A 233,378-nucleotide genomic window follows, 5' to 3' on the forward strand; every position below is an offset into this window, starting at 1 on the left:
TAGTTTTTAAGGTTTGATATTTTTTATTTTGGAATCTGATACAGCTATTTTCAATTAAAATCAGGGCTTTCACAGAGACACAAATCCATGAGAGAGGCTGAATATTTACAAAAACAGAGAGCGTGCGCATTATGTTTACTGATTTTGTTACAAATAAATAAAGCAGTAATTGAAGATGGTTTTACAGGTACTTCCAACTAAACATTTTGTGATGAGAAAATTAAGTCGTGATGATCAATCAGTTTTGCACCGGGCGAGTAAAGTCACAGATACACAGCATGAAGGGTGACATCATGATAACAAGTGATAACTAAAATCATTAACATAATTAAGATGTTGTCTGGGCGGCCTTTTGTTGTTACAGTACATCAAAATGAGATAATTAAATCTTACACAAAAGAATAATGTTTGATATATAAAGAAAGAATATCATGAATTTGTAATTCATGATCTTTGTGATTTGTGATCTTGTTTCATGAGGGGTTCTGCCTTGAAAACAACTTAACAACAGCTCAGATACAATAAATGTATTAATAATTTGCTGGCATGGGTCCCTCTCCAGCTCTGAAATCCAGGGTCCACATATCACTGTTTCTGTTTTTATGTAAAAAGGTATGCAGGTATGCAGACATACAGTAATATTCCTCTCTTAATGAATACAAAAGATATACTGTAAAGAGGAGAAAGATCCCATATTGAATGGGTCTGATACAGTTCCTTTTGCAGTTCAACATACACATTGTATACGCCTTACAGACTCTCTGAATGTTTTCTTCCTCAAATATACTCAAATGTTGCATATTGAGTATTAGACAATAATATTTGAAATTGAGTTGGTTAGAGAAACCACGCTCACTGAATATAATCTCTTATCCGGGATTGTGAAATTATTCAGTGAAAAGGGATTATGAAATTTAATCTTAACGGAGGTTTTCGTTGTGGAATAAATTATTTTTCCTACCTTATTTCATCAATAAAAAATTATTTGAGTGAGGATTTTGCCACCTCTGAATGAGAAGGGTATGAATGTAAATCTTCATGCATTAAAAAACACAACAGAGGGGAATCGCTTCCATTTCTCAGTAATTATTTCCTGTTTCCTTTCATCAGCTGTGTGCTAAACTTAATCAATCGAAGTGAAGATAAATCCATTTCTGGGAAAGACACACGCAACCATTCATTTGGTTTATTTAAGATTCGTATTCAACATATTCATAATACAACTTCTAATATGTTGCTTAATATCTAATAGCAGAAATTATAAGGATTTTAACTAGGAATTAAATGATGTGCTCATGAACTTCATGTGAAAGTGTTATGGAGTTAAATAGTTAAAAGACAAAGCAAAAGCCTTTCTATAACAAATATGCAAAGTTATGTTCCCGAGGATGATTTATGTGTTTTTAATCCTTTAACAGCACATATAACAACTTAATTTTTTTTTAAGATAAGAGTTGACTTTTACCTTTATAAAGCCTATACATCATATAATACTAATGATACACTGGACCAGAAAAAGGATTGGCTTGTCGACTCAAGCAAAAGTATTTGATTTAATGTTTTAGCCATTAGATTAAGTTGCTTTATGCAATGAATTTACAAAGCAGAATCATTAACAAGACTTTATTACGGTTTTTGTATCAAACTAATTATTTGTACTTTGGAACATGTCGTTAGACCGCAATTCCAGAGGTCAAAAACAATGTCGTCCTTAATTATTTCATCACTGTTATCATATTTTTCAGTAGAGAGAAACAATCCATTAAACAATCAATCCACCATCCCAGCGTATCATAAATCATGTATGTATCATGAGTTGTTGATGCTGAATGTTAAAATCATGTTGGTCAAAGACTCATCAGAGCTGCCTGGCTGGCTATCCATATCTACAGCGGACACCCACAGGTTTGGTTCCACCTCCCTTGGGGAACAGTGAGATTTTTCCACAACTGTGTACACCATCCCCCCTGAGGAGCAACGCAGTGGCTCTTTACGATGTTATAAGATAACCTTCGTGTATCTGAGTAGTACGCGAGAGGACTACACTTCAGACTGTCCGTGGTTGTATCTCCCAATCATAGCTTCCGGTATCAGATAAATAGGCTGCTTAAACTCCCAGCAGAGACAGATTTTTTTTTGCTAAAGTCACCTATATGGTCTGGACTTATCTCAGCTGGACCTGAAAATTTCTGGCCTTAATCTAAAACAAAATCAGCACGGCCACATAATATCGCAGAATCTGAGGAAATTCCGCAGGTGAAAATCCAGCTCCTGAGAGGAGGGTGATGAATATGATTCAGCAGCATAAGACTGTAGCATACGCATATTGAAGTGTTCCAAGAATGATAGATGTTGACAGAAGGAAGATAGAAGAGGTTTAATTTCACTGAGATGAGAAAGAGGCTAGGTTTGTTGACCAAGCTCCTTTTGAAGTATAGACATCCTCCGATCTCTATCCAGGATTTTCTCTATAATCCTGTCTTTCAATTTAGTGCCTCAATCCCGTGTTCGCCGAGGTAAACAACCTGGCCAGCCACAATTTCCTCTCTGAAGCTTGTTACACCCACCTCTGTCATGTTCTCACACAGATGGATGCATGACTAACTGAATAAGGTCTGCATAGAAATGTCCTCTTAGTCAAAAACTTAGTCAAAGCTGGAAACATTCCGAAAGAAAATATCCAATTTACAGCCTTGTTTTGAAATATTAATCACACGTATAAAATGCCCCATACCAACATAATATGCTAAAACCTTTTACAAGGCAGACATTTTGACTTTTCATAAGAACAGGTGTAACTAGATTTAATTAAGACTCGATTCCATTTAGATGTGCCAGTGAGCCAGGATGCACAATCAGGGCAGCACAAAAATATATATTGGTCAGTTGTTTAATGTGCAATAGCAAAATGAACATATAGATCATATCTTGTTCTAATTCCAACGATTAAAATACAACTTCCTCTCATACAGTGGCAACTAAAGCATGATTCAAATTTTTTCTTGGTTATGTGTTGACATCTCCACAATCATGGTCTTTGTTTTAAGAAATAGTTCAACATTTTGAGAAACATGCTGATTCGCTTTTTTTGTTGTTGAGAAGATTGATACTACTCTAATGATTATACTGTAAATATAAAGCTACCTCCAGCAGCTGGTTAGCTTAGCTCAAAGACTGAAAACAAGAGGAAACCAACCAGGTGTCACTCGCATCTTGTCAAATACCAACAGTTCAGGTCAGTGCCCCATGGTGTCTGATACCAATTCACCAGGCTTTCAGCTAACTCCAATGTAAACCCACCCACGTCAGTGTTAGATGGTCAGAGCAACTGCATAATATAAAGAACGGGTGGAGAGGTGGATGGGTCAAACAAACACAGGACTTACAGACAGCTGTTCATGTCCCCTGTGAAACATTTTGTTGCATTATAGTAGTGCTGGGCAACTTAACGCGTTATTATCGCGTTAACGCATTCATTCATTAACGCCGACAATTATTTTATCACGCATTAACGCATTTTTTTTTAATGCAATACACACCGTTGATGCCAGCAAATCATCCACCCAAACAAACAGTGGAGGGAGGCTTCAGTAGACTACGTTGGATGCAGCGTGTGGGAGAAGTATAGATAAACAAAAGCAAGACAAGCTAACAAATGCAGCAGCGACGTGGATAGCTACAAACTGCCGGCCGAGTAGTATTGTGGAAGATGTCAGTCTGAGGAGCGTTCTCAAGGTGCGTTCGCGTCGCGTTTGGTGATTAATCGCAGAAAATAATGTGATTAATCGCGATTCAAAATTGTAATCGTTGCCCAGCACTAGTAGTTAGTTATGTTAGGTGTATTGATAGTAATGTTAGTCATGTGAGTTGCTAGTATCATGACTTGTTTGTCACTCACTACTAGTAACGTGTGTCGTTAGTCAATCAAGTAGACTTCAAACCTAACAAAGTGGCATCGTTGCCTGGACCTAACTTCCTGGCAAGACAGAAGTTTATTTTGAAAGAGACTATCCATGTAACGAGTGGAAACTGACACGGCGTCCTTGCCTAGAGGGGTACCTAGAGCACCATAGTTTGAAGTTTGGGCCACTGACCAAGCCTCGGTATTTGACAAGTTGGGAGTGAGAATGTGTTTGGGAAACACTGGCTGTGTCCAGAGATTGCAAAATCTGCAAACCAGCACCTCTCAAGCTCACTGGTTAACATTTTGTCTTGTTTGTTTCATCTGCACATGTGGGTTTAAGTGTTGAAATGAGCATTGTGGTTTTATGTTTTATTGTGGTGCAGTACATGGAGTAATTTTTTACACTTCAATTTTTGTACGGTTTTAAGAGTCAAGATATAACGTGTTGACTATTACCAATTGGGAATTTTAGAAGAAATAAGAAGTAAGTTATACTGTAAGTACACTGGGTACATGGAAAGGAGAAAGACTTATACTATAAGTATGTTCTAGGTAATTAATCAATTATACGTGTTACTGAAAGTCATTTCTCCTTTCCTCTAAATTACCCCGTAGGTACCCATTGCTAAATTAGTTAGATAGGTATTTATATTTACTGATTCTTACAATTATTTTACACTGTAAGGAGGACTTACATGGTAAATGTTGGGTAAAACACTATAAGTCGCTGGCTGTATTATAAAGTGTTACCCAGTTTAATTTGTAAACTGTGTGGGCTGATGAACACCGTAATTTCTGTCAGTAGGAGAAGAATCTGAGGACGGCAGTATCAAAGTACTATGGCTTGTCAAATACATCGATTTTCACAGTTTGCTTTCAGATAGGGTGAATCAGAAGTGTTGTGAAGTTCCGTTGGATTTCAGTAATCACCCCATCGACTGCAGGTTGTTTTCTGAATAGACCTCGGATGTACATGCTGGAGCTCACTAGTGGGGCTGGACTTAAAGGGTGGAAGCGCATGGTGGGAGACAGACTGCTTCTGTGACACCTTTGTAATGGAAAATAATAAAGGATTTAAATTACTCACATAGATGCAGCTTGTACAACAATCATCTTGCATTTAGATTATTTTTTTTCTCTCTTCATGCCATTTCCAATGGAGCAAATGAAAGCGTTGCTCGTTTTAGCCTGGCATTCAGTCGAAAGTAAATTGCAGGTAATGGTGGTTTTCAGCTGAATGCGGTGAGCCGTCTACAATAGAAAATTGTATTAAATGCATCAGGATATAGCACTTACATATACCATTCCATCTTTAGATTTTTCTGTTCTCTCGCTGTCAGGTTTTTCCGGAGTTATTTTAGCAAAGTTTGCATAGTGCATGTGTTGCTATATTATTTTCTACATTGAATATAAGCCCACAGTCCAAGTAAGTAACCATTATTAAAACACTTACTGTTGAAAATAATGGCAAAGTTAACATTTTCTAACCCTTTGTACTGTATTGGTAAGTGTCACCCTGTTTCCTAATGCTGACCAGAGAGACACAGAGACAGTTTCATTGACTAGTTTATTGCGTGTTCAAACTGATAATGATGACTTTGTCTTCAGTTCAGATATTTATATTTTTGGAGTTTGTTATGCCACCGCAAAACCAATAAAAGTAAGCCGCAGAAACTACAAAGCAAGAGAAACAGGAATGAGTTTTGGTCTAGTCAATGATTAACAGTGGATGAAAAAAAGAAAATTGATGATAGTCCGTAGACAGATTGCTGAAATAGGCAGGAACATATTAAGACAAAGGGGAAGCTACAAGAAATGAGACAGCTTTTATTAAATTAATTTGGACAGGAATAGTGTGCGGAGGTTTCTGCGACAGTTGATGAGCCTGCTGCTATAGATAGCTGCTTTGGTCGGGAACTGGTCTGCAGTGAAACAGCAGTCCTCTCTCTCTCTCTCTCTTTCTCCTCCATAGACAGGCCTTAAAACTGGCATCAAACTGCTGTCAGCTCACTCTCACACATCAGAAGAACATTCTCAGAGGTCAGGCTGCATCACCTGTCAGACATCAACAGGGACCACCACCATGACAGAAAGGGTGAGAAGAGAAGGTAAGCTGCTGAGGAATTTAGAAAACTAAATACCATATGACATAGTCTACAGCAATCAGTCCATGTTTGAGCACAGATTTGTTTAGTTTTTGTCATTATCTGTGGATGTTTGAAGAAAAATGGAAGAATGATGTGAATTGAAGAAAATAAGTATGTCTGTAGATGTGTGACAATAATAACATTATGCACATTGCAAGATATTTAAATGATCCAATGACCTGCCACCTGTATGCATTTAGTCGTCAGAAAAACACCCACCATAATTAACGTGTCAGTCAAATTGTGATGGTTTTTTTTTTATCCCTATATGTGCTGTTATTGGATAAAGGGCATCAAGCCAACATGTATGATGTGTTGTTGTTGTTGTTGTTTTATTTGGATCTAATCTTACAGTAGGACTCAATCATGCTCCATATGCTGAAAATATCACCGCAAAAAAGGGAACAGCCACCTACCACTGTGACAAAAGAAGGTATAGGTTAAAGTGTTATCCATCCATCCAGTGTGCCAGTATGTTAGAGTATCTTGTTTATTCCCCGCTGGTATTCACAGACAATTCAAAGCCTCTGGTATATCAGATAATTTGCCCTTTTTTCTTCTCCTGCCATTTGGCCCCATCATTCTTGGCTGTCTTATCTCTGACGGGAAGGACCAGCGTCCTCTCTCTCCATCTTACACCTTCCATCTTCCAGCTTTGACCTCGAGGCAGATCTGCCATCTCCTCAAAGGCATAACGTGTGTGCATAATTTCATAGTTTTCTCAACAGAAAATAGGACAAGATGGTGTTACTTATATCGACTTGTGAAATAGATGGTTGACTTTAAATTATTGTCTAGAGTTTGATCAAGTTTATGGAAATAAGTGTATCAAGCAATAAAGTCTCATTGTGGAAATTTGATGGTGGCATAGGTTGATGGACAAACAATGGCTACATTTGCAGTGGTATTACAAAATAACAACACAACATATTATTTATAAAAAAAGAAGCGCTATCTTTTGATTGCTGAAAAAAGTGTTAACTGTCATTCATTTTAGACTGAGTAAGAAGCAGCACTTTACTAAGAGTTTTCTAAATAAGAACCAACAGAACTCCAAAATGTCAAATGAATACAGAAACTTACCAAAAGTGAAACATTGAAGTAGAGCTTAACCTTCAGGGTTGAAAAGCTTAAATGAATCACTGTATGTTGTGATACCGTGCAACAATGATATCAACTTTGCATGTCTAGTAAAAAAGTGAAAGAATTCCCTCTTTTCAACAGCATTCTTTTGTCTGTGTGACAAAGATATTTTTCACACAAAAAGAGAGCAGATTATTCAGTGTTGCATATACAGCAACAGGCAGCAAATACAATGGTGAACGGAATTTGGGTATTTTCTGATTCCTAGCACAGGAATGGCCAGGATCTCTGTTTAATCACACTTTCCCTTGACCGCCTTCTGCATAAAACAGTAGTTCTTGTCATTAAAAAATACTCTTGGGCTAATGAAAGCACTTTGCCAATTTCATAGTTAACATTTTTGGAAACAGCTGCTCATGTACTGTTGTGTTTCCTGCTGCTTTTGTATGTATCTTGATTCGTCCCCTACAAATATTTAACTCTCCAGTAATTGCAAATACTTAAGTGTGCACCTTTACATTATCTTGCCATTAGGCAATCATGCAAAGCCTTGAACAAATAAATCACTGTTGTTTGCTAATGAATGCATTAGAATGCTGCATTTAAGCCAGAAACACCCTGGGCCTTGTTTGAATTAGAAAGGATGATTAGTACCTCGTCTGATTTTCTACTGTACTAGAGAGGGAGCCGCACCGGCAGTGCTCTGCTTTCAATATAATTAAGGAATAATGGTACAAACAGTAATGTCTTACAAGCCAATAATGGAGGCCTTCAGTCAATAAGAATTGATCTAGGAGTCACCTCATTAATGACTGAAGCTAAACCTTATGGTGATTTTGTCTTAGAGAGCCAAAAGCAGCAGGTTGTTGAAAACCATGTTAATATACTGTAATGTCTGAGTATCTAACTTGAACAGTAAATCTACACCAGATTGTAGTTGTTTACTTAGTGCTAAAGAGTCAGTTCACCCATTTACACACATACAAATGTGATATGTCTTTGATTTCTTCCACCACCTCAAACAACTTCGGCAAATTAAATTATATTGTGGTGCTCAAGTCAATAAAAATCATAACTGGAGTGAAACTAAAATTAATACTGTAAAATTTTAGGAAACGTGCTCTCGTAGCGAGAGTTACATGCGAAGATTGGTACCACTTTCATGTTTGTACGGTAAATAGGAAGCTAGTTAGCTTAGCTCAGTTTAGCTTAAAGTTTGAAAGCTAGCCCAGCTCGGTCCAACTGTTAAACAATTGATTTACCATCACCTCTAAAGCTCACTTATTAACATGTTAAATATTGTTTGTTAGCCAAAAATTGTCTAGCAAAGGAGCTATAAAACAGCAAGAATTGAAAAAAACATATAACGTAGTTACTGAGTTTTAAAGGTGTTGGCTAGCTGTTTCCCTCTGTTTCCAGTCTATGTGCTAAGCTAAGCTAATCAGCACTTTGTGGTAGCTTAATATTTAGTGTGCACACGAGAGTAGTATTGACAGTCTTCTCATCTAACTGTTAATTAATATTATTATTTCCTAAAACATAACATTTTTCCTGTTTACATTGCAGTATAGAAGCATATTTTACAGAAAAGAACACGCTAAGCAGAACTATTCATATACGTCTCCAAGCAGTAAAAAAAAAAAAAAGGAAAAATATTATTCACACAAAAGTTAGCTTTGTTTTGGCAGGTACAAGTCAGTTGCTTAAGACAGAGTTATACTGTTTCATTAACTTTTCAGATAATGCTTATGTATTAGTAGACATGTTTTCTATGTGCATTACATGCACAATTTTAAGGGCTATCAATGTGTTTGTACACAGTAATACCGTCTCCCACTGAAAACAAATGCTGTAAATTCCTGCAACATGATATGAAAAAGATGCAGCCACAGATGACAACTATACCAGTAGCAGGACTGCTAACCTGCATTTGCATACAAACGCACCATGTTGGTTTTGTTAGAGGCAACCAAAAGGAACGATCATTTAATGATTGCAGTTTGACATATTGTGTGTTTCTGTGCACACAGGGTTGTCAGAGCATGGAAATACCCTGATTAGCTCTCACGTTACACCAGTCAACTCTGTTCGCAGGCATTTCACAGAGCCTTAAGGATTGCCTTCTCATTAGTTACACAGGAGACCCAAGGTGTTATCCTTCCATTTAAGCTGGTTATTTAACTCAAGGGACGGGCCGCTGCTCCTTCAATGTTACGCCGCAGTTGCTTTCAAATAGAAACTAAGAACTTGTGAATGTAACGTAATGAACAGATTGAATACTAAATCAAGTAAACACAAAACATTACATTTAAATTAAATTGTTATAAGGTTAAAGTCACTCAATGACATATCACTGATATTAAACCTTTAGTTCAATCTTATTGACTATGAGTCACAAAATTACCAGCAGTGGTAGGAAAAATGTGTGAGACTTGCCCCATTCTTCAGCTTTTCACAATGCACAACTTATTTTCCCTGTGGATAGATACAAATATAAGTTTATGGAAAAGAAAGGATCATAATGAATAGTTATTTCTGCATGTTAGAAAGAAAGTAATGAGATCAAATATAAAAAATAAGTTTATTAAGTTGTTATACTAGTGTAGATGTTCAAATATATATAAAAACATCTAAACACTTTATGGATTTCTCACCCATTTTACACAAGCAATTGTCAGAATTCCTAGTTTAACTTGCTGTAAAATACAATAAATAAAAAATGCTACTGATGGCCTTTCTAACTTGGGGGAACTACTGCAAAGGTCTTTTATGACTCCTCAAGACCATCTGTACTGTGAGCTTCTGCTCCTGATTCTCTAAAAGTACCACTGCTTGTCAGACTAAACGGTCAGGAAATATATGGCTGCTGATAAGAGGCTTGACAACGTTTCCTCACATTAACGCAGTGAACCCACAGATGAATATTAGAGCAGGCAGTGGCACTGCATTACATCCTTTGTAGTTGTTGGTGAAAGGGCAGCCATCTCTGTCGTCTCAATGTCTTTATCCACATGAAATAATAATGTCACTATTGCAGCGAACAGAATAGAAATATCCAGAGGGTGCAGACTGAGTTGTCACAAGGCTAAGCAACTCTAACTATGCTACTCACAACACAGAACAACAATGGGAAGAGATTAATTGAGACTACTGACTGCTTTTGGTGCATAGATTAACAAGATGTAAATTTCATGAAAATAATTGTGCTTAGGGGTTTATGTGTGTGTGTGTGTGTGTGTGTGTGTGTGTGTGTGTGTGTGTGTGTGTGTGTGTGTGTGTGTGTGTTTGTGTTATTTTCCTTCAAAGCAGGGATAGATTGTAAATCATACGACTATGAAAGAATATTGGTGTCAGCAATTTCCAGCCATTAGAAGGCCTTCAACTCTTCAATAATAGATAAGGCCTAATGGCTTCTTTGCTGCCGCTTCAGGCTGTGTTTGACATGTAGTGAGATAATCAATGTAAAAGATTGCTGAAGACATGGGTCACATGGTTAACATCCTATTTTGCTGCTGAAAATTCCACCTTGTTTCCTGGTATCCTTTGGGTGGTACCTATCTGTTTGTTTTCAACATGTGTCAACCATTTCTAAAGAGCTCAATGAAATATTCATTGTGCAAACAATCAATCCTATAACATCTAAAGCCCTAGTGGACCACTGGTATATCATATCTACTAACATTCACAAATGAGTAGGGTGAGCGCTCATACATTTTCTTCATGCATGGAGAGCAACAGCTTGTGTTCCTTTATTTTTTTTTATCTAGCAAAGGCATTAGATGTCATATGATATGCTTCTGAGCACCAGTCAGTGTGTCTGTACTCTTTAGATTACAACTAGTAATAACAGGTAAGTCCCCTTTCAGCTTAAAGCTCATTTAGTCTTCCAGATAAAATAGTAAGACTTTGATAAATCTGTTCTGAAAGCAGGAAAAGTGTGCGTTTTATCACTACAACCTGGTCCATTACTGTCAGCGGCATGTTTGGGCCATTTTGAAAGGAGTGACCATTGGGCACAGACTAAATTAAGACTTGCACTGAGCATAACATTTCAAGAGCCTCCTATATTTGCTCCATTTGCAGAAAAGCAACACATGCTCTGATTTACTGTAAATAGCTCGCTCATGCATAGCCAACCATAATTGGTGACAGCTTAGACGTTGAAATGACAGCTGATTCCTGTTGCACTGCCCTTTTAATGAGATCCAGGTGGATGGACAGTTTTTGCGCGCAGTCAGTATCTGACATATGCATATAAAAATCACCTTATGGTGTTGGCATCAGGTTACCTTCATGTAAGTGCATAGTTTGCACAGCAGACATTTTGACATTTGCACAGGTGTTACTAATGTGAACATCATTCTATTCCAGTGTCCCAGTAAGCCAAAACAGCGTGATAGTGAACCAGCATGCACTATACCAGGACTCTGACACTTATACAGCTAAAGAGTATGCAGCCATTCTCAATTTTACTTTCACCTGTGCTTTTCCTAATGTGACATGTCAAAATGTTTTCTGTGAAAACGATCTATAGCCCAGTTAATTTAGATTCCTGGTGTGATTATCCTTTTACCCCACACAACGTCTTGAAATTATTGAATTGACTGGCTTGATTGTCCCTCTATCAACTCCATCTTCTAGAAATTACATTTGATTTAAATAATGCTAATTCGTTTTCCTGATTATGTTGTGATCAGAAAAGTAATTCCTGTCTGAATTGTGTTGGCCTGGAATGCTTTTACGAGCATAGGAAGTGCTTTATGGAGTGAACAAAATGCATGGGTTGTAGGATGGTGGTTGGGGTAGAGGGATGGAGGAAGTGCAACCCTTGGTCCCCCCTTATGTCTAAGATGCTGCCTAGCTATACTTGGTCATGCATGCCTCAAAGATCATCGATCAACTTGGTCCCACTGTGTCAAAAATGCTGAAATGTTGTGAGGGAGAAAATAGCCAATTGGTTGAGTGACCCTTCTCCCAACAAATAAAAAATCAGTCCGAGACTTGGTGGTACTGGTACTCTGTGCATAAACGTGGTGGTCCTGGACCAGCCTCCAGCAAGCCGCCAAGATCCGGCCCACTACCCCAAACTCTCCAGCCCTGGACCAGCCTCCAGCATGCTCCACAGGCCAAGAGCCAGCCCTGGGGCTTAATAAGGTGCTGTGACTGCCGAAACACAACCATAAAAAGTTGATGTTTTTTTTGTTGCTATGAGTGGATATTGTGGTAGAGACCAAATGTAATACTTTGTCAGTCAACATTTTACTGATGGTAACAACATTATGCTACTGGCAAGATATGTTAATTAACAACATATTGTATACAGTAAGTAATACATAGTGTTATATGAGTAGTATGTATTAGTAGTATATAAATGTAATTTCTAGGAGACAGGGTTGCCCTCATGACTGCATGAACACATGTAGAATTTGTGTGGATAATTGTAGCCTGCCTACATAACGTAGAGTATAGACAACATTGAGATAATTCTGTTTTGGTTCTGTAGAGAGAACAGATGAAATATTGTCCCATTCTGAAACAACCCAAACCTTAAAGATGTACTTGATGTATCACATTTCAGCCTACAGTGTTTTATAAATTCAATTTTTTTTCCAATTTTCTGCCGCAATTGACCCAAGTTCTGTGCTCGAATGATTTCGCTGCTTGGGCCTTCTGTCTGTGTGTACATTCGATAAGGCAGGTGGTTGTTAAACATGGCTGACATTAGTCAGGAGGTATGCACTGAGATTGAGGTGAGGCAGTATAAACAGATCCCGTTAATGGGTCCCTCCCTCTGGGTCCGCTGTGCACTGAGGCAGAGAGATAGCCACAGACCCTCCCATCCTCCTGAAACACTGCTCCAAGAAAATAAGAAGAAGCTTATTGATGAGCAGCTTTCCTGGTAACGCCGTACAATGCAGTACACACAAATGAGAGTAGTTATGGAGGGACAAGTGAGGAAGAAATCAGCACCCGATGATAAATAAAACGATAATGAGTAGGTCCTGAATAACTGAATTGAGGACTACATAGTAGATAATGATGAGAACGGACTGGGAGTCACGATATTAATCAGGTAACGATTAGTTCATATATATTTGTGAATGGGAATAACACCCCTAGTATCATACTGAGTAGTAACTAAACAGTTCCTCATTAATTCACGATTATAGGACCAATACTTACCCAATTTATTCATGAAGTTTGTACTGCTCAGCTGCTGGTGCATTAATATAGAATCTCCCAGTTCTCTAGTAACTCATCATTATAAAGTCCTCAATTCAGAGTTATACAGGAACTACTTATTAGCAATTCACAAATTATTGTTTTGTGTTGAATGTAATGTTTTGTTTTTTATTCGTTCGTTTTTTTAACCACTCCCATTTTTGTGTAATATATTGTAAATTGTTTCATCTTTCCTGGCTATCGGCTTATACGGTGCACCTATGAGTGCATTCTTAATTTCTTCACATGGATCATTTCAAATTGCTTTAGTTTTTCAGGGGCTTTTGATGATCATAGATTGGAAAGTATATTTGGGAACAGTGAGGGGCAGAAACACAAGAGCACTTCATAACTAAATCATGTTTGCTAAAAAAGTAGATTAAGCTGTTTTCACTAAACCTTTGCAATCACATTATTGTATCAGACAAAATGTATTAGATGGTATTGACAATGTTCAGAAGCGTCAGAAACCTAATTTCTTTGGCACTGGCTAGAAAAAAAAGTGGAAACTCAAGCTATATGTTAAATAAGTCAAGCAATTTTGAACCACAACCATTTTATCCAAGTTCTCTTTCCATTGTGACAATCTATTGGGTTCAAAACTTGTTCGGATTACTGCTCTCCAGCACACACTAAAGGAATAAAGAAAATCAAATAGCTGCACCCACAACATTGGAAAAAACAAGCCTTTTACACAACATACTGTATAACACACATGCATTTACACACCATTAAATAGCTTTGATCAAACAATTACCATGGCATTTCACTTACAGCTGTCTGCCACCTCATTGTGCCCACATATTTAATTGTGTATTGGCTGTTTATACATCCGTAACGATTAGAAGGTGTGAAATGAAAGTATTAATTTCTACGGCTCTTGTATGTTAGTGCAAATGTAAACATTAATGTTGACTGCTGTCAGTGGTGTTTGAAATGTGTTGTGACAACATTCCACAATTTGTGATGGTTTTCTGAGACATCAGAGCCAGCAGAATATCTCTCAATGCTACTTGTAATTATCTAGGAAGTTGATGTGAAATGTCTTTCCCAGTTGGAAGCTTGTGTGCGAACATCTGATGAGACATAAACATGACATTGGAGTTCTGTCCCAATTAAAATATCCATTACATCCTCAGTTTATTATGTACTAGACAGTATATACTGTCACTACAAATGTTTTAAGTAATTATCAAAAACAGGATGAGGTCAGGATACTTTGCAAAGTGTGTTTAACTGCAATGTGCTTTGTGTTAGCGTATGCTAATACTATTACTGCATGCTAAGATGGTAAACACGCCAAACATGATACCTGCTAAACATCATGGTTTCGAGCATGTTAGCATGCTGACTATAGCATTTAGCTCAAAGCACCACTGTGCCCAAGTAGCCTCACAGAGCTACTTGTATGGCTGTATCCTTTTTCTTTTTGTTATGCTGACGTTTTCTTGACAAATAGTTTACTATAGAAACTTTCTCAAAATAATCCATGTAATAATTACTGATGAAAACATATTATTACAATCCACTTAATACCATGTTTGTTGGTGTCTGTCATGACAGACCAGTAATTACTGGCTGCTTAGATACCAGAAAGGCATTCAACCCTCTTCACCCAAACTTTAATCCAATCCCAATGTAGAAAGAATGCAGTGAGAATCCATAGATCTGAATATACTGATTATTTTAGTCATGGGTCATCTGTGCAAAGATGGGAGGTAATGAAGAGGAGAAATTACTGGAGTAGAAAGATATTTAAAATATTGGAAAGGAGGGAAAATTAAAAGCTTCGACCATGCATTGCCAAGTAGCCCGGTACACTCTCTCCAGTCTCTGTGGACGCTCCACCAACAGCTGAATGCGTCTGATAAGAAGTGAGCCAAGACACAGCAGCAGAAAGAGAGGTACGAAGACTTACATTAAGAGGGATGACAGAGAACGAGGGAGGGACAGTTCTATGGAGAACTTTGACTATCACGCAATATTGTTATTTTTAATGCCAAGAGAAAACATCTACTTTAAAAATGGGACAAATTAGTTTGAGATCTCTTCTGAGTTTAATTAACTTAATTAAGAGGAAAATGTGTTTTCTGGCCGCACACTAGAGAGGAATTGCTTTTAAATACATCAAAATAAAACGTGCTTCATGTCGCAATAAAAGGTGGAAGAAGACGCAGAGAGGGTGTGTGTACTGTATAATATATCCATAACAACAAGGTCTAAAATCATATTTGCCAATTGCAATTTTTAGCATGTAGTGCCTTGTGGGGCAATGGCCATGCCCAGTTTTAGTATATATGGCTCAAATCAGAATCAGAATCAGATTTATTGGCCATGTATGGGTACGTATACAAGGAATTTGACTCCAGTTTTCACGCCACTCTCAACGTACATACATAGAATATATAAATAATCAAGAAAAATATAAGAAATAAAAACAAAGACATTAAAGACAACAGAATAGAACAGAGGTAAGCTTAAACATTTAAACATTTAACTACTATGTAGAATATAAATATATATCCAAAAGCGTATATATATGAACATAAAGAATAATAACAATAACAATGGATTTGAGATATTAGTGCAGAATGGTGGTAATAGTGCAAATGGAGGTGCAGTATGTCTGATTAATTGTTCATCAGAGTGACGGCCAGTGGAAAGAAGTCAATGGAAGTCAAATTGCTGTTGTTGTCAGTTAGTTCCTTTGCTCATTAAAGCATACAGTCCCTGTACTTGTACTCATCTCGAATTTCAGCCATCAGGGCTTCAACAGAGATCACATTCATCCACTCCTGGCTTCCCTGGTGACCTGTTAGCTACATCATTCATTCAAAGATTTTAAAATGTATACATATCTGGTGACCAGCGTAACATATATATATTTTTTTATCCCATATGACAAAGAGTGCAGCATAATAGTATACCTCTATATTTTAATATTAATAATCACATGTATTATCATCATGGTGTTGTAGTTGTTATGAAAAATGTTATTAATATTATAATTTCATTTCTGTACTTCAGAGGATAACACAACTGTTTAAGGATTTTGTGGTTAACAAAATGAAATGTTGTTTTATCCTGCTAGGTCTATCTGAAGTTAGGAAATAAACAACATCCACAAAGTCCACCCACAGGCCTTCAATATGACTGTGGAGATTAGAATGCAAATTAATTAGAAAGGTGTTTTTTGTTCACTCCCAATCTTCACCTAAAAAACTCAGGTTTGTAGAGGTCTGCTTTATTTTTCTCCCAATGTCTCCATGGGTGAACAAACGGAAGCAGTTTTATTATAATTGACTAAGTGAATTGTTAAATTCAGCACATAAAAGAGTAAAACATTTTGGGTCAATGAATTTGAATATTTTCTTCTGGACCTCAGTGGAAATATGTGTGAGCATAGGTGGCTCACATTATCAAAATGAAAATACACCCAATACTCCTTTTGGTCTGGCACAGCACGTAGCTGCTTTAAATGAAAACTGTAGCTCTGGAACAAACAAGAGTGGAAAGAATGCATTTGGAATGAGCACTCGCACAGAGGAGATGATGTTGCCCACTAGTGTTCACATCTGACAGGGGGTGTTTTGATCCTCATTCTTCCTGAAATTCTTTTGTTTTTATTTACCATATCCCTTTGCAAGCTATTTTCACAGCTGCACAGTTTTCTTCCTGTTCCTCTGTTTTCCTGCATGGCTGGCTGCGATGGAGGAACGAGCGGTCTCAAAGAAATTACCTTGGATTGACTCCACGCAAAGTAGTTTTTGTCTCTGAGAACAAAAAGTATCGCAATTTACTTTTGCATTAGATATCGTCATCTTCACATGCTCAACAAGGGCGAAAGACTGCTGTTTTGCAACACCTTTTCTCTTTTTGAGCAGTGGGCCTGGTGAGTGTTAATGAAGGTTTAAACCTGTCTCCCACTCTCGCTACAGCGCTGGGTATCTCACAGTCTTGTTGTGTACCTGCAATATCCGGTGCCACTGTAAACTTCAAACAGTGCGCTGTATACATTCACCAATCTATGCACATCCACAATGCCCACCTTATTCCTTTGATCTAATGCTCACCCAAAAAAGTTGTTTCCCCTGACAGCAGGGTTTGTCAATAGGACTAACAGGTTGGTACCGGACTATTTCCAGCAGACTAGGTCACTCAAATGAATTGGAAGTTGGATCCATTTTTGTACCACCTAGCGCAACCAAGAGGAGAGCTTGCAAGTCAGCTATTGTACCGTTAGTTTACATTGTTTTTCCTTTTCAGGGTTATGATCTCATCACAAAGATGACAGTAGCTTTTCAAGTTGCAAAACAGTCAGAAAGAGACACACCCTTCTTCATTGTTTGCTGTATTGTTTGAGAACACAAAGCAGTGCAAAGCTTTGCATGCAGCAGTTTATTTCATTTAATTTAATTATTTATTTAATTCTTTAACAGATAAGTGTCCGTTCATCAACAGCGGTGATCTGAAATTTGCAATCAATCCTCCGCTTTGGCTGTGCAGTTTGTTCAGATTGAGTTCATTTTGTAATGTAATTTTTCAGATTGTTACCCTTCCCATTGGCACTTATAAGGTACTTGGACATTGATTATTTTGTTTATTTAACACTGTGATAGCTAGACTTATGGCAGAAAAGTTCAACTTCTTGTATATTTGAAATCTTAACACCTTGAATTAATAGCTTGACATTTTAGAAAAACATTTTTTGTCACTTTTTTTTTAAGAATTCCACCACTCATGATAAATAAAAAGAGCTAGCCGTTCATAACATTTTAACTGAAATGTCAAACTATTACTTTACACTAACAAATTGTACAAATTTAGCATTTAACAAATCCTAACTTGACAAGTCTTGCTACAAGGAACTTTAAATGTACTTTAAGGAATTCCATGGGGTCCCCAAAATATAAGTAGTAATTTGATTTAGAAAATTATTTCTTTTCTCCATCTATCATCGAATTTGAACATTATCATAAAGTTTTTTATATAGTTGCATTAAAAAAATATTTGATCCACAAAAATCTTGGCTGGAGTTTCATGGGATGAAATAGGAAATTAAAAGGGCCAAAGGACTAATGTGGATTTATTTTGTGTGGGACTATTCATCCTTGATTTAGTTACTTCAAGGTTCAAACCTCTTTTTTTCACTTGGTGAGACTCTTTGTTTTTCCCTCGCCCATGACATGTATTTGTCCTCCACACAATGCAATCTAGAGGGAACATTAATCAGGCGGTGTTCATGGTACATGAACATGATGTCTCAGGTGCTCGAGTATTTCAGGCCCCACAGGTCTGATTTAGATCAAATTTTGCCAGATGATGGGGCACTACTGTGGAGATTGAAATATAAACTGGCTTGATGGGGATATTAAAATGTGTAATTTTCAAAGAGTCTAGCTCTTCCACCATATTTGACATAGACTATCAATTGCTACCCATCCGATTACAAAAGATTAGCTTCAAAGTGATTGGCCTAATAAAGTTATATCTTATACAATCTTTATTATGATGATACATGGAGATATCTACAGTATAAATCAGTTTTGGCAATGTATTCCTATGTAGAGCTGGGATGTATGATGCTTTGAACAAAACCCTGCCCCTAATCTGTAATAGACACTGTCTATAATTAAAGGTAATTTTGATGGTAACCTAAAAGGTAATTTAGTAATGGTGAAACTGCAGAAAGAAGTAGATGTTTTCTGAGGTGTTTGCATGTTGAATCAACAGAGTGTCACCATATGTGACAACAAGTACAGTGTTTGCCTTTGCAACTGGCACCATATGAGGGAAAGCACTGTGAAAATGATGAATTTTTACAAGGATTAATTATCTCTCACCCATTCCACCAAGGGAGAATCCCCATATGGAGTTTTCAGTGAATGAATTAAACTCACAGATGTTTCAGCATCTGGTTGATCCTTTTGGCATTTGCCAAGGCAGAATACATCACCAAGGGGGGGACTGTACATGATCTTTCCCCCTGTTTTTGTTTGCACAATTAGGCACTTCAAAGGTCTATTGCTTAGACTAGGCATAAGCAAAATAAGTGCCTGACGGGCCCTGCCTTCAGCTTGCTGTTGGTCTAAATTCATACTGTAGTTTACCAATTGGTTGCCAGGCATGTCACGCAAACAGTAGGATATCAAGGAAGCTGGTTTACCATCTGGATTAATTTTCTTTCACTTCTCTTTGTCTTCACTCGATTCAAAACTGACTAAGAAATCCAAGTCCTTTTTTTCAGATTGCCCTGAGACACACCATTGGTGCTGCTGCTGCCAGCCCTTTCATTCTACATAGAATTTGCCTTTCATAATGGCCATTTAATTTCATTATAAATGTCATTTATATCTATTTTAGACGGAAAAAGGTTAAGAAGCTTGTGGTCATTTGTAATAATAATAATAATTATAACACTATCCTGCAAATATATTAGAATAAAAGCCTTGTGTTAACCGATGAAAGGATTTTCTTCACAGACGAAACCTAGAGGGCTTTAATTTTTAAATGGAAAGTGTTGAGTTAAATTATTAAATCTCTATTGCAAAGCAGCAATAGAGATTATTTCAGCACAGAAGTATGAACTGTTGTTGGTATCATGGAGGTAATGGAGGGTTTTTTCCGCCAAGAAGCCTTGGTGTTTCCAAACAGCTTGGTCTTCATTCAAGTTAATTGGCAAATGAAAAAAAAGAAATAATGTGCACTTGGAGTAAAATATTAGAACATTTTTCTCTTAATTCTAGACAGCAGTGCCAGCACGCAATACCAAATTCCAATTTTTTTTCACAGGTGATTCATATACTTTCTTTAGGTGAGGAGTCGTATGGAGACCTTCATCACCATGAAGGTCCCTGCTTAGCAATTCCTCCTGTGTATCAGAGAAAAAAACAACTTCCATACATAATTCCAGACCATCATCTGGCCTTGATGTTGGCAGTGTGAAGGGGAGTCCTAAGGTCAAGGCAATCAAATTCTTCCCGGTGTAGTTTGAAGTGGAATACATGTTTGACTGAAAAAATATTCCAGATTACATTGACAACCACACAAGTTGTTCAATGTTATTTAGACTTTTGAAGTTTCAGTATCGTTTGGCGGGTCTACTAGAGTTGTAAACAATGTTGATATTTGGAAACATTCAGCAGATACACTGCAGCATCGGGTTGCTTTTAAAATTCGACATCCATCAGCCATCAATAACTGGGAGGACGACATATGAAAATGGTCTGAAATCATTTTAAATTATTTTATTTTTAATTACTTTGTAGTGTCTTTTAGTGTAATTGGCTCCGCTATAAAGAACTCCAAAAAGATAGGATGTTTGCAGTATTTTTGCAATTTCTATCGCTGCCAGAAGGGTAGAAAAGGTCTCAAAATGTATGAAAATGAGTTCATCTAGAGAGCAAATTTAGCCAACCTGTCTATCTTTCTGCTAGGTGGCTAGCTATCTTGCTGATGCCAAATTGGTGGTTCCTGGTTTAATTCATTATTTTGTTTATTAGTAGTATTTAATACCCCATGGTTAAGCATGCAATGCGAAACTGTTTCTAACCCTTCTGGCAGTGAGAGTAATTACGAAAACATTGTTGATGGGCTGTTTGTCATCGACCGGACGGGGTCAAACAACCAGCAGCTGTTTGTACAGTTTTATCCTTGATTTTAACTCTTGAAGTCCCTAAGTGACACATACTGAACATCCTGGTGAGGTCATGTGACAGTGAGTTAATTTGTGTACCAATGAAATCACTTCCAAAATTGCTGCCTGGTTGGTCAGCACATTTGGCAAAACTAGCTAATTTCAAAAGGTTTAGGTTCTTATGGGTTTTTAAACGGCCCGTGGGAAGAATTAACATTTAACTCTGTCCATAGGCTCTGGTCTCGCTGACCACTTTTCTCTTTTTGGAGAACGCCATGTGAAATAACTTCTCTGACTCACGTATTATTCTCCGACTACTCGGTTTGTCGCCAGTCTCTCCTGTGTGTGGAACTCTCACTCAAGTCGGGAAGTTTGTCAGAATACACATATTTGATTGGCTGAGTAGTATCACGTGATGTGACTTACAATGCATGTAATTGGTTGGTGTGCTTCCTGGACCGCTGAACAAGTGCCATAAAGGCTAGAAATGCTGCGCGGGTTAATATAGAAGTGCTCCGTCGAAATTATATAATTGTCAATTATCTATCGGTTGTAGGTCCAGGGTCCAGAAACAACGGCCTCTGGGTTCGGACCCAGGTCCGCCTGGTGAGGTCATGTGACAGTGAGATAATTTGTGTACCAATGAAATCACTTCCAAAATAACTGCCTGGCTGGTTAGCACATTTGGCAGAGCTAGCTAATTTCAAAAAGCTTGTTTTTGTCGCTAAAGGTAAGTTTTAACACATACGTATAACATTTCTAATGTTTTGATTACATGTCATTACATCTAAACTGTTCTAACCATATTTCACAAACAAATTTATATCTAAAAAGTTATGAAAATATTGTTGTGACAGATATATCACATCAGGCTATACTGTGACTTTTTTCAACATACTATACTATGACTTTTCATTACTTGACTATAACTTTATATAACTTTTTTGACATTAAAGTCTTTGTGTAGTGATTTATCCCAGCAGGTAGCAACTGTTCCACTGATTTAGGTGTACTTTTTCAATTTTTTATGCGTACTTTATTTTAAGTTTTTATCACTTTTTTTGACACTCTATGCTACGACTTTTTAAAAACGTTTTTCTAAATACTTTAATCAAACTCTTTATGACTTTTTTCAACATACTATACTATGACCTTTTCTCGACATACTACACATTTTGTTCTTCAACATGCTTTGACTTTTAATGACTTTGTTTGGCATAATATTCTATGACTTTTATGTTTTTAATAGACTTTTTATGACTTTTTTCACACTACACTATGACTTTAAAAAAAATACTAAACTGTGACTTTTTTTCGACATGTTATACTATGTTGTTTTCATCATTCTACACTAAGACATTTTTTGACTTTTTTGACCTATGACTTTTAAAATTTGAATAGCTATAGCGAATGGAATCGAAGATCACGTCCGTTTATAGAGCAGCAGCTCCAGAGATGATCTCAATGAGCTCATACTATACTATCACTTTTGATGCTGAAACGCCACGTGGACGGAGTTCGTTTTTGTTTGTTACTTTTTTTTTTTTTATTAGTGTGGATTTAGACTCAGGGAGCCGCAACAGAGGGGCCGAAGAGCCACATGCGGCTCCGGAGCCGCGGGTTGCCGACCCCTGTACTATACTATTACTTTTTTTGACATACTATGACTTTTTTATATTTTTTTTACATACTTTATTTTTACTTTTTAGGACTTTTTTGAACATACCATAATATGGCTTGTTTTGGACATACTATACTATGACTTTTTACTTAGTTTTTTTGACACTTTATATTTATATTTTTCAACACATTTTTCAACACACTATGACTTCTTTCATATGACATACTATACTATGAATTTTTAGGACTTTTTTGGACATACTATATTTTTACTTTTCATTACTTTTTTCGAGACACTATAACATTACTTTTTAGTTTGACTTTCAATGCCAGTCTTTGTTAACATGCTGTACTGTAATTATATATAACTATTTTTGACAGTATGACCTTTCTTTACTGATTTAGCTCGGCAGGTAGTGACTGTTCCACTGAATTAGGTGTAATTTAAAGGGTTCAAAACCAGCTTAGAACCCCTTCCGACATTGATGAGTTTTTTTGACTTCCTAGACTATGACTTTTTTTTTTCAACATGTTAAATGCTGACGTTTTATGCCATTCTGTACCATGACATTTTATGAATTTTTTCAACATTCTATATTTTGACCTTCTATGACTTTTTTCAAAAATACTTTTTTCGTAATACTTTCGTGTACACTTAAGTGTATCATGAGATGATTTTAATCAGTCAATATTGCACTAAAATTACTGAGGGAAAAGCTAAATGTTTCATGTCCCACACAGGGAAAAAGTCAGCATCCTTACCAGTTGGTGATCCATGTAAATGAAGAGGCAACATTGTACTTGTGTTGTGTTTGTGAAGTGTCAACTTCCCCCAAATGAAAAAAACAGCAGAACAGAGCACCCACTATGTTAGCCTAAACTCGAGTAGTGTCCAGGATTGGGAACAGGAAGCTATTCTATTTTGTATGTAACCTAACAAACTAATGTAATTAGTTAGTTCATTGTTGACATATCACTCCGTTAGAAATGTAGTTAACAGGGCATGCTTTTACAACCCCATGAACACAGCATTGGCATGTTGAAATCCAAAGATTGACGTGCCACCAAACAAAGTTAAGGTGGTTTAACTATGATTGGATAATCCCTATCTGTGGGATGGGTCAATCTGTCAATTAACCCCAAGAACAACAAAATTACATCATTATTATTCCGGAATACCAGTTCCACTTGTTTTCCCGGTATTATATTGCTCTTACCAGCTTGATAAATAGAAATAACATCCCTTAATATTGTTCATACAATACTAATGATGTAGCACTCATTGTGTAGCGGGTAACTATTCAGTCAGAGCCAGAACTGAGACATTTCCCATTTGGTTAACAACATGTGTATCACTTATTATCTTTTGTTACTGTGTAATTAAACTGAAGCTAAATTAATTGAGAGTGTTGTAATTATTTTAAGTGGCTCCTCTTTTGTTTGAAAAAGGTTTTATATTTTATTACAGCACAAACAAACAAACACATAAAATAAGTCTGAGTAGACAAATTACATGGTTTTCATCAGAACTGCTTTCCCTCAGGCATCAGTAAAATCTGTGAGGAAAACCTGGAGTTATGCAGTGTAATGTAATGGCCGTAATTACATTTTGTTCCATTGTGTTTTTTGGTCTGTTCAGCGAAATTGCTTCACCCAGCAATCTGTTTGCTCTTTGTCTGTCTTTCTCTCTTTCCAACTCTGTGTCATCAAGAGTGGCTAATCACAAAGCTAAAATGTGGACTGGCAAAAATACAACATACAATTTAATAAAATAAAATAATTTATTTAATATTTCTAAAAAGAGAAGGCGGATTATGTCTGTGACTGGGAAATGCTAGGAGAGATCCCTTTTTAATGTCTTAATGAACTCTCCATCTTTAGAATTAACTGAGTAGAAGGTTGTGGCCAGCAAGAGGCAGGTAAAGGTGAGTATATGTTTTTCTCAAAGGCTTACCTGAAACAACCACAAATTACAATATCTGTTGAATCTGATTAGAAAACTCAGTCCTCCTAACACAACAACACATGCACTCACACACACAGACTTTTTTTGTCACTTGGGAAGACTGAATTGATTAAGGATGTGTTTTGGCGATAACGAAGTTAACTTTTCTTTTCTAAAAGGATAATTGTGTTATTTTTTCTTTCAAAATGAACAGAGTCACGCTTTTAACGATGCTAATAAACAAGAGTTTAACGAGAAGCTACTGTGAGGCAGACTCTCTAAGATGAGTCATCCTCTCTGCCTTCCTCAAGTATCCATAGTTTGGGTATTCTGCAATTTCTTTTTTTATTTTTCATTATTAATACAGTCCAATAGCTGAATTTAAATTTTAAAAGCCACCACAGGAATCACTTCATCAAAGAATATTCCCTCTTTTAAAGAACCCCTATACACAGAGAGTAGAGAGAGATATTTTCAGTAACTTAACCTTTGTTGCTACATGGAAGGTAGTAAATTAATCAGCCTCAGATCACAACCTATTATAACCCAGTGGAAAACGGCTCCTATTTCTCTGTCAGTTGTTCTTTATTCTCACACATAAATATGTTGTGTACTCTGTACTATTCAATTACTGAACTTGTGCAGGTCTGCACATTCATGAATCCTGCCTGAAAATGTTGTTTGTGTGTGTGTGTGTGTGTGTGTGTGTGTGTGTGTGTGTGTGTGTGTGTGTGTGTGTGTGTGTGTGTGTGTATTTACTGATCATTCACAGTGGGTGTTGGAGAAATATAATGATTGCATGTGCAAGCAAGGCAATATTATCTAGAATGTCCAAAAGCCCAGGCAATGTCACTTGGTGGGATAAGTGTGAGCCAGCAATTGAATAGAGGTCCATTATTGCCAGCAGAGGATTTCTGATGATGTTTGTGAAAGCTATTATAACGCAGAAATTGAAAGAGCTGAGGGCTCAATACAGAGCGCTCTCTACCAGCTCCGGTTGTTTATGTAAAACACTCCAACAAGGATAGAAAGTCATCCAATGGGGTCTCACTTTGGAGAGGGGGGGGGGGGAGAGAAAGAGACATGTGCTTCAGTTTGCAATATATGATTTCAATAAAAGAAACATCCTCCAGCCTGGCTTCCAACTATTGTACTAAAACACTCCTAATCAAAGTGAGACCTGTTACAAGCCGCTGACAGCAGCTCCGTCACCTTTTTCTTCTTAAGTGAAGTGGATCCTCCATCATGGCATTCGTAAGACCATTCTACTTGTTTTTGTTCCAACCACTTCAAAAAATGACCATCAACAGCTCAGCTAAAACACTAAATATATATATAATCCTTGTTTCAGAGTAGGTCAAACATTAATTTGGCTTTAGGACAAGTAATGAGATTTATTTAAACATAATTAAATAATGGATTTCCAATGCTATTGTAAAAACAAAATCATATAAGAATGAGGAGGAAAATATGTATATGTTTTCCTCTCAAGTATGCTTGAATTAAACTGTAGTTTTCAATGTCAGCTGTAAAGAATGGGATGAGACCTTCCTCTGGGATTTCAGCAACTGCTGGGGATTTGTACGTATAGTTTATAAAAGCTACTGAGGACAATGTGGCGGTTTGGTTTCATCTCAAATCTCAGCAGATTCAATTCTCATTTGCTATTCCAACCTGCGTACAGAAACACCTGTTATCTTCCATGACAAAATCAGTATTTGTTCTTGATGTCCTGTATCCACTCTACCACGTATACAGCATATCAAATGCATATGTTTATGAAGAAGAAATCTATATTTCACTCTCAGAAAAAGGTGGCATTGCATTTTTTGGGGTACAAAAGCTCCAGGGGCTGGGGCAGTAGCTTATTTAAGTACTTTACAGCAGCAGCAGTCCAAGGACATGATCCCTCAACAGCTTCTCACCTGGGACCAAACACTGCTACTGGGCATTAAACCCAGCTCTTTGTAGTGCTTTTTCCCCTTGCACCACCCTTGGCCTTTATGGACTTTAGCAACTACATTTTTAGTTCAGGTTGAATTGGAGCACACTTCTACCTTCAACTTGGAGAAAAGACTTCATACTTTCACAGTGTATCAAAGGTAAAAAGTATTGTGAAAAGTGTTCATTCAGTATTTTGGGTTTCCTCAGTTGAAGCAAAAATCTTCTCTTCTCTTCTCTTTACGAACATGCATTACACATCAAACCTTTCAAACCCCTCAGGCATTGTGGTTATACATTACACGGATGGATGTCATGGTTTCTGTTATTCAGATTCTTCTATTTTCTTACATGGAAAATGTATGGCTGTAATTTTTCACATGACCACCGTCACATGCCAAACATACATACTGTATACTGACTGCACACACATGAGTAAAAAGAATATTAAAATACAGGAGATCTTATAGTCGTGAATATTCCCTCAACCTCTTAGAGGAAGGGTATTATTCACTGGGACACTAACAGGCATGAATAAATACGGCTATGGGTGAGTGCGTCCGAGGCCAGAGAGACTGCTAAATACAGCCGACAGCTTCACATCCCGCTCACTTTGGTCTAGGTGCTACATGGGGTCAGACGGTGTGACACATTTTGTGTGTAATTGCATTTTTGCATCTTAACCTTTGCTACTTTAAAGATTACATTTTTAAGCATCCTCATAATGCTGTTTGCAGCAATGATATGAATCTGTAAATTTAAGTTGAAAGGCAAGGGTGTGAATGAGATGGCTGACAAAGGCAACTATTTCAAAAGAGGGTATGGGTGCATTGTCACTTTTTCGGCCTGTATCTGACGATTTCTGTCTAAAAGGGTATCGTTGCACCCTGGAAACAGCTTCCCATGAAACTCAAAGTGGGAGGCACTCAAGCATGAAGGAGGTGCACATGCACAGAATACATGTGTATGTATTCTGTGCATGTGCACCTCCTTGAAACTTGAAGTAATCATGTGTGGTGATGTGTTCCTGAACACATGTGATGTGTTCCTGAACACATCACCACACATGATTACTTCAAGTTTCCTCATTTACACAGTACTTGTGTGGACGCAGAACAAAGTGCAGGTCCCTTTTTTGCTCATTGTGTAGTTTTAATGCCGTGAGCCTTTGTCTCTGGGAATGTCATTTGTCAGAACATTTTATGACCATCAACCTCATAAGCCCCAGAGACTGAGAGGAAGAACTAATCTTTGCATTAAAACTATAAATAATATAATTGGACTTGTGATATTGTTTCAGACCTCGAGGCTGCTTGCTCACCCTGTTGAAATGACGGACAATTTTCTGGTTGTGACAGGTGTTATAGGATTGCCGCGTACCCTCTAGCAGTCTAGAAGAAGCTGTCTGGACATGGAATGCAGACCAACAGGATACTGTGAGTGAGACATTGGCTCTTGATTTGTCATCTCAATCTGATAGAGCATAGAGCCACATAACACAGTGACAAAATACAGTAACTGGGCAGAGTTCCTCCTGAGCAGGCAGTTTAAGGTCAGCCACCACCGGCTTTCTAGCTTTGTAGCATAGTACAGCAACTACATTATTTAAGATTATGTGTACGCTTAAAGGAATAGTTAGACAATCCCGGTTTGGTCTCGATTTCAAGCAGGGTGACCTGAGTCCCGACAAATATCTGCATATCACTAAAATGTCCCAGTTTTCAACAATCACAACTAAATTGTCCTGGTTCTTCACCAGAGTTAAAATAATAATAACAATATCATTCTTGTTTTTAGCACTTACATAGACATTTATCATGTTCTGTCCTACTTATTATTACTTAACCCAATACAAAAACAAACAATTTACCAGCCGTCTAAATTCAGCACTGATTTGTCTGTATGTGTGTCAATTAATCAATGTGTCATTGTCAAAGCTGTTGCTATGACGCGTTAGTATAATAATGGTTGGCTGTCATGCCAAAGTGAAGTCTTTCTTTTCTAAAGAGCTTCAGGAGGCTTACTTCGTAAGGAAATGTTGCGTTCTGCACACAGTGCACGAGTACATTGTCGGTCACACATAGTAGAAATGCCGATGTAAAAGATCAAATTAAAATTAAGTTAAGCCAGTTAACAATATTATAATAACAATAATAATAATAATAAGTGCATATATTTGCAAAATATGGTCACCCTAACATATTACATTTATTCAGAGAGTAAAGCCTACACTACACGACTTTCAAAGCCATCAGACGGCTGTGCTGTTCACATTACACAACTTGCTGTCTTGGAGTCATTGACGTTTTCACACTTTATGACTGACCGGTGAGAGGTAGTCACACACTACAAGATCTTTCTCCACAGGGAATCCCTGATGAGGCTTTCAATCAAGGCTTTTCTCAGGAAAACACGAGAAGTGACACGGGCATAGTCATGCTTGTTAATGATGTCAGCAACTGTGTTTACATAACAGCCCGTTTCCATCCAGCCTTTACTATTTCCCCGATGTAGATCACTGTGATATGTGTTATGTTTATTCATGCAAATATTGGACCTGAGGTGCAACAACAACTGCAAATGCCCGAGACAGGCTAGCTAGTTTCCTGTTGTAATGCCAAGTTAAGCTAACCGGCCTCTGGCAGTAGCTTCATATTCTTTAAGGGAATAAGCTTATTTCCCAAAAGTATTTCTACAATAACCCACAATATTATATGCCCAAAATTCCAGTGTAAGACAGGCCTACTCATAATTAAGATAATGAGTGTTCAACAATTGCATTCACTTTGTATTTCTAGCTTCTGCAGCTACAACATAAAGAAACAGTTAGCTGATTATATAATAAGGTCGCTTTAAGTATTCACAACGTGAATTTCACATGGTTGCAAAGCATAAATGTCACAAAATGCTACTTTGTGATCACAGATCCATTTTTGGAGTGAGACTGATTCCGTTAGAAATCAAGGCATTGCTATTTTAAGTGCTGTATGAGTTATTCATGCAAACATGTGAAAAATTATGCAAAATGGTAACCTGTCAAAACCTCTGACCCTTGAATAGCTTTCAGCTTCTGTGACAGCTGAAAAACACCACAGTGATGTTTAACAAAGCACATTTCTCAAAAAGCTGTCTGAGCTTTTATGCTTGAAATGCAAACCTACTCAATGACAATAATCCAACACAACCATGAAGTCCATTATAGCAAAAAAAATTATTCTTAACTGCTATAGTTCAAAGAGTTAGGCAGTCAGTATCATAGCATGACACCCAACCTACCCTCTTCTCAGCAGATGGTTATGGCTATGAGGGAGTCCTGGATGGATCAGGAGTCTTTTTATGTGAAATAATTCCCCTCACACCTAGCAGAGGACCAAGCTTCGACACCATGTCTGTCTGTCTCTCACACACTTTTCCCCCCTGACCACTCTTCTATATCCATAACAGGTTTTCTCAAAAGACTGTCCTTTCGGTAAGCTGCGCTTCAGAGAACGATTTAGCCCAAATTACTGTACTTCTATTTTCTGTCAGCTCCATTGGTTGAAAAATGTGAATGTGAAAGAAGAAAAACATGTTTTTTTCAGGGGGGAGGTTTTTGTAGTCAATATATTTTTACAGCATGGTGTTAATTTTGCAACACATTAAAGAGTAGAGTGAGCATCTGCTTGAGGAAACCAGGTATTTTAAAATGTATGCAGTCCATACTTTAACAGGACTTGGAACACCTGGGTACTCAACACCAGAATAGACCAGACTGCTTGAGGATGAGAAAGCTCAGATTCAACAGATGGATAGCCTCTCTTCTCACAGCATCCAAAGCAGATGGTGCAGCAATATCGACTCAAGGACTTCAACTTCAGTTCAGGTGGAAACCAAAGGGGCTGGGTTTCATGTGATTACTTTTTTCCTGTGTCCCTGGCTATTTGTGACATAATCATGCTTTGATGTTTAGAGATTTGCTTCAGAGAGTCTCAGAATCACTTTTTTTTTAATGATGCTTTGGAAGACTAATGGCTTTAGCCTACAGGGTTTACAAGAGCAGCCAGCTGTGGGTGGTAAAACGGGAAGATCAATGGATTTTAACATTTATGCTGTTCCTGTTAATTACACCCCAATCCTGATGGAGATTTTGTTGGCACAGTCATAACGAGAGTTGTTTATGTCTTTGGTGAAGGGTCATTATACCAGCCCTAGTTGGAGATCTATCCCTTTTTAATTATCTCTCCATTTGTAAAGTCCTGGTCACAACCACTGCATCATGCTGTCAGCCACACTGTTGAACTCCAAGAGGATGGAGCAAGGTTGACTGAATTGTTATTGCAAGGTTGTAATATACTGAACTAAATCTTATGGGAAGGTAAAATAAAACAGAACACAACTCCTTAGTCATTATACATTTAAGATGAACTACAACTACCACAAAACCTACAGAGAAAATGTATAGAAAGTAAGCCTAAATAAACCTGAATACCTGCAAGATTTGTTATTATTTTATTCAAAATTATAATAGCTGGCATGTTGGATTTCACTTTACATCATACATCTTGTATTATATTGTCAATTGGGCCACTGCACATATCTAAGACACAATTTCTTAATATTGTTATTGCACAAAGGCTTTGCATGTGGTTTCAGTAGCCTGTGTGCACATACTACATTTATTAGATTTGTGGTTAGATATGCTGTTTCTGAAGCAGATCTATGTGTATTCCAAATGTCCCTGATGGATTAAATGCTGCCAGAGCTTCTTTTTTTTCTGTGCAACAATGACTGTTTCCCTCTCTTCATTCTGATCAAAAAAATGTTTTTAAATGTTCAGCAGGTTTCTTTTTTTTTTTAAAGTTGCACTTTATCGACTAATTGGAAGTGGTCATTGTGTTTTAGGAATTCTAAATGGGATTTGATTTGGAGGCCTTGTCAACATCCAAATGTGCACTAATCTTGCAAAAATAAATAAAATCTTTGTCACATTAATAGCTAATTATATCTATGTGATCAGAATAATAGATTAGCTTGGTCGTTGAGTTGAAATGAAAGCTTTAATGTTGATTTCCCTTCAGATTTCTGAAGACAACAAAAGAGCATGTTGAGAGATGACGCTTGAGTAAAGCTAAAAGCTCCCTTGTCAGTAGCATACATCGCTGTGTGGTGCCTCTGAATGAGTTCATTACAATTATTTGAGCCTTAATTATCAGACAAAAAACATCGTTTAGTTTGATCACATGATGTATGATAATCAATAATAAATAAATGTTAACTAAAACTAATTTGTCTAAATACAGGCGTTTTTTTCACAGCAGACATTATGCCATGTCAGAGCAGGAAGAGCTTTCTGGGAGACCTGAATGAAACAGAGCTATCATTAATTAACACTATTACTTACACCTGGGCTTTTCCTGTTATAAGAAGTGAAAAGGATTTGTGAATATGCTCTGGATGGATACAAGTTTATGTCTGAAGCAATTGATTGTGTTGAATTGAATGTGTGTTGGTGAAAGGTGGTTAAAGCAGAGGAAGTATTAAATGCTATTTTTGTGTATGAAGAGATAGCGAGTAAAAAGTGCTAATATTTCACCTTAAGATACAATACAAGTCAATTGTAACTACTGTGCAATATCACAAAGTGATCATACAATTTTTTAATGGAAAGCAATTTGGTAAGTTCTAAGATAACCTGCGGTACAAAATCACATTCTAGCCCAACCTCACACTTTATTTAGGTATGTTTTTGTTGTCGCTAATGCAACTAAAACCATTTCTGCATGTTGTATCATGCTATAACTTTCCTAGACGTTTCAGTTTGATCTGTGATTTCATTTGCTGACAATTACCTCCATTATCAAACTGTGACTTTATTATTTGTGGCAGTTACTGGCCATCAGCTCTTCCAGATAGCTGTGTTTGTTGCCACTGTTCCTGCAGTGATTCAATGTTTATTTAATATTTGTGTTGCAGTGGTGTTGTTGTGTCAACCCAACTAGATTAGAGTACATGTATATTTTCGGTTGCATGGCCCACATGCTTGCTTTTGCTTTGAACAGAATCCTTTTGCATTGTTGTGCGTTTGCAGCACTCTGTAAGGTTATGTACTACACTTTTCTTTTGAGGGCACAATGGTCACCATTGCTTGCCACTCTTCTGTCATGTCTTGTCTGGAATTACAAACAAGGTAGTAATAATAGCTAGAGTTTCCTGTTGTTCACCCCTCTCCCCTGGGGATAACAGTGTAACTGTGTAGCAATCTATGCCAGGACTCTATAATGTCTCTCTTTCACAGTCTGTGTGGTGGCACTGCTTTTCTGCAGCGCAGATTGAGTTCAAGCCCTCGGACTACAAGCAAAGATTCGGGCCATCTCTTCATATTTTTCTCTGAAATGAGAAGTCTGTGTGATTGACAGGGTGTTAATAGTGAATGGATCAAACCAGAGACGTCTGTCCAGAGTAAAGGAACCAGCCCCTGTATCCATATATAACCTGACAGCAAAAACACTTCAACATATGTTCATAATTCAAGCTGCTCTGGAAGCATGTCTCATCTGGTGCAGGTAAAGAGTGTCAGTGATCATGCTATAGCTATAGATAATAGTTATATGTAGTTGTGACATCACGCATAAAACATCTTCTGTATGGATTTTATCTGAATGTTTCTGGTACAACATTGACTGTCAGCAGCAATGCTCCAACGATAACAGATTTTTTAAAAGGTATTGTGAGCAAAAGCCACCCGTATACAGCAAAATCTGAACAATTATTGATTTAGATCAAGTTATTGGTTTAACCCTCCTGTTATGTTTGTTTCTTAGGTACAGCAATAATGTTCGCGGTTCAATTTGACCCGGCGCATGTTTGATCATCCAAAAGTGGTCAGAAACCAAAAAATCCTAATAAATATAGTTTGTACCTCATCACCAACTCCCTTATTAACAATTCAATCAGTATTTAGTGGAATGGAGTTATTCACCCCTCCATAGATCATAGTTCAATTAGGATAACTCACTCGTTTTCATGAAAAATACATGTTGAAACTATTTTTTAGATACTTTGGAAAAACCTAGCTATAAATTGCATTAGTCTACCATAACATGTATTTATTTCAAAACATTTTGTACATTTTGAAACTTTCTTTTTTTTATGGGGTGATGTAGATAAATAGAGATGATTTCACTCAAAATCAAGCCAAATGAATACAAAAGGATTTGTATTGAAAGTAAACTTAATTTATGTTCATTTATAGTGTTAAGAAACAGAAATTTACAAAAATGAACAAGAGATGAGCCCAATGAACGAGGTGTGTGTGTGTGTGTGTGTGTGTGTGTGTGTGTGTGTGTGTGTGTACGTTTGTCTGTGTATCTGTGTCTACACAGCACACGAGTGACATGTCGTAACGGTGTGCTTTGTTCAAATACATTTTGTCTTTATAATATTTTTGGCAGACAGTCTTGGCTGACGTGTATTGGGTGAGGATGATCACTGTATTTCACAATTTTTGACACGAATGTCTCGCTTGGAGTAACAGGTATATCAGTTTCCTCATCTGATGGTTCATAATCAGTACCATTATAATCTGAAGTGACCTCAAGATGGTCTTCATCTTCAGACACATCCTCCTCTAGTTCACTGTCGTGATCAAGGATGTGCTCCAGAGCCTCATCCTTTGTTTCTGTTGCTCATGTTGTCCTACAGTAAGCTGCTGTGTTGTATGCATCTGCAGAGTGTAATGATGGTAGGACTCCCAAGCAACCCTCCCCTGCTAAGTGTGGGCGGAGTTTTCCCGCGGGGAAAAAAAAGGTTCCCGTCAAAGTCAAAATAGTATCTGTATTTCTTGCACAGGTGGGATAGTGAGAAAGAGTGTGTGTGTGTGTGTGTGTGTGTGTGTGTGTGTGTGTGTGTGTGTGTGTGTGTGTGTGTGTGTGTGTGTGTGTGTGTGTGTGTGAGAAATGGGGTGAAACATGGTGGGAGGGAGTAAGAAATACTTTGTCTCACGTTTTCAAAGAAAGAAATGGTCTAAACTTGCCACTTCTGACCCCTTATAGCCTCCATTTTCACTGCAAATTGACCCAAACATCATCTCTCTTATATAAACCTACAGGAGGTTGTTGCAAATGCATGATTTTTTATTTTGACTAAAAAAACAACTTTTTTTTTTTTTTTAAACATTGATTACACTAATTAAAGCAAGCAGAAGAAGTTTCATACATAAAAAGTACTTTAAAATATTTTTTCTAGATTTTCAAACTTTGAAACGGGTCAATTTGACCTGCAACATAACAGGAGGGTTAAAACAATACCAGTTAAGACAGTCCTTATGTTCTGTGTACACCTCTGTGATTGACCCTTAATTCAGATGGAACCAAAAGAAATAGCTCTTCAATAGTTACCAGCCAATGCTTCACTTGTGACATAAATACACAATACAACCAGAAAGTAAAATATAAAGGGCTTGCCTTGTATTAAACCTGAATTTCAGTAGAAATCGACAATTACTGAAGCATGTGGCGGTGTGTTGATTATGACATTAAATTATTCAATACAGCATTTTTTGAAAATTATGTACGTATGCAAATTAATTGACATAGGTCTCTTGATACATTATTTGTTGGTAGTTCTTTGAATTGCAGTGATCACAATTTTGAAATGGCAAAAGTGACAGAGTGACAACGTAAATATAGTTCAATTTATAATGTCAATATGTATATTTGTAAAAGGCCAATATCAGAGAATAACTTAATTCATGCTTTTATCACAAATACAATCCAGTAGGACTTTAAAGAGACCCCTTTCAATTTGCATTTCAGCCAATAAATGCTTAATTGTAATTGTAATGTAGCAGACCTCTGCAAATTCTAACATAGGAGACCTTATGTTTGACTAGCAAAAATCACAAAGTTATCTGGATAAATGAACCTGGCAATGCTTCTGAATCCATGTGTGAAAGCAGATTAAGATTACAGTCTCAAAAAACACCATCAACATTGTGAAGTATTGTGCCCACCAGCACTTCACCCTTGGGAGACACTGGTGCTGTCACACCTCACAGCGAGATTTATCGGCAGCACTGTGAGAGGGTGTATGATTCCCTCACACCTCTCTCCTGACTCCGGGGGTCATTGACAGTGACTTATGCGAGAGGAGACAGAAGTGTCATGGGGGAAAATATGTGTGTCAGCTCACATCAGGTCTGTTCTGCTCCCATGGAACCTGATCATATTTGAAACAGTAAAAAATCCCTGACAGTGATGCTATGATACCTCCAAAACCCGCAGGACAACTTTACATATTTCTTAACCCTTGTGTTGTCTTAACTTTCTGTATACACTACTTGCCCTAAGGGTAAAAAATGACCCGCCTTCACTAAACCCCTAAAATAAAGCAGCGTGATTGCATTTTAAACCCCAAATCTATTTTGCATGAAGAAACAACCTGTCATTCATCACAAACTTTGTGAATATGTAGGTTTTTCCTCTTCACAGTGCAGAAAGACTGCGTTTAATCAGTGGAATCCACTTCTCCCAGACCTCTCTTATGGCCGCAAGTTTGTCTGTCACACGCCTTGCAGGTTTTGACTCACGATTATTATTATCGTTCTTGAGAAAGTATGAAAGACTTTCAGTGGCATTGTTGCAGGGAAAATCGCCCTTCCACTCTTTGCATCACAAATGCAGCCTTGCCTCGGGACCTATACACACCTGCTAAGATTAGCAGCCCGATGTAGGCACGCAGGTCAATCTATGGCTGGTGTGATGAACAAGCTGAGTGTTGAGACGATATCCTGGGCAACTGCATGTCTTGTGGGCCCTGGGTCCTTATGACATGTTGTGCTGCCATCCTGCCCTGGTTGTCATTTGGTGACCAGGACCGTGTTATTTTTCTTCTTCTTTGACAAAAATGTCTCTTTCAAATTGGGCGATTTCTTCTTCATCTGAAGATGATTCATCATGCTCTGGGTCATATTCTTCCTCATCTTCTTCTTCAGATACCTCTTCCTGTTCTAAATCACCGTCCTCTTGTTCCTCCTGGACATCTGAATAAATCAGATCTAGGACCTGCTGGGCAGTGAAACGTGGACTCATGGCTACAGTAAAGAGAGTAATGGGGGTACTGTCATCTGCAGCACCTTTATAGCATCTGACTGCATTCCCCATTAGTAAACAATGCATTCAAGAAATGATTATTCTCTCTGATCTTGTTTGTATTTTGTCTGCGAACTTCAGTCAGGTGTGGGGTCGTGGACGGGAGATGCTGCACATTCGCGAGAAAGTTTTTGTTTTCCCTGAGTTCCATCAGTAGCACACGTAATCTCAATTAATTGATTGTGTGTGTGTGTGTGTGTGTGTGTGTGTGTGTGTGTGTGTGTGTGTGTGTGTGTGTGTGTGTGTGTGTGGTGTGTTTTTATGGTTTCTGTAGAATGAAAATTATTTTATAACTGCCGGGTCAAAAATGACCCCTAAGACAAGATTTGTACCCTGTTGGTGTACAGCTTTTTTGGAAATATGAACAAAGGCAATGTTTAACTTTTTCTCATGTTCGGGTCATTCTAGGAAAAGTCATTGCATTTCAAGTTGAAAAAAGATCATTACGGGGGTTTCCTATGCTGTTAAACATAGTGGCGGGTCATTTTTGACCCCTAAGACAACACAAGGGTACGTAAGAAAAAAAATAGCCTGTATATTATGCACTGTTTTTACGAATTGATGTTTTTTAATTTAAAATACAGATGTGGACTATAAAACATCAAAGACCTATACAAATAGATGTCTGTTTTTACATGTCAAAGCAGTAATTGCATATAACAAAGTACTGTGTAAGTTACAAAGCTATGTCTGTGATACCTTTGAAGACTCATTATACATTTTCATATTTTTCTCAGACATTTATCAACAGTTCTGACTTTAGGAGCAGGTACAGTTTGTGTAACCGTTGAACCTGTGCTTTCCATTCTTGCCCGGCACATAGCATTACATTTTACATTACATTACAGTCATTTAGCAGACGATTTTATCCAAAGTGACTTACAATAAGTGTATTCAACACAGGTATTCAAGAGAACTACTAGTCACCAGAAGTCATAAGTGCATCTTCTTGTTTACACAAGCATCTAAGAGCATAAACCAGAGCAAAAGTGAAGTGCAGAAACAAACAAATACAATAAGTGCAACAAACTAATATGAATACAATAAGTGACAGGGTCGATCGGCCGCAGGGACCTCTGAGCGACGGGGCAACCAATCGCCCCGAGGCAGCAGAGCGAAGTGATCAGGCGGGGGTGTAGGGCTTGACCGTGGCCTGGAGATAGGAATGAGCTGTTCCTTTCTCTGCCCTGTAGGCTAGCACCAGAGTCTTAAACTGGATGCGAGCTCTTACAGGTAGCCAGTGTAGAGAACGGAGAAGGGAAGTTGTGTGCAGGAGCATGTAACCAATGCAATGTTTGCTGAGAATGACAGTTGGTCATCCAGGGTCACACCCAGGTTCCTCGCAGCCCGAGTTGGCGTCACCACGGTATCATCAATGGTGATGGACAGGTCTCGGTGCGGGCAACCCTTCCAACCTAGCAAAGTTTACAACTCCTTGATTTCAGACAGTTAACAAAGGCAGACTTCTCATTTCATCAGTTTTTCCAGCCATGTCAACTGTCACTAGTGCAGTTGATTGCCCTAACCCATGTAAAAGACACAGCTGTCACAGAAGAGACAGCTTTTTTTTTGTACTGTAAGTTTAATAACAACATGTAAGAATCATTCATTGTAGCATAACCCTGTTTGTCTGCTTTCTTTTACATACTTGGACTCTAATCTAGTTAACTCTGGCTACATTTGATTGGAACGTGAAAAAGAATTTAATTTGCTCCATGTCAGAAAACGTGACTTAATTCATTCAAGATGGCAAACAAAATGGCGGAAATAAAAACTGCAGCCTTGAGATTCCAATGTGCCTTCTATCGATCTCTAAGTATAAGGATATCCAAGTGGGCTTTATGCTGCTGTGGTTAACACCACCTGTGTGTATCAGGTCGTGACAGGGATCGTATTGCTGCATCCAGTCATATATCCAGTTTACCACAATACATGCCCATTTACACATTAGTATTGTGTTTGTGCTCACCTTGTAGCATTGACCACTGCAGTAGAGCTCTGCAGTGCATCTAACATGCCATGTCTATATATATATATATATATATATATATATATCCATGAGTATTCCATTATTTCAAAAGCTTTGTAATTGCTATTGCACAGCATGATAACTTGTTTGTGATGACAAATGAAAATGGTACGTACAATGTTCACAAAAAACATGTCTCACATCAGTTGGGGGTAAGTTAACTTAACAACTAAGGCTGATTTTGGATCAGCTTCTACTGTCCGGCATTGTTTTGGTGGAAAATGCAATGATTGCCTTTACATGAGTTTGGTCTGTTTTTACATGTTCATATTTACTTTTCATGAAGTAATCATTCAATGTCTGTATTTTTCTTAAAGCTTGTACAACATGTACTACACACAACCTTTGAAACCCATCACTGGGGTCCTCTATAAATGCATCCAGTGCAAGAGAGCTACCCAGACACTATGGGCCAGAGATAAATCCTACTCATTTCCTGTGTTGACAGTCTGAGGCTGCTTCCTTGACTTGTTAAAATTAACGGTCCAGAACGTTATTTTCCCATCCAATATGCTGCCATCAATCATTGTGTGTGCCCTCATCACTTTCAAAAATGATGTGTCCCTGTTTTTTACAAAAGCAAAGCAACCGCTTTAGTCACCAGGCAAAGGAGTGATGATGAAATGCACAAGTTTGAGGATAAAATGAGTGGGATGTAAAACTTCCAGATGACAAGTTTGAATTGCTGTCCACATAGGGATGAAGATGTACTGCAATCAGTTCTGGGTAAGATAAGGTGCTTTAATAAGAGTGTCAGGAAGTAATGCAGGATAAACGTAGCTCAAAAATATAAACTTGCAGGTCACCTCTACTTGTTTCCTGTAATCAACTCACCGACATAAGTTAAGTGCAGGATATGTGAAATGACTGCAGCTCAAAGCCTTCTGTAACTTACTAACTTACCCAGAAAGGATTACAATTTTTGCCACATAAAACTGATACTTGTACTTGTAAAGAGAGTGATATTCATGCATCATGTGTGATACAAAGTGTCAAAGTATTAATAGTCTTGAAAACAGAATCTTGGCGAAAGACTCCAAAAGCTGTTCATCTCTCAAAATACAGGCAAGAAACTCAAATGGAACTTTTTTTTGGTTTTAGGTAAACACAGCCGATATGTACATTTTACAAACTTGTTCCTACACAATGTATTTTCAATGTGATATGAAATCACAAATAAAACTAAGGAAGTCCTGAGAGGGAAGAGAGAAAAGTAATTTGGAGATCCATTTTTTTCTTCAGGTAGGAAACCTCATTTGGCAGGAGAATTGTTTTTTTTTTGTTTGTGTTGTAATACTTATTTCGGCCAAAGGAGGCTGAAATGTACCACTACCCCATGTTCTAAATAGGACTTAAAGCATTTACCTAGATAAGTGATGATTCAAATATTTTTTTGGCCAAAAGAAAGACATGTAACATTACATAACCTGCAAACAAACAATATACAATATACTTTGTGTTTAGAGTGCATGGAGAAATTAAAACTCACCTGAAAGAGAACATGAATATGTTCAGGTCTATTTAGATCATAAGGTAGCCTTCTGTGGCCAAACTGAGTATTACAACAACAAATGTAAAATAATCAATAAAAGTTTGCCTTTTTTTTAATTATTCTTAAGTCATGGACACAGATAGGAAAACAATTTAGACCAGACTTAGAAAACAGACAATCCAAAAAAAAAATCTTACTTGCTTCTCGGAGCTTCCATAGGTTATTAACCAAAATTGCAGATTTTCAGAGAACAAATCTGCATTTGAGGTGATAACAGTAGTATTTATCATAGAACAACAATAGCCTCTGGTTGATAGACAGAGAGGGGAGTAAATCATAACTGTAAGCTGTGACTACTCCTGCGTGAAGTATGGAGTCTCATTGCAGAGCGGGAAATTGCAAATACCTGGGAACAGATGTGAATGACATCAAGGAGGATAGTATGGTAAGGGAGCATGTAAAGCACATCCTCATTTCACTTCTAGGCTGATGCTCTCTCACTCCCTGATCACAGAACAGCAAGGGCTGATGGGAGAGCGGATGGGTGGGGGAATGTGATTTGAGGGCATCAAGAAGCGGAACTGACAGAGACGGATTCACTGTGGCCGAAGCATGCAATTGCTTTTCCTTTCCCCTGGAACTGAGCTGGAAGTGCCTGCGGCTGCAAACAATCTCTAAGCAGCAGCTTTCACAAAGCCCAAGAGCCAGAACCATGAAAGCTCAGCGGCAGGTGAGAAAACGCGGAACTATTTAGAACAAGAAAAAAACAGCTGGTGAGGAATAACTAAAAATGATCTCAGGTCCTCAGAAACAGACAATCTTAATTTGAACATGTTGTATGTCTTTTCTTATACAATATCAGGTGAAAAGTGAGCATGTGCGTATGCATATAAAGTATTACGCATGTGTTACTGTCTGAGTCTGTGTGCACACACATCACTGTTTGAGTGTGTGCTGTTGTGAAGTTGCACAGTTAATTACGCTGGTGTTACAGAGCTCCAAGCTGGAAACTTAAGAAGACAGAGGAGTGTTTCACTCTCTCAGTTTGACAGAAGGATTGAGGTGCACCATTCAATTTACACCCTAGCCTGAGAGAAGGTCCATGTGGATTTCTGTTGAGTTTAAATCAGACAAAAAGAAAGTAATAATTCACAGCTATTTTTAGAGCAGTACACAGTCACTGCTATCAACATAATTACAAAGATACTAAATCAAAATCCCATCAATACACTCCATGCCCCCTAATGAGTCACAAGAGTGCGATGTTACAATGCAAAACATCATTAGAACCTATGCATTAGTTGACAAATACAGATTAATCGAATTTGAATTCAATGTGGCAAACATCTTTTCTTAATGGTCCACACTATTGGAGTTAACATTTGTTCTTAAGGAGCTCAGATGAGAGCCCCTGTTGTTTCACCCCTAATGGTGCATGTCTGTGAGGCGATGAGGCATTGTCAGGCTGAGAGCCTCCTACCCCTATTCATATTCAACTTGACTTTTTCTTAAGACTCAGTCACTCCACATACGTACAATCTCTCACATACGGTCCCCAGTGTTGTCAACACCTTTGACAAGGTAAAAGCAGGTTGAGGTAACCAATCAGCATATTAAAGCCCTGGCCATTCCAAACCACTGAACATGTCAGAGACTTTCACCCTGTCAACCGACAGAAGCTGAACAGAGTTCCCCCACAGCGGGAGCTTTGGACGGGCATTCGTTTGCAAGAAAGACGAAGCGACACACAGGGAGCATTATCCTGTGTCTCTGTTGTCCTACACAACTCGATGTGTTTGTGTAGAGTGAACCACCTCATTTGTCTCGGTGCATTTAATCTGCATCTGAAGCAGCCCCATTGGTGAGGGCTATTACAGCCAGCTGACAAAAGCAGAACTGAAACTGAGACGGACTAGTAGTAAATAAATTCCCACTGACCTAAAGACACAGCATTTTCTTTATGAGTAAATGTACTGTGCTTGGCCAAGAATAGAAAAAGAACTGCCATCAGGGACTGGATATCATAAGGATCACGTAACTAGCTATTCTTCCATTCATAATGCATACATGCATTTGGACATTTCTTGTAATTACGGTTTGTCGTTGCCACTATGGAGACACATGTCAAGCTCAATACAATATGCAACACGGTTCAATGTTTTCCTATTTTTCTACTCATTCCAGCAGATTAACATCAAACACGCAGTTAGGAATGCCACAGTGCATCACCAAACTAAGTCCTTAAATAACAATGCTTAAGCATATAGTCGCAGTCCAGTTATTGTTTACACCTAGGAGAGTGTGATTTTCCTTGTCGGTTTTTGTGAGTTCACGCTGATGTTTTCCTCTCTCTATCCCTCCTCCAGCTCTCTTCAACCACTCTACGATCAAAGTTTTAAGTGAAGAAGCAGCTCTTCAAACAAAAGTGACAACACAAAACAAAGATCCATTACACTGCCAATATGACTGATTTGTGCCATATTGCATATGCTAAATTGGAGTGCTCTGCATTGCTGTTCTGCGGGTGCAGAGTAGGCTGGCTGTGACGGTATGGAGTGAGAAGGTGGCCTCCACTGAGGATGCTGTTCTCTCCACTGTGAGTGACACAACAACATCAAAAACATGTATCTGCAAGGCATGTCATGACCCCGTCACCCCGGTCACATGGCAGAGCAGACAGCTTCCACTCCAGCAGCTGTCAGAAACTCCCACCTCCACCAGTCTTCTAACCTGACGCAGAACATGTAGAATGCAGTGATAGAAAAGAAAAGGACAAGGGGGTTAAAGTGGATGCATTTTACAAGAAAAAGGGAAACGGTAACAGATGGTGGGACAAAAAGATGAGGACAGAAAGGGAAATTGCAAAAGCAGGAGTGAAATTGATAAAAGGCTTCAAAGAAGAAGAAAAAAGTAAGCAAAGCGAGACAGTCAAACGTAGGAAAAACAGGACCATGAATTATTCTGTTGTTATCCTGTCTGACAGCAGTCTCCGAAGACGCAAGGAGGTATTCTTCCGGTACAGACGACCTGTAGAATGAAATATTAAAGAGTTTATATCTGCATTTGTAGAAAAGAGATCCGAGGGCTCGGCCTACATGACAAGACAGCATAATCCACAGCGCACATAGTAAATGGAAAAGCCATGGAGAGAGATGAAGAGAAATAGTTCTAGGTAGTGAAAGACTACATGATACTGACAGTTGCTCTCTCTCTATGCAAGAGACAAGACACTTAAACCCAGAGACCAATTTACTGTCCTGTTACCTGCAGGGCGATGGGTAAATGTAACACCAGTATGTCTTGCAGGTGTAATAAGAAGTAGTGAAAGGCCAGCCCAGTTTGCCAGATTTCATTAAATGAGCAGATGAACAAAGGAAACATTGAATTAGATGTGTAGTAAATCAAAAAAAGCTCCCAGACGATGTGAAATGAAGTCATAGCAATAGTTTGACATTTTGGGAGATACGCTTATTTCTGTCAATATGAAGCTAAAGACAGCAGCCACTTAGCTTAGCAAAAAGACTTAAAAAAGACGACTTCCTGAAGACTCGTTATCACCATAAGGTATTTAGGTTGCTCTCAGGAAAGAAATAGACTCCAACATTGCAACTTATTGTTTTTCCACTTCTGTATGGATTAAACAAACCAGATATAAAGTGGTTAGGTGAATATTGTTACTTGCCTAACAGAGCCAGGCTAGTTGTTTGTGAATCACACCATATTGACTTACTCATTATCGCCTTACAAAGATGTCATGTAATCTTCTTAGCAAAACAGTCATTACTGGCCACCTGAAGTATTATATTCACTTTCCTTTTGAGCTCTGCCTGGTCTTCAGCAACTCCTGAGGGAAATATCTGGTTCTTTAGCTGCTAAATGCTCCACTTTGTTCACCAGCGAGTCTCTGACTTTGTCTGTGTGCCGTTTGGTGCTGTGTAGGTAGCAGTGTTTTTCTTCTTTTTTTTTATTACCAAGAAAAAGCTGCGTGCTGCTAGAAGCGAGGTTGATAAAAACATTGAGACTGAAAAAAACAGCACAGTTACAGGCCAGAATAACAAAGCCCGAAAGATGCTGAAACGTTCAGTAGAGCTGAAGGGAATTGCAGGAAGGGGAAAAATTCTCTGTGGTTTGTTATAACAAGCAACCCCTTTCACATACAAAATTTTAAGGGTAATCATGTAATCCAATCACAGTATAGAAGCATTAATTGTATAGTGTTTTCTTTTATGGCACAGACTGTGCACTTTATTATTTAATTATTTTAGCTGCTGGCTTTGATTGGGCTCTTTTTGAGCAATGTGTACCCCAACTTGACAAAAAAAAAGTCTTTATAGTCACATATTTTTGTTCAGTGTTTGCTTGGATTGCATCTGTTTGTCGTCTTAGAAAGGAACTGCCCTCCCTCCCCAGGTGCAATGCAAATCAAATATAGTAATGTCCTCAATACAACAAAAGAGAATGATTGCAGGCACATTAAGAGTGACTAATCTCCACAAGTTGAGGGGCTAAATGAGATGAGGACATTGTAAATTACACTGTAAGTGTGAAAGACAAAGTGTTGAGAAGGAGTAGAATTGTTTGCCAAATTTTCATTGAGGTTGCAAAGAAGTTTTCTCAACTAGCAGAAAATTACTCAGCCATGGCAGAAGAAAGATAGCTTGCAGCTACAGGGATGCGTGAACCGGAGGACACAGGGCTCCAGGGATGTCAGGGGGAGGACTGGGGTTACAGCATCCCACACTCGGGGGTGTCTGGTCTAAGAGAGAGATGAGGGAGTAGAGGATGACTGTTGTTCTCCCCGAGGTTAATGTAGTACTATCAGTTGCACAACTGTCCTCCCGTGGCTGCATCTATTTCAGCAAATGCTCGAGGAGAAAAGGGAACAGAACGAGAGAGATAAAGACGGCAGGGACGAGGGACAAGAGAGTTGGATGAAACAAAGACTTACACAGTAAAAACCTGGAAAATAAACACAGTTAGGATGGGAAGTATTCGCTTTGTTGTTTTTAAGTGCCTTGGAAGTTGATAGCAGGTTTGATTTTAACCTGAGTGCTGTTTTTGAATTAATGGTTTAAACACAAACACAACTTATGTAATCAGTTGCCACAAACACAAATCAACACTCAACAGGACATTACATTATTCACTGTCTCTGACATAAGTGCTTTCAAAAGGTCTACAATTCAGATTATTTACTATTCATTTAGCCGCTGGTAAAATACATGCAGTAGCTACCATGTGCCTAAATAATTTTGAGAACATTATTATTTTTAAAGCAATAAAGGGGAAAGATTGACTTTATTAACTAGTAGAGTATATCCCCAGTGTTTGTTCACTACTCTATAACGGAAATCAAAAAGACTTCTGTTCTCGTTGAAGTGCTGTCAATGATCACAATGAAGTATGATTGATGTTAGTCGTCGCTTGCAGCCTCATTTTTCTGCTCTAAATAAACCGAGGAATAAATCCAGTTGCTAAGCCAGTCCCTCAAAGGCCTGACCTTTTGATAAGCCCATCTTTCAAATTTATGGCAGCTTGGAGATGCTTTATTGCCACAACCCAGAAATGGTTCATGTTGACATAAGATCATTTACAAGCTTCTCCCCAGAACCCTCAAGGCTCAACATCTCTATATGTGTAGTCTACAAACAACAAGAGATTATCCTTGGGGCAAAATAACTTCAGCCTCTGCTTCACCTGAGACTGTAATGTTATCAAGATGGGGGTGGTTGAGACCAATTTTCTCTGCAAAACCTTGATATTTCATCACTATAACTTTGCAAACGTTATTCTTTGCTTTCCCCAGATTTCACAGCACCAATCTGACCTGTTTTATTTTACTGTGGCCATTTTGTTTCCACTGGCTGAATTCAGCTGTTGAATTCAAGGCCACTAAATGATACAGGTCAAAGCATCCGAAGTTAAAGGTGGCTGGTGTCTGTGGTGGAGGCAAACTACCGTAGCGTTTTGTAACAGCAAAAGGTGAGTATGATAAAGAGGAAATGGACGGTTGAGTCACTCGGGTTTCCTCTGATTCTGGTTATCTGTGTCGAGCTTCTTGTTTGCCTGAATGATCCGGGCTGGAACCATCAGGAGCACCCTTTACTCCAAACGTTCATGTGAACCATGACTTTCACTGAACTGAGAGCACACTGCTGTGATAAGGGCTCCAGTCAGACCGACTGTGGAAATGGAACCAGTGAGGAAGCATGGTGGACGGAGCCATCTGGCCAGCTCCAGTCTGTCCTCGCTCTGCTGAGCACAAAGCTGGAGCCACCTGTCTCGTCTGCTGCACTATTCAGCAGAAGTTGAGTACCACCAGGATGGTAAGACAAGCTAATGTGTGTGTATGTGTTCACATTTCACCTTGTGAATTTTATATAAAAAAAATGCACAGAATTTCTCCTCAGAGAATATCAGTCTGTTTACAAATCTGTATTGCTTCTAAGAAATCATATAATAGGCTACATTGATCCAGATTTTTCTCCCTGTTCCTAAAAGCCTCTAACACTATTTCCATGCCATGTTAAAGGATATGCTTCTCTTCTTTCTTCTTATTGACTGAGGCTTAGGCAAGGTCACCCACAAAAGCTTTTGTGACAATATTTTCCCTGAGAATATTGGGTTTTATCTGCATCTAGCATTTGACATGAAAGCAAAAAATGTTTGATATTATGATACACTGCTGTGCTTTGAAACATAACATTCGGCCAATGCTAAAACCCTCTCGGAGATTTACAGCCTGTATCATGTCTCTGTAGCTATTTGGAAACAAGTGAGCAGTTATTCCCAACCTGAGGTATTTCTATCCCAGCAGGTACTGCTTCAGTTGCTAGGGGGTAGATGCAAAGATTGTGGAGTATGATTAAAAATGCTTGCGTTTAGGGAGAAAATATGGTTGAAGTCTTAAAGTAATGAATGACTGGTTAAAATAGTTATCTAATAGTAATGGATAAATGGCCTAAATAGTCATCTTAAATAAATGGATTTCAAAAGTTGAAAAAGTTAGATGTAGTGGATAAAATGTTGAAAAATAATGGATAAACTGTTGAAATAATTAGCTAAATGTAAATGATAAATGGTTAAAAAAAAAGGCTTGAAACCACTATTTTAGTGCATGCAGCCATAGCTCGCCATCCTTTCTTACATCAGCTGAACTGTCGGCCCTCACTGTCGTTTCACAGAAACACCACATGAGAGTGTATCTAGTGCGAGACTCACCAGGGAGACTGTGAGGCTGACATCCATCAAGCCTGTCAGTAGACGGAAAGCCCAGAGAGAAAAGACAAAACCTAGTTGGATCTTGGCCCCGTGATAAGTTACCTTGCACATGTCAGTCATTACACCATCAGAATTAAATGATAAGATTGCAATTACCGATTCATTTAAACCACCGGTCACATTTGAGTAGTAAAGGATGATGGAACTTTTCTGCAGGTAAAAAAGTAAATTGAGAAAATCTCATGGATTAAAATAGGATAGTGCAAATGGCCTGCCTCCATGAAAAAGCTCCTTATCCATGTCATGTTATCAATAATGCATTTTTGCTCTTTCTCAATGCCATGACAAATGAAAAATCTCATCTAAAGAACACTTGCATTTATCAACACACTCCTTAACCACACTCAAAAGCTTGTTATCAAGGTTTATCAATTTCCAAACAATCTATTGGCGAATCCTTAGGCTATTGCCTAACCCAACAGAAGCGGGTCTTGTCCTTTAATTAATTTGACTTGTCCCTCTGCTAAACACTGGATCAGTTTGCAGGACTGCTGCATTATTCAACATAGCCGAGGGTGAGAGAGGAAGTCTGTGGTCTGGAGTCACCTTACTCTGGGCAGAGCAGCAAAGCGAGAGAGATGGAGAAGGATGAGAGGGAGAACTGAAAGTAATGAAAGAGGAGTTGAGGATGGGGGCGGTGAGAGGCTGGCGGTTGGTGAAAAGGGGAAAAGGAAATAAAAGAGGTGAGAGATAAAAAAAGAGGGGAGAGATCAAATGGTCGATCTGGTTCAAGGCGAAGGGAACTGCTAAAAGACCATATCCGCATGAGAAACCGCAGGAGGGTCAGAGGCTTGTAGAAAGGAAGTCCATGTCTAGCTTTCAGTTCTCTGCTTTTGCTGACAAACCAATTATAAAACCACACAGACTATTTTAGCTGTGTATGCTTTTTGACAGCATATCCAATGATAAGTTGACAACCACACATCTCTTTTTTCCCCTTGTTCGTTTATTGTAGATCGCTGATATTGTTCAGAACAAACCCCTCTCCCGACCTCTAAATACATCCGTCTCCTCCATCTCTTTCGTTAAATACACACCTTGTCCCCACAAATACAACGGCATGTCATGTGCTATCGGTTCATACAGAAACACACAATTGAAATTAACGGTACCCTCAGGGCAGTCGCTGCCGCTCAGCGTCATAACAAAAAGCTTTGGAATGGCAAAAGTACAATGTGTTCACACAGTCGTGGCTGCTGGAAAACACAGCGGTTGAAATAAACGAGGTGGACCGGGATATTCTGAAATTAACTGACTTAAATACAAAGCACACAATGGATTCATACATGCTTTGACAGACCTGTTTTACTCAGAGATCTGGGATGAACACTCAGGGAGACTCAGCTCATACTCGGCTGTTTAATGTCCTGGCAAAACACTCACAAAATAGTCATTTACAGCACATTCACCTTCCTGGTTATGTAGTGGTTACTTACTGTACGTCTTTACTCTCGGCAAACATATAGTATATTATTCACATAGTATTCACATAACATAATATACATCTGTATGTACACATTCCTTTCACCTGCAAGAAAAAGTGTCCAGGCACTTCCTCTAGTGGTAGGTCGGATCGCTGACTACACTACAGCTATTCTTCATCCTCATCAAAAACAAGCTGCTCTATCAGTGAACCTGTGGAAGCCTTGTGATGTTGTTGTGGATTCATCACATATTCTGGAGCTCCCACCTGAACCAGACTTTGCGCAACAAACTAGCAGCAGAGTTCGCCTATAGCTGCCATTTCTCAGTTTCTGTGGGCTTCAAGGTGTCTCTCCTTGTTTATAAGAGCAGGTCCTGGAGTGATACCTTTACCGCCCTCCTTGAAAATCTGCACTTTAAGGAGTTTCAGGAGATATGGTGGAGTGTAACATATTTTAAAGGGCAATAATTGAGCATAGAATAGATATTTTCTTGCTTCTGGAATAAAATCCCACAAAGATCTTTTTTTTTTTGTAGGACATTTTTAGAGGCCGACTAAGATCATTATGTGTATCACACATGCCAGCCTGCATGAGTTTCTTCAATTGATTCAGGCGATAACAGTTCCAGTGGTCTCCAGGCATTGGCTGGTAGGCGACGCACAGTGTATTTTCTTTGTCCATCAGGTCAGTGATAGCTAAACCGCAGGGTCAGTGGGCAACTGTATCTTACTATTCGTCCTTTTAAAAACACAATTTTTTATTTTAAGATACTAATAGCCACCATTGTGAAAACACCAATCACCAGCATTGACGCAAAATAGCATTTATCCCCCTGCACAATGTTAATGCCCCTTTTTATTTATATATATTTATTTTATTTATTTTACACCACTAGGAACAACAACTAATATTCATGTCAAAATAGTTGAATGAACACCCTACTGAAAGGGTTGTGATAAAATTCAAACTGGTTTAGCTTGCTGAGACAGTTTACAGTACAACCAAATGCCTCAGACAACAAAGGAGTAAAAGGAGTTACAGACTCAAACCTGTAACGCAGTACTGGTTGAGACACTTCACCACGGCATTAATGGAACATCATTTTTCACACCACCACTATGGCATGTCAGTACATTTTTAACAGTTTCCCTCACTTCATTTTCTTTCCTGCTGGGTATAAAATACAAACAATCACTTTGGAGCATGAACATTAGCTGATGCAGTACATACTGTATGTTTGTAGGCATATATCAAGATGATAGAGTAAAGTAAATAGAGGATTCAAGTCAGTCAATGGGATTGGCACTGTGACAGTAATGAGACAGGAATCTTCAGTGGTGGCACCAGGCCCAGTGCTGTGGTCCCTGGAAATGTCCACCTATAGCACACATGGTAATCCAGCACAAACATTATGGCAAAATACAACACATTGCACTACTGTACAGTTTCTGCATCAATACTGTTGAGGACTGGGCTGGTCTATCCTAATGCTGCAAATCTCTTGTTGCTGTTTATACACAACCTTCCTGATTTATTCAGTAATTTAAATAAATCCGATCATCATCAGAGAATAAGGCAGTTTATGGTATGGTAGAGAAATCATGCCACAACCACAGTGGACTGTTGTTGTATGTAGCTCTTGAGAGACAAGACAATGCTTCCAGGTTTAGATAATTCTGCTTTAACTCTGAATTTCATCCAGCCTCCTTGCTGTTTGAATGAAACGATGAAACACAGCAGTGGTGACCTTTCTTCAGAATAAACAGGTCCATTTTGTAGCTCCGAATATTGTTTTGCTGCTACAGAAACCCTTAGCACAAAAGAGCTTTAGTCTGGAGGCAAAGAGGACCAAGAAAAGCACAAAAAATATCAAAAGAGATAAACATCACCAACAAGGAGGAAATCACAGCTGTACATTAAAGGTTAAAAGTTAGAACCTTGACCAAGTTTTTTTTTTTCTCCTCTCCTTTCTTTCAAGTCCTTTCAATGCCAAGTCCATAGGTCCAAACATTAAAGTAGAGGGGTCACTGGGTGGCCTTAAATCTAATCTCCAGCAGATGGGATACTGCCGCTGTGGTAAACATTTGGTTGCTATCTACCTTCAAAGCAGTCCAAGTACTCCAGGACAAGGTCATAGCAGAACCGATACTGGTCCTGAGGAAAAATACAACATTCTTAAATTAAAAAATGAAAACACATGAATAATCATAGACATAATCATGCCCCTTGAAAATGCATATTTTTTTCTACGTATTTACGGACTCTCTTACCAAGGACTCAACCATGTTGGGTTTGCAGTTGCGTAGAGTTTTGACAGCATAGAAGATATCCACCATGTTCTGGTACTGGATCATCTCAAGGAGAATGTTGCAGGCACAGAGGGTCCCACTGCGACCACCACCATTACTACAGAGGGGGAGAAGTGTTTTTTTGTTAGTTTTTTTTAAAACATCTTAGATAGATGCCCTATATTTTTCATTTCATTTAAAATTAGTTTTTCATCCCTTAACGCTGTATTTTAGCCATGTTGCTCTGGGATGGCAATGTCGACTGTTCGGTCCACCACTGTGGACATTAATGTTTCCCAGATAACAAAGACTCCTGACTTTGGTGAACCCCTTGCCAATTCTGCTAGTGTGGTTGATATTGCTGTTTTTTTTTATTTATAAAATGTCTCGACTGTCAACAACTTAGAGTGAATTGTAAAGATCATCCCTGATCAGAATGTTAGCTTTGCCCTTATGAGCATGTTAGCAGGCTGATGTTAGCATTTAGCTTAAAGCACCACTTAGCCTAAAAACAGCCTCACAGAGCCGTAGAGTGCGGTGCGTGGCGCATATTTCTGTCTGAACCAGACCAGAGTCCAGAGAGAAGTAAGCAAACCCGACCCGAACAAGACAGGCATTCTCATTTTAATGTCCAACCAGAGCCAGACGCAGTTAATGTAAACTGAAGTACTGAGTTTATGTAATCCTGTCACGCAATTGTTACTACCATGGTTAGTCATTATTTATAGTGAGGTAGATAACAAACTCCGGCACTGAACAGTAAGTAGTCTATGTAAGTAGCCTTACACGGACATTTTAACACAAAAGAACTTGAAGCACCATGTCAATTAGGCTGGTTGCAACCCGAACCTGACCATCATTTGTAAATATTTGCCTGGACCCTGGTATCCACACTCTACAGAGCCGCTAGCATGGCAGTAGACTAGTCTTCTTAAATGTTTTTTAATTGTGATTTGTCTACTGTAAGTGTAGGTTTAGACTTTGACTGTCAGTAGCAATCATATTGCATGAACAGAGTATGTACTGCATATGCACAGCAAATTTCAATACAGATATATCTCAGTCTCCAGTCGCCACCTCCTCTTATGTTAAAGTGGATTCTGGAAGACAATAATGCAATACAAGCAAGGCAGAGTATGTGTAATCTGATAACCATGTTGTTTTTGGGTTCATGCTACCTCATGAAACATTTGATACAGTTCATAAAGCAAACGCACACAATAGCTTGATACAAAAATAGTGACATGAGAAAAGGTGTACAAAGGAAAAAATTGAGAAATAACAGCAGTGTGGCATTTCCTCGGAAATATTACCTTGGTCATCATAAATGAAAGGCAATCAATAAACTAGTGGAGGACAATCCACTTCCTCTCTCCAGAGACAAATCCAGAGAAGGTGGGCATGGAAACCTCCGCAGCGTACACAGGCAATATTAAGGTAATCAATCGTCGTCAGTGCTTTGGCAGTTCTGAATTTACTGTAGTGAGAACCATCGCATTCTGTATTAAGCCATAATTGATTTGATCTCCATAATCTCTTTCCTGGTTGTCGTGGGTAACACTGTGTGACAGCGCTGAGTGATGTGCTTTTGGATGGGGGCGGCGGGGATGAACGTGTGACGGGTTGGCAATGAGCTGGACGGCCCATTCATATTCATCAGTGGGTGTGCGCTCCGGGGCCTTAGGACAACAGAGGGGCACACTGCACTACACCACGGTACACTACATTACAACACAATTTGATTTTCTACATCATGAAAATACAGCCATGGAAAAATATAGCACTTCATCTCATTGCAACACACAGACCAGCAATGAGACAAGACACGAGACAGTCACTGTCTCATCAAACAGATCTGGTCATGATTTACCACGTTTTAACATTTCTGCACGTTTAAATGTCACTCTTCAACAGCAGTAATTCCATGTCTGAGACCTTTTCAGAGAGAGAGCGAACATATTTCTGTCTTGTCTCCTTTTCTCTCTTTTAATTTATAGTGCATGATGCGTGTCGCTAACAGATTACTCACAGGCAGTGGACAACAGTGCGTCCTTCTCCACACTCCCTCTGCCACTTGTGCACTTGAGCCAGCAGGTTGAGGAAAGCCTTCTTAGAGTCTGGAACATCTCGATACGCCGACCAGCGCAGGAACTGGAACTGACACACCACCAGCTGGCCCTCTTGGAGCTTGGGATGGAACAGAAAACATTAAACACATGGAATCTGAGCGTCGTCGTACTGTGTGGCTGTGCACGCATGTGCTCTCTATCTTGTTTGTGTTGTATTACATTTTCTGGTTGTTTCAGTGTTTCTCTGTGTGCCAGTTAACACCCGTGTTTGAGTTCTCCCCAGGCTGCGTGCTGGCACTCTCAGCTGTGCTCACTCAGCAGACTGACTTTGAGATATATGGGTCTGCAGGTGTAAGCGGGGCCTGCGCTGTGTTCGAGAGAGGTCCCTGTGTGTTCATAACCTTGTCCTATACAATCTCACCTAATCCTTAAGTACCAGCGGAGAACTGTAAGTCATGCAAATTGGGCTGGCAAAGACACCAATGATGCATGGAGGAATTGCCTTAGCAGATGTGGGATTTACACTATGTACTTTTTTTTTGTACTACTCTCAGACCCACACATACATATGCTTACGTTGCACTTCGGTTGACTTTTACTCCCTCCCCTTGTATATCATTGTCACACATACGAGCAATACTCACTAAAGCACTGAGAGAGGGGCAGTGAGAGGGAGAGGTGTGTGTTATTTCTGTGTGATTTGATTTCTCCCATGCTGTGTAAAGTTGCCCTCTCCTTGACAGTGTTGTGCACTGAGTAGAAGAAAGGTGCCATGGGTAGAGGGGAATGACAAGGGCAGTCGAGAGAGGAGGTGAGGACGCCAATCAAGAAAAGAAGTTCTGGGAAGGGAAAGTCGCGCTGCTTCTAATGGCAGCGAGGAAACGCCTTGCATACAGATTTCTTCAATAATTGGTTGACAGTGATCCTGAACAGTATGCATGAGCTTATGCAAATTTGCAGGCTTAAACCATACCTGCATGCATACACATATACACACACACACACACACACACACACACACACACTCAACACAGTGACATGTGAGAAGCCAAAATGACTGAATCATACATATGCACACATCTGGAGAATGAAAGTTGAGGAAAGACCACAGTGACATCCCCTGTGCTCCCTCCACCATGACAGAGCTGTCAGTGCCTTCATATAGCCTATATATAGCTAATTCTATACATGCCAGATACCTATAAAAAATGTACAACATTGTTTATGAACAAATCAAAAGAGAGTTGCAGCTTAAGAAAGAGTATCCTGCACCTGAACATAATGCATGCATTTTGATGATGAAAGTTCCCTCTTTAGTATGCCTACTTGCACCTAAGAGAGGGAAGAAGCCTATCTAGGTAATGACAAGAAGAAATTGAAAAAGGGAGAGACTGACCTTTATTGCATGCATGCTAATGGGCTTTTCTTGCATGTTTTCCATGCAAAGTTCTTATAATATGTATCACTCTTGGGAACATCTTACGGAAACACTGGTTCAATTTTCTGGACTGCTGAATATCAAAACAATGTCCCTTGTAGTATGTATAATACAGTCTATGAATACGTTTCTTTTTTTCCTGATGTGCAACTGTGCTCAGTACAAATCTCCAGGCTATATTTTAGTGTGTATTTATTTTAGAGTGTATTTATTTGACAACCTCCTCTGTCCCATGAGGCATACACTGGAGAAGTGCCGTTGTGTATATGCAAAAGATATAGACATAGCAACAGCCAGATAACGATGCACAGGCACAAACTGTAGAAATCTAGCATCAAATCTAGCCTTTAGAGTCAAATACAAATTAAAATCATCATCTGAAGGTTTCCGGTACACAGTATTTTTACAGCCGAGTCTATAGTACTTTGACTTTGAGGACTTGTGTCAGGTGGTTTTCATATGCACATTACAGCTGGCAGCTCTCAATGCTCTGTAGGTAAAATGTCACATCTGAATAACCGGTGAGGACCACAGCTAATGCATTTCTAATGAGGTTCAAGTTATCATTTTGTGAAATACCACTGAGTGGAACAACATGTCCTGTGCAGCCTTTTCAGAACTGCAATGACTCACCCTTGTGACATTCTTGACCCGAAACAGACGAGTAATGACATCCTCATCTGCTGACATGGACAGAAACTCCACTTCCATGGGCCCGTACTGCTGTAAACCAGGCTCCGGCCAGTACTGAACACAAGGCTACAGGTAGAGGGGGAGGTGAGAGAGAGAGAGAGAGGGGGGGGGGGGGGGCAGTGATTAAATCTAGCACATGCAGTACTCATGCATTCTTCAGTATTTCTGGCCCAAAATGCCTTTGCGCTCAGAACCTTGGATTATCAAAGAGAGGAGAACTTTAAGAAGAAGATGTGTGTGAACGGGTGTGTGCATCTATGCAGTGGTGTCTGCACGCATGCGCTGTACACAACAGATATAATACAGTTCTAGAGACATGCAGATATACAAGTATAATAACAGCATGGGCAAAAAGTCATGATTGTATGTTACGGTACCATACTGGCTTCAATAAGGAGAGAAGCAGCAGGGGGAGGGAGAGATGTAATGTGCTTTGAGAGATTGCAACAAGAGGGAGACAGAGTACTCCAGTGCCACAAATGAACTCTATAACAGATTATATAGCAAGATCTTGCAATGAACAACTTAAAAAGGCAATAACTCAATTTTCAGGCAAGACTCAAAAGGAACTGCATTGCACTGGAAAAAAAGAGTTGAAAAACATTTAACGGGGAGTGGATTAAAGTGGTACCTACATTTTTTATTTTTTTTAATTTTCTTGCTTTGGCCTGTGGGCGGTGCTTGGTTTTGGCTCGACTGTTTTCCAAATGACAGCCCGATAACAAACTTTCTCATTTCACAGATTATTAGTCTCATCTACTACTGCCAGGATATTGTGACAGTTTGAGCAAATATGACAACAAGTTATTTCTTATTAAACTTACCAACTGCAGCGTTAATGAGCACATCACACACAATGGTTAAACATGTAATATAACTTATTGACATTGTTCTACAGTTACAAAGCCTGTTAAAGCCTTCAAAGGTCATATTTCTCTTTGCTGATTTAGTTAATTAGGTTCAGTTATCTAAGTAATGGCCCCTTGAGAAACAGTAGTGTCACTGCTGCTATTTACACTCAAAAAATAATGACATCCTCGTCTGAGCATTATCCATGAAACACAAAAAGGGCTGCTTTTACAACAATCCAAGTTAGACCTTGGACAAAAAAAAGATTTATAATTTATAGTAAGCACCTGGCTTTCTAAGGCTTTGATACAATGTAATACATATTTCACATGATTAATGTTAAATATTTGACAATGTATGTAAATCAAGCATTTATGCATATAAACCAAAATCTAGATTCTGCCTGACCCATTTTCTTTTATGTTTTGGCTTAATTAGGTGGTTTATGTAATTCACTAGTGATTCATACACATATTAAATATACAGGTGTTAATACTGCACAAGGTAATACAACACACAAGTACTTGAAATTGTCCTTGTAAAAGTTGTTGAGAATGTATTGATGAAAGCTGCTACCTAATGCTCTGTGCTGGAATGTCTGATCTCAGTGCAGCGTTTGACATGATGGACTAAAAGATTGTTATTTAGATGTTTAAGTATCCCTAGAACTGTCCTTGATTGGTTTCATTTGTCTACTGCAATTTGCATTGTGTCTGTCAATGGTCCTCCTCACAGGCAGTGTCCCTGTGTGGTGTACCACAAGGGTCTATTTTGGGGCTAATCTTATTTTCTCCTTCCATGTTTTCCTCGGCTACATTCTTCGACAGCATGACATTTCTTATTTCTTTCCATTATTATGCCGATCATATCAAGTCATAGCTGTCCCAAGGTTGTTGAATTATTCAGCAACATTACTGTTTATCTGCCATTAAGGACTGGATGTCTGCCAATCTCCTTTAGCTTAACTCCAACAAAACGGAGATCTTAATTATTGGCTGAACACGTCCGTAGTCAAGTTGTGCCAGCTTTTGGCTCTTTAACAGAGTATGTTGTTCCTGCTGCTAAAAATGTGGGACTTACATTTTATCAGTCTGGAGTCCCATATTACTACTGTAGGTTTGTTCCCTTTCCCCCACCTGAGAAATAGCTCAATGATTAAACAATTCCTTTCTCTTAATGACACTCAGGGCTATTTTACATGCTTTCATTTTATTCACGCTTAATTAATGATCTGTTCATTTCTCTTAATCAGAAAATTATAGGCTGGCTAAATTTGCCAGACTCTTTACAAAAACATTTCCATGCTTTGTAGACTTTTAGGATCTATTGCTGACTTTGTAAGTGTTCTTCAGTTTGTCACCTTATTATCTGGTAGAGCAAAGGCTTTAACAGTCTTTAAAGTCTCCCTTTAAAAAATAATTTATGACATACTTTTAGTTACTTGTTCCTAGTGTTCCACTGAGTTTGTGTTTTGTGTTGTGTTCCTGCCTTTTTACAAGTGTTAAATAAATAACAAGGAATACTGTAACACAGAGAGAGACATGTTCATGAAAGAAAGTGGAAAGTCAAAAAATAAAGACCCTGGGATGTGGCTGAAGGGTATTGCAAGCCCATTCTTCAGAAATGTAACTTAAGGAGGGGAAGGAAAAACTGGGGTGGGAGTCATATCTAGTCATGCCTTGAGATCAATGTGGTCAGGGATCAAAGCCCAACAAAATAGCAAGAAGAGACTAATCCCAAGCACAGTAAGATACAGAAATAGTGAAGCCAGTGTATGTCAGGAAAAGTCTCAAGAAAAGTTCAGATAACCTCGAGAGTGGAAGTAAAAACTTAGCGCAAACAGCGGCTCTTGTGTGAGTGGACTCAAAAAATGTCTACGTCTCTTTTTCTTTATAGTGTCAACAAATCAATAGCAATAAAACAGTATGTAACACTTTGACCTTACCCAGGCAGAGTTTGACTGGTTGAGTTGGTTGAGCATGACCACTGCTGTGCAGCCGTAGTCAAAGACAAGCCTCCAAAAGTCAGCCGTGGTGCCCGGCAGAGGGTGAGGGGTGACAATAAAAGCAGCCTGCCGATGGAAGCTGTCAGCGAGAGCAGCGTTGATGTAATTGTTGCTCTCCCCTTCTGTCGTAACCAAGAAGGCCAGTGCGCGATCAGGCGGCAGAACATCCATGCTGCGGTTCTTCTCTCGGTTTCTGGGCAACAGAGCAATGCTGCACTCTTCCACATCCAGGTGGGGAGTCACAGAGTTGAGCGTCTGCAAATGGAAACACTGAAGAGGTGAGAATCACAAACATGGAAGGCGTGAGGAGTATTGAAACACAGCAGAGGAGTCAAAGCTGGTAGAGAGGAGGAGGAGGAGGAAGAAAAAGAAGTGAATCAGACAGGAGGGAGGGTACGCAGAGAACGCCAAGAAACCAATAATATAAATTGAAAGAATCTAATGAACATCACACTGACAAATAAATGAAAGGGAAATATTGCATACCAAATTTCTTTGATGAACTCTCTGTTCATTTAGCCGTAATTACATTAGACAACATGAAAAAATATTTTGATCATTAATACACAGCATCAATAATAGATCTGTGACTTGCCGAGCAGTACTAGCGGTTGGCTGTTTTCAGTCCGTAGAATGAGTAAAAAGGCAAACAGAGAGCTCATAGGGCGGTGGAGAGGCTTGCAAAAACAATGTCAGACGGATACCTTTACAAGATCAAAGGGAGGCATGAAACGTTTTCCTTCATGAAGAACTAACAGTTTGTGATCAGTGTTGCAGCACCTATAGCACAAATCACTAATTCTAAGCAATAAATCTATTATAATTCCTAAGTAAAGAATAATAATATAACAGTATGAAATTAATGGAGGGCACATGAGCCTTTTCCAGTATCACCTTGAAACACTAAATCTGGAATCAATGCTGCTATTATTGTTACTAAAGGAAACAGTAGCAGTAGAAGTACTAGTTCCCTTAAGGTAATTCAATAATTAAATAACAATATTTATTAAATGCATTACAAATGCAAATTACTGTGTGTTGGCTGTGTAATTGTGAATACATCTTTTGGCTGCATATTTTTCCAAAAATAAATTTGTGCTTAGAATGTTGATCAAGACCATGATGTTGCCATCCAGGTAAAGACTGACCTGAAACTCCTCCCGCAGCTGAGAGGAATTACTCTGGGAATCCACTCGCAGCATCTCTTTGTAAGTGACCGCAAACTCATTCACCAAGATGGCCGTCTCTCCGCACAGACAGGCCTCCAAAATAGCATCATGGATAAAGATATACTGCTCCTGAAAAGACAACAGGTAACATAATTCAGTGGGGGCTTGCATATGTGCATATGTACATGTTGTTGCAAACAGCTAAACAGACAAAGGAGGCAGGTTAAGACAGAAAGAGATTAACATCAAATGTAGATGTGAATAAATAATCAAACAATAAAGAAGAATGACTCATAACTTTGTTCTGAATTGAACATGTGCTATAATGTTGGTAGTGTATGTAAACTGTTGGGGAATAAATAAATATTTCTAAGTAAACAAACACATGCGTTGTGCATTTAATTAAGACACCAAATAACTACAAATGTAATAAACAGCTATGCCAATGTCGGATTTACATAATAAGGGGTAAACATGCAAATTAACTGCACATCTAAAGCACAGCACATGCCTACACAACACATTGCGAGACAATGCAATTCTTTTCTCCAAAACTATTGCAATGACCTTTACATGAGTCCCAGAGGGGCAGTATGATAATACAGCCCCCACCCCTCGCTCTTTGAATTTCCAAACAACAGGAGGGAAGCTAATAACTAAATAAATAATCTACCTCTCCAGAGGTTTTGCAGTGGAGACATATTACCATATCATGACCAGTGACGCAACCTCCTGAATATGTGCAAGACAAATTGCAGATATTTGACTTGGGTCTGAATGTGAAGTAGTTTCCTAGCTGTGCAGTTGACCTGACCTCTGTCTGGATCATGTTGATGCGTCGAGAGCAGAGGGTTTTGACACAGTTGTAGATATCCACCACGCCTTCACACTCCGCCATGTCCAACATGACATCCAGCACGATGTAGCAGCCGGTGCGGCCCGCCCCCACACTAGCACACAAAGGACAACTTTCACGAGTGACCATGCACAGTCTTAAAGCATTAAATCACCAGACTTTTGAGTTAGTAAAAATATTGTTAGGATTCAGTATGTCTCCTCAGGAGCACAAGTTGTTAGCACAGCATGATTTAAAAGAGAATGGCAAAGTATTAAAGGTCAGCTACAGGGTACAGACGCCACAAATGGAGTTTGCTAATGCAGGGTACACACTATGTGAGAATCAAGCCAATTTCTGGGCACAATTCCCCCGTTTTTAGTTCTAAAGATTATCTTGCCATATTTTCCTGTGGTGTGAGGTCTTTTAAGCGTGTTTTTTACATGTCCCATCTGCTCGGAAGTCCATCCTGCTCCACACCAATTTCAAATTGCAAATATTAAATATGCTCAATATTTTACAATCTGATATCCTGTTGTGAGGGTGGAACCTCGGGGACAGCAGAGTACACAAAATCGCAAATCCCTGCACTGCACACACTATAAGAACAAAACTGTTCAATTTATTATTAATTATATTTACGCGTGGAGTCTCTTCGATTTTCAAAATCTGTTAAAGGTCTAATAGGTCTTAAATACGCTCTTGTATACGTTCACATGCACTAAAAGCACTCACAGCGCTAAATCTATATTAATAAAGCAAGAAGAAGGTAATATTAAAACACACAGAGGAAGAGCGACTTCATTCTCTGCTCAGCTAGATATCACTCCACTATACTGTCCTTAGCAAATTGCTGCTTTATTAATGCTCTGTGTCTAATGTGCACCTGTAAGCTAGCACTAGCGAACAAAGGCTAGGCTACACTGCACTTCCTGCCTCTGTGCTAGGTATTATCATACTATTATCCAATGAGCATTGTGTTCGACTAAGGTATAATTTTGTCATGAAACATTTGAAATTCATTTTTGTTCACTTTTACTACATTATGTTTTGGCTGTACCTTCTTTAAGTTAATAGAAGCTTTGCTAGGCCTCCAACAACACAACAGTCTGTGAAAGTAAATCTGCAACACAATACAAAATCTAAATAAACCAATATATCCATGGTCACATTTCAAGTCCAGTCAATTTATTTAGCAATCGGGGTGTGTCTCTAATAGCCAACGTGTTTGCATTTTAAAATATTTAAGTCAGGATAACATTTGAATCACAGGAATAAGGTATTTGTTTGTAAAAGAGAACAGAGATGTGTGGCAGCTCGATTAAAAATGTGTTTAAATGTATTAGTAGCAGGGCTAACGAAGAGTGCCCTACCAAAGCTAACGGCTGCCTTTGTCAATCATGCGACTCTCATTCTGCACATCACAGTAGTCCTGAGCCTCCCAAAGGAGAATATGATCTATTACTAATATTGCTTGCCACACTCGGAAAAATCATATTCACTTTTCAATAAAAGTTACAAGCTACGAGTTACAGCTGCTGCTAAGCGTCGCATTACCTGCAGTGGACCACCACAGGGCCAGCGTCAGGAGGTGTAGAGGCTTTCACTCTTCGTATAAAAGCCAACAATCCAGTGGCGTGATACGGCACCCCGTGCTCAGGCCAGGATGTGAAGTGGAACTGACGCACCTCATGCTTGGTTGAGTATCCTCTCTGTAAACAAAAACGCAATACAAATTAACATTACATGTAAGACACTACATTTATATGCCATGCATCGTAACCATAGTAGCCTACAGGCTCTTATTTCATCCAAGACGGGCTCCCATCCATTAAGAGACATCCGTGATAGATGTGACAGATTTTTTGGTTCAGTGTGAGGACAACCATGACATTATTTACGTAGGGTGCTAGGTCTTCTAGGACAGTTAGGCCTCTGGGCATCACATGCTAGTAGCAGCTGCAGTGTGACAGACACGCGAAAAGGAATTACGAATTACTGAGGCTCTCTCAGCTCAGGGAGGGCTGGGAGTTTTTCTCCTCTCTACTGGGAGGCTGCTTCAGTCACACAGCAATTTCTTCCTCTGTACAGCGATGACAAAGTAAAGCGACGCAGAGCAAAGATTTGTTGAAGACAGAAATCCAAAAAAAGAAAGAAAAGGGCTATGGAAAAACAAGCTGTCACCAGCTCCCAAATTCGTGCCGATTTAAATAAGCAGCAGCATGTGCCCATGGAGAGCGAATGTGACAGTGTGATGATAATGCTGTGTTTGTGCCACTGTCACTCCAGCGTTGCTCTGAGCCCCTCCAATGCGAGATCCCCCATGAGATTGACAGGAGGAAGACCATCAGGGGCACAACACTGTTACAGCTATGTCGGAAAGACAGCAGGGGCATTCACATAGCTACTGGTGTTAATTCCTCATAATTTAACATGTAGCCCTCATACGCAGCAGCAGTAAATCCTGTCAAGTATCTAATCCCATCTATTAATGTACTACTTCTAATTCTAAGAATATCACAACAAGTGCTAATACAGGCAAAAGATGGTGATGAGACAAGGGTAGACAAATCTTAGATATACTTACTCTCTCCAAGGCGAAGGTGCGAACTGTGTATTCAGCCAGTGTCTCTGTCTTAAGCAGAGTGATTTTGATGTCACCATACATCTCGCTGTCATCAGGCCAGTATTTACAGCATTTCACCTGTTTAAAAATAGCAAAGCAATTGAAATAAACCTCCTGTTAACATTCCTGGAAAAAGCAAAACTGAAGAAGGTATAACATATCTGTTGATAGATATCCATTGTTTTTTTCAAAACACAGTACATCCCCCAATATTAAGAATAAACCTAAACTAAAACATCCATCTTTTAACACAAACTTTTCTCAACAGAATGAAAATCGTTGTTTGAGAGACAGTGTCCCCCAATTTAACCTTCTCAGACTTGAAGTGCCAAATTTTCCAAACCGTCAGTCTCTTGAGGAGTGATTTCTCTGAATCTCCCTCTCTTTTTGACAAAGATACCTTTTACATTTCTATATATCTATAGGATTATACCAGATGAATTACTTCCATGAAATGTGCTGCAAGGCCATTCTCTGCTACTGAATGATGCTGTTGGGGTGTTTTAGGTCACTGCATTCCTGCTGACAATGTCAATTTAAGTAAATAGCGTCATCATACCATCAATCCAACCACCCAACCACAAGGTTAAACTGTTGAACAAATGACACTAGATGAGTAGCGGATGCAGGTTTAAGTTAGGGTGTATTGGATGACTCTAAGTGTCACCCTTAAACCTTTACTGATGCTATTTTTTTTCCTTCACAACATATTTTAAATTGAACTATTAAATTAAGCATTAAGCATTCAATTGTAATTAAAAAAAGATTAATTTAACGGCAAAAGAGATTAAATATTACCTGTATCATTAGAATCCATAAGAAAGTGATAGTTTTAAAATATTAAGTGATTCATTTGTTGATTTAACTATAATCAATATTGGTGTAATGTTAAATAAATTCAAAACATACAGAGGTTACACTTCAAATGCTGGGGAACAGCAAAAACAATCCTCTGCAGATATTTCATCTTGGAGGGCAAAGAAAACAAAGCACAATAATCACATAATCATTGGATGCATAATCTTCTTCACAAAGACAAGGCACAAAGGACGTAATTTAGTTTTATTTAATGGAGATGATATTTGGACGCAGTCGCACGAATCCCAGAAAGTTCCCTGAGTTATTGGTATGGAGAACCAAATTGTATGTAGGGCTACTCCTCGAAAAATGGTGTAATTTTAGCCATCCACTGAATATTACATTTATCTTGCCTCGACCGAAAGGATGGGGTGCTTAGAGCAGTTTTTATATCCTACATGTATATGCCATTAATCCTGTGTAGTCATGCAGTGTATATTCAAGGACAGCAGCCCTAGATATGTGACTCAGACATTTGTATGCCTCACAAGTATACAGAACATTTTGGTGACTCCAATCATTTGAGGATGTGACGTAAATTTCTATACAACAACATCGCAACAACAACATTTCATAATGTTCTCTAAACAGACAAATAAGGGATTAGCCATGTAGCAATCCTTTACAATGTGTGTGTTTAATGTACTGTATAGTGCACAGAGACTTTGTTTAGCCTTGTTTAAAGTGTGGTTTTCAATTGCCTCCAAGAGAATATGGTACAGAAAGTTAAAGGCATTGTTTGACATTTTGGGAAATATGCTTATTCACTATGTTAGATAAGAAGATTGATTCCACTCTAACTTCTGTGTGGAAAATATGAAATTACAACCAGCAGCTGCTTAGCTTAGCTTAGCATAGAGACTTGAAACAGGGGAGACAGCTAGGCTGGCTCTGTCCAAAACTCTAAAATTAACTCATGTATCTCATTTGTTTAAACTGTCAAAAAAGGGTGCTGGTAGGTGGATTTTATGGTGTAACTGCACAGACTCCAGTGTTTATGCTGAGCTACAGCTGGCTGTAGTTTCATGGTTAGTGAACACACATGAGAATCATATTGGTCTTTTCATCTAACCTTCAGCAGAAAGAAGTGTATAAGTGCATTTCAAAATGTTGAATTACTCCTTGCACAGGCTCTCTACTGCTAGTGGTTTCACATAAATGCAGGGCATCCTAACCAAAATTAACCACTTTTAGGCTGTGGTTTGCATGTACAGCAAGCTCCTGAGAGATCTATACTCAACACACCAAAATGTTCCCTATGGTGAATGTGGGATGTTTCCGAGCACTGGGTGGGGACCGGAGTGGAAGAAGGGGGAGTGCACATCACTTACCCTGCCAACCTCCACCAGCTTAGTTATCATGACGATGCTGAAACAATTTTCTTGCCACACCATCCTCCAGAAATCATACAGAGTCTCCTGCTTGGGTCCTAGTGAAAATAGGGAAGAAATAACAGTGAAAGAGACGAAAACGGCGGCATCAAAGCATATTCTGCTCAATAAGGGAGTTCTTGCGGTTGTGACATCTCGTATTATTGTGACCTAAGTGTCCTTCCTCAGACGGCGGGGTGCTGATCTCTCAAGATTGTGCTGTCAATATAAAGTTATTGGGAATTCCAAGCAGAGAAAGGGTGATGGGTGACAAAATAAGAGCAGTAGCTGATGATGAAAGCCATCAGTGACTCGTTGCCATCAGAGGAGCAGATTTGAGCTACAACTTTAAAACAAAGATCACCTAGGAAGGAAAATGTTTCTTTCTTGCAGGTTTAATCCCGCTGTCTCTCTAACAGGGTGAAGGGGAGGTGCTAGTGCAAGATAAGCAGATGAGCAGACCTTGGGTGACTTTGTGATGGAATCTCCCTAGAAACTGACACCCCTTAGGGTTTAGAAACAGCAGAGGAACATTTTTAACAGAGTCCGACTGTTCATCAGAAACAACTTTACATTTGAGCGACAGAAGGTGAACTAAAGGTTCTCTCATCAACAATGAATGTGCCGCTCGGCCTGTCGCAGAGATTGAGAAGCTATAACTAATGTGTTTAATTATTCACCTTTTCTCATGATTAGTGACATCACTAGCACAGCCTTCACGGGTTGGTGGCCACACTATTACCTTTGGATTTGCCGTAGAGTTTTGGCAAGGGACTGTTCATGAGGAGGCTCATTGGTTAGATCATCTTCAATTTATTACATGGCGGCAAAAGGTACTTACCGAGCTGCATGCACACACACACACACTCACAAATGAACACACACACACACACACACACACACACACACACAGCCTTGCTTGGATACTCACCCTGAGTGGCGATGAAGTGGTTGGATCGATGGTAGCCCTGAAAGAGAGAAGAGGGATGACATGCTGAGTAAGCCATCTGTGCCTCAGGCACAGCTGTATGGGAGGGTGTCTGTCTGTCTCACCCTCTTCCTTGCCTTGTTCTCTGCATTTTGCTGTCCTAAGACTGACCCACTGCAACTGTTAATCGCCTTTCCTGTTTAACTGTCCAGCACTGTCTGACCAATTGCCCGCTCCACACCATGTCTTTGCTCTCATAGACTCCACAGAGAGTTTGGAGCAGTTTGACTCAACATGTGGTAAATACTGCACCTTGACAAACTGCTGAGCAATAGAAATAAAATGTGGATTCCGACGAGTCGGGTTAGCTGACTGAACAATGACTCATTCCTTGTGAAAGTTTAATAAAGATATGATAAAGAAACTAAAGGCGCACACTCTTCAATTTTAGGTGTCCGATTTATTCAACAAACTTTCTCTCAGAGCACAGTCCCATAAAAACAAATCCATTTTCATTGAAGATGCAATATGTACTACATCTGGGATGATGAATAAAACCATAACCACATTTCTTTTCCCAGCAAACTCCCCCGTTGAATTCTTCTCACGAGTCAAATGAGTGGAAGAATATCATACACAAGTTTCACATAAAGGAATGATATCATCACCAACATAATCAATTTCCAAGGCAAAATCTGATATGTACGGTGAAGTATTCTGAGATCCTTTATATCAAACAATGTGACAGCCTTTGATATATAGATGACAGACATTTTTATATGGTGAGTATGGGGTGAATATGAATGAACATTGAGATGTCACCACTACAGCCTTGAGGGGAATAAACATGGCAAAGACCACCTGAGGTACTTTCAAGCATGAACACTCTAAGGACGAGCAAACTATTCAAAGGAAGTCCTGAAAATAAGTGCTACCTCTCTAACCTTTCAAGGCGAAGGAGACACCCGTCTCCCAGACGCAACCCTATGACAACATCACCTAGAAAACCACAAGGATTTTGTGGTTCACGGTTTGTTGTCATTTTGAGCAGCTGGAAGGATAATTGATGCCCCAATTACATTACATGACTCTGTGGAATTGAGAAGGCAGGTCAGAATTAATCTGAATAAACTCCTGAGCCCACCGGCTGTCATCAAATCAGCATGATGGGGCAATCCACGTTCATAACAGTTTCCATCTTTTCGCAGAGGGCATCTTCCTAATATGTCGAGTCTGTCCACGTTGCTGACTGAATTTCATCCAGTCATGTAAACGGGGACACGTTCGAAATGGAGATGGATGACCAGTGCTGTGAGGCCTGCTATCCACAAATCCTCTGGCCCCGGCCAAACACTATCAGCAATGCTACCACTCCTCCAATAAGACCATCACCATAGCCACTAAACTTCCTGAGTCTTGGCCACTTATGAGAACCCCTTCCACTTCCACAGGCCACTTCCTCTATCCGAGAGGACACATCTCCTTGTGTTCATTTACAATAAAAGGGCTAAAGGGGCTTTATTTGAGGGGGGGGTCAAATGTGCACAAACCTGAAACACACTTTCACATCTTTGAGCATTTGTGAATAGAGGACAGTGGAAAGAGAACAGGGAAGTGGAAAGAGAAGAGGGGGAAAAGAGCGAAAATAGAGCGATGGAAGGCAGAAGAACGAGCAGTGAAGTACTTACTTCCCTGTTAATCCGAATCTACAGGGTCCAAGGTCGAGGGAGTGGGGAGGGGAGTAGAAAAAGAAGACATATAGGCTAGTTAATGAAAGAAGCTTTTGGTAAGTAGGAGTTATGGTTACAGACAGGTGGGAAGAGGTTTGTGTGTGTGTGTGTGTGTGTGTGTGTGTGTGTGTGTGTGTGTGTGTGTGTGTCTGTATGTGCGTTTGTAGGTGTGTTTCTCTAAGTACAGCAAGACTGGGCTTCATGTGTTCAAGTTCCCATTTATTGTGTGACTTTATGGCCTTGTTCATTTACTCTTAATAGATGGTTTGCTTTTTTCAAATGAAAATTACTTTTGGTTATCTTTACTGTAAGTTTTTGCAACGGATTTTAAATTAAAGAAAGTAGAAAAAATACTTTCATGTTCAAAATCAGTGGAGATCCCCTTTCTAAATATACAAACGAAGGTGAAGGTCAATTTTTTATTTATTCAAGCTTAATCAAGACTGTGATCAGATTTGATTGGAAACAGCCTGACAATGTCAACAAACAACCATCACATTTGGATTTAAAGTCTGAGTGCTGCACTGAAATATGTAACATGCCCCTTTTTCCTACTGAGCCGCACCCACTTCGAAACCAGTGAGACAAGATGAGGGGGGGGAAACAAAAGAAATCTTGGTTCTCAACAGTAAAGCTGTTCTAACTGTACCAAAAATCTATTTATGGAGCCCATCGCTTATAGTAAGAAGCTTATTGAGAAAATTGGCCTTCGAGGTGGGACAAAATAGGATGCTAGCATTATTTTTACAATAGGTACATTGAGACAACAATAGTAGTAACAGTATGTGTGTAGGTGTGTGTGTGTGTGTGTGTGTGTGTGTGTGTGTGTGTGTGGGTGTGAGAGAGAGTTTTGGATTGTGGCCATGCTACACCTGTCAGTACAACTGTGTTTCTCTTTAGAAGCAGCCAATATGTAAATCAGCAACAGCCATGACGCACCGGACTGCTCTACATTTGCGAAAGGCACAGGGAGCTTTCAAACATATGCAAAGTTCTGCTCCTCTTCAGGCAAACAAACACCACAGCCAAGTAAATACTCTGGCATTAAGTGACAGAGAAAGAGGAGACAGAGAACTTGCACTTTTTCACCTCTGTTTTGAAAGCGCAATAATAGTTCAGAGGGAGGAAAAACTTTTCCATTTAACCTCTGGTGAAATAATCACAGGTTGTCCAAAATATGCTTTGCTGTAGTTAATAGTTACCATCCAGCTTGCTGGGGCAGCCTTGTCAGGGCCTGACGGTGACACTGTAGTGGCTGCTGAGTGGTGTTTTCCCTCTATTGCCTGCACCTTTGTGCCCTAAACACTAATGGAGACCCTCACGATAACTACAATCCTAACAGCAGGCCAGGTTTTTAATGCCCTCTCATTGTAATGAACTCTCTAAAAGCATCTCACCACTGCTGTCTATACTCTACAGAGAAATAAAAGAGAGGGAAAAAGCTCTGCAGCGTCAAGCATTTTTGATGATATAAATTTGGTCTAAAGAAGGAATCCACCTCAAATCAGTCGTCAACTTATGCAGCTAGTAATTATCTCTCACTGAAATTGTTTTTAGATTCCCTATACAGACTTTCACAGAGTCATTCAAACTCTTATCAGCCTCAAACAGGACTGGGAATACATCTGCCTGCCAGAACTTCCCACCGAGTGGCTTTACAGTAGTCCCAATGAGAGGCGTGCAGAATAAATCTTGTGAGATAAAGAAATCACATCAGATTGCCAGAGTTCCTTGACTTGACATGACTCAAATGAAAAACAACATCTGAGGACCATATCAACAAAATCACAGGGGAACCAAAATACAAGTTTCTATTTACGAGGATATCTAGTAGTAAAATTGTATTTCTTTTTTCATTTTTTCAAACTCACGGTCAATTTCTTTTGTTAATAACTTCACTGTTGCCATCTAAACGTGCACTTCTGCTTTCTGAAAAAACACAGCCTCCTCTAGTTTTTATGAATGAGAACACGTATGAATGAGACCGTTTGAGACACATTAGCAACATATACTGTACATGTATTTCATATGATCAGTGAGAATGTTATTGTGGCACTGCATGTGTGGCAGACAGTTAAGGTGAACAGTGGACAGGATAAACTCCACCAAGCCAATCCAGAGATTGAATAACATCAATCATGTCTATTTAATTTAGGGGGATTTTGTGGCATTTTACAGAAAGGGTCATCTCCTCTGCAAGGCATTAAATGCATTCATTCCACTCTGTTTTAATAAAAGCAATAGCAGAGTTAGTCTGGGTCAGGGATTCGGTGCAGCGATTGACAATCATGGCAGCTGGCAAAAAAAATCACTAGGAAGGATGTTTGATTGGATGAAAGCTTCCAGGTGAAAGTGGGCCAGCAGACTGGTGAGCTTACAGGAATGAGAGAGATGGACTGTGGCTTTGCAGGGTGTGAGAGATAGAGATGCAGCAGAGGCTGACTATTTGTATCCCATGTCGAACAGAGGCAGAAAAACAGGATTAGACTTACATCAATGTAGTTGGCGTTAATGTAGTCTGAGTTGGGATCTCCCAGGAGAGGGTGGAGCTTGACTCTGTGGCGGTCATCTGAGACGGATTAGAATAAAAGAGCAAAGGACTGTTGAAATACAATGTTTACACTTCTCTTTAATTTTTGCATAGAAAATATATTGGTTCTGATGACTTACATCCCAACGTGTCATGCCTCCCTTTGGTTTTGTCCTTCTTCTTTGTGCAGTCCCAGCCATCAAAGAAGCTCTACAGAGATAAAGAGAACCTTGCAGATTTTAGGAACGGGACCTCTCTATATCAACCATTCAAAAAATATCTTAGAAAAACATTAATCAAAGCTTCAATACATGTTTTCTTTTGTTTTATGTGTGATACGGAAAATTGTGTTTCATGGCGAGCATGATAAAAGCCTATCAGCACATCAAGCATGGCGAAGGAGATCAAGAGCCATTGTATCCTAAGGAGAGGTTTAGTGGTCATGTAATTAATTAAAACAATGCAACGAACAACCCAGTAACCACATACCTTCTGGGTTCAAATTTTGTGAACACCATGAAATAGAGTATCAAGAGATACATATACGTAAATCCATCAAAATAATCCCAGAGTTGAGTTTTATCACATGAGGCTGTGCCGCAAAAATTGACCAAACAGTGATCATCGAATCATAGTTTAGCAACCATGACTAGGCACGGCAAGTCTTTGGATCTTTGGAAACAGGTTTATTGCCAAGTAGGTTTTCACATACAAGGAATTTGCAAAGCTACTTTGGTCCATAACGGTCACAATAAATACAGTAAGATAAAAGAAAGTACTGCGAAAGCCAATAATTATAAACATAGAACATAAATGTATGATACAAATGTCTAGTGTAGTGTCTTTTTGATGCAGCAATTTAAATGCATATTTAAGGCTGCTTGTACACAGTTTTCTGTTTAAAATGGAGTCAGCTGTAGACAAAGTTAGCTGGAGATGGCTCCTGGAGCTCCTCCAAGTACTGGAGCTCATGTTACCCTAACTAGCCAGCTAGCGCTAGCTGATAAAATCTGCCAACGACAGTTATTTCAGGTTGCTAGCGAGACATGAGAAGCCTGCTTTTGTCTGTCTTTTGTCTAAAATCAAGGTCACATTGTTTCAGAAATTCCAGATGTAAAACTGCTGCATTATCATTGTCAATGCCGTGTGAGAACAGAAAAATGCAAAAACAAAAAGCCAATCATAGCTTTCTCTTACATGAGAAATATATTGTTGCAAATTGAGATTAAATATTGTTGATGAATACTGCTCTGTATGGTTCTTTATACAGTGTATGAATCACTGTATGATGAGAAGACTTGTAATTAGAGTGAAGGCAGAGAAGCTGACACCCGCTTGGTGGATTGCTGTTCAGCTGTATTAAATATACAAATTATACTCAGCAACACAGCTCCTCGCTCCCTGTCCACCTGTCTGCACGGATGCACTGGTGAGCAATTACTCTCACACAATGTCATAAGGCACTTTTAAGTTATTTTAAAAATGATTTATTTATCTACGGTTTATTGGATAGGAACAAATACACTATACAAAGACAAACTAAAAACAGTATCATGGTGCTTACAGTTTGTAAAACCCAATAAGGGTTTTTTATGAAACTAAGAGATTAGAATGAGGTATGTGAAGTCTGCAAACAGCCCCTTCAGATCACACACACACACACACACACATATCCATACCAGTCTACCCCCCGTGGTTTTCAGCCACTGGGGAATTTGGTGAAACTCTGCCCAAGTATGCATGCTGAGCAGGGGATTACAACTCAGTTCTCCCCACAGAGAGCCGAGAACCAGCCAAATCCTGCCTGGGATTACACCCTCCTCCCCACTTTCTTCTTCTCTTTCCTTGCGCTCTCACTCGCAGTCCGTCTCTCTTTCCCTGAATCCCTCATTGTCTATCTATCTTCATCACTTCTCTTCCTGTTTCTCCCTCCATTCTATTTTTGACACTAGACCGCTGAGCTCTCTTTCTCTGCTACCACTCCTCTGCTCAGTCCTCCAGGGAAGAGAGAGGACCAGGGAGAGGAAAACTCAGGAAGAAAACAGTGAAAGAGTGGCAGTATATCGAAGGGAAGTGAAGAGAAACAACACAGATCCGTGGAAAGATTTATTAGAAACCCTCATCGGCAGGGATCATTGGAGTGGGTCTGTTAAGAGGTTTACATGAAATGAGGAAAATTAGATGAAATAAATAATGACACAGGGCAGTACAGCCTTGAACTATTAACATTATTACAATTTTGTATTCTAACATCTTGATGTGTTATCAACATCCCACTAGATTTCATAATGTGCATTATTTGTTTCCCCTCAATAACAAGGCAATAGACAATCTGTCCTCCACAATTTCCCTTTACGGATCACCCAATAACTGTTATGGCACCTTGTTTGACCTGTAATTATTTCACCCGCATAATTTGTGAAATGCCAGAAACAGTGATGAGATTCATAATCCCACCATATCCAGTCAAAATCCAATCAGAGATGTCTGAGATGTGATACAATTGGGACACTGAATTCAAAATAATTTAATAAATAAGCCTGAATCACACTGCCCAAAAGGTAGCATTAGGTAGCTGTTTCTTTTTTTTAAATAAGTGCAGTAATTCAGTTGACCCTGGTGCAACTAAACTTTGAATCAATGAGTCCATCATCCTTGCTAACCTCAGCCTCAGGGTGCAAAGTGGTATTATGAAAGTTTTGAGCTCTCAAGTAAAGCTCTGCTTTGTTTACTCGTAAGTTTCTGTGGTGGGAATATGACTGTAGTGACAGTAGCTGCCACACATACAAGCCCCTTTACAACTCACTGTAAATTCTTGATCAATGTTTTTACACAACATAGGTATTCTTCAGGGAAATAAAACCTATACCTGACGGGGGAGTGTAATATGATACTCCTCATCATTTTCCTTCATAATGGAGAGAGACACTCTATCAAAACACATACTCTACCAAAGAGGAAAAAAAACAAAGTAAAGAGGTGTGTATTGATTTTTTGAGTGGAGTGTGTTTTGCCCGTGAGGGACAGTTTAATGAGTCTACAAGCAGAGTTCCAGAGGGGAAAACCATGAACCAGAGACAAAAGATGTTTTCTCTCTTCATGAATGCAATGGGCTGTGGGTGACAAGGATGGACTTCTCCCCCGGGTGAGATTTCAACTCTCCGCCGCAATCGTTCCACTGGGGAGGGGTATTCAGAGATCTCAACCCTTCATTATGTGCCCAGATATAGCAGCCACTGGGCCAGCATGGGGGGGGAAGCAATGTTGTTCCAAAAAAACATGTCTGTACTCACAGGTCAGTTCAGGACTGAAACCCCGCGATGAATTGGTGCAACAAAGAAACTAACCCAGCACTGATCTGTCAAGCAAACTCAAGTGATTTACAACGAACAACAGTGCTGGTGCAAGCAGATGCTGAACCTTTTCTGTTAAGTTCCATGATAACGACTTGGTTTATTACAGTGTGTTTGAATGAATGGTAATTAGAAATGCAGAGCCACTAAGACCAATCCCCCACTAGATCATTTCATTTGGACATTACAGATAGGTTTCAAGGGACTGAACATCAGCAGGATCATTATGGAGCATCATCAGACCTCAGCTGAGTGAATTGTCCTAAGCATTAGAGTCTAATGGTTAACGTTGCAAATTATAGAGTTGCAACATATATTGCAGCAGGAGGTAAATAGCAACATTGCTACTAGGAGGAGGTTTATATGGAGGTGACAGTGCACTTTCACACGTTTCTGTACCCTTTCATCTTCTCAACCCCTCCAGTCTCCCCTTTTCCTCTCTTTGCTACCCCACAATCTGTTAGCAGTGGACAGGGGACTCACTATCTGGAGCACCACCAGAGACGATTAACCTCATCAGGCATGTCGTTATGACAGAGGTCTTCTTTTGGCCCAAATGAGGATGATTTATTCATACGCCCAGCAACGGTGTCATCCAGATGCCTTTTTAACCCCACTAATTAATTTCAGTGGGTGGTAAGGGGGGCGCATGGATGATGTCAGAGGAGGATTGATGGCCTCCAACACCGCTCTCACAGGAGTCATTCCAGCATGGACTCCTTAAGCTAGCAGTTATCCACAGCATGAAGTAATTGCGTATGATCCTTCTTACAACTGACTAACAGACAATAAAGATACTCAAACTACTCACTTTTTAAGCACTTCATCTTAATCGTATCTGGATGAGCCATTGTGGCCTTCAAAAACGGAGGCTCCAACCAATCCATTGGTTATTTCTTGACATGTGTTGAGTTATAGAAGACATACTGTATCCATGCCAGAATCCAATCCGCACCTTGAAGAAGCTCACAGCTCTGAGTTTGAATGCATAGGCTTGCAGCACTCCAGACTCTGTGGGCTATCGCAAGCATTGGGTATCTCTCACGATTGGACTAGGTTCTTTTATGTTATTTTTTTGTGCCTGCACTTTTCACAAGATATTTCACTGTGTTACAAGCTCAAACACTCCCAGAATCTTCAAGCACTTCATACAGCACAGATGGTTTGGCTATAAGGTTTAGAAGTTCCTCAAAATAGTTCATCCACCATCTAACAATGTTAAGGTCAACCATTTTTGCTGAGGAAGTCCTGGGTACTGACCCGCCGTCTTCCCTCGGGGACCAAGCAGTGTTGCAAAATAGTGATTTTCCCTAGCTCTCTCAACTCCATTGAGAACAAAGCTTTCCCTTTGAGCCTTTCTTAACTTGCCAGTTTTCTCTGCTGTGTTGGGACTGCGCAGGTTAACCAGGCATGGAAGTACATCAGTGTAGCCACTGTACCGGACCTTATGGTGAGGAGGGAGCTAACCCACAAAGCACTGCTTTGTCTTTTCTCTTTGCACAACCTCCACTATAGCAACAAGCTCTAAGCGGGAAATGAAAGAATGAGATCATGGATACAAGAGGCTAAAATAAGTTTTTCATTCCACATGGTGGCTGGTCTCTTCAGGGCAAGGAGCTCAACAAAGTTTGGGGAATTTTTGTTTGTCATGCCGCTGCTCTTTCACACTAAGAGGAAAGCTCTTGGAATCTTGTATAGAAGATCCCGGGTCACAGCTTTATAGGTATACTGGCATACAGGATTGGGAGGAGACCTCAGGATTTGAGAGATGATATCTTCCAGCTGCCATGGACGCACCTATAAAGAAGAAGACGCTTTCTGCTATGACCTTAACCTAGTTAAACTGTTATAAAACAGTTGGACTGGATGAATGGATGGATAAACTGCAGACCTTGTGCGTCTTTGAGAAAAGCAGGCAGAGCAGCTTTATGTATAAATGTCTTAGGTGCTCCACTCCTCTAAGGTGTTTCTGCCAAACAGTTTTAGTTTTATGTTAGGAATGAATGCACCAATTATACTCATGTTGTTGAAATTACAGGGTTGGTCATTTACGAATACAGACACTGGTGCACAAACAACGATTATTTGTATTGCTACTCATTTCATGTTGTCAGAGTGTAAGAGTAATAGCTGTCTATGTTGTCGTGTGCCGTGTAAGAGAGTAGCATACTGGAATTTCGCCCCCTCTCACCTCGTACTCCTGTTTAAAGCCGTAGCCCTCGGCAGTCTTCATCTGGTTGATGTGCTGGAGAAGGTCGGCCACTCGGACGGCGGGGTGGAGCTGCCCTGTGTGGTAGGGGGAGCCTTTACGTCCACACTGGTGCCTCGGAGAGCCTCCCAGCAGGCTGCTGGCCTCGTTCACTGAACTACGAGCGTCACCTGAACAAGACACAGACACATTTGCAATTTCAGCACGACTCCAGATGAAATATTTATGTACAAGACAGGTTACGATATAAAACATTCGTTTTGTAACACGTTCGGTTTGGGATGACAGACACTGGTATTACCATCACATAATGGCATTCTGCATGCTGATACTGACAAATACAGTACAGTATATGTAAGACGTGTGTCACTTTGATAAGGTTTTTAGGGCAAAGATGTCCTCATAATAGATCTTATGTAGACGTGACAGCAGCTCTGTCTAGGATGACGTGTGTAGCAGACCAAGATCTGCACCAACTTTAGAGTAAACACATCTGTCGCTCCCTCTCTGTGAGACTGAAGAGGAGATCAAGATGAAAAGTACTGACAAGCATCACAAATCATTTCTTTCGATTCAGTCAAATATGTTACTACACTTGTGCAATTCGCCATTTTTTTTTTTGCAGTCTTGTGAGATATTTTTTGTGAATCAGCTGCAGGCAGTGCAGGTTGTTACAAATAACATTTTTCACACAGGATGATAACTATCTTTCAGAATACTTCAGACATTTATGGAGTGAATGAGTGGCGGTCAACAAGATTACAAAATGAGGAATGATGTATGTCAAGTCTGAAATTGCATTCTGTTGTTGTGGCAAGCTGATAGGTTTGTGTACACTGTTCTTCACGTGTCTTTTTTCTTACTCCGTGTGCCGCAGGTGTGAGCATCCATGAAGGAAAGGGCCATTCTTTCATCTTCCTGTAGGGTGCTCTGGTCTGTGAAACTGCGCTCCATGGAGCCCATATGGCTCTTCTCCTGCCGGTAGGTAATGGGTGTCTTATTCATGTTCACTGGTTTCCTATTCATGGATAAAGAAGAAGAGGGAGGGGGGAATGCAATAAAGAAGAGATTGTAATAAACAGAGAGAGAAAGGGGAAATGTTATGTTCAGTAAGAAATAATATGGAGGTAAAGATTGTGAGAAACAAAAATAAAAAAGGTGATGAAGTGAGGAAATAGTGAGAAAAAGGACATCGACAGCCTTATTGTTTTCCCTCTACAGCTTATGATTGACAGCCAGAGCACAAGCATGATAGGATGGATCACAAAACGATGGGAGAGCAAAGAGGTGGAGTCACTTACGGATAGTAAGAGTAGTAGTCCCTTCTGGCAAGAGTGCGGGAGAAGGAAAAAAGAAATCAAAAGAAAGAAGAGATGTAAGATGAAAGCAATGTCAGCTGAGGCCAGAATGCATTGATTACAGTGAAAATGAGATCCATCTTCTCGTGAGCTAAGCTGTGTGGATGGCCATATGACACATGCAAACGTACCAAGCAGGTGCTGACAGACCAAACCACAGCGAGGTAGAGTAATGTGTATTTCCTTCTATCGAATACGTCTCAGTGCTACACTTCAAGGACTAGACCACGTGGCTTCTTGTCACAGCGGATTTAGCAATCAATTCTCTTCGAGCAAACTTCATGGTGGCTTAGCAGTGGAACCCGGACTTATGTGCGGAGTAGTGGTGACTTTCAGAAACAACATTATTCAATATTAGCCTGGACGCTGTGTCAGCCATTTAATAATGATTGCTGGAGCCCCGAGTAACTTACTATTTGGCATGGCAGGTTCTTTAGAATTAAATTTATCTCATTTTAGTAAGGTTATTTGAGACTTAAACTCGACCGGCCTGCAGCTGCTGCTACATTAAAGCAGAGCCAGAGGTGTAGATGATCTACTGTAGACCTGGGGGATCATTGGCTAATAATCTCTAAAAGCACACCTTTTCCCTCCCAATTACCATCTCATTTAAGGGTCAGGCCTCTGCTTGGTAAGCGTAATTAAGTGGCTAATTGAATTGCATCCGCCATTTAATTAGATGCTTCACACTCAGATAGGCTCTGCAGACGAGAGCTGTTTGGTCCCCTCTGTGCACCATAAGGGAATGAAAACAATGCAGCTCTGGCTGTTGGTCCAGCATCTTCCCTAAACAAGCATGACCTTTCCGAAAGTATAAAAACCGATTACTGAACTGTTCCAAAACAAAACATAAAAGGTAAAACAATGTGGGGGATGTGGTGCGATTGTGCATAAAGATGCATGTTATGCACTCAACAGTTATCAGCAGACGTTTACCCTTTCTTAATGATGATGATCACGGCACCCAGCAGAAGGATGAGGACCACCAGGCCTCCGGCACACACCCCGAGAATGAGACCCATCTCCTCGGAGTGTTGAGTAACCTCCAGAGCCTTGCGGTGGTCCTTGCAGGCCGCTAGAAGCAGAAACACAGATGCGCGTTACAAAAGGCACAATGCAAATACAGAACATGAAGGAACGAGGCAGAAGGTGCCGAAGAAATGATTCACAGGAAAGTCTGAAGCAAAGAGTGTGAAAAATGTAAATGCAGCGATGGGAAGACTGAAAATTCACAGCTTTGAAGAACTTATCATTCATGAACACAAAACTCACAAATGTAGACTTTTCACATGGCACTAAAAACGTTCACACTGCTTATCCTCACTATTGTGAAGAGATCCACTGAAGTATAATGATCTTCTTTAAGCCAAAGCTACATTTCAATAACAGTGGTATTTTCAAATAGCTGGCGAAGATGAAAGAGACACACAAATAAAGAAGCGATGCCGTGAGCAATTCAGACTGTGATTGTTCATGTTGTCCAACCCAACAAACCTGCGATCCTCAGACATACATAATGACAATTTATGCTTTGACAAGCAAAATGATTGGCCTGCAGAACAAAAGTTTGGTTGTCTGAGAGGTTTCAACCGGCTACTTAGGCTGTTCAGGATTCATACGGATGTTTACAGAAATGGAACGAAGATGGGAAAATGAAGTGATTGCTGCAAATTGGTGTAGAAGAAGAAACTATTTCCAAGAGTTGCAAACATGTCAGAGTAAGACAGGAAATTAATTTGCTAAGATCCATTAGTCAAGTACAAAAAAGGCTTGCAGCGCATTGTTCTTCAATCTCTTGTTGAGTTGCACGATCTGACACCTTGTGATATTACAATAGTGCATTTCTGTGCTATGACACATACACTAAACCTTTTGAGGTGCATTTCTATACAATACTGAATTAAACACCATTTTTCCCAGTCTAAAGTAATCCATACAGCCCTACAGTACAATCTCAAGGTGCCCCTGTGTCTGTTGGCCACTGGAAAGGTCGTTATCATAATAGCGGGTTATTAATTTCTCTAGCATAAAGCTTTGTACTTATGTAAATGGTGCTGAGCAGTGGGCCTTTCTTTGTCTTGTTCTAGGGGCTTGGTGATCTAGTATTTCTTGTGTGTCAGCCTGTCCTCAGGCCTTGACAGCCCCGAAACTAGCCCTTCTCAGTCTATTGGAAAAGCACAACCTATCTGGAGAGCGGTAGAAGTCAGAGCAGGCCTGGGGATAGAGCTCTATCTTGCAGCCTGCTGAGGAAGAATCAGATCTAGGGCAGGGAAAATGAAAACAGAGCCATGTTTTAGCCTGACTATCTGCAGCCCCCTGGCTGTTTTCATTTTCACTTTACGGGGTGCTTTAGAATCCTATACCAAAGATGAAAGTAGGAGAATATTTCATTATTTAGCGGGATTTTTTTATTCAATGATGGGTGTTTGGCATATCTGAATGGAGAAAATTAGTCATCGACTTGATATTTGAAAGGAACTGTTCCTTCTAAGACTGCTCAGGATGTGGATTTTTGAATTGCTACCTCTATGTAAGATGTTGTTCCAAAAATGTGACATTTCTCTGTGTGCTGTTCAGTGTATAGACACCACGTTTGACAGGTATATTTTACTTTGCAGTAGTGGGAGACAGTTTAGTCAGACTGAATCAAAGATGACGTTTTTGTAGTTTCTATTCACACACAGGGACACGCGATCATCCAACGATGCCTTTGTGTCTGTGAGCTACTGTACCTGAAGATAACATCGATTTCAGTCCGTCTCAAGGTGCTCCCTTCAAAAAACAGCCGCAAACTCAGCACTTGCTGTATATTTTATGCTGTGACTTCATTTAAAATTACACGTTCAAGTGAAATACAGGGGTACATTATATTGGCTAGAAATGTAGATGAGGAGGTGAAAAATCAATTTCAGTTTTCTGACATTTTGGACAGATAAGGCGGTTTTGCCACATTTAGCCTCAAAATTTCTATTAAGCCAAACACGAGCATGAAATAGATTTCCACATGAATCCATGCACCTGCCACCTGCCCGATGGTGGAAATTGGCACTTAGAGGAGAAATGGAAGTCTATTGTTGTGTTGAGCTTGCTAGAGGATCCTTAATTAAACTGTCACCTGGAAGTTGAAATGTAATCTCCAGCTTTGTTATCCAAGCCAGAATCATTGCCTCCACTTTGCTTGTGATGGGCCGCTTGATAATAACGGCTTAGGACCCGATGATGCAGAGGCTATGTTAATGGTAGAGGGATCACTGAGATCACAAACAGCAACTAAAAAAACCTCTGACCTGTCGCACCTTGAAATTGGAAATCACCCTGAGAATTTTTTTCCTGTCAATTTGCCTTTCAGGCTCTATTTTTTCAGTTACATCATCATGTATGTGGGTGATGTAATGCTGGCAATCTTTTAAATAATTTCTTTCCATTGTGCACTTTTCTTTCTCTTTTTCTCTGGTCTTTCTATTTCTATGTTATTGTTAATATCTTACCTATTTATTATTTTAACTGTTAGAGCTCCATTATGCATTTCTTTCTTCCTTCCGTTGCTTAGTGTCAAAGAAAAGAGGCAAGCACACTGAAAAGCCCATTGGTGTGAGAAAGCATAATTAATCAATGCCCAACCGGGTGTCTGTGTGGGGCAGATGGAGTGAGACGCTGAGCTGAAATGGCTGGCCTTGCCTTTTGGCTTTATGCTTGAGGAGAGCCTCATCTCTTTCATTTTTCACTCACAAAAATAGGCCTTCACCAAAAAAAGACACCCCGCCAAGACAATTTACTTGCAAGGCTCTGCTTACTGTTGCGGTGCTATGATAACTATAAATACATGACTTTTATTCACCATGATCTGACAGTGTACTACAGCAAGAAGGGCTCTCCTGCCATCAGGACTTAGAGTCAATTTCCCTGCCCTTTTCATGTCCCCTTGAATCCAAAAGCTGAGGTATAGAAGGGGGGGAGGGGGGGGCTTTCTCATACTGATAAGCCAAGGTAGCTCCATCTGGAAGTTTTGATCTGGAGGACCCTCCTGGACCTTGTTGATGTCAAAGCCCTCAGATGCAGCTGTGTAGTAGGCTGCTGATGAGAACAAAGGGACTGCCTTTGATATAGTGTGTCCCAGCGTCTGCCCCCAAACAAACAGGATGAAAGCCTGACCTTAAATCCCTCCCTGCTTGTTGCCCTTTTCTCGGAGGCACACTGGTAAACAACAGGGACCAGTCAGAGAAAATTTCTCCAGATCCCCACCTTTGTACTTGAGAGAGAGGTGAGTATTGACTGCAGTATTGACTAAACTAAACAATACTGTTAAAATCACACTCTTAATTCCTTATCTAACAACAAGGAGAGAGTAGACGACATCACAAAGCACTCAGAAATGATGCAGGAAGATGTATTCAAGGTCACAGTGTTTGTGGGAGGAGAGATATTCATGTTGAATTACCTTTGCGAGCTATGCGGATGCAGTTTATTCTGGATTCCTGAAAGAGAAAGAAAGACATCAGAGGGGAAGGTGTCGCTTCGCATTTTGCATAAAAGAGATGTGATAAAAGAAAAGAGGATGACATGAAATACTGAGCTGAGACACAGATGTATATATCACATTGAAAATATGACCACAGCCGATAAAAACACACTTTTTTGAACATTAAAGCCTGATGTTACAGAGTAAACAGGTGAGGACCACATCTGGAAGCACAGAGATGTCTCCCCTTTCTGCTGTTTCTACCCTGACTAAATATTCAAATGACTAAACATGAGTGGGTTGCACTACGCTTTTCTAAAAAAAAAAAAATAATTTACTTCTTGACAGAGACTATACAGGAAAAATATATTCAGACAAAAATGACAAAACACCTCAGAGTTAAGAGTCCTATTGATGATGAGATTACAAAGTGTTTCACATCTGAGTTGTGGTGAAATGTTTGAGAAGGAGATCAGATATTCTTGCTGAAGGAGAAAATATGAGAATTGAAAGGGAGAGAGCATAATTAAGAGGAGGGATTCAGACCAGTGCACGACTATGAAAAGGAATTAATTTTATTCAAATTTCACTGATGACATCTCAGCATTATGAAAAGGACCTTTGTCAAACAGCACTAATGAGATCCAAGACTGTAATCCAATTCCATCCTGCCACCACTTGGAGGACATGCATTATCAAATTAAGATTTACAGATGCTAATTCAGGCATTATGGGGCAATTATGCAAATTTGCACATTTGGAAATGAGCAAAGAGCACTTTCCTCAAACTCCAGTTAAATAGCTTTTTTTTCACACTGACAGACACTTAAACAAGTTCTTAACATGATGGTTTGATCTAAAAATACAGACCCAGGTAGTACACAAACATGTTGTTTGTCAGACAGACTGTCATTATATTTTCACAAACAAACGAATCATAGTATATTTTTTCCACTAATAAATCCTATTTGTTGTCTTCTTTTATTTATATGCCTGTACTGTGAGTTATCAGAAATAAACTCTATTGACAGTACAGCATGGTAAAATCCAATGTAACATTTGTCAGTACATTGCCTTTTCATTTAATAATTATCCTTATTAGATTTTTTTCAGTTCAGTGGTAGAAATTAAGAAAGTTTATCAAAAAACGATTCAAGTCAAATTTTGAATGTAAGACACATGCATACATATGTACTGTATATTCCTGATATGTTCTTTATTCAGTCCTTATTAACTCACAATTTTGTGTAACGTATAGTAACAACAGCGTGCTACCATGCTCAGTAATGCCAACAGGCCATGCAGGTATAATCTACACCATGCTGACCCTTATTCTACCACGCCAAAATATCATAGTTAGACATTTGGTCATAAGCCAAAATATTGGACAAATAAAAAATTGGACCTGATGAAGGTGCTTAGTGAAAAGTTTAGGGTTATTCTGTTATATTATGGCAAATATTTTTGTTGTGATACACTTTGAAAGCAGTACTTCAAGTCAAGAAGTAGTATTGCTACTTGCTTGACTTTATTCTGAACCTTAATACAGCAGAAAATAACTATTTGCTATGTAACAATATAGTGGTAAAATGTCTACCTGAGCAGAGAAATCGCTCTCCCTCTGTGTTTGTTGTTATCCGAGTTTCTCTGTGCTTTGCCGGCCGCACGTGCCTTATAGTGCATGTGAGCGTGCCCCACTGGCTAGTTCATGGCTGCTGCTCTGCGTTGCGCTCATACTGCGGTTACAGCTGATAAAATGCCGTCTCGACCCAATGGGTTTGTGCAAAAATGTAGAAGCCACCCTCCGGTTCCTCCACATTTATCACTGTTAGCTCTTTCAGCACGGTTGCTGTTGTTTGCATTGTTACTGCTGTTAGCACCATTAGCTGCAGGCCCGCGGCTCAGCTGTCGCCATGTTGAGAGCTGTGCAGAGGCAATAGATCAGCTCTGAATTTCGTATTGAGCCTTTAATGTATATTGGTGCTCTGCACTATAATATAATTTATCTCAGTTGCTCCTGATTACCTGATTGTTTTAATTAATAATAATTAATCACATTGCTTGATATTGTATTTTTACTGTATGTCACTATGAGCCTTTGAGGAGACTGACTCATTTATAGGAAACATTATCCATCCAAAAAAAAAGCTGATTCATCTGAACCTGCCTCTTGTATAAAGACGGCATTTGAAACCATACATTCAATCATTCCTTGCTTTGGCAAATTAAGACAAATTTGTACTTATACTTACTCTGATGATAAGAAATAGGCTGTTGTGATGGATAGACGTACATTTCTGTAGCATGCACATTTGAATCGTTGTGTGCCAGTCACGCCAGAGGCGCTGGTGGTTCCTGGCAGCTCTAAATACAAAACTCAAATACCAACATGCAACGTGGGGCTCTACGGCACACACTCAAGGTTTTCCAGTGTGTGTGCTTGTGCGTGTGAAGTTGGAAGATGTAAGTGTAAATGTTATAAATGACTATGATGTGACCTGCAAAGCTACTGTGTATCCACAGTCTTTCAAGTACCTCTTTAGATGAATCCATCAAAGCAATTAGAGAGGCTTGACAGTCACTCTCCAGATAATTACCATGGGTAAATGCCAAATATTATGGGCCCCATATACTGTTCAAACTATTCCCACTGCTGTCACAGTTGTAGCGGATTAGAGGCAATGTTACTTCACACAAACACATTTCAGAAAAACACACACACTTAAACAGACGCAGACTTTGATTTAATACGCTAAATAATTAAATAATTAAATATAGAGGCTGACCATTTATATTTTGATAAGGTGCTCAGGGTGCAACTACCTAAATGCCAAAATGCCAAATATGACAACTTTATCACCACTTCCATATGCAGGAACCATTATCTGCAATCGTTTTATCCAAGTAAATATGTGACAGCTTTTAATGCCAGCTACCCTTTCAGTTCAAGAGCAGGTAATAGTTTTTTTTTTCCTTTTTCCACAATAAGTGGGCATAAGGTAATTATGTTTCCATCTTCTAAATAAAATCCCCAAACTGCTATAAAAAGACCCCACAGTGCATAAATATGCTAAATGCATTCATGCTCCTTTCATTTAGAATGCTAAAATTCTCTTTTTTGGCCTACATTTTTGTGACAGTGAGCACAGTGTTAAAATGTAAAAGGCCTGAAATACATAATTGCACACAGAGGATAAGCAGGAGTACAAAACACAAAGGAAGACACAAAATAGCACAAAACACATTACGCAATTATAGCATTTCAGTCCATACAGGCTGCTCGAGTCAAACCTTAACATCTGCTTTTGGTTTTAATAGACTCTCTCATTAACACTTGTAAAGTAATCTGTAATGTTAAAAATATCATTAACAGGCAAGAAAAAGGCACCAGCGTCACACTGTATACTTTTTTTGGTCTGTTCGTTTATTGCTGTTATCTTTTATGTTATCTTGATTTGATGTAATTAGCCCTTTTTCATGTGTCAGTTCATGTTGTCATAGCAGTGCTGCGACATGTCCACTATGCCCTGCTGTTGATTGGTTGTATGCCTAGCAACTAGCTGCCCCTCAGCAGCGCTGAACTGATTGAATTGAGCTAAATCCCAAGCTTTTTAGATGACATCCTCAGTAAATAAAAACAAAAAAAACGTATTGTGCCTATAAAGGAGCAAACGTCACACCCACAAAAAATACTTTGCATTGACAGAGGTGTGATGTCTGAAACACTGACCCTACAATAAAGCAGCATCTAAATTTACATTTTGTAATTTTTTGACAAACATTTTGTGCAGCCATGAAAATGAAGTTCCTTCCCTCCCAGCACTATGTTGTTCCTTCAAAAGGAATGGTTTCAGTACTGTAGTACCAACACAGGACTGATGGCCAGATTTATGTGACTGTTACTGTATTTTCAGGCAAAGGCAGCAGTGTCTGAAAGAGTGGGGACAGTGTTGGCTGTGTGATTTGGCACTGTGTTTCCACTCATTGTGGGTCATGGATGCTGGCCTCCTGCCAGGCAAAACAAAACCTAATCCCATCCGCCGGTAAAGCCAGGCCTCCCCTATCTAATCCCATGCTGAGTAGCCTAGTTGTGTGAAGTGCTCACACTGCACTACCTCCGTGTGTTTCTCCACTGGGTTGGAAAAAGATCCTACTGGTGTCCATGGGACTTTAACCACCGACAGGACTCGAAAAGTCGCACAGACCAGTAATCCAGCTTGCATGTATTTATTCCCAGATGATGATCACACAAGGCTTCATTACCTACGGCAACAGCTCTCAGCTCAGTCTGTGAAGATTAAAGCAGCAGCTTTCTACCTCTGATCATCTGCACCTGTGCCCAATTATCTTTAAGTAATTGCCTCACCCAGGTAGCAGCTCTTCCTGTAATGGAATTTGGAAAGGTAATGTGGTCGTCCTCTGGGTATGACTTGAGACTGGAGGGCTTTGTGTGCACAAGAGTGTTGAATTGGAATGAAACAACAAACAGCAAAACTTTGTAAAATAACACACTGCTTCTCAACTAACAAGGTCTACCAACAGGGTTCACAAAGTTTCTGTTATTTGGACACAAACCCTGAAATGTAAAAGCTTTAAACCAGGCTTACCTCGGTCTACAAATACTGATTAGGTACATAAAGAAAGAGACGAATAGATAAGGACATTAATGAAAGGGCCATTGAACGAAGGACATGAGGCAACAACAAAAGGACAAAAAAGAAAGGAATAGGACAGAATAGGAAAAGCACAGTGAAGTGAAGTGCGTTGTTTATTCTGAGTAATTCCAGCTAATCACAGTTTTGCTAGCGGTAAGTAATTGCAAATAATTCCCTGTTACACCGCCAGCTCAATATGTTTTTTCATCCAACAACTCCCTTCTTTCAAGGGTTGTGAGCCCAGACAATGCCAACTGTCCTACAGACACAACCATAGCATTAGTAAATACAGATACTCATTAACAACACTCCTCATTATTCTGAACACTACTGTCTACATGAAGTGTTGCGTGAAGTTAACAGTCACTCACCCCTCTGAAGTTGCTCATAGCCTGGAAGTAGATAAGGTAGCTTTTGCGCGGGTCCAAAGGGCTGTTCCAGTAGCCGTTGTAAGTGTGATTGTCTCCCACAGTGAAGGGACTGGCCTCAGGGAGGCTGCTGGGTGGCAGCTCGGCTGTGTAGTAGTGTGGTGTGCCCCGGGCCTGCGCCTCACCGTGGGACATGGGCAATGGGAAACACTCCTGCAGCCCCAACTCTCTCTTTACTTTCTTCACTGTTTCCTCTTCAACCACCACCTGGTATGTACTGGACACAGAGTGGATGTGCACTGTAAATAAGCCATGTTTAGCATTTAAAAAAAAGATCTAATATATACATTTTAGATGATTTTCTCACCTGACAGGTGCCCCTCTGCCTTGGGCGGGGCGCAAGAGGACAGTAATGGTGCTCTCTGTCTCACTCAGGGGGGACGGCATGTCTCCGTAATCAAACGTCGGAGCTGAGGACACAGAGACGAACATATTGGCTTATCCAGTGTTTTGTTTAGTCTACCTTAACTATTTTTAACATACGTCTCTGCTTCCTCATAAACATGTTCAGCCCCTCAATATCTTGTGAAACTGAAAGACCTCTTAGACTCTAAGAGATCTTTCAGTTTCACAAGATAAGAGGGATAGCTCTAAGACTTAGGGCTATCCCTCTCTCAGTGCTAATATACTCAATACCCATATCCTCATATTGAGTACACCGTCTGAATTTCCCTTCTAGTTGTCTTGGATACAAGACCAATTAAGCCGTATGTGTGTGGCGCTAAATTGACCGGGTTTGTCATTTGAAAGGTTTTGGCCCAAGTCGTGTTAACATCAGAAGTCAATTAGTGAGGGGAAGGAGAGCAAACTATTCATGAGGAATCAATGATTATCTTATTAAAAATTGGTTTGCTCATACCGGAGCAGAGAAGAGCTGACATCAATTAAGGTGAGGCATTAAGGGAAACTCAATGTGCATTTGTTGACATTAAAGGTCTGTTGAGGTTTGTAAAACTAAAAGAGGGTTTGATGTCTGCTGCCAGATAATGTCGGTTTGAAGGATGGTTGTGCATCAGCCACAGTGGCGCTCACGTCTTTATGTGTATGTGCGAATGAGGAAATGTGTGTAGTTGGATACTCTGCGGTGGGTATTGCTTGAAGATGCTGACAGTAGTAGCTGTTGAAAGGTGTTCAGTGTTTGCTAGCTGTCAGTGCCGATGTGAGAGACACTCAGTGTAAGTGAATGTTCTGCACCGTGGGCCAGTGGAGGAGGTTGAGGGTGATCTGCAAAGACTTTTAGACTGTATCTGCGGTCTGGCTTTGTGCTGGCGTTCTGTCTGACATACAGCCAGTAAGCAGTGATTGTCCACCAAATCTATAATTAAACTAATCGGGCCCCGTTGTAAAGAGATGGGACAGAAGGAGTGAATAAATGTGTGAGCGAGAAAGGGTGGGAGTGGCTGTGTTGTGCGTTCCTAAGGGGTGTAATCCCATCCCTTAACAAGCACAAATGCATCATTAAGAGGAAATAGAAACACCAATGCTGGTTTTCTATCACCAGTAATAAGCTCTGAGACTCTCGGAAGTGACACTCTGGTCCCGAGAATGTACTGCATCTTTCTTTATTCATAATATACAGCAGTGTCCCCTCCGCTTCCTACGAGTTAATTTATGGCTTGAGGACTGTGAGATGACAGCGTGTCAGTAGTTTGGGGAGGCAATGGAAAATAGCTCTTACACTCTGGGAGCAGTAGTTTTGCCTCTGTGAGAGAAGAAAGATGCGTAGGTCAAAAGAGAGAAAACTTGGATCCTAATTACAGCACGCAGTGGGTGAAGTCTGGTGTTGTACCTGCAAGGTGCATCAGTGATAGGTGGTGATGGCACGGACGCTATATGGAGAGGCTGCCTTTTTCCATTTCTATTTTACAATCTTACGGCAGCTTTCACACTCCCTCGCAAGCACACATGCTTATACCTGAGATGTTAGTGGTGATTTCAGTGAGGGCGGTCTGCCCAAAGCCCTTGACTGTGCGGGCTCGAACTGAGATGAGGTAAGTTGTTCCTGGGTGGAGGTTGGAGAACATGTGGTAGGTCTCATTCTTCAACTTGGACACAGTTCTTCTCGGCCCCGGGACGTTGATGCCTGGATCAGACGACTCAATGCTCTGGTAACTTATCTGTTGAAAACAAGATGGTCTCAGGGTAACATCATAAAAACCAGAGTCACCTTAGCACTGACTTTAAGCCTCATTATACTAGCTGCTGACAAATTTCAAGTGATAGATTCATACTGATCTGCAGAGGTCATTAACTCAAACAGCTCTGTCATAAAAAGTAATTTGACTGTTTGATTGATATGATTCACTTCACTCAGAAATTAATTTGCTTCTCTAAATCAATTGCTAATTGCTCGTGTACCTTTATAGTTTTAGATGAATACTGTAGATTGGCATTGGCACTGTTAAGTCAAAGTCATACAAGCAACCTGGAGTTTTTCAAAAAGTGTTGTGAGTGGTAAATGATTGTCTGAGTAATGCATGTTAAAGGCCATGGACCGAGGACGCCACGCAATAAAAAGTGAATTCAAGTGTTTGAATCAAAAGTGCTGAGTGTTTATGAGTTTAATTAACTCTTTAATTAAAACTGAAGAATTGCTGTTCATGGGTGTCCTTTAAAAGCAAAATATTCTATAAAGTTTTTCCTCAAGAGGTGATTGGCCTTGCCTCCACAGTACTCTCATGAGAATTTCCACTTATACTCTGTGAAATAGTGGAGAGCTAAATGAGACGACCTTACTGCAATCAGGCAAGGGTGAACATATAAGGATATATAGTACATTAGGGCTGGGACAGATCCACTTTATTCAAGGAATGAACACACAGTCACTGCTCATATGCATGTAGTATACACACACACACACACACACACACACACACACACACACACACACACACACACACACACACACACACACACTGAAGATGCCACTCAAGCCAAACCAAAGGCTTTGGTGATTATCATAGAAGAGCTTAATGCCTACTCATGCCTCCTTAGTGTGGAGGTAGAATTAGGAGCCATCCAGTCACTAAACACAGACAGACCGCTGTACTTCCTCTACAAAGGCAGACATAAAAGATGCCGGAGCAGTAAGCAGGGCTTGCAGAACAGCATGGCGGCTGATGGGCTCAGGCAGAGTGGTCAATGGTTTATACTGAGAGAAATTAAGGTTTTTTTACAGCTCTGTGTATAGAGTTAGTTAGAAAGTTCAACACACTCAGAGATCCTGTGCATTCTCCACTTATATGTCAAACCACAAATCCTATGTAATAATTGATAATTGCAAGTGAGTCCAAGGAAAGAAGCCTTGAGGATAGGTAAGCAGGTCCACTGATGGCTCATCGCAGACAGAGGGTACATAGAAAATCCAAAATCATTATCTGGCTAAACATAAGGCCTGACACGGGGCTCTGTTTTAATGGCACAGGACCAGTGTTAAGTGACGGGGCTTGGCCATGTGCACAAGGTCAGGGACAGCGAATCTGAGTAACGCTGCTATTTTTTCATTTTTCCCCCGTGCACTAAATGGTTGGGTGAGGGAGAATACAATGTAGAGCAGAGTGGTTTGGTGATTAAGCATGTCTGTACTGTGCCAATTGCAGTGGCAATTGAAGAAAATGGCTCACCAAATAGAGAGGAAAGTGCTTTTGCACTGGGCACAAAAATACCAAAGGAAAAGGCACATTTCAGTTACAGGAGCATGCTAACATTTTAGAATGTTGCCTGAGATTACAAAAATGAATGTGACTGGATTTGCTGTCTATGTGCAGTTTGAGTATTAAAAGTGACATAACGACACACTGCTGAAAACCAAAAATACTCTAGTTGACCAAACATACTGACCACAATGTCAATTTAGTAGCGCTTCAGGAGCTTTCTATCATATCACGCATCTTCCTCAGCAGATGTTTGCCCAGTTGACATGGAATTGCTGATGGTCAAATTTAAAGTTTTCTGTGCACTTAATGGACTTTTCATCAATGATTTGTAATAATATAAATTTTAATTGAAAAATAGATATTTGAACTCCTAGAATTTAGGTGTTTGCCAAACCTTTCAAAAAACGCTATAGCTGTTCCAAAAGCAGAAAAAAAGAGCAAAAGTTTAAGGAATGGATTAAAAGGTGTGTTTATCTACTAACTGAAAATGCAAAGCCAGTGCTAATGCATGTCCGGCTAACTTAGATAAAGGGAGAGGGTTAGTTATTGTGTTGGGTGATGTAAATAAATACAAATCATAATAGCATTGTGAAGTATTTCCCAACTGTTAAGGACACGGTCCTGGATGCTACTAGTGCAACCTATATCAGAGTACATTAGCGGATTTGTACTGCGTGTTATTGGATTGGAGGAAACTTAACAGTCCAGTAATGCTAGCCCCAGACAAACTCCTTATCAAAGATAGCATTAGCGGTTAGTTGTCATCCTTAAGGCCTTTCCTTTAGTAATGTTAAAAGGGAAAAATACTATTAAACTAAACTAACATTTTTTTAAGCTAAACATGCTAACAATCTTTAAAGTGACAAGACAGAAAGTGTCTCTCTGAGCTCACCTCATATTGGGTAATTAGGCCATTGGGCTCGACGGGCTCCTCCCACTTCAGGAAGATCATGTCATCCAGCGGGGTAAAGGTGAGCGACTCTGGCGCTATGCCTCCGGGTACTATAAGAAATTGACAGAACAAACATTTGTCGGGGAAATTGAAGTGCTAATCCCACAGTGAGCTTCTCCTTTCAATATCACAGAAGTGAATGTCACAGTGGCTCAGAACAATGCACCACATGAGACACTCAGACGAGTGAGCAGCAGGCACAGCACATCAGATAAGGACACAGTTAATTTATGAACTGCATCAATTATGTAACCACAACGCAGACAAGAGAAATAAACTCTAAGATGGATACTATCATTTTATATCAGTCTTCAGTTGAAATATATTGATGAATATGTCAGACACTTGCTGGTACATTTATTTCTGACTGGCAGTGAGAGGATTGTCAATGCGTGAACATTCAACATTAGACTGTGTTAACAGTTTTTTGGGCCATTCAGTTGCAGCCCCAGTCCCCGTGGTCTGTGTGAGCGCTGTACAGAGAAAGACTTATGTGAGATTCAGGCCTGAGGCTAAAGCAAGATCCAAACAGCTGAGTCAACTGTTATTCTTTGAATTGAGTTAGTCTAGAGGACAGAGTTGCTTATTAAGGCTTTTGGAAGAAGCGTTCATAATTGACATGTACTGTATGTATATATATACTGTATATATATATATATATATATATATATATATATATATATATATACACACACTATATATGTGTGTGTATATATATATATATATATATATATATTTATATATACACACACTATATATATTCAATCACTTCAGGAAAAAGAAAATCTTTCTATTGCTTTTTAATTTTCTCTTGATCTTTTTCTATCTTTCCCCGTACTGTATAGATCTTTTTCTAAAAACCTTGTTTGTTTCGATTTTTTTTCACGGTAGAATTGATTTCTCCCTCAACTGCCATGCAAATGATGTGCTGCGGCACAAAGGAATAATAGGAGATAAGAAATAAGTACAAAATCCTATCTCAGGGTTGCCAGAGACTCAGACATAATGTTTTCTCTGTTCTGTTATTTTCGTCTAAAAATGAAATGGATCTTTTGTAATGCTGATTCCGCCTCAGTCAGATGGTCACACTCTCTGCATTGTGTTTAAGGAATGCATAGGAGCTGTTGTGAATGTTTTGCAATATCTAGCAAATTTATCACATATGAAACAAAACTGTTTCATATATGAATTTGTATGGTTTACCCACATACCGTGCACTTAATTCATGTTGAAAAACATCATAAAAACCTCAAAAGCAACCATCACAACATAAATGTGACAGTAAAGTTCTGGTTGTGGGCAGTCTCAGGTCAGGATAGTCTCCTGTCTGACATTTGCTATATGAATAGTTAAACAATTTGAGGGAATCTGTTATATTTTAGACATCGCACTCCAAGGCAGCTATCTAAAGTCATGTAGTAATGTCATTTTGGAGGATGCAGACTGTGGTGCTGTTGAACTGTATTGCATTATGACTGACTGTGTTTCTTTTTTATTTTGTTAACCCCAATAATATCAATGAGGAGAGGCTAAATTAGAGAAAAGAGATCTTTTTATTCTATATCTCCTAATAAAAGTAGGATTGGTTGCAATATGTTAGACTGCTGTATATTAATGTGGTAATCAATTCTCTCAAAATCTTTACCATTTTGTAATGACATTTTTCATTTTTAGTTTTCCTGGCCTCTGCTTCCATACCATCTATTCTGTAACCTCCCCAGGAGACTTACTGTCCTCCTCGGTCTGGAAGGCGACCTCTCTGCCCTCTTTCTTCCCCTCAGGGTTGGCCAGTGACAGACGGACATGGATGCCGTGGTAGGGTGGCAGATCACGCAGTGTGAAGCGTGAAGCATTGTGTTCCACTGCCATGCACTCGCGCACAGTGGTGTTGTGGCCTCCGCCGCCTCCCGCCGTGGTGTAGCGGTAGCATAGGGACACTGAGTAGGTGTGGCAGCGTGTCAGGTTGAACGCCAAATTCTCCCACTGCAGGGACAACTGCCTGGACTGGATATCTGTGGCTGCGAGGCCTCGCAATGCACGCATAGGCTCTGGAAGGGAGGAAGATTGAAAAAGAAAAAAGAAGATTGAGTAATAAAGAAAGTGGAGACAAAAACAAGCAATGAGATTAGGGAAGTCATGAAGGCACAATACTGAATTCTAGAAAATTAAACCACAGGTGACTTCATTTTATTGTTAAATATTTGATTTCCCAGCATACCCAGCATTCAACACTGTCACTGATCCCAGGACTACCCTAGCAGTCTTTCACTTGTTTCCCTCCTAGATGCGGCCATATTGTCCCGCCACAACATGGAGGTTGACAGTTTGCTGCCAGCACGACACACCCACATCCCCCATGGCAGAGTGGGAACTTGTGCCCAATTGTGCTAATTAATTGGACAGGCTGTGGGTTGCTGTCGCAGTCCCACCAGTCCCCGCCTCTGTGTCGCTGAGCAAATTGACTATCCAGTAGTTATACTTCTTTACCCTGAGGTTTAATCCACACACAAAAAAATGCCAGTGCTTTACAAGGGCACTCACTTCCGCTGGTCACTTTTACTCCTGGGTCATTGCGATGGCCAGATGTATTTTTAGAAGGCACCAAGTTAATTCTGGTCACTGCCGGGTTAACCCTGACTTTCTCTGACTAAAAGAACAACAGCTCTGTCTTTGATATCTCCCTCAAATTTAATGGCTAGCTGAAAGATAAAGAGAGCCTCTATACACAGAAGCACAGACCAGCCAGTGTTCAGGAGGATGTCCGAAAACTGAAGAGAGGCTGAGTTAAGCCAAGGACATCCTCAGTATCAATGGGGGCATTTATCAGTGGCCATTATAAACACAGTCAATTCCTTTTTGTCAAGCAATATGCTACCTAATGTATTGTATTGCTTCGTTCTTTTAATAGGGCACGTTGAGTAATGGGCCAGGGAGGCAGGGAATGACAGCAGAGATATGGGGTACAGGAAGAGATCATTGGAGTTTGAGGTTACTGGCCAAGGTCTTCATTCCCGTACTGACTCGTGCACTCAGTGGGATTCTCACTGCAGCACAGATTAGTGCAAGGAACTTAAATAAGGCAGCTAATGCATCACTTAGCAGGAGCTAATGCACTAAAACAAGAATTATCTAAGAAAATGGATTTGAAAGTAGCTGTGCAAGGACACAGATACGCATACATGTGTTGTGTTAAATAATTATTTAGTCCAGTCTCTTTATCTTTTTTTGTATCCCTTTTCATCTTCCATTTCTCTCTCTCACATCTATATTACATGTATGTTCAAACAGACAAACATTTACATGCTACTGTAACATAAGATACAACAGTCCTATGCCCAGATTCTTACGCACTTATTACTGCCTATGGTAGAGCAATTCTTTTAAAGTCAAATTTTATGACATTTCCAATCTATACTGAAGGTTTCTGCAGTCTCCAGCTTTCTCTTTTAATTTGCTGTCTGGCATCTCATACTAAACGTAAATATGACCATTGCATTGAACAGAACCACATCCAGACTAATGTGACGGCAGATAAATGGGTGGGCACAGCAATCGCAAAGTAGTACACTGTGGCCAGCAAGAAATGTTAATATTCCATTGTTCAGTGTGGCTGAGGATTGTCTTAATGGTGCAATTGATAGTCTGCACAGTCTGAGAGCTAAATAAAGAGAGGCATTTAACTGCTGAGCTGATGAAAGCGCCGCCAAAGAGGCCACACTGTGCTCATTGTGGCTTTTCTCAAAGTGGACATTTGTGCCAGCCCCTTCCCGTTGCTTCGTCCTATCTGTGTGTATGCCACGGGCACCCATTCTCTGGCACCCTGTGGCGCGAAAACTGCAGTCACCCCAACATGGCCAAAGCCCAGAGCACCATGTTGATCCTTGGAGATTGGAAGTTAGAGTAGATGTGACAGGTTCTGGTTTATTATCTCCCCTAAAAATGTGAGATGGGACAGCAGCAGGACAGAGCAGAGTTGCCTTATATTGCATGCATCGGTGGAGGGTATCTGCACTGACTGTGTCAGACGGGAAAACCCAAATTGATACAGACATGCACACCTTTACCCATGTGCGAGCAAAAACACAAGCACACATAAATCCAAGCACCCCAGATGTAAACATACAGGGAATTTTGGCTGAGAATGGAAGACATGATGGACGACATGCCAAGAAAGGCAAAGCACTTGTGTTCCTAATGTGTCTAATTTTAGTCAGGCTCCAGTGTTGGCTCCCTCTAACAGACCAAAAGCATCATGGGCAGGGGCTTTCCAGAAGGTTCAGTGACCCAGCAGCAGGTTGAAGCCCATTAACGTAGTTTGGGTACCACCTGCAGTACAAATGCCCGGCTCTCCTCTGTGATTTACTTGAGGGGCTTCAAGCTGTGCTAATGCACCGTGCTGATAATCACAGCAATGGCTCATCAAGCACACCTGGATGGCCATCAGAGCCAGGCAGAGACCATGTTCACATTCACGGTCATTAGTTTTACAGCAGCCGTACGAGGACAGTTCGACTCAGCGAGGATGTGTATGCGTACGCCGGCTAGCCAACATGTTTGGGAAGGAGGGAAGTATTCAGCATGACCATAGAAGAGTGAGATTAGTCACGGTGGCGAGACACAGCTCCTGGAGAGGAAATTCACTTCCCTCCTAAATACAAGGAAGGTTCCAAAATTCCCTTCTGTTCGCTGGATAATTACCACCTCCCTGAAATCACCGCAGCACCCCCACCATCTATTTTCTCCTCCTTAAACCTAATCAGGCCAACAGCAAGGTTGGACGATTAGGATTCAGCGGTAGTATGTGGGGTCAGTAGGGATAGCGGAGACCAGATGGTTTGGAGGTTGACCAGGGGGAGCTCTGTTGTCTCCTGCAGGGTCAAGCAGGTGAGATACACCAGGTGGAAGAGGTTTACAGGGATGCAGCTTACTGTACAGTGTATAACACATCAATACGCCCCGGTAAGAGCTGTGAACACGGAAGGAAAAACAACAAGACAGAACTATTAGCAAAATTAATTTCACCTATACTGCCTCTGTATTGAACTAGTACTGCATCTAAATGCCCTGTTTAACAGCTCAGCAAACAGCAGTATCACTTATCCCACACATGGTTGAACAAGCTAATGTCACAGTGGTTGAAATGTAAATACATCATTAAAGGTTGAGTTTAGTGACTTTCACAAACACCGATACCAGCAACTGAAAGCAATTTCCGTACGCCGTGAATCTCCTCTCGCTTCACCTCTCGCACATTCACTCTCTTCATTTTTACTGTTTCACTCTCTCCCTTTGAAAAAACACCTCTCTCCCCCACACATACTCCCACACCGCAGCCTTCCCTCCACTCTTACTACTCTTGCTATCGACTTTTTCCACTTTTTTTATTTTTTTATTGTGAATTTTCTGTGTCTCTTGGGTTGGGCGGGGTGTGCAGGGATTGGGGAGGGAGCGCTGTGAGCTCACTCATGGTGCCCTGATGAATGGGGGGTGTCTTTGGCTGTTGAGAGAGGAGAGTAGCTTTAATATGTCATTGGAGAGGGGGCCAGGGAGCCTCTACTGAAGCAGTGTAGGGAGATATGTGAGGGATGGTGTGTGGCAGGAAGAGACCGTTGGGCATAGAAAAGAGTGATGACCATGGAAGACTCAAATCCACAGACTGCCTTTGGGTAACACAAAGCTGTTCATTTTGTGTGCCTGTAAGCGTTGCGCACGCACTGCAGATGCAGGCAGCGGTAATGACTGTGCATCTGCATCAACACAGTACTCTTTGTGCTATATATGTGTACATTTTAAAGTAAGCATGGGAGTGGCTTACTGGTATCCCACTCATCTCCCTGGGTGTTCTGTGTCTGCACACTGACAGATGATAGGGGCGCACAGATGAAAGCAGGGAGTACAAAATGTTGAAAAAAAAATACCTTTATAGGAGGAAAACCTTCACCTGAGTGATAAGTGAGAATGAAAAACAAATGTATTTAAATCTGCATCTGGAATGTTGCTGTTTCTTTAGTTTAAGAGGAAGCTGGAAGCAAGATAATAGAGCTGAAACAATTTGTCTATTATATAATTAGTTTATAACAAACTACTGTATTTTTGATAATTGGTTCATTGTTTCTGTTGTTTTTCAAGCAAAACTGACAAACCAACCTGGTTCCAGGTTGTCAGATGAGAGGATGTGTTGCTTTTTCATATATGACAGTAGGCTAAATATCCTCTGATTTTGGACTGTTCGCATAAAACAAAAAATTTGAAATCACGTTGGGCTTTTGGGATTTATAATTTTCAATACTTTCTGACATTGATAGACACAATATTAATTGATTACTATAGCACATAACCTGCAAATGAATGAATATAATCCTTAGTTTAGCCCCTACAGACCTATTATGAATATGTGAAGTTGTACAGTACAATAGTATATTGGCCAAAGTCATGTGTCCTTCATTGTTTATTTTAAAACAGTTAGTATCTCCGTTTACTGTGATTGATATGTTTCCACCACCATTTATTTCTTGTCCATTTATTGTTCGTGCCCAAAATTTCAATCCTCTTCAGTAGATATCAAATAAGCCTGCTTTAGGCTAGTCACTGTAGTCAGTCAGCTGTTATCTTTTAAATAACAGTCAAACCAATATTGCAGTGCTGGCAGCAAAAAAAGTCTTCCTCTCAGTCTCCTCAGCTCCAGAGTTCAGAGAACGCCAGTGATAGCAAATGTGTCTTTTCTTAAGAGATAAGTATATGCAGCGACCGAGTCACAACTTGTCTATCAGCTCCTCTCTGATTGAATTTTAGCAGATTATCGTGACAGATACAGCCCCATAATGTAAGACTCTCTGAAGTTTCGGGGTGTTGCTGTTGGGCATTGGTACTTTGAGCTCTGGACTTTTCATGGAATGAATTAATTAAGTGCAAAGAAGACACATTTATCGGTATTTTTTAATCTAGATTAAATCTATAAGGCTGTGCAATTTAGAAAATCACAGAGTAGCATCCTGGTACAGGCTGCATTGAAGACCCTGCTGCCCCATGCTTGTAGTTTCTACCAAACAGCCAGGTGTTCAACTCACTGAATTTTTCCTTTTTCTTGTGAAATAAAATACATTCACCTCTAAAAATCCTTGAATACATGTACACCCACCATAACTGCATTAGGACGGCGACGCCCTGTCCAGTCGTACAGTGTGTTACAAGCTCACCTGCACACTTGGTCCTGCTCACGAGAGGCGGTCCAGGAGGGCCAGTTCCTCCCTCTCCGGGCCGAGTCAACAGCACACTGATGTGGTACTCCGTGTCTGGATCCAGGTGCCACAGCTTATAGGTGACCATGTTGACTCCGTGCACCTCTGACCACGGAGACTGGCTGGCGCGGTACTCAATCTCCTTCCTGATAATGGGGCCATCTCCCAGGATAGAGTTGGTGTTGAGCTGGATGATTAGGTAAGTGGAGCCGGCGCGCAGCAGCTGGGGTGGCGCAATGGGGGATGGAGGTACTGTCGGAGGAAATAAAAAGCAGTGTTTTTTGTTTTCCTGTTCAAACACAAGTTTAAATCGTTAAAAGGCATTTACTGGCGGGCCCATAACACTCTTCACATTCAAGGGAGGTAAAGTTGTGGTATTAATTTCATTAATCAGTTGTATGCAAACAGATTTCTCACTATGTTTAAAGCCTACTGAGTCTTAAATGAGTCCCCAGAGACTGCAGGATGTGAGCAGGTCAAACTGCGTCCAAATAGCCGATTAGTCATACCTATAAACAGGACATTCAGATCTGCGCATAGATTTTTAGCAAAGTAGTGAGTGAAAAAACAGCTGTGCATGCAGTGCATTGAATGTGTATGATCTTTGTAGCTGAAGGATTAAGTGGTGTACATCTTTTTCTCTGACTGAGTGTTCAGTCCTCAGAGCTGGTAACCATGATGAAAGCGGAGACTCTGCATCACTGTCGGAAAAGATTGCCAAACCAAGGATTAATTCCAGAGCCCACCGGTCAAATGTCACTTACTGGCAGATCCAAGCCACTGAACAATTACACGGGCAACAGTGTGAGGGAGGGAAGGGAATGCAAAAGAAATGAGGACAAAGCATGAGAAAAGATCAGAGTTAGATCTGTGGCTGTGACTAATCCTTCATCCGGCAGTGGCGCCTCTGTCTTTTATGGCGCTCCTCTCTGTAAGCTTTCAACATTACTAGCTCCTCACCTCTACTCCCAGCTGCTTCCCTTTGCCTTGACTTAGCCTGCAGCACCTCATCTTTAGGCTGTCAATGACTGCATCCATAATGAAAGGCCAAATTTAGGCCTAAGGCTAAGCAGCCAACAGGGCCAAATTTAAAATAACTCACTCATGTATTTTGTAAGTTCACAGCTCAGTTTTATATTTTGTTCATTTTACACTTTATTTCTTCTCAGTATATTATTAGTTTTGCTTTTCATTGTTTCCCTCTCTATACAGAGCTACAGAGTGCTGCAAGGATGAGTTTTGATGGCCAACCAAGGAGTTAGCATAGCAGTAGTTCCCTCAACAAAAAGCCAAAAGGATTCTCCATTGGATTTTGGATTATTGCAGAAAATAAGCTCTGTGGCAAACACAAGTTTATGATATTTTACAAACCCATTATAAAAAAAGCAATGACTTCCAGAGGAGAAAACTGGAAGTGCTAAAATGCTAACTCATTTCCAGGTTTTAGGACTCATTCTTTCTCAAACTAAACATTGATCTTTGGTTAAGGCTTTCTTTGCAGTGGGGACTCGAGCTTTAAGAGGGAGTAAATCCCTGCAAACACATCTTCAAATGTGCTCAGGATCAAACCTTAATATGGGGCCAAAACAAAAGCCATAGTCATACAGTACCTTAAGGAGAAAGATGAATGTTTTATTCTTTATGTGGGCACGTAGCTGTCCACTATGGGGCAATAAGAGAGCTTCATTATGATTCCTGCATTCAATCTACAAAGTTTAAATGGGTGGTTCCAACTCATTAAGGGAATGATTAGTCCCTTCTTAGCGGGGCAGTGTGTGGAAAGGGATTCATAAAAGTCTCGTTAAGGACTTGGTCTCAGCTCCTGTGAAACAGATTACAGGGTCACAGGCAGTCTACTTGAACATGACTTACAACCGGGAATCACACTCGTGGTGCAGAATGAGCTTTGTCATAAATAACATCTTTGTCCTGATTAAAAACTAGAATTACTGCCTCGCTATTGTATGCTTCCGTCAACCAGTCAAGTTGTAGTTTACATCCATGTCTTTCCAGACTCATATAATCTATGTAGTGAAAACTTTGAAGGAATTTAATAAAAAGTATTAAGTGTATTTTTTGGGTGAAATGGAAGTCCAGTGAAAAACATGCTGTCTTCACTTAGATGTTGTTTCAGAGGAGTACAAAGGACTGATGGAGAAATTCGTCACATGGTGCAACGACAGTCACCTGAAGCTCAATATCAGCAAAACCAATGGGCTTGTTGTGGACTACCAGAGGATCAGGGGCCCCCAGTCCTAGTTGTCATCCAGGGAGAGGAAGTGAAGATGGTCGACTCATACAACTACCTTGGGGTACAAATCAATAAAAAACAGGGTGCTGCAGATCTTCTATCCGTCAACAGTAGCCAGTGCTCTGTTCTTCGCAGTAGTGTGTTGGGGTGTTGGTATTAAGGCTTGGCGGTCAGGAGTCTGTTAAAGAAGGCCAGCAAGGATATCAGGTTGAAACTGGAGAGTGTGGAGGCAGTGGCGTAGAGAAGCACAAGGGCAAAAATCAAAGCCATCTTGGATAACCTTTCCCACCCTCTCTACAACAAGCTGTGGCAGATTGGCAGTTTGTTGCAAAGAGTATGATTGACAAGATCAAAGCTTGTGGGCTGTTCCTCATCCGAGTCAAGGGTCTAAGGATGGAGGATGTTGCTTGCAGTAAAGAATTTAAAGCCCCTTGAGGATTTGTGATATAGGGAAATATAAATAATATTAGTTTGACTTGATTTTGTTAAGCTTTGTTGTTCTTGCTCGGCTGTGTGTCTAAAAGTGTGAAAGTTCATTGAGAGAAACAACAGAGTCAAGGTCCTCGTACGTGTTCACATGTTTGCCCTATAAAGTTGATTCTAACAGACCACAAAGTTGTAGCCATAACAGTAGACAGTGCTTCCAATATAGATGTTGCTGCAAAGAAGCTACAAATGCTAAAACGAGGACACTTCACAAACAAATCTTCCACCCGGCAGCACAGACGATCTCCATAACCACCACAGTTTTAAGGTGGGCACCCAAGATTAGTGTCACCAATTCAGTATCTGATCATAGGTTCAATAAGGTCACAATCTTCCCTTTCGTTGCATGGAATTCTGGCCAGAAAAGTGTTTTTACTTAAACTTTTATAATCGTCATATATACAGGTACTTACATGAAATTTGACCTTTGCATTTAAGCATTAAGGAGCAGTGGGCTGCCGTGAAGCGTCCTCGGAGAAACTTTGGGTTCAGTGTCTCACTCAAGGACACTCAGACCGTAAGAGATCAAACCTCCAGCCTAGTGGTTAAAGGATGACCTGCCCACTCAGCCACAGTGTAACACAAATTAAAGATGAGGCTGCTGGGAATGTCATTAGTTTAGCAGGTATTTGGTAATGAAAAAAAGTATTGCAAAAAAGAATCCATCCAAATGCTGTTGAGACATTTCAAGAACCACAAATGTCAACCTGCTATTGTTGTTAGAGGAAAGTAAAGGGATCGTCCACTCATTCAGATACATCATCTGGGGATCATGAATGTCTGTACAAAATTTGATGGCAATCCACCAGACAGGTGTTGAGCTATTTCAGTCTAGACCAAAGTGATAAAGGGACCAACCAATTGATCAACAGACCGACAATGTAGAGACTGATATTGCCATTAATACAGCATGTTTTGCACTCTCTCTAACTCTCCTCTGCCCTTACATCAGTCATTTAAAAAATGCAATATCAGGAGGAGCATACAGTAGAGGACAAGAAGATTGGGAATCTTTCATATCCTTATTTCCCCTTCTCAACCTCCCTTTGCTGAGGGCTAGAATTTGTTATGCCATCAAACCATCCCACAGCCATGTCATTACTACGCTGTCAAAGTGGTGTCAGGCTGTGGGGTTGGAGTGAGTAATGGGAGTGAGGTCACCATCTGAGGTACGTGATATGACAGGGGCTGCAGGAGTCCAAGTCAAGTGTTCAGCTCTTTGACAGAGAGCTGAAGAGCTGAGTATGGCAGCCTATTTGACAACTCCAGCTCAAAAAACAACACATGTCGGGGAGATTGCATTTGCCATCCAAAGAGCCTTCATGTGTGTCGGGCACCGTACAATTTGTGCTTTGTGAATTTTATGGAAATCGGTTAGGTGTCTGTGATTTCACCCATTATGCACAAAAGGTATCCTATGGGTGATTTGAAATGTGTTCACACGAGTGCCTAGTGTGATCAATTTCATTTTTAATTTTCCTTTGAATCACACGCAGTAATCTACTGTGACCGAGAGAAGCAGAAAATCCTGTTATCATAAAAACAGCAGGAAAACGGATGGTTGAGATGAAAAAAGCAGAAGGGGAGAGAAAGACCAAAAAGAGAACATTAACAGACAAAAAAGGGAGTGTTTACCTTTGACAACCAGTTCAGCAAAGTTTGAGACCCCAGAGCCTCTGGGGGACTGAGTGACACAGCGGTAAAGGTCTTGATCCGTTCGCTGGACGCCGTCTAGCTGGAAGGATACCACAAAGCGCCGGTGACTCAAGTGCTTGACTGATGCCGTTGTTAAAATGTCCCCATTGTGTCTCTGAAAAGCAGGAAAGGACAGGGTCAGAGAAAACAGAACAGGTCATCATGTCCCTCTCTCTAACACACACAGGTACATGTCATTTCATACAGTGTATCGGGTACGAGAGCTACACACACACAAACACACACACACAGCTAGAAAAATAAGCAGCAGAGGCCAAGAATTCTTAGCTGTTGTCGTAGTCTCTAGTATGGGTCAAGCTCCCAAACCCTGGACACATTTTTAGACTATTCACCAGAATAATTGTGTGACTAAGTGTGTTTTATGTTCATTTAATATCTGTGTATGGGTCAATAATGTAACACAAAGTCCATATGGTTTCTTATGGCGTCTTCCTTATATTCCTGTTAAAGTTGTTTTGGGGGAGAGTTTTTCCTTTTCAGATGCGAAGGTACTGGGACAGAAGATGTTGTGTGCTATACATACATTGTAAAGAGGCACATTATTGTTATTTGTGAGTTTGGGATATACAAATACATTTAATTGAATTGAATAGTCAACTGTCAATGTGGTGTAACTGTGGTTGATTGTACCAATTAAACTTGCTTAAAACATATATATGTATATATATATATATATATATATATATATATATATATATATATATATATATATATATATATATATACACATCTATATACATACATATACATATACATATATATATATATATACACATCTATATACATACATATACATATACATATATATATATATACCGTATTTTTCGGACTATAAGGCTATATCCTTAAATTTTCTCAAAAATTGACAGTGCGCCTTATAATCCAGCGCGCCTTATGTATGGTTACTTGTTGTGCTTATTGATCGATTTTATGTGGTACAATGCGCTCAAAAATCTGTCGAAATGTGTAAGTACGACTTTGGTAAGCAACGAAGCCGCTCCGCTCAATGGATATTCGGAGCATTACGGTACGCTGTGTCACTACCTGATCGGCCCCGTAACAGGAATGTAATGTCTAAACTAAAAGTCAAAATCGATCAATAAGCACAACAAGTAACCATCGGTCGCAACTGTCGTCCGAGCTTTCACGAAAGCTGGAATCATCACTGAACAGCCAAGTACCGATAACGGCAACAAGACTGACTCGGAAAATGACGAGAGGGATTCGGGCATTCTTGATGCCGAAATCGCACAGCTGTTTCACTCAGACACTGAAGATGAAGAATTCGATGGATTTGTGGAAGAGGAATGAATCGATAAGTGAGTGTATTTTTCTGTACCGGTATTTGTTGTTACAACTGAGTTGAATAAAGTTTGATTTATTTAATGCGCCTTATAATCCGGTGCGGTTTATGTGTGAACATAGACACGTTAATTCACAGTGCGCTTTATAATCCGGTGCGCCTTATAGTCCAAAAAATACGGTATATATATATATGTATACATACATACACACATATATATATATATATATATATATATATATATATATATATATATATACATACATACATACATACATACATACATACATATATATATATATATATACATACATATACATCTATATACATACATATATATATATACCTACATATATATAATATGTAATTCTGTATGACTATTAAAAAACATCCAAGTACACACATCTTCCAATCTCCCTCGTTACACACACACACACACACACACACACACACACACACACATTAAATACCTATTAACTAGCCCTTGTATGCAGTTATTGCTCAGTGAACCCCCAAGATACATAGCCAATAATGTAGCAAAACACACTTAAATTATTGCTATCTGGGTCAGTTCTTATTAGAGTTGTGTGATTAAAAAAGGAGGATTTTCCAATTGTGTGCAATGTAATTAGAATGGCAGGACCATGTCTCTGATTTAATCACGCAATATGACGATCAGACATGCTTTAATACAACAAATGAAATCTTGTTAAAATAATAGTGATTATGGGGGTAATACATGTCATGAGTGTTGTCCCTTGATGGAGCCTATCTACAACCATAGCTGTCCTTGGTGTGCGATGTTATTGAACCAAAACATTTAACTGCTCAGCAGTTAGAATTGGGAGACAGATGGGCTTTGATGTATTAAGGTTTAATCAGTTTAGTAAATAGGTTGACGGATGAGTAGCAGCATGTAGACTGTTTTTTAGTAGAAAAAAAGAGACAGTAGAAATGGCTGTGAAACAACTGCTGGTCTTAGCATAAAAAAGAGTCTCAAAGCACAAACAGAACATAAACAAAAGTGAGTTGGGGCAGAAAGTTGGAAACAGAGGGAAATAGTGCTGGAGAAAAGGCGCGATTCAAATGAATGTTGCATGATGCACCTCGCTGTTGCACCGTGAGAGGCATTTCTCACATTGTTCCACACCATTAAAACCACTAGCATCTGTCAAGTCCACATAGTCTCAACAAAACACATTGAATCTGACATTTTTTTTCTCATGTTTTCAGGCCATTCTCTTTGTGTGAAATGGTGGACATTAATCCTAAAACTCATCCTTTTGATCTGCCCGTTTTAACAGAATCCAAAGCATGTGAGCATGCTGGGATTACCAAGGAAACCTTTGGGTAATGCTAGGCCATCTCTGCCTCTGTTGTGCTTCTGATTTGGGCCTTTCAAAAGCCACAGACCACACAAACCTTGGGTCGAGCCTTCGTAAGTAAACACATAAACACACACCCTCTGATTAGGGTTAAGCAGGCAATTAATCTTGTGACCGCAAAGAAATAAAAAAATCTCTCAATCATACTCTGCTGCATCCTCCCCGTTTCTTTTTACAGTATTTTCATCACCTAGCATGTGGATTACAGAAAGGAGGCGGGGAAAAACAGGATGAATCAAACAAGCATGAGATCATGTTACGTAAACAATCTGGCTGTGGCTAATTGGCGAGGAAACGACAAAACGATCTGTTAATATGGCAGACGTGTTCCGTCAAGACTGCGCTGCAGCTGGTACGGCAGATACAACGAACACAAAAGGGCACAACAACTGAAAACAAGAGTGATGCGAGTCTATATGAAGACAACGGGTCAGACAGACATGTGTGACGCGGACAGAGCAGACAGAGGTATGGTGAAGAGGACAGTAAAAGGCAGAGGAGAGGCAGAGAAGGAGCATTGCCGTGGCCTGGAGATCTCATTACAGCAGGCGCCCTGTATGGTCATGCCAGCTAATTGCCCAAAGCATTTGTCATCAACCTTGTGTTGTGACCAAATGCCTTGTTTGATTGAGCGCTCAGAGAGGTTCGGAATGAGGATGCTTCAATTACATAAATCACACACCTCCCTGTTACCAAACATTACAGTATAGGGTGGCTGAGGTCAACCATGATTAACACTAGCTGTAGTGGGTGTTAAGATGTTGGCAAAAGCAGTGAATGTGTGGCTGCACAGCACAGCATGAGATGAACTTTTTTTTTTTTGCCCTACAGCATTATGACGTTTGGTCCTTTAATCAGAGCTACATAAAGAGAAGGATTTCAAGACCACAGAGTTATTCCCCACCAGAGGAAGACCTGCGTGGCCCGTCTGACCTTCACAGAGTATGCCATTGTAGATGAAAAGACAGAGATCTAAAACACAGCACATGATTTGAATAAAAACAGGAGGCAGTGAAGAAAGCAGCGAATACTATGATCCTATAAGCAACACAACATTTCAAAGGCAACAAAGTGAGGAGGCTTCAAGGCCTTCATGGCCTTCACGGCATTAAAACTCTGTCGACAATCTTTATTTAAGCACAAGCACGTCTGGGACACATAATGATTCAAAAACAGAGAAAGCCTTGTTGCAATGGTTATTTAGGGGTAACACACTCCACTTAAAATGCAGTTGAGAGTTCAGATACACGATAACTTCAACAAGTTATGAGTAATCAAACAACTACAAAGAGAGTCAAAAAGACTACATAGAGACACAAAACGACCACAAAGAGAAGCAAAACAACAAAGACATTCAAATCGACCACGAAGAAACACAAACCTTCCACAAAGAGAGAAGAAACTACAAACAGATACAGAACAACCACAAAAATGAACAAAACAACCACAGAGAAACACAAAAGGACTACACACAAATGTAAAACAAGCACAAAGAACCCACGCCACACACCAAACGACCACAAGGAAAAGCAAAATAAGAGGAAAACCAACCACGAAAAGATGCAAAATGACCCCAGAGAAACACAAAATGATGCATAAGAATTACAAAAACACGCAAAACAACCACCAAGACACTCAAAACTACAACAATGAGACACCAAACAACCTAAAAAAGGAGTTGTTTTGTGTCTCTTTCAGTCTGGGTGTTTTGCTGCTTTTCAAGAGAGGTGAGGGGCCTTTTTACATGTCCGAGACCCGGGGCCACTGTCTCACTCTAAAATATAGAGGATCCAGTCTATCAGGTGTGAAAACCAAACCAAAACCTGCTATTTTCATTTTGTACCGTTGATGGTTTTGGAGGTACAGAATACAGCGCTCACAATAAACTTCTATAAACTCCACCATTAAACCACTGACCTCCAGCAGGAACTTCTCAGCCTCTGATGCTCTTCCAGCAGCAACACACTGAAAAGTAGCATTCTGCCCAGCATTGACCTCCTCATCTCCTAGCCTGGAGAAGTGCGGCGCCTTATCTAAAGAGACAGACAGAGAGAGAAACACAGTAAGATCAAAAGAGTCCATTACCATTCAGACATTTCACAATGACAGTCAGTTACACAACATAACATTTTATCAAGGCTTTTTTTTTCTTCTTTTCAAATACATAAACAGGAATTTCAGGCTTCATCCAATGTTTGCCCATAAAAACACAGAGCAGCAACAGTTTCTTTCATTTGGAGGTTTGAAGCAGCACTAAACCTGAGTAACGACTTTCTATTCTATCAATTCACCGTGCTTCATTTGTTCCTTGAAAGTACTGATGCATATTAATGCATATGACTTAATATTAAAACTCCTTTATCCTTTAACTTACTATGTATTTCTTTTTTGATTGCTCATAGCAGTTTGCAAAAATGAATTTACAAATGCAGTTGAAGGAAAAAACTAAAACTAAACAGAAAAGTAAAAAATAAAGTTTAAGTTTATCTTTTCGCTTTTTTGGGTATGTGTCATCCTTGTGTTGACAGCGGAGGATAGAAGATGTTGCATTGCTTTCCACTTCCAGATTCTCCAGACACATCAGAACTTATTGTGATCATGTACTGTATATGCCCATGATAACATTAAAATACATTTAAATAGTAAAATAAAAAATTGTAAACATACTGTTTGAATAAGACAAAAAAGTGTGTAAATATGTGTGTTGAGAGGGTCACACACTGTGAACAAAATGAGAATAGAGGCGATATGAGCAGATTGTGGGAGTGAATATGCAGAAGAAAAGCCACAGAGAAAGCATCAGTACTCCACATCTCGACTAATAATGTCCCAGCATGCTGAGCGAAGCTGCCAATGAGTCAGTGTGTGGGAGTGGCCCTCTCACCCAACTCCATGATTAACAATAGTGCAGTGAGAACCGGACCCCTGCAGAGGCAAATCACTGGGTAAACGCCGGCAGCACTGCCTACAATCCCTGAGAAATGAGGTAGGACAAGTCGACATGTCACTCTGGATGACTGACAGGGAGAGATGGCAGAACAACAGTGAAGCTAATGTTTGGGTCTCACACATCTCCTGCTCGGTTTTGCATAACATTATGTTGCTATCTAGCAAGAGGGGTGGGGGGGACGGGGGACGGGACACAGGACAAATTGTTGATCTTGTTTGTGTACAGTAAGTATTAAGGGGAGAGTGCTTGCATCTGCACCCTACAGGTGGCCACGTTTCCTTTGGAGTGACTCTCCCTCCTCAAGTTAATTCATAATTCATGCCTGAGAGCCAAACATAAACAAACAGCGAAATGAGTGTGAATGGAAGAAAAAATGATGTCCCCACAGTTGGCAATAACTGCTGTGTTGTACAGCAAAATGTGTCAGATTTTATCCTCAGGACTCTTTAGCCTGATACATATTTCAGTGGAGTGTAACACTGATTTCAGAGTCAAAGAGTAAGACTCAGGAGAAGAAGAAAAAACAGAAAAGTCAAACATGCTTTAACCAGAATTTACAAAAAGGAACTTGTTGAGCTTTTTACATTTTTTTTATTTAATTGTATATTTCTTTTACTATGCGACACTTCCCTTCGAGTTTTCACTCCGTCTTCCTCCCTCGCACTGTTAGATGCCAACTAATGCAGGCTGGCCATGTGTCACATCATAAGGCATGTTCAGGTCTTGATGAGAGTCTTAATTATTTAATGGCCACAGTGGGAGCATTCAGGAGATGCCATCTGCTGTCTCGGGGAGAAACAGGGTGACTGACTGGGCGGTGAGCATACAGCACGGGTTCGACCAACCTCACAGCCGGTGTTCTTTTAAAAAAAAATCATTGGTGGTATCCTAAGTGACATGACATCCCTGATGAGTCTCCAAACACTATTGTGATAACAACAGGGGATATCTAAATAGATAATGCTAAATCCCTATGACAGAAAAAATATCCATCAAGCTTGTGTCAGTAATATATGTCTTGAAAGCAGTGTGGACCAATGGTGTTTAATGTGCTTTGAGCCCTCGTGTTCAGCAGTGGGTTGTACACGCCACGGAGCGTGACACTGAAAGACCTTGTCCAGGTATTAAGGGACTTAGTGACTATGTTTTACACAAGGTCCTCAGGGGATAACAACACATTGAACCGCCACCCTCACTGGTACAAAAAGAGCTCCGCTGCTGGGAGCCATTGGTTACAAAAAAAAACACCCTGAACATTCTCATAAAGCTTTGAAATGCAGTGCTTGATGGGGGGAAAACCCCTCTGTGCACAGTGACTTATGACGACAAAGCTACGCCACACTTCCAGTCAGGCCAGGGAACATGAGAGCCTTCAGAGAGAGAGAATTAAGGATTTCACAGATTAACAAATACATTTGGCTGTCAAACAAGGCTGGAGGCCGGAACGGCAGGTGTGTTTTCAGGTGGGGAGTGTTGGCATTTGGGTGTCACAGTGTTTTAATAGCACTTCTGTTGTCACTGGGCGCCTCAGGACAACCTGCAATACTAATATAAAAAGGTCGATCAGCAATCACTCTTCTCCGCATCCTATTGAAATACATATTTCCCTCAAAACCACTAAACTTTTTTATCCCTCCAGCACCTCCTGTAATTGCAATTCATTGTCAGAAGTGGCACTTACAGCAGGGGTAGTTGAGCACCATGATGTCATCTATGGCAATGTAGCCTCGCCGCTCTCTGGAAACCGTTGCCTCAATCAATACCTGCAAAAGTGAAGTGAATACGTGATGAACAGTATAATTCATAAGTTTAATTCATAACCACAACAGCTAAGGCATACACTTGTGATTAACCTAATGCTCTCAAAGCTGAAGTGTACAAGCAATTTTCTGAAGAACATTGAGGGGCTGTGTGAATTCCATTGCTCGCGTCCCGCTTTCAGTGACAGACGCATTATTTACAAACAAGCCCATCGCCACATGGCCGCACATCTGCTGACCCAAAACAAAAAGCGAGACAATGTGAGAAACAAGAGAAAGACAGAAGCATAAAAATAGGGAGATGGATAAGTTTTGCCTCAGTCCGCAGGGCCAAGAGAAGTAATAGCTTTATCAGGAGACACACAATGTGGCGCCTGACTCATGAGCTCTATTCCACATTCAGAGCACAGGCTGCTGTGAAACCATAACAGCAGATAATACAGCTTGCACAGGACCACGAGACTCAAGGGAGGACAAAGCTCCATACCGTCCTATGGAACAATAAGCTGGATGAGCAGCAGGCTCTCATGAAACCTAATCAATATCAAATCACCATCCTCAGTAATAGTGAGAGAGTTATGAGACACTGGGGTGATGTTTGTTTTCACAGCACCAAGGACAGTCTTCCATCCACACGTTTGATCGAAGGCCGGCTTTGAGTTATTGTTTCTCATAATCCTCTGACCAAATGATTACAACATGGTCCCTATTACTGGGTCTTGATTTTTACTGAGGCCGCCACACACACACACACACACACACACACACACACACACACACACACACACACACACACACACACACACACACTCAAACTATGTTATATCCTTGGAGCTACTTTAAATGTGTGTGTCTGGTGTCTGTGTTTACACGCAGGCGGAGCTCAATGGGTTATGCAAGAGTGGAGCTCATACTTGTCAAAGTTATGTAACTGAATCAAGTTGTAGTAGCTTCAGTGAGGCTGGGTACCTGAAATATCATACTGGCATTTCAGTGCCAAAACCGAAAGAACATGTAAGTTAATACTTGACGTTGGAGACAGTAGTTTGACCAAAAAATCTTACGGTACTTCAAATAGCTTGTTCAAAAATGTGAACTGCATCCCATAGTCTATCGCTGATAATGCAGTTTTCCTATTATCTTTCAAGGGAATATGATATGGTTGAGAGCTCTGGAAAAAAAAACTGTTAGTGGGCCGTAAAATACTTTTTGGGAGATTTTAGCCACATCTCAAAGATGGAGTTTTTCAAATCATGTTTCAAACTCCATCGACAGAGGAAAACCTTCAGATGTGATTGAATTGATTTTCTACAAATCATTCTCAAATGCATCAATCATATAACTAAATATTACATCAAGACAGAGTACCTTTCGATTGTACATTTCCTGCATTTTTTGTCAGGATACTTTTTTAGATACCTCGCTTTGCGGAATATGAAAAGCAATTCCAACAAAACCCTTTCTCTTTTTCACAAAATAATACAACTAAATCACATCAAGACAAGTTATACTTCCAACCATTGTTAATCTGTGTTGTACAGCAACTACATGACATGTATGACAGTATCAATGCCAACTTTTGGCATCGAACCATTTTTACATGTTGCTGAAGACACATTTCAGGCAAAAAGTAGAAAAATACCCCGACTAAAAAAAACACTCAGCTTATCTTGACCAACACAATCTGCTTGTGTTTGCACACCTCATTCAAGAATCACAATAACATCTCTGTGACCTCTGGTCCAAATTCCAGCTCCACCTCCCTAGACTTGGGAGGGAACACAAAAATCGGTGTGACAACATCCCTGGCCATGCATGACCCCTAAAGGCACCTGCATCGACACATCATGATGGGAAGTGGGGAGATTGGGGTCAGCCAAAAGACTCCTGACAGAAAGAGACGCCGAAAGCCAGGCATGCAGAGAGAAGAGAGGGGAGGCTAGACGGTTGACAGAGGGAGAGGTGAGAAAGAAGCAGGAGGAAAGGTCCTGGCTGCTGGGTCTCACTGTTGTAGAGTGACCCTGCTCTGCCTATAACTGACTGCTCTCCTCCGGCTCAGGGAGGAACACTCAGGCTAATCTTCTTCTGCCAGAGTCAATTTTCCTGTTTGTTCCCAGACACCAATGAAACCTGAGCCGGAAAAGGCCACCCCTTTTAAAACGGGAAAATTAACATTTCCTGTTTTCATCATTTCCACTTTCCCCCTGTTTCAAGTGGTCTATTTTCTTTAAAAGCCTGTGCGGGATCCTCTTCCCTCATTTCACTCTTTCTATCCTTCAATTTTTCATTGTCGCGCTTTATTTCTTTCGCTGTCCATCTTTTTCCCTTGCTGCCTTCCCTCCCTCCTTCCCTTCTATTCTGCAGCTGCCTAATCATACAATATTTATCGCAATGATTAAAGCACAATATCCTTCAATATCTTGACCTGAATTAGCTGCGTAAGCACACACCGCCATGCCATCAGACTGACATCAAAATTAGCCAGAAACACTGATTAGGCTTAATGGTATACACAGAAGAGAGAAAAATGTCTTGAAAGTCTAATTGAAGGTGCTATTACTCTCTGCTGAGCTAAAACACTCAATAACAGATTGATTACTGGTTAATCCTCACTCTTCTTAGCCATTAGGATAGGAGGTTATTAAGAGGGAGACATTCAGAGCATTTGTTTCAATAAACAACCTTCCCAGATTTTTATTGAAAGCCACTTTCCCGAAGAAACTTTCTATATGCCTGTACTTTATTCTAATGAATGGCTACTTTACTTCCAAAAGATATAAAAATGCAGGAACCGTCTTCTGAAGAAAAATATAAAAGTGGGACACGCAGTGATTTATAACTGATATCAAATGCACATTAGGCGAACATATTACATTACCCTGCATTATTGGCTTTTAGAAGCAATTGTTATGTATACAAATCAAGAGATGATTTATCCGGCCCTATAAACAAGCTTCTACCGTTCCCACTCCGGCCAGGAGACACCATTAGACACAGGGCTTTTACTCACCATTAGACACAATCATATATAAATAACTTCTTAAATATTCACAGACAAAAGGTCGCATGCTGAAGTAAATCTGTTCAGGTGGAAAATGCCAAAGGATAACAGCCTGTGTCTGACAATATGGTTTAAATCGTAGAGTCTCAATTTGCTCTCCACAGTATTTCACAGACGTCTTTTCCATCGCCAAAGGCTCATCTGGCACGAGTCATCAGGCTGAAGTAGGAGATATTATCAGACAAAGCTGAGACAGGAGGATTCTCATTTACAAGTCTTTGATGTCCAACTTGTTCCTTTTCCTTAAAGAAATTAGTCTAATAAGGTAACAAGATGGAATCATGGGAAACATTGTGAAGTGGGCTACTCTGGTTTAAGAAGTCATGTTAAACAGGCGAGATGTGCACCGAACGTGATAATCAAATATATGCACCAACAATGTTTGTTTGTCTTTAAGATATTCAAAATATTCACATTCTTCCCGAGATCTGGATGAGAAGATCGATAACACTCTTGTGCGTCATTTGTTAAGTTCAGAAATGGTTAGCCTAGCCTAGCTTAGCATATAGAGTAGAAGCACAACAAACAAACAGCACCTCTAAAGCCCACTTATTAACACATTGCGTCGCCTTTATAAAAAATACATCACCACCCGAGGAGTTACATTATGTGCCCGACTATTTCTTGGCAGAGCGCAGTGATTTCCTGAAGGCTTGCCATCATTGTGGGGTTACCAGACAGTGGTTTTTGAATGTATCAATGTGCATTTGACATGACATGTGAGTATTGTATTAAGATCACACCTATTCTAAAAACACCTTCAACAGGGAGGGTGTAGTGAAAGAGGGGATGGATAATATATCATTCGCAATATCAACAAGTGCAGAAAGTAAAGCAAGTCTGAAGAAGATTCTGACATTTGGAAGGAGACAAAGTAGAAAGAAGAAAGTGAGAGATGGTAAAGAAGGGAGGGGGACATGTCTCCTGCTGTAGCCGGCAGTCTTGGAGGGCTAGATAACATCTTTAATATTTGATAACAAGGTTCTCCAGCTATTGCAAACACTTCTGCCAATAAGAGGCAGAGAGAGAAATATGGCAATGTACGCCAGACCAACACAACATCTTCAATCGACATATCTCAAGGTGATCTTGTTCTGTTAGATTTTCATCCCCAAAATACATTGCACCTCAAATCCCAATTTCACAACTGTGATAGGAGAAAATGATGCGGGTGTAATGCTTCTTCAATGCTTATTACTGGCATATTCATTCTTTGTTTTGATGACTGTTTTTAATTACAGTCCACAATGACTTTTTTAAAACAGTAAACAGTATCTTACATGTGCTGTAAACAAAGTATTTCATTACAATGTAAATCATGAAATGAGCAACCTTGATAGTAATCTTACATCTATATATGTGCAGTGCAAACGGTTAAACTGACATTTTGTATCCCTGTGTTGAAGCCAAGGAACTGGGAGCTCTAATGTGACCTGAAATCTAATAAGACGGAAAAACCTGCGGATTTGAAACCCCCTCTCTGAAATGATGTGTGTTCTCCTGGGATTTATTTTACTCAAGAGACAAAGATAAGAAGTGCCTCTTCTCCACCTCTGCTTCAAGCGAGTGCTTTACTAGTTTAATGACATGGTAAATCTGCCTACCTATCACTTAAAATCCAAAGTGATTGTATAAGACATGCTATGAAGCTAATACAACCCATACCCTTTACTATTTAAAGTCACACAAGCTGCAGCTAATGTGCTTCAGAGCTAAAAGTCTCGGGTGAATTTCAAGAGACCCGTGTTGAAGCAAACCAGGCTGTAACAATGTCCCATTGCCCTCCTTTTTGTTGCTCTGTTTTTATTGCACTGTTGATGGTTAACTACAGAGGACAGCATTAAGATGCTGATAAAGAAAATACCCAGCCTTACACCTCCACATTTACCCTCTTCTGTTTTGTCTGTTTAAAAGAGAGCAGTGACGTGTGGCAAGGCAAGACCTTGTGTCATTGCACAGTGATGAGCTCTTTGACTGCAGAGGGATTAGCAATGTAAGCTGTGGTACATGTGACTTTGAGGGGGCAGTTTGTTTTGCTCTCTTTGTACTGAGAAGCAAGCTCAGTAGAGTTAAAGTCAAATGTGAAATGAGAGAGGAAGCAAAGAGGAAAATGCATTGATTCCTTACATGAAGATACATTTTCTCTAATGGTGCCAAAACCTGGTGACCAAATCCCCCAATTTTATTCCAATACATTTGAACACTGTGTTTTCCCACACATAAAAGTGAGGTTGTTCAAGACATTCTATTAAAATCTGTACTGTCAATACTAATTTAAGTGTGTACTGTTTGTCCTGTCTTCAGAGCCTCATAAGCCCTTTATAAACCTCCTTCTCCTAACTGGAGCCTCTCATCGGGGGCCGCAGAACAATTCTGACTCACCTACTGGCCATCATTGTTTACTGGGATGCTTACAGAACAAGAAAGTGCACAATTCCACTGGGTAAAGATGAAGGGAGGTTGAGGAGAACAGAACTGGTATAAGTACACAGGTACATTCAGTCGTAGAAGACAGAAAAAGAGAAGGCAGGTTAAAACATATTGTATTTGTGAAGTATCTGTCCTGATGTGGTGATACTATAACGGAATAGTGGTTGAGGCTGTTTTATAACAGAGAGATCACAGCTCAGCACTAACTGCATCCATCAGCAAAAACACTCAACCATTTTTGGCTCACTCATTGTTAAACATTCATCATAAGAGAGACAGCTATTTAATACATTTAATTGGGGTGCTGTAAAAGTAATGATTCACACTGAAAATGCCATGAAAATAAAAGAACAGACAGTGAGAACCTCATTATTTTTGTTGCACCATTGAGCTAATGAACAGTTTTACTGGCAGGGGTCCTTGCTGGCTTGTTTATGAGGGGCAAAGCTCAAGAGAAGGTGTGACTGGCAGTAGCATTGATTAGTACAGCTCACAATCCTCTTGTATACGGATTTGGAGCTAGTGAGATGAGACTTTTTTTAGGTTTTTTTTTCCAAAGGTATATTTAAAAGGCCACGGGTCCCTTAGGATTATGTTGCTTGCATTTCAATGAAATATAAACATTCCTGGTAATACACTTATTCACTTTCTTGTCAAGACTTACAGTAAAAGAGAATCAATCAAGTCTATTTATAAAGCACATTTAAAAAACAACCCACGTGGATCAAAGTGCTATACAGACCAGAGCAGGTAGCTAGAATCACAGATAAAAGAAACACAGATGCAAACATCCAGATCGATAGCCTTCTCATGTCTGTGCTTGATATGAAGTGAGAGCCAAGAGGCGATTAGCTGAGCGTAGAATAGTGACTGGAAACGGTGAAAACAATGAACCTGTCTCTGTCCAAAGGTAAAAAAGGAAATAACATACCAGAACCTAAAGCTGGTATGTGAATCAAATCAACATGTTGTATCTAGTTTGTTTAAATCTGTACAAAAACATCTGCCTGTCAACCTCACGGTGACCACCAACATCCAGGAAGTCACTGCTTCCAGACAAGAAGTAGTCGAGCTAATAACTCTGTAAAACCACAACTTGTTGTTCTTACACAACCGTTTGTGTAAGGATTAAATACATTTGATTTAATTAATGAGCTTTAGAGGTGCTGGTAGGCTAGTCTTAATGCTAAGCTGTGCAAAAAAATGTTCTGGCATTATAGCGTGCAGATATGAGTGGTAGCAATCTTTTCATCTAAAGCTCAGCAATAAAGCAAATCAGCATATTCCCCAAAATGTCTGACTTTTCCTTTCACAATCCCATGAGGCTTTGACAGTGTACCAGTGGTTGAAACAAAGTTATCGCCATTGTACTTTGGTCAAAGTGCCACGGTGTTTAAATATTCTTCTAACGTGTTGGTGTGTTTCTGTATGTATATTGCATCTCTGATCTCATTTTAAGATCATGTGATGTTGGTAGAACAGTGGCAGCCTACATCTAGCCCTCTGTTTATACAAAGGACTCTCTTTTCTTTTACATAGTGAAGGTCAGATCTTGCAGAGCAGAATAGAATTTAATTAAGTTGGGGGGATTGACAGTTCTTGATAAAATGCACAGTAGTCAACTTAATTGCTTTTTGACAGCTCCGCAGCGTTTGCAGGAAAAATAAATTGGATTAATAGATGGATATCCCTCGTGCTCACCTGACTATGCCATCTACAGACCACAGCACACCAGGCACCAGCAGTAGATGCCAGTCAATGTCTGTCTACTACGAGTAGGCAGTGATATGTCGTGCAAATTGTTGGAGTCGGCTGAATACACAGTACACAGGCCTCAGTGGGGGAAATCTCTACCAGGCATGCCCACAAGAGAACTAGTTAGGGCCCTCGAGCACTAACGTTGGCTAGATTCACAAGGGAATCCATGCTAATTAAATTGCAAATGCAAGTAGTTAACACCAGATTCACCTTGAGGCTAAAATGAGTGGTGATCAACAGAGTTTTACTGTGTACCATTTTTCATCTGAGCAAGATGTCGGTACATGGGTCTGCAGATCTTAATCACGGAAATGAAACATCTCTTGACTGTTAACTTCCTCAGTGTCAGAGGAGCATCTTGTTTCATTAACACATCATGAAATCAAGGACCCATTAGTCACTTCATCACATGTAAGAGTACAGAATCTCAACCTGGGAGTGACGGAGTTTGTACCTGGTATTCATTAGGCCAGAAGGTGCTGACTGCCAGCTCAACCTGGTGCCACTGCTTGGCATGAGACCCCGATATGTTCCAAACCGGACTGCCGAGTGGACCCCCGTTGACTCGAACATACGCCCGCAGGGCCCCCGGGCTGTGGCCATCACGACTGTACAGGAAGTAACTGAACTGGACGCAGTGCGTGTCATTTTCACTCAGCGTCTGCAGCAACAGCTGAGCACGATGACCCACGGCATGCTGGGAAGAGTTCACCAACATATAGGATCCTGGAAGGAAGAGAAGAAATGCATCAGTTTAATTTTAGTATTACAACTTAGTGGGTCATCGCAACAGTTTATCACTTCTATACGTCAGAAACAGACGCCATCAACAAGTTGTGGCAAGTAAGCATACACACAAACAGTTACCAAGCAGCTTAAATGCCTGCGGTGTTGAAGCACCCTAAATTGGAAATTGAAAGCAGCCAAACAGACACTAGCAATGCCCGTCTTTCCACAGGCAGTAATAACTTTTTGGTCAGTGTTTTATTATTCAAGGTTTACGAAGAAATATTTGAAGTATTTACAATTTATTTACTGTGTTGTTTTCTTTCAAAAATGAGAGCCAATAAAGGAGACATAATGTACTATAAGTGTGCACTACGCATTATGTAGTAAGATTTACATATCTGAAACGGACTGGAGTTAATAAATATACATTGATTATTGAATTAATCAGTTCATAATTTAACCTAAAGTTAAACTTGAATAACAGAAAATGAAAATGAATCACTATAAGATCAAATTAATTACAATCAATACAGTAAGAAAAAAAGCAGGAAATATACATAATGTAAAAATGTATTGTATGTATTCAGAATGAGTATAGATTACTTACACCAGTCTTTATATTGTGAATATGTCCATAGCACAGGTTTTCAATTGTTACTAGATTTACAGATAAATGTTGGCGGTTTGTATATGAGCCATTGAGGGATTTGTGTTAAGCAGACTCATATGAACCAAGGCAAACTTGTCACAAAGGAACAAATCTGCAGTTAACCACTCTAAGCAGGGTGAATCCACAAGAAGGAAAAATGAAGTTATTCTTCCCAAACTCATTGTGTAATGTGTATGCGGTTGATAACCGCAAAAGAATTGTGCCCTGTTGAATAAAACGACACAATCTGTGCTGGCTAAGGCACTAGTGAATACTGGAGGGAGACACAGAGAACAAGTGAGAGATGGAAGAAAAAGCCGACAGCCTAAGCGAGAGAAAGTTTTTCCCTCTGCAAGGTGACGTCGAGGTAGGAAACGAGATTCACAACCCCCCCCAAAGCCTCCTCTAATCAGGATAACATAACCCCATTGCCCTTTGCCTAGCATCTGTCCCGCCTTGAGTCTGTGCCCGCTAACGTGATTAGCACAACAATGTTGGGAGACCTTCCTGTGTACTCACATAATCAAGCCTGTTGTCTTTGTACGCCAAGGTCTTTCTGTTCTCAGTCAGAAATGAGCCCGAGAGACCAGACAGACACAGCCTTGGCGCCAGGTGTCCTGAAGACATTTATTCTCCACTCAGATGTGAATGCTGGATTGCCAGACAGATAATTCTTAACATCCCACACAGTGTGCGCCTCTCAACTGGGAAGCATCCTCAACACACACTTTACTGTTTTCACACCTTTCCAACAACTCACCATGCAAACACAAGTACAGCAGTACAAGTTATGAGTAGGGAACCTGTATATGCTATCCGGGCACAAGAAAAAAAACTTGCTCTTGTCTTCCTCTCCATTGACTGTGACAAGTGATCGAGTCGTCTGCTTCTTTACCAGCACTACTGAGAAAGTGTTAATTACCTCTTTAAGTGCAAATAATACAAAGCACCTAAATCCACAGGCTGATGTTTTACATAATGAAAATTAGATCCACAACCCTTAACCCCGCGCTATAAAGGAAGTTTAACTGAGAAGCGCAGAGAAGTAGGGACGGTCATTAGCTGGAGGCTAGAGTAGCGGCCTTTACTGCAAAGCCCTATTGCCCTGCAGCCCACTGTCAACCGCCCCTGATTTGTGTCTCGTCTCGGCTGAGGATCTCTGCACTCTCATTTCGCATTGCTTAATTAGATCTTTCAGAATCTGTATCCTCTCCTGCACCCTCAAGGCTCCCGAGGGACTCATAAGATAATAGCAAAGGGCTGAAGTGCTTCAGCCATAGTGTCCTCACTGCTGGTTATTCTCTGGATACGTGCCCCTTGTTGTATGTATATATATATATATATATATATATATATATATATATATATATATATATAGACATCATTAACACCTTTCTGTTGACTTTGCATTTACTATAATGTCACGTGGGGAAATGTGAAGCAGTCATTTTGCCGCCCTCTAACCTCTTTTGAGATTCAAATCAAAGATAGGTGAAGTCACACAATAAATAGGGTGCTGTATGTGAGTGCATATGATGTATGAAAATGAAAATGTCCATGAATTAAACATTATGGCAAAATAAATCGAGGTCCTGGACACATTCTGTGCAGTAATTCAGATATATTGTGAGATAATCAATGGCAGCCCATTCAATATTGACATTATGCATCATTTCGGTTCATGTAATTTGGCAACGTTTGTACCCAAGGAGTGAAAAAATTTAATAAATATAAAGCTAACGAATTATTGGGAAGATAGTTTACCTTAATTCAACAAATATTCCTGCAAAGCATGTTTTATTTAATAAATAAATCATCTTTGTTTTCTTGGTTTCAATACATACATATTTTAGGAAACTATTTTTTTTTCTATTTCCTGAATGTCCCATCTAGGGCTGCAACTTTTTTGATGAACTGATTTAATATGCAGTTTCTTAAAATGACAGAAAATATTGAAAAATGTCCAAGGTTACATCTTGATATTGTTTGTTTTTTACGACCAACAAAAACACCTCGGAATTGAATTCTTTGATATTTTCAAGATACAAAACAGGTAAAAGCAGCAAATCCTCACATTTAGACTGGACCTTCTTCGGCAAAGGACTAGTGAATATTAACCTTAAGGTCAGTCAATTTATCCCTACCTTGACATAGGGAAACTCTGAATAACTATCTTTAAAAAAGCTGGGGTGATTAAGAACGGGTTACCATAAAGAAAAGAAGAGGTCAAGGTGACTGTTGCTGACTTGCGTGCACCAAGTAATGACGTTCTACAACTTTCTATGAAAAGCACTCCTCAACTGAAAGTTGTTATTATTAATTCCATGATTGTGCACTTTGACTGTAACTTTCAGTATGTCATCAGCACTGGACTCCATAAGTTTGTCTTGTAGGTGAGTTCTGTGGCACTAAATTCAATTACCCTCTTGTGTAACAGGTACATCAGTGTAACAGCAATACTTGATACAAGACATTAAACTCTAAAAACAAGATATTCCTAGGATTGTTTTCTTTATATTTGCTTCTGAAACATATTAAGACAGCATTTATTATGATAAACCTGTTGACCTTAAAAATAATCTGCTCAGTGGCTTGAAGAAATCTGAAAATGGTGTGACTGTGGAATGGGATACTCTTCTATTCACTGTATACCTTCCAAGGGAGGTATTTTTGGGGAAAAACGATTTACTTCATATTTAAAAACTTAAAAAAAAACAATGTCACTAAAACGTGCTTGCTGCTGGTTCTGGACACGTCTGCTTGATTGAATCTCCACCTTTGATGTGGTTGACAGTACCTTGGCTGGGCTTGCTGAATGCTAGCAGAAGCTTTTCAGTTGTCAAGACGTCCACATCTGCCTCCCACGCCTGTGGTGTTACCCCAGAGTCAATGTTAGGGCCACTGCTATTTTCTGTCCAAATGCATTTCATAGACTAATGTTGTTGTGCCATTTATTATCAAATATAAAACAACCTGATAATACGTTTCCCCTAATTCCTTTGTTTTGAACATCAAGTCACTTAAGTAGTATATTCCTTGTTGCTCAAGCTGAGGGTCAAAGCCAAATTTGAATTTCTTGGTTTTAATACCTACATAATGTAGAATTAGCTGATTTTTTTCTTTTTCCTGTCAAATGTTCTATATAGGGCTGCAACTATTTCGATTAAGTAATGTATTGTGTCGTTAACAACATTAAATAAAGAAGTCTAAGGTTATTTCTTAATATTGTTTGTTTTGTTGGAGCAACATTCCAAAATACAATGGTATTGAATTTTTTTCCATGCTCTCATATCCTCTAACAATGAAGGCTTCAGCACAATGAAAATCGCCCACCTCTAACTTATTCAAAATGTAGATAGAGGACAAGAAAACAGCCGCCCCACCACTCTTGCCTCCTGCTGTAAGTTTTAGAATTGATTTTAAGATGTGACTGATAACTTTTAACACTCTACATGGTCAGACTCCCAGGTACATTATAGATATGTCAATCCCACAAGAGTCGCAGGGCAGCCTAAGATAGAGGTCTTCTGGTTGTTCCAACAAATTGCCTGATTACCAAGAGAGGCCTTTTCAATCACGGGCTCCAAGGTTTAAATCTAGATACATGGGCACATCAGGCTAAAACCAAAAGAATCTGTCTGATTGTTCTCCTGGATTTACTAGGTCACTGTCTTTGTGTAACAAGCTGTTATTGTTGTTGTATTTGTCATATTTGTAATCTTATCATATTTCCATTCTGTTTTTCATGCATATAACTGTTTACATTCTCATTGGAAGGTAAATGCTGGAAAATAAGTGTAAACTAAATCAGATCAAGCTTTAGTGTTTTGAGCCACCGTGCATGCCCCCCACACACTAGGCAGCACCTTTCATAAACGATCCTCCAAAGCACCGTGAAATCTGATAAAGTTCCATCCATCCATTGAGGCCCCTCCCAAGGGCAAAAAAACATCCATAACAAGATTAGGACTGATCCAGCACATCATAATTCACAAGGAGCACAGCTGGACTACAACCTGGTCACAGGCTGTAGGTGACACTATCTGTGGCAAGCCACAACAGATCAAAAAGGTAGAGGAGGGCCATAAACAGAGGGTGGGGTTTGAGTTGTGCCACATTGATAGATTAAGTGGGGTCACAAACAGGGAAAGTGCAAATAAGACGCCGAGTTGTTAACGATGGAGATGTGAAAATAATACAGGGGAAACACTATGAAAGCAGAAGGCTAACGCATCATTTTTCTATTACTTTTCCTCCTGTGTAAAATGTACAGAGCCTTTCTCTGTATGACCCATTCAGATAAACTTTGTTCCTATGGCATCCAAGGCCAGAGTCCAAGAAATCTCAGCTACAAAAGAAACTGGAGAGAGCAGAGGTCTGAATATACAGGGATCAGTGGTTGTGTTAGGGTTTAGGAGGCGTCCTTGATGCTGCTTGCTGTATCATTACTGGCCAGCTCTCAGCACATTGGCCTTGATGCTCGTCTTTTCACCACGCGCCTTCATTCTGCCCTGTACTCTGTTCTGAGAAGGTCATGTGGGATTTCAGACTCAATCTCTGAGGTTCTGATGTCCCAAAACTGTCTGTTTATTAGCTGCTGTCCACAATAACCTTCAGTACAAATAAATGAGTAAATAAATAAATAAAACAGAGCTCGGGCCATTGCCCTGAAAGGCACATTTGTGTTGTCATTTCCCTGATGTTTGGTCTCCCCCTGGAAAAACCGGCTCACAAATGTAAAATTGCCTCATCATGTGGTGAAATTGTTCACGGAGCAATAAGAGCTCTCAGTGGAAGACGCTGCAATCACAGACATAAACACCTTGTCGCTAACATCAGGCGTTAATGTGTTTACTGCCCATCACTGTACAAAGGAAATGACTAAAAAAATGATTATTTGCTGTGTTTTTTTGCCTGTCTGACCTCATAGATAATTTAAGGAAAGCCTGGAGGTATGTTTAAAAAAAAAAACTAAAAAAAAACCAACATAAACAGAGGACTGGATAAAAAGAAACCCGTTGAGAGGAGGGACAAGTTTCCTTCCTAATGGAAGATCTCACACAGGGACAGTGCAATAACAAGACATCACACAGGCTTAATCGACTTATCACAATGACACACAATGACAGCGTTCCAACTGGGAATCTGAGGCTGACCTTATACTCCAAAAGAAATCAGCAGAACAGTTTTCTCTAAACATCAGCAGTCATTTTGCTGGCAGATTTTCTTAGCTACAGCTAGCTGGTTTATCAAGCCAACATTAACACCATGAGACACTTTTGTTGATTTGTTTTCTGTTTTGGAAAGATTAAAAAGACACCGCCTGGCACGTCGCCTAAACATGTCAAGAATTCCAAAACCTGACCGGCCTGCCGTGCCTTGTTACCGTTGCTAAGCTATGACTGGACAATCACTATTAGGGGGAGGGGTTTAGCAACCGGTCAATCCTGTGATGTTACAAAGGCTTACGTTAATCATACGTTTTCTGAACCAAAATTTAACATTAACTAACAGATCACAAGTCTGCTCACACACACACACCATAATGTTAGACAAGTGAGAACATTGGTGTTGGCTGCATAGAACCCTTGTCCATAGCAGCTGGATCAATAGAGCACCCTACCAGCTTTGCATATGGGCATGAAGGACTGACAGGTTTTCCATTCCCAAGGCTGACACACCACCTGAGGAGCGTGACCTAATCTCATTTTCACCCCCTCATTCATACTATCATTCACAGCTCCACCTCCGTCATACTCGTTCTCTCCCGTTCAAATCATTTTTCATTATCATCACCGTCATCCATCAAGCAGATTTTCTCTCCGGCAACCTTAAAATATTCAAAGTGTAGAATAGGTATTGACATTTTCTGTTCTTTGAAACTATCCCGCCCCTCTGGCTCTGGTATTTCTTATTGACCAGAGATCAATTTCAAATGACATCTCCTCAGTCATTTATTTCTAAACGTTAACGGAACAGTATTCACTTCATCAACTCATCGTTTTTCATCTCTGCACAGTCTGTCCTGACTGGACTTTACTTTAGAGCATTTTGAGACCTACACCCTATGTCCTCATTTTATGACTTCACTATTCTCCTAAGCTTTTAATTTAAAATTTAAAAACAGATCAAGTGACAGAAAGGAAAATATTGAATTAGGCTGTGCGGCGCCACGGGACACTCTTAACCTTTTACCAATACATTTCCTTTGTCTACAGTCCGAACAACCCATCCTCAAATTCTGCTTTTGACTTTGTCTTATCATTTTAAGCCAGAGCTGCGACTGTTTTCTCTGCAGGTCTGTATCGCCTCAAGTGGAGGGCCAGCAGACCATTACCAACGCCTCCGGGGACAGCCTGGTGCGCACAGGATAGAAACGGAGAGTGAGATAGAGTAGGGGGGCCAGCTGAGGACTGATGTTTGAGCAGAAAATAAATGAAATACAAGTGCCGCTATTGTCGAAGTAGCCTGTGCCTTCCAGCGTTTGAGAGAGATGAGGCCATGTCAGCAAGTACTGTTGTCTTTTTTTTCCCAAGGAGAGAGGGGGGAAAGAGGGAAGGTGCAATTTCTCAACAGTCTGCTTGCGTTGACCTTTTGAATTGTCCTCCAGGCGGTTCAGGATCAACTGGCAGATTTGCCCAGGAGAGAGGCGGATCAGTGGACACATGACAAAAGAGAGGAAGGAAAGAAGGAAGTAATATGTACACTATACCAGTCTGTTTGTCATCACCTAATACAACTTTCATAAAAAACACACATTAAATGGGCTGTGTCAAAAAAAAACACCATTAACCTCATTCACCACAAACTATACACAGATATAGACACTCAGTGGTTGTGGTATAGTACTATTGTAGTACTCTATACCGAGCAGTAAATTGCGATTTTAGACACTGAGCATTATCATTTTGCGTCTGACTGACAGATGTTGCACAGCTGTAATTAGGTATTGACTCATTGTTAGCGTAAGTAGTGGGCATAGCATGACCACTGCTTTTTATTATTTCCATTGTGAGAATTTCTGAGGGCACTATGTCGAGCATGAAATTCACACTCACAATTTGGACACACACAAAGTGGCGTACAGTTAGTGCGCTATATAATAAACCCACACAGTTGAGCTTCTAATTCACCTCACACACAAACTGCTGCACACAAAGGGCATACCTCTAATACGATCGGATACTGTTACGAGTAACCACAACGTTAATTGTGCAGGGGTCTAGGGGTCAAGGCACTGACGGTGAACCACAATGTCCTCAGTTATAATATTGCTGGAGCACAAAGTATTTTTGATATTTTAAGACCGAGAGTGCTCCAATCCTTAGTAAGTTATAATTTGTGTGGAAACCTTCAAAGAGCACTTGAAGGAAACTGACCTTCCAAATACCACACCATTAGTTCTTCCTCAATGCTTGAAAGTGTGCTAATCAGTAAAATCACCCACTGTAGTCCTGCATACTCTCCGCACTGCATGGTGCATGGTTGACCGACCGTTCTGTAGACTAAACCATATGCAAGTCCTAATAAGGACAGAGCATTTTGGAAATAGTGGAACTACTTATTTCTGTGTCAAGCCAAATCAACACAGAAATCACTCAGGATTAGCAAATAAATTTCCTGTGCAGGCATAGGTGACTCTGCAGCACCAGCTTTCCATCCGAACCACAGACAGACAGACAGACAGACAGACAGACAGAGAGAGAGACAGACAGAGGTAATGTCTGCTGCAGACTGGTGAGCACCAAAAGAAAATCCTTTACATATTTGCCCAGATTTTTACCATATGACTGAAATTAGTAACTCATTAAAAGAGATTAGTTCAGCTTTCCAGAAATGCAAATGAATAGAATAGTTGGAAACTTGTCTTTTAAAGCATTCTGAATTGTTACAATTCAGAAGACCTCAAAACTGAGCTGTCAAGACACCATTGATCTGTAACTTCAGCTTTGTTGATCGGTCCAAGAAGTGATTTGTAGGGCAGGTTCTGCAGCAGAGGCAGTTCAACTAGCAGCAAACAATGAGCCATAAACGCTTGTAATATTTGGTTAAATGAAGCACCTCAAAAAACCATTGAAATGCCACCTCGTGTTTGTTTGCCTTTGCTGTCATTTTTGCGTCAATGTCTCTGCCGAATGCCCTCACTTCATCTATGTATCCGCTTAGACACTTGTGTGAAATTGTCACATTGTCACATTGGCATATTATTTCTTGAGTAATGGCCAAAAATGTGTTTTGTGAGGTCAAAGTGACCATTGAACACCATTGGGATGACCTAGACTTTTCACATAAAATCAAATAATTTCATCCTCGAGTCCAGGTGGATGTTTGTGCTAAATTTTTGGAAGTTCCTTCCAGGTGTTTCTGAAATATCGCGTCCACAACAATGGATCGGACGTACATAAGACCACACCTACAATCCCAAAACATCCTCCGTCTACAGCTGTTGCTGGCGTAAATATTGTTCATAGTTTGATTGAGTGTAGTGCAAAAAGGTTAACGAAGAGCTCACACTCTAAGCTTTACAGGAGCTTGCTACCTTTTGTTGCACAGTGTGCTCTATGACAGCATGAGCGCACACATGACAACCAGGATAAGGTCACCCCTGGCGGCTCTTAAGGTTGGTCAGAGATGTAATCAACCGTGTGTTCAGGCTATAACCTCTACAACAGACAGACAAACTGGATAACCAAGAGGCCCTGATTAATTTTGTCTCCATTCAGTCTGTAAAAAAAAAAAAACAGAAAGAAAGTTGCTCACCAATGAGCCATGCATCACCATTAGCAGTCTGGTCAAAGTGCATGCCCATACTGCTGTTCTGCAGAATGAACATGTTATAGAGCCCTCCAGGCCAGCACTAAACTGTGTTTAGCCTATTGAAACTGGCATCATAAATTAACTGTATGATAATCAAAAGGAAAGTGTTTATAATTGAGAAATGGAAAGGCTATGGATATGGAATTTTAATGTTCATGTTTATTGCTCCAGTGGACAGCAATCACCTGCAAATACCTTTTGTTTTGCATCTGTGCAATGCTGTTATAAGAATTTGACTAATCCTGGTTCACATTTGGGAGCATGCAGCGGACGGGCTGCAGTGATCAACCACACTGGATACATTGCATTACATTACAGTCATTTAGCAGACGCTTTTATCCAAAGCGACTTACAATAAGTGTATTCAACACAGGTATTCAAGAGAACTACTAGTCACCAGAAGTCATAAGTGCATCTCCTTTTTTTAAAACAAGCATCTAAGAGCATAAACCAGAGCAAAAGTACAGTGCAAAAACAAACCAATACAAATACAATAAGTGCAACAAACTAATATGAATACAATAAGTGCTAAGTGGAAGGCTCAAGGTACTACTTCTTGAAGATAGCTGCCTAGTACTTCTAGTACATACTGGAGGCCAGGAAAGCTGACAAAATAACACACTCTAAACATGTGGAGAAAGAGGCTGGGACCTTGTTGTAGTCCTGCTGAGCTTTGGCTCCAGGGTGTTGCAGAAATCCATACACCTCGTCCTTTAGCACTCAACAGCACTTTATCAGCCAGTCATCACCCTCGGAGAACACATCGCACAGCCCTGAAAGACATGCTTCCTCCCTATAGCGCAATTAGCCCGGAGCTTCCAAAACAGCAAATATAATATTGATAAGTGCTGCGCTTCACTGTGGTTCATAGGTCTTTTTATATCCCCATCCATCACAATCAATAGATAGGATATTTTCTGCATGAGGTGAGGGAACTGCCATTTAAAAGTTTGGAATCTCCTGCCACAAAAGCTTGATTGGTTACAGACAGATGGCAGACAGGACTTTCTTCGTTTGGTGTCTGCATTGTTCAGTTTTTTCTACAGTATGTTTAAATTGCAATTACTCAAGTAAAAAAAGAAAAACACCAATATAACAGGTGATTCCAACTTTTGAACGGCATATGTAAATCAATAAGAGCTCAGACATAATTCATGCACAGTTTGTACTTCATGGATTTTGTATTTTGCATAAAAATCTAGTATTTATGGACACATTCATAGATTAACATTTACATAATATCTAATTATATGCATGTTAGATTAACTGTCGAGCATATGTTCAAACTCAGGTGCAACTCTCCGAGGTTATGGCTCCAGACAATACACATATGGCTCCTCATCGCTGCCCTACATTTAACACCTACAGGGTATTCACACATTCCTCTGTAAAGCCTGCCCATTTAGTTTCACTGCAGCATCCAGGCCTTGAGGGCTTCATCCCAGTTAGCAGTTCCCCTGTATAGTGGTGAGAAAACATATTGTCTCCCATCCTCACATTGCAGCTATATGCAAATTTGAATATTTTTATATTTCCTCAACTGTTGAATGAGTATAGGTTTAGTCGAGAGATCCATCTGACCTTCCTCCTCTGCTGGGATGCTTAAAACATGATCTTGGCCTTAGCTTTGACCTACTCTTTGTCCTGCCGCTCAGCACCCCAGGAGGAAGAAGATAAAATAGAACAAATTAATGGGGCTCCATTTATTCATTTTCTGTATGCCCCGTTGTAACAGAAAAGCTAAATTTAACATTGCTGCAATGGAAGACAACCTGTTCAGAGTTTTTTCCCCTGTCTCTTTCTGATATAGTCTGCGGTCAATTCTAGCCCCTGAGGGCCTAAAACAGGCTAGAGAAAACGAATGAACGAATAAATAAATAAATGAATATTAAATTTCTCGAGGATGACACTGCAAATCATACCAGCTAATGAGACCTGAGATAGAAGTTGTCCTCACTGGACATAGAGGACAGGCAGAGCGGCTTTGTGTCTACGACATTCAGAAAAGGAGAAGACAATCCAGCGACAGGCTTTTCTGATTAGATTTTCATTAGCCCCTTGTTATCAATGACTGATCCCATTAACAAGTCAGCATGGCGACATGCCCCTGTGGTAAACTGAGAGGCCCCCAGGGATGGTGGGCGCAGCCGCATAATAACGCACGCCATGGTTTGGTCATCTGTCTTGACACGAAGCTAATGAGATAGTCACGAGAGGAAATGAATGGCAGTTGGTGAATGCTGACAGCCTTGAAAGTATTTTTCAAAACACTTCCTGAGGAAAACATTATTGTCATACGACATGTACTTGAAAGATATTTGTAGTTTCTAAAGCTCCACTCGAATTCAACATTGTAGTGATTTAATTGTATGGCTCTAGGCACACTATATCCCAGGACTCAACAGTGATAAATCTGCATAATAAGCCATTCAAGCAAAACAACCTTATACACAATCTGCTCGTTTTCTCTCCACACGGACACGCAGACACACAGTTTGCACACATACTTTTACACCTAATCTTGAAATTCGTGTCACAGTGGTACCAACAGATGCAGCTTAAATGGCCTTCAGCATGCTTTTTAGTAATTACTCGGCTTGTTTAAAAGAGCCTTCACCAGTGCCATCAGCAAAGTTGTCCACCCACACTGTCCCTCCCAAAACACTTAAGTCCCAATAAACACTGCCAGCTTTTTCCCTGATGGATGTAAACACAGTTACAGTGCTCCAACAATGACAAAGCGTCTCTCCTGCTCTGCAGATTTGTGTTGTACAAGCAAGTTACCACGTCTGCAAACACTGGGTGGCATTTATTTAGTTGTACTCCCTGAATGAGCGCTGTGAACAATATCATTGCCATGTGGCAGCAAGAAGCTGTATAGAAATAGAGATTGTGTCCACTGCGTCACAGGAGGACTTTAGAAGCTGATAGATGGACAGGTGCCAAGCTCAGCCCAAGACGAGGCCACAGTCTAGTGTGGGATAGATAAATCTGGGGCCGACACTGATAGGCCGCAGAGTCATCATAATGACAGGCAGGCTGGAGCCAAAGGCAGGAGGCTGCAGTTACGCCCATCCCAGAGGTGTAATATGCTTGTGATTAACTGTCAATCCCCCCCTCCCATTTGGTGGGCAGACGTTCTATCTCAGTAAGAACCACTCGTCATTGTGACAGCTACTGTAGCCCTGACCTTGGCCTCCATCAAGAATACTGCAGACATATTCTAATAAATGTCCAGTGATATAAACAATAATACAGAACCATTTGAAATGTGTTTCTTTTGTCGTTTTCATCTGAGACACATATAAAGCGTCACAGCATGAAAAGTACAGGCGCAAATAATTTGCTGTGGATTCGGGGTAAATTAAGTTTAAATTAAGCATTTCAAATAAGAGACCACGTCAAATTGCTCAGCTGTAGCAGAAAATGTTTGTCTTCTTGCTGGTATAGTGCATGCTGGCTCACTGTCACACTCATGGCTCACTGGGACTGAACAGAACATCTGTGCTTTTATTTTTTACAATGACAAGTCACAATATCTGCTGTGAAAAAAAAGGTCTATAGCTCAAGGATTCTTTCTCACGTATCATCAATCACATACAACCCCTCCAGTCAACAGGTAACCTAACTGTTTTTCGCTGGCACCTCTTTCCAAAAACAATGTCAAACCTCACTGTCACACATTTTCATTGAAACTATTTTCTACTGAAGAAGTAGTCCCTATACATTTTAATATTAATGTTATTTTTTCATTTCTGTGAGCTCCACAAACTTCTATTCATCTCTATTGTGGGGATGACAGCAATTAGTGCTTAAATACATAAATACTATCTTGTCCAGGTGCTGAGCTCAAAACTGGAACTGTGATTTAGGCTTCCCATGGATTTGCAATACTGTAGAATGCTCCATTTCCTTTTTGTTAATTCTACTTCATTACAATTGAAAAAGTAGAATGTTTCAAGCTAAAATTGTCTCTTTGCCATGCCATGTATCAAAGTCAGGATAGAGGCAGAAATATCAGTTTGTCCAAAACTGAGCTAATAAAACCCAAACTATGTGTATGGCTTAGTACCTCTAAAGGTAAAAATCTTTTGAATGAATTTAATTGAGAGCCAACAGTGAAGATAGACAGGAAACATTGGGAGGGAGAGGGGGGGGGTACATGCAACAAAAGTCCCTGGCATTGCAGTTGTGTAGTAACCATTATACACAGGCACCATACTGAACCTTTATTAAGAGTGCCTCCGTTCCATTGAAGTGTCCCAATATACTGTGTGGCAGTGAGCGAGTATGAACAATAGCAGTGTCTTTTATAACTCCCTCAACTAAGTGGAAGGCAGACGTTTAACAGTAATTAATTAAACCTGTGATTTTCCTCCTTTGACATGTCAAAATTTCTGCTTTGAAAAAGGCCTATTAAGTTATACTTTATCGACCCTGAGATGGAAATTTGACCAATGCTTTTGACCCATCCTAACCGCCGGGCAGGATTACTCCCTACAGCCAGGCTCCACACAGAAAATGTTAATGTTTGAACTCTTACTGTGAAATGACAGTGTTGACCACTAGAGCCACTGTACCGCCAGTTAAGGCCAGCCGAGGAAAAATTAAACCCCTGAATATGCAGATATAGTAAGGATTTCAATATTCATACAGCAGCATTCTCAAGACGCACACTGCTCAGTGACTCAGTGGTTGCCACTTGATGAGAAAAGCCTGTTGGAAACAAACACCTGCTGGTACTATGGAAACTGTGACCACTAATTTCACCACCCTCTTTAAAACAATAGATGCTACATTTGTTCTCATAGATAAGTGTAGAACCTTTGTAATGACATGTATCTTTGGACAATGAATGGCCATCATCTATAACGGTTCTCCCATGCCTAAAAAAAACATCCGTATACAAAAGAAAAGCTGAGCCAGTTTTTAAGCGTGAAAGTGGTTTTGGTTTTTCAAAGCTTAGCAGAAAGTGTGCTTTTCTTCCGCTGTTTCTGTTAAAGGTCCCATCGATTACTACCTTTGCCAGCTGAAAGCAGTTTTTTTTTTTCTAGCCCTCTTTGTGGAGCCTGTCTGTGGTGTGACATCCTTGTCCTGACAACGAGACTATGTGAGAGGTTGAAAAAAAACAAAAACATCAGAGAAAAACAGAGACAAAGGCAGCAAAGCAGCACAGCCAAGTACTCACTGAGCCTTTGTTTTCATCACACTAGGTACGCAACTATGCACACTAAATACAATGAAGCGTGATTAAAGCAGACATGGAAAAAACTAATTTGAACTCCATTTTCCTCATGACTCTCTCTTGCTTTCTGCACCCTTCGCTACATGTAATCTGTTGCCCTTCTTTCTTTCCTTCAGTTTTTCCTCCAGTTTTATTTTTTTTATTCTTCTCCCAAGATTTAATTCAGTTTTGCAGTCTTATTCTCGGTTTATTCCTCTTTTATCTGTGTACCTTGAGGGAATTAATTAGAGCTGGTCACAGATGATGGGCTAGGCAGGGTCCAGTATTGTCAGGATTCTGTCCTCCAGCAAGGCACCAGCCTATTGGACTGAATATAAAGTCAATGCATGGTGAAACAAACACTTTTCACTTAACCTGTGTCTCTGTAAATGGACCATAGAGAAATAAGAAAACAATCCCTTCTGAACATGACCATATTGCATTCCTCTTGCTCTGCAAGTATCCTGTGGATCAGTTTTCTGTCGGGAATTTCATGCACGCAAACTTGTGAAATTTACAGAATGACGGTGTCGCCATCTCTGCAGTGCCTCTCTGGTAGTTTTTTTTTTTACAAATTTCACTTCAAAATAATCAATAAATCACATCACACATTCTCTGAAACTCTCCTGGTTTCTAAATCTCTACAGACATCTCAGACTCTATTTCTCCTCGTTGTCTGCCAGGGCTTTATCTCTTGCTTAAAAAGGATCAGAAACTGTCAACTGCCAAACTCTGAAGAGCAGCAGCGAGGCCATTAGGCAACCATGGAGTTTGCTGTGCTCGCTTCAAGAGGGTTTGCTAGAGCGCAGCTCTGAAAAGCCCTGCCAAGCCGCAGCCTAAGGGAGCTCCTGCAAGCTCAGGGCCCTACTTCTGCTTCTACATCTAGGCTGCCCTCATCAGCCAATGTGTCTGCCATCAACAATAGAGCCAGATGGACAGCGACCGAAGGACCCGTCGGCTGACTCTCCAGAAGACGCAGCCCAGAAGTAAAGCGTTCAGAAATAACTTTGTTAAGCCAGTAAGACCTTAGTTCTATGGGTTTGTACAGGTGCACAGGCATATAATCCTGGTGCTTGTTTCTATCCGGAGGAGGTTTGCTGAGCATGCATGTGCTTTTTATGGGCACACTCACACATGTGTGCTCTTTCACTTTGAAACCATGACCCTTGTTCACACCTGGAGGCTCCACAGTACAGTCACAGTCCACTGTGGACCAAAGCGTTATATTCCCTGTTCAGACTTTCAAAGAAAGGCTATAGACATTTTCGCTACAAGGATGTTTCCAAGACTTCACCAGGACATTGATTAAACTATCCACTCTACCATTTCATGCAGTACATCGATTCTGAGTATGTAAGAGATGCTGAAGATACAGTATTTCACCCTCATATTAATGGCAATATACTAGGTATAATCAAGTCATAGAGAAATCACTTTTATTGTTTTAAGATGTTAATAAAATATGAAATGTCACATGAGACAGTTAATTCAAAATGTATAATCAATTCACTGCAGTCTCTCAGTGAGGAAGAGTCAAACATCAACCAAAGGACTGTTTGTATTTAGAGATTTAGAGGAATGCTGGAGGCAGAAGGATTTTGTGTGGTCCAGTCTGATGCGACGCTCGTCTATTTTGCGATTAATGTACCTGACAGACAGAGCTGGGACCGTGCCCACTTATGTCACACAAGTTTTCTAAAAGCCTTATGCGGTTATTTTCCGTATTCCAAAAGAGACCAAATGCCAAGCGTGCCTGAAAGAGAACAGACTGTACATTTCTGTGGTGCCGCGACCTGCCAAGTGTCCCAGGGCGTGAGGTCTCCATGAGATGAAGCACAGCAGAGCCGCAGGGAAGAATAGCAAAAAAGGACAAGCCTGAAAGCCAGCAGCATTAGAGACAAGCCTTTGAACTGGAGAGTGGGCTAAACCTTCACGCTGAAGACGTCAGAAGGAGGATTTACAGCTGCACCCTGCCACTGTAAACAACCAGGCATGGACCATGTGTCCATCCACATAACTTATACATATATATAGAATATCTCCTGCAGGGTATTATTCTAACACACACTGTATACTCATTCTCACACACATGCACTCACAAACACAGTAATTATACTGTATCCAGCTCACACGCTTATATGTAGGAGCATATTTAAGCCTTTCCTCGTCTTTGAAGTGTTCTTCTGCTCCTCTTGGTAGTGTAAAGAGGTTCGACCCGCAAAACCCATGGAAACAGGATTACTCTAGGCCCGCTTCCTAATTAATTGTCGAGGTGTTTGGCCAATAAATCTTGGTTATCTGGTCCTCTAAATCGTAGAGGAAGCGGCACGACTCTGACCCAGCCGCTGGAATTTTTAACAGTCTGTGCTTTCTGTAATCAAGCTCCGAGGAATGCGGTGGGAATATCTGCTTAATTTTGCTCATCTCCTAATTCAATTAAAAAAGATAGGCCAGTGCATTGCGGAAATTGTTGTGCATCATTAGATTGGGCTCTAATTGGCTGGCTGTATTCTGCAGCAAGTTTGGCTGTGTGTGTGTTTTTAAGAACTTTCCTTGACACAGGGTAGGCGAGCACAGGATTATGAGGAGAGACAGTAACTCTAACAACAAAAACAAAATGTGAGGGATTATCTGACTGCAGAACACCTGAAGTTCGACTGAAGAGGTACACATTGTAGAGTATAGTAGACGGAGTGTCTTGAGACTGGCATACTAGCAGACATTTGAGTAGAAAAATGACGCCCTCACACCCAGAGGCATACATGCCGACAGCGATCACAGGTTGTGGGATAGCGGTAGCTGGTGTTCGACTGCTCCTGCCCTGACACAGACAGCTTGCCTCCCCAGAGAGTCGCAGACGAGATTTTAGTCTAGCACTCGAGGTCTGTTGCAGCAGGTCTGTGTGGCATTTATAATGCACCAACCAGAACTGCCATGTCATCTTATTCTCAATATAATGCTACAGCCGGGTGTGAAATAAAACTCAAAGAGCTAGGCAGAGATAGAAAAATGGAAGTAAGCCAATGAGTGAGAGATAATCTGTGGAAGAGCAGAGATACAAGTGCAAATGTGTGTAGTTCGAGGACAGCCTGAGACTCTGTGAAATGGAAAATGTGTGTGTGTGTGTGTGTGTGTGTTTGCGTGTGTAAAAATAAGTGCATGTGATCTGACTCTTCTGCTCCCAAAGAGGCCTCAAATAAATTAGGTTAAGCGATGTGCAAATCCCGCAGCTGTTTGTGGGAGCGTTTTGGAGCGGTGTAGGGGGCATCCAGCTGAGCACCACAGACTGTCCCTGACACCTCAAAGAGAACACATCAGAAGACGAAAGGAGCGGCTTCGCCTCCCTTCAGGAATCATGTTCATGAGAACGCCTTTGAAATGTTATGTTTCCCACAAGTTGGATTCTGAAATTCTCTGTTTTTTCTGCAATGAAAAGCGTATAAAAGAATATGAGTTTCCACTGAAGTTATGATTATAGCTTTTTCTATAGCTCCCTTTAGAGAGCATGGCCCTTAGCAAGGTGACGAGGAAGCAGCTCCCATAGCAGTGGGAGATGGAACTTCATAATTGTACTGTCACAATAAAACTGATGCAGAGCTTCCAGATTTCACTTTATGGCATTGCCTGAAAACTCACATAAACTGGCATGAGGCAAGCGGCCTCATGTTTCCTTACATTAATCAATTACTGTATATGCAAAACAAAAGTCAGCATACTATGAATGCGTGATGGTGTGCATCCGAGTGCACGTGCCAAGTTCATTCATGCATGCGTTGCGTTTGTGTGGCACCAATTTACAGCGTGTGCCATCATCCTCGTTCTCATCGTCCAATATTAATATCCGAGCAAATGCTGTCAGACAGCTCCTAGTGGAGAACCCCCAGCAGTCATTAGCTGTAACAACCTGGGAGTGTTCCTCGGAGGGACATGCTCTTCGCTGCAATTACAAACAACACAGAGAAAGCGGGGACCATGATGCCACGATCGAGCCACCTCTTCAGCGTTTTTGATGTTTTTTTGTTATGCTACAAATACTGAGAGTTTTTTTTTCTTTCCCAGAGCAATTTTGAGGCTTCAAGCTGTGGCTAGCACAGGCAATTGCAGCCGCATTTTGATCATGATCGCAAAAGACAGTCGCTGTTTTATGCCATTCTCGCTGGATAATTGCAGTCAATATTTCTGAAGGTAGGAGGTACTGAACAGATTTGATGGAGGCAGTAAAGACAGTAATGACTGCGACTGTAAGAGAGGAATAGAATGAAGCAATCCTACTGAACCCATGAAAGCACACAAGCCATTCCTTAAAATGAACATCTCTCATTTCGGAGGATGCTGGAACAACCATTGGAATACTTATGATAGGATGATCATACATTCTCTAAGTCATTTAAGATCATTTTTATGAAGAATGATGATTTTTTCAAAAAAAGATTTATTTTATTTTTTCGAAAAAAGATTTATTTTATTTTTTAGAAAGTTCGAACTTCACTGCAGTTAATTCATCTTTGTTTCAGTCCACTTTGGTGTCCCTTCTTCATCCAAGTCCTTCATACAGTAATAACTCATTTGAAAGGCAATGAGCCTTTCATAAGAGTAAATGGAGAATAATAAAGTTTGGCGAAGCTTGAGAAGCTAATTGTCTGCAGTCTGGTAAAAAGCAAAGAGATGGAGAGCATACTAAACAGATTGGCACATGATAGACAGACGCATAACAGACATGTTGTCACTTAGATCCTTTTAAGATACCTCTGTTAAAACCATGCTGGAAATATCTTCCTCCTAACACATCTCAGAATACTAACATTTCGTCTCACTTCTCCCACCTATTTACACATATTTCTAGCTCGCTCCTCATACGACCTACTTTTGGTTGTCAGAAATCCAATTGAATCAATTTTAAATATCATGTCTGTGCTGAGGATGTTCGGTAGGATTTCTGGGTACAAGCTTAACTTATCTAAGAGTGAACTGTTCCCTGGCAACAATGTAGCACAGAATTGATCATACTGCCAATTTTCATTCAAGATGGTTGGAAAGTCCTTCATAATACCTGGGTGTGGTCGTGAATAGGTCTATCTTTTAATTGTTCATTAGGTTGAACTTCAAACCTCTATTTGAACAAATCATCAATGATTTCGGTCAGTGGTCACAATCTCCCTCTATCCATGGAAGGGAGAGATAATGTAAAAATAAAGATTATCCCCATATTTATTGAATGCGTCGCCATTGTTGTTTATACGACTAGATAGAGAAATCAACCATTTAAATTGGAATAAGAAACACCCTAGAACTAGAAAGGACTTTTAATAACAAAGACCAACACAGACCGAAGGCATGGGGCCGCTTCATTTTCAGTATTATTAGGTCAGGTCATCATTGTAAATGAGAACTGGTTCTCTATTGACTTAATAGTTAAATAAATGTAAATAAATTAATACTAGTGGGCATGTAATGTGCCAGCTCTCTCTTTCTGGGGTCAGGCTATTGAACTAAATGTTCAACCTACCTGGATGCAAATTGAGCAGGCCTCATGTTGTTCTTCCTTTCCTGGTGCACTGTTTTTCTCCTCCCTTCCTATTCCATTGGAACGCTAAACCTGTTGTAAGACAGTCCCTTATAAGCTGAACTAAAATACGACAGCATTTTGTATGGCATAGAAATTCTCTCCTTGCTCCTCTGTGTGCAAACCACCATTTCCATCCCTCTCTATTAGATAGCTCCTTTGAATTATGGACTGGATAATGGCATTATAAAAATGAAAGATCGTCATAGTAATGGCACGTTTCCCTCTTTTGAATTACTGTGCAATAAATTTAATCCGCCTCAAACCTTCTTTCGATTTCTACAAATTCATAACTGTATTAAATTCAATATGACTACCTTTCCTAGTGCACCTCAGAGCACCCAGAAGTCTTTGTTTTCTGTGGATTCTTCGTCTAAGGAGGTGAGATCAAACATCTATAACAATATGTCTAATCAATTAGATTCATCCTTAGATTTTCAGAAATCCGCTTGGGAGGAGGACCTGGCCATTGGCTTAACAGAGGAGCAGTTCTTGGTGCACAGAAAGGTGTGCACTCAGCATCTATATGTATCTTATAAAGTTCAGGCTGTTGCATTGTCTCCTAATTTCCGTTGATCAAAGATGTTATGCAACGATTTAAACTAGAAAAACTCAGATTCAGTTTATGAGGTTCCATTGAGCTTTTCCATCTCCAACACCCTTTATTGATTATGTAAAGGCTATATAATAAATATCTGATTAAATGTTTACTACAATAACTAGGTAAGACCTAGTGTGAGATGGTAATAATCCCCATGTAAAGCAGCTTTGTATTTGGTTAATATGTATACGGTATATATGTGTCCTATTGTTTTCATGTGTGTCTGTGTAAATTCTGTAATGTTTTTTAAATACCTTATATAACTGGTATGCAGTGTTTACTATTTGTTAGCTAACTAAAATACCAACCGACGTAAAAGGGAAAGAACGAGAATAGTGGGCATGAGGATGATAAAGAGGAAGATAAAGAAGGAGATGCCAGATGTAATACAGACAGGCAGCCGGGCTGATCCCAGTAAAAGACAGGCAACAAATGCAGACAGAGCCTTGGACCCCTGAGACCTGATATAATATATTAGTTATTGTTAATAATTCAAATAGCCATCCATCTCCAGTTACACATTCTGCTTGCATCAGACCTCTCACATTCATTATCATATCAGTTAACACGATTTAATGCAAATGGCTCCACCCAGAAGCAGTGCCTACATATCAATTACTGACAGAGTGTTGTGCATGACAAGACTTATTATGGTAACACTGCTGAATTAAATTGCACCTGAGAGGAAGTGTGTGAATGACAATGGCAGGAATGGATGAGCGATGAGGAGGGAACATGAGGAAGGGGAATGAAATGTTTTATCCCCCACCTTTTTTTCCCCTGAAGGAGCCTCCCTAAAGGCACTTCATGAGTCTCCAAACCAGATGTCAACTCAAGAGGATCCTACGTTTCAAATCAATGTTATTCCAACAAATGGAGATGAAATAACCTACACTCAGAATCCCTCCTGGCAACTGGATTGCCACCCACTACGTCTGCAGAGGAAAATACACTGAAATCATTAAGTCTCACAGCAGAAGATCAATGACTGCATACAAATTCAGCTCATGCGATTTGCAGGGATGTTTATCTTTGCCATTATTTAGCACTTTTCACAGCGATTATGGTGAGGATACTAAGAGCATACGCTGAAGTTTCAGTCTAAATGACACATCCATCACATACTCAGCCACAGTGATATAAATATGGAACAGATAGTTACTTTTTAGAGGATTCAATGATATGTGTTTTAAAACAAAGCTTGTAAATGTTTTATAAGACAGACAGATTGTGATAAATTTAAAGTGTGATGGTGCTTGGTTACGTAGATGCTTTGAAAGAGCTGTTGCACAGCTGAGGCCACTTTGTGAATCCTTCAAGGAACAACCGGTTTTCCCAGTGGGACCTCTGGAGTATGAATCATGGTCCCAGAGGGACAGGGCACTGCATTTATAAGCAGACGGTGGTTACTTCACACTCCCACAGGAGTACACTACAACATTTTATTTCCCCTTAGAAAAGCAGTCAGCCTAACAATGAAATAAAGCAAAGCGCTGAAGAATAATATCATCCAAATAGCAAGTCAGCAAGTTGGCAATATTAAATGCAATGTTCTGATCCCATAGCAAAATGAGTCTGTCTAGAATTTTAATAAACCGGGTTGACTCAAGTTGTGAACTTTTTGTCATTTAAGTACTGCCGTACTTTGACATTAGCTTTGCACTAAGTAGAATTTTCTGGAGGCTCACTGTATCTATATCTGCTGATAAAGCGCCTACATACAACACCTCACCATTCTTGCAGCTTTATTAGTTCAATAAGTTTAGTTTATTAAGCATTTACTGTGCTTTACTAAAAATTACTTTTTAGTAAAGCACCGCATGGCTAATCTTTAATTGCAGTGCTACATGCAAAGGATATCTGTTTTTTGTAAGAATGATTTATTAAGCACAATCCAAAAAAACATACTTTGTATGCAGCCCAACAACTGAATGCAACACATTACAATGACCCAACAACAATACATTGTAAGTGATAAGATCTGACCAAAACTTGATTACCCTGCTTGATCCTGGAATAATTATTTCCTTCAGCCAAAATCAGATGTGCTACCTTGTGGCCACTGATACACATCCAAACTAAGATGACGTCGAAGTAAGCCAAAAACTACCTTCTAAGTCCAGTGTAATTTATTTCCGAGGCATGAAATACATCATGCATATTACGGAAATTAGGTATATGCTCAAGGATAGCTAATGTGGAAAAGATAAAGTGGTAATCAATCAATCAATCAATGCAAAAACAAAAGCAAAAAGGTTGATAGTATGAAAATAAGTGAACATTAGGGGGACCATGCTTAACTGTTCTGCTTGAGCAAAGATGAGCCATAGGAGCTATGAAAAATGTGAATATCTTTATCAAAGTAACAGTAACTGCTGTGTTCAAGTACTTACAAAAGATCAGAGGTGCTTTTCCCTCTTTTAAAACTAATGTAGCCCAGAATGGGTCATGAATGAGTTGTTGTGATAGATGAATGCAGAACTTTTTCTCCTCAATTTCTAATATGTATATGTACAAACAAAATTTTAAAAAGTATATGAAATATATTTGTGCTTGTTTCTAACAACGTGTCAAGGCCCACAAGCCTATGATCTGTGAACATTCAGAGAGCCCTGGAGCAAAGTGTGTCCACAGAGGAGAGGAGTGCACAGAAGTTGGGAAATGTCCAAATACACATACTAAAATTATCCACACCGAGCACACATACAAAGCTTATTCCAATCTCAAGATCACCAAAGAGGGAATGTGTGATTAGCAGAAAGGAGGATATCAGAAGAAGAAAGAATTCTTGAAATATTTAAAGAGCATGTTTGTAAGGATTACAGGTACTAGAACCCAAAAGCACAACTCGGAGACAAAATACAAGTAAAGTTATTGACAAAGAAAGGAACAGAGAGCCTAGGTTGGATTAAGTTATTTGAAATTCTGGAAATTTTTGAAAGCATCCCTCCGACCAAAATTCTGAGCTCTGAGCGTAAACTAACTTGCAGATTAATATTAGCTCTACACATTAGAAGCTATTAGAAGCATTTATCATTAATAGTCCGTAGTGTTGGTGACAGTGGAGAAATGAGCGCACCCTGAAACTGCGATGGGATCTTTTGTGCACATCTAAATGTGTTTTGTGTTTTAATATATGCAAAAATGTGTTTGTGTGTATAACATTGTATAGGACAACTTATCTGAATTAAAATTGAATTTAACAGTAGTCTCACACTAGCATATCTCTGTTATTGGTTGAAACTTTCGCAAAGGTGGAAGAAACTTTGAAAATACAAGCAGCATGGCTTTATGGACGGCAATGTCAGTCTGCCAGTCAGCTGGGCAGAGGCTTTGGTCAAGACCAAAATATCTCAACATCTTTTGAATGGATTGGCACACAAATTTGGTACAGACATCCATAGTCCCCTGAGGATAACGCTTACTGACTTTAGTGATCCACAGAAATTTCTTTGAACACCAACATGATTGACATTTTTGCTGTTAGTTTAATTTCTCGACAATTACTGAATGAATTGCCATGCGATTTGGAACAGGCATTCATGGTCCCCAGAGGATGAATCCTAATGACTTTGGTGGCTTTTTTTCTGGGGCCAACAGCAACTCAAACATTTCACTTATCCAGAAAGCTATCTCAACATCCCATCGATAGATTGGCACAACAGTTTGGACAGACACTCCCAGAAGATGAATCGTAATGATTTTGTTGATCCTCTGACTTTTCGCTGCCATAGCCACCCTACAAATCTCACAACTGTTTGAAACATTGCCTAAAGTTGGATTTGCTACAAACATTCATGTCCCCTTTGTGATGAGTTGGAATAATAATCCCTGACCTTTCATCCAGCGCCACCATTAGGTCAAAATTTCTGTTTGTCCAACACTTTGGTTTAGGACCCAACTCCTGCAAAACAACTGACATTCCCATCAGCCTCAGCTGTACTTAATGTTTAGTGTGTATTAGCTAATATTGTAAAAAAATATGGTAAAAAAGTATACAGCTTCACAGCCACCAGCACTAGCTGTGGACTCTTGTTAGATTTTATACATAGGGTTTCACAAAAGTTCAATAACTAAGGACTGTCAAGTTTCCCAATCTACAAACAAAAATGTTATTGCTCAAATTAATATTTTTTTTTAAATCACTTAAATAACTTATATTGGAGCCATGAACCATTTAGAAAATATTAGAACAGCTACACTACTTACATGCTGATGCAATAACCCTCCATTTCAGCTTGCTTTACTATTAATTCCTCAACAAACTGTGCTGAAATTGTTTAAACAGCAATATAAACAACCAATCTCCCGCTACTCCAGTCTGTCAAAAAGGGCCAATTATGTGTGAGCAAAATCCAAAATGCCCAATTCCTGCAGCTAAGATGCTGCAACATATTTTTCAACCCGATGACCTTTTTCATGAGCTGAACCATTATGCTTCAAGTGACCGACCACTTCATCTCACCTGAGTTAAGGTGACTAACCAAGAAAGTCAATTTGGCTACAATCCCGAGTGTGCTTCCCAAGCCTCAATTATGTTGTTAAACCCGCAACCTTACACAAGAAAGCCCTCTAGCTGTCCCTCTAAAGCGACACTAATTAGACTGGGAACGACAGCCAAATCGGTGCTGCATTACCATACCTACCCATCACCTGGGTGTATGTGTGTGGGCGAGCAAAACATGGAGAACAAAAGAACTGGTCGGAGAGTATACACCAGTTAGAATGCAGGCTTCGGCGACTGGCACAATGTCCGCTCTGGAAGCCCTTCCCAATTGTGTCTCTCTCATTCACATTAATGATTCCTCTATACCTTGTTGAAAAAGCATAAAGGGAGCTGGCAACCGCTTCCCTGAATAACAATTTAATTAATTTGTTATATTTTAAAAGCTTCTGTTGTAGTGACGGGCATTTCTCAGATGGCTTAAAAGTAGACTGAGCTTTCAGACAATTATATTACACATCAGTGATCAATAAACATGATCTTCTTTGCCTTGAGGTAATGAGTCGTGAGCAATTATCCCTGCGAGCCACGGGTGTCCGGTCCTGAGCCGCATAAGACTGCAGGTTTTCATTCCAACCAAATACTACAGCTGCCGATTTTACTAATTAGTTCCTCCCTTTCTGACCAAAGGTGAGTTAATTAGGGAAATCAGCTGGTGGGATGTTTGGCTGGAGCAAAACCCTGCAGACCATCAACAGCACATGACCTGACACGACTCTTTTCAAGGGAATAATTGTCCTCTGTAACCCAAGTTAAATGATAAATAAACTCTGTAGCAAGAAGATGTGAAAAGGTTCCTTTCCTCGACATGAACAAAAGATGCAATACCATCCCTAAAAGTACACAGCAGACCATTTTATTTCATCCCTAATTTCATTCATCATCAGCTTTAACCTTGAAGCTGATACATTGCTGAAGCCATTATATGACTTTCTATTTACCTTGTCTTCGAGCTCCATATATCCGCTCTTCCTTTCATTTCCTCAATAATTTTTTCAAAACATGATTCGAAATATATTCATCACTTTAGAGAGAAACGTTTCTGAAAAACAGGTTATTGTCCTATGCTATGAGACAGTAATGAGGTACTGAAATTGATATCGCAAGTGCAATTTTAAGATGGTAACTGTCAATTTCCCCCTTTATTTAACATTAAAAGCTTGGTTGGGATATTTATTAAGAAGCAATTTGTTATATTTGTTGAAATTTTCCCAAGAGCAAATGATCTGACACAAAAAAAGAAAAACAATCCGGCTTCTGATACTGTCCTAATACTACCAAGCTGTGAATACTAACAATAGACATGTTTGTTGTTTCCGTTCATAATGATAACGTTCGGTGTTCTCTTACATGTGAATGAGACATGAGGTAGTTGGAGGATGTTAGTGAGGACAACAATGTCCTGCATTCCTCTCCAGAACACTCTCTCGTGGACTCGTCCTCCAGCAGGAGTCAGGCAGTGTGCTTTCAGGGGACTGGCTGTTGGGCTGTTATTTTTTCAGTTAGATCATTTAAAAATCTAGCTTACTCTTGCTGATCTCTAGCGTTAATTGTGTGAGTTAGGACTGGGCGATAATTCAGCGTGATAATTTATCGTCTTTCAATGGAATCATATCGTGATGAAATCATATATCGAGCTATCATGATACACAATGACGTCATCTAATTGTTAATAAGAAGCACATTCTAACTAATATTTCTCAAATCCCTAACGCTAAGCTCAACACCTTAAAAGCTCTGAAATGAGACCTCAAGGATTCAGGGTAAAGCAGCTTGTAGCCTCAGTCTGCGACGCTAACGGTAGCATTAGCTTAAGCATCGACAAGGTGATTAATTTACTCACCAGTTAGTTATTGTTACCATAAGTGGCCAACCATGCAGCTGTTGGCCACTAATAACTATAATGCTTGATAATTTGATTTGATTTGATTCTCATGATTATAATTCATATTAATTTGTTAATGTCAAGTATACCTCCAAAGCGATATTTCAATAATTTGCCAATGCTTCTATAGAAAATAGGCAGGTTTACTGACAAGTTGACTTTTCTCTGACTTGTTCATAACAACAAGCAACTTCACTATTTATAAACATATAAATACATGAATATAGTGAGATATATTTATGTGGACATAAGTTAAATGTCTGACTGTACTTGGTACAATCATATAGTTTCATTCTAAATAAATTACAAATACAGGCCTGTAGTTTAATTTATAGAAAATAAACACAATCTAAATCACAATTGCAATATTGGTCGGAAAAATTGCAGGTTGATCAAATCTGACTGATAACAGCAGACAGATCTAGAACACGTTGCACTGTTTCAATACAAGCTGCAAATCAACAAGCTATAAATGCTGTGTCCAAAAGTGAAGAGCTATACGAGCAAAACTAACTACAATAGCCTACAATATATGGAGACCTTATAAATGAGATGATATATACTGCATATATGGAGAATGCCGACTGCCAGAGGGGAGAGGTGGAGGAAGGCAGTGTAATAGAGTTTTAAACCAGTGAGGATGGCTGGTCAGCTCTGATAACAACGCCTCTCCTACAGCAGATGTATCCGTCTCCTCGCTCTGCCTCATCCTTTCACAGACGCAGATGAATCTCGGGTCGATGTCAATGACACACACGCACTTGTGTGCAGCTGGTCCCGCAGTGTGCGCCCGGGGCCAGGCAGGGGTGAGAGGTGACAGATATGAAAGGGCAGAAAATATGACATTGCCCTTCATAGCCGACTGGTACAGGGTGACGAAGATACAGATGGAGGTCTGTGTGTTTTACTGTATGGATTAGCTCTGTTAAGGTCATTACATTGAGCCTGCTGCTACAGTATGTGCCAACTGACCTGGCCATAACCTTACTTAGACCTGAGGTCCCATCCAACTTTAGAGTCCATTCAGAATGTCTGTGGGTATTTATGTAAGGATCTACTGTGCTAGTAGCTAATAAAACAGCCAATCAATTGACTCAGTAGCTTGTTGCAACGTGATGTACAAACACGCAGATGGAGCTGGATCCGAGCCATTTGTAAAAGTTACCTTCATTGTATGTGTAAGGCTGGACAACACAGGAGACACTTACAAAAGAAAAAAAGAAAAGATAAGGAGAGAGCGGGATTTGCAAGATTAGCATGCAACACATGGTGAGGGGAAAAAAACATATTTTAACACTATTTCAGTACTGTCAGAGAATTTCTGTATAACTCAGCTGGAAGCTAAAGTCCCATATTCTGCATATCCAAGAGACACTGTCTGTATCATTGCTGAGGTGGGCTACTGAGCGAATGTTTGTGTGCTCAGTGCTTAGTGAACAAGAACGAACACCTTACACAGAGGGTTGAATAGGGACCTTTTAGCAGCTCTCACATACCGGTATACCAATCACTGAACTTAAAGGCAGATTCCACAGATTCTGCATATCAAAGTCTGTTTACAGGTCTTGGGGAGTACTACTGTATATGTGAAAACAAATGTATAAAGCCTATATTCGTCTTTTTGTTCCTGATTTTTACTATTGAAGCTTTACTGTTGATGTCTCAGACCTGAAAAAGTACCACTTTTAATCAATACTGCAGTTACGGTAGAAATATCAATAACATGTCTGATCTGTTGACCTTATTGAAGAAATTACAAATTACAGCACAGAACAAGGTGAACCAAGAAAGCAAGATACATTGTCATAAGCTGCTTTTTAAGCTTGATCAAGTATTTAATGGATTTTCCCTTAAGGCCACTCCGCTACACTATAATGGATATTGCAGCAGACCCATAACTTTTCAAGATAATGAATCTGCCTTTCAGAACACGAGGCACACTTGACATGCAGACACATTCTTCTTTACAAGGTCATCATCCTGCACGGATTCATAAACAGCGAAAGAATTTAAGATTATCAATGGCCACCCGACATCTCGGATCAAATTCAAAATAAAGGAGAATGTGATAAAAATAATGGGCCATTCCTATTAAGACCTCATTGCATTTTATCTTCTTTTTTCCCCAAGACTATTTTCTCTTTCATGGGAGCGGTAGTCTCTAATTTCTCCTGGGAGTCACAAGCTGCAGCTATCTCAGCTGTGTTTACTAATCTTCCCTCGACACCAGTTTCTCGGCCCCACAAAGTTAATACTGTTCCAATGTAAATAGCCTTATCTCATAAACTCTTGTTACCCCCCCACCACCACTGTGGTTGCCCAATGTGATACATGGTTAGAAGTCAACACAGGGATTAAACCAGAGAGATGGGGAATAACTAGAATTTCCGCCTTGCGGCTGTATGCCTCTGCCAACCAGTCAAGTCGCAATTTACATCCATGGCTTTCCAAAATGTCATCACTTTAGTATTTTATCATAGTAGACATTTGTGTGAAATTGTCAGAATTACCATATGAGTTATTGACGTCACAGTGACAATTTGACCACCAAACTCTAATCAGTTCAACCACGTAGACATTTGTGACTGCTGTCACTTTACAATGACACCCATCCCATGAAGAACGTGGGTAAAACACTGCTTCTAGTGCGGGGCTGAAGGATGAGCAGATAATAATTTAAACGTAATCTGTCTGGTGGTTCTCAGAACTGATCGATCGAGAGTTGATGCCCGGAGCCTCTCCGCCTTGTGCAGATTACAATACCTGCCTCATTCCACCTGTGTTAGTCTGTTCCACTGAAGGCCCTCAATCACTGTAAATGCCATGGCAGCAAGTTTTAATTAAACCCAAAGGGAAAAGTATTAATTATCCCATCGCCTGCCGTGAATTGGCTGGTGGCTGCAGGCAGATTCTCGCTCAAATGATGATGTGGATGTGAGTTTTAAGAGTTTAGGATTAAACTTGGGATTTATCAAGTTCACAATTCTATTTTGATAGAAGCCTGCAGGCATGAACTCATTTTTGTCCTATAAATCAAAAATCACAACCACGCAGCTTTTAAAAATAACACCATTTATACCTGTTCAAAGGTTAATCTGTCGATACCTTCCAAAAGGATGGAGTATTTCCTAAGGCCTACGATTATTTATTTTAAGATGATCTCCAGTTTCTGATTGTCATCTGTACATCTGCTCCTCTTAGCTTATCTTTATATCTGCCACATTAAATGTCAGTCCTTTCTTCCAAACTTGTAAAAATACTGCCGCCACTGAACATGCAAGTTCTTTCTCTCCCTTTTAAATGCATGTTTTGTCATGTCATGAATTGGCAGAATTTCCATTACCATATCATAGATTGATTGATTGGTTATACCCGAGGGACGCAAGTTTCCACAGTAGAAGTATTTTCAGCAGAAAACCCGCTGCTGCCACTGATATTTCTGCTGAGAAGCTGAAACAGCACTCTTCTCTTTGTCAGATCCCTGTAGGTATTTGTTAATGCAGAGATGGAGGAGCGCCTTATAAACTATGCATGCCATCTCCCTCTGGCAACCACCAGTAGAGAGCATGATGGCAAGAAAATGCTAGTTTCTATTAGTCCTGTGAGGCTGGTTAACATAAAATTATCCTTGGGGTTAGCAGAAAGCAGACAAGATTGGGGTGAGTGCTTCATTAAAGCTGGAGCATAATGGACAATGGGCATCTAAAAAGGCTGATTTGCATACAGTCAAACTTTTCTGATATTTTGGCATCATAAACAAAAGTATTTTTTATTTCTCAGGCAATATAATAAGAAACCAAAGCATAGACCAACTGCTGGCATGTCTCAAAAAATAGCCCCTAGTATTGGGCCCCATGAACTCATACTTGATGTGTTTTTAGATTTATAGTGAGCCAAGCGCCTGCTCTGCTCGGTCTAATCTGTATGCCTACAGTCATCTGATCTAACTACACAAAATGGCTGCAGCCTGAAAAACAGTCAAGTACAGAACTGTAGAAGAGAGGACCACTCACCTCGCAGGAGGTCAGGGCTGGCATAAGGTGAACTGTACGTCCGAAAGAGCAGCCAATCAAAGTCATCGTCCTCCCCCTGGGTGAAGTCACACAGATTGGGGTCTGAATCCTCTTCAAATGTGCAGCCAGCCGCTGAAAATAAAGAGGAAGATTGAAACAATGGCCATCAATGAGAGAAACAGCATGGTTTTTCAGTTTCAAAGAGATCGCTTTATACCTCACAGATGACTGAGACACATTAAGGACAGAAATAAACTAGGGGTGCAATCACTTTTCTATTTTCATTCAAATTGCTCATTTTGTTCGACCATCAGTCCCAGAACCCCCTTAAAACAGCAAGAATGTTGGAATGCATGCTTGAAAATGATAAAATGAATCGATTATCACAATTTCCATGAGCCTTGGTGCTTCCTCCTCTTATGGAAACTGGAATAAAAGTCATACAACCAAGACGTCTTCATTCTGCATGAAATGTACCCTTGATCCAATAACAATGAAATGTGGCCTGCAGCCACACTGACCACCTCGCTGCCCTTTCAGATTAAAGCAAGGACCTGTGTTTACTATTGATGTGAACATTTCAACCCAACAGAGGCAACCCCGCTTTGTAATGCTGCTGCCACCAGTGTTTGAAACAGAGCTGGTGCTGCTCAGCTCCGGTGTGAAAAGCTGCACAAGGGTTAGTATAATAAATATAGTGTTATAGATTATTATAGTAACCTGAGTGTAGTCACTGACTAGTAGGCAAAGTGTGGCCCTCCAAGACAAATATTCCACTCTTTGCACTTGTGAAGATGCCTTAACATGAATGTAAATTATGAGTTTTAATGGTCAATATCAGCCTGAATGCGAGTATATTACCCCATATCATACACACAGGATTGTGTGTCAAAGTTGTATTAAATTAAACGTGTCCACATGTGCACACATGCTCTCAGACCAACTACAAACCAAGCAATGAGCTATAATTACTTCAGACTCACACAAAGGAACAAAATCCCTGGCAAAAGCAATAATTGCCCTTGCATCTGAGGAGAATAACCCCTCTCATAAAGCATCCAAAAAGACTACATATCCCAAAGCCCATGCACACAGGCCTACAAATAGTAATAACATTTGGGGAAAGCAGGCACCCTGAGGAATGTAGTGATAATCATAATACCTCACAACCTGCTATCCCACGCGCCAAAAAGCTAATTTTTTCAAATTATATTTAATAGCTATGGCTTTAATGGTCCTTGGGTCCTGCATAATGTGCTTCAGTTCTGCATCTGTTGCCATATTTCACATTAATCCATCGGTGTGAGAATTACAGTCTAACAGCGGGCATTTTGAACTGCGCAGTCATAAGACCAGAGCCTGTGTCAGTAATAATTGGAGTAGGACCGCACGAGACGCACCATGCTAATGATAGGCATAGCTATGAAAAGCTCCTGAAGGTGACCCATGTGGTCTGCAGCTTTATTGCTGCTCATTCTTTTCTCTAATCTGCCATTAAACAAATGGTCTCAATATGACAGGCTACAGAGAAAAACGCCTGCTAAACTGTAGTGGGGATACATAATTCTCTTTTTTACTATCATTGTATAAGATAGCCACAGCTTCCGGTCATTAACAGGTCATTGCGATGGCTGGTTTGGTATGTTATGGGCCAAATTAAAATGGAGGACGCAATTAAGACGATGATAGAGCTGGGTGCCGTTTGAGAATTTTCGATGCCAAGATATGGGTTTTGGAATCAATACCATGTATCGTTGCATTGTTTGCAAAATACAATCATGTCTTTCAGCAAAAAAAAACTAAACTAAACAAAACAATTCAATAAAATGTCATCTTTTTCGATGCATCAGTCTTTGAAGCTGTCCTTTAAAAAGGAACAGCTATAAAAATATCTGATTCAAGAATTAGTGTAGGACCAAGCATTTGATGCCACCTTTTGTATTTGATAGAGTCAACAGAACATATTCAAAGATTTTTTTTGGATGTTTTTTCCCAAGCTCCATATGTGCCATGTGTGCGTAATGTGTTTTTTTGGTGCTGTGTCCGCCATCTCGTAGCAGACGCATAAAAATGGCAGACACAGCACAAAAAACCCACAAATATAGCAAGGCAAATCACAAAGCGGACAAAACTCGTTCTACAATGAGTGTGAATTGGGAGTTTGCATTAAATATGCTGCCGAGCACCAACAACCAGCAACCAACCACCGGACATGCGCCTCTAGTGTGGTTGAGCCGGGGAGGAGGGTGCAACTTTGAATGTTGTGTTAACAAGCCAAAACCGAGAAATCCTACTCATTATGCCTTTAAGTTGCTGATGACTGCAAAATGAGCATTTCCTGCTTGTTAGTTTTTAGGGCTTTTATTGTGAAGCAGCTAAGGAACTTCCTTTACTAACTAGAATTACCGCTTTGCGATTGTATGCCTCTACCAACCAGTCATGTTGCTGTTTACATCCGTGTCTTTTCAAAATGTCATCACTTCATTTTATTGTATTTGACATTTGTGTGAAACTGCCGTAATTAGCATATGAATTAATCAGTTATTGCAAAAAACTTGTTTTGTGAGGTCAGTTACCTTTGACCTACAGATTCTAATCAGTTCATCCTTAATCCAGCAATTTAAATACCTGACAAATACAGATGCTTTGTCACATCAGTGCTAAAACTATATAAGAATACAATATTACCGTTAAATGATCAGAAACATTGCAATAAAACCAGAGATATTATAGCAAAGCCCTCCATGGTAATAATGTAATAGCAAAATATATTTTTTCTTTTATGGTCTCACACTTATCATTATATCATCCAATCCTCCATTCTGTTTCAAATAAGTGGAAAAGTAAATGCAGTAAACATAAAAGAATTTACACAGAATGTGCCATAATCTGCTCTGAGTCCACTTTAGAAAGTCTGTACTGGCAAATTGACCATTGTGAGCGGATTCCTTCATGGTGCTTTGAAATAAAGTAGCATGATTAGTAAAGTGTGCTGCTATTTAGTCACAATCGGCCAATCAATGATTGAACTGGTGTTTCTGCAAAAGATCTTGCTGCAGTTTTAAGTTAAAACATTATTTACCTTGGTTTCACTGTGGAGTTTCATGTACTGTAGCTCTAAGTCACTCCATGCACTATACCCGCTGCAAACACCTTCCACTATTTGCCGCTATTTGCCACTATTTGCCGCTATTTGATGAGTGAATTTGTAGGAAGAAATGTCAAAAGACGAAGCAGGAATATTGACCTCATTATATGAAGAGCTGAAGACGATCTTGCTGGGTGCTCTTTGAGACAACCATGTTCTCCGATGGAAAATCATTTGCGCCTTGCAAGAAAGCAGCATGAGATACCAAAATAGTTGTTGCTGTTTGGTTTATAGGTTACAGGTGCTCTAAGTTGTTGGACTTTCTCCAGATGGTGTATTCCCTGCAGCACTAACACACTCAGAGTGCCCTTGCCTACAGCCAACCTATTACATCACGCGTGCACCTCCGGTGATTATACGATAACACCGGAGCATATCTACCGTTGTTTAAGCTCAGTCCATTGGGTGATAGTAGCAGCCAACCAGCAGGGGAGGGAATGTGGGTTTCTCCCTCTGGGTTTGATTTATAGCCCCGTGCTGGGCCGTTACTGCACAGATCTGCTGCTGAGGCCAGGGGTTAATTGTCCCACACTGGGGTCTATTTCTAATGGAACAGCCAGAGATATGGGACCTGACACATCCAAACGCTGGCACTATATTATTCCCCGCTGCTTCGGTAAATGAAGCCTGCAAACTCCTCCCTACAAGAGACTCATCATCCAGATGAAGGAAGCCGGGACGCGAGGCCAGCTTGAATATATATGAATATAAACTACATGCAACATGAGGTGGGCAACATTAATACAAATCCTCTATGACAGACTATGACTTTATATTTCACAATGTCAATGTATCATTTTCTAAAATAAAAAATTAAATTGAGAAAATGTTTACGGATAAAAAAAAAACAGCAGGGAATGTCTGTTTTGGCTAATCCAGCAATTTAAATACCTGACAAATACAGATGCTTTGTCACATCAGTGCTAAAACTATATAAGAATACAATATTACCATGAATCATTCCCGTTAAATGATCAAAAACATTGCAATAAAACCAGAGATATTACAGCAAAGCCCTCCATGGTAATAATGTAATAGCAAAATATATTTTTTCTTTTATGGTCTCACACTGATTATCATCATATCATCCAACCCTCCATTCTGTGTCAAATAAGTGGAAAAGTAAATGCAGTAAACATAAAAGAATTTACACAGAATGTGCCATAATCTGCTCTGAGTCCGCTTTAGAAAGTCTGTACTGGCAAATTGACCGTTGTGAGCGGATTCCTTCATGGTGCTTTGAAATAAAGTAGCATGATTAGTAAAGTGTGCTGCTATTTAGTCACAATCGGCCAATCAATGATTGAACTGGTGTTTCTGCACATAAAGGTGTCAGCCTTTAAAAGATCTTTCTGCAGTTTTAAGCCAAGACATTATTTACCTTGGTTTCACTGTGGAGTTTCATGTACTGTAGCTCTAAGTCACTCCATGCACTATACCCGCTGCAAACACCTTCCACAAACTCTGCAAGTTACCACCACGACTCTGATGTGAACGTTTTTCCACTGTAAGTGGCTTGGACTATCACTATACAGTATGTAGCGTCTGAATATGTTTAGAGTAAGAGGGGTATTGAGCATTCTAGCTCATGCTGCATATCTGTTTGTTTGCAAGTTTCAGGCATTAATTCAATCTAATGTACGCAGGTCTCATTTTAATGCAACAGTACCGGCTGCTGGCTGTATTTTTAGCATAGATGTATAAAGAGAACCGGGGCCTCATTCATTGCTATTAATTTTGCTCAGTGGAGCATAAAGCAAGAAGATTTTGTATAAAATTTCCAGGATCTTTCGTCGATCGTGGGGAAAAGTGTTTTCAGGCACAAGGGGAAAAAAGTTGAATATGCAACTTTATTTTCTCAGTAATGGTGGGTGGGGAAGTGTAGTGTTTACCCGCAGATGAGACAGGTCTCTGGAGGACAAGAGCATTATTGTCTTTTCTTGGATCCACTTATACTGTATGTCCCTGCCTCCAGAATTACAGTTAAAAAGTGCTGCTTGGATTCTCATCAAACTCTCGGCAAGAAAGTGAATACATGAATTTATGAAAATGTCGAACTCTGCTTTTAGCACAATAAATAAAAAAATCAAGGAAATTAAGATCCAGGTTGGAAAATAACATGAGAGGTTCTGAGTCAGACAAAGAGTGATGACACACAGCTGTGCCCTGGAAATAAAAGCCTCTGGTCGTTCCCGTCTGAGACAAAGTCTGAGAGATAGAAACCAACAAGCCAATTTCAAGACTCGGAGCCAAACACTTAAAACCCAGTCTCCCATGTATAACAAAAATAGTAGAAGCCGATGTGCGTGCTCCGAGAAACCACTCGCAACCTTTGCTTTAATGTCAACTCAGCCTCTGCCCTTAATTATCTGGCAGCCAGGATGGGTAATGAACACCAGAACCTGCGAAGTCACCTGGGAAATGCAGCGTGATGATGAGGTACGGAGGCGTGCCGTATCGTCATCAACAAATGGGAACCAAACCAAGCTGCGAAACCAGTCCTTACTCGAGAGTTCTCCTACTTCCACAGCCTCATCTGAGTCTGTGTTGACTGAGTGTCTGGCTGGTGGGGATCCAGGTGGGAACGGGTGAGTAATACTGGAGGCAGTTAGGGGGAGGAGAGTGGCTGATTTGCATTGCACCGAGTGTGGCCCGATGCATCAGCAGGAGACAGGTATATTTATTCTCTGCAGAGGCTCTCCTCCCCAGCACTCCCTTGGCTGCCTCTGAAAGCCATCCATCCCTACACCTGAATACGCAATGAAATCATCTCTCTGCCTCCCGGGGCATTAATAACTCAACCCAGGTGGCTGGATGTGCCACGGTCACACAGAGAGGGCCAATAAACAGATTGAGAAAAGAAAGGGTTGTAGAAGGTGAACAGGTACAGTAGAAGTGTTGAGCTTCAGGGTGGCCTGCGCTGAGATTATACTTTAGGAAGATATTAAAAATTGAATTGCTAAACATTGAATTACTGAACCTTATGGTTCCATATTTTAAGAAAGAATGGCCCTCAGCACCCTTCATATTGTCTTTGGACTCTCTCCTTTACTTTAAGAAACAACACCCTTCCCTCTATATCTCAAAAGGAGAAGACACTATTTAATTGGTGACCCAATAAGTATCTCAAAACACACAGAGCAAGAACTAATTGTTAATGGTTTTCTGCTATTTTATTGATTTGATCAATTGTACCTTTCTTTCTTAATAATCATATTATTACTTGACACTTTGGCAATATTGTCCCTGTTACATTCATGGTAAATGAATCACAGTGAATCGGTGTACTCAAATATAACACTTTAAAATAAGTGTAAAAATGGAAGCAACAGAACCATATATATCGTATTCTTTATTCCATGCATTCTTCTTCCTTGACAAAACCTGGCACCCACATTTCCCACAATGCAGCTTGACAGTTGACAGTTTGGTTGGAGATTTGGGTGTGTTATGCTAGTAGAAGCTAATGTAGCCTCGAGCTACTAGCTTTAAGCAGAGATGAGAGGTCTGGTAAACTTAATTCCTTTCAACGCCTCAGTTTTTTTTCATATTTAAACTTGTAGTCTTTGTCACTTGAGGCACTTTATCAGAACTCTCTGAGCTCCCTCTGGAGCTACTAGGTCAATTTTTTTTTCTCACATGCACCAGTACTCCCCAAAACCTGTAAACAGACTTGGCAGTGTAAAATTGATTTATATGACACATTTATTACTGGACAAATGTAACTACTAACTAAATTTAGCTGATAAACTATAGGAGCTACTGTAGGCTAGTGACAAATAACTGAGATATAACGTTCAATCACTCATAACCCGCCGCCCTGGGACTACAGATAAAAATGAGGTTTTAGCTGTAACTGATACAATGTATGTATTGTGTAATGTCCCCTCTAAATAAACAAAAAATAATTAAAGATCCATGTCTATTCTGTTTCTCAAACTCGGATGAGAAAAAGAGAAATGGCTCTACCCTGCTTTCAGCAAAAATAAAAAGATACATAACCCTCCCCCGGAAATTTCCATACAGTAATTCAAATGAAGGAGAGCCACATTGCTCAAGAACATTTCCTTTTTCATCTTCTGATGGTGAACAATGACACAAAGGCTTGCTACAGTTGTATTCACACTGAATCCTAAGATACCAGTCAGCCACGATTCATCTTAGAAATTAATTTTGCCTTCACTTTAAAGGGCTGGTACAATATTTCATCCTCGGTGGAGGGTTGATGATAAAAGTATCTCGGATGTCAGAAGAATAGTCAAAGAGTCAAAAACATTATTCCTCCCTTTCTGTGCTATTCTGAGGGCAACACACGGGGAAAACAAAGATGCTAAGACAAAGGCAATCTGAGCTTGTCTTCTGTTTCTCCTTCTCACAGAAAATATGAAAACATCAATTATTCCACTTCCCAGTTCCTGTGGGTATCCTACCCCCAACAGTAGAAGAATTCTCAGTTCACACTGCTGATAAGCAGTTCATTATCATACTTTTTTTCCATTTCGAATCATTGGTCTATTTTGAGTTGATGTCTTTTTCAGGTATTGCCGTGCATTCATTTCCACTTTGCATTTCTCTTCACTTCCTCAGAAGACAGAAGACAAGTGGATCGTGACAGCAAAGGGTCATATAACAAATCAGTTTAATTAGCAGGAGGAAATCTCTGCTGTCGGGTGGCTTCACTTCCAACATCTGTTGCATTCAAGGCTCTAGTTCCAGGAATACTCTTTTAGATTTGAGAGACATATAAAAGAACTAATTTGCAAATGTAGGTTCAAAGCACAGAAATAATAACCATACTGCAGAAGAGGAGGTCCTTGACATAGTGAAGGGCTATAAGACGCGAGTCTCTTGGCTAGAACACACTTTTTACTTCAGTGAGGGACTGAGACAACTGCAGCAAAGGAGCTCTTATGAAATGAGAAATATTGTGAACATGTAATGAGATTTTAAAAGTCAGGGATAAACTGCATTGGTTTGATTCAGCACATGTTTAAGTGATCTGTCGATGTACTGATTAGTTGATCGACTGGAAATGAATTGACAATAAGTTTGATAATGAATTAAATGTTTAAGGAAATGCCAAACATTCGCTGGTTTCAGCCTCTGATTTGCTGCTTATTTCAGGTTTATTTACAGTACATATTTAGACTCTTTGGGTTTAGTCTTGAACTGAAATGATTAGTTAATGTAGCTTGATTTTGTCTCATCACATATGATAGTACACTGAATATCTTAGGGTTTTGAACCGATGGTCAGGAAAAAAAACAAGGATTTTAAAAATGCCAACTTGTAATGGACATTTTAAAGTATTTTCTGAAATGTATGCAAGAAAAAAACAGCAGATTGGTTCATAATGAAAATAATTTAGTTATTGGTGAGTGTAATGGTGCGTTGGGCTCTGGGAAATTGTGATGGCTGTTTTACACCATTTTATGAGATTTTATAGACTGGTTTAATTGATCAAATAAAAAAAGATTGACGCAATAATGAACTTCGTTAGTAGCAGCTCTAATAGCGTACATGCATCCAGTAAAGGAAGGACTGCACACCTGAACGGTATTTAAGATTTATAAAGGTGAGTGTGAATATCCAAGACCAGCGGTAAAGACCATGGGTTCACTTTTACTTACAAAGTTATTGAATTAACCTACAAAAGGCTTTTCTTCCTTTGATCTCTTTTCTCATTACATATTTTAAGATCATTTGCAGCAGTTCATTTTCCAATTGGATTTCTATGACAAGCACATAGAATATATACATATATATATATATATATATATATATAAATATAAATATATATATATATATATATATATATATATATATAAAAATAAATACATATATATATATATATAAATATATATATATATATATATATATATATATATATAAATATATATATATATATTGTTGAGTAAGCAATTACTTTGATGGAAGTAGTAACAACCTGATCCAAAATATTTCCTCTGAAAGACATGATGTCACAGGACAGTTTTTGCGGAGATAATTAATAAACGTGCGGAGATAAAAATACTTCACTATGACACACCTCGCTTGAGAAATAATTGATGTCTTTAATTTACATACTAATAGATTATGACCTAATCATAATGATTCATAATCCTTCTTAGTGTTATGAATCACATTATTATTATTATTACATTCTCTAAACTATGATTCAATTCAAGTGTGCTTAAATGGTGATTATGATGTGTCAAACAAAACACATATTTAATCTTGAATGTATTACTCACTGGCACGCTAGCACCTCCCGTTCCTCGGTTAAAGAGTTGCAGTGGAAGGTATGCGTATCTGAAGAGAGTGTTGACTTGTAAATGTCCACCTGTTAACACTTCCTGTGTGTTGTTGTAACAACTGAACAGTTAAAGTAAATATTTTATTCATTCTCTGGCTTAGCAGCTCCAGTTAGAGAGACACTGTCAGAGATGGCTCCTTCTTGTGTGATTTCTATCAAACCGCCTGCAGTGTGAATGAGCTGCGATCACGGCAATACGAGCAAAGGGACGACCACAGGGTTCATTTAAAAGGTCACGAGTACAGTGTCTGAATTTAATATCCACAATTGTTTCTAGAAAACAACCATCTCCCACACAAATATAAACTCTTATTTCCCATTCTGACTCACCTCGGCCAATTCCATGCAACTCCTGACCAGCTGAGCCAATTCAATTTGACTGTGCATCCTAATCAAACTGCCTGTAGCGTCCCGACTCGCCGGGAAATAAAAAAAAAAAACTGGTGTCTATCAACTTTGCTAAACCACATACCCCGTAGCAGCTTCACTGCTCTGCTGCCCGTCAATTCCACTAACACAAAGGCAGCCAATTGCTGTCTCCACAACCTGCAGCCTTTCAATTCCACTAGCCCACATATAGGATCACATGAAGGCAGGGAGAAGGGGGAATTTCGGTGAGTATTTCAGTTCTTTCTTTCTCCCTCACATCCCATTGTTCCTATTGTCTATGCAGCATAAAACGTGTATGCTCTTTCCTTCTTTTCTTTCTACATTTGGCATCAATATGGAAAGGGCAAATTATTTTACCCTTTTTAAAGTTCTTTTTTTTCTGGGTAATTAAGCCCTTTCCTGAAACCAGTTTATCAAATTTACTCAACTGAGAAACGTGACCTTTGTTTGCTGATTTTAAAACGTCGCTGTGAGCACTAAAGAAGAAGTTGTGCTCTATTTTTCACCTAAACACCAACAATAGCACCGCAGGCATACTATACTATAATATAGTCCTACAAGCTGTGTCGAAAACAAACACCAAATGTGATTTGCATGTGACTTTTTAGAAAGTAAGTAAATATTGAAAATTATGAAGCATTCACAAACAAGTTTTTCCTCTAAACCAGCCAGGATTTTAATTGTTTAATTACCAGCTTACAGTGAGGCTGAAGTGTAGCATTGTGTCTGCTGAACCTGTGCATATTTCTGCATATTTTAAATTCATCATGCATCATGATTATCCATCAACAGTTTAACGCTCAAAAGCTAATCTGCTACATCTGGACATTGAGGATGCATTTTGATCCCATTTGATTGACAGTAACTCATTTGATTGGAGGACAGGAAAACACAACATTGACTATTTTCTAAACGAGCCCTGCACAGTTCAAACCAGCGAGAAAGGCAAATAAAAAATGTGTTGAGGGTCTTTAAATGACAAATCACATTAAACTTAGCATTCAGGTTCCTGCATAGCCAGCGAAAGGTTAAGGACCTTGTTACACCACAGCTAGTCTGATGCTAACTGACACAGCAACCGCCCGTGTCCATCTATCACATTACTGAAAGCAAGAAATCAGCATGACAGCGAATGTCAAAAACAAATCAAACAGTGTTCATTGTTGGGTCAAAAATATGTAGCTATGTAATTAATTAGACTGCACAATAGTGTTGGTTTGTTACAGGCTGTGAAGTATTTCAATAAGTCTGGCCACTCCAAAGCCAAGCAGAAGTCATGCCTAAATCCTTCCATTTAGGCATGACATTTTAAGGGATTATCAGGGAAGAAATGTAGTGACACCTGTGCTGCTGGTGCAGAGGGGGAGGCCTGGCACGTGGCTTAGCAGCAATAAGCAGGTGCATGAAAATAGTCACCTCTAACGGAAATATGTAAAATCAAGCAAACAAACCACCGTGTCACAACATATTTAGTGACATTTACGGTGAACGAAAACAAAGTTAATAGTTAATAGTTGTTGGAGGCTGTGTCTAAAATCCCTCCCTATACACTAAACTCTTGAGAGAAAATTAAAAAAAAGACAAGAAAGAAACAGTTACCTAAACACACCGATATGTCCGTGTGAACCCACACTGAGGTACCGGCTTCAGTTCCTGTAAATACAAACAACCTGTTGCTCCACATGGCTCTGTGCACGCAGTAACTGTTCTATGGGGCAACTTCTGAACAGCATTGCTCATTTGACTAACAACAACGTCAACAAGGAATGAATGAAAGAAAAATGGATCAAAGTAAAAAAAAAGTCAAACTCAACTAAAGAGACACGCTTAATCACCTTGTAACAGTATTCTCCTCTCCTTCCAGCATCCACACTGCTCTGCTACCCTTTCTGGGCTGCCACCCAGCGAGCCGTCAACGTCCACCTGATCTTCTAGTATCCGGGCAGCTCTTATGAGCACGTTTCTTTGGCCTGCTGTGGGCCTACTTCCTGGTGCAGCTGCCACCTGCCCAGTCGCGTGGTGTTTTGCATCAATCTCGCTGCTGCGGCCGGAGCCAAGTGGTCAGTCCAGTGTGTGCTCATATATGCATGTGCGCTTCTGTCTGTAAGCATTCATTTATATGTGCTATATACGCTGCTGCTGCTGCTGCTGCAGCAGAGACACAGCGCAGACAGGCCGTCACTCAAACAAAGATGGACGTGTAGAGAAATAGGAATAGACATCCAGCAATCACACATGAGGATGTGCTTTCACACTCAATCTGAGGAGACACGGCCACAACAGACACCAAGTAAACCTAAAACTGCCCTCAACTGTCATGGCACTCTCTGTTAATTCTTATTTCTTCCTCAGTGCTTGAGAAGTGAAGCAAGGAAGTGATTAAACTGACCTCAAGTCCAAGAGGGTTCTGATAAATGTCACTACTTGAGTTTGTGGCTTTCAACTGTTATTAGTTTAGTGTTTGGCAACCTAACCTGCCCTGAACTGGTCCTTCTGCACTGCAGCGTCAATGTCTGAAAGATCCAGACTGAAAGACTAGACTTTGTTAGTTCAGCTGGTCCTTGCAGCAAACATGGAATGGGAAAAAAATCAGAGACAAGTCCAGCACCGGCCGACCTTGCAGCTCATTGATACTCCGCATCATCCCGTGGTTTGAGTTTTTCAGACATGATGAGTTCCAGATACACAATGAGAAAAACAGCAGCGGCTGATTTTGGGTCACGCCGTATGTTTTCAGACATAATAAAGAAGCGTGTATGAGTGTTTCCACTCTCTTGGGGACTAACCAGTGACTGTCTGCTGTTGACACCATGTGAAGAAAGAAAGGAGAGGATGGAGGTGCAGAGAGCTGGCTGGGTGCATCAGTGATGAGAGGAGACGAGACGAGGACAAAATCCTGTTCCAGCCATGTTAGGGCGAGTGAAGACGGCAGGAACAAAAAGCCTTGTTTGAAGTCAATAGCCATGCCTCAGATTCAAAGCTCTCGGAGTGGAAAATACCATTTTTAACAAATTCCCCTCTGACGCACGTCAGACTTTACCAAAAAGTCATGAATATCCAATTCGCACCCTGATTAATTGCATGGACAATGAAAAGGTTACACACCTCTTCAAAAGAAAACCAACATTTTAATACCAAGTCAAATAGCATTGGTGCTGAAGTGACAATGGAATGTAAATAGATTGTGTTTGCTAAAGTGAGAGCTAGAGAGTGAAAAAGAGAGAGATCATAAGGAGTAGCACTCTCTATTGGACCTCAGCCAACCAGTAGGGGACGGTGTTTGAGGTGAGAAGTCCTGGGGGGAACAGAGAGAGGGAAGGCTGCCAACATTTCGCCGTTAGAAAGCTAATTAAACTATTGGCTCATTGTGAGGGAGGTGAGGGCTGAAGAATGGGCTCCAGCCCGCCCCAGGAAGCCCCTCTGTACCTTCAGAGCGGCCGCACTCACTGAAGCACATTTTCCACTGAGTCATACAAACAGGCCACCGACGGCCTTTCGATCACTCCGCTCCGTCTCTCTCTCCTCTCTGCTGAGCGCCGTCCTGTCTCTCTCTCTCTCTTCCTACAGTTCAGAATTAGCTTTTGCCAAAAAAATAGAAATTCCAGGAATCCCTCTGCAGCTTCAATCACTGTGCCCTGTGTGAGCTCTGATGAGTTCCCCCTGTGTGTGGAAGACATTAAAAAGGAGAACATAATGCGCCACAACACAATAAATTCTGCCCGAAATCCGTAGCCATGCTTGCATTGCACTGACAGCCAGCAGCGTTGTTTGTAGCAGGCATCTGTGTTTTTATTGGACTATGAAAGTGGGAGCGTCTACCACCGACCCTGAATGACGGCAGCAGCTGCCTTTCTTTGAAGAAGTGACACGAGAGGCTGGAGATGAAATCACTTGATGACTTGGCCACTTCTTTTCTTTATTTGAAATATACGTACAAGGCATTGAAATACTGCTACTTCCAAACTTTAAACAGTCACAACTGAAGAGGGAAAATTCTACAGGTAGGAGCTCAGCACATTTGTCAGACCTTTCTGCCGAACATCAAATTCAACATGAAAACACTCCAAGAACACACAGAATGGTCCTGATTGGGCCTGTGAAGCATTGGCCCCTTTATACCCAATTTCTTTGAGAAATCCTGATATTCTGCTGCTGAAGATAACTTGGCAGATCCACAAAAAATGGCTACGAAATCTGCAGAATAAGGACATTCCGCTGGCAGATGAACACTGAAAGTTGGTGAGTAAGGGGTTCGTTTGTTATATATGGCTGCTGGTCAGAGGAATAAGGGCTGTGCACACAAAAGCTGCATTCACATGGAATCAGGCAGATGGACAAGACCCTCTGGATGGCACGGGAAAAATAAACAGTCGGAAGGAATGGCAGGACGGCAAAACAAAACACGCAAGACGATATGTTGCTGTGGTGATTGAAAAAAAATATATTAAATAAAACGATGCAGTGTCTACAATCTCATGTTATCATTCTGCATGTAGATATAAAATGAAACTTTCTCTTAATATTCTATTGCAAACTTAAACAACCCTCTCCAGTGTGAGGAGGCTACCTCATCCTATTGTAAATTCTGTTACGGAGGACGGCAAAGAGATGAAATATTTTTAAATTTGGACGGCAATGCCGTCTATTTGTAAACCGTTGCCGGTATTCTCTCCCCGTCTCACCGTATTTTACCATCCTGCCCTCGTCCAGTTTGCTTCTACAGTCTGTCTCTAGGTGTAGTTATGGATTCAGACCTCAACCTGAACAGCTACATCAAGACAATCACAAAATCAGCCTACTATCACCTGAAGAACATATCAAGGATTAGAGGATTTATGTCTCAACAGGATTTGGAAAAACTTGTCCATGCATTTATCTTCAGTAGACTCGACTACAGTAACGGTGTGTTCACACACACAGCTGATTCAGAACGCTGCAGCTCGAGTCCTCACTAAGACCAAGAAAGTGGATCCCATCACTCCAGTTCTGAGGTCTTTACACTGGGTTTCTGTCCAACAAAGAATTGACTTTAAAATCCTGCTGTTGGTTTATAAAGCACTGAATGGTTTAAGGCCAAAATACATCTCTGATCTGCTGCTACCTTATGAACCATCCCGACCCCTGAGGTGGTCTGGGACCGGTCTACTTTCTGTTCCCAGAGTCAGAACTAAACATGGAGAAGCAGCGTTCAGTTCTTCTGCTCCACATATCTGGAACAAAGTCCCAGAAAGCTGCAGGTCTGCTGAGACCCTCAGCTCCTTTAAATCAAGACTGAAGACGTTTCTGTTTGCTGCTGCCTTTAATTGAACCAGATTCAAGGATTCCTGCATTTTACTACTGTATTTTATTTTCTTACACTTCTTTTTAGTGTTTTAATGACTCTTCCTATTTCAATCAATGTTCTTAATTGTTTTTAAATCTCCTTTTCATTTGCATTATGTTTTGATGCTTTTAATGGTTTTATGTGAAGCACTTTGAATTACCTTGTCGTTGAAATGTGCTATACAAATAAACTTGCCTTGCCTCATTTCATGTGAATGCAGCATGTGGAGTCTAACTGCACATCCAATGCAAACGCCAAACAACATACTACACCAGTTCATTAAAACACCTTTTATGCTCCACTACATCTTTCTAGAATGAGCCTCTTCATAGTAAAACATGAACCCATGCACAAGAGTTCCATGATTTGTAGCAGCAGTGTAGCAGCAAACATTTCTTAGATATCCCACGCCTGTGGCCAACTCTCTGATCAGCTGCGTTAATGCAGGGTGCAACCCTGAACATTAACAAGCCAACATAAGAGCATGCGGAGCCTTCAGATATATCTGCGCCCTGCTGTGTCTCAGTTGCCATTCTGCCCCAGTTGGTTTTCCTTACTGATGGAGAACCCTACAGGCTACTTACATCTCCTCCTCCCTCACAGATACAGTTGTGGGACCTATGCAGAGTGAACTAGAGGTCAGGCAGCCACAGATGGCTGCGAGCTCAAACTCACTGAGAATTGAGAGGAGAGATTGGGAGGGCTGTGGAGTAATTTGACTTCTACTCTGAGACTTGATGTTTTGGACATCATTAATGTCATGATACAGGGCCAACTATATGGATATGATACATGTCTATACTAACCAATTTATCTGTATGTATCCATTTTTCATTAAATTCATGTAAGATGACCTAGTTCTCCAAGTACTCAGTATTCTCTTTTGAGCACTGACAACCATAAACATCAAACCCTGAATGAAATGCCCACAGTCAAATATGTAGCAAATTGAATCATCCAAATGACAGAAACATGACTGGTATGCTAGTTGCCTCAAAAGACAATCATTTGAATTTACTTCTGCAACATTTTCTTTATGAATAGTGCAATAAAGAACAAAATTCTTAGTTTTTCTTGTAATAGGAGACTTTATTGTTTGAGACAGTAACAGTGGCTGAAGGAAAAATGTGACATTTTCTTCCTAAAAAAAATGTCAAAAGCCAACAGTGATTTTGTGAGCGAAAACGAATTAAAACTCTCTTTGCCACACCTCGGCTTAAAAAAAGGATAATTTTCCACAGGCCATGAATGCACCTCAAAAACATTTTCACGGCAGCACGTTAAAAAGATTTTAGCTGCTTTCAAAGACCTATGCGATTTAGTAAAAGGTCAGTAAAATAATCCAATCCTTTCATGGGGGTTTTACCCTTTTATAAGAACTGCACTTTTGTGTAATAATATCTTCCATGAAGGTGCAAACTTGTCTCTTTTAAGGTCTTGAAGGGGGAAATGAATTGTCGAGAGCAAGGAGACATTGTCACTTTGTATTATAGGGTGTGTACATTTTAAGTATAGTGATCAAAATCTTGACTTTTAGAGATGACTTTCAGGGCATTTGCAAACATAGCTACATACTGACATAATGAAAGGATTCATTTTCCCACCAATCTTGACATTGGGAATTTTACGGCCTCATTACACAAACAAAGTAAAATTAGTTATGAGTTTTAATCAGGGATCAAGTAGTTTTAGACCTCTAACACCTGGCATTAGAATGGAGTGGGGGGCTGAGTGGATTTCTTTTTATGATATGCTATTGTCTTCTGAGGCCCTGCTGGTACACTCCACATTTCCTCAGCATGAGTCTGTCTAGCTTACGCTCAGGACGTTGTTCACAAAGATCCATTTGTGTCCTAATTATAAAATCTAATTATGTTGAAATTGGACTGCTATTGTTACATCTGGCAAGTTCTATGAAATTGCAGTTTTGCTCAGAATGCAGGTGTTGCTTGAATGCGTCTTTCATGAACAAAGAAATCATTCATAATTGTTTATGTCCTGTGTCTCTATCTCTATCCCATATTGGTCCAAATGACATGTGCTTGTAGTCTGGGGACATAATTGGTTGTCATTGATGGCTCATCAATACACATCATTCAACAAACACTGCAATTTCTACATGAAAAAATGATACATATCATCATGGTCTAATTATCAGAGCAAACACTGTCAAAAAGAAGTAAAGTAGAATAACTTCCCAACGACTTATCTCTGAAGGTCAATTGCTCTAGGAACTCTGGGAGCATGTCTTGTCGAACACGCCCTAATTTGATTGAACATACAGTACACAAGGCTTGAGGCTGAACCTACAGGTGAACCCTGGCTCGATAGCTGAAGATTCAAAGGGACTAAAAGCATGTCACTAAAAATACCTTCACTGTGATAGTCATGAAAGCAAAAGGACTTCCTGTCACAATCTCTCTAACAAGCTATTTTGAGGAGTTGGATCGCTCCAGCTGCCATCACAGACCGTGTGAGCCTCCATTTTATTTACGCTGCACTCGGCAGGCTGCAGAATGATAGGATCCCAACGTGATGTCCCTGGACTGAGATGTTTCCATCATGATGTCCTCTGACAACATAATTATGCATTGTATCTCACTTCGCACGGCTTGCCAAACCACATCAGCTGCAGCTCATAGTCCAGCATCCCAGCAGCAGCGAAGAGGAAGGTAGAGGGGAGGATGGGGGGGGGGGGGGGGGGGGGAGCTCGGGGCCTGACGCTAAGCAAATGGAATGCAAAGGCGGTAGATTGGAGACCAGACGCAGAGGAGCCTGAATAGGGATGTCGGAAGAGCGCCAGTGGTCTTTCACTTTGCATCAACGTCAGATTAAGGGCACTGGCAAGAGGAGCAGGAGCTAAGGCACCGAGGGGCAAGGGTGGCAAAAGAGTGCGGGGAGCGAGTGAGGAGAGTGTTAATCTTGAAGCCGGCGCTGCCACTGCACATAACTAGAAGACCGTTTTAGGGACTGGAAACATGATGAAAGATGATGAAGAGAAATCTGCCCCTAAGAGATAGTATTGGCCCTGTGCTGAAAAGCACTATAATCACATGACATCATGTTTACAATGACAAACAGTATTAGTTAGTTAGTTCATTTGAGCAGAAGCCATATATCCGACAACACTTGACCGGAAATCCATGAGCATATCAAAAATAAGAAGGGAGGCTTGACTCATGCTTTCCAATTACTGCAAAGTACTTTGAGATGTTTTCTGGACATTTTCATTTTGTTGCTTAGGAGCTACATGTCCATTTTAAAGCGAACAACGGCTGTCTGTGAGGCTGACAGTGACCCACTGTGTATGCTGCTGCACACGAGCAGTGACTATAAAATGGGGATCTACTTTGTATCTCAACTACATATTTAGTGTGAGGATTAGGCAGGTCCTACAAATTAAACATGACTATAACTACTGAACGAAGTAGAAATGCAATCGTCCAATGCAACGCAATTCCTAGGCTATAAAACGCACCCTAACTCATTTCAACACACTCCGTGCCAAATTCATAAAAGCACCGCGCAGCTTTTGCGCCCACTAAACAAATTTGAAACCGTGTAATTCTCCAAGCACCCGCAAAGGCTAAAATTCACTGCTATGCCAGGCTAAAAGCTTATTGGCGCTCCTGTGGTATTTGCATTACTTTAAATTAGGTAGTATTCATAATTTGGAGCAAAACTGTCTCATTTCTATGTAAATGAGCCTCATTGCAAAAAACAGCCCAATTCACAAAGATTAGCACCAACAGCCACATGCAGCTGCAGTGAAATTATTAGCGTCTTCATAGAGGTGGTGGTAACTGAAGGGCATTCATAAGCAGCGTCACGTCCATACTTTCCAGTGATCTTGGCGTATTGAATCCCAAATACAGTTTCTGTCTCTTTCGTTTAAATTCCTTGCCTGAAGTTTTGAGAAATGCCTTCTGCAACTCGTTGGTCAAGGCCTGTAGCTCGCTTTGTTTTTCACTCTGCCATTGTTCTGCCTACTGTGTTCCTGCTGCAAAGCCAACATATAAGTTGCCACATGGATTACTGCATTCAGAAGCATAAAAGGGGAAATTGCACTCAACTGCAAAACATTATGGGCATGTTTACGCTGTAATATCATTAGTGCAATATCTTTTGTGAATCGGGGCAGATAGCGGTTGCAAGTGATGTGTCATGTTGTACAAGTCATGTTGCCATCAGTAACCGCAATGCATTCTTTCTTAATGCGTCAGTAATTTTGCCGTGATAGCCTTAATTGGTCTGATATGACCAGTAGCTTAGTGCTAATATTTGGTGAACCATAATGCCATCACGCTCCTTTCTTTTGACAGACAAGAGTGAAAATTGCTACGAAGTTTCAAACATATGTCATTATCCGGCATTTGAACTGGCCGATGCTGTCGTTTTTCTTGGGAGGACTGTCTCGGACTGGCAATAGGATCACACTCTTGGAAGGTTTAAATGAAGGAACATTAATCTATGCTGTGTGACAGCATTTGAACAAAATCTGCCAAATTAGTTTAGTTCACAGGTTTGGGAAATTCAGTACTAGAAATGTCAGAGTGAAAGCACTCAGTAACTTAGATACTCAGAAAGCAAACAATGAGAGGACATATGAACAGTTAAAATGCAACTAAATGATCTGCAATCACCACCTGCTAGAGTGTAAAATGTTTCACTGTTCACAAACGCATTTTATCATGTTCTTTCACACTGCATGTTGTCAAGAAAACTGACGGAAACTTATTTTAGAAAGACAATTCCATGAAACTTAACTAAATGGCTGAATCTTACAGAGGTAATATCCACAAGAGTGTGATAGCGTAGAGAAGGAGACACTCTCCCCCTGGATAATCATGCGCCTCCAACTCTACTGAACTGTGTCTCCTCTGAGTTTCTTTGACCCAATGTCTGAAAGAAAACAGAGTCACAGAAAAAAAGCAAATGGGGTCTACAAAGTCAAATAAAACGTAATATCACATCAATCTAAAAAAGGTCCCTTCTACTGAGTTATCCTTCCCAGCTGAGGCAGCTGGGGTTTTGCCACACCAAAGAACGAATTATCCCCGATGATCCATTTGGCAACCTCACAAGGTCATTGTTGTGGATGTCCAGGTGCACCGTAAACCCTGCCGCATCCAAAAGGGGATGCTAGGTAAAAGGGGTGAGGGGTTCAAAAGTGGCTTCTTATATCTCCACCTCCATTAATCACACTTTGCACGGCTGTGGCCCACCGAGCAGTGTGACATTGACAGCGCTGAGAATGATTAATACTTAATGTGGCGTTTAAGAGAATGATTTATGCCATCTGTTAGTGGATGACATGCTGCAGAAGTTGAGGGCGATATAAAGGGGAGGGGAGGGGGGGGGGGTGATAATCTCAACATCAAATTAATTGGGGATATGCAAGAATAGTCCACAACTAAGCAGGCATTGTGCTCAGTGCAGTTTTAATTCTTAGTCAAAAGCTGTTCAAGCCATCCATCCATTTTCTGCCACTTACCCAGTTGGGGAGAATGGTATTGAGGGTATGGTTGTCCGTGTCTTCCCGCTGTTGCCAGGGGATGCCGAGGTGCTCCCAGAAGCAGGTGGGATAAATAATCTCTACAGTGTGTTCTGAGTTTAACCCAGCATCCAAATCAGATGCCTCAACCATGCCAACCACCTCTGAAGAGCTTTTAATGAGCAGGAGCAGCGGTTCTACTCTGAGCTCCTTCCAAATGTCCAGGCCAATTTCAGGCACTTGTATCCATGAGCTAAAGCTGCATTCATACTTGACAAAAAAAAAAAAAAGGTTAGCAGCAGTCATGCCTTGAGTGCCTACAGTGTGGGTTTGGATTGATAGATTCGTTGATATCACCACCACAACACTAGATTGATGTCGTTCTACAAAATGTAAGGTAAATCAATTATTTAACTCACACAGGCACATGTGGAGGGATGGCACACAGCTCCCAAAGCAGTTAGGGGTGCAGTGCCTTGCTCAAGGGCACCTCAGAAACTGGTCCATTTGGAACTTGAACAGGCTACCCTCCAGTTCCCAAGCCAAGTCCATACAGACTGAGCATCTGTCGCCCCAAAGGCCTTATTTACAGTGTTTGCATTGTTTGTTTTACTTGTGATGAGGAGCAAGTGTGGGCAACACATGCACTCATTGATCTGTCATTCACTGGGATAGAAAGCAGTGATCACTGGGAGCAGGAGGCTTGCAGCAGAGATGGCTGTGTTACTGAAAAAGGAGAAAACTACTGAAAACCACTACTTTCTTCAATGTCCTAATGTTGTTTCTCCCCTGTCAACAGGAGCTTGTAGGAGAACACACATGGATCAGATCCATGCATAGATCGACTGGTAAATTGAGAGCTTTGCTTTCTGGCTCAGCTCTTTCACTCCAACACGCTTGTGGATCTCAAACCATCAAGAGGCTTATTTTGAATTTTAATGTAGATCCCAAAGGTTCCAAAGACAACAAATATCAAAGGCTAAATTTTGGCAAATGTGTATAAAATTCCGCACAATGCATTTAAAATATTTCCTTTTGATGAAATGGTGCGGCTATGAAAAACATGGAGTCTTGGTTCTGAATATTTTATTCAACTGAAACCTCATACAGCTTGATTACAAGCTGATACAGATCCTACATGATACTGTCATGATATTTCCCAAATCAAAGCTAAATCAAAGCTACTTAAATTGAAATAAAAAGGAAGAAAACTGGTTGTTGAGTAGTTATTTAAAAGGTTTAGTGCTTTAAACTCTATTGCACTGTTACCAAGTACCAGTTACAAGTCTAATCTCAAGACTTGGTTGCAAATGAGCAGCGTTATCTCTGCCTGCCTTCCCTCACTAGCTTCCTCACTGTTTCCCCTGTAGTATCTACGTATTCAAACAAACTGTCAAAGCCCCAAAACAAACAATTTGTTATCCACCAGAGTTTGCATTGTTAAAAATACTTTGCATCTAATCTGCATAAAAAGTATCCGTCTTTCGTCAGGCACTGCCGGCTTTTTCCTCCTCCATTCCTCAGAGAGCTATCAGACGACAAGGTGAACACAAGGGTAATCAGTTTGGTCACTGCTTTGAATGAGTCTGTTCTGGAAGGTTATACTCTTGTTTCCGGTTTTGATGTTCCTGCTGAGAGTTAATCGACAAAATCAGTCTTTCAGCAACACTCCGATCTTTACACCCAATAAACAGCGTGTCCAAACCTTCACTTCAGATTAATGTTAACATTGCGCTTTCATAAGAAGAAGAAAAAATCTGTTTCATAATCAAGATCAGAGAGAACGTTTCTGTATTCAAATGTGGAAGAAATGTGTCCTTGGGTATTTCTATTCTCAACCCATCCAGAACCCTTTAGGGACCAGAGAGGGGATGTTTGTCAGTCACAGGCGAGCACAGGCCTGCCTATCAGCAGAACGACAACTGCAATGGTGTCCAAGAGCGTGGGAGCAAAATTTGAAGGAGAAAAGCTTTGATTAAAAAAAAATGCACAGAACAATCCAGACATGAAGCAAAACAACCTCCCCTTTATACATATTTATTATCTACAGCTGTTGCTTTTAAAATACTCCCAACAAATGACTAATTTGTTTTTATTAAAAACAGAGAGAGATATACAAAATGCAAATTGAGGTGTTTAATAAGCCCCCCAGAAAAACAGTCTGATTTGATACTTCATCCAATTAATTTACAGAGTCTTGAAACTGCTAGCCTCTGCACCTAATGTTGTTAGCCAGAATGTGGAGCTGTCTGAATTTAAAATATTATGACTATTTATAAGCGTAAAAGACTTATTTTTCCCTCGACCTATTTAACTTTGCTTTTTTTTTTTGTTGCTTTTTTTGCACCTTTGCTTTTCCCGGTGCGAGTGCCTCCTGTCTGTCTACAAATAGAAGAGAGCATTAAAAAAAAAACAAGGTACTTAGAGCAGTGAGTGAGTAGTACAATTTCTATGAGAGAAAATCACACCACAGGAGTGAACAGCAGGATTCATTTCATACAAGCAGTGAGGTGTTAAACAATAGTGACCTCAGATGTCTCATTTTGCCAGTCACAAGCAATACTCATGTCTTATTAGCGTCCAATTGCGTGCCTCAGTTTTTGCTTTTTGCCAGCGAAAGGAGTCGACTGAGACATCATCAAGGTGTATCTGCAGCGGTGAAGCAGCTACTCCACCTTTGGCCGTCGTGAAACGTCCTCCAATATTAATTCTAATGATGTGAGTGTTGTAAAACAACGAAGCACGGCAGTCTGAGGCGAGCTCACTCATACACACACTCATGATTGATTGATTGATTCACAGTGGTAAATCAAAGAGCGGGGTGCCTTTTCAATCACAGCTGAAGTCTTTGAACATAAATAACAGCAACCATCTTGCCTGTGGCAGTTTCAGCTCACTATAAACACAGGCACTTGGCAGTCTGTTTGAGAAGGAGACAGAATTCTTCACAAATGCAAATTTATGTACACCCCATTTGACACTTTCCACTCTTGATTGGTTTGTACTTTGCCTCCTTCTCCTTCCTACTCATTATCAGAGATGATTAGCATTATTTCCAAGGCCCAGATCGAGGCAATGAAGAAGCCTAGTGAGTGGAACAGGGCTGCAAAAGCACCACTAACCCTGACTAGCACCCTGCCAGCCACAGATAGCCAGCAATCCCTTTCTTCTGTTGACAACAAAGAGACACTGCAGCTATTCACCTGAGACCTGAGCCCATCGCAGGCCTGCAGAGGTACAGTAATAACAACTCCGCTAACTGCACATTGAAGAGGGCGCTTTCTCCAGAGACAATTAGTTCTGAAGAGCTTTTTCTGTTCTTTTCTTGTCTGCAATTTTAGCAATAGCTACCAAAATTACAGAGCCCGGGAGAAATGACTGCAGCATTTAACTGTGATTTAGTCATGCTTTTGAAAATATATAAAAAAATAATAATAACTGCCACATTTATAGCATTATTTGTGATCTTTGTCGCTGCATTAAGTTCTGTTCCACTTTGAGCGAGGCACTTATGCATCTTGAGAGCAATATCTCACTTTCATTTAAGAAGATGACAGTCTGCCAACTTGGCCATTAACGCACCCATCAGTTCCAAAAACACAGCCAAAAAAAGTACTTCCAAACAGTTCCAATAACTATCCTGTGTTGTTTGTTTTTTTAAACATATTTTGACAATGCTTTACAGGGTTTTTTTGCCCGTACCTCAAAGCATGAAAGAGAAAATGAATTAAGAGCAATCGCTTTTTGGCAGGACTGGATCTTTTAAAAGCAGGCATTCAAGCACATACGTAAGTTGCCCAGACAAATATACATAGATAAAGCATAATGAACACTCAGCTCAGTGTTGTGTATTTACAAGCCTGTTAAGCTTTCAGGGGCTTTGCCATTTTGCCCATCAAATGTCTGAGAGAGCATCAACTGGAGTCGGGGACAGACAGCATGATGATTCATTCATATGTGGGAGTGACACTTCTACCTACTGCTAATGAGAACTGAGACATACAAAAATAGTTAAATGGGTGACCGTTTTGTACAATTATTTGCATACTAAATTAAACCATTACCATGTCAAAAGAGGTCCCAATGTTTGAATCTTTTATGCATCCCTATTTGCATATTTCCTTGCTTCCCGTAAAACTGATTCACAGTTTTGCAGTCAGTTATCACTTCATTGCCTCAAACTGGGTCATCATATCTCCAGGCACAATTACAACCAAAACCTCAGCGAGACAAATTTGCTGTCAGACACCATCCCGCTTTTATGTACGAACAGAAAGCTGTCAGCGGGACGAGCAAAGATATATAAAAAAAACTAGAAGAGGGCAAAGAGGAAGCGTTGTGGATCATGCAGCAGGCCTAAAAGGTCGATAGGAGACAAACGTATGTCTAATAAGCCAATGATGAACCCAGAGAGGTCCCTCTTGTGGGGGCCAGACCTGCTTCTAACAAATGTGTTATTGACCTCACACCAGCAGCCAGTCATAGAAATACACTCAGAATCTGAGAGGGAGGAAGAGTGTGAGAGAGGACACATGAGAGACTGCTGCAGAGGGTTAAAGTATCGATCATACAATCCACTTTATCTCCTCCAGCTCGTGACAAGGACATAATTGACACGCAGCAGTGTGACAGCTTGAGCATCGGAGGAATCATTAGAACAATTCAACCTCCTTACTGTTTGGACATGTTTTAGACATTAGTATGAGAGAAGTTCCTAATAACCGAAGAAATACAATTAGAAACACTCAAATGTTTTACAAAATGGAAAATCAATTGTCATAGCAGTCACTCTTTTCTCTGCTTGCATTTGCTGAATACTAGATGCTGCTTCTTTTGAACAGACAACACACTGAATAAGGAATTCAACTGATGACAATATTATATTTATCAATGTTGATTAATAAATGGCTATTGCAATTTAATAGTACCCAAAGTAAAGTTGTCAAATGTCATGTTTTGTTCAACCAGCAGTCCAAATCCAAAAAATATAAAATGTACTATAATGTTAGAAGAGGAAATGCAGCAAATACTCAACCTAGCTACGACCAACAACTGTTGGCTTGAAACGTTTTCTCTCCATAAATGAATCTATTAATCGTTTCAGCTTTACACTGAAGCACAGATTCTTGTAACTAAAGTAACTCATGAATTTAAATTACACCCATTTAATGATAAGTGCTGCTGTAGTTTATAAACCTATACCTACATGAGTCACAGATAATGAAGACAAAATGCTAAAATTGCTTCCAGATTATTAATGTGTTGGCTCCTGATAGAATTGTAAAGTGCACTAAATTGTATAGTGCTTCCTAGAGGGTTATCATGAACCACCAACAATAAGTCAGGACCACATTAATGCCATTTCATCTGCAGTTATTCATCAAAGTGAATCAGTAATATTAACTGCTGCTATGCAGTTGCATGCCGTGCATTATAGATATGACTTATTGAGCTCCGAGGCTGAATTACATTCACATGCCACAGAGTCCAGTGAGTCAGGCTGCAATGTGCCCGGCTGTACTTGTACCTGTGTGTTTGTGTGTTTGTGTTTGTGTGTGTGTGTGTGTGTGTGTGTGTGTGTGTGTGTGTGTGTGTGTGTGTGTGTGTGTGTGTGTGTGTGTTTGTGTGTGATATAACTGATTATTTCATACACCGCCCTGGCTCTGTAAATGGGAGACAAACAAAGTGGCTCGGAGCAAGCCGCTAGGTTCTAAATGTCCTTTTTAAAGTCTCAACATTTAAAGTTTCTATTGAGGTTTTTGAATTAAGTTTTGTATTATTTAAATTTTTTTAGTGAAAATGCTGTCTTTGAAAGGCTCAATGCAAACAAATATGGATTGAAGGACAACATTTGGTTGGAAAAAACATGTTGCGAATTTTGGAAATGATTACATCTATCTTTTTTCAGTAAATTCTGACTTCTGGACTGAGATGACAGAGACAATTACAGAAACGGGGAGTGCTGCAGTGCTCGCTGTGGGTGTGTGCGAGTGTATGTTTGAGAGCGAGAGGAAGAGAGACAGAGCGAAAGGAAGAGAAGGTGGATTATTGCACGCATTGTTTCCATTAGTTATCAATAATAATTTGAATGTCAACGTTATGAATGAAGCTTCAAAATATTCGGTAGGCTACAGCCCTACAAGCCACACAACACTATTTTGAGACCACTTCTTCATTTGAATAATTTTCAAGTTATGACAAATGTAGGTTAATATATGGCTTTTTAAACGTCCTGTAGTTATTCTATAGGGCTGCATTTCTGGAAAAATTAATCATATTGGCTGTTTAATAAAAGTCTAGAATAAACCCTGCACAGCACACAACTTTACTACTCTGGTTCACTCTCACAGTGAGTATTATTCAGTAAAGAAAAGTAAAAAAATAAAACCTCCGCCACCTACATAGCACCAAATGGTAGAAATACTGAGTTTGCACCAAGCTACTGAATGTCGTAGCATTTAGTAGCTGAAGAGTCAGATATTTCCCTCGCCTGTTGCTGGAGACCAAAACAGAGCTAAAAGGAGAGTGAATATTGGACATAAATCTGTAGGTTGACGGAAACGCAACTCCAACTGAAGCAAATGTGGCTCTGTATCCGCTGGATGTGTATATAAGCTGCTAGTTTGCAATATCAACTTTATATGTGTTGCGTTTAGAGCAAAAAAAATCACTTAATGTAGCTCTAAGAGAACACAACCGCCATGCTGTAATCAGAGACCTGTGAAGGCCTCACACAACAGTGATTGTTCCCCCAAATTGCTTCAGTAATATTCTTGGATGGGTTCAGGCATGTTGTCAGTTGAGAAAGGGTCTCTAGGTTCTCATCTTGTTATTTTCTGCATGTTTTATTATGGAAATCTGTGTATTTGTATGGTTAGTGTTAATTAACAAAATCCCCCACTAGGATGGCTGCCTGTGTTTGTTGTCATTATTTTCCTTATCCATGCATGCACACATGCATTATCTGTCCATCTGTGTTTGTCTTTCTGTCTCTGCATATACATATATAGGAGTATGCGCTTGCCTCCCTGCTGTGTGTGGGTAGCAGGATTCAGGTGGAGTTTGTGATAAATGTCCTGTTTGGTGCTGACGGAGCAGGTCCTGGAAAGCTATACGTCCCAGGGGCGGGAGGCTAATCGCAGCGGTTTCTCTGGAGCCTTTCTGCTTCTGAATGACCAACAACTGTAAAACCCCACTCAGCAGAAGCAAACACACACACACACACACACACACACACACACACACACTCATATCAATGATTTCATCTCTACTGTCCCAAATGTTAATGATCGAGTTAAGTTACATCAAATCTGTCTGTAAATCCCTTTAACAAACAGGTTTATCACAAGGTGGGGGGAGAAAGAAAGGAGTAAAGTGATAAAGCAATAAAACACATCCTACATATACTGTACAGCTGGTTATGAATTCACGCAGGGATTCAAAAGCATCTGAATGACTCTGAGAAAAAGTAATCAGTGTTTGCAGCTTTTCATTACCTGGAATTTAATTACCTACAACCACCACAGTAATGACTGTTTAGTCCATTGTCAGGCATTTTGAGAGTTTTCCACGCTTATCCTCTTGATAATATTTGCATTTGTGATCAGAGCTGATACTGTGTGTAGACAGTTCTGTTTAACAAAGCATTAATTATGTAAACTCGACAAAAGCAAAGCCGGTTCCCCTGGCCTCTGTTTGGCTCTCTCTCCTTCTCTCATTGCCTTTCCCTACATCCATCCTCCATCCCGCAAATCTCAAACACAGGCACTCAGACGCACACAAAGTCCAGTGAAGCAGAACACATCTGGCTACACAGCCCGTCAATCTCGCACTGCTGTGTGGCCTTGCTGCGGGACCACGCCGGCTCTGCCCGGTCTTGCTGCTGGTGTTGATTTGAGGCTTCACACAGGACCGCATGAGGTCCGTGGAGAAGAAAAGACTGGGAGAGACAGAGCGAGACGAGAGAGAGAGAGAGATGTGGAAGATACACTTTTGCCCACCAAGCACCTCTTTTTCAGCTTCGGCTGCACAAGACGCATGCATATGAAAAGCTCTGTTTGTGATCATTGCTGCTCCTGGAAACTCGTCTGAAGTGTGGCGCTGTTCCACAGAGAACAATGAAACAGTCTCAACTCTTAGCGCTCTGTGTGCCGTGGGCGCTAAATACATGCAGAGCTCTCGCCGCTGCCAAGAACATGCCAAACACATCTGACAATAATGTGAAAAAAGGGAGGCAGCCGTGTAAATAGAGGCCCCCTGTGCACACGTAGCCAAAGGGTGCGTGGGGGGCTGGAATGGTGTCAAATGACTGGATCAGGTCGACGGAGATGTGAATGAAGCACCGTGTGAAAAGAAATTATGACAAACGGAGCCAATGCTTGACAAATCATAATAGCATTACCACCTCTTCTAACCCCCATCCTCATTCCTCCTCAAGGTAAGAATGATTTTTGCTGAGCACGCTGAAGCTGTGAGGCCGAATGGAGAATGCACAGTGAAGCTGGGAAACCTCTAGCAGATACTACAGAAGCGCTCCATTATATCTTCATACTTATCCTGCTCTTTCAGGCACAAACTGAACGCACCACTCTGCTTGAGCACAAAAGTGCTTCACCATCGCTGAGATAACTGCTTTCTTAATAACTACAGGTATGTGAAGACAGTGAAAAGGCAGACGGAGAGTGTGTATGTATCTATCTGAGTCTTTATGTGTAAAAAACAAACCATAAAAGGAAAACTTTCTTTTTATTATCACATACATTGATACCATAAACTAAATTACAAGTGGACGTAGTCACCGTGACGTCACGCATTGGTTTGTGGACTGCCGGTTTGAAGCCGTTGACAATTTTTAGAGACATTTTTAAGCAACCAAAAAGGTTACAATTAACTTTCATGCACAGAAAACACACGGTTAAGGTTAAAGTTGCAAGACAAAAAAAACAGCATTTTATTATTATTATTATTATTATTATTATTATTATTATTATTATTATTATTATTTTTGGAACCAGAGAAGCTATTACAAAGAATGCAAGAATAAGGCACTTCAGCATTGGCTTCACTTTTCAGACATGAAGGTTTCTGATGATTAATTCATACATGAAATCTGAACTCTGCATTTATCCCATCCTAAGTATTTAGGAGCAGTGGGTTGCTGTAAAGCGCCGATAAGCAACTTGGGGGTCAGTGTCTTGCGTCTTGCTCACAGACATTTGGCATGCAAAGGAGGAGCCAAACTGACAACTTTGTGATTAAAGGACGACCCACTTTACTGAGAGCCAGACCACTCAACTGTATTGGTGTGTCATAATGTCCCATGTGCATGGCAATGGGTCATTGGGTACATACTGTACTGACTGTACATGCAATTATATATTACCCCGGGGATATACAGTATGATGGTATTGTACATTTTCTGGAAACCAAACAAAAAAATATAATGAACAATGAACAGAATCATAAATAATCACATTCACTGAATTTTAGGGAATGTTATTTGATATTGTTTTTGTGCATTTTTCTGTATGTGTTTTCTTGAGTCTGTGTGCATTTGTCCATCTAGGGACAGAAGTTGTAAATTAGTAGAGCTGTCCTTGACCAACGAAATTCGTTGTCGACTAATCAATTGGTTGATCTAACCACCAAGAATCACACAAAAAAAAGACTAATTGATGAAAGAAATCTAAGTAGACGAATAACAAACAACTAATTAGTTGATTAAATCGATTAAGAGGGGGAAGCCCTACAAACTATAGCTGAGGCTATAAATACAGTGATATGTGAAATTGTTGATGCTATATTTGTGACATCCTCAAATTGTTAATGTCTGCATTTTTGCTTTACTATGAGTAATTAAGCTTTAATCAAAACTGTCAATTTCCTGTCAAGCGACTATAATTCATGTGCTAATCATTTCAAAACTGCTCATCATTTCATTGAAGAAAACAAATCCTGTAAATCCAATTTTGCCAAAAAGCAGACCTGCTCATGGATTGAGATAGAAACCCTCTCTGTGTTCCTGTCCTGCTAATATGATCCATTCCTGATCACAAGACCCTTCCTGGTTATTTTTCCAGATGCAGATCATTTTATCAAAAGCCATGGAGAGAGGGCAGTATTTCTCCACATAGGCAGCCGATCCACCGGCCCTTTAAAGGTGGCAAGGAAAACAGGACCTGCGACAGGAAGCTCTCCACCCTGCATACTGCTAGAGGCCAAAACAATGTGTGAGTGCAGTGGCTGCTGAGTTAATAACATACCATGGGGTGTTATAAGCTTTCATGTTGATATAACCACTAATGACCTACCTGAGCGTCTTTGTCTGGGTTTGTTGGTGCCTAGTGGCTCTGCTGTAAACCCTGTGCCACACACCGTGCCATGATAATGGAGATGACTGGAGGTATTCGAGAGCTGTAATTTTCCTGAAATTATAATCTGCACTTGTAAACATATATGTGTCCATGTGCTCATTTACCCTGCAGCATCAAAGTCTGCTCCTGCCGTCTTTGCCAAGGAGCGACAGAGGAAAGAAACATTTGCCCCAAAACCTTCCAGCAATCATGGCCAGGGAGGACAACCTCATTTTCATGAGCGTCGTGTTTTGTCGTTTTAGAGCCAGAGGTTGCAGCCAGCTCAGTTCCCCTTAACACATTTCATCAAAGCAGCAGCTCGGCAAAATCCCACTGAATCTGGCCTGTCAGCTTGAGAATGACAACAACAGGGCGGCTGTCGGCAGGACGTCTGAGATGGTTCTATCCCTCGTTCCCTCCTCTCATCTCCATGTGTCTGCATTTCTCCAGCTTCACCTGCCCCCCTCACACTTCTTCACCTTGACCAGGATACATGACTGGGGAGCTGACAAGCCCAGGCATATGTGTGTGTGTGTGTGTGTGTGTGTGTGTGTGTGTGTGTGTGTGTGTGTGTGTGTGTGTGTGTGTGTGTGTGTGAGAGAGAGAGAGAGAGAGTATGTTTTCTGAAGCATTTGTAGGTCAGAAAGAATTGCCTCACTGGGAGTCTGACAGAAGGCTTAGGAATATTTTTTTAGTCTGGACTGGCAGTGAAACCTTGCTTATGAATGTTATATTACAGCAGAGTGTGTGGAGAATAGAGAATTCACAGAATATGCACACATTCAAAGAGAACAAATGCTCTGTTTCAACAGGTGAGTGCAGACACAAAGCTTTTATAATGCATTACAGGATATGAGGCAGGACTATTCATGAAAGTGACCTTCGGGACAACTCCCTCAAGTGAGTTTAAGTGTTTAATCTGATGCACGCGACTTCATGTGGAAGGCTTAGACAGTTCTAATCTAATGAAAGAAACAAAATTCCTCTATTTTCTGGTCAATAAAGCCGTAGAGAATGAAAGAACTGCCATGAAGTGGCCATGAAGATATGGCAAGTGACCGCTTCGATGAACGGCTTCCTCTGAATGATACAAACTTATGTTGTTCATTTTATTGCCCAAGGTGCAGCTCACGGGCACACAGAGCACTAACGCATCTGTAAACCCCATCAGCTAATGTGAAGAGTAAAGTTGAGAGGAGCTGTGGATCAATTCAGGTTAAAAGAGGCCAAGGTTGCTTGCCCTCAGAGTAATGAAGGGGCGAGTGTGTGACTATGCATGACTGCAAATGTTTGTGCAAGTTAACTGTAAAAGATATGTTGACAGATACTTTTAGATGCAGAGAACTGATAGTGACGCTTTGTGCTAGTGAGGCAGGAATGTTAAAACACAACAACAGAAAAAGACAGGGGTGAGACAAAGGGTAATGTGTGCCTGAAATCTTAAGGAAACGCTGCTAAAAGTGTGTGTGTGTGTGTGTGTGTGTGTGTGTGTGTGTGTGTGTGTGTGTGTGTGTGTGTGTGTGTGTGTGTGCACATATGGGCAGGCATTAAAGTAAGAGTGTGACTTCCATCGACCAAATTATAGAAAGCAGTTCCTTGACCGGTACCTGCTCATTACCCGAAGATGAGTTACTTTGCAAATTACAGAGCAGCCAAATGTCCCAGGTGTATCAATTGAACCTCCTTCTCTCCCTCCCTTCATTGCACACACCTACCCACACCCACACACACACACACACACACACACACACACACACACACACGTGGATGCACAAACTATTACTTATGGGGAAAAAGATGCACAGATTTTAGTTCCAGGTGCGACATTTGTACTCTGCACCACCGTCGCCATCGAGACTTAGTTAGTATAATCAAGTTAATCTGTACGGCGGGAACTGGCTAATGAAGTTACCTTCTCCCTTCGCTCCAGGCTGAGAAATGATGGCTCTGTCGGGGGCCTTTTAACCTCCGCATGCTCACATGTTTCTTCAAAAAGCCTCCGGAAACACACACCTTCACACACCAGCTTAATGAGTGCCTGGGGAGGCAGGCAGACGCACATACTCAAAGACAGGTCTGCTTTGAGCTCGTGCTCAGCCTGCCTAGAATACTGAGCCCTTCCCAGAAACACTGAGTATACTGTAGGTCCCTGTGAAGCCCTGGGGCTGACAGGACAAGGACAAAGATGGAGAGAAAACACAGAGCCTGGTGATACAAGCAGGGGGAATGATGGAGCAATGAAGACAGAGAAATTAAGAACAGAAAAGCCCCTTGGCACAGGGATGGATGTGAAAGATACGTCTTTTAGAAATCCAGTGATATCTACTTCAGGTTCTGTTTATTACAAGAATTATGGTACCAGCATAACATGGGGGATTGTTAGAGAGAATGTCACTGCTATTTTAATGTTTTATTTTAACCATATATAAAGCACAACACTACATTTTATGACCAAGACAAAAAAAAGTACAATAACTAAATGTAAACGAGAGCAGCAGACAACAGCTGTGAGAAAGCATATGCTTTCCATGTTTGTCTTCCAGTAATTCAGACTCAACTCTTTCTGCAGCTGCTTCAAAATTAAAGCCTTCAAGAAAAACAAACAGATGGCGACCGACTACTGTGAAACAATTGTGTCAGGTGTTGAGCAACACTCACTAATATTTGCTTATATATTGGGCAAAATCTACATTTAGGTACCGCTTATGTTTTGGTCGGGAAAACCTTGTAAAGACACTATACTACACTATACAGACAGAAAAATGGCACCATTGAAAGTATGCTGAATTGTCTATTAGTAGTTCCTATTTGCAACAGATGTACTGATGATTATCACAGGATTACTTGGATACTGAATAAAACCTCAAAATGTGAAGATTCTCTGGCAAGTTCTGGAGTTATAACAAGCATTTTTTTTCTTTCTAATTAGATTGACGGATGTTTAAACTACAATATCTAATGTTCTTTTGTTTTTAGAACACTGGTATGCACCCGTTTCTTTCACTTCACGCAGAATCTGCCGCGTGCCTCTTCCTCAGCATTTATCATCCTCTAGTATACTGGCTTTGTCTAACCCCCTCTAATTGGCCAGTTGAACTCTGACCTTATGGAATAGAGCTGTTGGACTAATTAACAACTAATTCCAATCTAAAAAAAGCAAAACTAGACATAAGCCAAAGGGATTTACCCAAAGACTTAGGGTATTAATAATGTATAACTGGTTTATAGATCATTAGTATACAATAACCAGTATTAATTAGTAATTATTACACGATTAGTTACAACTTATATACCCTTTATGAACAGGGACCTATCAGAATGTGATTCTGGGATTTTTCCCCAGGAATTGAGAAAGAGCACACAATCATTTCAAGACTTGAGACATGAAAAACACATTTTCTTCACAATAACTTCTGAACTTCACCTTTCACCCATATTTCTCCCTTTACTCATTTTAACCAGATGGTATCAGCCACAGGTGCAGACGAAAGCATTTATTGGAACTAAAGAAAAATCTTTCTTCTCAACCTCAGGAGAAAATAAAAGACAGACAGACGGACAGACCAATCTTAAATCCTTCAGCAGGAGTTTGTGGCGCCACAGGGACTCACTGGACTGGGATAAATCCTCAGTTCCATGGCCTAAGCACTGAACGAGCCCGTTCCCCCAGGAGCATATGTGCCTAACCAAGCCAACAGACAACCAGTGAAGCGAGGAACCCTCCTCTGAGAGGAAAAACCTAGTTAATTCATCTGTCATAATGATAGTCTCAGCCACCATTGCACCTCCACAAACCACTACTGAATCGCAATCAGAAGTTGTCTCCTGCCACAAAATCAGAAACTCACTCCTTATCCATGCGCAGAGAAAGGGATTAAGATGTCAAGTTGTCGGAGAAGTTTTCCTCTTTTGCTTTTCCTGTTCGGAGTAAATGAAGCCAAGTTAGCCAGACAAACACATTCCTGTCTGCCTCTTGTTCTGGCAGCGCTACGTCAGACGTGACTGAGTTAGCCCTCCATGCTGTGCAGTCCCTCTGATGGGATTAGCTCTTAAAGACTGTGGAAAACAATTCCCTGCTCCCTCTGAAGCCAAAGTTAAAACAAAGCATTTCTTGTGTCACGTCGTGCACTGATAATTCTGCCAACTATCCACCAGCAGGAATGTTTTCTAATACAGGCAGAGCTGATACCAGGAATAAATGCACAAGTTCATTGTAAATAAAAGTAATGCGATGATTTAGGTGGGCCATTTGATGTAACCTTTCTGTGTTCGGATAAACCCGCTCCCTCCATTCTTATTATTCACACTGGCCTGGTTCCCTATCCTTTCTAAAGGGCAACAAATGGCTTCCCTTGTGGTGCAGAGGCTTCAAGCGTCGGGTTACCTCTGCATGCGCATCACAATAAATGGCTGGACTGACAAAAAAGAAGCTATCTTACCATTCTCTGTTTCACAAGCCAAACACAGGCTTTCCATTTCAGCGACCATGTTTCCTGAAGTAGAGATGGGCAGAGACTATATCAGGCTTTTAGGTTCTTCTTTACAGCTCGTTCCCTCAGTTAATGAGAATATAAATTACATTCCACAAAAATATCGAAATCCTCTATAATATTTAGAAGAGTGAGAGTGCAGCACAACAGAGGAGAACAATCATGCGTGTTTCGTTTTTAAGTCGTTTTTAAGGGTGCTGGTGTAAGGCAAATATGTCTGAACACTGCTAAAATACCTCAGGGAGGTGTACAGCAAATTATTACCATTTTCTAATTAGGTGTAGACAAATGATTAAAAAAAAAGTTTGAATGTGTGAGGAAGGAAGATAAAGCAGGAAGGTGGAGTGCTGCACACTGTGAGTAAACAAAGCTATCTGCAGTAAAGCCTATTAGCTCAGAGCGAGGGATCTCAGCATCAACAGGACTCCATTGTCAGTTGTCTTACCGTCACATGATACCACTGCTAAGCAGAGTAATACCCATATTAACCACCATTCTCCTAATGCCTTTTCTCCTGTCCCCTGTGATCAGCCTACTTCCAGCCATAATCCCAGCTCTAAGCTGATTCCTAATTACCCTGGCTGTTCGGGTAGACAAAGGGCAGGCCATGGCCGACCTGCTCCGAGCTCTCTGACACACAGTGTACTCAGCTACTCTCTAAACACAAAAATGGCTCCAAAGCCTATTTATATGGCAGAGCCGGGCTTTTTGAGCTTTGCCGTGCAATGTATTTATCATCAGAAAAATATGTCCTAAGCAAAGTATGCAAATTTTATCATTAGCATTTTCACACTGGGGAGGAGTAAAGCAAACAAAAGCTCCATAATAATCCACATGGCTGTGATTTATGGAAGTTCAACATGGCCAAAGGAGTTCGGCAAATATTTACATATAATCAGGTGGGAACAATCACCAATCTGCCCCTTCCATATAAAACACACACCTAGGCGCTCGCGAGCATGCATGCAAACGCCCACTCTTTCACCCACCCACACACATACACACAAGCAATTATTATAATCTTCTGTTTGTGGTTTTGAATTAAGCTCTTTGTTAACGACACCCCGTGGGCTCCCTGGACATTCTTGCATATTTCTGGCTTTGCGCTAATGTGAGACACGCAAACCGTGCACTGCCTTTGGCTGCAGAAGGTCCGTGCTTTTTGAAATTTGGCATGAAAGCTTTCTGTCCACATTAATCTTTCCAGGCCGTTCTCAAAAAGTTTGCCATTTGTATTAAAATGCCAAAAACAACAGAAAAGCATTGAAAACTCCTCCATGGGTCACGCGCAGGCCCCTAGCGCCAGCAGCTTTACAGTAGATCACATCACAATGCTGCTGTCAGCTTTTTGAAAAGCTCCCTTTTCCCCTGTTTCACATGACAATGTGAGGCCAGCGTTTTAAGAATCATCCATGGGAAGCGTTTTCAAAAAGGTCACATTTTTTGTGTCAGCTTAGCCAAGTGCAGATGCATTTCCAAACGTATCCACATTAGTGCGGACATGGTCTTTGCCTGACTGTAGAAGGAAACATGAAAGGCTCCTCAAACAAGGCTCTGGGTCATGTTGGTGCCCACTTCAATCCACTCATAAGCCCCCCATCGCTAGGAGCAATCACCTCCCCATTCCCAGCCTCCCCTTTGCTGGCCAGCCTAAGTCAGGCGGCCAGCGCAGGAACAAACAAAAGGTCTTTCAAACTGTTTGACGAGCTGTCCCTCAGGAACGCCAAGCAGCTCAGCAATCACCAGGAGGAGGACCCCGGAGGGCCCTGGTGGGCTATGAAGTGTGCTCTGAAGGAAGGTTAGTCAAGGCTACCACACCTGGCATTCAGGGGAGAAGAAGATCACCTCTCTGGGTCTGTATAAACAGACCTAAACATCAAGGTATGTGCAGGCATTATGAGGAATTGTGTTGTACCTTTCTCCGAGCAACACAATAGTAGCACAGTGATCTGAAGATAAAGGACACATATTTCCTCGGTCAAGAGCGATCTCTCTTCATTAGTGTCCCTGCAGGACTGACTCACACACTGTCTAAATACACTGGGCAGCAAAAAGAGATTCATCTCCTTGCCCTCAGGCAATTATACCACCTTGTCAAAAGAAATGAATAATAGACACTGTTTTCAATGAATCAGCTGCAAATGAGTGATTTGATTCATGCATGCTGCCCACCATGACGCTGGGGAAATGGTAACGAGGAGGAAAGCTGAACTGCTTGCCCCTGAAATGTCTTACAACGAGACAAAGTGTAACAGCCAAGAGGGAAGGGGATGTTCTTTTATGAAAAAGTTACTCGCGATCCCCTGAGCAACTGCTGAAATAGCAGCATGTCAAAGCGAGGAGGGTTGTGATGGGAGGTCATGTAGGATCGAAAGGAGGGCTTCAAGAGGAAGAAGACAATAAGCTGACTGTGACAGGCTGTGTTTGGGAAATCAATAAGCTCTGCTTCTGCTCCGTTTCATTTCAACACCTGAAACAGAACAAAGTGTCGAAGCCCAGCCGAGTTCCCCAACTCGCTTTACTAACATCATTGACAAAAGCTTTTCAACTCCACTGGCGGTCAGGAGCCAGTGTGCTGCCTGCCAGTATATCATAGCACGCGTATCAACTTAAGATTTCATGGACTTCAAAAATTCCAGATGAACTCTTCTAAAAACCCTGTTAATGTCACCCAGCCAAAAAAAACAAGGTTAGCCAACGTCTCACTCATGTTAATTTGACTTTACAGTCGAGTGCCTCATACATGTTATATGTGCTCAAGAGGTTTGGTATCAGTCCACAGACTGATTCACCGGCAGCTGGCACCTGTGCTCCCACAGCTGCTATGACCTACGAGTAACCCACCAGCAACAGCAGCTGGCCCAGCTGAGTGTAACCGCTGTGTCTATGTGACTGTGCTGCAAGGAAAGAGAGACAAAATGCCGTATAGACGCCGTATAACTGAGAAGGTATGGCTTTTTTTATTTTTGAACACAGTTTTACTTAGACTTCATGCCGTGAAGGCCTCAAATACAATGCCCTTTTAAATCGGCACACTAGCCATTATCCATGCTCTGTTGCACTTTAAAGCCCTTCAATTTCCACTGTCCTAATAAAGTTTACGTGAAAGAGTGTCAGTCTAATAAGCGTGAGATACATCAGAGTGATAGGTGTTCGGGTTCATGGCTGGGTCTCTGTGAGGATATTTTTTTTGACCATATAGGGACCAGTCAAACCAGAAATACCACTTCTACCCCTTGGAGAGCAGGCATCACGGCACAAAGGCGACTGAAGCCTGCATCCATTACACCACCGGGGAGAAAAATGTCCTGAAGAGACTGTTTTGACTTTTGGCAGAGTGTCAGCGGTTCAGATTTCATTGGGGGAGTTTCGTATGCAGAGGACTACAGGCAGCTCAACTACAGGTCGCATGTCTACACTATAATCCTGGCCCAATCCTGAACCCTGACTCCAGTGACCCGAGCATTCGTCAAACACTATCCATACACCAACAACAGAGGGCCGGAAGAATCTGGCTGTAAATGTGTTGACATAGGAGAAAGGTAAAGAGCTGAAACACAAGCAGTGGGCTAAATATAAACTGCTCAGCTGGCTTTCTTTCCTCTGGGTAGAAGATAAGGAGCAGCGCTCGCAGCATCAGTCTTCCGGACCCACTTTTTGTAGTCTGGGGCTCACTACCTCGTGGGAGGAAAACACAGGGACTGCAACTCACAGCCCTGCCTTTCCCTTTGTTGGATAATAACACATCTGTGCGTGTGCGTGTGCTTGTGCTTGAGCTACGCGGTCTCACACGCCTTCATATCCAGGCTATAAACACTGGTTCATGTGTGAATGATACATTTCCCTGTCCATTATTCAAGTAAAACATATGCTTTTAAGTGATAATAAGTATAATAGTTCTGTCATTTTAGACCAGTACATCAAGAGGATAATTCACAGCTTATTTGTAATATATACAGCCGTCTTGTGAATATGAGCCCACTCTTTCATGTTTGAGAGGATTTCTTCTTTTCCCTGTCTTTTGCACTACACAATGCTGTTAACATTTCTCTGCCGCAAACCCAGCTCCTTGTATTACATCATGCAAGTCCTGGCTGGCTGGCTAATTCGCACTCCTACATCAAACTTGCCGGCCACAGACGGGATGCCACTTTGATCAAATTTAAGTAAAATGGACTTGCCGGAGTCTAAAAGATCAATACCGCATTAATAACACCTGGCCGAGAAAAGCCTGCACTCTGGCTGTCGCTGCGAAGTGGAAAGGAAGAGACAGGCCAAGGCAGGCCACTGACTGTAAATCTTTCAGTCTTGGCATCTTTTCCAGGATGCTGGAAGGTCTCACGTTTACTCTGAAGAGCACAGAGCGGCGGCAGCTCCAGCCACTTCTAGCATCGGTGCCAGGGTTGAGTCCCTCGGTACTGTGGGACCTTCTTTGCATGGCAAGACTCCCGTACCTGATTTCCAGCTCTTGTGTCGCTAATGAGCTAGGATGCAGATTAGCACATGCAAATGTAAAATTTAAAAGCAAGGCACACACATGCATTCAAATCCTGTATTGTAATCAATATGTTAAAACATTGACAGCATACAACACAGAGTGCATGTTTCAAGTTTCGTTTCAGAGCTTTTTGTTGGCGAGGATTGGCCACAGAAAGAATCCTGCTTTTGGGCGATGCCCTCTTCTCAACCTGCTCTTTTTCTGCACCAGAAACATGACTCCTAACTTGCACTCAACCTTGTTGAAGAGCAAACAATCCTCCGCCTGAGTAGGCCACAACCCACACAGCCTTTGACGGCAAAGTTACAAAGTTGTGACTGATTTAGAAACAGTAACATGTGATAATTAAAAACGAGAGCAACAAAATAAATTCTCAACAGGATTAATTGAGCTGCAGTATAGCATAAAGAAATGTCTGCACACTCAGCAGAGCAAAAACTAAAGTGAGAATACCAGAAAAATGAGAAATGAAACCAGCCCAAGACAGAAGAGGGCCCTGATTGGGCACGAGCTGCCAGTGATGAGGCGTGCCGATCACGGCACTTGGTGTTAGGCATAATTCTTTGAACACATACACGAGATGGATGTGTTTCATCATCCAGTCTTGTGAGATGAGTGAGCCAATCGGGGGGCTGGCTCTCCTCCACATAGCCCCACATTACAATAGATCAGAGACAGAAACTGGAAGAGGCACGCTGCAGAGCAGAGGACTACTCTCATCAGCACCCTGTTTAATCACTCTCTCGAGTGCTGAAGGCGGAATGGACACACAAGCCCAGCAGAAGTCCTGCTGTGGCCTCAGCTGAAAACAAAACACCCAAATCCCTCCGTCTTTCTCAGCTTCCCTCTCTGAAAATTCTCTCCCACTTTTCTTCCCCTCCAATCCCCTCCATCTTTTTTGAAAGTTTTCCATCTGCTCTCTGAATTACTGCCTGTGATCCCGCAAAGATGGAAATCAACCAGTCTTTTCAGGAGTCTGATTTAGGACCAATCACTACCGCCCCACCCCCCACCCTCTATCCAGAGATGGTGGCCTGGCTCCTGCAGGGAACCCTTCCACTTTTTGGATGTGCTGCAACTCTGCGGCGCAAGGGAACATTTTCTACACGATGGTTATATTTTTTCACTAATGTATGTCAGCCTTTTTTTTTCCCCCCATTAAGTTAGATGCTCATTATAGTGAACACATCTTATGTACTCTTATTTGACGATCAAAATATCATTGCAGCTATAATTCCTTTACAGATGCAGGTGGTCCTGTGTTACGTTTCCCAGCGCTGCTCCTGATGTTGGTGCAGTGTAAACATGAAGCACTAAAGTATTATTCATTCCATGCCATGCTTTAACAAGACAGTCTGGGCTTCACAGTCCTTTTCATGTCGATCCAAGTCTTATCTTATTCAGTGAAATAAGCAAAAAGGATATTCTGCCTTAACTTTTGATCAAACCGGGAAATGAGACACGGGATAATTACACCACTCAGTTGGTAGCATTTGCTGCTAATAGAGGAGACAGATGGTAAGTGAACATTCATTCGATTCCCATAAGAGACAACAGAGGAGTGAATGTGTGACATTGGGCTGTACAAAAAAAATATCAACAACACAGAGGAAAACTGGACTTGCATAACCTCTTTGTGTCTGAGAAAACATGACACAAATGTGATACGTTTTCCTCTAATCAACCTCATTACAGTCCTGTGCAGCAGAGGGCCTCTATATTTCATAGGCTCTAATAATTTCACTTGCCCTGAACTGACAGCCTGAACAGACGGCGACATAAGCAAGAAAGAAAATATAGATTGCATCGCTTGAAAAAGGCAAGTATTCCCCAACGGACTGCAGAGTCTTAATTGTTATTAAGCATTCAAGGTTAAGGTGTGGTCCTCACACAATCATAGCAATAAAGGCGGGAGTGTTAATCAAAAGTCAAGGCTGCATTTGTGCTCCTTAATTTCCTCCTATTGGATGAAGGCAGGTGGAAAAGCATTAAAGGAGTCAGGCCAACGGGATCAGAAGCCACAGAAACAAGCAGCGTTAACTATTGGCTGCTAATGGGAGGGTAAAAGCGCAGGTGGCGAGGCCCACAACACTCCAGTAAACAAACTAAAAAACCAACATCATGTAAATTTCTGTTGACAGCCGTAGTGAAGCGTCGATGTTCCATTCAGCTCTTTTAATTACCTGTGTGAGATTTAATCCGTCATATGTCTCAGCCCATTCCTCTTAATGATCTGCTCCATTCACCTCTTGACAATACACATTCTGCTTGCATGCTTTTGTTGCTTTTTTTTTTAAATAAGCTACAAGTGTTGTGCTGAGCATTAGGTTTTCCATTTTTTTTTTTACTGAAACTGAAGCACTGTGCCAGTGAGGAACACAAATAGCCGCCGATAAGTCAATGATCTGAAAATGATCAAGCTTTTTTCAACATGCATGAGACAAACACTGTGACGCAATGCTTTACAGTGTTGAAGCAGCCTGCAGTGTAAATGTTATTAATATTGCTGCCTTATTAGCCTGATTTTATGTTCTACAGGGCTAAAAATCCGCAAATCTATGGGTGCATGGTGTGTCAATGAGACAAAGAGACTCGAACAGGCCCAAGTCCTTTTAAACAAAATATAGAAAAATACAGCACTGTAATTACATTGCACAATGACTAACAGAATTCAGGGAATAAAAGGAGATTTTGAAAACATGAATGTGAATGAATATGAAAGGGTCTGTGTCATGTGTCATTCCTATGAAAGATATTTATTTTTACCAATCCGCCCCTCTCTTTCCATTTCTCTGATATGTGGCTGAGTTTCAAAACTGGATAATGAAATGGGAAAATGTCAGAGTATATTTCTAAATGTCATCTAAGAAATTGCATGATTTTATGCATTTAATCTGAAAAACACATTCTCTTCATGTAACAATCCCATTAATTTACACACAAAACTGAAAAAAATCACTTTTAACATTTAAACAAGTTGATCATGCTGATCAGTAAAAATGAGTTTTTCTTCTACAGCAGGACAACCTAAAAGACCAGAGGCAGCTCATCACATCAGGAGAAAAATCCAGCAGCATTGAGAATGAATCTGATCTATTTCCCCACAGTGGATATTTGGGGATATTATAATAAGTATTTGGTTTAAAAAAAACAAAACAATGAGCAAAACCACAATCCTCATTCAGATGTTTGCTAAACTTCTAGAGAGTCACTCAATGCAACTATATGCAACCCTGTCTGCATGGATCAGCTCCAGGTTTTGATCTGTGGATGTCAGGAGTGTTGTTCATAGCGTTTTAAGGGACAAACTGTAGATCTGAATGAACTGATTTCTAACTTTGGATCACAATGTCAAACACCTTTTAGGCTACCTGGCGCCTTTAAATATGCTTGAGCAATAGCACAAAAAAAAAGAAAAGCAGCGTAGTGCAGAAGATTGTTGTTTGGGGAAATTGGAGCTTTCCCAGAACGCACATACGCAGTCCTGCTAAATAAACAGCATTTTTGTAGGAGTCTGGCACCAGGAAAACTTACTTCAGTTCACAAAGTTATTTAAGAATTTCTTTATATTTTCTACTGAGTGGATTCACACTGTGTCATCACTAAGTCACGGGAAGCAGCAGCACGCAGCAGATAAACGCAGCAACGCGTTAAGGAAAGGGGGAACAAAGTTGTCACCTACACCAGACTCGCTCCGCTTTTACGTTCAGTGAAGTTTCATCCACATGTTAAAACTTCCCAATTGCATTTATGAGATCGAGATGGATATCCGCCTTACCTGTTGGCCCCTCGATGCCATCGGCGTAGATCTGAACAGTCAAAATCAGCAGAAAGGCGCAGGTGTTCATCGTGCAGCTGTTTTAGTCCACTTTAAATGTGCAGAAGAAATCATTTCATTCACTCCGTGACGTCCGGACGCTCGAGTAGTAGAGCTGAGGCCATCTGCTGCCTCAGTTCTCACTGAGAGGAGTTTCAGAGACACTGGAGGAGACAGGGCAGAGCTAGTTCTGCAAACTGACGTCAGGGTAAACAGTTCAGGGGAGAGATTTCTTTCTTACGACCACTTTCCTTCCCAGCCGCCAGTTCTTCGCGTATACAAAGTATGAGCCGGGCGCCTCCAAGCGGCCGTAAGCAGCCACGACACTGTGGTATTCAAACGTCGGCCAAGCAGAGCCCCAGACTGTGTGTGTGCTGGTATACACTTACGTCTTTGTGGGGACCATGAGCAGTTGAATGGAGACATTTTTGAAAAGTGGGGACATTTTTGCCTGTCTTTACTTCTTCAAATGGTTGTTCGAGGTTTAAAATTGGATGTTTGGGGTTGGGATTGGATTAGGTGTTTAAATTAGTGAGTCCAGACAAGAACTTCATCTTGACACAAGGTATGTAGTGGCTGTGGTTAAGGGTTACGGTAAGACTCCAAGTAATAATGTAAGTCAATGCAATGCCTGAATGTCACTCTAAAAGACAAAAAAAAAAAAAAGTGTCTATGTGCGTTGGTGTGTATCTGTGGAGACAGCCACAAGGTGCTGATGTCTTTCTCTGCCTTTTCATCCATTGTGGCTTAATTTTAGACATTTCTTAATATAGCCCAGCAACTCCTAAAACCTGTCAACAAGCACCCAGCAGCACAGGTACAGGATTATCAGTCTGACAGCAACAGGTTGAGAAAATACTCATTATTTAAAGCAACACATGTAGTTTTTCACTTCTGTGTCAACAAAGATAATCATTCTCATGTTTAAATGTCATATCAGCCATATGAACTCTATTTAATCCAGCTATGCATAATACAAAGTTTTATTTGCATTTTTACAGCTGAGGTTGGCCATGGGTTGTAGTAGAACAGGACAGACGGGTAAGAATTGCCTTCACACCTCCTCATGACAGGTGCAAAGCATATTTCTCCATACATTAGATAGTCTGTCATGTTGTGTGCATTGAATTTGCATTTGATGAGGTTTCATTTTTCTTCTCACAGCTGGCCATGTTTGTTGGAGAATACCTGACAGAAATCACTCTCTGCTTTTATGTTCAGTGTTGTGTAAATATATCAAGCCACTATAACTTTGACGTGTACAAATATTTCTCTGGCAGGTCGTAGTCCTATATAACACGTTTAGAAGCATCAGTCGTGTATTAGATTATGAGCTGGGGGACACCAATGCTGCAAGTTGTCCTGCGGCACATCATTACAGCATTACACAGCCTCTGAGATTCACCTTTGAAATTGTTGCAAGTGCTGATGCTGCAGTCACTGCTCTGCATGAAGCAAGCTGGTGTCAAAACATGGCCGGGCTGACACATTTAGCGGTCGATTCAAGAATCCCAATTGGATCAAGATACCATTATGCCGGCTATTCATCATTCAATTTGTTGTCTTGTGTGAACATTAAAGCTGTGGATTTAATTACAGGGGGCCAACAGACGCATCTAAAATGCTTCCAACATCAGAGCACATCTCTAATGTTGTTAGCCCCGAATGACCGATGAACGATGGATTGCTCAGTAAATTACTTAATTTAACCAAAGGAGCACAAGCTAACACCTGTAATTACACCTGCTTGAAGCATGGCAGCCATTTTGTGCACTGGTATTCAAGGCACAGAGTAGCAATTTTTTTTAACTCGAGAGTATTTTGGCCTGAATCCATTAAAATGCATGATAATTTAATTGGCAGTAAAACTAAAAGGATGTTGCAAAACACTGTTTGAATCCAACAACAGGACAGGCGTCAGCCTGATGCTGACAGCTGCACTACGATGAGTTGTTTTATTGAGTATTTCAACAGCTGCCACTCATGACCCATCACAAACAACTGCATCTGCACAGGCAGAATTTATAATAACACATTATTCGTTCTGAGGGGCGTTGTCAAAGGCTGGCTATCAAACCATCACTGTCTATCACATATTTGCATGCAGCATGGCACTTCGAAGGTAAATGAACTGCAGATCACAGGACAGCTGTTGGAATAGACTTTGTTTTTATGAATGGAACCAATGTAAAAGGGATTTACATCAGGAGATAGCTGAACCTGTGAGAGATGGGAGAAGTGTGGTGTGATATGTGACTCAGTGGAAGAATAAACAAAACAAATCCGTCTGCATGTCTAATATATTGGCTCCTTGCAGTGAGCACTCTTCCTGTCTGTACTGTCACAAAGTCAGTCAACATCAGCGTTTTACAATTCTTATCAACAAGCTGCTTCTGTTAAAATATCAAACATAAAGGTTTTTATTTTAAATATGATCATTATGTTACAGGGTAATTTCGGACCATTTTTATCACTTTTCATCTTACTCTCATGTGCATTATGTATTTTTCTCCTGTCCTATGTTTTTTCTTTAATAAAGAGAAAGGGGAAAGTCAAATAATATTCTCTCTTTGCAGCACAATCCTGCAAAAAGCAACAGCACGCCAACAGTCACAATTACCTTATATATAGTTTTCACTGTCAAGAGTTTATTCTTCAGACAGTGAGTATTATACCAAGGGCCTAAATAAAAGCCTGAGTGAAAAATATTTCACAAAATCCAAATTCTATCAAATTCAACACACAAGTGTAACTTACAAAATGTTCAATTGCAAATAGCATCGAAAATTAGTTGTAAAAGTATGAGGAAAACATTTTCACAAAGACCTAAAAAAGTGGCAAATAGCTTTTAGACGAGGAAAAATCTTATCACCAAATATCATAAATAGAGCCAAATATTATATTTACAGACATCAGAGAGGCGTCTTGAAAATGTATTTTTATCTCAACTAAGTTTAGAAATACTAACACGAAGTACTGTTCCTAAAACTATATCCAGTAGACAAAAGAAGTGTTTTAGGACCGCAACTAACCATTATTTTCATTATCAATTAAACTGTTGGTTGTTCATTGCAGATTAATCACTTCTATTCTATAAAATATCAGAAAATAGTAAAAACAATGCCCATTGTAATTTCCCAGATCCCAAAGTAACAGCTTCATATTACAAAATACTGCAAATTCTGTTTGACCAACAGTCCAAAACCCAAAAGTTAGACGAAGAAACCAGAAAATATTCACATTTGAGAAGCTGTTCCAAGTGAACTTTTGGGATTATTTCTTAGAAAATGAATCGATTATCAAAATTGTTGACAGTGAATTTCCTGTTGGTTGACTAATCAATGAATTGACATTGCAGCTCTACTGTGTTATGACTAAAATGTTAGAAACACATGACTAAAATGCTCTTCTTGAATGTGTCATTTGCAGCCTCAATGCAAGAACAAATCTGCGCCTGTAACACCGCGGTAGTAACCACAACTGAAGTAACCGCAGTATTTACTATATGGGCATACAAGGGAAGAAAAGTACAGTTTGACAAAGTAACGTCTTCAGGCACAGTCCCTTACTTAGTCCAGCATCCCTTTGAGATTGTTTCTCTCCCTCACTTACTTTTATGCTTCTTTGACGCCTTTCGTCCTATAACCACCTTGTCAATAACATACAAGCCCTCTGTCTCCTCTACTTCCTCACTTCTAAGGTGAGGGTCTTCTTGATACTTAACAGTCCTCTGTCCTTTGTCGATGTTTAAGGTGTCCTCTTCCTCCTGTACCAGCCTGCGAAGCTTCTCCTGGTTCCCCGTCTCACTGAGCTCGTGCTCCCTCTCCAGCGTGCCATCATGGCCGTCCCTGTCCCTCCTGCCAGCTCTGATGTGGTGACGCTGGACAGTGGAGGCAGAAAAATGGGCGAAGAGCTGAGGGTTGATGGTGAGCTGAGCGTAAGATGCAGCAGAGAAACCGGTAACAGAGAGAGGCTGGATCATGGGGCTTGTTTTGACAGGGGACAGCAAGTTGTGGGTTTGGCTGTTTGACGGGTTGTGACGTTGAGGTCGTAGGTGTTTCATGGACAGAGTTTTGTGGGAGGTGCTTTCATCACAACCCTGCTTCTTCCACTCCTTCAAAATCTCATCCGACACTAAGGAAAAACAGGATATTTGTCAATGTAAACCACTGGTACCACTGGTACCACTGTATGTACCATACGGTGCCCTCGACAGCTTTCTCACCATAAACATTGTTATGGATTTTGTTCTCTTCATCCTGGCTGCGCTTCAGGTCCAGAGCTCGCTTCACTGAGTCTAAAAGGCCAAACATCTTACACAGGGAATTAAGTATGACGGCATCTGACAAAACAAAATCATCAAAAGTCAGCTACAACGATTAATACGATTGTCCACAGAACTTCCAAACCACTTTAAAAAAAATAAATCAATGTCCATGAATTTCCCTCTCAAACCAGATTTGGCTGCTGGAGCCTTTATTAAAAATCATTAGGAAATCTGATTTACTTTTTTTTTTTACTTGACTGACATTTTACTGAATTTAAAGCAATCGTTTTCACAGTCCAGTGGTTAGCCCTCACCTGTCTCCTGCAGGCTGGCCTTCTCACTACGAACCTCCACTCCTTTAAGAGTGGCTAATAATTCAGTCTGGAGACTGGACAGGACCTCCCCCATCAGCCCAGAGTCTGCCACCCCCTTCCACAGGCTCAGTACTCCATCTAGAGAAGGTCAATTAGGTGGGACATTATTATGGTGTGTGGTGAACTCTTTTATGTGTGTATGTGTTTGTCTTTTCATATAGTAATATAGAGAAATAAGAGAAAAGTGGTTCTGCAGGGGTGATTTGTGAATATGAGCAGTGGCGTTGGACAATAAAAAAGATATTACACAATGGGCAGAAAAGGCAAAGTAAACAAAATAGGAAATGTATGTTTAGTTAGATGGAGTGTCAGGGTTGGGAAAAAAAAAGAAGATATAACGAGATAGAGGAAATGGGAAGGGTGCAACACAGAGAGGATGTCAAATGAGTGATATAGGTAGAAATGGAGGAGCAGGAATGTGGTTTGGAAAGAGGTGAGGAAGGAGGACAGGGCAGATTGGAGGGAGACAAATTACTTGGAATCCGTACAAAACTGAACCAAATAGAAGTTGAGTATATTAGAGTGATAAAATGTCAGAGGTGCTTGATATCTTATCTTGAAAGAAATGCATCCACTTTCACATTAGCTTAAATATCTGTCACAATAAATGCAATTTACCCACGGAAAATATTCCAAATCCCATTCACAGCTATCTGAAGCTAAATTCATGTATTTCTCCATGTCAGGAATGTACACTAATAGAAATAAACACATTTCTGGAGATAGAGGAGAGTAGTTATAGGCTCTGTACGTTTCCTTAGAGTTGTCAATTTGTTTTAAGCCCTGTGACAAGCAATACCGCTTGTGCAGTGAGGCACTGCAATTTGCCATTCACACAAAAGATCACTTGAGGCTATTTTACCTACTGTGGTCCAGCTGGAACAATGCCTAATCAGGTCACCTTTAAAAGCCCTTAAATCAAGGCTAAGGTCTCTGCAAGAAAAAGCCGCACTTAGAAATGTCCGATGGCGTCGATGGTAATATAAAGGGATGTGACTCTCTGCTTTTTAGTGGTGAGCAACTTTTTAAGGTCAGTCTGCAGGAATGGCAGAACATCCCGCAACTGCAGATTCAGAGGTTTCATCGGCTCAATGTATCAGAGGTGTCAAGCAGCAGTGGCTGCAAGGGACACAAGGGACTAACGGACTGGTGTTAATATTCACATTTGTCATTGTTTTTCTATTTTTTTTTCCGTTTAGTATTCATGCAATTGTGGTTGAATTTCCAATCTGAATGTTTCATTTATTTTCCTCATCCTTTAACATTTCTATCCACCAGGATTGTTGCAAATGAAGGGCCATGGCTTGCAAATGCATGGACTCTGGAGGACTGAAGGTCAGTGGGCTGAACCTGTGTCTCCTCCAATAATACAGAGGTGTCTAATAAACTTTCCAAATTTACCTCCAGGGCATTGCCCTTGGTCAGCTGACAAAGAGGTTAATAACAGTAGTAAATGCAACTTCCCAGAGTTTACAGTGGAGGTTATAACATGACTTCCACGTGCCAGTACAAAACTGCAGCATCCCACGAGATTCCTGCTGTGTGTCATATTTTTGCAAGTATGAATACTAAATAACACTGTTTTCATACTTAAGGCTAAAGTATGAAGATGGCTCTTATTTTCAAGTGGGGGGGGGGGTTAATGTGCAAAAAAAGTTAATGGATTCAATCATAATAGTTCATATACTGTATTTGTCCTATCAGCCAATCCACTTCAGAGATTTCTTTCTCCCCACATGCTCTTACTCATCCTCTTCCTGTTTAACAAGCAGCCTTATATCCTTTGTTATATTTACCAGGTGTGTCACCCCTCTTTCTCTTTGCACCATGTCCGTTGGCTGTTGTGGGATTTACATCCCGGGCTGGACAAGGGCTCCACTCTGCTGTTGCACTGAACTTCTTCTCCAAAGGCTCCTCTACCTCTGCTGCATCATGCCCAGCCTCTCCTGAAATGACTACAAAACAGGATACACTGTAAATAGAGAGCATAAACATCTCATATTACCATTGAACATGAGTAGGCAGAGGGAAGACTGCCAAGGGAATCCAACTGTTTTTTTTCCCTACACTGTTATGTTTTTTTTCTGTGCAGTGGTTGCTCAGTAAGGAAACCGGTTTGTTTATCAAACGATCTCTGACTGCTCTTAATGTTCAGCTCAGTTATTGTGATTGAGCTCCAACAGCATGTGTCAGATATTACTATTCTCATTTCATTATTGAGGATAAATCATATCCAGGTGGCTTTAAAAGTTTTTTGTTTCATATCAATCATATCATGAAAAAACAGCAGCCCAAGCATATGTGGGAGAAAAAAATGTCAAACTGTAAATGCCAACTGAAATCTACCTGTCAGGGGAGGCACCTGTCCTCCAACAAGGTCAAGAGCCAGACATGACGGGCTTGGCTGCACTGAGGTCCCCGGAGGAAGCCGCTTGCTGTTGATCAGCACATCAAATTTAGTGCTGCGGCAGGTGTTGCTGCACACGGTGTCATGCTGGTAGAAATCTATCTGGCCGGAGTCCATCATTTTCCTGCGAGGGGAAGAAGCAGGTTAAAAGAACACTACAGAGTGTCTAAGAAAAGTGGGTATTGAATTCGTTAAACAATCTCAGTAGCTTCAGAGGTTTGTTTGACGCAAAGCCCATTGATCTGACCTCTTGAGGGATAAAGATCACAAGGGCAGATATTGCCTATTGAGTCGGTATATTGACTCACAGTAACACCAAGAACAAGTGCAAACATGATAAAAGAGTGAGAAGTCTCACTCAGCGGCTTGTCTGCGTGCTATTTGATCCTGCTATCATAATAATGCTCCTTACAGACTACCTCTGGAATGCCTTGGCAAACCCCAGCACAGACAGACTCGACACAAGTGCAAATTATATGAATGAGATACGTCGTTGACTTCATTAGATTGAGGTACTTCAAGTCTGACACTTTAACCCCAATGCAACAAAGTAATTAATGGTCATGTAGTTTTACAGTTCGCATCAGTCAGCAGATTTAGGAGGAACAGGACAGACAGACAAATAGCGTTTTCGTTGTATTTTCACAAGTCTACCTGAGCATGACCCCTCCCAGTCTGATGGCCCTTTTCCAGTCCTTTAGAGTGGCTTTCCCTGCCAGATGTACAAACTGCTTGGGACTGATGAGCTGGTCATTGAACTGGAAGAGAAGAACAACACAGTATATGTTAATGAAAGCTGTTAAAAGTATGCAGAGAGGAGAATAAAACAGAAATAGCAAACACAAATGTCTGGTTGAGTGAAGAAGGTTTAACTACATGTCAGCTTACTTTGACACATCTGATGTTGATTCCAGGGCACACAAACTTCTTAAATAGTAGAACCGCTCTGCTGTCTCCACAGGTGATGGGGTAGCCATACTCAATCTCTTCTCCTTCTGCTTTACTGTCTTCTAACAATCACAAGCCAAAAAACTAAAAAATTACTTGCAGCAACAGTGTTATATACTCAACAACAAAGCATAAGTTCCAAGTATAATTAATTATAGTCTCAATATGAAATAGGATTGCTCAGCATTCCTGTTGTAGTGTAATGTCAGCAGGAGTGTCTCTGACTCACATACCATGATGTGTCTCTATGGCCAAGACTGTAGTGCCAGTGTCAGCAATGTCATCATTTATCCTGCAGATGGCGACAAAATGTACACATTTAATATGGATTTCATGCAAACTGAGAGTTGAATATTTCTGATTTTTAACAGCATAATATGCGAATAACCACTGCATATCTAACCTTTTTGAAATGTAAATGCTCACTGTCATATTCTTTAGTTCAAGCCTTCATTAAACTGAATATGAGCAGCATTGATGTAAAAAGAAAATGTCATAAGATATTCTTAAAAATATTATCATAATAAAAATATGTCTACACATTTTTACAAATATGTATATGTTTAAATGCGCCTCTCTGTTGTGTCACGCAGCCAAACATCGACTGGCCCTTTAAGGATACAAGCTGTGATGTTACCCGTGCAGGATGGGCTGCAGGTGCAGGATGACTTGAGTCTTATGGTTGTTGCCACTGGACTCCCCTTCCTCCTCCTTCACCGTCGTGAGATCCCCTGAAGACACAGTGACCTCAGCGGCCGCCATCACCCCTCCCCACAGAGCTGCACGCAGAGAGGGCCGAGCACGCACGTTAACGTCCAGATCACACACACTCGCATGCAAGTGATGCTATTTAATGCACAAACACAAGTCAATGAAAGCCTCCCCCAACAGTCTTTTCTGGCATGCAACTGTTATAGAAATGAATCCCTACTGGGCTTAAAATGGCATAATCCTCAAATGGACTGGGCCTTGCTTCCTATATTGCTCTTGAGAATGCACACTAATATCCTAGATGATGGGACAAAGGCTTACAGTTTTAACTAAAACCTGGGTTATAAGGACATAATTCTAAAAATGATGAAGCGATATAATAGCTACAGTAGACATGAATGTTTTCTTCAGAGTGGAATTCTCAAATAAAATCAGCACTGTGTTATCCAACCTTGTTGCATTTAGGCCACTTCTTTATCTATAAGTATGGCACCAACAAAAGACCTGTTGAACAAATATAATCTGCTCGAGTATTGTTAACAAGTCATATTAAGCAATCATTAAATCCTAGTTATTTCTTTGTGTCTGCTGTCATAATGTTCAGTAGGCTATATAGTTAAAATACATAATTTCTGATAATTATTTGAATTACGAAGTAACGTCCTTAAATACTGGCTATATAGATGTTGGGAAATAAACTAATTTTAAATGAGTCAAATGTTATTAAAGTGTCCACTGGACTTCTGTCTATGGTCAGATGAATTGGGGTAAACAAAATAAAAATAAAGTAAATTGCCTCCCCGGTAAACAGTTACAGAAAAATAAATAATAAACTGTCACTGCATTAATTATGATTCTGCTCATAATATTCTCTCAGTCCTACACAAGCAGCAGCTGAGGCGTTAGAAACACTGGGCGGCAATATCAACAAGCACAGGGAGAAATGAACAAACGGTCTCTTATGTTAATTCGATGGTAGAAAAACAAACAACATGTCCATGCATTGAAGAGCATACTGCAATACACGGATCAACATATTGAACACTATATCAAGTAGCCCTTGTTGGATCAACTCCTACACGGACAGTTGCGTGCCTTTCTCACCCTCCTTCACCCACTCAAACTGACGTCCGTCGGTGCGGCAGCACGCACACCCTGGACAACAAGGGTACGACGGCGCGCGCTCCTGTCCCAGAAGAGTGTGCACAAAAACCCTCCGTGTCTACCCTAAAACTCCGTAACACACTACCCGATACTTTAAATAATATTGTAACAGTTTTTACTTACCGTTTTACAGCAGGGGGTGGTTCATCCTCTTGCTTGTCAGAGAGACACGAGAGCATGCGCCGTGTGCTGCTTCGTTACACTTCCTACAGTGAGCAGCATTTGCCTGAGAAGCATCTGTCCCGCTGTCACGAGAAGCGGTTAGTTCGCACGCGATGTGTAAATCGGTCAAACGGCTCGTGTGTGCAAGCGCGCGCGGCGCGGCTTGGTTTGAGCTCTGAGGCACGGTGCCGCATATGCTGGGACATCCAGAGCTTCACAAACATGTTTTTCACCCAAAATGAAGTCGTTAATTATTTTATTTTTAATGGACAGATCTCTTGTCTCTTGGTCGGCTTTAGGCTCGACAACATGTGTTTTAGCCTCATTTCGTTGGGTTTGTCATGCAATCAAAAGCTGTTCAAAACAGTTACAAATAGTGTTTGTTTTTGTTGTTGCCTGTATTTCACCAGCAGGTGGCAGGCTTTGCACTTGCAATTTCAGTAAAGTGTGTTAAAACGTCACAAGATATTAAACATGTTGGGTTTAACCATATTGACTTTTAAACGCATTACTTCACCTTCTGTATTTTTTGGCCATAAAAATAGATAATAAATACATTTCTATGGAAATAGTTTTTGCAGAAGAACATGGGATCCAGGTTCAGTGTTGCCATATTAGCAAACAAGAGTAAATCATTAGTATCACTGCCAAACGACTGGTCTCAGATCAGCCCACCCCTACTTGGGAATGGAATGCTTGTGTGATTGACACTAACGGAGAACCAATGAGAGGTCGAGCTTACGTCTTGTGGCCAATAGTAAATATCCAGTACTTCGTACCATAACTTTTTTACTGCGGACAGTCCTGCTCGAGCCATCGAGGCTTGCACCTTACTTTTTCCCCGCAGTGTTTTGGAAATCATGCTTTCAAAGTGCGAAAACATCCGAGATGCTGTGAAGTCTCTTATTACCGCTTTCTGGATCACTTACAGCCTCTTTTCCGTAGGTGTTGACGGCCAGGAGGGTAAGAAAAAAAGACCTATTTTGTTGACGCTTTTGATAAGATATGATGTGACGCGAGGTTTTATTTCAAATATCTTGTTGGTCGTTTTTACTGAATAACAGTATGTATTACTATTTCTAAAGGTACTGCTCCTGGGTGCGAATAGCTAACAGATGAATTACTAGTTTACTTTAACTCAATGGTATGTTGTGACATAACTAGTTAAAAAGTGGCAGAAGTGTGTTTAGCGCCAGTGATCAACACACGTCCTACTATCGTATACTAAATATAACATCAGCAACTGTTATTCTAACAGTTATCACCATTACCTAGGCTTGTAATGCACAAGGAGTAAGGTTTTCATATTGATTTCTGCTGTCAGTTCTGCTGGTTATAGTATGCACTATGAGAAGCTTACTATATTATATTTGTTTATGTCAAAATACAGTATTTCAAAATGAATCAGGCGCAAAGGTCGACCATGTGATGTCGTGGTTGCATTCTTTACATACTCTTCCCGTGTTCATGTTTACCTGCTGATCCCAGCCAACAGCTTACCTTTCCCACAGGTATTTTTTTTTTTCCAAAACGACCATGTGATCACTATGACCATGCACACACACACACACACACACACACACACATAGACAAATAGAAAAGCAGTGTACTGGCCTGCAGACTGTGACTGTAACACTCCATACCTCAAATCTTTTTTTTGTTTTGTTTATTTGTGTCTGTCTCTCGGGCTTTGGTTTCCTCACATCGGAAGATGATTAAGTCCAGGGTTTAAATGACTTATTCTGAATCACTTTTTGATTTCTGGCAAGTATGCAAAGAGCTTTGGTGGGGCCAGGGTTTGGGGGGGGGGGGGGGGGCATTTCAGCTACGGTGTTGTAACATTCTTGTTAAGTTGTGATTGACACACAAGACAGGCTAAGGCAACGTAGTGACAGGTATCACAGGTGAACATCCCGTCTGCCGGTGAGGACCTGTAAAGACCTGCCAGCAAAGCCTCAAGTGGAAAAACAATGTAGCGGGGCCTGCTTTAGATTGACTGTCTGCTATCCTGCCACCCAGCTCCACGCCGGTTGTCTGTAATTCACCTTCTAAATTGTCTAAAACTGGTCAGAACAAGTCAAACACACATCCCTCTCTGAATGAAACTAAAAACAGATTGTCCTGGAGACAGAGTCTAGGTGAAAGGGTTCGGTGAGCAGGGGGGAGATTACCGGCCACCCAGAACTTCCCTTCAGCTCGGCAGCGTCTGTGGCCTCCCACCGGAAGGTGACAGATCCACGCTCCGTTGCCCACTCTGAGTCCTTTGGGGACCAAATGTTTATGGTATTTAGGAGCTGAGGAGCTGTCGGTGTGATGCAGGATGTGTGTGACACAGGGTGAGTGGAAGGTTATCCTCCTGTTTCCCCTCAACAAGCCTCCGGGAGCCTTATAAGGAAGACAAGGACAGGGATGACGCGTAGGCTTAGATGGACTCTGGTGCCCTTTTTCATGTTTTGACCATTCTTGGAACACGTCATTACTTGACTTTATGGGGGTCATGTTTTGAGCCCGCCCGCCACCCCCACAGCACTTATCTCTGTATGACCACTGTGGGAATTGACTTATTTTCTGTGACACACGGGGATGTTAGAGGATCTAAATATTTGTGTTTTCCGTTCTCGTTAAAAGTGTTAGTCACAGCGACCGCAGGTCAGAGGATGTAATGAATCAACATTCGGGTAAAACACTGTTTGTTAGCAAAGTAGTGCGTAAAGAAATAAAAAGACTTTTGATCGATTTTCTTGCCTTTTTTGTCAAGAACAGCATCTCTTCAAATAAAGTTAAAAAGTACACATTTTGTATTTATTCTTTGAAGCATATCCTCTGCCATATATCCAGTGTACAGGTCATGGTGTGTGGAGCAGAGTACTTCCCTCACAGACAGTTGTGTCATCTCACTGTTATGATCAGAAGAGTATAAACATGCCCTGTTCAGAAGAGACCTATTACTTATCTGTCCTGAAATGGTGCATTAACAAAGCCCTTAATATTCTGTGTATTTAGTGAGAGAATTAATGACGAAACCGTCTGCGGTTATGGGATCTTACTCCGCTTATAACTCTTTTCGTGACATGTGTTATAAAATACTTCAGCTGTGTGAGAATTAAATATTTATTGTTAGTCAGTTCCTGTAAACAGGATTGATATTACACTGTAGAATGGAAGCAATAGGACGATTTAAGAAATTAGTCGATGAACAGAGGATTAACAGGCTAAATGTTTGGTTGTTGGTTAATTATTTTACGTCATGCTTCAAGTTTGTCGATTGTGATATTTGCTGGTTTCTTTAGTCTTCTGTAAAATACAAGTGAACACCTTTTGGGTTTTGAATTGTTGGATTTAACAAGTTATGTGAATATGCCAGCTTGGGCTCCTGAATTTTCACTATTTTTTGACATTTTGAATAACCAAATGATGAAAATAAGATGAATCTCTAAATAAAATAGGCATTACTGCCGCCATTGTACACTGTAAGAAGTGAATTTTGTTGACAAAACAATAATTAATAATTCAGTCTATTACATTAGTAATTTAACTTAAAAACACCAAGAACTTTAACTGTTTGCATGGTTGAAAAAAGAAAATGGTTCAGTCCTCATAAAGACATTTTTGTGATAAAGGTAATGACAGAAAACATGAAAATGACTCTTTACTTCAGTTTCAGTAGTCATTTTTGAAGAGCCTCTTCACAATCAAGTAGCTGGCATCTAAATCTGGAATGAAGTGTCCCTAAACATGTCCTAATGGATCTACCTTGTAAACGGACGTCTTTTTCCCCATCACAGACTTCCTTCTTGTGCTTGTATCATTTCAGGCAATGGCTGTGGACATTCACTGCTGGCCACAGAGTCTGGCACATTGGCCTCTCAGAACTATCCGGGCACCTACCCCAGTAACACCTGGTGTAAGTGGAGGCTTCGAGTGCCAGAGGGGCGAACGCTGCGGCTGCTGTTTGGGGATTTTGACATTGAGAGCAGCCCAGGCTGCAGGAATGGCTCTCTTGTGATCGCAGACAAGAGCGGAGACCCCAGTCTGGGTAAGCTTGTTCACCGCTAACAGATTGTTTTTTTTTTTTTTTTTTTAAACATCTCGGGTTTATATGATGATCACTGTGTGTGAGACATAACAGAAGTGCTCCCTTGTCTCCTGTGGAGATTCCTTTCTGCAATGCCTGCTGATAGACTATTAATGTTCCATATCATTACTGAATACACACTAGGAATGCCATTACTCTGACGCATTGACTGAACCCAGTTTTTCAACAGACACATGCACGTTCTCCAACCAGGTGTGTCAAGTCAGGTCTTGAGGGCATACGAAATTGACAAGACACCAAAATGATGGCGATAGAAATATTCTGTGAGGCTGCCTTTAGTGTTTATCATCGGATTCCTCACATCCTGGCTCATGGTTTTTATGTCGTTTTCTCTGCTGGGGAGGTGTTCTTACATGCAGTCTACATGACTCTGCTCCTGACTATACAGTTGTCGGTATGACAGGAAAACACGACGGGAGATTTCACTATTCAAGATTGTCATTTGCTGTTTGTGCAGGCGTCTGTACAAATCATGGTGCCAGAAAACAACAAGGTAATGTGCTTTTACAAATGTAGTTTGTGGGTCTGCGTGTCCACAGGTCCAGTGTGTGGGAAGCTGGATGCGTCACAGAAGAATGTTACACTAAAAAGCAATGAAGTGACAGTAACGTTCAGGTCAGGCCCACACCACTCTGGACGAGGGTTTCTACTGTCTTATGCCACAGACCAGTATCCAGGTAAGGCATCCGTAACTGGTTGATTACTATTTGTGAGGCGCTTACATGGTTATAATAAGTATATGAATGTTGTTTGTCACCCACATCTGCACTGTTGTTCAGTTATCACTACTGTGTTGTAGTAGTTGAGCCTGTCGAGCACGTAGCTCAACTCTACGAAGGCCCGTTTTATAGTTTGAGTTAAATTTTTCAAATTTGCTCATTTACAAGTTTACACTGGTGTAATTACAACATCTATGTGAATATTCGTCCTTGTGTATTGTGCGTTGACGTGTATGTGCGGTTGCGAGTCTATGAGTCACTTCTTATTGGCATTCATCTTCCATCGCTATCTTTGCTGTGGCGTGTTTGCTCAGAAAGCCGGAGTAAAGACGCCTTCTCTCTCTCAGGCTGAATGGAGTGAGGCCTCAGGCTTCAGTCTGTCGCTCGGAGTGGCTGGAGTTCTTTTTCCCTCCCCCTCCTCTTCCCTCGCCCGCTAACCAATGCAAACCCACTACCATCCCGTGTTTGTTGGAACCGAGCGGCCGTTGATTTAGCAGTTATTTAATCTATACAATTCAAATCTCTCTACCAATGCAGATTGTACACATACATGTTTCTGGATTGTACAGATTCAATTAAAAAATGATACAATGGTTAAGGTTCTTCCTGTGTGTCATTTTAATAAGCATGTGGACTTGTTTGGTCTGAATACTAGTCTATACTTAGAGATAATTTCCTTTTCTCTAGATGAAGTCATCCGTACTGTACAGTATGTATCATAGTTTCCTGTTTTTTACTGAGTTGTTTATGAAACCCGTCAGTGTCTGGAGCTAAGCCCATGTCCAGACGTACAAACCACTGTCTGTTAATTGTGATCACACGAGGACCATTCACTGTACTTGTGAACTGTGACAAAGTCACAGTAACAAAGGGCTTAGTCACATCAACAGCGATGACCGCTTATCCCCTAATATAGCACATGTAGAGCATTGCTAACCATCGCACACAGAATCTGTGTGTGCCTGGTTTAATGAATGGTGGGGAGGGTATTATGTAAGCCCGAGTTACTGGGTCCCACTCCATACTATTCAAATCCACCAATACATATTCAAGAAAGTTTGAAGTGGTTCTCAGGAGTGTTTATTTTAATGTATATCCATCTGTTTTTCCTGTTATAGATCTCATATCTTGTTTACAACGAGGATCTCATTCTAGCTCGCTGCTTTTGAGGTAAGCATTTGACCTCGACATTTCCCACAATAGATAGTGAGTGTTTCTCACATTTATTTCTGTCTTTTTCTCAGTGTGTACTGCCCTGCTGGATGCAAGAATGTCACAGGGGATGTTTGGGGGAACTCTGAACAAGGTTACAGAGATGTAAGTAAACCACATTTAAAAAAATGTTATGCTTAGTCGATACTCGCCGTAGCACGGGCCAGAAAATGACGTAATCGCGCCCTCGCATCGGGCCGTGATTTTCTAGCAAGTGGTCTCAGAGCTTGGTTGTGCACCTCTGACTTTGATCATGTAACTGTCATAAATAGTTCACTGATAAAAGCACTATTTACAAGTCTGGGGATTAAACAAAGAAGGCCAATTCGCTTTTAAATGCTTTAGAAACAGGTGGTCTTAAAAATCTACATTTGAGTATATATTTTGTCAGCCAAATCAAATTGTCAACAGGATATTCAACCATCATTTCTTTATAATGCATATAATATATGACTTCTTTCTTTACAGGGCTTGTACAAAGGCAATAAAGTAGTCCATGAATATGAGATATGAGTTTACAGATAATTACAATCCCTCCTCGTCTTTGTGGAGGTTGGTTTATGGCTCTTTGCCAGTTACACCTACAGTCTATGTGCCATATATGGACATATCTATGAGTTATCGTTGTCTTTTTGGTTCTTCACAGTTCATTTTGTTTGTACACACTCTGGCGTTTCGGACAATAATGCAGCAGCGCATAGAGTATGAACACCTCCGTTCATGCTCGGAACTCTGCGGAGGCTCGCGCTACGGCGCCAAGCACGAGAATAAAAAAAGCTTTGGGCTTTTTGTGACTAATGTACCAATTGACTTGATGTCTCAAAGTGGTCCATGTGTCTCCTCTGTTACAGACCTCAGTCCTGTGCAAGTCTGCAGTCCATGCTGGAGCTGCATCTGATAGTCTGGGAGGTCATGTTACTGTGAACCGTGGGAGAAGTCTTACACTCTATGAATCCACCTTTGCCAATGGAATCCTTTCAAAAATGTGCGTCTGCTTTTAGTGTACTTGAAATGAGAGACCACATTAATGTTGAGCCCCAAATTAAGTTATATTTGATTTGATGTAGCTGTATTCACCTTTTTAACGGTCCTCTTTTGACAGGGGATCATTATCTGAAAAGAAGGTGCTCTTCAGTCAAGGTATGAGCAAGAATTGACATTTATCACTACTGTGTTGTTAAAATTTCACGGGGCACACCCATTGTTTTTACATGTCAAAACATTATTTACATTTCCGCTGTTTATTTCTCATGACATCCTGATGTTTTTTTAGAATTGTATAAAAGGGATACTCCTTTCACTAAAATGTAAAAAAAATATTTCTTGATTAATGCAATTCATTGCAAGCTCTGCAGTAAAATATGCATGCTTTGTCGTCAATGTTGCTGTATATAAAATCATTGGTCCATCCTTTCCTCTGGTCCCCAAACAGACTGCAACAACATCCTGAGTGTTTCCGGTTTAAATGCCTCATCTTTCTGGGATAAAGACAGCCAAGAGCACAAAATGTTCTGGTCCTCCAGAAACATGGATTCTAGCCACAAGTTCTTGCCCTGGGCTGCAGACGGTAATGATCTGAACCCGTGGGTGGAGCTGGGGCTGAGTGATAGAAGCACTATCACAGGTAAAAATGTTGGAAATAGTGTATGAATATGTGTGCAAAATGTGCTTATTTAAAAACATTTAATATACTGTAGCTGTGTAAAGGATAAGTCTGATGACCTTCTGTATTGTTTTATATTGCCAACAAATTCCATGACAAGACTGTGTGTGTCTTCTGAAGTATCTGAAGGAAACGCTGCTAAGTGTGTGTGTGTGTGTGTGTGTGTGTGTGTGTGTGTGTGTGTGTGTGTGTGTGTGTGTGTGTGTCCAAAACCTGATATACTATAGATTATTACTCTGTGCCACTACTGACCTCTATTGTTTTCCAAAAACTATTAAAAACACATCAGTGAGTTACACTGGTTGACTTGTTCCCTAATTAAGATAAACATGGCTACAGTAATTCATTAGTAGTCAATCCCACATACACTTTCCTGCTGCGTCCTGCCAAAAATACTCATTAGCACACCAAGTGTGTATTAATCCACTGAAAATATCTTTTGTAATATTTACTGCTGTTTGACTAATGTTTGCTGAAAACAATTGACCTGTTTTTAGAGTTCTTCAGTAGGAACCGATGAGCGTGGGGAATCGACCGGGTGAGGAAGTCAAAAAGGCTCAACACTTTTGGTCTTTTTGTGTGATTTATTGACAATTTAAAAAACTATATCATCAGACTTATCCTTTAAATGTTTAACTTGGCTAAATTGTTCTACCAAATTTCAACAAAGTGTTTAGTGTTTTTTTTTATGTTCGCAGTGTCTTACTGTATTATGTGTTATTACTTTTTCAGGGATAATAACAATGGGATCAAACGACCACTACATAGAATCCTTCAGTCTTTTCTTCAGCAAAGACAGAAAAACTTGGAAGCTTTACAAAGGGGCTCTCAGCAAAGAAAAAAAGGTACGCATTGTACCATGTTCACTGATGTTCACCTGAGCACCGGAGCTCACATGGCTACTGAGTCTATACTGTAGGCTTCCTGGTGTTCTCTGTGAATGAGTAACTTGGTTGTTGTGCTTCCCAGGTGTTTCATGCTTATACTGAAGGACACCTCAGGGTTCTGAACAGCTTTTTCCCTCCTGTGGTGGCTCGGTTTGTACGGCTACAGCCACTGAGCTGGCACGGCCGAGCTTCAGCTCAGTTGCAAGTCCTGGGCTGTCCTGTCGCCAAGATCACACCGAGGCCCCGCTCAGCCGCTGGTGGGTATTATCACTACTTAATCCGGGATCAACTTAAAATGTTTACATGATCCGTCTTGCAGTGCGAGTTCATGACTTTACCCCTGACTTTACGATGTCCTGTCCTGCTTGTCCAACAGAATCTCCACCCATCAAAGTGAACATGGGTACACCGCGGCCCAGCCCCACCCCCACCCCCACAGATGGCCCAGTGTTAGTGGAGACGAGACAGAGTGTGTACTTGTATCACTCTAATTTCACCTGCGTAGGATGACATTTAATGCCAGTCTATTTTAGAAAGATTTCATGTCAGATCAGTGAAATAATGTTTATATATTCTTCTTTTACACTCAACATTGCTCACACTTGTGCAACTGTTTACTTACTCAGACACTTGCGTTTTTGTAGGCTCCAGTCAACCAGTGATAGTGGCAGTGGGAGTGGTCCTGGGGCTGATAATGTGCGGCAGTTGTTTGCTGGCTGGAGTCTGGTGGAAGAGAAGGTACTGTATTTTATAACCATTGAACTTATTTTGGTTGTTTATTTTGTACATAACTCATGGAATAATGTCATTATGTATAAAGTGTTGTTTTATTCATGCATAATTACTTTTGGTGACTGGGAAAGATACTGAGGTTGATGATTATTTTCATTATTTATTAACAATATTAATCATTTTAATATCTTTCGCTTGAAAAATAACTGAAATGATTAATCAATGATTTAAATAAATTGTAAATTAATCTTGTCGTCTGATTAACTGACTAATTGCGTCTGCTGTAGTGGTGATGCTCCAAAAAGGCACAGCACACTTCAGAAACTGTATCAAGTATGTACAAGACTTTGATTCTGTGTTCATCTCCTTCTCCTTGAAGGAAAAAAGAGTCACAAATGAAGTACTCCTTACCCACAAGTAAGTCAAGTGCTCTTTGATCGTTTTTCAGTATTTTTCAATCTTCTCATGAAAAGCCTGAAGATTTGTTTTGGTGTGTCAAGTAGGTTGTCAGAGTTTCCAGGCAAAGAGTCTCTCATGCCCACAATCGGAGCTCATCTCTTACCCTCTGGAGCGAAATGTCCATGATGCTCTACCTAGCCCTCCTCTTAATGGTGAGCATTCATAGAAATATGTTGTCCTGCTGTGCCTCTGTATTACTACTGTTAGGATCAGCTACTGTCTTTTTTTGCCAGTCTTCGTACGTTACGAGTTTACTGAGTGATCTCAAGTGGGACGCTCTGCCTTCCCTCCTCCATCCTTCCTGCTCGAACAGTCTTCAGTGGTCAGTGTGAGGGAGCTCATGCCAGGCCTGACAGGCAAACAGCTCTCTCCACGGGCTGTCCATTCTTTCCCCTGGCTCAGCCCATCACCCAGACACAGTATAAACATTCCTTTCTTTGGTCCATGGAGCCTCTCTGAAAGAGACCCTTTAATTGGAGCTTGATAAAGGGCGCTCAGCCTACACCCCTCCCCACCATCACCACCAGTCCCCCTCTCTGCCTCCCCCATCCCCTCCCCCAGCAAGGGGGCCCTTCACTGAGAGGTCCAGTGATAAACAGGACAGAGAGGGTCAAAGCAAAGACAATCAAAGCCCTTCTAATTAAAATAGCTCTGGCTCTGAGGCTTCCTGTAGGCTCATAAGTAAGGTCTAGGCCTCCCACACCACAGCCTCTTCTGCTGTGGCGAAGAGAAGGGTCTGGTGGAATCCGAGTGCTCCACTGTCAGCCCCCATACCGGTGATTGGAGGAGACATTGTTGGTGGCCAATTATCTCATGCAGGGGCTCAACATTGGCCTAGAGTGAGGCTGCTTTTAGGGAGAGGAGAAGCACTTTCCCAGAAACTGCAGCTAAGCAATTGATCCTAAAAGAGTTCTGGTCGTGTCGAAATATTTACTCACAAATTGTGAAAACTTGCAAAAACCTCTCGGAAGACTCCCTATGTGTGGGGCATGCCTAATCTTAACCATCTTGAAAGATACAGTTGATGTTTTCATACCCATTTAATAAAGTTTTTTTTTTAAATCACTGTATTTGAGTATAGGTGGGGATGCACCAATATGTTTTAAAGCTCATTGATATTTCCTTCCCATATTGGCTGACCCTGGTATGCATTTTTTAAAAGCCTTGAAGATATAGAGCTAAAACGGGTTAAGTGATTCTGGTATGCCTGTTTGAAATGTGCGAAGAGGTTCATTCTTGCCCTTGGGAAGGCCTACACTGAAAAACTTTCATGCTCAAGGTTCACCTACTTATTAGCTATCGATCCCGAGGCTTGGGAATAGCTAAGTAGTTGAACCTTGACTTTAGAACTCAGATCACAGTATTTAAAAAATGTACTTTGAGGTATCAAATGGTTTAAAGATTTTACTTTGATCCTGGATAATTTAACAGTAATATTTGGTGATGTTTTAAATGAAACTCACTAAGAATTATATATTTTTCAGGAGTGCCTTGTTTACAGGGATATACAACATGTTGTAGTAGCATGATGAAACACTTCATTACAGCCAAGAGTTTAAAAAAGTGATTCCTACAAGATAACAAATAAATGATAACAAGGACAAAGATATTGTATTAACGGTCACTTCCTGTGATTAAGGCAGACATTTGGTTTCTTGGAAAGCGTTCGATGAGAAGATTGATAGCACGTGTCTGTTATATATATATACATTGTATATGTATAAGGCTGCAGCTAGTGGCTACGGTTAGCACAAAGACTGGAAACAGGTGGAAACAGCGAGCCTGGTTATGGCCAAAAGTCACAAAATCCAAACCTCCCAACCCCCTCCAAAGGTCTCCAATCAACACATTATGTCTTGTTTGTTTCATCCGTACAAAGCCTGAAGAGTGTCGAGCCGGACTATTTCTTGCCTGGGACCAGTAACTTCCTGGAGTCTCTAGCAATTGCTTGGAGCTGAAAACTGTAGCTGATTTGGTTTTTGATGGTGATTTTGCATCTTAAACTAATAGAAATACAATCTCAAACTGTTTTTTTTTTTCCTATTTATTTATCCTTCCAGACTATGCAGAGCCTGATGTTGCAGCCATTGGACAGAAGGTTGGGTCAACATTCAGACCCTCCTCAGATGAGGGCTACACCACTCCCTTTGCCTTCAACCATTATGACACTCCTGGTAACCTGCCAGAGTACGCCGAGCCTCTGCCTCCAGAGCCTGAGTATGCCACCCCATTCAGTGAGCTGCCCTCGGAGTCCATGCTACCGACTTTGACGGGGATCGTTCACAGCAATACACATGGACCCCCTATACCAGCACCTACCGCTGGAACCAGGACGACATCCAGCCACACTCAGTATGACTGCCCCTCACACAGGATGCTATCCAATGGCTACTGCACTCCCGCCCTACATGCTAAAGGTCCAAGGCCGATCAGTGTGGTCTACGCAGAGCCCAAGTCATGTGACTCTTTACTACAGAAGCACACATATGAGGAGCCTTTGTGAACACAGCGAGCTCAGACATGGAGGGAAAAAAAGACTCCTGAACTAAAATGTGTGTTGGGAGCGGAGGATTACTTGAGGTGATCTCAAGTGGACAGAAGACATTAAGCTGGACAGTGTTGTCCAGACAGTACTAATGCTGACAGAGCTGAACTTCCAGTGAGTGATGTGCCCAAAGTTGAGTAGTCACTTGGACCACGATGCATACACAAGGGTACACAACTCAGATCTGAGAGCCATATGCACACAAGTATTTCCTTCCAGGAAGTATGTCGTTAAAACAGCAAAAGTATCCTGTGATGCACAAAGAAAATGCAGGTTCAGTTGCCCCTCAGTGATACTGTTTATTAAAATGTTTAATCACAAGCTGCACTTTCAGAAAACACATACAGCAATGTATGCAGTGTATTTAACAGGTTAATGCAAACAAATAAGTGGATTAAATACGTTACATGTCCTCACAAAACATTGTATTCACAATGTATATTTCAACATGTTTTGTTAAAGCAAAAAAACTATAAATGGCACACTGTAACAAAGTGGTTAAGATTGTTGCTGTGGCTTTGTATAACCACTAGGTGGCTCTCTTGAGCTTTAAACAGTAATGTATCGTGTAATTATTTGTCTGCTGGTTCTCACTCAGATAATTGTCATCCATTTATAACATTTATAGTAACAAATAAACACTGTTTTAAAATAAATGATTGTATTGTAATATAGCACAGAAAGGCACAACAGGCAAGGAGGTGTCATGATTATGATTTGAGAAAGACACAAAACCTTATTATTAAAAACGTCATCAGTATGTGGCCTTAATATTCGTTAAACTTTTGCCACAGTACAGCAACAAAATTTCACTTAACTTCCTAATTTGACTTAATTGTCTATGCCAATTTAAGATTTTCCCATTATTTTTGTATGGAGAATACAAATCACTAAAGAAATTAATTCAACTAAACTGAAGTGGCATTGCTGTTGTTCCCACTAAGAGGAAAAGAAGAAGATTGAAAATTGTACTTTCCCCCATCACAAGGCGTGTAATATAATAACGGTCAGGTGACAGTGGCAGTCCTCCATTATATCTGAAAATGTTACTGAAAGCAGCTCAACAATGTAATTGTAATTCAACTTTCTAGAAATGCTTTTACAAGCTTTGTGGTGTCACAATTAGCGATGACCTCGCTGACCTCGTCCCCTGCTGAATAAGGCACAATAAAACAACTGTTTTCAGAAAAATACTTTAGAAGTTGGCCTGGTGTTTGATTGCAGCTGCAAAGTGTTAAAGATTGTTTTTAGAAAGATGCCTGTAGCAGTGATGAATTTGCAAAAACAGGTAGCTGGACACCTTACTTCTAGAAAAATGGCAACCAATCTTAAGTATGAACTACTATCAAGCTAGAAATAGTGCTATAGCAAAGACCTTTAAAATTGAAAAGCGCAAAACTTAAAGTTACTGTGAGGAACTTTTAACTGATTATGAAAGTCAGTTTAACACTGATGCCTTTATATGACCCATATATACACAAGTAAACAAGACCATCAGCGAGAAGACTGGCTATTTCTATGTAGTTATTCATAATGCCATCAGTGCCACTGGGTCCAAATCCCCACAAAATCAGATGAAATCATGGAGGGTTCACCAAAAACTTCTTCGGCTCAGAACCATAATGGGGCCTTCGACAACAAGCAGCCCTCTGTGGACAGACGCTTCGCCCTGCTGATCCGCTGGGAGCCGACTCGGACACCACGCTGCTGGAGGCCCCGGCCGTATTGATGGGCCCGCTGGAGGGAAGGGAGGCACTAGAACCAGGACTGAGCGGGGCAGACCCCAATAAAATGGCTGGTACTTGGAAACACTAACACTTTTGCCAAAACCAATATGAATTTAAAGTAGCTTTAAATGTGCAATATATGGGATTCAGAGCATTAACATAACAGAAAACAACTACCTGAGCAAAGACTGAAGTCCTTCTCCGTCTGTGTGTTGTAGTTCAGACTTCTTCTTGCTTTGTTGACATAGCCGGGCCTGTCACACGTGCTTTTAGTGCACGTGAGATTGCCCCACTGGTTAGCTCTGCACTGCTCTCATACAGCGGTTACAGCTGATAACACCGCCCACCCTCCGTTTGCTCTCCAGGTAAACACTGTTAGCTCTGTCCGCACGTTTGCGCCGTTAGCTGCTAACCGCCGGCTATTGAGAGGCAATAGAAATGCTCCTAATCCTGTATATTGCACCTTTACCTACAGAATACATTGCACGCATATTGCATGCGTTTTTAATCACTATTTACTGTGTTTTAATGTTGTTTATGTTGTAATGCACCAACAGCATGAATTCACTGTCCACCGTTATCAGGGACCCTCTTGTTTGTGCTTAGCTCTTCCCTCTGCCCCCCCTCCTCCTCCTCTCTCCCCTCGGACGAGTAGTGCATCAGAGTCTGGTGCCTGTTTCTGGACGGGGCGTCCTTAAAGCGCAGGCCACAGTCCTCACATGCATACAGAAGCCCCTCTCTGTTGCTGCCTGGGTTTGCTCCCTCTTTGCTCTCATTACCAGCATGAGCAGCGGTCAACATAGGAGACTCTCCGGACTTTGGAGCTGTGTGTGAGCTGCTGTCTGAACTGTTGGTGGGAGGAAATGTCCTGGGACGCCCAGGTGGACAACTACGGCCGGCTGATCCCCGATATGCATCCCCAGCTCCAGCTTCTCTGGCATGTTCGGGGGCCAGTCCGTGGACCGTGCGGTAATGGAAGCGGATCCCGGAGCGGTTGGAAAAGCTTTTCTCACAAAAGCTGCAGACAAAGGGCCTCTCTCCTGTGTGGATGCGCATATGAATCTTAAGAGCTCCTGACTGGGTGAAACATTTTCCACACTGGCTACAGCAGTAGGGCTTCTCTCCTGTGTGGGTCCTCTGATGGGCCCGGACCCCTGCCAGATGGGGAAACCCCCTGCCGCAAAATCCACAGGAATATGGCCTTTCACCAGTGTGAATCCGCCTGTGGATCTTCAGAGCCCCTGACTGGCTAAAACTCTTCCCGCAGTCAGAGCAGGTGTAGGGCCGGGCTCCGGTGTGCACATTGAGGTGGATGCGGAGGTTGCTGTGCGAGTTGAAGGCCCTGCCGCACTCTGTGCAGAGGAAGCCGGATGGTTTTTGGGCGTGCTCGGAGCGCTGGTGCTGCAGCAACTGGGACGGTCTGGGAAAAGATGCGGAGCAGTGCATACATGGATGAAGAGACAACATGGTCGCAGCCGGCCTACCTCTTTCCGCTTGTTGCTGAGTTTGTCTGTGCTGGTGGTGGCAGGTAGGAAAGGAGCCCTGGCAGGGCAAGCAGGGAAAAGGGCCAGAGAACTGTGGGGCATGAGAGCGGGCTAGCTGAGGGCAGGGTAAACAAGAAGTTATAGGACAGTGGTGGTGATGAAAAGGATGGTGGGCGTGAGAAAACAGGGAGTCTGCACCTTCCTGGTTGCTCAGTATCTGGGTGCAGGTCTGCAGGCTGCGATGGCAACACAAGCAGGGAAACATGGAGAGGTGGGAGAAGGAGCCTGAGGACGCTCTGGAAGGAGGAGTCTGCTCTACAGTCCCTCTGTCTTCATCCTCCCTCTGCGGCCGGCTGGACGCCCTGGGCTCTAGCTCAGATGTGGTGCTGCTTGGTTCGGGGGTGTCTGGTAAGCACAAGTTGAGGCTCATTGAAGCAGTACTGCTAAGGTCTTTGGGGTGGCACAACCCATCCGAGTGAGGGGGTGCGCGGAAAGATTGCCTCGGTTTTAAAGTCTCAAAGGAAGGTGCACAAGTGGCGGAAGGGCAGCCAGGGCAGGTGCAGGCATTACGCACATCTAGACATAAAAATAAATATGAATTACATTGAAATTAACGCAACAAAATGATCATTTGAACATTTGTTTTTGAGCTCCAACCTTGTCTCTTGTCTCTGGCCTCTCCCTTCCTCTGGGATGTCCCAGGCTGGATCTGTCGACCTGGCTCTGCCTCCAACTTGTCCCGGACCGGTCGTAGTTGTTGCAGAGGTTCGTGTGACGCACCTTTGAACCGCAGACCGTCAACGCCACTGCCGCCAGCCACGCCCCATGCTGCGCTCAGCACATCTGGCTGATCCTGCAAGGCGTTTCCAGATGTGATAAGGTCACCAATGAACTGATGCACCTCCATCCAGGAGCACTGAGCGCGCTGCAAAAAGTACAAGACACAGTTGCAGTCTGAATGCATTTCGTGTATGTGTATCAAAAGTCCATGTTACTATGCGTTCACAATTAATCAAACGAGCATGGCTCTAGCTGAAAACATTGGTTCCTCTCAAAATCGACGGAATCAAAATTACGGGGTCGTCTACTTACAACGTCGCTACACTTCTCTTTTTCCATGGATGTAAACAGACGCTGGTGTTGTCGTCGGATCGACGGCTCGGCTTTAGATCCACGATTTCAATATTTCAGACACTGGGAAGTCAAAACAACGACAGCAACAACAGAAAATACTCGTTCTTTATTACATGTCTACTGTAGCCTACTACCGTTCACCTCGCACACAAAGTAGTTCCGGGTCATTCACTCATGTGACACGTTGTAGTCTTTTTATTTTTTTTCTTTACACTTAAAAAAAATATACGAGACACAAAAAAACGAAACATACACACTATATATATGTATAATAATATACATACAATATACATACATTTACATACATGTATGTACACATATATATATATATATATATACACACACACACACACACACACACACACATATATATAAACACACATGTATATATACACATACTTCTAAATCTGTATTAGAAGATAAGATGAAAAGAAGTGGTTGACATCCAGAAACCTAGTATCTATGAAATTTGACAAATAATTGTATTTAGGCTGCAAGTTACATTTGTTGTACATTTTTTGATTGGAGTAAACTATGAAAACCCAATAGCATATTATGGAAACATAAGAGAAAACGTTAAAATACTCAATAATAAATATCAATAATAGATCTTTGTTTGTTGTGCGTGAACAAAACAAGTGTAAAAGTATTTCAGATTGTGGTGTGAGTCTCTTAACCATTGTAGATCTTTTCCAATTAAAAACATATTTCATAAAATTAATCTTTACATTTTAAAGGCAGCTATGCACTTTACTCATCACAGTTTGACCATTATCACAATAACTATGCAGGCGTGCTACACAGTAAATCTCCATGACAGAGCTTTGTTTCTAATTTTGTGCATAATGGTAACGACCTGCTAAATATGATGGGATATCTCAGTGAAGGCTGGATATTAGACATTTTAAAATTAAGTGTCAATTTGTATTATTATCTTTCTCTAGCTTGACTAAAAAAATAATTAAAGTCATCAGTGAACTCTAGTTTTCAGTAAAATACTTACCTGACTCTGTGGCTGTATAGCTGTGTTTCTGTTTCAGGAGAGACACAAGGGAATGTTTTGGACTAATAACAAAAAAAACAAAAAAAAAAAGATATTGCGTCAACGCTAACTGTTTATTTGCCTTTTTTAAAAAACAACATCAAAAGATACCTGCAGAGTGTAAAGATTCAGCAAATCACAAGGTGACAGAACGTCATATTGTTGATCAGTACCGTTATTTGTATTCATTAAATAATTAAAAAGAGTACTAAAGGTAAAGTGTCTTTAAACAAAAATCATTTCAAGTTCTCAGCTGAATACAAAAAAAAATCCAGTGTTTTCATTCAACTTAATACACCATAATAAACCCAAAGGATTCATTTTCCCCACACAAGCACATAGCGGTAGAACTCTGGAAAACGTTTTAATCCTGCATGACATTGCATAGGCTTCAGTAACAGTAACCTTTGTGCTCCGGTGACCCGTGCCGCAAGCTTTACCCAAAAAGAAAATTAAATGATGAGCAATAGCATGGAATGTTTTGTTCAAATTACAGAGGAAACAATAATATTTCTTATTCTAAACCAAAGGTCACAATGCTGGAAATACACTAGATTTCTTCAAGAGTCTATTTGTAATAGTGGAAAAAGAAGAAAGAAATCTGCTTTGTCATACAAGGGCACGATGGTAGATATAATGAGAGAGAAATATATACAATACTGAATAGTATATTGTTCCATCTGTAGAATAACACTTTTATGTTTATGTGGCTACAGGTACAGCAGTGGGTGTATCCTTAGACACAACCTCCACTAAGGAATGTGACTATTGACAAAATTATTATTCTTTCTTTCTTTTTCATTTTGCCGTTACTGCAAATGTTTTTGTTTATTTTTCTTCAGCAATGTCAACCTCCATCTTAATTTCTTTCTCTGTCAGCGGGCAAAATCTGGATGACCAGGGATCTAAACCAAGAGACGGAGGCTCTTTCTTCAGATCTACAATCAGTCCAGAGGAGGTTGTTGAACTGGAGAGATCCATGGGATCCACTTTAAGCTGCTTCCCTTCAGTATTTGTATCTGTCTCTCCGAGATCTGTTTTAACAACCACTTTGCTGTTGATGTTTTGAAATTCTGGTCTTTCAGTGCTGTTAGCCTGTCCTGAGATTTCAAATTCCCTTGGCTCACTTTTAATTGGAGGAAAAAGAATGTTGTTGTGAGTTGACTTCGATGAGTTACACTTACTGGACAAATCCAAAGGTGCCTCCCACTCTTGACTCTGTTTGCTCCCAGTTACCAAATTCAAGGGCCCATTCCGCATCGCTCCAAGAGCAGCATTCACTCCCAGGTGTTCATTTGAAACGGGCGGTGGAGCCTCTTTCGGCGGGCCCTGCACAGCTGGACGCGTCGGAGAGATTGCAGATGTGGGTGTCGGGCTGTGAGTTTGAGTTGTACTGACAGGAAGAAACACAACAAGTTTGACACCTGGGGGCGGCTGTTTGTCGAGGGTTAGCTTCCATAATCCATCTGAGTGACCAGAGCCAGCAGACACCCCCCCTGTCACAAGTTCTGGACTACAAGAATTCTTCACTGGTGCAGCAGGGTTGTTTAAAACAGCAGCTGGCACAGCGGCTGTATTTGTTGGAAATGACGAGTCTGGTTTTGCGTTGACGTTTTTTGTCTCAGATGAGGAGCTCTTCGAGGCCAGGCGTTTCTTGGGAGCACTCTAAAATTGAAAACAAAACAAAGAAAAAAAATCGCAGTCACTCAATTAATTATTCAGGACACTAATGTGACATGAGACATGTATATGTATATGTGCAGAGTTTGAAGGCTGTTTCCACGTTCATCTGCTAAAAGGAAAAAGTTCCTCTGTGCTGACCTTCTCCGCTGTCTTTCAGTTTGATTCGAGTACATGCAAGCAGGGTTTTGTGACATCACAACTTGTTCGGAGGCCAGTTGTCGTCCAATATGCAATTTACATCGAGACTTATTAGCCAAATAGGTGATGTCTTGTGTCCAGCAGTTAAACCTTTGAAATATTTGCTTATTCACAGCTAATTTAATGAGACTTTTGGACTCTTTTGTGATGAAACCGTGAACACAGTTTATTAATCTTTAGATGTCTTAACACATCTGAAGGGGACCTTCATTCTATTAACAGCCGTTGAGCACTGATAGTGTAAATTTATAACCTAACTTAAGCAATTTTCCTACATTTCATTTCCATATAAATTTGAATAATTCAAATGTCCTAATTATGAGTGACATTCTGAGGTTTACTGATTCTAATCTGAAGTGAGATTAGTGACAATAGACCATTTCCTTTTTAACCCAATCTGAAATTAGAGGTAATTTGGCTCATGAATGAGATTTTAGTTCTCTAGTACGCTCTTACCGTAATGCCATGTATATACGCGTACCGCAAAACAACGTGGGGTCTGGCTTGACCGCAGTCAGTGATGCTGGGTGTGGTCAGAGGTGAAAGGGATTTGAAGCTGAAATACTGCAATTATATGATTTTAATTTAATGAACAGACAAAAAATAAAATAATAAATACTCACCGAAGGCTTGGGTTTTTGTCCACAGGTCTTAAGGTGGCTGTCATAGTTCTGCTGGTGGGGAAAGCCCAGTCCACAGCTCTGACAAAGGCAGGGCGAGTTGCCGGCATGACCCCCCATGTGGGACATTAACAGCAAGGCCGACCGGAAACCCTTCCCACACTCAGCACACTTCAGCACCCTCTGGTGAGCGCCGGCGTGTTTCTTCAGCTCTTCAGAAGTGTCAAATCTCTCTCCACACTCCAAACATCGGATCTCATCCCCTTTAGGCTCCTGATTGCCCCAGCAGCCGGTGTCCTTTTTGTGCCGCTGGAAGTCCTCCTGGCTGAGAAACTCTCTGAGACACGCCACACAGTGAATGCGTTCGGGTTCACACTTGTGTTTGCGGTACAGCTTGGCCAGGCGATAGTGGCAGCGGCAGCGTACACAGGTGTAAGGCAGCAAACCGAGATGGGAGAAGCTGTGCTTCAGGAGAGCATTCTTCTTAGTGAAGATCTTTGTGCAGTCTGTGCATTTAAAATTGCGAAGGCACGTCATCTTCCGGTGGCGCGCCAGAGATTTTAGAGAGCAGAAATTGCGGCCACATACCTCACAAACGACCTCCAGCCTACACTTCTTCACGTGATATTCACACGCCGTCAGGGAAGTGAAAACACGTTTGCACAGGTCACACTCGTAGAACTCCTTCTCAAAGTGAGTTCTAGACAGGTGGACTTTCAAATCTTCCTGCGACTTAAAGCTCAGCAGACATACACGGCACCGGAAAAAAACCACTTCGGTCTGGGCATGTGTGCGCAGGTGGACGCGGTAGTTGTAGGTCTGGCAGAAGCGCTTCCCACATTCAGCACAGGAGTACGGGCGCGCTCCAGTGTGCAGATTCATATGGTCCTGGAGCTTGAATTTGGAGGGCAGCTGTAGATCACAGACACTGCAGCGGTAGTCGCCCCCTGTGTGCCGATGGATACAAGTTAGATTAGAAGGAATTAGATATGGACTGACATATGAGGGTACATTTGGTACCACCTTATAGCTGTTTTAAGAAAAGGTATGGTTGGCGATATTCTATATTTTTGTCATTGTAAACAAATCCCACTAAAGTACCAAAACACATATGGTGCTCTAGTGCGTATTTTCGGCAGCAGGACAGTGTGTGTGGTAAGTAGACTACAATGACCAGATCCATTGTAATGAAGTCACCCGGTGCACCCAAAGTGTTTTTAAGACAAAAATTAAGCAAAAAGAAACTGTATCAAGTCGTAGCTTCACAGACAATACAAGGATCTGATGTTCCACTGATGGTTCTGATCTTTTCATGGGACTTGTTGACAAAAATTTTTAAAAACTATTGGTTCGTAATTTCTGGCAAGTCGGCTAAAAACTTTGGTGTTTCAGACGAACTGTAAACAATACACTACTACCTGCTTATGAGGGTATAAGTGAATGAGTCATACCATCGTTTAGTCCCTCCTCCTCCTCCTCATCATCATCATCATCATCATCGTCGTCTTCTTCTTCCTCATACACGTCTGAAACCTCACTGTTGTCGGACTCGTCCTCCACATCCTGCATCTCCCTGGATTCCTCCAGCGCAGTGTTGCCATCGTCAACAGCTTTCTTGCCACCGTCATCCTGTTCAGCTATTAGCAGTGGAAGGTCTGTGGCTTCTGAACCTTGTGCAGGGTGTTGTGTAGTGCAAGTGTCTGACAGAGGAGCTGTGGTTTGTTCAGCATGCGAGGTCTGTTTTGCAGCACCTGCTTCTTTGCCAGCTTTTACCAGTCTTTGTACGTGTGTGGTTGAAAGTGAACTGGGTGTGTGACTGGGTGGGAATGAGTCATCCGAAGAGGTGGAGCTATAGGGTGTCTCCCTAAATGAGGTCTGCAGGATGTCCGGGTATCCCAGCTCTGTCAGCTGGATGTCAATGGTGTATTCAATGGACATGACTGCTGGCTGAGGAGTCACAAAAGGGGATGTGAAACACAAAGAGATGCATTAATACACAGAGTTATGGGTTACATGTCAAAGGCCCAGAATGTATGTTTATTAATAAATCAAACAAGTACTGTTGTCACATTTCTCCTTACCTGACGAGCGACTACATATGCGACTATTCCTCTGGATCTTTCCTTTTTGTTTTATTTTCTATGAAGCTTGTAAAACTACTTTGCGTGGGACTGCATTTATGACGCACCTTAACGCGCTGCTGGGCACCTCGCTCACCTGGTAGCGTCAGGAGGAAGGGATGACGGCACGGCGTGGCTTCAGAACAATCACAAAACAAGCCTCCCGCCCTTCGGTGTTAGCCTTCTGTCCTAAAGCAAACCTACACGGGGGGAAAACACCGAAAAGATTCGCCTTCAAAGATGTGAAAATACAGCGACAATAGCATCTGATTAGCTTGCTACGAACCTCACTTAACCCATAATTCCCAGAGCCCGATCAGATCATAAATGGGAGCTCAAAATGAGGAAAACAAATGAAGCACCACTAGGAGAGGGAACTAGTGAGGGCGCTCGAGCACACCTTGTGTTTCGGAGTGGTATTACATGACACACACAGCCAATCAGCGGCACAGGTGGAAGGAGAGTTTCACCGGGAGGGCGAGTTTACTACGAAGCACAAATACTTTATTTGAGTGCATATACAGTTGTGGTCAAAAGTTTACATACACTTGTAAAGAACATAATGTCATGGCTCTCTTGAGTTTCCAGTTATTTCTACAACTCTGATTTTTCTCTGATAGAGTGATTGGAACAGATACTTCTTTGTTACAAAAAACATTCATGAAGTTTGGTTCTTTCATGACTTTATTATGGGTTAACAGAAAAAGTGACAAAATCTGCTGGGTCAAAAATATACATACAGCAACATGAATTAGCAATTTTGGTGACTTAGAAAGTTGTGTCAATGAAATGAGCTTCATAGCATGGCATCTTAACTTCTTGTGAGTGATTATGAGTGACTACAGCTGGTGACTTCTCTGAGGCCATTTAAATAGGGCTCATTGGATACAAACGCCCACAAACGCTACAATGGGAAAGTCAAAGGAGCTCAGCATGGCTCTGAAAAAGCGAATCATTGACTTGAACAAGTCAGGAAAGTCACTTGGAGCCATTTCAAAGCAGCTGCAGGTCCCAAGAGCAACAGTGCAAACAATTGTTTGTAAGTATAAAGTGCACGGCACTGTTTTGTCACTGCCACGATCAGGAAGAAAACGCAAGCTATCACCTGCTGCTGAGAGAAAATTGGTCAGGAGGGTGAAGAGTCAACCGAGAACCACCAAAAAGCAGATCTGCCAAGAATTAGAAGCTGCTGGAACACAGGTGTCAGTGTCCACAGTCAAGCGTGTTTTGCATCTCCATGGACTGAGAGGCTGCCGTGCAAGAAGGAAGCCCTTGCTCCAAAAGCGGCACCTTAAGGCTCGACTGAAGTTTGCTGCTGATCACGTGGACAAAGATCAGACCTTCTGGAGGAAAGTTCTGTGGTCAGACGAAACAAAAATCGAGCTGTTTGGCCACAATGCCCAGCAATATGTTTGGAGGAGAAAAGGTGAGGCCTTTAACCCCAAGAACACCATGCCTACCGTCAAGCACGGTGGTGGTAGTATTATGCTGTGGGGCTGTTTTGCTGCCAATGGAACTGGTGCTTTACAGAGAGTAAATGGGATAATGAAGAAGGAGGATTACCTTCAAATTCTTCAAGATAACCTAAAATCATCAGCCCGAAGGTTGGGTCTTGGGCGCAGTTGGGTGTTCCAACAGGACAATGACTCCAAACACACATCAAAAGTGGTAATGGAATGGCTAAATCAGGCTAGAATTAGGGTTTTAGAATGGCCTTCCCAAAGTCCTGACTTAAATCCCATTGAGAACATGTGGACAATGCTGAAGAAACAAGTCCATGTCAGAAAGCCATCAAATTTAACTGAACTGCACCAATTCTGTCAAGAGGAGTGGTCAAAGATTCAACGAGAAGCTTGCCAGAAGCTTGTGGATGGCTACCAAAAGCGCCTAATTGAAGTGAAAATGGCCAAGGGACATGTAACCAAATATTAGCACTGCTGTATGTATATTTTTGACCCAGCAGATTTGATCACTTTTTCTGTTAACCCATAATAAAGTCATGAAAGAACCAAACTTCATGAATGTTTTTTTGTGACAAAGAAGTATCTGTTCCAATCACTCTATCAGAGAAAAATCAGAGTTGTAGAAATAACTGGAAACTCAAGAGAGCCATGACATTATGTTCTTTACAAGTGTATGTAAACTTTTGACCACAACTGTACATCACCTGTGTACTCCATTTATATATTCTATATTTCTATTCCACTACAATTCATTTTAAATATTGTACGTTTGCTGATTAAGAGTACAGTATATCTAGAAGCTGCACCTTGACAGCTGCGACAGCCGCATACAGATCAGTAGAGATAAATACCTTAATGAATCAGTTATAACAATATACAGTTGAACAGGTGCTGTAATGCCTAATGAGGACATTTTGCATGAAACACTTACTTTTATACTATTACACTATAATTTAAAAAAAATGTTAGTATCTTCAGTAAAAGGACTGTATTATGACACTGTATTATTTGATTATTACTACAACTTACTATTGTTATTACTGTGGTTTGTCAATGTGGAGCCAGTTCCAATGGCTTTATACTGTCTATAACTGGTAAATGCACCACATTTTCTAAACTGGTCATATAGGATGTTGGTTAAATTATGGATCTGCAAAGTAACTACAGGTTTAAGAAAAAAAAATGTGGTTGAGAAAAGTACTTGACTTTATCATCAACACATAGTTCATGGATCGTTAAATGTGGCCATTTAGTAGATACTACAGCAGACACAAAATATCAGCATGTCCTGAACTACAAAAGGAAGGACACAGCTAGGTCAGCGTGCTTGGACTAAATATCAAAACCTTTCGATTAGTTGTAAAAAAAAGTAAACATCCAGTTAAGTCAGTTTCTCCTTGAGCAAGCAGCTAACATCTACGCTAACTGCGTAACAGCAGCATGAACTACTGAAGGTAGAGAGAGACGGTCATATTCAAAGACAGACAGCAGCAAGATGATAGGCTAATGATGTCCTTGTGTCATTGTGCTATTGGCTAGAGAACAGCTGATCTAAACAGCTGATATCATGATTGACAGCCCCAAACAATAACAAGAAAATAATGTGTGCATGCATGAGGACTGACGGCAGATGTATGGTAAATAAGCTATGGGCTTAGGCATGCATGAGTATAGTCTTCCTGTCTGAACTTAAGCTAGAGCTTCATTAGAAGTGAGACAAAGACAAAAGGTTATTTCTTCAGCAGCCTCCCTTGGGATAGCATGTTTTATTACATTTTTGCAGTGTCCAGACACATTGCAGTGGCGAGAGGAACAACCCAATCAGTGAAAAACACATGATATACACAGTTTCCTTTGGGACTCTAAGGCATTTAAGAGTCACGAGTTCCATTTAAGAAATGTCCAAGACATGAAACATTATTCTAACAAGTGAAAAATTAAAAGGAGTATTTTTTTTACCATAGACAAGGACGATTATAATGGATCATTTCTGCCCACATTAAATCTGGAACTCTAAGCCAAAGTCATTTTTTAGCAGAACATAATCCTGTAATTTTAAAATTCTTCCTCAATGAGACTTAATTTAGAAAGGATCATAATCAAAATATTTAGAGTAAAAAAAAAAAAAAAATGCACAATATGAATCAGAAGCTGTACATAAAACATTTCTTTTGACAAACTGTCTGAACATTCAAACATAGTATCTCTACTAGGCATCTAATTTGCTTCAAAATAGGTACATGCCCAATTTGTGTTGGAATAAAACAAGAGGAAATAAAAACATTTTTTTTTTTAAAACCACAGTGAGTTGAACTCGAGACTCAAAGAAATAAAATCAAAACACACACATTTCAAGCATTAAAAAAAAAAATCATTTAAAAAGTTAATCAAAACAGTTTTTTTTGTTTTGTTTTGTTTTTTACAAATAAACTATGTTTTGTGGCAATGGGTGCAATAGATGGATTTAATATTTGGTTAGTCAATTTAGGAGATGTGTCTGTATGTCCAGAATCTTAACAGCACATAATCAAAACTCAAATCCAAAACTTGCTATAACATCATTCTCAAAACCATTCCAAACTCTGAACTATCATCAGGAGGATCAGATCTCCAATGTTAAAAGAAAAGGACAATTCCTGACTAAAACCTTCAGAAACCATACACTTTCTGCGGGGTCCCCATGGCTCAATTATCTCTTTGCACTTGGGTTTTCAGGCTTTTCCTCCGGGTGGCTTTTCTGGTGAGCTTTCAAGGTGCGCTCACGGCCGAAGCTCTTCCCACAGACGGGACAGGCGAGGCGGCCAACGGCGTGAGCCCGTGACATGTGGGCGTCCAGCTGCTCCGGACGGCCAAAGCTCTCTTCACATTCTTCGCAGGGATGGGCTTTCCGCGGGGCGTGTTTCACCTTCTTGTGAGCACGGAGCTGAATCAAGCCGGGGAATGTGAGCTCACATTCAGGACAGGGGTGCTGACGAGCCGGAGGAGCAGCAGCATCTGCTTTAGGTTTCTTCTCCTTTGCTGGAGCTTGACTGTCGTCCTCAGGACTCTTCGTATCTTCAGTTTCTGATTTGGCTGCTGCTTTAGAGGGACGCCCACGCTTCGCCCCACTTGCTTTTCCCTTTTCTTCGGCAGCAGGTGCAGCTGATTCTGGTGTGCTGCTGGCCTTCACTACCGCCTCCTCGGGCGCTTCAGCCTCATCTTTCTTTTTCCGCTTCCCCTTTTTCTCCGCAGCGGCCGGATCTTCTGCTTTGGAAGGCCGTCCTCGTTTCTTGACGGATGAAGCGCTGCCGTTGCATTGCTGACCTTCGGGGTACTTCTCCTGATGTTCTATCAGCTCCGGTTCCGTTTCAAAGCCCTGACCACACTTCTTACAGCGGTGGGTTTTCGTGGGGTCCTCCGGCTGTTCTGCGGTCTCTACCTCTGGGCGGAGATGCTGGGACAGGCGATGATTACGCAACAGCCCAGCGCTCCGGAAGGTTTCATTGCAATCTTTACATACCAACTGTTTCTCCGGACACACCTGTCTTCTGTGGGCTGTTAGCTACGAAGGTGAGAGGTGAAATAAATAACAGAAACACTGCGTGAGTTTCAGAATGAGCTTCATACTTGTTTGGCATTCATGGTGATTTTTGTGTTTAATACTGCCAAGGACAATTATTTATAAGCAGAGTCATTATACTCACTTCAGAGAATGTTTTAAAGCTCTCCTTGCAGTGCACACATTTGAAGGGCTTGTCATCCTTGCTGTGTGTTGGCTGGTGCTGTGTCAGTTCCTCAGAGGACAGAAATGATCGATCACACACATAGCATGTGAACAATGTGTTTCCCTGTGAAGAAATGGGGGGAAAAAAGGGGCCAAAGTTAAAATAATTCAAGACCAAAAACTATGTTATACCCAAGTTTATCAGATTAACTTTATTCGCCATGTCTGCATTCTCCTGCTTACACTAAATCTCAATATATATTAAAATAAATATGCATCTCAATTTAACTAAACTTGCTCAAACATTAACTGACCCACCTTGAGAGAATTTGATTTACCTTGAATGATAAACTTCAGAATTTTTTTTTTTTTTAAATATGGTTACCATTTATATTTAATACTTTCAATACAGAATATAAACAAAAGCCATAATCGTTATAAAAACATATAGACAAACTGTTACTCTCAATATTATTCAATGCACTGATGTTGTAAAGTTTAATAAATGTATTATTACCTGCTGAAGCTGTTGCTTGTACTCTTCCCGGTGGCTCTTCTTCATATGCCTTTCCTTGGCTTTGGCACTGCAAAAGGTGATGAAGCACTGGAAACACTGCAGATTTTCATGCTGGTCTGGAAAGATAAATTGAGATTAGAGAAATCATGCAAAAGACAGCTAATCTTCCAGTGGCTCTCAGCAAACGCATTTAAAGCTGTGACCATAACACCACTTACAGGGTTGAACGGAGGCTGCAGGAGGTCCATTCAAAATGATGGGTTTGTGTGATTCTGCTGGTTTTGCCGGGGGAGCTGCAGGAGGTGGATCTGGCAGTCCCCGACCCATCACTATCTCTTCTATGTTCAAAATCTCAGAGTCCATCCTGGTGTACTGGCGGATCTTAACAGGCCCACACACACACACACACAGAACAAGTGTCCTGAATGCTGTTAAAAAAACAAGGCAGAAACAAGGACACATACGAAAGTACGGTTACTTGTCACACGGAAACAACAGCAGTTTGGTTGACAGCGGGAAAATAACACTGTAATAACTAATCACACGTTATGCTCAACAGATGACAACGAACAAATAATTTACTAACTTATTTAGAGTGAGGCTACAATAAAACAGCGGCTGATAGACAACACAACGTATATGACGATAGTAGTCCAGCTATTCCATAACAAACATTTAAGTTTCAGCTAATCTTGGCTAACGTTACACCTACGTTACTGCCGTTAAGGCCGCTAGCTAAGCTAACTAGCGCCATGAGAACCTACGAGCATCCCGCTACCAATTCACTTATTAAAATTCCTTATTGGGTACATCTGGTAAACTATAACCGTTTACAGAACATGTAACTGCTTTGGTTTCATGCGGGTGTCCGTAGCTGACGCTTTTAATAAAGTAGCAGCATATCGAGCGGGCTAACGCTAGCTAGCTAGCTACTGGTTAGCGCTAACAACACTGGCTGCCATTCAAAAAGCACCGAAGACTTTTCTTGCCTTTTTACATATCAAGTTTTAACTCTGATTGGCGGTTGCATATGTCTGACATTAATCATTAAGATGCACGTTCATAAATATATCTACATCTTTTAAAATAACATATTTGTAATGGAGTAGACGTTTACGTTACCTCTAGCCGATCTTTCACGATAGTTTGACTGAAAGAGTTGACCCTACAGAAGTACAACGGATAGATCGGACACTTCCTGTTGTGTGACAGATAGCCGTTGGTACAACTAAGATGGCTGCCATGCAGTCTTTGGTACAATCTTTGTATTGTCATTTGGTGATGCTTTGACAAAAATTCAAATGTAAAAAAATGGAACAACCGGGTTTTTCTGCCGCTGATACAGAGATACACATTGCATCGTAGTGATTGTAGCTTGAAACACAAACCTTACTTGGAAAGGACGCACAGTATTACGGTGTAATAACAGATTCTCATTCAAAATACCGCCACGTCGGTTAATGTACTGTATTTATCTGAAGACAATCATTTAGAAACACACAGTAAGACAGCTAGCGCTATATCTGTATGAACATGGATTCGTTTGAACTTATCTCACTTTCTATTCAGTCTGATTCTATGATTGATCTCCGTCACGTGGCCAAGAACAACTTCGTGAAAAGTACTTCGTTTTCATTCGCTGTAATAGTTTGCCTCGTTTATAATACAAGGAGTGCAAACAAGCGTACACAAAAAGATGTGCGTTCAATCAACAGTAAAAATTGTAATTCACTTTCATCCAACCATCTGTTTGTACTACAATGCTCTCTAAAATTACATCTGTGGTATTTGTTAACTCTTATCACTGTAGTACAACATAGTATCTCTCTGTAGGAGTATGTGTATACAATTTTCAGTTACTTCTATTCTAAAACTATCTTT

General features: G+C 40.6%; 6 protein-coding genes across 13 annotated transcripts; 1 reads left to right on the forward strand and 5 right to left on the reverse strand.

The window, feature by feature from the left end:
* Nucleotides 1-48,355: 48,355 nt before the first annotated feature.
* On the reverse strand, nt 48,356-193,639 carry ptprub (protein tyrosine phosphatase receptor type Ub). 4 transcript variants are annotated; one of them, XM_068735240.1, is made up of 31 exons: nt 193,422-193,639; nt 149,633-149,764; nt 118,102-118,373; nt 110,320-110,401; nt 107,606-107,721; nt 102,920-103,094; nt 98,506-98,799; nt 93,040-93,357; nt 91,250-91,359; nt 88,617-88,818; nt 87,009-87,111; nt 86,645-86,918; nt 81,598-81,634; nt 78,096-78,234; nt 77,103-77,126; nt 76,665-76,819; nt 75,784-75,971; nt 70,380-70,449; nt 70,202-70,278; nt 67,668-67,685; nt 65,983-66,019; nt 65,013-65,110; nt 62,785-62,901; nt 61,755-61,909; nt 60,177-60,312; nt 59,342-59,491; nt 58,134-58,448; nt 55,280-55,405; nt 53,169-53,326; nt 51,122-51,257; nt 48,356-51,005 (listed from the first exon to the last, which is right to left on the reverse strand). In XM_068735240.1, the coding sequence occupies exons 1-31, from the start codon at nt 193,489-193,491 to the stop codon at nt 50,943-50,945; spliced, it is 4,347 nt and encodes a 1,448-aa protein (XP_068591341.1). In that variant the 5' UTR covers nt 193,492-193,639; the 3' UTR covers nt 48,356-50,942. The 4 variants fall into 4 exon arrangements, with proteins under 4 accessions (XP_068591341.1, XP_068591343.1, XP_068591342.1 ...); XM_068735242.1 differs by lacking the exon at nt 77,103-77,126; XM_068735241.1 differs by lacking the exon at nt 67,668-67,685.
* A 2,046-nt stretch (nt 193,640-195,685) lies between these two features.
* On the reverse strand, nt 195,686-203,542 carry gmeb1 (glucocorticoid modulatory element binding protein 1). The gene is made up of 10 exons (XM_068735869.1): nt 203,455-203,542; nt 202,094-202,235; nt 201,690-201,748; nt 201,397-201,518; nt 201,163-201,266; nt 200,448-200,632; nt 199,898-200,056; nt 198,042-198,179; nt 197,686-197,802; nt 195,686-197,594 (listed from the first exon to the last, which is right to left on the reverse strand). The coding sequence occupies exons 2-10, from the start codon at nt 202,216-202,218 to the stop codon at nt 197,065-197,067; spliced, it is 1,539 nt and encodes a 512-aa protein (XP_068591970.1). The 5' UTR covers nt 202,219-202,235; nt 203,455-203,542; the 3' UTR covers nt 195,686-197,064.
* A 761-nt stretch (nt 203,543-204,303) lies between these two features.
* On the forward strand, nt 204,304-216,999 carry si:dkey-34d22.1 (discoidin, CUB and LCCL domain-containing protein 1). Of its 2 annotated transcripts, none has more exons than XM_068735357.1 (15): nt 204,304-204,456; nt 207,308-207,529; nt 208,129-208,266; nt 209,427-209,478; nt 209,553-209,625; nt 210,372-210,505; nt 210,623-210,660; nt 210,953-211,144; nt 211,916-212,028; nt 212,153-212,327; nt 212,447-212,539; nt 212,715-212,808; nt 213,182-213,219; nt 213,303-213,413; nt 215,322-216,999. In XM_068735357.1, exons 1-15 carry the CDS (start codon nt 204,354-204,356, stop codon nt 215,762-215,764), a joined length of 2,019 nt encoding a protein of 672 aa, XP_068591458.1. In that variant the 5' UTR covers nt 204,304-204,353; the 3' UTR covers nt 215,765-216,999. The 2 variants fall into 2 exon arrangements, with proteins under 2 accessions (XP_068591458.1, XP_068591459.1); XM_068735358.1 differs by having other exon boundaries at nt 213,306-213,413.
* si:ch211-79k12.2 (uncharacterized protein LOC568844 homolog) lies at nt 217,000-220,281 on the reverse strand. Its single transcript, XM_068735359.1, has 3 exons — nt 220,110-220,281; nt 219,675-219,942; nt 217,000-219,593 (listed from the first exon to the last, which is right to left on the reverse strand). The coding sequence occupies exons 1-3, from the start codon at nt 220,134-220,136 to the stop codon at nt 218,098-218,100; spliced, it is 1,791 nt and encodes a 596-aa protein (XP_068591460.1). The 5' UTR covers nt 220,137-220,281; the 3' UTR covers nt 217,000-218,097.
* A 967-nt stretch (nt 220,282-221,248) lies between these two features.
* On the reverse strand, nt 221,249-226,172 carry wu:fe05a04 (zinc finger protein 572). Of its 4 annotated transcripts, none has more exons than XM_068736447.1 (5): nt 226,101-226,172; nt 225,912-226,014; nt 225,146-225,641; nt 223,698-224,641; nt 221,249-222,858 (listed from the first exon to the last, which is right to left on the reverse strand). In XM_068736447.1, the coding sequence occupies exons 3-5, from the start codon at nt 225,630-225,632 to the stop codon at nt 222,022-222,024; spliced, it is 2,268 nt and encodes a 755-aa protein (XP_068592548.1). In that variant the 5' UTR covers nt 225,633-225,641; nt 225,912-226,014; nt 226,101-226,172; the 3' UTR covers nt 221,249-222,021. The 4 variants fall into 4 exon arrangements, with proteins under 4 accessions (XP_068592548.1, XP_068592550.1, XP_068592549.1 ...); XM_068736449.1 differs by having other exon boundaries at nt 226,111-226,122; XM_068736448.1 differs by having other exon boundaries at nt 225,883-226,152.
* Nucleotides 226,173-229,007: 2,835 nt separating this feature from the next.
* znf576.2 (zinc finger protein 576, tandem duplicate 2) lies at nt 229,008-232,690 on the reverse strand. The gene is made up of 5 exons (XM_068736451.1): nt 232,620-232,690; nt 231,716-231,925; nt 231,498-231,613; nt 230,961-231,104; nt 229,008-230,818 (listed from the first exon to the last, which is right to left on the reverse strand). Exons 2-5 carry the CDS (start codon nt 231,858-231,860, stop codon nt 229,967-229,969), a joined length of 1,257 nt encoding a protein of 418 aa, XP_068592552.1. The 5' UTR covers nt 231,861-231,925; nt 232,620-232,690; the 3' UTR covers nt 229,008-229,966.
* Between the last annotated feature and the right edge of the window lie 688 nt (nt 232,691-233,378).

This window comes from Cebidichthys violaceus, unplaced genomic scaffold, assembly GCF_023349555.1.
Source record: "Cebidichthys violaceus isolate CVI_PGR_0920_01 unplaced genomic scaffold, fCebVio1.0.p SCAF_7, whole genome shotgun sequence".
NCBI classification, from domain to species: domain Eukaryota; kingdom Metazoa; phylum Chordata; class Actinopteri; order Perciformes; family Stichaeidae; genus Cebidichthys; species Cebidichthys violaceus.

Excerpts from the sequence above, each read along its gene's own strand:
- ptprub (XM_068735240.1), bottom strand. The coding sequence starts at position 193,491 with ATGAACACCTGCGCCTTTCTGCTGATTTTGACTGTTCAGATCTACGCC. Across the intron at positions 70,450-75,783 it reads GCTTTAAACAGGAGTACGAG|AGCTTCTTTGATGGCTGGGA; the intron begins GTGAGAGGGGGC and ends TTATCTCTGTAG. Across the intron at positions 51,258-53,168 it reads CGCACTGTTGTCCACTGCCT|TAATGGTGGTGGTCGCAGTG; the intron begins GTGAGTAATCTG and ends CCCCCTCTGTAG.
- si:dkey-34d22.1 (XM_068735357.1), top strand. The coding sequence starts at position 204,354 with ATGCTTTCAAAGTGCGAAAACATCCGAGATGCTGTGAAGTCTCTTATT. Across the intron at positions 212,540-212,714 it reads GTTAGTGGAGACGAGACAGA|GCTCCAGTCAACCAGTGATA; the intron begins GTGTGTACTTGT and ends GCGTTTTTGTAG. Across the intron at positions 213,414-215,321 it reads ACCTAGCCCTCCTCTTAATG|ACTATGCAGAGCCTGATGTT; the intron begins GTGAGCATTCAT and ends TTATCCTTCCAG.
- znf576.2 (XM_068736451.1), bottom strand. The coding sequence starts at position 231,860 with ATGGACTCTGAGATTTTGAACATAGAAGAGATAGTGATGGGTCGGGGA. Across the intron at positions 231,614-231,715 it reads TGCAGCCTCCGTTCAACCCT|ACCAGCATGAAAATCTGCAG; the intron begins GTAAGTGGTGTT and ends TTATCTTTCCAG. Across the intron at positions 230,819-230,960 it reads GCTTTAAAACATTCTCTGAA|CTAACAGCCCACAGAAGACA; the intron begins GTGAGTATAATG and ends TCACCTTCGTAG.
- gmeb1 (XM_068735869.1), bottom strand. The coding sequence starts at position 202,218 with ATGGCGGCCGCTGAGGTCACTGTGTCTTCAGGGGATCTCACGACGGTG. Across the intron at positions 201,749-202,093 it reads CTGCAGCCCATCCTGCACGG|GATAAATGATGACATTGCTG; the intron begins GTAACATCACAG and ends CGCCATCTGCAG. Across the intron at positions 200,633-201,162 it reads CTGGGAGGGGTCATGCTCAG|GAAAATGATGGACTCCGGCC; the intron begins GTAGACTTGTGA and ends TTCCCCTCGCAG.
- wu:fe05a04 (XM_068736447.1), bottom strand. The coding sequence starts at position 225,632 with ATGTCCATTGAATACACCATTGACATCCAGCTGACAGAGCTGGGATAC. Across the intron at positions 224,642-225,145 it reads GGAGGAGGGACTAAACGATG|GGGGCGACTACCGCTGCAGT; the intron begins GTATGACTCATT and ends ATCGGCACACAG. Across the intron at positions 222,859-223,697 it reads GACAAAAACCCAAGCCTTCG|AGTGCTCCCAAGAAACGCCT; the intron begins GTGAGTATTTAT and ends TTTCAATTTTAG.
- si:ch211-79k12.2 (XM_068735359.1), bottom strand. The coding sequence starts at position 220,136 with ATGGAAAAAGAGAAGTGTAGCGACGTT. Across the intron at positions 219,943-220,109 it reads AAGAGAAGTGTAGCGACGTT|CGCGCTCAGTGCTCCTGGAT; the intron begins GTAAGTAGACGA and ends TACTTTTTGCAG. Across the intron at positions 219,594-219,674 it reads GGCCAGAGACAAGAGACAAG|ATGTGCGTAATGCCTGCACC; the intron begins GTTGGAGCTCAA and ends TTTTATGTCTAG.